General features: G+C 46.1%; 4 protein-coding genes across 7 annotated transcripts; 2 read left to right on the forward strand and 2 right to left on the reverse strand.

The window, feature by feature from the left end:
- Positions 1 to 9553: 9553 nt before the first annotated feature.
- On the reverse strand, positions 9554 to 26631 carry LOC135366646 (uncharacterized). Its single transcript, XM_064599444.1, has 5 exons — positions 26626 to 26631; positions 26200 to 26262; positions 13297 to 13494; positions 11741 to 11930; positions 9554 to 9910 (listed from the first exon to the last, which is right to left on the reverse strand). Exons 3-5 carry the CDS (start codon positions 13458 to 13460, stop codon positions 9659 to 9661), a joined length of 606 nt encoding a protein of 201 aa, XP_064455514.1. The 5' UTR covers positions 13461 to 13494; positions 26200 to 26262; positions 26626 to 26631; the 3' UTR covers positions 9554 to 9658.
- LOC135366645 (fibronectin type-III domain-containing protein 3A-like) lies at positions 14812 to 64365 on the forward strand. 4 transcript variants are annotated; one of them, XM_064599442.1, is made up of 27 exons: positions 27190 to 27416; positions 34088 to 34139; positions 35564 to 36052; positions 37017 to 37198; positions 44373 to 44499; positions 45683 to 45721; positions 45785 to 45994; positions 46339 to 46404; positions 48929 to 49166; positions 50581 to 50640; positions 50718 to 50761; positions 50851 to 50945; positions 51625 to 51678; positions 51746 to 51870; positions 52693 to 52852; positions 52946 to 53032; positions 53598 to 53736; positions 54878 to 54943; positions 55022 to 55134; positions 55928 to 56033; positions 56936 to 57117; positions 57298 to 57606; positions 58222 to 58487; positions 59095 to 59298; positions 59406 to 59572; positions 60310 to 60437; positions 60766 to 64365. In XM_064599442.1, the coding sequence occupies exons 2-27, from the start codon at positions 34118 to 34120 to the stop codon at positions 61156 to 61158; spliced, it is 4071 nt and encodes a 1356-aa protein (XP_064455512.1). In that variant the 5' UTR covers positions 27190 to 27416; positions 34088 to 34117; the 3' UTR covers positions 61159 to 64365. The 4 variants fall into 4 exon arrangements, with proteins under 4 accessions (XP_064455511.1, XP_064455512.1, XP_064455510.1 ...); XM_064599441.1 differs by lacking the exon at positions 27190 to 27416 and adding an exon at positions 14812 to 14830 and having other exon boundaries at positions 45683 to 45994; XM_064599440.1 differs by having other exon boundaries at positions 45683 to 45994.
- A 1890-nt stretch (positions 64366 to 66255) lies between these two features.
- Positions 66256 to 219271, forward strand: LOC135366648 (26S proteasome non-ATPase regulatory subunit 1-like). Its single transcript, XM_064599446.1, has 24 exons — positions 66256 to 66424; positions 66743 to 66860; positions 66930 to 66993; positions 67056 to 67161; positions 67714 to 67904; positions 69398 to 69541; positions 69869 to 69937; positions 70264 to 70379; positions 71636 to 71725; positions 72267 to 72330; positions 73090 to 73218; positions 74829 to 74917; positions 76560 to 76638; positions 77973 to 78146; positions 79575 to 79635; positions 80240 to 80367; positions 81180 to 81299; positions 83065 to 83225; positions 208025 to 208139; positions 213164 to 213474; positions 214469 to 214739; positions 215590 to 215826; positions 218912 to 218987; positions 219123 to 219271. The coding sequence occupies exons 1-24, from the start codon at positions 66391 to 66393 to the stop codon at positions 219197 to 219199; spliced, it is 3024 nt and encodes a 1007-aa protein (XP_064455516.1). The 5' UTR covers positions 66256 to 66390; the 3' UTR covers positions 219200 to 219271.
- LOC135366647 (5-hydroxytryptamine receptor 2A-like) lies at positions 125320 to 178722 on the reverse strand. Its single transcript, XM_064599445.1, has 4 exons — positions 176360 to 178722; positions 130731 to 130987; positions 129102 to 129362; positions 125320 to 127972 (listed from the first exon to the last, which is right to left on the reverse strand). The coding sequence occupies exons 1-4, from the start codon at positions 176616 to 176618 to the stop codon at positions 127613 to 127615; spliced, it is 1137 nt and encodes a 378-aa protein (XP_064455515.1). The 5' UTR covers positions 176619 to 178722; the 3' UTR covers positions 125320 to 127612.
- Positions 219272 to 238770: the final 19499 nt, after the last annotated feature.

Raw genomic sequence — 238770 nt, forward strand, 5'->3', positions numbered from 1 at the left:
ATTAAAAGAGTATTTATTACTAAAGGTTTCATTGCTGCTTCGAACACACAAGCACCGAAAGCCCTAATTCACTTGTTATTTTAGTGTGTGTGCTTGATTCACTTAATCCAGCCTGCTGCTATTCTGGCCGTGTCATTTGTATTGATGTGCTGAGTACGCGAGAATGAACACGACAGAACCAGCAGTTGTTCCTCTCTTGCGTAGGAGCATTGCATTGCGCTGCTCGTTCTGTGTTCCGTGCAGTTGTCTTTTCTCCGAGCTCAGGGACATGTTGCCAACGTTACTATTTCGTCTGTTCACCTGTAGCAAACGCTGCTGCTGTACATAGCTCACTAGTGAGGAAGAGCGGAGCTCTTAAATGACAAACGAAGTGCCATCTAGTATATGCACGTGGGTCAACTGTCTGCGCATCTCTCCTGTCTTCCTATCTCCCCTTTTGCCCATGGAGCGTCCTTATCGGTTCATCTCCCAAATAAGGAGGTAGCAGCTAACAACTATCTCACCTCGTCGAGACTGGGAGGTACCCGGGTTCGAATCCCGGTGCCGGCTGTGCCGTTTGGGGTTTTTCCTGGGTTTTCCTCAGACGCTTTCAGACATATGTCGGCACAGTTCCCCTAGAAGTCGGCCCAGGACGCACATTTCCCCAGGGCGTGAGTCGTGACGTTGCCCACATACGTGAGGCCGACAACGGCAAGCCCTATCACCACCACCACCACCACCACCACCACCATCTCACCTCTCTCCTCTATCACCTCATACAAAGCAAGCAGGCAGGCTCAATCACGCGGTTTCGCCTGTGGATTCGTGCGAAGAACCATACCAGTGTAAGGACAGCGTAACGTATAAATACAACAAGGCGCTCTCGGTCTCGATTTCAGCTTTTACAGAGGGAAAGGAACGAAGTGCCACTAAAACACAGACAACACAACGGGACAGGACAACCAAGCGCTCGTCGCGTGAGTGTGACCTCCTAGCACGTTTGGTTGTCCTGTGTTTTAGTGGCGCTTCGTTCCTTTCCAGTATGAACGAACTGTCACCAACAAGACTAGTTTGCTACTACAGAGGAAAAGCATTACCATTTATGTAGCAGCGCGCCACAACGTGGTGGAGTAGCGTGTTACGTGTTGGTGTGCTTGTGTGTTGCGCTGTGCTTAATGGTGGCTGCTCAAGGATCAGTGAACCGTTTATGTAATTTATTCAAGGCGACCGTTAACTAATAAACGTTGAGTTAACTTGAAAGCCTCAACTTCGGAACATATTGCCTCTCTGCAACATCAGTTGCCCCACTAATAGTGCAACTACACTCTTAGAAATGAACTTCACCACATAGCACGATCCTAGCCAACCATCATCCCGAATGACAACGTTCTCGCCCCTGATTTGTTGAAAACGGGAGGAGGAGCCTATTTTGTGGCCATTATGCACGGCACAAAATAGGCTCCTCCTCCCGTTTTCAACAAATCTAGGGCGAGAACGTTGTCATTCGGGGTGATGGTTGGCTAGGAGCGTGCTATGTGGTGAAGTTCATTTTTAAGAGTGTACGGCAAAGGCAGTATGGGCCGACTCTCCTATAGGCAGAGGCAGAACCAGACCCTCACTTTCTTTTAAGGGGGAGGGGGCTGTTTCTTTCCTGAAGCCCTGCCCCCCGAATCAGCCACTGCCTGTAACCTGCCCAGCCTTCATCAGGTCAACAGGGGATCTTGGGGGCGGACACAGCGACATTCATCACTGACTTCTATGTTACGTCGGCTGCACATACAGGACTCTCCTCATAAGAGAAGAGTAAAGCCATTTCCTAGTAACGAAAGTTCCACTCACTTAGTCTACTATAGAGCTACGCCACATCTTGCGCTATATCGCGTGTTCTCCATTCGCGACGGCTGTGGGCCCATAGCTAAGACGGGACCTTGTACGTAATTATAATTTTCAGCGATAGATGAATGGGGTCGCATTTATGAATCTGGTGTTTCATACTAGTCGTCTATACTGTGAAAAGTCTCTGTTTTCGTTTCTCCGACTCTCCGCCGCCCTCCGCACCGAGTTAGCAGACGACACCTACTCCAGTGGAAGCCCACTCGATCCACTGGTACTTCCGTTGAAAGGCTTGGAGTCGCGCGCACTGAGCAATGGGCGCGTTAAGTTGGTGCTCCGGGAACGTTCCCATGCACATTCCCGGGATCTCTTAACGGCACCAAAACAACATTCAGTGCGTGTTGCCGGGTGCACCTTGCGTGCCCCTTTTCTCATGCCAGGGTAAAGCGGTCCGACTTCCGGCCCGTGACGCATTTTCCTGTGTATGCGCCGTTTGGCCATAGAGAAGGCATTTGGCGGGATTGGTGGGCGGCTTGTTTTGCAGAAAGCAGACGACAGAAGGAAACTCGAGCAGTTGTGCGCGTGCGCGGCGCACGGATTCCGTAGAGCATCACAAACACCGTTAAATAGAGATACCAAGGGTACGTTCCCACCTACACTCTTAGAAATGAACTTCACCGCATAGCACGCTCCTAGCCAACCATCATCTCGAATGATATCGTTATCTGCCCTGATTTGTTGAAAACGGTGGGCGTACGCCTTTTTTGTGACAATTATGAACAGCATAAGTGTCACAAAAAAGGCGTACGCCTCCAGTTTTCAACAAATCGGGGCAGATAACGATATCATTCGAGATTATGGTTGGCTAGGAGCGTGCTATGCGGTGAAGTTCATTTTTAAGAGTGTACGTACAGAAGGCCTGCCTAGTGCCTCGTCTTCCTCCTCCTTCACGTGGACATAGAATTAGGATGTCGTCTGCTTTGGACAGCCGTCGCAGACGGCACAGGCCTTCTGCGGCTATATAATGGCTGCCCATGGGGCTCCTCTCCGTAACTATATACGGCCGCCAAGAGCACGGCCGATCGTGATTGGCGGACTCTTAATTGTTACGTCTCGTCGTTTAAGCGATCAAGCTCTGTGTCTAAGTGGTGCTTGCAGTGCACAATCCACATAGTATGGCCAGCTCCCGGTGCCTAGCGGTTACGGTGATGGCATTCCACGCTGGAGACTGGGAGGTGACCCGTGTTCGAATTCGGGCGCCGGCTGTGCTGCCTGGGTGTTTTCTCTGGGTTTCCCTCAGACGCTTCAAATATCGGTACAGTTCCCTTAATAGTCGGCCCAGGACGTACGGTCTCCCATGCGATAGCCGTGATGTTGGCAGCCTAAGCGTGACCGACTAAGGCAAGCAGCCCCTCCATCATCACGACCACCAGGTACACTCTTAAAAATGAACTTCACCGCATAGCACGCTCCTAGCCAACCATTATCTCGAATGATATCGTTATCTGCCCTGATTTGTTGAAAACGGGAGGCGTACGCCTTTTCTGTGACACTTCCCAAGCAGCAAAATGTACTGAAAGTCGAGTGCAATAGGGGTGGACGGTATGTGTCTTATCAATGTTCTTGAGTATCACGAGTCTGTTCAAGGTCTTTCACCTACCCGTCCACCCCTATTGCACTCGATTTTCAGTACATTGTGCTGCTGGGGTTATGCTGTTCATAATTGTCACAAAAAGGCGTACGCCTCCCGTTTTCAACAAATCAGGGCAGATAACGGTATCATTCGAGATGATGGTTGGCTAGGAGCGTGCTATGCGGTGAAGTTCATTTTTAAGAGTGTAGTGCAGAGGTCGGTGCACTCTTAGAGATGAACTTCACCGCATAGCACGCTCCTAGCCAACCATCGTCCCGAATGACAACGTTCTCGCCCTAGATTTGTTGAAAACGGGAGGCGGAGCCTATTTTGTGGCATTATATGCACGGCACAGAATAGGCTCCGCCTCCCGTTTTCAACAAATCAGGGGCGAGAACGTTGTCATTCGGGATGATGGTTGGCTAGGAGCGTGCCATGTGGTGAAGTTCATTTTTAAGAGCGTGGTATTCATCAAGGAGCACCAGGCAGGCCACAGCAACGAAGCGGTACGGTGACCTCTCATTTTCCTTCCTGGTAGTCTCTCATTGCTACCTGAAGGTCACTGGTTCAGTGTACAAACACTCGCCGTGGCAGATAGCCTTTCCACACTCTTAAAAATGAACTTCACCACATAGCACGCTCCTAGCCAACTATCATCCCGGGTGATATCGTTCCCTTCCTTGATTTGTTGAAAACGGGAGGCGTACGCCTTTTTGTGACACTTATGCAGAAATGTTAATTGTCACAAAAAGACGTACGCCTCCCGTTTTCCACAAATCGTGTGAGAGAACGATGTCACTCGGGATGATGGTTGGCTTGGGGCGTGCTATGTGGTGAAGTTCATTTTTAAGAGTGCAGTCCGCGACGGTCGCGACACCGTGTGCGATAGGGCAACGATACTGGGTGAGATGATGTTGCTGCCGTGATGGCATATTCAAGCTCGAAATGAACGAAGGCCCCGTATGACAGGGAGCACGAGAGTACTCGAAACGTGAAGAATATATAGACGTGTAGACAACACTTACCAGTTGATGCACGAAGAAGTAGAACAAAAGGAAGAAGTAGGCGGCAGATCATCCCGTCTTCCCTGTAGGAAGAACATCACTGAACATTGAGAACATTGAAATTGAACTTCAGTGAACATTATTGATTCATGGGCGCAGCCAGGATTTTATCTAAAAGGGGGGGGGGGGACAGGGCAGAATGTTTGACATTCCTGCAGGATTTTTCGCGTCCGCAACTACATTGCCTTTGGCTCAGGCACCCTACGTTAATAGAAGCCAGGGGGGCAACCCCTCCCCCCCCCCCGTGACCGCGCCCCTGCATTGATTGATTGAAGAACATCATCGATTTCGTTCTGTTGTTATAGAAACAACGGAAAATGCACAATTTCCCATGCGCCAAGCAGGAAATTTAATTTTCAATGGTTAAATATACCCTTTCCGGCACGAAATGAAATCGTTGCGGGTTAAAGGGGCACTAAGGCGCAATAATTTCTCCTCGCGGAACGAAAAGATGCCGTTACCTTGACATAAACACGGAAGGAACGGGATTTATCCATTGCGTTGTTCGCGATTTACGAGCGATAGAAATCGCAATTTACGCTTTCGCTCTCCTTCTCCAGATGGCCGACGATGTGCAGCGGGCTCCCATTGATCTTCTTAAACGATTTGCCCAATGAGCGTGGGAGATCATTTAAGGAGACTTTTTTTTTTCAGAGGGGTCAAGAAATTTTAGTGTTTCTTTAAGAATTTAACACGCCTCTATGGACGCCGAAAAAGAGTGGTAAGCCTAGCGATCTGGTGAAGGTGCACACCAAGAAAAAAAAAAGAGAGTGAAAATGGGAGGAGGCACCTACACTCTTAAAAATGAACTTCACCACATAGCACGCTCCTAGCCAAACATCATCCCGAGTGTACGTAGTTCTTTCCCCTGATTTGCTGAAAACAGGGGGCCTACACCATGTTTCTGGCATTATGCAGTTCATAATTGTCACGAAAATGGCGTACGCCCCCCGTTTTCATCAAAGCAAGAGAAAGAACGTCGTCATTCGGGATTATTATTGGCTAGGAGCGTGCTATGCAGTGGAGTACTGTTTTTCCGACAACGGCAAGCCCTATCACCACCCACCACCACCACCACTGTTTTTCCTGTGTTTTCCTCAGATGCTTTCAGACATATGTCGGCACAGTTCTCTTAGAAGTCGGCCCAGGATGCACATTCCCCCAGGGCGTCAGTCGTGACGTTGCCCACCTTTGTGAGGCCGACAACGGCGAACCCTTTCGCCACCACCGCTGTGTTTAGAGACTACACAAGTGTCATAAAAAGTTGTACGCCTCACAGTTTCAACAAATCACGGGAGAGAACGACCTCTTTCTGGATGACGGTTGGCTAGAAGCGTCTCATGCAGTGCAGTTCTGAACACTGTAGAGTTCAAACTGATCTTCACCGTCTCTTGATGACCATAGTTGTCTCGCGGCGCGCGAAGCCTCGAACTATCAATCACCGTCTCTTAAGGGAATGAAAACAATATTGCGTCCAAAACATCATCCCCCGCGTTGAATGACCCAACCTTTCTCCACACCCACTACACGAACGACGACAAAGAACAGCGCAAAGAAAGAAAGAAAAAAAAAGGAAGGGATAGCCTCGTTGCCCAACCTTTTCCTTCTAGGTCTCCAAACCCATCCGCAACATCTTCCATCAACGCGTCCCACGCAGCAACTTTCTGCGAACCCCCAACGCATTCGTGCACGCACAGAGAGAAGCCGTGATCTAAATACGGTAAGCGGAAACCGCTGAAAAAAAAAGGGAAAGAAAGAGAGAACAAACGAAACGCGGCAGACAATTCCGGCGAGACAAATGAATAGAAACGTACCTACCTTTGATGGCAAACAAACCGAACGGAGACAGTGCACACTGAACAGGTCCTCTGTGTGGTGCGACTGGTGCCAGCCCAAGGCCGGGCTGTGTTCACGTTCACGGGGTCACTGTTCTTGTAAATGTCGTTCCTGTCCCAAACGGCGACCTTGAGATACAGTGGTTGTATGCCCCTGGCACCGGACCGGTTACCGCATTTGCCCCGTGCCATCATTATTTCTGCCCGATAATGCGAGTTTTTTTTTTTTTAGTTTTTATGTTTGTTTTTCTACCCCGTTTCGTGGTCTGCGGCACGGTATAGTTTAAATGAGGCTGGTTTTATGCTGTCTCGTCGGGTCACCTCTCTCTTTTTTACCATATTTTGGGGGTTGTTTTTCGTTGCTGTCGGGAAATTCGTTCTATTATAGAACAACTTTTTATGTGACTTTTACGTGATTCTTCTCCACGTGCCCATATACGTGAGTCGTTGTGTTCGGGGTGAGTGACCACGACGTCCGAGAGCAACCTATATGTTTGAAATACCGAAGTTCCTAATTCGAGGCAGTTCTCGTTGCACGAAGGCGAAGAGAAGAAAAAGGAAAAGGAAGGGCTTTGCGACATCGATTATATTAATGATGATGATGATGATGATGATAATAATAATAATATCTTTATTAACGTGCCCAAGAACAGCTAAAGCCTTGGTATTGGCGCACGTAGACAATGCATTACACACAACATATAAAATATATAAGGATATACAGGGTGTTTCAGTTAAATCCCCGGGCTAAATAATTCGCGAACCGGTGCACCAATCGAATAACTTTCTTTTTTACAAGTATCTGTCCAATACCGCCTACAAGATGCGCACCGCGTGTATGAGCGGGAGGCGCTCATTATTTAAATAAAAATTTAACGTGAAAAAACCTAACTTCTAAAGCAGGGCGCCGTCGGCATTAAAATGAGTACTACCCCTTTTGGGACCTTCAGTGGACACCTTTTAGAGAAAAATCTGCCACCGAAGCGGGTCATTTGTTGCAGTAATTAATTGGTTTCGGTTTACATATTTTTGTCGCGGCTGGTCGCGGTGAAGCGCAAAAGGACGCTCTTTCATTCCCATGTCCACCAATGAATTACGTCCTTACACCAATGAATTACACCAATGAATGAGTTACATCCTTTTGCGATTCGCGGCGACCAGCCGCGACAAAAATACGTAAGCCGAAACCAATTAATTACTGCAACAAATGACCCGCTTGGCAGATTTTTCTCTAAAAGGTGTCCAGTGAAGGTCCCAAAAGGGGTAGTACCCATTTTAATGCCGACGGCGCCCTGCTTTAGAAGTTAGCTTTTTTCACGTTGAATTTTTATTTAAATAATGAGCGCCTCCCGCTCATTCACGCGGTGCGCATCTTGTAGGCGGTATTGGACAGATACTTGTAAAAAAGAAAGTTATTCGATTGGTGCACCGGTTCGCGAATTATTTAGCCCGGGGATTTAACTGAGACACCCATACATATACAGGTTAGAAAAAAAAAAAAACATAACATATTCAGGAACATGAACGTAACAGGAAGACATTCACGTTGATACATACATTACAGGCATACAGATATACAGTACATGGCCCTAAAAGGGACGGGAAAAAAAACTGTACAACTTCACATGTTATACTGAGTGAACGCCAGAGAAGAGTTGAATACGTGTGATCGGATTTGCAGGCATATGGTGGGATAGGTACGATATATTCGTGTGCCTGGTTACATTGACAGGTACGACGATATGAAGCTGATGTAATAAAGATGGTGTACCGAGAAATAATAATAATAATGATCCGCCTAAGCCTAAAGGCCTGTGCACTGGGACCGAAAGACAAATGACTATAACAACAGCATCAAAACAAAATTATGCATAAAACACTATAAGAGATGAATTCCATAACCGTAATTCTATAATTATGTTATTCATCCCACAAGAGACAAAACGAAATGTGTCTGTTTGCCTCGCACTTGCTGTAGAGCCATTGCTTCAGCTTCCTCCTCAGACCCCGTGTAACAATGGCTGTGACAATATAACAGCGACGAAACACCCGAATCATCGTCATCATAATTATCATCACCACCATCATTACCACAAGAAAGTAGTTATTGATTTTCTCACTGGAAGCCACGCGTTATGACAACGTGTCTGTGCGCGTGAGAAGAAGCGAACAAAAGTGAGGTTACGTGGCTAACCAAATAACTTGGGGCAACTCACCAAACACGTGGTCGTTGTTTGGGGATACGGCTTTGGCTTCTTCTGTGGCTCTCTTCTTCTCTCTTCTAAAGTCTTTATTTGTGGCTGATGTTGAGACCATGCTTCTTCATAACTGTGCGATGTCTGCAACTATTTGGTTTCTTGCTGATCATGCTGAAACGCACATGACCCATCTGGAACTTGCTCCCCTTAGTTGAACCGCAACCAATGAAGGCACGAAGGAAGTTAGACGGACGAGCTGTCCTGTGAACGCACAGGAGCGTGGACGGCACCTCGAACATGTAGTTTCTTTTTCTTTTTTTTTTACCGCATGTAATGAACATGCTACTTTCAGGAGCTCTCATGGAAAGTATTCCCTTTGCGAAGCGCGCATTTCCTCAGACAACTTAGTTTACAAAAGTGCGCGCACGGCGGCGAACTCTCCCAGCTCCTTCTGGCCTGTTGTGATGTCAAATCATCAGATCACTTTTATTGGCTGCCGAGAATCATCTGCCAGAGCGCGGAAGCAGGGCCCTTACAAGTCGGCCCAGGACGCACATTCCCCCGCCAGTCGTGACGTTGCCCGCCTCTCTGAGGCCGACAACGGCAAGCCTTTCAGCATCACCATCACCACCACCACCGGAAGCAAGGTGACTAGTTTACTGCTCTGCGTCAGACACGGGACGGGCGGCTCCAAACGCAAATAAAGAAAAAAGAAGGCGTGCGCCATTACTATTGGACGGACGACGTGACGTCACGGACTATACCCGCTGAGGGAAGGCAACACCAGGAAATGCGCTTTTCTGGCACACGAGATTGAAAATTGTCTTGCGCACCAGCATCGCACGCTGCCCGCGTACTTTTTGTGCGAACATGTGCCCCACATGGCTTGTATAGTCTTAATTTCTACTCCTCCTTATATATCTTTTTCGAGTCCTCCGATGCTTCTTTAAAGATCATATACATCACTTTACTATAGCTTCCACATCCGACGCATTAAGAAACTCATGACACTTTAATCGGCATCGAGCAAGTTTAATACATTGAACGCTTTGACAATACAAAAGCAAATGAACATCTCTCTCCGTCAGGGACGACTTTCCTTGCGACGTCCGACGTCTACCTGAAGTAGAACTTCATAACGTCGAGCCCCAGCATGCCCTCCGTCTTGAGCAGGTCGTCGTCCGACTCCTCAACGTAAGCTGCGTACAGGTTGTAGATATCGGCCAACGGCATGTCCTGTACACCTTTGCTTCGACAGATGGCGCGACGAAACGCCACCATGGTGCCCAAGACCTGCAGCCGTTCGCTCTTTCGCACCAGGTACAAGAGTTCGCGGGAGGCTGACATAGGTTCCAATCCTAACAGAAGCTGAAAAAGAGGAAAATGTTTCTGGTACGCATTACTCAACGTGTCCTGATTTTATGTTTCTTTATTTTTTCTCTCGACGCTTTTGATTTTTTTTTTCTGCACCTCTCTCTAAAAACAACTTCACCGCATAACGCGCTTGTGCTTTTCTGTGACACTAAGGTCCGGTTTCACAAAAGCTGGTTAACCTTGAACGGAGATTGAGGGTTGCTAAAACTTGACTCAATTGACTCAAATTGGCAAAATTGACAAAAATTGACTCAATTGACACAAATTGACAAAAATTGACTCAATTGACTCAAAATTGACTAAAAAACACTCAATTTTTTTTACAAATATACTTTGGTTTCAGTGACAATAACTCCCTTTAGAGAAGCAGGGTTAAGCCTTAAATTCCAAGTTAAGGGACCGTTGATCTCGGTTCAAATGTTAAAGTGCCACTCCGGACTAGGAAAACAGCGTTTATTTTATTTAGTCCATGAAAATAATGTGCCTCAAGGATTCTATACGCGAAATTTCAATCCTGTTTGCGAACGCTGTGCATTTCTGTAAATTTTGGAAGATCTGCTGAGCCTCCACAAGTTTCGATGACGCGGGAGGCGCGTGACGTAATCGTAAGCCCACAAATTGCAATGACGTCATGTTCTGGAGAGGGCACTCGGCTCCTAGCAACGACGCTGGCGTCTGGGAGGGGGTCACGTGGTGGAGAATTCACTTGACGCTGATCAAAAGAGGGGGCAATGGGAGAGATGTCTTCTCCCTCCTTGTGTTTTCTCGAAGGTCGGAGCGGTCGGAGGATATGTTACGCGGGTCTCCGCTAACGGAGTGCAAAACGTGAGCGCCCCGGAAGACGCGAAGGGCAACAACGTTGCCAGATGAGAGCCAGGCGCTCCGTCGGAGCCTAACATGACGTCACAGTTGTCAAAAATATTTTTTTTTCTAATTTACGCGTCATGTAGGACCAAAATATTTTGCAGGAATGTAAAGTGAGTCTAGAAAATTTCACTAACATAACTTTGGTAGGATTCTGAAGACACGAGATTTAGTCCGTAGTGGCACTTTAGTTGGCGTTGGTGAAACCGTGCCTTATACATTCTAAAAATGAGCTTCACTGCATTGCACGCTCCTAGCCAACCAATATCCGGAATGACAACAGTCTCTCCCTTGATTTGCTGAAAATGGGGCGTACGCCCCTTTTGTGACGATTATGAACTGCATAATGCCACAGAAATGGCGTACGCCCCCCGTTTTTAGCAAATCAGGGGTAATAATTGTCATTTGGGATTATGGTTGTTTAGGAGCGTGTTATGTGGTGAAGCTAATTTTTAAGAGTGTGCAGTTATGTTAAGTTATCACAAAAAGGCCTACGCCCCACGCTTTCCTCATATTAGGAAGTGTTGGTGGGAGGACGAGGGACGTACGCCATTTCTGCGTCACAGAAAGGGCATACGCCTCTTTTTTTGGGCAAATCATAGGACAGAACCGTGCCATTCGGGTTCATGGAGCGCATTGGAGCGCATTATCTGGTTACATCATGTTTTTAGAATGTCTAACCTTCAGCTACTTTTGTTCCTTCCAGGCGGTATATGTGGCAGTTGCCCTGTGCGCCCTGAAAACGGAACTTCGCAACATAGCACTCAGTACGCCAACCACTGCCACGAATGATATGGTTATTGACATAAAAGGGCGTACGCCCCCCCCCCCTTCTCGCTCTCTCTTCGAACCAGAAACGATAACTCTATCATTCGTGGTAATGGTTAACGCATAGCGTGCTACGCGGTGAAGTTCTGTTTTTATAGTGTGGGGGGTCTTCACGAAGAGTTCTATACTAACCACAGTCAGGTGCAACGCTTTCTCCCTGACCGGAGCAGCATGTGAGGTGAGGAGGTGGAAGGCGGACATGAGGACGTCGAACGAGTGGTCCCGTACTTGCATGTGGTAGTGTGACAGAAGAGCCCCGGAGGCGTCGAAGGCACACGTCGCAAGGCGGGTCTGTTCGTGGTACAGCAGCCCTACCACGTACCTGCGTGCGTCCCGTCCAAAATATTCCTGTAAATTTCAGTGCGCACGACACTGTATATTTTTCAACACTCTTAAAAATGAACTTCACCGCATAGCACGCTCCTAGTCAACCGTCATCTAGAATGATATCGTTATCTGTGATTTGTTGAAAACTGGAGGCGTACGCCTTTTTTGTGACACTTGTGCTGTACATGCACTCTAAAAACTGAACTTCACCGCATAACACGTTCCTAGCCAACCATCATCCCGAATAACATCGTTCTCCCCCCTGATTTGTTAAAAACGCGAAGCGTACGCCTTTTTGTGACACTTATGCAGAAATGTTATGCATAAATTTATGTCACAAAAAGGCGTACTTCCCCACGCTTTCCACAAATCGAGAGTGATACAGATATCACTCTGTACAATGGTTGGCCTTCAGCGTGCTATGTGGTGAAGCTTTGTTTTAAAAGTGTGTGAGAATAAAAGCGTGAAATACACTGGCCGCATTGTGACACACGCAAAGCACAGAACTTCACCGCATAATGCACTCCTGGCCGCTCAAGCAGAATAACACTGGGCGCGTTAAGTGCCGGCTCCGGAGCGCATGGAGCGCGCTCCATTTTACTAAACGGGGCATCTCGTTTTGCGGAGCGGTACGCTCCCGCGTTCCTGCCCGCAAATCGGTGAGCTTCGCACGCTCTCCATCCCCGGTCCATCCTCCATCCTCAGGACATTCAGTGACATCTAGAGGCCTACAGAGGCGTTTCGCACACGCAACGTGCACACATCACGTGCACACGCAACGCCCTCTTGACTTAAAAACCCGATGAGCAGAGGCTGAGCGGAGCGAGGGGGACAGCGTGGACGGAGCGGGCTCTGCAGAGCCGCTACTTAACGCGCCCATTTTTCTGTCTCGTCTTTTGATGAAAATGGGGGCGTGCACCGTTTTTTGTGGCACTTATACAGGCATGTTAACCGGCACGTAAAGGGGTAAGCTCTTAAAAATGAACTTCACCACATAGCACGCTCCTAGCAAACCGTCATACCAGTGACACTGTTCTTTTTCCTGATTTGCGGAAAACGTCCATTTTTGCCAAAAATTGCAATTTTTGTGGCATTACGCAGTTCATAATTGCTACAAAAATGGCGTACGCCCCCGTGTTTTCATCAATTCAAGGGAGAGAACGTTGTCATTCGCGATGATGGTTGGCTAAGAGCGTGCTATGCGCTGAAGCTCTGTTTTTAGGGTGTAGAGGGTGCCATGCGGTGAAGTTCTGTTTCAAGAAATTGTTGATGCAGCCTCTGTAAATTACATTTCACTTATTGTTTCTGATTTCGTTTTTCTATCTCTTCATTCCTTCTGTAAACCGCGTGGCATATTGTACCTGAGAGTGTCTTCTGGTGCCTTGCCGAACGCTGTTGGATGACAGCGAATGAACTCGAGTGCCCAGATCTGATTCTCTGGATCGTCGCTGTTGGTCACGCTGTCAAATAACTCCTTGCCACGCTTCTTTATCAGCTCCGAGTTGGCACGGCAGCAAAACAGCATGGCGGCGTTATCTTCAAAGGCGTATAGGAGGAACCTACAACGGAATGACGACATGAATACAGTTTCGCTTTCGTTAAGCTAAGAGACCGTACATTTTCGATACGTTACGATACGTAACGAACAGTATGATACAGTTTCTGCTTTGACAGTAACTTCGTGAGGCAGAGAAAAAGGAGTTGAAATGCCCACTATTGAATAAATCTCGCGTCTTCGTTTCTACCGAATTTGTCGGTGTTATGAAATCAATTCGTAGTTTCGAGATATGGTGATACCAAATCTTCCAACGCGCCTGGCAACATTGATCCTCGAAAGGCAATTTCCGTCTCCTCGCCGCGTCTGCTGCCGGCAGTCTTCCAACGTGGGGCGGAGAGCAGAGACGCGTGCGCTTGTGCTATACGAGACAGACGCCAGGGCTCCCGATGACGACACACTCAAAAAAAAAAAAAACATAGCTTCACCGCATAACACGCTGTACGCCGTGACGTGTCGTGACGTTGCCCACCACCTCTGTGAGGCCGACCAGAGCGAGCTCTTTCAGCAGCACCACCACCACCTTGTGGCAATTCGCAAAAATGATAACTGACACAAAAAGGCGTACGCCCCTCTCTCTTTGAATCAGAAGTGATAACCAGCTATCATTCGAACTTCCGGTGCCACGAAGACTTCTGGTCCTTCCGCGTCAAAGGACGCTCGGAACCAGCCGCCATGCAGAATTATATCTTTCGCTTTCCTGATTTGTTGATAACGGGAGGCTTACGCCTTTTTTGCCACAAACAGGCGTATACGACCCTGCCTCTCCTCAAATCAACCGATAACTGTATCAATCGGCACAGTGGTTGGCGCAGAGCGTGTTTGCTGTGAAACCGGATGTCGTTTTGGGACCAAACCGGAAGCCGTGAAAACGGCATGTATACTCTTGGAGAGTTCGAAAGTTTTGCGGGTTCATTCAAAAATTCGCGGAGCCGCCCAATGTACTCTGACGGCGTTTGTATATACTGGCTACTAAGTCTTTCATCGAGGTTGATTCATTATACGTAATTTTTACTCCATAGTCCCACTTTAATAAGGTTAAGACTATGTCAACTTGTCAAGACGTCGAACGTATAGAGAGTAATATACCGGCACTCAACTGCAAGTCTCCAGAGGCTTGCCTAACAGATGTAGCTTATACTGTCTGCTTTAAACTGCAATAATTCTACGGTTACGTCGCTTCGACCAATACCGTCGCCATCTGTTTCGAAGCATTCACTATCGCGAAAGCGGCACGAAAACCCCCTTTGTTGCTGCAGCGACAAGCCGCATCTGCTATGTTCTGCTCAGAATTCTGCCTTCTTCAGACGCTTCAGGGTTACGGATTCTCTTAACCTCAAGTACTGGTTCAAATTTAAGTTCGATCCCAGATTGCGACATGCAATAAGTGTTAAGGTTACCACATGGCTGGCGGGTTCCTCCTAACTCTTAAAAGACAACTTCGCCGCATGACAGGTCCAAGGCAAATCGGCAGAGAGAACGACAATGTCGTCTGGAAGTGTCGTTCCATTGCCCATGGAAGTTCACTTCCCATTGGCTGTTTTCACGTGACGTCAAACGAATGCGTTTGGCCGCCATGATGGTGGCAGTTACTTTTTCGGTGCAGCTGTTGAGATTATCTAGCGTTTGCTCGAAAACGAAGGCTTGAATGGTGTTCTGAAATCCGGTTGCGTCCGTACACTCTTACAAATGAACTTCACCACATAGCACGCTCCTAGCCAACCATCACCCCGAATGACAACGTTCTCGCCCTAGATTTGTTGAAAACGGGAGGAGGAGCCTATTTTGTGCCGTGCATAATGGCCACAAAATAGGCTCCTCCTCCCATTTTCAACAAATCAGGGGCGAGAACGTTGTCATTCGGGATGATGGTTGGCTAGGAGCGTGCCATGTGGTGAAGTTCATTTTTAAGAGTGTACCCTTCTTTTAACCGGAAGTCACTTCGTCATTGTCGTTCTCGCATTTTTTAAAATGAAAACTATGGTTGTTGCATCGAAAAATAGCGCAGACTGTCATCTTTCAATGCCGCTAGCACGAAAAGTGACCACCAGTGGGAGAAGCTTACGAGCATGCCACGTCACTGCCACGTCACAATGGGACGTAGACGAAAACTCCCTATAGGCACCGACTGACGTCACGATTCATTCGTATAGTTTTGTTTCCAAAGTACATATATAGGGCAGGATGGCGGTCTGTGAATTCCTCCCATTCTTTCTCTTCGAACTCTGTCACCTATAGTCAAAGGCAGGCGGTCACCAGCGTGTGATGGCTTCCGGTAAACCTTCATTGACCGGACTATATAATAGCCCGCCAGACATTTTGTGCTTTATCGTCACAGTTTGCCCGCTATTTAATGATTTCGGCTCAAGTTGGCGAGACATATTCTGACAAAGAGTACGTGCAACACTCTAAAAAAAAAGAGTATTTCTACTCCTTTTGGGGACTAAATGCATTGCCACAAAAAAAATAGTCCCTTTCGGGAGTAAATGCACGGGAGTAAATGAATGTCACAGAGTGGAGACTGCATTTCACGCTCTGTTCTAAGAGGCCCAGGTACATAATTGATGTGCATGCATGAAAATACTTTGAAGCAAACCGTCAACCGTGATATGTCGAGTGATATAAAATCTTGCGACATACATAGGGCACAATTTGCGAAGAAAGATGCGCCAACTGTTTCTTACTCTGTGTGGCTGGAAAATTGCTACGTTGGCTGTGTTATACAGACTTATGCCATCAAATTGATCAAGGGCACATATTTACGTAGACTGTTGCATTCAGGAGACCATCCGCGAAGCTGAGTGACAATTTGTAGCCCTGGGGAGTAAATGTCGGGACTAAATGTCGGGTTAGGGGACTAAAATGGGGAGTAATTGGGCAGTCTATAGGGGAGTAGAATCTGCAATTACTCCCCGTTTTACTCCTCTTTTTTTTTTCTTAGAGTGTGGCCCTGCGGTTTGGCGGCAAGTAATTTTACTGATAAGCTCGCAATCAGATTATTTTCGACAAGGGCTTTAACTTGAGAGTGACCCCAGGGTGCCGGAGGGAAGGAGCTTTGAGAAGTTTCTGGGGTTTCAAACCAGGGAATGGACTGTAAGTAGCAAAAATTTTCGGTACGTTCTGCTCTAATACCCAACGCCTTAACTCATGTACTACATGGACTCTAGCACCATATGTTTACCACAATACAATGCGGGGGACAGGAGTTTGACAAATCAGCGCACCATTGAGTTTTCAGCACCAGTGAAGGCGTTCCTTGCTGTATGGAAGGCGGCTCCTGATGAATAGAAGATGAAAGATGAAAAGAAGGACGCTAGGGGAATATCCCACAAAGATAGGAAGAATTATAAAAACTGTGTGCCAATGGAAACGATGTTTAAAGACAGAGAGGCTACAATATAGCAAAATGGAGATGGGCTGGGCATAGTGGTATGAGTGAGGATGGAAGATGGACAATGATGGAAGATGGACGAGGAAACTAAAGGGACACTTTCAAATGCAAAAATTTCTCCTCGCGAAATGGGAGATGGAGAACGAGAGGACAACAAAAGAGTTAAGAGATGACACACAAGGAACTTTGGGAGTGGAATGGATGAGACAAGATCACGACGTACTAGATTATAACGACTACGTCACAATCAGAAAACCCTATGAGGAGCCTGTCCGCACGATCCGCCAGGGGCGCTACTGGTCGGCACAACACGATTGGACGATGGAAATTTGAATTCTGAACGCGCAGAAGCGTGTGTACGACTACCGTAGCAGACGACAGCGATAGCCCGATAGCCCCTATGAAAACGCGTAGAATGATGATGATAATCAACCTCAGAATGAAACATCTGTGGAACGTCCACCGCTTGTACAGAAATACTAAGGTAAGCTGAAGTACAAAGTATTGTAGAAGTTGAGGAAGCAATAACTGGGACGATCAGAAGCGCCACCGCTACCTTCCAAAAATGCGGCGCATAGAAGGGGTGCGCCTGACATGGTCGTTATAATCTAGTAGGTCGTGGACAAGATTGAGACAGCTTGAAAGATCTGAGGGAGACCTTCGTCCAGCAGTGGACTGATATACAGCAGTGGACAAGTGAAGCTGCACCAGAATGCTGGCACCCTGTGAGACATGCCCTATATGTCTCTTCATGTCGATGTCGCAGACGTCGCAGTGGCACTATCGAAGGCAACGCTTGGGGTGCCTCGACAGGAACTGAGCGAAAGCGTGTCGTATTCGCAGAAATGAAAGGCGTATAGCGAGTGTCGCGACGCCACGGGAGAATGTCGATGTACCGCAACCAGTAGGCGAGCCAGTAGGCGAGCGTGTTCGAGAGCTCTTGTGTCACGGTCGACGGATGACGGGGCAGGATTGGGTCCTCCGGTCTGGTCGTATATGAGCAGCGACACTCAGGGGGCACGGATGTCACCAGTAATCAAAACGGTTCCTGCAATAACTGCACCCCATTTTGTCCCCACCCCTGACCTTGCTGTTCTGGATAAACTACTGATTACCTATCATAACCTCCTGAACATCTTATCACAGTTCACGTGCGTCCGCGCAGTCCAACCTAAATCCATGGGAAGGTATTCACGATGACAGTTCCGAAAACGTATAACTCAGCCGCCTTATTTCTTTGGAGCAGATGACGTCACGTCGCTGATTTTTTATTTGTACAGATTCCTTTAGCGCATAACTTTGGTAAATTGCATCCCATCTACTAAGACTTCATCGCCAGCAATGCGTGTGGTATTAAGCATCCATTGCTTTTGGCATATGCTTTCACGCAGAAGTCTCAGCGGGGCCTATAATGATCGTTACGGGTTCTGCCGCAATCACTGGCATGCCCTGCTACCTGGCAATGAATTCTTGGTAGCACGTACGCTTCCGCCATTGCTCGTTGCCAAGTACCAACTGGGGAGTCACCAAACGGGTACGTTTATGGGCGCGCACACATCCGATAGGATGGCTTGCTCAGACTTCATCTTCAATTGATGCACGTCGTGTTTCTAAGACTAATCGTAAGAGATGTTAGGACTCCTACGGCGCCACCTCGGTCTCACACCAACTGGTGTTAAAGGAGCATATGGAAGGTCTTGAACAACAATATAGAAGTTATAGGATTATAGAAACACTGGGATATGCATATGCGCACGAAAAGTAAAAAGCATTGTCCTATATCCTACAGTTGGCAATAAAAAGTACGAATGCAATCGGTGCGCAAGAGAGTTTTCAATCTCGCGTGTGTGTTTTTTACCAATCAATCATCGAGTTTTCAATCTCTGGGTCAGAAAAGCTCCTTCTGCTCATGGTTGCCAGTCTGCGACGTCACTTTATCCGCCCAATTGCGAGGCTCGTCTTCTTTTTACACACTTCTTTTTGTGGTTGTATATGGCGTCACCCGTCCCGCTTCTGACGCAGGGCAGTCGACCGGTCGCCTTGCTCCCTCGCTGTGGCAGACGGTTCTCGGCAGCCAATAAAAGTGATCGTATCTACACCTGATGTCACAAGACGCATGAAGCGCTGGCGCAGACTGCCGCTGCTGAGCGCACTCTTGTTCGAGGTGCTTCAGCGTTGTTTTTAGACACCTCCCATATCGCTTACCGGTCTGACCTTAATTAGAGTACGTTATTATCCGTGTATTCCCGCGCGCGACATGATCCGCACGGAATGTTCTACTGGAAGAATAAACGAAAACACTGCTCACGGAGCCGAAGTTCCTCCCCGTGTTATGTTGAGCATTAACACCTTGTCGGAATATCGGGAGTGGTCACTTAGTAGCAGACGACACTTAGCAGACGACACCGTCATCGTATTTTCCTATCGTCTGCTATGGAATATCTTGTGACTGTGTCGCAGGATATTCCCCACGGTTAACAGTGTACGTGAAGACGGAACATTGAGTGCTCGCGCCCAGCATGGTCCAGCCAACGCCACCTAGATACAGCGCGCACAGGATACTACAAGGCCTGCTTACTGCCTCCTCTGCGCGATTCGCCGTTCTGGGAAACTTGCAAATGATGGCAATAACTTCGTAAATTTGAACCTGTCGACTAAAAGCACAACACGCTTTCCAGAAAATCAGTCTTGAGAATAATATGGGATCATGTTGCGCTTTATTTTGTTTTCCCATTTAGTACGGAGGCGTTTACTACTCGCAGACGACAGTTGCTGCCCATGGAAGCTGACGGAGGCTCGCCCTTACGGTTCGCCCGCTGAAAGCACGTTCGTAATTGGTTACGGTCGTTGAAGACACGATCCTAATTGGCTGACTCTTAGTTGTTACGTCACGTCGACGAGTAAGCAGGCTTTCTGTATCTAAGTGGTATTGACTCAGCGCTCGTGCTCACGTGACAGCAGAAAGCTATAACGTTTTTCGCATCTTTTCCGCAGCAGAAGTGCTTATCAGACAAAGTAGAATCTGTGCAGAATAAAGCAGCACGCTTTGTCAAAAGTGGCTATATTCTTTGTTCAATCATAACTAAAGTAGACCTCTCCCTGTTTGTAAACAAATGACGTCAAAGTGTTCGACAGCGCCACCAATTTGGTAGAGTTGAACTACGCTCGAAGCTAGGGACGAACAACGTCGCGCCCGAAAGCCACGGTCTTGAGGGGATTACGATGGTTCCTGAAAGAGACGCGACCTTCGGTCCTACTTTCCTTTCAATAGGAGGCAGCGAACAAGTGCCCATTCGTGGAACCCTGTCCTCCCCTTCGGATTTGTTTCGGTTTCAGTCTGTCTACCAACGTCATGATGACGTTTCTCGGGTAGAGGTCTATTAAAAGCAGATATGGGGAAGTTACTTGACAAAGGGAACTCGTTACCAGTTAAGTTAAGGAGCAAGAAATTTAACTAAGTTATTACCCAAGTTGAAAATGAAGTTCAAATGAAGTTCCTAAGCTACTTTCGAAAAGTAACGACTTACTTTCAAGTTACTTGCAATATATACTTATCATTCTTGACCTTTCTATAGTTAATTCAGATCTTGATCTCACAATGGGTCATGCAAGAAGTTTCAAAATACGAGGGAGGATCAAAAAGTAATGCCTCAATGTCTGTACTTTCCTATGTACTGATGCAGTGTCTGGAAGGATTCGTGTACAGTGGCATAGGCGGGTTGCTCCTACCCTACAAGTTCCCGCTTTTGCTTTTGAAATTCATGATTGTACCCATGGATCCTACATCGAAACAAGGAGCCGCAATCGAATTTTTGGCAAAAGAGGGTTACGCCCCAGGAATAGACCTCTACTCGAGAAACGCCATCATGACGTTGGCAGAGAGACTGAAACCGAAACAATATCGGAAGGGAAGGGCTGGGTTCCACGAATTGGCGCTTATTCGCTGCCTCCTATTGAAAGAAAAGTAGGACCGAAGGTCACGCCCCTTTCAGGGATCATCGTAATCCCCTCAATACCATGGCTTTCGGGTGCGACCTTGTTAACCCCTTGCTTCGAGCGTATAGTTCAGCTCTACCAAATTGGCGGCGCTGTCGAAGACTATGACGCCATTTGTTTACAAACAATGAGATGTCTATCCCATAATCGGTTGAAGAGCGTTTATTAAGAGACCGAAGTGGACATTAGCAATGTGGGCGGCATTGAGTCAAGAGGTTCCAACAAGAAGTCCAATATATACATATAACCTGAGGAGTCACCGTCCATCAATATCAGTGACAGACGATAACCGACTGCCGTGCGGCAACCCGGAATACACGAGGCGTTATTCTCGTTGATTCTCTGAACGAACCATAGAAACACAATCAATACCGGAACCTACGTCATGCCATAAGGCCGTCAGGCCATAAGGAAGAAGAGAGCACATAAAAACATCCATTCCATACAGGTTCATCACGACCAAACACTTCGCTATTCACGACCCAAGTGACTGTCAAAATGGGATGGTCCGTCATGCCTGACCCACCAAACAACCCAGATCTTGCACCCTCAGACTTCTACGTATTTGGTCGCGATGGAGGACAACCTGCGTGGGTCGCTTTTTCAAGGTTTAGATCAATTAAGTTAAATTCAATGTAAAGTCATTGGTGAGGGATCAAACTCCAGAATTTTTCCAAAGTGGATTTCATATTTGGGTTTAACGGTGACTATGTTGAACAGTAGCTTCGTGTACCGGAGACTTCTGGCTATAATACATGTAAGTTTTGCTTGGATCTGTTCATTAATAGAGTTGCTGTGACTGAGGAGGCATTACTTTTGGATCCCCCCTCGTAGTTTTGATATGCAAAAACTATACCAATATCTGATACGAAGAAAGAAGCCTACATTCTACGTGCTTCCTTAGGGAGAGATTTGATTATTTTGACCTCGTAATAGGTTCTTGAACGGAGCACAGAGCAAGTTTGTGTTCTTTGAGTTGTCCTCTACGCACATGTCGTAGAACTGAGCCAAGTTTTAACCCTACTACACAATGCCCTCTGTCATCATAACTACACTGCTCGCCGCTAACATGAGCAGCACCTGAGCCTCCTAATGTACTGCCAAAACGTAATAAACCACTCCCTGTTTGTAAACAAATGGCGTCATAGTGTTCGACAGCGCCACCAGTTTGGTAGAGTTGAACTACGCTCGAAACTAGGAGTGAACATGGTCGCGCCCGAAAGCCATGGTCTTGAGGGGATTACGATGGTCTATGAAAGGGACGTGACCTTCGGTCCTACTTTTCTTTCAATGGGAGGTAGCGAACAAGTGACCATTCGTGGAACCCAGCCCTCCCCTTCCGATATTGTTTCGGTTTCAGTCTGTCTACCAACGTCATGATGACGTTTCTCAGGTAGAGGTATGTGACGTTCACCGCGTAACGACAAGGGAATCAGACGCGCCGTGCACGTATTACCGACGAGCACGTAGGAACCAGGGGGCGCCAGTATCCATCCATCCCAATCCATGTTGTCGTCTCAAGTCACTAGGGAAGGAGGACGCAGCCCGCGATGTTTGGAGACGGGAATCGAACAAAAGGAACGTGGAACTTTCTCCAAGTTACTTTGACAAATCTGCCTAAAAAAATGAACGAGTTTCTCAATCAGTTACTGGAGCTCAAAAGCAACGAGTTAAGTTAAAAGTTACGGAGAAAAGTAGCTTACCCCCAACACTGATTAAAAGGGAACTTGGCCTTTGATATTTTCGCACAAATTATATATAGTAGGATAACTACATCACGTATTCATGTTCATCCTGATGATCACAGTATCGTTTCACCATCTCGCCAGTCTTCACCAGATGTCATCACTCCTCCTCCAAAGCCACCCTTCTGTCCGACACAACAGCTTCCTAGACATTCACCCTATTAATTCATGATCACCCTGAGGAAAGCGTCTATCATGTGAAATTGTGTGCAAATAAGATACACGAGATTTTTTTTAATGAGTGTAACAGATACCATTTCGCACACACATGAAATTGTAACAGGGTTTTGAATTTTGCGTGTTTGTTTTCCCTTGTATTACACGATACATTACGTATTGCTTCTTATCCCTGTTACGATCCACTATGTAACTACCACCTTATGTAACGTGCGTCCCTATGGGAAGGCCCTCCGGGTCCTTCCTATAAATGAGATGAAGTCAGAGTGAACGTGAAGTGATGGAACTTACTTGAACTATACTTGAACACCGTCCCAGTGCAGCTAGCTTACGTTTGAAACCTCTTCTTCTTTTATAACACAAAATTTTCCACAGAGCGGCAATGTATTTGACGACCTTCAATTCGATTTATTAATTTCTGAACATTGCCCCAGCTTCCATTTCGTATTTAGTTGAGTCGTAAATTCGATTGCGATCTAGTGGATTCGTCAGTATAGACCTCTACCCGAGAGACGTCATCATGACGATGGTGGACAGACAGAAACCGAAACAAACCTGAAAGGGAGGGCTGGGTTCCACGAACGGGCACTTGTTTGCTGCCTCCTATAGACATCTCTCTGTTTATAAACAAATGACGTCATAGTGTTCGACAGCGCCACCAATTTGGTAGAGTCGAACTACACACGCAGCTATAGGGGCGAACAAGGTCGCGCCCGAAAGCCGCGGTCTTGAGGGGATTACGATGGTCTCTGAAAGGGACGCGACCTTCGGTCCTAGTTTTCTTTCAGTAGGAGGCAGCGAACAAGTACCAATAGGCGATTTCAGATATTGCCCTTGTGCTCCGCACGGGGGCCCTCCGTCGCGCAAGTCACGCGCATCGCGCAATGCGTTGTGGGAAATGGTTTGCATTCGTGCTCGTCTGCCTGTTGCTTGAAGGTGCGGGAGGTGAAGGAGAAAGAAAACCGAAAGCGTTTGTGCTCTTCTTCTTCTCTCTGACTCATGAACACTAAATCCCAAGGTGCAGCGGGGCTTTCGCAACACGGCGCTCTCTGGTGGGCCATCCATGCAATTTCTGAAATCGTCTATTCGTGGAACCCAGCCCTCCCCTACCAACTTGTTTCGGTTTCAGTCTGTGTACCAACGTCATCATGACGTTTCTCTGGTAGAGGTCTATTGAAATAAAAGTAGGACCGAAGGTCGCGTCGAAGGTCGCGTCCCTTTCAGGGACCGTCGTAATCCCCTCAAGCTTTCGGGCGCGACCTTGTTCGACCCTTCGAAGGGAATGAACATGCCGACAGCGCCGCAGAAGCAGCGCTCTCGTCTCAGAGACGGACGCGTACTGCGCTGCTGCGAGGAGATCGTCAGTCCGTACTTCGACGCCTCGTGGCTCCTCTGGCTATACCCGCCAATGGACCGCTGACATCCTTCCCCCAGCCATGCTGAGCAGAGTTGATCCAGCGCTCGCTTTCCGCATGCCTCGACATATCTCTCGTCAAGATGCCGCATTATAAGTTCATCGAATGCGCCTCGATGTGGCTTTCACAGCGCAGTGGCGTTACCACTCGAGGCAAGTTGACTCTCCCCACCGCAGTCACTGCGGAGCTGTAGAAGATGTACCCGGGAGGTACCCGGGTTCGAATCCCGGTGCCGGCTGTGCTGTCTGGGGTTTTTCCTGGGTTTTCCTCATACGCTTTCAGACATATGTCGGCACAGTTCCCTTAGAAGTCGGCCCAGGACGCACATTCCCCCAGGGCGTGAGTCGTGACGTTGCCCACATACGTTAGGCCGACAACGGCAAGCCCTATCACCATCGCCACCGCGTAGAAGATGTAGAACACATTCTTCTCCATTGCCCACGGTACCGACCTTCCCGAACCGTACTCTCCTGATCCCTAAACGAAGTAGACTCTCGCCCCCCCTCCCCTCTCTCACACGGGACGGGAAAGGGAAGTGACCTTCGGTCCTAGTTTTCTTTCAGTAGGAGGCAGCGAACAAATGCCCATTCGTGGAACCCAGCTCTTTACTTCCTATCTGTTTCGGTTACAGTCTGTCTACCAACGTCATGATGACGTTTCTTGGGTAGAGGTTTATTCTGTTATATATATTCCCCCTTTCATGGACTACCTTCTAAATGCTCGCTATATCACTCGCTTTGGGACAAAAAACCAGCTCCGGTGGCGCAGCGGTAACGCGTGCGCTTGGAGACTGGGAGGTCCGCGGTTCGAATCCGCGGGCCGGCTGTGCCGTCTGGGGTTTTTCCTGGGTTTCCCTCAGATGTGTAATAGGCGTATGCCGGCACAGTTCCCGTGAAGTCGGCCCATGGACGCAGCTATCCTCCCCCCGAGCGGGTTCCGCTCGGTCTTCCACTTCACCCTTTCCTCCTCTCCACCACCTTTCCCTTCCCGAGAAACATGCCGCCTAATCAGGCAGGCAGACCTCTCGGGTTCCTCCCAACGACACTCCTCCTCCTCCTCCTCCTTTGGGACAAAAACGTGGAATGATCTGAAATTACGTTTCCGCTCTACGCTTTAGTCAGATTCAATTGTTTGAAAGTGAACTACGCTAATCTTTTTCTTGGTGAGGGCACAACACCTGAGCAATCATAGTGTGACCACAAAGAGTTTATACTTCACAGTTTCATTTTCTTGAAACCTTTGCCTTTGTTTCCTTTGTGCCATTAAACACATAATAAATCAATCAATCATTTTCTTGACAAGTTGACAACCTGATATTTTACTTTCTTCCGCAGCTACACCACGGAAGAAGTATAATTCGTAATGTATATTTTATGCCGTGTCTGTGTTGCAGGATTACATATCGCTGCGCGCAGATTGTAAGCTTCTGCAAATATTTTTGCGTCACCACGAACCCTTCTTCTTCTATCTTTCACTCTCTTCTGTCCCGTGAAGTCCGAACACGAGCAGACGAGTTGCGGCACATTCATGGGAAGTGTTGACGACAGTGAGAGAAGTATGTAGCGGACTCTTTTTTGTCCTTCTTGCCCAGAACCGGCTTGCGGATAACGTGAGTCCGCATGCAGTTACGTTATGGTTGCAGATGATTCTACTTAAATTTCCTCTCTAAAGTTTCCCTCTATTGCTTCCCCTACCAGTTTGTTTAATTATTGTCACGCTTATCCTCTACGACATTCGAGCACTTCATAGATAAGAGGAAAGCAGGGACAGACGTGGCAAACATTATGCATACGCGCGCTGCGCGGTACTTGAAACGGAAGGGTTCTGGAAATATACGATGTTGTTGCGTCGCTGACTCGATATATGAAGACCAAAGCAGTAAAACGAAAGCGAATGTCAGTTTCATAGCCCTATAGCTCCCCATGTACACAATAAATGTTCAAACTCTACACGTGTGAAGTGAACGTGCCAGCACTCCTGCTTACAGCAGCCAGCACTCTTGTACTGTTGATGCTCGACGCTTTGTGTTGTCTTCTGCTTTCTGTCTTCTGCAAAGAAAAAGTACGCGATAGCAGAAGTCATGTAGATCACCACAACGTCCTTCCACTACCTTGACGGTCTCGTTCTCTGTTTCTTTACCCTTTTCTTTTTTTGTTTGTTTGTTTTGTTTGTTTTGTTGAGGTACCATTTACCGAGCCAGTATTTTTTCTCCTCCCAAATAAAACGATAGGGCTGAAAAACGTGCAAAACGGTAACGGGTTGGGGTGGGCTAAAATTATGATTTTTACGCTCTTTTTTCTTCTTTTTTGCTCCTATTAATTTTTTTTAGAACGAGAGGGCTGACTTAATTGGTGCGTTATGCCCATGCGCGTCACAAGAAGACAATAACCAGGCGGCAAGCAGAACCATACTTGACATTCGCCTAAAGAGAACCGACAGAGAAGAGCAGTTTCCGAATATGAAGGGTTGTCATCCTCCACGTGATGACGACCTGGGTATTTTCCGGCATCTATTGCATCGCAAACCTGTTGAAAAAACATTCGGTATAATATCGTCGGGTGGTGCATCGCAAAACAGTTGCCATATAGCATGGCTCTACTTTTCTTTTTGTTATCTGTTCAGTTGTCAGTTAGTTCCATTATGGTCGGCAATAACTGAATTGGCAGACGGGGATGACATATTTCGGATTCCGCCGCGGCGAGAAATAAAAAAACAAAACAAAACATCATACGCACCACGTCTGGTTCCGGTTTGGAGTACTATGACCTTTCGCTGAGCGTACTCAACTCAAAGCCTCACATGTCAATACAGCCGTGTAACTTGAGAGCTGTCGTGTATCTTGTGATAATTATCGTAACAAACATGTTTTATGCAATCTAAATTCGATATTAGGAACAGAAAGAGAAGGCAAAAATGCGAATCACAGGAAAGAGAAAGAAGAGAAGGGAAAAGAACGCTGACGTCATACGCCAGTTTCGTATCCAGCTAGCGTACACGTCAAGCATATCTGCGGCCCTTCGTGGGATACATTTGTGTAGCATATTTGTGCTCATTCGTCGGATTCACCGCATCTGTGGGATTTTAAACTCGGAAAAGTACTTCGTTATCTTGTGTAGGCAGTTTCTGTCACTCCTGTGCTCATGAAGTTACCGTCTCAGTACCAATATGCCTCGGAGTGATGAACGTTGGCCACGAGAATGAGGTATGTTTTCGTTTCAATTATATTGACCAGATATCGTCGTCCCCAAATGACAGACACACTTTGTACGTCTATTTCTGCCGTTTATTACCACGTAAGTAATAAATGGGCACGACAGTAGAGATGATAAGCGTATCAGCTGTTTTCAAACCACTGACAGATTTTGACATTTCAGCATTCTCAGGCGAGCCGTCCAACCTGTCATTGCCCGTAAACTTTTACGAACTTTAATTGGGCCGTCTCGCCCATTGCTACCACGTGTTCATTTTTAAGGCCCATAATCTTCGGCTTTCCTTTCCGCTGAAAACGAATGCCGGAATACAAACGAAATTAAGTGATCGCTAAACGAAGAAGAGCAAACGAAAAAAAAGAAAAGAAAAATGTTAGTCTCTCCCTCGCTGGTTTTTCTGGTTTGGTATCTCGGACAGCAAGCCCGACTCTGTTGTTCATAGCTCAAGAATTTCTTCGACGTGTCTCCACGAACGTCGGGGCCGAGACGACATGAAGCAGACACGCAAACATGTCTTGCCAAACGGTCGTCTGCAAACGTGAACGGCGGGCGGAGGAAATAATACGTGGACAGCAGCTTCATTCAGTGCTGCCTCGGGCTCAGTAGTGTTTATTCACTTAACAGTCGCGATCTTCACGCGGTTCGGAAACTGTTTTTGCCTACGAGAACGAACATTGCGTAACGTCTGCGGCAAATTAGACATTTCTTTTCGTCTGTCTATTTCTTCTTAGCGGTAAACATCGGGCGGCGCTGGGTGACCGTGCGCTAGAAGTTTCGGCCGGGAGATTCGTCCGTGGGCGTTGATGGTTTTGTCGGCTTGAACCGGACAAATAGGCGTGGAGCCGTCGCGTCGCCGAATGCTTCCAGATTGCAGACGAAATTTTGATGTTCCTTTATTACTCGACGAGCGAGAAGAATATATGGGCCTCCGAAAGGAGGGGCTTCCCCACTCTAGGCAATTTTTTGTGAAGGTCGTTCGCGTTGGCTTCTTCTTTCTCTCGGTTCTAACGAGATACAGGTCTTGGTAAAAGGTCGCTTTATAGCGCTGCACTCATTTCCTGTTGACATATTGTGTTTCGAAGATCCTGGAAGCTCAACTCGTCTATTTGTCTTGCTCCCAGACTACCCATGCCTGCAGCCAGCCAGGCAGTGTTATGCACACTGTTGCACCGTGCACTGGCAATGGGAAAGCACAGTTTCTCTTTCACGCTACAGTATGATGACAAAAGGGACCACTTATCTCAGCTGTTGTCGTGATAAAGAACCTTTTTAATCTCCCGACACTATTCATTCCTGGGCTTTCAGTTTTGCTGCATTGTTTTATCAAACCCAGTCCTTGAGGTGGGTTTGAGGATGTGATTACCGCTCAATGCAAACAAGTTGTAACTTGCTCGGTAAACAGGTATAGCTGCTGGCATCTACAATTCCCCCGAAGAAAAGCTTGTGGCAGGGGGAAGCGACAAGTTCCGCTCAGTACATCATTTTTTATTGCCAGAGTGCTGTGGAACGTGTGGGGGAGGATAGCGCTGTGACGTTCAACATATGTGTGGATGATGTAGCTATTTGTAGTGGGTGTTATTCTTGCCACCTGTTCTAAATGAATTGAATTGTTTCAGAAAGTGTTCTGTGCTAGATGTGCCTCTGTGACTATCCGTCAGTCTTGTATCGGTGGTCATTTATGCTAGTTCTCTGCGTTTGTTAGCCAGGACACTTGTCATCCAGGACACTTGGAATGGTTCTGCCATCTCCATGTCTTCGTGACTGTTTATAACCCTCGAATTTTAAGGTTACACGTTCTACAGCATTTCTTATTGGCATGTGCTATCATAGTCTTATCTATTTGCAAAAACTGTACTTTTTCATATTCCTCGTATCCCTGCAAATTCCTGTTTCAAGGATGTCCGCATAACACTGCAGGACTTAGGGGGCATCGAAAGCCTTTAGCTCGTATGCATCTTATGAAAACTAGGGAGCCAAGGGTACGCCTTGCTCTGTCGGCGACAGGTGGCACGAAAATTCAGTTTCGTGCCTTGAGGTTCAACTCTATATCGGTGAGTGTGACTGGCAGTGTTGAACAGTGATAATATTAGTCACAAGATCACTCCGAGGTTAAGCTTTGGCTTGGTTGTAATTACACAATCAGTATGGCCATAAAAATATTTATGGTATGGGCCAGTGCTGAGAACGTGATTTTATTTTAAGCCTATTTATAAGCAAAATCATTTATATTATATCATTATATTTATATGAAACTGTAAGCCATGCCACGTGTCTAACGACTTGTGTTTCAAGTAATGTCTCCGAATCGCTCAGATATATTCAGTCTGAATGGTGGATGTTCCGGATGGAATAATGGAGCACTTGAATGGAAATGGAGGAATTCCACAGTAGCTCCGTTCACTACTACCTCGGGAAGTGCTCAGTGGTGTTTGTTCATTTAACGTTTTCTACCTTTACACATTAGGCGTTTTCCCCCTTTGCTCTCTATCAGCTGTGGCTATTAGCTGTGAATTTTTGGTGTCAAATTGATATCAAGTTCGGTATCAAGCCACCATGTTGCACATGGTTGAAAAACAGATTTGAAATTTGGGCATGGTTATGGAAATTGATGTTCTGATGGGTTTAGCCACGGCTTGTGTTTGGAAGGGAAGCCACACGGCACATTTCGAGACCATTAAGTTGCGGTTCCGTTGCCTTGAAAACTATTCCCGTCGGTCTATTTTACAGTCGACAGGATACCTCGATTCCATTACAGCTGGCCGTCATCATATCTGAACAATAACGCGAACAATAACGCACGCGGCCATGGTATGAGCGCCATGTGTGTTTTGCGGTGGAAAAAGAGTGACCGAAAAGTAGGCTACGGGCCAACTCCGAAAGCCGACACCCCCGGCTCAAAAAATTATCACTCCTGAAGAGAGGAAAGCGTGAGTTAGGGTTACAGATCTCTCACCCTCTCCCACGCCTGCCTGCCTGCCTTCCCCCATGCATGCTCCGCTAGACATGTCAAAATGGGTAATCTGCACTTTATTCCATCTCAGATTAAACTCTGTGCGGATGCAACAGAGGGAATGGTGTGTTGGCATCGCTTGCGTGGAGCTTGTTTCCTGCGTGGCTGTTCCAAACGAAGGGAGGACTTTTGGCCTCATTTTTTTTTTCTTTCTCCTCCGCTGCGTTTATTCTTGAGAAAGGGTTAAGAATGCTGAGTGCACAAATTCGGAATGCTGAACAGCAGCAGCTTCGGTTTTCGCCGATGCCGAGGTTGTTGACTGTACGATGTGTCGGATTCTGCAAGCCACTCGTTATTTTTTTTTTAGCTTTCCCTCGCGGCAGTGGGTGAGGCCACATTCTGCGCTGTCTGCTCTAAGTGGAAAATAAAGATGTGGCACAGTTCTTCGTTGGGTTATATTTAAATCTCGAAGTCATAATTGTGCTCTCAAGTTGCATTGCATTTAATGCCGTTTATTAACTTAAAATATTTATTTGAGGCAGTAAGTTGGGCCAGTTGCATACAACTCTCCAACCCAGCTGGTCACATTGTCATGTGGCCTTTCTGACGCAGTTTACACCACGTGCCAACGATATCCTGTTTTGTGTTCATACATTTTCTTGTACGTGTCTCGCACAAAGTGCAAATACTGTGAATGTGTCATTCTCTAGACTGCAAACGCAAAAATCTTTGAGAATAATTTTGTTTCCGTTAATTTCGGTTCCCATCTAATTTGTAGCAGTTTAACTGTTCTCTTGTAACTTACCTAACTTACTTTACTTGACTTAACTTACTTGACTTGAAGCTACTCGCAGCCAGTGTTGGTTCCTGGATTTTTCGGGTGGGAAGTCCTGTATATGGCAGCATGTAACCATCACTGCCTGAAATCAATTGAGTCAGTAGCAGCATAAATTGCAGGGGACAGGACGTCTTGACCCCCTCCTGCCTATTTAGTGTGGCTTCTTGCGTATCAATGAAACGTGTTATGTCAATGATGTATTTTTTGCCTCTTAATGTGCATCTTGAGAACCACAGTTTCAGACCTCTGTCTATCTATAATACAGTGGCAGACCTAGCGAGTCTGCTCTTTCATGCGGTTTAAAAAGCCGCTGACACGGTTAATAAGGTCACATATACACAGTCACAGCTTTTCACAAAGAAAATGTGAAAACGCCTTATCTCTACTGGCACAAACCGTTCCACTCCGCTACAGTAGACACTTTGCTAGATGCTGTGCCACTATCGCACAACCGTTTACCTTTTCCTACATGTTTTTGGGTGAACCCAGTAATCGAGACGCGATCGCGGTTCTGCAGTGTGCCTTCTTTCCCGTGTTGTCGAAAATTGGGTTTGCATTGTCGCGAAACATGTGGAACAAGGTTACCCTTTGAACCTTTCATGCAAGATACATCGAGATAAGACACAGGAAAAGGCCCTTTTGTCATTGGCCGACTTGTGCCTTCCTGCCATTAATGAGTGGAGCTTGCGCTTGAAATCTGTGTCTGGTTTCAGTCGGCGTTTTGCAGGTTCTTAATTGAATAGTGTGGGGGGGTGCAAGGTCGTAAGCCGAGAAGGATTCCTTGCTGGCAACAACGTCTACTGTTGCCAAGTGAGAAGAGAGTTCGAAGGAGCTACCGGTGTGTGTGATATATCAGTAATTGACTTGTAAATTGCATCATTATGGACTATGACCAACTTTTGTTTTCGCAAGCAGTGACAAGATGGGTATCAGGATTTTAGACAATGTCTGGCTCCTTGTATATTTGAAGTTCCTGCACTCAGTATTGCTGCAAGCGCTAATTTTAACTTTAGTGTGTCTTTTGCAGATTGAAACGTCGGTCGATCCCATTCTAAGTTTTCTTTCGCACCTCTCAGATAATGTTCGTGGATTGTTGAAGATTTTTTTCACTTCTTACGATTCTTCTAACACAAATGCTTTGCGAACTGTCTTGCTCAGTATTTTTTTGCCACTCCTTTCTATGTCTTGACGGACGGAGATAATTGAGCTCTGTAGTTTGTGTATGGTGTGAGATCACCTCTTGTATATTTGCTCGAGAACTCATTACTGCTTTTAGTTACAGTGAAGCTTCATCGGCTAATTCTCACATGGTTGCTGTTGTACAGTCTCGGGTAGTAACTGAGTTAAAAGTAACTTCTAACTGTAACTAGTTACCACTTTTCGTTAAAGTAACTGCAAAATGTAATTTTAACTAAGTTACTCAGGCATGGCAAAATTTTCGACGTGTCAGTTCCCTGGTGTCGTTTTGTCGAGGCTTCAAGTGTGCTGCCGTTTTTCCCCCACCTGGAGTTCAACGGATTTTGTCGTCTCATATGCAGGCAGGATTACCTGGACTGACTCCCGTGAGAAATCCTCCGTTTATAACACTATATAACCATACTAGGACAGTACAAGTGGAAAAAAAAAATTTTTTCAAGTTATATATTCAACTTTCTTTTCTTTTTTCTTAGAAGGTTACTGAAGTAACTATAGTCGTGTTCAACTTAAGAAGGAAAAGAAATCTAGTCAGTCAGCTCTCAAGATATTACTGCGCCGCAGATAGGATGGCTGGACGCAGAGAGGTCACGCTCCCTACTGAGCCAGATAATGTAATCCATCATACTCACTCTGCTTTCGTATTGGCTGTTAAGACTGGCCGCATGACACTACACTGCAGCAGAAAGTGCGCTCTCCTACTGATGGTGCATGGTGGTGCTGCAGTATTCCTCCTAGCGCGCTATTGCGTCTCCTTATCTCTAACAGCGTACATAGTTGGTTCAACCTGGTAACTGCCCCTGCAACTAGTCGCATTTCAAAAAGAGTAACTGCAACTGTGACCCATGACTGCTGTGGTACGATGTGTAGGACGTTATTATATACTGAATTATTCTGTGCTGGACTCCGAAATACAAGTTTCAACTACCATAATTTGAGACAGCAAAACACTCGAGAAGTGAAGCAGAAGCCTACAAAAGAACTGCTAAAAAGCAAGCGAGCTGGTGATTAGAATTCATATTAGGCACTAGTACACCAAGACTAGGGACTACGACAACTGAGACTTTGTCCGTGTGTGTGTGCTTTCCTAGTGGTCGTGGGGTTTTTTAGTAATATGAATTGAGAATCCTACAAAATCCAGGGACATAGGTCGGCATTCTCCTAAGAATTAATTCAACATCACATCATCATAAACCATCACATCACAACCCCTCACTCAACTTCACTTTCAAAACCCATCACATTGAGTTCAACTTCAAACCCGTCACACCACATCATAGCCCTTCATGCAACCTCACATCATTCTCCATGATGTGACGGTGAGTGAGGTCTGTGAAGGCCATCATGAATGAATTTGCTGACCTATGCGCAGGGAACTCGATGCACTTGGCGTCTCAGTGCTACACACCGTTGTCCGAGGGATTGTTTGGTTTTAGACTTCCCGCTGGCTTCCCACACTCCCGCCGGCACCGCATTGTGCCCCATTGTTTAACAGCCTCGTATTCGAGTGAAAGAAGCACTCTTAGGCAGCGAGACCATAAGAACTTCTCTGCGTGTGTCATGACTGAAGTAAATGGTTGGAAATGACCACGCAGCTTCGCCACTAATACTGTGGTCGCAGTTTCTCTACAAATACCTTGCCACCATCACATTTCGATTTTTTATTTTTTTATTTTTTTCAGACTGAGGGCATTGTGACACACGCCGACTAGATGCCCTCCATCGCTAACACTGGTGAGTTCTCTTATCTTACTGTATTGCAAGTTCAAAATGTTAAGTTGCTTGTCTGGATGTGAACAGTCAGAGGGGTCGTGACATCTCAGTAGACGTAGTTCATTGCATCACGAACGTGTTGTACTGCATGCCAGTGTGTTGAGAAAAACAATAATTTTTATTTTTTCTATGTGCCATATTTAGCGGGATACAGAGCTTTAAAGTGCAAAAATTTCTCGTAGTGGAATGTGTGGTTCTGTCACCTTGACGCCATATGCGGAGAGTTATTGATCTGCCGGAGGGTGCTGGGGCACAGGCCCCCGTCCCAGTGCAAACGCTTCAGGCTGCGGCGTACTCCCCCTCTTTTCATGCACAGAGATCAGCAGGGCATCTGGAATTCCATGTTATGAACCAAATTTTTATGGGATTTGCATGAAGCGTGCTACTCTTAAGGACGTCCCTCGAGACGTTCGTCTTGAGTATCAGCTAGGTAGACTCCTCGGACCCCCTGGGAAAGTTCCATGGGAGTTCAGGCCCCCAAGCACTCGTGCAGTCGCTGCCTATGCTTGACACCAACATAAAAGGAACAGGACGCATCTGTTGCGTCGTTTGTGACTTACGGGTGAAAGGAACCGCAATTTAAACTTTCCCTTTTCTTCTCAAGAAGGCAGACAATGCGGAGCAGGCTCTCGTTGGTCTCCGCAAACGATTGTCCATTCATCGCGAGAGATCGTCTGAGGAGACCAATCCGAGGCCCTCTCCGCTTTGTCTTGCCTCTTGAGATGGAGAGGGAAAGCGTAAATTGCAGTTTCTTTTGCTCACAAATCACAGACGATGCAACGGGTGAATCCCGTTCCTTTTGTGTTGATGTCAAGGTATCATCTTTGCAATGCTTTGTACTTCAGCTTTCCTTAGTATTTTTATACAAGCGGTGCATGTCCCACGAGAGATGCTTCTTCCTAAAGTTCATTATCATCACCACTCTACGCGTTTTTATAGGAGCTGTTGCTGTCCTCTGCTGCGGTAGCCGTACGTCCGCTTCTGCACGTTCAAAATTCAAATTTTCGTTGTCCAATCATGACTTAGATCTCGCGGGTCGACGTGTAGCGCTCCTAGTGGATTGTGTGGATGGGCTCCCCATAGGGTTTGACGATTATGACACGGTCGTTACAATCTAGTACAGTAGAACCCCTTTGTAGTAAACTCTCTGGGACCATGATGAAATTTTACTAGATCAGGAGTTTTATTATATCAGGTGTGCCATTGAATGTATGGGATTCTATCGGGACCGCGGTTCTCGTTTACTATAAGCAGAGTTTTACTACAAGAGGAGTTACTATAAAGAGGTTCTACTGTATGTCGTGGTTTTACCATGAACGTAGAACAGAAAGCCTCGTCGATACTTCAGCATCCAATGCATTGCGCGCGTGTCTTCTGCACTTCAGGCTCAGTGACTCCAAGCGAGCTTCCCATGGCCAGTAGTGCTCCGACAGAAGAGCGTGCAGCCAACGGTCGAACTTCCGAATCCTCTCCTCCCGCCTCCAATTCAACCTCCTCGCCCCAGTCCCCGTCGATCGTAGTCTCCTCTTCGGTGCTGGACCCGACTGCGCCTCAGTGGGAAGCCACCTCCAACGTCACCAGCAATGGGCTGCTCCTAGAGAACGGTACGCACTACCACCACCACCACCACCACCATTCTCACGCGTCACACCGCGGAGGAGCCAAAGGGGGCGTCTCGCACCACCACAAGGCGCAGGCCGCTCCACAGGGCTTTCTGCACGTAGGATCGCCCGTCCCCCGCGGCGCTGCCTCCATCTACAACCCCACGGCGGGAGTGGGCACGTCCAATCCGCCGCCGCACGTCGTGTTGCTGCACATCAACCCGGGCGAGACCATTTTCTTTCAGATGGGGGACCAAATGCAGCTCATACAGGGTAAGCAGCAGCTGAGGGCACGCTCCTTCAGAGTTTCTTTTTACGTTTTTTTGCAAAAAAAAAAAAAAAGGAAGCTTTACTAGAACGAAATTAGGTGAGCAGGTGTCGATTACATAAAACGTGACGCTGATGCTGCATGAATCGGAGCAGTATGGGCTTCAATGGATTTTTCTATGTTGGCGCTCTCATTTGAACACGTCCTAACAGCGTGACAAGACTAAAAAATATATACCAGGAGGAGCAGAAATTGGTATTGCTAGTCCTGGAGTATACATATTTGCAAAAAAAGTACAAGTGTCGCGCGCACTCCTGGTGCTCAAGAGAGCTGCTACGGACATGGTGGAAACTCTGTGGAATACCTTGGGAAGACCTCCGGAAGACCTCGGCAAGCAGTTTTTCTGTAGAGTCCTTTCTCAGCGAGACCGAGAAGAGACTACAGAAAAACTGCTTCCTGAGGTCTTCGGCGTACTCTCTCTATGTGCATGCGAGCGACATTCCCCAGAATACTCCAACGGAAGATGTGCAAAACGTAGTGTCTCTCTGCTGCAACGAGAGTACTCAATGCCATGTCTTTTTGTGTTCCTTTAACCGTGGGGAATATCCTGTGGCTCAGCCGCAAGATATTCTGCAGCAGACAACAGAGCCAATGGTGTCGTCTGCTACCTGTGCGTTACGGCAATCCCGACATTCTGGCACCGTGCTAGTGCTGCTCAGCATAAGATGTTGTGATTTTCGTCCTCTAGAACGTTCCGTTGGAATACTGCTCGTGTAAATACACTGCAAGTGCCATGATTGACTTCGACATCGCTCCTTCGCTTACGGCTTCTCTGAAGGAGTTGCGGGGTTTCTAGAGGGCGTGCACATCAAAGACCTTTCTCTTTATCATTTGAAGTTGATATATCAAATAGAAGCGTAAAAATAAGGATATGTGTCTTCAGGGTATTTTGTATTTTTTTACCTGCAGGGCCAGCAACAGTGAGGATGGTGTCAAACAGTTCCACACCACCGATGGCGGTCCCAGTTCAGGTGCCTCCTGGCCATGTGGTGCAGCAGATCGTCGATGAGAACGGTACACTGAGGCACATCATCTTGTCCCCACACACTGCCCACGTTGCCATGGCTCCCCCTCATGTCAACAGTCCCTATGTGAGTGCAGACCTCTTTACGTGTCTCTTTTGCTGTCTCGGGGGAGGCCTTTGGCAAGGGTTTCAGGTTTCCTGTTACCCACCTGCTTGTGGGACGCCATTTTGTCCCACTTTTGGCCGCAATGAACCCTGAATGAAAAGAAAAGATGCGGGAAAAAAAAAAGTGGAAGAGCTTTCAGATTCCACATGGGCCTCTCCGAGCTGGCACCTTTCTGTGATCTAGACCAGGGCCTCAAACACAAATCGAGTCGCGGGCCGCATTGACCTTAGACAACATCATGGAGGGCTACACAGAAAAGAAATGGCAGTGGTTACCATAAAATTAAAAAAATTACACACAAAAGAGGAGCAGTGTAGTTATTGTGAAGCCGCTATGTGCAGAATTCACTGCTGAAAAACTCCACTTGACCCGCCAAAACAAATATCAGCAGCTACTGAAAATATGAAAAACGACTCGAGAACAATACGTAGTCGTGGAGCACTGCAGGGGCCTGAATGTACTGGCCCGGCCCATACCGAAAGTCTTATCCCAAGCCGAAGTCTTACCTGACCCTAGCCTGACCGGACTGCCGCAAAACTTGGTCCAGTCTGTACACAACACCTCGGAGGCTTACCCAACCCGACCCTACCCTACCCTACCCTAGCCTGGCTTGGCTTGGCTACAGAAACCTCCGCCCGGTCGAGGTCTGGCCCGCAGCTGTACCGGCAGATTTGCAATGCAATCTGCCCAGCAGGTGCAATCCATCCGGTAGAGCCTTATAATAGTACCGCGTAAACTACATTATAGGTAGCGCTGCCTCCAAGCTCCCCACAGAGCTGTTTATAGAGAGAGTTTGGCCATCGGGAGGAGACTAACTCGAAGCGCGTCATGCGACGTCACAGCTGAATGACCTCCCTCGCCGTCTTGTGTTGTTGCCCCGTCGTCTGCTGGCCGCCGATGCTTTGTGCTACAGTGCAAGGAGGGAAGACACGTGCGTACTTCGTCCTTCGAAAGCCCTTCGTCCCATAGAAATTTTACGGAGAGAGGCTAGAAGGAAAGGCGGGGAGGAGGATCAGATGAGAGCAAAGAACTTGAACAGGGCTCTTCCCTCTCTCAGTGTATGCGCTCGGAGGCAGCCATATTGAATTAGCCGAGGGAACGTCTTATGTTTTTAGCCCGTGAAAGCAGGCACTATTCGGAAAACTGTTGGCAACACTTGCTCTGCTGCTTCCGTTGGCTGCGGATTTTGTTACTGTCTGTCCCTATCCATGCTTGTAGCCAAGGCTGGTCGGCTGGTCGAGGCAGCAGTGCAGCGGCGGAGACTACGTGTCCATGTGGTGTCCGTGCTGTGTCTGTTGCTTTTTTTTTTCTCAAATCTTAGGGTTTCATGGATTTGGGCTGTGTGTTACTGCTCCAAAAACATTTTTTGACGTCATGTTTGGTGTATGCTTACCGGATTCCTTTTTTTTGCATCTGCCGCGGCAACAGTAGCCGATTCAATATGGTGCTCCCCTTGCCCATACGTCTGTTTCCTTCTAGCATACTCCTTGAAATTTCTATGCTTCGTCCTTGAACTCTTTCGGTTTGGCAACAAACCCCTTCTTATCACAGGCGTCTGTGTGTCGGTTATTCCCGTAAATTACGTTCAGCGAGACCACAAAGCTGTCCACCAGCTGGCGGACAGCATCAAAATGGCGTGCACCTGACGGCTGATAAGCGCATTCCGCTTGGATTCAGGCTATTTGGGCGACGCAACGAGGACTATTACGTCAGAGCAGGCTCCACCCATGAAGCAGCAAAAGATCAGGTAACGGCCATGCTCTCCCTATAAATGGCTCTGGCTCCCCAGGTTTCGCTTCGTCCGCAGGCAGCGCCACCTATGCGTGGCAATGTGAACGTGAGGCAGACAGAGGGAAACATGGTGGTTTTCGGGCAGTATAGGACATACGACATGTACGGGGAGAGAATTTGCTTGGTTCCTAACTTTTTTTTTTATACCAAGTGATGGTGCTTGAAAGATATATACAGGGTGTTCAAAATTAAGCTTTCACTAGCACTTTATAAATAGACGAACAAAATGGAACTGGTGCTACTTTTTCTGTTCCTTGAGTAAGAAACAGGTGCTACATAATTAGCAGCACCTGTTCCTTACACAAGTAGCGTAAAGTTATCATCCGGTTTCCTGTCATCGCTGTGTTTGCGTAGCGCTTGTGAAAGCTTAATTTTGAACACCCTGTAGGTAAAACTACAAGGTCTTGCCCTATAAAAGTCCCCCCGCACTGGCATGCCGTGCTCGCGAATTACTCAATGCAGGTGGCACATTGTGTTGTCTACATATAAAGCTCATTAGGACATTCAATCATGGTAAATATCGAAGTGATTGAGCACCGCAACCAGAAGTTATAACGCAAAAGGTGCAATTCCCGTAGTCAAAACAACCAAGATGGCGGTGTTGCGAAGCGCAGTTGACACACAGCTCCCCAGAGGGCGACGTGTCACTTTGGCTGGCAGAGACGTCTCCGCATTAGGTTATTTCACTGCCTTTCAGTATAAGCGGACGATATCCCTTTTGGTTGTCGTCTGCTAATTATCTCGGCAATTACCTTCGCCACATTGCTCGTTTCAGGAGCAGAATGTGGCAGTTACACGAAAGCTAATGAAAACCGCAATTCCATCCGGCTGGCGGGATATGTGACATGTCGCCGTCTGGGGAGCAGCATGTCAACTTCTCTTTGCAACAATGCCATCTTGATTGTTTTGACTGCAGGAATTGCACGTTTTGCGTTATAACTCTGTGCTGCGGAGCTCAATCATTTTGAAATCTACCATAATTGAATGTCCTTATGAGCTTTACACGTAGACGATGCCACCTGCATTGAGTAATTAGTGAGCACGGCATGCCGGCGTTGTTAGACTTTTATAGGGTAAGACCCAGTACACGCAAACTGCTATCTGCAAAGTTTGAAGCGCCAGAGACGTCATCTTCTATTTTCATGACTCAATCAAAATGTGTAACTTTTGCTAAATTCACCCTGTATTATATATTTAGAGCCTGAATATTTTTCTCCAAATTCGGGGGGTAAAAATCGGAGAAATATACATGTTCTCTAAATTCATGCAAATTCGGCTGGAAAAACTTCCAGTATGCTAAATTTGGGGAGAGATCAGGCTCTACTACTCAAACACTGGTTTGGTACAAACGGTGATGTAATTGTGTTTACTGGCCAAACAAACTAGTGTTCGTTCCTACAGATGTTTCAGTGAGGGCAATTGGCCAGGTAAAAATCGGGTTTCACCCTAAAGTGGCAACCTTAAATTCGGGGTGCAAATTTGGGGAACAGTCGGGTTAAACCCTAAAACTTCAGGATCTATATATATATTCACTATAAAAAAAAAAAAACATATTGAAGCGAGTCTTTATTGTGAGAAACGTCTGCGTAAACTTTGAAACGTTACCGTTTGCGTGAATGTTTGTGACAGGTCGGGATCATTGTGCCAGCGTGGACCAGTATTATCCGTAATTTGATGATGATGAGAAACGAAGCAATGACAAACAACATGGTAAAAAAAATGTGGAATTTCCAGTATTTTAGAGGGGAAATTCCAATGTGGCTGGCTATGAACTTGTTCAGGACTTATACCCCTGTCACACAGCAAACCGAATGACAGTCGCACCTAATGTCATTCGTTTGTCCTATATCGAGGTACACGAGGAAACAGAATGTCATTCGCAAATGATGTCAGTGTCGGTAATTTAGACACAAGGGCCAAACATATGAAGCATTCTACAGGTACAATAGTTACATTTTTATTTCTTTTGCTCGAAACTAGTGAGACATTAGATTATTTCACAAAATCGTTGCTTTTTCAAAGACACTTAATTGGCTAAGTACCACAAGCAAAGACAACTAAGAAGCCTATCTGCACCGCATTTGGCAACGTGGGGACTGGGAACGAGGGTAGTTCTCCAAAAAACAGCGTTTAGCCTTCCTTCCTTCGTGTTAAAAGTTATCAAATTCGTGATTAAATATATGCGCAGGGTACAACTTCAATATGAGTACATCAATATGAGTACATCAATATGAGTACATCAATATGAGTACATCAATATGAGTACATCAATATGAGTACATCAATATGAGTACATCAATATGAGTACATCAATATGAGTACAACTTCATCTTTCATTTCTTCAAACGGTTTATCGTTGTTGTTTTTTTGTTCTACTTCTGTACTGCGACGGTACTCCGCCGGTGCGAGAAGGAAAAGTGAGTGATTTCCCCGAACTTGTTCACAGGGGAAGTATCATTCGCATGTATTGCCATTTGATTTCACCGTGTGACATGAAATAAATGTCATTCAGGTGCGAATGTCATTTGTTGGGAATGACATTCAATTTGCCGTGTTACAGGGGTATTAGGTGCACACTTTTACAAGATGAATAGGATGCTTGAACTGGTGCAGCAAGCTGGCTACTCAGTGCTGCAAACCGGGATATATCAAAGAGACCTAGTGTTGTTGGTGTCGGTGTCTACGAGGTAACTTGCAACATTCACAGCATGGGTGTAGCTGAAGATTCCTCCATCCATCTTTTAGCTTCAGAAAGTGGAATTTGATAACGTTTACTGTCAACAACTCTTGAGTAACATTCAGTACATTGCATCACTCTTGGGAAGTTGGCAGTTTGAATCGGGGAAAACGGATAGCTGAGTGACCGCTACACATTAAAGCTTACCAGCATAGCTTTTTTTATTTCCACAAAAGAATGAAATACTGATTCATAAAATGTGTCAAGTCCAGTGTTACCAAAGAGCCAAATTGCATAATACGTAGACAGCACCATCCTAAATGCGGTACAAAGTAACCCACTGTTTCCTCGAGACAATAAACCATACACAGCATCTTATGCAAACTGAACAGATGAGCTTTTAGTGTGTGCGTGGGGCAGTCACGGACGATGATATTTGGCGACAGTTTGGCGCAAAATCTGGAGCATAGCCAAGGTCGTGCTTCACATTTTGCTCCCTCCCACTTTCCTGGTTTACCTGATTTTGTTGGAAATGTCAAATCAGTCAATCAATCAACATTAGGAGCTTGCTTTGCGAACATGATGGGTGATTGCAATCAGCGAAGAACTCGATAAATTGCTGCCATGACGAGCATCCAAATGTGACGGTGCCATTCATGTCATAGTTGTCAAACACTATGAGCATATGTCTGTGTTGTTCTTTACCTCCTGTCGCCTCGCTTCAAGACTATGAGTACATATTTGACATGAACAGTGAACAGCCTCACAATGAACTCTCCTCCACCAAGCTCTAAATCTGCTTTTCTCATGAAGGGGATTGCATTCTCCTTGCCTAGTCTAGTAGTGCCTTGTAGAAAGAAAACCAGCAATGTAACCCAGAGAAACATAGCATGGGTAGGACAATCAAATATGACTAAAATGAAAAATGCAGATTCGAGGTGGTAGTGAGCTATACAAAATACTATCTGATCTACCGTATTTGTTTAGTGATTCATCTTCTTTTTATAATTTTTTTTTCTTTTAAAGTTCGTTCTATTCGCCTGCGCATCCTCAACTAGTTCAGAGAGTGCAACCCTCTCGCGTTCTTTTTATCGTACACCTCGCATGTACTTGAGCACTGCTGCAGCATGACTGCAGCATGACTGCAGCATGACTGCAGCACTTTTCTTTCAAAAAGAATGCACCTTTGGAGAGTGAATATTATGTGTGATAAGCCTAAAGCTTGAATTTGTATTTATGAAAATGCAACTTCTGCTCAGTCTTCAACATCTTACTCCAATTTTTAACAAGAAAACGAATGTCCTTTAGAATACATTGGCATGTTCAAAAAAAAAAAAAAAAAGAAGAAAACTTGTCGCTGTTCACCTGTATATGTGTGTGCTTCATCAAGAGGGACAGAACAGTCATGACGTAATGAGGGATACCCTCAGTGCGACCCGTTGTTCTTGGGCCAGCTAAGACCACCCATTATATTCAATTCAAATTCTTACTACTACTGTTACCAAGGGCAGGTCCTGGTTAACTTTATGCAGATGGCGAAATGTGCATTCTTGCAATGCGATCCACCCTTGCGGCGCAGAAGTGGATGTTATTTGAACAGTTGTCATAAATTAATTTCCTGGAGCAAGGGAAACAAAGCACAACTGTGCCAAAGTGGCTGTCTGTTGCACGTAATTGTCGAGAGGAAAGGGAAACCGATGGATGCCTTCTCTCCTCCCCGCTGCTTCAGCTGGGAGAGAGTTGCTCCTTCCTCTCCCTCTCTAGCTTCTCTCTCCTTGCCACCTGTACACAGGTGTGTTTTGATACTTCAGACTCTCCGCGTGGCAGTTTGTGACACGGCATCGTAAAAGGCAGGAAAGTAGGTGCTCACCTTTTACTTGTGGTTGCAGGAACATTTTTGCTTTAAAATCATGTGCTAGACTCTAACATTGATTGTAAACGGGAAAAATTGATCCAGTTTAGCATGTTGGATTGTGTCGGCGGGGTTGAACGAGTGCTGGAAACTCTTATCTAACCGAATTGTGCAAAAATATGTTTTGTGAGACCTAGCAGTATGCTGGGTTGATAATTAATTCAGTGTTATATATGATTGTTTGCTACTGCCATTTCTTCTCTGGCTCACAGGAAATGAAAGAAATATGTTTGTGTTAGTGAAAATAGCCACCAACTCGAGATGTAAATTTCAACAGCGACATTTCTTTCCCGAAACATTTTTCGGTGCTCCGCACTACTGGCATGCGGTATGTACAGGATGGTTATCTTATCCTCCTTTTGTGTGTGAGGTCTCCCTGATAAAGCGGCATCATCCGTATAGGCAAATGTTAGCTACAGCGCAACTGTATGACAAGCAGCACGATGCAAAGATTTTCTAGTGCACGAACCATTCATTATCCTTCAAGTAGCTAGACAATAAAAATTAATAAAATTGTAAAATAGTAAATGACATATTCTACAACTGGCAGTGTTATGAAATGCTAAATGAACAATCATTTATCAATATCACTTCTCTATTTCCGTACATCATCATCAGGGCAGCTCGCTCCACAACAGTACTGTGTCTTTGGTCAGTGTTATATGTCACCTCATTGCTCCTTCAATTAACAATTTCAAAGCTGTCCATACAATGAAGGCAGTCCTCTTAACCCTGTGCCATTCCATTGTCTTCAGACTCCCGCAGCAACAGCAGCTCCAACAGGTGCCCCATTCTTCCCTTATGCTCCTGCTGCCCCTCCACCTTTTCAGGGACAATTCCATCCTGCCATGCAACCAACACTTGGTGCACATCCTTCTCAAGGTGGGTGAACAATGTTTTTTTCTTAACAAGTCAGCACGATTGTTCTCAATGTGAGTTCGCGATGATTCTTCTGGGCTCTGCAGTGTCTTTGCTCGTCGGTGAAGTAGTCCAGTTTTATTTTTTTTCTAAAAAGTACTAGTGTTCATTGATTGTCAGTTGTTGTGCTCATTTACATCGCCTCACACCGAGTGGTACGCCCATGGTTGACAGATGCCCCTTTGTGCAAGCTGTGTGCACACCCAACAGGGAACATGTGTCTGGTAGTAAAGAAGGAAGAGGAGGAACATGAGGACGGACGAATGTGGAGGAGGGGTCTGGAGGGGATTTCAACCATGCATGGTTAAAAAAAAAAAAGGTGCACTTTAATTAAGGGCGCCGTTTATGGACAAGCCAATAAGGCTATACTATTAATTAACAAAAACATCTTGTGTAAGAGTCTCTCAACAGGAAGGGCAGTTTTCAGCAAAAATTTTGTGGGGTGTTGGGGGTGTTCATACTCTGGAGGGCCGGTCTCATCCGGAAACCCATCTATGAAACCGATACCATCATGTGTGGCATCAGCATGGCCGACTAATATTTGGCTAATTTTTTTGTCCAGAAAGTCCTCAGATATATTAAATAAGAAACTGTCAGCGGCCGCAGGTGCTAAGACGATGTGCCGTCGCTCCCAAAGCAGAGTAGTGAGAGTGCTATGCTCAGAGGTGTAAAGGCGCCGTCCAGATGCCCCGTAATTCTATGAGGCGCCCGTGGCATTCCTTTTCTCAAGGTCGCACCCTCATTGGTGCTTAGGGAGCGACGTTTGCTCACTTTTCCAGAGAGGGCATTCCAGAATACACTCAATATCTGACGTCTGCACTTGTGATGTATTCCGTAGAATAACAGTCAAGCTACGCCTTTGTTTCGCGTGGGATTTTTGATACGGTGGTCAGAGGTCCTGAGGAATAAAATGACACTATATTTTTCGCAATGGACTGGAACAGATGCGACTGTACCTTAAGGTCTTTCCAGTGTACATGAGCCACAAGCAACATTACAAATCGTTATTGCAATCGTTAGTACAAATTGTTGCTGCCTTTTGTTGCTGCACTTCGTTGCTGCCATCATTAGTGTATTACATTACAACATTACAATCATTTGCGTCAGCCAACTCTGACCGTGTGGCACATATTTTATGCGATACTAGGTATGCAAGCACAGCAGCAGCAACCTCAGTCCCAGTTTGGTACGTGCTCAAACGGGTATCACCCTGCGAACTCCGAGCACGTGTTGGGAGCCACTCATGCAGGCGCAGGTCACATGCCTCCAGGCGGACAGCAGACGGTGACGACGACCGTGCTGCAGCCGCAGCAGCAGCAGGCAACTCAGTCGGCACACAAGGATGAGCGTGCTCAGAAGCAATTCTACAAGCTCAGGAAAAAGCTGGAATCAAGAGGTCCCCTCGCTGCACCTGCAGCGACGACGTCCGGTAGCTCTGGCTCAGTGTCACCGAAATCAAGTGAGTGTCGCAATATTATCCCAGTGTGCATGGGGCGATTTTTCTGTTGCATTGCCAGCGGAGCTCAGTCTCTGTTCCCCAGGCTAATTGCTGCAGCTTTCCTTGTTCCGCAGCTTCTTCCGCTGGCAGTTTGTTTGTTTGTTTGTTTGTTGTTTGTTTGTTTGTGTTTTTATGGCTTATTACGATTTTATAAAAGGTGCCCATGCAAAAGGGCAGGCAGGGGAGCTATCCCTAAGACACACGGTTCTAAGCAAATTCCCTTTCAACCGGCCCGAAGGGTGCTTGTTGTCACTTTGTCCATTCTAAGTTCTTACATTGCTTGTCTTGTTTTCTCCTACTTCTAGGCCATAGTTCACCAAGGCCTTCTAGCAGAGAACGAACAAACAGAAATAATTCTTCTGAAAGCTCTGGTCAGTACTTGAGTATTGTATCATTGATGATGTGTGTTGCAGGCGCTGTAACTGTCATTCAAGTGTCCCGCTACAACACATCTGCTACTAGCTATAGTATCGTCTCACTCAAGTCACATGTTTTAGAGCAGTGGTTCTCAAATGGGGGTCCACGAAAGGCATTTCCAGGGGTCCACGAGACCCTTGCTTATCATTAGAGCCTGAAGTTTTAGGGTTTTACCCGATTCTTCCCCGAATTTGCACCCCGAATTGAGGTTCCCCTATCTAGGGTTAAACCCGATTTCTACCTGCAAAACTGCACCTAGGCTAGGCACCTCAAGGCATCGACATACTAGTTTCTCACAAAATATGCGACTGCCCCTTACTTCTGGCACTCTGGATAAACGGTACAGTGAACGTTTATTCTACAATAATGCCTGATTTCTCCCCGAACTCAGTCTGATGGTAATTTTTCTGCCCGAATTTGCATGAATTTTCGACATCAATTTATTGACCCGATTTCTACCCCCCGAATTTGGAAAAATATAAAACCCGAAAACTTCAGGGTCTACTTATCATTCAAAACATTGCCACCTTATGCAACATTAAACCGCGCAAATGCGCAGAGTACGTGAAAATGAAACAGCCCAACCTTTGTTTGATGGTGTCTCTCTTGCATGCAATAAATGACCTCATTTCACACTAACAGTTTGTTATCGTAAACCACTGTATAAGTAGTAATTTTCGCGAAATTCGCGAGCGCTCTCTTCTTCGGGAAATTTAAAGTTCCGTGAAATATTGGAACCTATGACAGAAAGATACGCGAACGAAATAGGTAAGAAATTTTACCCAGCACACTGAGGCAACTTGTGTACATGGTTTATGAATAGGGCCTGACTTTTTAGGGTTAAACCCGTATCCGCCCGATATTTACCCCCCCGAACGAAATCTGTAAAATTCGAGTTTAACCCGAATCTACCCGAAAACATCTGGGTCGCGTGGCACACTCATAAGCGTGCATTCAAATAAAGTTTGATAACATTGCTAAACATTAGTTCCATGTTAAGACAAATTTTTGTTAAACAAAAAAAATCACCCGAATGCACCCGAATTCCTGACGACAGAATATGCCATAACGGGATTTAACCCGAATACACCCGAATTTTCAAATGAAAAATATCACCCGATATTTACCCCCCGAATTTGGCCAAAAATAAAACCCGAAAAAGTCAGGCCCTATTTATGAATCCCGCGCGGACGTCTGCGTCCCGTGATCCCAGTTCCTTGTAAGCCTGGATCATCCAGCAAGCGTGTATGGGTTTAAGCACGCTGTCACACAGATCATGCCTTCGTAAAACTTGCCGGCCGCATCGCTACCGAATGCCAATCGTACCTGCTCAATGCGGTGACAGGAATGACGGGAGACAGGGCAGTTCGGCAGTGACCCAGATACCGGCCGTGTAAGGACCCCTAATCGCAGCCCTCTCAGTCAGAAGGGCTCAGAAGGAGACAAATGCAACTGGTTATCACCCAGTTATGATACCTTTTGTTAACTTCTTCCTGGATTTTCAAGGTGGAGAGCCCCTAAGACGCATGGTGCAGGGTCAACACACCGCAGTACCGCGAATAATTGCCTGATGCTGGCTCCTCACAAATTCGCGAATTATTGAGCCCGTGAATTTAACCACTTATACATAGGAAGTGACTTTTTCGGGTCAAATGCCTTTCTCAGATTCGGGGGGGGGGGGGGGGGGTAAAATTTGGGCACTATTTTTAAGCCTGTAATTCTGTTCTGGGAGAAATCGGGCAATAATTGTGCCTTCGGGTGTTTTTCTTTCTCATCTTGTATGTTAAGTATTTTCCTAATCTTTTTTTTTCGGGGGCGCGCTAATCCCCGAAGGCATAGACACCATCTTGGCCCAATATTGGGCCAAGATGTTGTGTGAGGGTTGAGGGTTTCATAGTGACTGGAATTCGGGGAGAAATCGTATTGGTATCAATCGTAATCAATCGTAAACCGAATTGGTCGAAGGTCAGTTCGGGGGGGAATAACCGGGCAGAATTCAGGTTTAACCCGAAAAAGTCTCATAGATTCACTTACCCCCTTGCACACACAAGGGTTCTCTGATACACGCATAACCCAGAACCACTGTCCTAAAGGATAACAGTACTGACTGACATTTCGCTCCTAACTCTACTAGGGGACATAAGTTTTTTCCACACGACGTTGAATACAAATGGTAAATGCTGTACTTGAACTCTGCTGTGTAAGAATTGTGCAGACTTGAATGAATGTCTCTCGATAAGCTCACTAAAAGTGCAGCAGTGAGTATTCAGGCACTTCCTGTAAACGTGCATGTAGACCAAAGTCAGGTGTGAAGTAGCCTAGACATTCAGAGACCCCCCCCTCACCTGAGAATTGCCAAAGTATGAACTAAAACGGCCTTGAGTTGCTCCGTTTATATCTTGCACATCAAAGTATGCGCTGCTGAAATGTGCGTACATTACTAACTTTTCCTCTTATTTCGCCTTTCTTGAATTTCAGACACGTCAACATTACGGACACTCCTATCCTCATTGGCCGCCCCTGTGGTGTCTGAGGTGGCATCTCGAACGGCATTGGCCAGGTGGACGGCACCTACTCCAGCGCCGTCTAACGGAGAGTCGTCTTCTGAGGCAGAGGGAACAACGCAATCACCGCTGCTTAGCAACCTTGATATGATTATGTACGAGCTGTTACTGTTGGAGAAAGGAGTGGAGAAATCTCAAAAAGTTCTGAAATGGTAATTAGTGCTGTGGTAGCTTTTGTCCTATTTCAGTGCAATCCCGTTAATTTGAACTTCTGGATAATTAGAACTGATGCTCGTCTCCCCGCAAAGCCACGTGTATTTCAGCGGGGGAAAACGCCCGGTAATTCAAACATATGAACGTGCACAACAAGATTGCCTGGTTGCTCCCGGCTAAACATCGGCTACACATCGGCTACACATCGGCTACACATCGGCTACACGTCGGCTACACGTCGGCTACACGTCGGCTAAACGTCGGCTAAACGTCGGCTAAACGTCGGCTAAACATCGGCTAAACATCGGCCAGGAAGTGCCGGCCCTGTGCCCGCTGGGATACTCATGAAGGGGATACTTCTGCCAGACGAAAGAGAAGGAACGAATCAAGTTAATGTTGTGCGCAAGCGTGACCAGCACAGAACGATGTCACTTGCCTGTCGTCGGCAAAGCAAGCAAACCTCGCTATTTTGAAAGGATCAGAACCCTTCCTGCTGACTGCACAACCAGGAAAAAGGCACAAATTCAATATTTTCTGGAATTGTGTTGGCGATATTCGCGCTCGCAGGGTTCATGGTTGGGTTGCGCTTAACATATTGTAAACAGCGTTTATAGAGTCATGGCTGAAAAAAATGAATGCAGCCGTGTATAACAAGGCTCGAAGCCGTTATTTTTTGGGGTTCGGTTCAAGGTTATGGGTTCGGGTTCGGCGCAACCGGTTTGTCTTGCCGGCAAATGGTTTGAACCGATATTAATCGGTTCGAACCTGTTTACATGTGCTGTGCTAATCAGTGTACCACATGTGAGAATTAATATCAGGTTCTGGCGATGGCTTGCTCCTTCTTCCTTCTTCTTAGTCCCTCGCCTCTGCGCTTCATGTACGCTTCAGGTACAAAGAACCATGCAGTTCACAGCAGATAATCTTTTACTGCACCAAAACGTGCTGGGAAACTGCGTACAGCTAGCATACCATTGAACTCCATTGCAAAAGGCTATCGCCAATTCATAAAGGAAAAAAAAAAAAAACAACAGAAGAGAGAAGAGCCACGTGGTAGATAGGCGTAGGGGAGAGAAAGAAATGATTACAGTTCAGTTCAGGGTTCGACCCCTGGTGTATAAGATTATTTATTGTCTTGATCTGCTTTGATGCTCGCCTGTAAATAAATATTTTGGAAAGAATTTGCCTCTTACATTCCTGCCTCGTGACTAGAGATGTGCGGCAAGGCGGCAGCTTGTATGCGCTGCCAACATATCAAGCACTCATTCAACGTGTCTCCCTTTAGTTCGAACAAATTCTTGGTCCCCTTCAAGTTCGAATTAACGGAATTGCATTGTAGTTTATTAGTTCCGAGTAGTAGGTGTTACTGTTGGCCAACTCTAAATCAACGTTCCTGTTTCTTATTTTTCTTTTCAGTGGCAAAGTATTGGAAAGTAATCTGGAAGAGTTAAAGCCTGCAACAGAGTATTTTGTATGGTACGATATCTTAGGCTTAGCGTCTCATTCTGAAGACAATCTATATGTGCATATAATCATGTATATGTTGATTTCAGTGTTCAAGCCTGTTTAGATGAAGTCAAGGGGAGTCCCTCTCAAAGTAAGTTAGATTTTCCAGGGATGAACAGCAATATGGGAATTGCATTTTTTATTTTTTTTTAAATTTCATTCAATGTCTGTTTATATCAGGGTGTACATTTCAAACAAAGACGTGTGAACCAGATGTTCCGCAGCCGCCGAAGCTGGTCAGTCGGACCAAAAACAGCCTTTCCCTAAAGTGGAACGTAAGTCGGTCCTGTCATTACTGTGTGTATTTAAAACTAACTACGTCAAAAACGCCCAGCCAAGGGCTCTCTGTAACGTTCTCTTGTACTTGTATAATGCTCTCGTACTGCCAAAGCTTGAATTTGCTTCCGTCTCATGGGGAACACTTGCGATGCCACCAACGCTTTCTTACCCAAAAAGTGTTCACTGCCATTGTATACCTTTTCTATATGACTGATAAGTTGTTCCAAAATCTTCAGTTATGAATACGTCCTAGAAGAATGATATATATATGCATGCTTTATCCTAATTCAGTCTCAATGATAAGCTTTGCCCCCCCCCTTTTTTTTTGCATAAGCTATCCAACACTGATGTTGACTATCCCAGATGTTTGTTCTAAATTTTTTTTGTGTGTGTGCCTGTAGTAGATATTACTAGACAACTTCCAATATTTTACATCAGTAACAGTCACATTTTAAGTGCATTCATCATATTTTGAGGATTACCAATAACATCTGTACTGCTGCTGCTTGGTACTTTTTGCTCACCTGTGCTGTTGCTTATGTTACTTTACTTATTAGATGACACATTATACCTTAATATTCCGTTCGCAGGCACGAGAAAAATGAATAGCTCAAACACTCATCTCTGTGGCCAGCTGCTTATTACCTTACGATTCACCTCATTTTTTTCCTCTAGGCTCCTTGCGACAACGGGTCCAAGATAACCTCCTACGTACTCGAATGTGATCAGGTACGTCCTTGTGCATGTGCAGGCTAGCAGAGTTGACAATAAAACGACCCTCTCGTTTGTCTGATAGGGAAACAATGGAAAAGATTTTGAGGAAGTGTTCTCTGGACCTCAAAAGCAATTCAAGGTGGCCAAATTGTCCGCCTCTACGGCGTACTGCTTCCGTCTCGCTGCGGCAAACGCCGTAGGACGAAGGTGAGCATCCAGCAAGCTTGTTATGCGCCCCACAATGTGCCATCTACGCTAACTTGCATTTTGTGTTAGAAAAGACATGATGTAACTAGTGCGTGCCTGCCTAGCTATCCCCATGTACAAAGGAGGGATGAATGATGGATTTTGAGGGACCTCTTTTAGTGCAGTGATACTGCTCTCTTTTTTTTTTAGCATAGAATTTTTACGTGTTTCTTATCATTTATGTGTACTCTGGCGTTACGATCTTGGTGTAGGCATGGACTAAATTATTATAATTTTTTTGTATATAATTATTCATTTAAAAATATAGTTTTGTTATATTAATTGTTATGTTACTAAATTTTGTTATTATATATGTTATTATACGTTAAGCTTGGTGGAAGGTACCCTGTGGGAGGCTGTGAACACGGGCCATTGATTTATCCAGACCACCCCCAACGCCCTTCTAATTTTTTAAATTTACGACATAGCCCTAATGATGACCACTACCCCAATTTTTTTTTCCTATACCCCCCCACATTTGCAATTCTGGATAAACTACCGAACACATCCGCTAACCAGGCGCGGATCTAGGGGGGTGAGGGGGGTCCAGGGGTCCGGACCCCTCCTCAATTCCAGACTTAAGCATAGGGTTCAATGGACCAATCCCAGCATGCACCTGGCACTTGTATATAGCGGACCCCCCCCCCCCCTCGGAAAAATCTTAGATCCGCCCCTGCCGCTAACTACCTATGCTGGTATCCCACCCTTCCTGTTACCTGTGTCATCGTAATTTTCACATGCTGATTATTACTATTCTCTCTCTCTCTCTCTTCCTTTCTGCAGTGAATGGAGTGCTGTGGGCAAATTCTCCACATGCGGGACGGCTCCTTCGCAACCAGATCCTCCACGAGCAAAGGAAATCGGAGTCACAAGCATTGTACTGGAATGGACAGCGAGAGCCTCCGACGATTCCTTCACAGTAACCATGGAGCAGGAGAATTCGGTACATAGATTATAGTATGACCTTTGGTTTACATTGCAGAGCTCACTCAGTTCACTCACCTTTTTTTTCTCTCTTTCTCTCTACAAAATGTAGCAACATGGCTTTCTGCCTGTGTACAATGGCGCTGAAACCTGCTGCAGTTGCCTGAAGCTGACTCGGAATACAGAATACCGCTTTAGGGTAATGCGTTTTTTTACCTCTTGATTCCAACAATTTTGTAGTGTACGATATTTTTGCATGGTGTTATCATTTCATGAATTGAGGTACGTAGTTCCATTCTTTCGATGCAGCATCTAACCATTAAACTAAAATGCAAACTGTCACTTTATGCAAGAAACATAGAGCCTGAGGTTTTTGGGAAACATTTTTTTTTCTAAATTCGGTGGGTAAAAATCAGGTAAATAAACGTGCACTAAATTCATGCGAATTCGGGTGAAAAAAAATTCCAATTCATGCAAATTCGGGGAAGAATCGGGTAAACCCCTAAAACTTCAGGAGGAGGTCAATGGGTTATGAATACGCTGCGCTTTACTACTTTACTTTACTTTCCAATACTTTACAATACTTTACTTTCCAATGTTCTGTGTGCCCGCTTCTTTTTTTAAGTCTTCTCCTGCCTCCCCGACAACGTCTAGAGTAATCTTCGTTGATCGAGTAAGAGTAATCGTTGCTAGAGTCATCTTCTGCACACAGTTGTAATGACGTGCCGTATTTTACTTGTTTGACCTTGCGTGTTTCTCAACAGCTGACAGCTCACAATGACGATGGCACAAGTATTCCTAGTGTTGCCAGCAGCTTCAGGACCACACCGGACCATCCTGGAAGACCAGGTCGCGTCAGTGCTAAGGGTCGTCTGCATAGTCACAGTTTTACCGCATCCTGGGGTGAGCTTTTTCCTTATTGTGCAGCATTGATGTGTTCCTAAAGGTGCTTTGTCTTATAAGCTGAAGTGGTATTCAGTTATCTACAATTAGTGAAGCCACTGAGTGTTAGACAAGAATGAAGTCCCCCCCCCCCCCCCTTATAATTTTTGTTTTGTTTTTTGGCTACGGCAGCAAGTAACATGCGCAGGTGCATGGTGAAAATTATGCAAATTATCACACTATTTGAATATGGTGGTGTATCAGATGTCCTTGTTTCATGAAAAGTGCGTGGACATCTGTCAACTTTTGATATTCTAGGGAATTATTTGCATTTCAAAATTTTATTCTGTGAGTCTCGTAAATGGTGGAGGAACTCAGCATGTCACACTGCCAACTAGAACACTTTACTTTAATAGTATGGAGTAGCACTGGCTTGCATAACAAGTTCATAGAACACTTTAGGAAGCAAAGAAGTCATTTTTTTTTCAAGTGTGGGTTGTAGTTTTTTGGAAGTTTTGCACTTGAATAGAGTCCCAAGTTCTGTCTGTATCTTCGATCTAGGTCTGGTACGAGTGGAGTGTCTAAGAGTATGGGTACAATATTTGTTGCCTGTCTTGATTGTTGATTGTTTCTGATTATTTTGCGTTTTATTGTTTTTATCTCTCGTTATTGATTATGGGCTAAGATCTATATTTAGAGCCTGAAGTTTTAGGGTTTAACCCGATTCTTCCCCAAATTTGCTCCCCGATTGAGAGTTGCCTCTTTAGGGTGAGACCCGATATTTACCCGGCAAATTGCCCTCACTGGGATGTCAGTAGGAATGCACTAACTTACTTGTTTGGCAGCAAATGCAGTTACATCACCGTTTGGACGAAACCACTAACAGTTAGTTTGAGTAACTGAACCCGATTTCTTCCTGAATTTAGCATACTGGAAGTTTTTTCACCCGAATTTGCATGAATTTAGTGCACACGTTTATATACCCGATTGTTACCCTCCGAATTTAGAAAAAAAAAACTTTTTCCCGAAAACTTCGGGCTCTAAGTATGAGTGGAGTGTCTAAGAGTATGGGGGGGCAATATGTATATTTGTTGCCAGCCTTGATTGTTCCTGATTATTTGGTTTTTGTTTATTGGTTAAGATATATTGTTTTAATTTGCAGATGCACCGAAAGATGAAGGTGGGGCACCTGTTGACGGCTATTCCCTGGAGCTGGACTCTGGAAAAGGTCAGGAGTTGGCCCCTGAAACTTCCTGTGACGGCCTGCTTAGCGAACAAAGCCAAAGCAAATTCCTGTTACTTCCAGGATTCGTGCCGGTATACAGCGGGCCTGACCGAGAACACGTTTGTGCAGAGTTGGAACCGGGAACTACATACAGGTTGCGAGTGAATTGCCACAGCATTGGTGGACGCAGTGAGGTAAAGACATTTTATTTATTTTATTTATTTATTTACTGTAAAAGTAGAAATTTTCTTGGACTTAATTTTCGCGATCGAACTTTTTTTTGCGAAATTAAGGTTCCGCGAAATATCGGTAGCGGGGATGAAAAAGTATGGGCAATGGAATTCGCGCCGATATGAGCTCCACAAAGACAAACTGATTTACTTGATGACCTTTCTTCTCACAAATTTGTTCTTGTGAAACATTTCTGTAATTGAAATACCACTTCAGCATCAGTAGCTTATTCGCATAGTGTATCACTTGGCATTGCAGGTACTACCTGCTTTCACAAAACCAGCACGTATGCCATTGTTACGGGATTGGAGTTCACAGTAAGCCTCTATAAGCTAGCCTGGCAGTAGAAGCGGGGTAATTGTCGCTGTTTACTGTCGGCAGCGTGATGAACCCGCGATATCCACTTCCGTCTGGTTCCACACGAATGCGTGAAATTTAGGTCCCACAAAATATTCCAGAATATTATTAAGACCACGAAATTAACCACTTTTACAGTATTTAATATTTTATTTATTAGTTTATTTTGTACCTCATCAAAGGGTCCTCAAGCATCAGTGACTTTGCAGTGGTTGCACTTGAATATAGCACAGCTGCAGACAGGAATTTGTATATATCACACGTTTGCACAGCTTGCCACACTAAGCTATCCCACTTTCCATTTGCAGCTTTAGGATTAGGTTTTTTGAAGATTTTTTTTACAAAACAGTGTTGAGAGCTATTTTTGCATACGTGACTGTGTCTGTATTTTGTATCCAGTTTTCTGAAATATCGAGCATCACGACCCTCCCTGTCTGCCCTGGGCGATGTGATCCACCACGACTACAGGGGAAGCCCCGGGCCATATCTGTACACATCAAGTGGGGTTAGTGTGCCAAACTCTTTGTTGCCATTGTCAAAATAAAAATGCAACAAATGAATGCTTTCATGGGTAATTTGCCTCTTGTAGTTACAAGAATATTAACTATTGTTAGAGCCTGAAGTTTTCGGGAAATATTTTTTTCTATATTCGGGGGGGTAAAAATCGGGTAAATAAACATGTGCAATAAATTCATGCGAATTCGGGTGAAAAAACTTCCATTACGCTAAAATCGGGGAGAAATCGGGCTCAGTTACTCAAACTAACTGTAGCGGTTTGGTACAAACGGTGATGTAACTGCATTTTTCTGCCAAACAAGTAAGTGTGTGCATTCCTACAGACATCCGAGAGAGGGCAATTTGCCTGGTAAAAATCGGGTTTCCCCCTAAAAAGGCAACCTTCAATTCGGGGTGCAAATTCGGGGAAGAATCGGGTAAAACCTTAAAACTTCAGGCTCTAACTATTGTCATTTCCACTGGGATGTAGATATAACTTTTTTCTAACTAAAAAAGTGACCCCCCCCCCCCCCCCCCCCCCCCACCGTGTATTCTTATCTACCAGTGATTGGCAGAATACCTAGGACAAGCATAGACCACAGTGGCCACCAAAGATTGACAGTGTGTGACAGATACCACCGTATCCCTTTCTTGTCACTCGCGTTATGTTGTCTTTCTTTACTGTATTCCTCATAGAATTTATGTAATTTAAGCCCAGGCTTGACTTGTTTTTGAGTATACAACAACTTCGTTACTTTTTAAAATTTCTAGGTTGTGTTGCCTGCCTATGTTCCAGTCTGACCCATATTTTCTTTTTTTCTATACTCCGGTCTGACCCGTATTAACCTGCGATTAAACCAATATTTCACTTCATGTCTTATGTTCATTCGTGTGCCCTGTTTTTACCAACAGGTATGCCATCCTACAACGGGGGGTCTCAGGTGACTGAATATGAAGTGCAGGTGTGTGGCCTTGGATCCGACGGATCTACATCGAGGCTTGCATATCGAGGTCCAGACTGTGACTGTGTGGTTGCCGGACTCCTGCCGGGTAGGCAGTACCAGTTTCAAGTCCGTGCCTTTAACGTTGCTGGGGTAAGTTGTACCTCCCGTTCCCGTATTCCCGTTCCCGTATTCCCATTCCCGTATCCTCGTTCCCGTATCGTGTTCCCGTATTCCCGTTCCCTTATCGTGCTCTGTCATACTCGCACACGAAGCTGCGAGCATGACGATGTATTGCACATTGCCGTTCTAAATTTCTGCAATAAAATCTAGGCTGGCCCCTGGTCGGAACCGCTGGAAGTAATGAGCGGTGCCGGAGCACCGGACGCCCCTAGGGATGTGACAGCTGTACCTAAATCACCCACCACAGTGCTGGTTACGTGGGAAGAGCCTGCATGCAACGGAGCGGCTCTAGCGGAGTACGTGCTGGAATGCCAGAAGGCACATCCTGTGAGCACTTCAGCAGCGGAGGATGAGGAGGACACGGAACCAAATGCGTTTGTGCAAATATATAACGGGAGAGTTCCTCAGCACGAAGCCAAAGGGCTGAGTCCAGCGTCGTGCTACTGCTACAGGGTGCAGGTGAGTTTGTCTGGAGTGACAGATCCCTCCGTAGTATGTTTGAGAAATCATGGTTCCCACTGGCCGTTGAGGCGTTTGAATACGAAAATGCTAATTTGAACAGTTCTCGAAATCCCTTGGTTTTGCATCTGTTTCTTGTTCTCGTGGACCTGCAGTGCAAGCTCTGCTCAGTCATAGGTGTAGCTTCGAAATCACAGGAGTTAACGCTGACTGCAATAACAGTCGGTAGCGGGAACATTTTTTGCGCGTGTGGTTTCGTGGTCACTGTGCATTGATTGCATGATTGCATGGTCTGCTGCGTAGCTGAAGGCTCTGAATGATTTGTGATTATACCTACAAAGAGGTGTATTAGATGAGTCTAATTTCATGAATATTTAAAGGCATGAACTACCCCAGGTTGCTCTAAGTGTTCCATTCAAACGAGCATTTTGCTTAAGTAGAATAGTTATGCACGTGCCCTATTGGAAACTAGAGAAACATCCAAAAGTTATGTTCTGTTTGAAGTAAAAATAAAATAAATTTTGTCTACCATGACATGGCTGTGTTTAACATGTTCAACCCCTGTCAATGCTCCCGTTCATTTAAGCGAAGCAACCAAAATGTATTGCCTCGTAGGCGGTGAACAGCGCAGGCGCAAGCCTCTTCTCCGAACCCGTCAGCTGCGAAACCCCACCGGGTCCTCCTGGTCCCGTGGGGTCCATCCAGTGGGCAGCTACGCACACGAGCCTGGAGTTCAGTTGGAACCCGCCGGACTGTCATGGATCAAAGGTGCTTCGGTATCAAGTGGAAGTAACGGAGTCCAACTCTTCACTGCCGACTTTACACCAGACGGAGGCCAATCATATCGTCGTGTCTGCTCTTGAGCCAGAGACACTGTACAAGTTAGTAACCTTCCTCTTTACAGATACGTCCTTTCCTTTCGTCGTTGTCCTTTATCCTTGTTATCCTTTCCTTGTCGGATTTTCGGGCGTCTCGTCACTAGGCCCATGTCAGCAGGGCCTTGTGTTTTCAGTTTTTTTTCTTTTTTTATCGGGTAAGAATAGGTGTTATTCCAGTAAAACATGGCGAAACCGGGTGATGTTAAAAATCAAAAAGAATTTCAGATGAACATTGTAAAAAAAAAGAGAAAATAAAGAATTCAGTAAATACCTTTAATTTTGCTGCTTTAATTTTGTCTTGTCACTAGGTCCATGTCAGCAGGGCCTTGTGTTTTTGGGTTATGTTTTTTTTTTTTATCGTTTAAGAATGAGTGTTATCCCAGTAAAACATGGTGAAACTGGGTATGTTAAAAATCAAAAAGAATTTCAGATGAACATTGTAAAAAAATGAGAAAATAAAGAATTCAGTAAATACCTTTAATTTTGCAGTTTTAATTAACTAACTACGTGCAAATTTTTTTTAGTGTCTGCCACATAATTGATGGGAAACACAACTTCTACGTCAACTCATATGATACTAAGTGCACGCTTTGACCTTTTGCGGTTCCAGGGTCCGCGTGCAAGCGGTGAACGGTATCGGTGCTGGCCCGCTGAGCACTCCGGTAGTGCGGGCGTGTACACGGGCCTTGCCACCGAGTCCTCCAACCGTCGAGTGCATTGGTGCGACCCACTCCAGCCTCAAGCTGCGCTGGGGTGACCCGAAGAGCACGGATTTGATCCAGTACACCTTAGAGATGGAAACTAAGCCAGGAGTGTGAGTATCAAATTCTCTCATTGACAACTGGGTCAGTTTTTTTTTTTTTTGTCATCTTTATGGCTGAAAAATAAAAATACCCCCTTTTTTTTTTTTTCTTTTTCCAGCTTTGGAGTGGTGTATCAGGGTCTCAGCCATTCGTACAAGGTGTCGAGGCTGCAGGAAGCGACGGCGTATCGCTTCCGCATTCAGGCTACGAGTGATGCGGGGGAGGGGCAGTACTCTGAGCCCATCAGTTTCGTAACCAATCGTGCACTTCCTCCCGCCCCAAAGGGTAAGCTGTGACGCGCCTTTTCCGAGGGATGCACGTGCAGGGGGCAAGTGGCTGCGTAGAAATCAATTTACAGTCACCAACTGCTTGTTTTGACCATGGCCCGCTAGATTATGATTTAATAAATTATAAATAGAGCCTGAAGTTTTAGGGTTTAACCCATTTCTTCCCCGAATTTGCACCCCGAATTAAAGGTTGCCTCTTTAGGGTGAAACCCGATTTTTACCCAGCAAGTTGCCCTCACTGAATTGTCTGTAGCAATGCACACTAGCTTGTATAGCAGGAAACACAAATTACATCACTGTTTGTAACAAACCAGTGCAGTTCGTTAGAGTAATAGAGCTAAATCCCTAAATCTAACATATTAGAAGCTTTTCGACCCGAATTCACATGAATTTAGAGCACATTTTTGTTCCCCCCGATTTTTATATCCCGATCGGGAAAAATGGAAATGAAATCAGTGAAAAATGAAATCAAATGTCGGAGATTTTAGATAAATTTATGTACAGGCCACGCGAGTGGTGTATTCCCTCCTCGGTGCCCTACCGGCAGGCGGAAACATGCGCGTTTACTCGTTCAGACGGGTGAGCGAGTGCGTTGGTAGTGACACACCGCGGTAGTTTCGGTATCGCTTGAATGTGCTCGGAACGTGGTTTGAATTGGTGTCGCTGCCACAACTCCACCACAGCTCTTGCCTGTGGAGGTCTCAACTCGCATTGGGATTGATTTTGTTTCCCCAGCACCCAAAGCAACGCCTCAAGGAGAGACACTATGCCTTCTGGAATGGCAACCAACACGATCTCTCGGGGAAGACAGGATAAGCTACATCGTTCAACTGCAGCACAGCAACAGCTCGGAATTTTCTGTGGTAAGCTAGCGTCAGACGTCATTAAGCAGTTCTCTCGTAGCTTATCACACAGTTCAAAGGACATTGCTTTAATTAGAGACTGAAAAAAGGGAGTGGAACTCAGGACCACTCCAATGTGCTCCCCACTCGCGTTTTCCCACTGTGCTCTTTGTTGTGGAAATACTACCGGGAGAAGGGGGCCTCTGAAGGAGCACTGCGACTGGGATGCTCTCTCCAACAGACTTTTTGGATGCTGATTTTTTGGAAGTGATGATGGCATTTCAGGCTTAATGAGGATGGCATGTCATAACCAAGTCCTCTAATATGATGCCTTCGCGTATTACTGCAGGTGTATCGCGGCGCAGACACCAGTTGCACCCTGAGCAGCCTGACTCCCAATGCCTTTCACTGTGCTCGTGTGGCAGCCGTGCGCCATTGCAGGGACGGCTCGGGTGACGTCACGGGGGCGTTCAGTCCCCCGACTTCCTTCCAGCTGGCTCCACCCCCCGGCCTGACCTCGCCTGCTGGCACAGCCAGTTGCCCCGCCCCTTCTGTGCTGGCCACCCAATCTAGCCCTGCCTCTTTCATTCGGAACTGGTGCACCAAAGGCGAGGAAGGACTCAGCGACCAGCAGTGCGCGGTGATCGTTGTGGTCGGGTTCATGCTACTCGCCGTACTGGTGGCAGTGCTAATCAAGCGGCTGGAATCGTGGAGTCGGCAGCATTTGGACGTTCAGCACTGATGACATTTCACTTTTTTTTCTTTTTTTTTTAAAGCTCCAGGCCATGCCTTCCCTGCCCTTCTCCTGCCACATCCGCACTTGGGCATTCTCGTGTTGCGTATTTTTAAGCCTTCTCGTTTTTTGAGGGGATGCCAAGACGTTACTTCTGTGTCATCTTTGTTTCTTATTTGCCTGCATGTAGCCTAATCGTGGATGAATTCAGCAGCGAAAAAGAACAAATTTTTTAATAGAGTGGAACCAATATTGTGAAGACTTCTGCGGTGATGCCAGTTTGCCCCTGTCACCCCTGGCAGCCTTCAGTGGCCATTGAAACAGATTGAAATGATGCACGTAGCGCCGCCAAGCGTGCAGCGCGTCAACTTCTGAAAGAGCATTGGGCCCAATGCAGTCCAACAGGTTCACACTTCACACACATGGTGGCACTACATAAGTGTTCAATGGTCGTTGGTTTCAGTGGCCATTGAAGCCAATGGCTATTGACCACGTGCATAGTGCCACCATGTGTGTAACGTGTGAACCTGTTGGGGTGCATTGGGCCCAATGCACCCTGACGGGTTCACACTTTGTGGCGCCACACACATGTTCAATGGTCGTTGGCTTCAATGGTAGTTGAGGACAGCCCCTGCGTCACGGGTATTATGCTTCCCTTCCCTGTGAAAGGAGTCCAGTGGAAATTGGAAAAAAAAAAGCTAATTCTACACTTCCCTGTGAAACTTTTTTTTTCTTCTACGTAGTTAAGGGCATGAGATGGCATGGTGCTTTCTTGACGCATCTCTCAAGAACTGTTTTGCCATGCCTACAGGGTTGACTCAAGCATGTGAGCACGAACATTATACTACAGGAGCAGGGAGGTCACGTGACCCATGTCACGTGACACAACAGGGCAGGCGTGAGTGGGAAAGAGAAACCCAGAACAATTATTTTTGTACGTGTTAGTGTCTTATCTGCACGTTTATGAGGGAATGCTGCCAATCTGTTTCGACCGGCGGATGCGTTCATTGTTGTTGGTCGGCGTCGGTGTATGCCTGTGTGCGCGAGCATGTTTGTGTGCGTGTGTGTGTGTGTGATGTGTGCGTGCGTGCGAGTGAGTCGGAGCTGGTCCCTCTCTTCACCCCATGTCTGTGTACGAAGCAATGAATGCATTTTAGAACCTTTTTTTCTCATTTTACACACTTCAACTGCAAGGGTGCAATAGCACACTGTGAGGTGGGGAGCTTCAAAATGTGGTGTACCAATAGCACCGGGAGTATATACTGCAAAAAGTGTCGTCGACGGCCACACTTTCACCTTTTTTTTTTTTTTTTTCTTTTGCACTTTTCGAAATATCACTGGGATGCATTTTTTTTTTGTCACATACACATGATAGGAGATTAAAATGGTGGCAACTATTGCAGTTCCGGGTGAGATGTTCCTACGTCAGTGAAATGGTACGATAATGTTGTTTTTCTTTTTTCTTTTTTTTTCTCCCTTGCGCCTTCGGTGTCTCTGTCAAACTACCGTTGTGGACGATGCTCTCGGCACATTTCCGGTGGTAATATTTCTAGGTAGTGAGTGATGTGACTATTTTCTGATGAGACAGTTGTCGAGATGTGCTTTTGCACGTGAAAGTGTGCTCTTGTTTATTGAAGGGACATGTATGTGCTGCCAATACAAGCATTTGTTCTGTATTTTCTTGCACTCGTTGAGACTACGTAGCATTTTAAGAAATGCAGCTTGTATTGTTCTGTGTGTTGTAGAGCTTTTATGCGGAGGAATCAAAAGTGGATGTTTTTAAGTCCAGATTTTCTTTTTAGTGGTACACTGCAAAAGTCTAGTAAATGATGTTTCACAATCGACAATGAATTTCTTCTTTTTGAAAGGGCTATTTTGTTAAAAAATTTTGGAGACAACCTTGACATGATGGAAAATTTTGGAGTGACCTTTGCACCTTGTCTTGTAACTATGCCTCAACCGAAGTTATTTTAATAAACAAACGCATTATTATCAAATAAACAAATGATCTGGGTAGCATGAATTCTGCAGCATTAATAGTAGTGTTCATAGTAATAGTAATATTTAAATAAGTATACCCTTGCATTCTCGGGTCTCGCATTTCTCGAACATCGTGGGCGCAACAAATCTGGTTTTACTTCAGGAGTAGTAAAATGGGGTAAAATCTGACAATATTCGGGTGAAAAGATTATTTTCTTGTAGCAAAATTAAAGCATTTCAGAAGTACATGATGTGCACAGTGTGCATGTGTTCTCTGAAATGTCTGTACTGGTGGCTGAATTTATTTTAACAAGTTCCTCCTTGTTTTTTTGTGTGTTTTTTTTTCTTGTTTTACTGTAAGTGATCATGCAATTTGGGGGTAAACACTGGTTTTTGCCGCGTTTAGTCCTAAAACACGAGGCTATCTTCTGAAAGACAATTTTTTTGTTCTGTCAACTTTTCATAACGTGATCTTTTCGCATGTGCAAAACTTCTCGCACGCCGTATGTGTGCATATGATGTTGCATTCCACGGCCAACATTTCTAAATCGTTGTCCCGTCAGAGAGCGCTCCTCGAGCGGAAGCTTTCAAAATCTGCATTTCAAACTAATGTTGTCAACATTGTGCTTCCGAAGCGAACATTCTCAACAGCAGAACAAAAAAAAGAAGAGAACAAAAAGAAGTCCACTTCAAAAGTCTTGTTTTCAGACCTTGCAGTGTCGTTGAATTTGCTGATCGTGAAATGGTTGCGTGACACTTGTCGTATGAAATGTTTGTCGTGTACTACTTGTCGACTTCGTTGTGACGTGTCGTTTGTATGGATCTGACATATCTGAGTACTGACAGCAGAACACACACAAACACGAAAAAGGAATTTATTTTCGTATATATATTATAAATATGAAAGTGTACTTGTCTATATAATATATATATATATATATATATACTATATATATACAGGCAAAATGTACGTATTGAACATACTATACTGACATTTTGTCGATTTTTTTCCCCCCCCAATGTTGCAAGCTCGAGAACCCTGGAGGCATTTAGATATAGTCAGTGTTCTTCCAGAAGGTATTACAAAAAGAAAAAAAAAAAACTGTAAAGCTTTTTCGTTGTTGCAGCCTCATTTTATTCTCATTCCAGTGTGTAACTGGGGACTAATTACTGCATTATACAAATGTATAGTGCTCTCTCTATATAAATATATTGCCAATAAAGGAAAGAAAAGTTTCCGGAGTTTCTTGTGTGTCTAGTTCATCTACAGGGTGAATTTAGCAAAGGCTACACATTTTGATCGAGCCTTATTAAGAATACAAGATAACGTCTATGGTGCTTCAAACATTGCAGATGTCATTTGCCTGATGTTTTATCTGTATTATTTTCAAATGCTATCACACTGTAGTAAACAAGCCAGAAGCAAAGCGAATTCTCAGCCCATACATTTCCTATGGCCCATACCGCCCTCAAACCGCGTGGTGGTGTGAACCTGAAGCAGAACAAGGAGAAAATGGCGGTTTTCGACCGACATAGGCCATAGGGAATGCATGGAGTGGGAATTTGCATTGCTTCAAACTTTTTTTCTACAAAGTTATAGCATTTTAACAAAGTATCGATAAAACTTCAGGCAAATGACAAGCAGTCTGCAAAGTTAGAAGCGCCACAGACGTTATCTTGTATTTTTACGACTCGATCGAAATGTGTAACCTTCGCCAAATTCACCCTGTATATAGCCTCTAATTTTTGCAGTCGGCACGTGCACGTGAAGGTCGGGTTATGTGAAAGAGCTCACTTTCTCTCTGGACATTGCTTGGTCATAAAAGCACCGTTTCGACAACAATGCCGGATCAACATCAGGCATTTGGAATGCCACTTTATGTGCAGATCAGTGATTTATCCAGACCCCCCTACACCCCCCCCAAATGTTCATTGACACCCCCTAACTTTTTCACCTGTGTACCCCTCTACAGGTAGTGCCCTTGCGATTTCAGCTTTAGACACATGTCGGTAGTGATACGTTAAACTGTAATGAGGTACCCCCCAATTTTTTTTCCAATACTCCTCCATACTTGTGATTCTGGATAAACCACTGGTGCAGACTGCTGAAGAGGGCCTGGGAGAGGACGAATGGAGAACACAAATATTGGAATTTTAGTCAACACATTTAGTGTGTCATTTTGTGCAAAACAATACAAAAAGAAAAGGACGAAAGCAAACATTTACATCTGATCAGGGCCGGATCCAGACCCAGGGTTTGGAGGGGGGTGTACTGGGGAAGGGGAGAGAAGGAAATCTAATGTACAGGGTACGTGGTACAGGGTGGGCGAAGATAAAGTAGCCCCCCATTTTCGCACATAGCGCGTTCCCTTCCGGCGGCGCACGACAGTGCATTTATGCGATGAAAATCGCGTGGGTTAGCAACGCGAACTTCGCTCTGTGTATTTCCAATGGGACATATGGCAGTGTAGCACAGTTGCATCGCCCTACTACTGGGGATGTCACCCAGGCAGAAACAAAACACTAGCTAGACGCAACTTTCCCTTGACCGGCATACTGACGTTTGCATAGGAAAATCGGGATGCACGGTGAGCAACGTTTGCATGGATAACTTTTTTGTTACGTGGACTTTGGTTACTACGGTTACTACGATTTTTTTTTTTTTTTTCGTTTTCATCGGATAAATGCGTCGTCCCGCGCCACCAGAAGTTCATGCGGTAAGCGGGGAACGCCATACGTGCATAAATATCGGTCTCCTTTATTTGCACCCACCGTGTATACTAGACACAGACGTTTTTTTCTTGGGGGGGGGGGAGGGGGCGATCGCCCAATGCCTCACCTATGCCTCTTCACTCCTCTATTCAAGTCTCTCCTTGTTGATCCTTTTTGTCATTTAGTACGATGGAGCGTGGAGCCGCGCGGTGTCGTCTGCTGGCTTTGGATTGCGCCGATTGCGCAATCCGTAGGAGGCGTTGGATTACATATGTCACGTAAGGTTACTTCAAAAGCAACCAACCTCACTATTTGCTAGCATTTACATATTAAAAAAATGAACTGACCCGAATCCTTTCCTCTAGTTACATTATTAGTTTGAGAAATTTTGCTAGTTTTCTGGTCGACCACAAGGGGGCTTGAGTCTGCTCCCGATCAGCGTGTTCAATTTTCCTGAGTCAGTGGTGCCTTTTTGAAGGTTCACGGTGGCTTGCCGGCTTGTTGTGACGAGAGAATTTCCATATTATAAGTAGTCAATTCGTTGTGACCATGGTGCAGGCCGTGATGAACATCACGTCGGCTGGTGAGTTTCACTCTAAAAGCGTCGAAAAGCATGTGTTCTCTCGTTCGCTCTCTGACTGAATGACTTGCTACAATAACAACCGATTCCATCCCAACATCACACCATTTCAAAAGTGACATTTCTTCACATTTAATTTAAGTCCCGTGAATGTTCCAGTACTTCCTCTCCACTCTAATTCGAGCTGCAAAATTCGTAACCTTAGTCTTTAGTGTCGTACTTTGAGCACTCGTTCGAATGACACCACCCAGCCAGGGACAAGACAACAAGAGCGAGAGACACATACGCGTTTGACACGAGCATTGTCCAACTTACTTTCAGCGGGCATTATTTCGCTTCTCGATGAGAACCAGACCGAGCTTCGTGTTTTTGCCTTGAAGAAGCTGGACTCGATTGTGAACGAGTTTTGGCCGGAGATATCAGAAGCAATAGAAAAGATGTAAGTGATACGTGTTTTTGAAATACCAGGAGCGGTGTGAGCAACTGCTGTAGCATAACGTATTTCCAGTGAAGTCCTTTATGAAGATGAAGCATTCCCTCAGCGTCGCCTTGCAGCCTTGGTTGCCTCAAAGGTTAGGACCTCGGACTTTATCAATACGAGTATACGAGAAAAAACTGGTCTTCCTTTCTTTAGGTTTACTACCACCTGGGGTCCTTCGAAGACTCGCTGACGTATGCTCTTGGAGCAAGCGATCTCTTTGACGTCAACACCCCAACAGAATATGTAGAAACTACTATCTGTAAGTTTTCCATCCAATACTTAAGATACAGACACACACAATATGTGCCGCATTTCTAAAGTTCTCATAGGGACATGTCACACATTGAAACTTGCGTATGAAGCGTTCCAAGCAGTAGTTACATGGGAAAACGTTTTGCAGTTACTGTTTTGTTTTCGTATTTGCCTGGAGCATTGGCTATTGATTAATTCTGTGTTACACAGAGTTCGTCATGTACACGTGGCACACTTGTGGACAACAGAGCTGTCGCGAGGCGAGTTTGCACCCGGGGGAGGGCCCCCCTCATTGCCGTCAGTAGCCTTGTAAACAAAGGGAAGAAAACGCCCATTTACAAATTCAAATTCTCTTAATTCCTTCTCTATACTGTTCAACAAACCTGCCAGGGCTTGCCATTCGGCGCCCTTCCTGGCCGGGGCGTCCGCCCCTCTCGCACCCCCGTTGCTACAGCTCTAATGAACAGCGTACAGATGTACATGCAGTGACATAGAGCAAACTTATTTACGTATCCCTCCTGTCAAATGTGTACTGACGTTTTGCCATTGTTTTATTTAGCAAAGTCAATCGACCACTACACAAAGCTTCGCCTGGAGGATGAATCAGGGCTATCTGTCGATCCGAGGCTGGAGGCCATCGTCAACAGGATGTTTCTGCGGTGCTTCAACGACGGGCAATATCGTCAGGCTGTGGGCATTGCACTGGAGACAAGGCGTATGGATATGTTTGAGAAGGCCATCATGACATCGGTATGCCATTCTCGCATGTGACACTTTAGACCAAAAGACACAGCTGGTACTCCTTTTTAAATTAGCAGAATCATCATGAGATACCAAGTACAGTGGACTTGCACGAGATAAAATGTGGGCTCGGTGCCTTTGTTCTTGGCTCATAAGGAATTTAGAGAGAGATTTGAAAGCAACATTTAACGAAGGCCATTTACTAGAATTTTTATGAGCAGCGTCTGGCAACAACAGCGTACAGACAATCCCACATTTATTCACCATTTGCTGTCCATGGTAGCTACGATACCTGTAGGATGTGCTTTTAACAACGTGGCACTTTACGTGTAGCATGAGCGGTTGTCATCATCGTCTATTAATTCTTGTTCCTGATCTTCGATTTTTACCTCCTTCATTCAACTGGTCTGTCAGGTACATGCACTGTATTTCAACGCCACTGGTGTGACATTTACAAATCAGGCGAACCTCTTATTCCAGAAATAAGTAGCCCGTTATAGTCCTCTTCCAAAATTCTGGGTGGTAAAATCGTCCACCTTTTGGGTCATAAATAGGGCCTCACTTTTTGGAGTTATTACACCCGATACACTCGATTACACTCGATACTTACATCCCCTTCCCTCCCAACTAACACAAAACTTTGAAAACTGTGTTGTAGATGCGTAACTATGCTCATACAGTAGAACCTCTTTATAGTAACTCCTCTTGTAGTGAAACTCTGCTTATAGTAAACGAGAACTGTGGTCCCGATAGAATCCCATACATTCAATGGCACACCTGATATAATAAAACTTCTGATCTAGTAAAATTTCATCATGGTCCCAGAGAGTTTACTACAAAGGGGTTTACAAGCTGTTAAAACAGGGACCCTGCTGTCTCATGGGCTAAATATTGATACTTTGTGTCTACTGGTGTGTCGTGTATTATGCCTCGTAAGCTGAATATTTACACCTGATTCGATCCGATTCAACCAGAATTGGGTTTAATCGGGTTCAGTCCAACCTGATTCGACCGGGCTACACCAGAATTGTGGGAGGAAAATATAACCCGATATTTACCCCCTGTTGCTGAACAGTATAACCTGAAAAAGTCAGGCCCTGCTCATGAAGGGCAGAGTTATGTAGTGCAGTCAGTCAAATAGAAACCGAAAAAAGTGGTAAGAGGTAACAAAACTTGGTTGTGCACTAATAAAAAAAAAAAGTTAATACATTACAGGGCATGTTTATTATAGTGGTAATCATGGTGATGCCGATTAACTACTACAGTCAAACTCCTTTATAGTGAACACCTTTTTAACGAAAATACCACTACAGCAAATTTTTTTGCGGTCCCGCTGGAGCCCTATAGGTCCAGTAATGGACATTCTTTTTAACAAAAATACCTTTACTGCAAATTTTTTTTGCTGTCCCCTGAGTTTCGTTGTAAAGGAGCTTGACTGTACTATAATGTAATTTTAATGCGTGTAAATAAAAGAAATAAACTAGCTCCCATGCTCCTTGTAGGATGATGTTCCAGGGATGCTGGCTTACAGTTCCAAAGTTGCCATGACCCTGGTGCCGAACCGCACCTTCCGCGACGAGGTCCTGCGGGCCCTGGTGAAGCTGTACAAGAACCTCACGACACCAGACTATGTGAACATGTGCCAGGTTTGTGTATTTTCCTCTTTTTTTTAAGGTTGCAACCTCTGTAAAAAAAAATATTTGACCTCAGAGATTTACTTCATTAGGCAAAAAAACTTGAGTTTTCAAGTTGATTCCGTTCTCTGATCACGGTCACAGAAAGTAGAGCCAAGTGCTTTGGTTTTCATTTTCATATTTTTTTTTAAAATTTAAACTGGTAGTTCGAATTTCCCAGTTACCGTGAGTCGATGTACTGAGATTTTAATGCATACTTTAGATCACTTTAAATCGCCTGCACTGCGAGTATAGTTTTTTTGTTTGTAATTGTTTTTTTTTTCTTCTTCTTTTATTTAGTGCCTGATCTTCCTAGATGATGCTCAGTCTGTGGCAGATGTTCTTATTCGACTGGTTAAAGGAAGTGGGGTGAGTATAAACCAGTGAACATCTATGCGAACATCTATGCGATGTTGTATGTTTGAGTCAGTTTAAATATTATTTGATGAACAGAATTTTTTGTGTATACAATGTGTGTATAAATATATATATATATATATATATATAAATGTGTAAATATGCAATCAATCAATCACTAATGTAACATAATCAGTATTGGAATCTCCTGCTGATCTACCTTATCCTCCAGTAAGAAAAGGGACATAGTTTTCATGGTCTCAGAACGCAGCTGTTTCTACCCATCCTTTACAACTTACCGTGAAAGTCGTTAATTCGTTTTTCTCATTCCTGCGCAGCAAGAGTCAACACTCATGGCGTACCAAATTGCGTTTGACCTCTACGAGAGCGCAACACAGCAGTTCCTGACTCGTGTTCTTCAAGCTTTGAAAGCGCTTGCACCTGCGCCTAAAGCGTGAGTACTCCTGTCTTCCTATGTTGAATTCCAGTGGTCGACTTCGAGCAGATTTTCTACTCGACCACAGAGAAACAGGGAATGTGCATTTCATGAATCATTCCAGAGTGGATTCGTGTGCTCACATAACTAAAGCCTTCTTGTTTTGTTGTTAAATCTGGGGAGACCCGTTTTTGCACCGATTTGCATCGTAAGCACTTCAGGTGAAACCTAGAAAACTCAGAAAACCGAACTTGCCAAAATGCTGATGCAGCCACCCGCGTAGGCACTGGAGAATGCTTGTAAATACTTTGCACTCAGCGCTGCCATTCAGCATCTCATGCTTATCTTAAATGTGAGAAGAGCTTTGTTATTTATTTTCCACCCAAAAATCTGCTCTTTCGCAGGATACCACCCAATTTTACCCCGTTTTACAGCTCTTGGAATGAAACGTTATTTTTGCGTAGAACAGAGTAGCAGGGTGCAAGCTAGCTGGTGTAGAAAAGTTATTGAAGACATTGCCCTGAGTTTGGGGCGAAGAGTCTCTTCGGGAAGAATCTCTTCACGTCCAGTTTTGTTCTCTCAAGCTCAGGGTAATGACTTCAACAACTGATTTTTACCAACTTTGAAAAGCGTAAGACTCGAAAACATAAGGGCACAATCATAAGTAGGGCCTGACTTTTTCGGGTTTTATTTTTGGCCAAATTCGGGGGGTAAATATCGGGTGATATTTTTCATTTGAAAATTCGGGTGTATTCGGGTTAAATCCCGTTACGGCATATTCCGTCTTCAGGAATTAGGGTGTATTCGGGTGATTTTTTTTTGTTTAATAAAAATTTGTCTTAACATGGAAGTAATGTTTAGCAATGTTATCAAGCTTTATTTTAATGCACGCTTATGAGTGTGCCACGCGACCCGGATGTTTTCGGGTAGATTCGGGTTAAACCCGAATTTTACAGATTTCGTTCGGGGGGTAAATATCGGGCGGATACGGGTTTAACCCTAAAAAGTCAGGCCCTAATCATAAGTAACGTCACCAGGAGAAAGCATATAGTGAGAGGACTTTGAGAGAGCAGTGAGAGTGCTCTGCGGAGCTTACTGTTGTCGCCATTGGAGAAGCCGGTGCACACGATTCGAACCTGTACACTGCTCGGCGTGATCAGCAACTTTGCAATATTTTTCATTCTTTGAGTGAACTTTCCTTACTCTGTAGCATTCACGCCCCATGTAAAATGCAAGTCGTCATCAGTGTGCTTATCTAGCAATAAACTTTGTAGCGACAAAGAAGAAGCAAAGCCTGTGGCAGAGCCTGAAAAAGCTGATGCTTCAGCGGAGCCAACAAAACAAGAGGGAGAGGGTGCTGTGAAGTGAGTTCTGTATCCCTTTTTTTTTTTTTTTTTTCATTTTTGAGCTTGGGGTGTTTCATGTGGGAAAGAGTTTTTTGACGTGCCTCAGTGAATCATGTTGTGTTTGCGGTTATCCGTGGAGGACTTTCTTTCTTTCTGTAAAAAAAATAAAAAAGTGAGGTTCGCTTGGCGATTTTCGAAGTTCAATTGAAAAAAATAAATTTCCCGTAATTAAAAATTGTCCAAAGCCTTGTGCAATGGTGGCAAAAGTTTTCAGAAGGAAATTGCCGGAAGTTCCACAGTCCTCTGGAGAGTACGTCGCCAGTTAGAATTGTTTCCTTTATTTTTATGAATTTTATCACTTTAGGTGAAACACCCTGTATACATTTATGTCATTACCAATATCATTTATGAACTTAATGTCACATGGTCTGTTACGTCTATCGGAAGCTTCCGGTATGCAAAACCAGGTTTTTAAATATTTTGTGGGAAGCATTGTATTAGCACTTTAGAGTTATTTACAGGGAAAATTTTTATGTACGCTATACATCCTTATTTATAGGAAAGAACCTCAAGAGCAACCAGTTGAACTCAGTGGTGCACCACCTGCCCAATCATCCACAGTGGTAGGTCTTATTATGTATAACATAATTTGAACGATGAAATTCAGGAAGAATACCGTATTTGCTCGAATGCAAGACACCGACGCTTGCAAGACGACCCCCCTAAAAATGATCGCAAAAATAGGGGGAAAAAAGACAAATTGCCACCTAACATACTTTATTAATAACACTCAACTTTCATCTGCGTCGTAATCACCGCTGTTCTTGTCTGAGTCATCCCACAGCTTCGAGATGCTGCATTTCTTGAACGCGCGCACTACAATGTTCTCTGGGATTGCCCTCTATTCGTCCAAAACCCATGTGACTACTAGGCTTAGAGAGGCAGACATCCAGTAGGGGTTAGCTGCTCCTCGATGTTGCTTTGTCGTCCACTCTTCGGCCAACCGAAGGTGTTCCTCATGCTGGAAAAGTCGAAGATTTTTTTCTGTTGTCAAAAATGCCAAAAATGAACTTGCTAAAGTGCAAGTTCGGTTGCCAATACGGGAGAATGTTAAGCACGGCACACCCAGCATCACAGTCGTCTTTGTGGTGAAAAAGAAAGAAAACAAAAAGAGAGAGAGCAAAAACATCATTGTCATTCAGCACAGCCTCTGAGATAAAACTGTTTTTGCCTCACCCAGTTTTCAAAAAACATAAAACCTGACACAGCGCATGTGTCTAAGTACATTGAGTAGAGCCATTGAATTGCCGTAGCACTGTATGGTAATGCCATGGCAATGGTAGGAGAAAAGAAGTGCTGATTGTTGTGTTGTGTCGTGGTAGGGTGATGAACATGCCGCCCAGGTGGAGAAGCTGTCGACGATCCTTGGCGGGGAGATCACAATTGGCCTCCACCTTCAGTTCCTTATAAGGAGCAACCACACAGACCTGCTCATTCTCAAACAGACAAAGGTATTATGGCTGACATACAGATAAGGGATAACTAATAATAATAATAATGCTTGTTACTGTCTGCCTTTTTTTTTTGCCGCTTCATCAGCACCGGTTGAGTTTCTGTGTTACTGATAACGCAGACTATTTTTATGAAGCACGGCCTGGTCTTTTGGTCTCAATATTTGTTTCCCTTGCGATTAGTGCAAACATACTTGGTTTTGTAAGCTGAAGTGTGGGATTTCGTCTGCTTTTTAAAAAAATACCCCATAATGATCACAATTCAATTATAATTAATTAATTGGTCATTTACTAGTTATTAATATCGGCAAAAAAATAACTGCCAATGCCAAAATGTTGGTCAATTGCATAATGGAGTGTTTAAAAATTGTGCAAAAACTTTCATTTTCCATGTTTGTTTCAGTAAAGTATGAAAAATTAAACAGCTTTTCCTCATGCATTGTCAATGCCCTATTCCACCATTTTTTTGAGCTCGTGGCATAGGCAATGCCCTGAAATTAATTTTTGAAGGCATACTTACTTGGATTGTAACAACAGAAGTGAAAATCATGTCTCAAAATTGTAAAAATGCAGCACGATAAACGTGCTGACAAAGTTAATCCTGCTACGAAACCATGCAAAGCCGCATGCGTACGAGACTTAGCAAGAGATGTAGGACATTGGACATGTCAAGGGGACAACATCTTTTTAAGTTCCAAGATTGATCCACAAAAAACTGGACCAAATGACAATCTTTACATGTATTTTTACTTTTAGTGTATATTGCGTCCTCTGACGTATATTTCAGCTCCTAAACATCGTTTTAATTGCTCTTATCTTAATAACAAATGCTGTACTTTATCTTGTGCTACCATGTTCCTGCTCTTATGTCCAGGACTTGAGCAAAATCTGAGTACAGTCGCCGTCCGATTTTTCGGACTCGGCGGGGATCGCGCAAGAGTCCGAATAATCGAGCAGTCCGAAAAAACAAATTTCGCTTCAAAATAAACTTTACTAAGCCCTAGTAGGCGGGAAAAATTTGTCGATGCTTTCCTAACGCGCTTCCAGCTCTGCCTGATAACATCAGCTTCTATTTCCCGACATTTCGTCACTGTAAGTACACTGACAGAGGCACCGCCGTCATCAAGTCCGCAAGTCGGCTTCACCTAACGCATGCGTGCTTTAGGTGAAGCTCGCTTTACAGCGCTGTCGCGCGACTCGCGGGCGGACAGCACGTGCTGGGCCGTTGGCCAAAAACGAAGACTCAAAAGCGCTACACAGACCTCTTCTACTCAGAGGAATGGAAAATCAACAATCAGCACTGCCTAATTTTTTTCTTTAATATTCTAGTTGGTTGATTTCTTTTGATACGAATTTCAGATGATACCAATGCTTTCCGTCACCCCATGAGAAATTCGCGGGTTGGGCAAACAGAGTCCGAAATATCGAGCGACGGAGCTGCACGACGTCCGAAATTTTGGACGTTCTTATACATCATCTCTATGGGACCCGTGGCCGTTCCGCGAACGAGTCCGAATAATCGAGCATGTCCGAAAAATCGGGGTCCGAAAAATCGGTCGGCGACTGTATATTGTAGAGGTTCTCTTCATACTAATGTACTGGCATTTCAGGAAGCAGTACGGAATTCCGTGTGCCACACCGCCACTGTCATTGCAAATTCCCTCATGCATAGCGGTACCACTAGTGACCAGTTCCTCAGGTAAGCAGATGGGAATTATCAAAGTTCGCTGCCCTGCAGCCAGTGCTTGCACAAGGGTTGTGGGAAACAAGCCAATGGTCGTGATCCTTATATTTGCGTGCTCATAAATGTTGCTCATTGCCAATCAGGCCCCCCCCACAACATGCATTTGCTTGGGACCTGCCCATCATTAGCTTACATAGTCACCATACTTGTTGCAATCTTCAGGGCTGAGCATATTGTTATAAACAATTTTTTCTCATGATACATTTTTCGCAAATCTTCAACTCAGCCGTAGCTGTTTCTAAAGATAATTGCGAGGACCTGATTTTGCAGTTGGAAGGCTTCGTGGAAGGAATGCAAAAATATATTAGGGTTTTGGTCAGCAGATGACTCAGTTACATCTGTCAATTTCGCTACCTGACAAGGAAGCTTTTAGATGGTATGTCTGGGCCACTGGCTTGTAAGCCTCTGAAAATGGCGGCACATTTGCCATCTGCTACAGGAATACCAGCAGTTGTCATGGTGGTGGGATGAGTCAAACATAAGATGTCCATTTTTAGTGCATCTATATGTTGTGGTGGAAGAATTTAACAGGCAACAGGTTATCTTGGTTAGGATGACTGTCACTTTCTTTAACGTAAAATTTTTTGTTTTGCACTAACAAAGGTTTCAAAAGCTTATATGTAGGGAATATTAATATATTTACTGTATACAGTAGATGTTTAGACCATCAGTTTAGTAGGAGCACTGAGAATGGTGACCTTTGACCTACGCTCTGATTGGCTGAATCGGAGTGCGTTTATTATTTCTTAAGTGGGAATCTCTTCTTCGCGAGACAATAGAGAAAGCTTGTTCGCACAGCGCTCAGAAACGGCGTAAAATATCGTCAAAACAGAAGTACTGGCGTGTTCTCCTTGTATTACCCTCGTCAATGACACATTTTGTAGAATTCCAGGACTATCCGTTGATTTGTATTGAGCCCGAATTCGCAAATATTTTAGTGTGCGACACTCTATCGAGATGGCAGCACATGTTCGAGACGCACCAAACTTTAATTTATTAAAAATCAACGGCTCAACCTTGTCCTCTAAAAAATACGTCATTGAATAGGGAAAAGCTAAAAGAACACGCAGTACCAATGTTACAATGATCGTTTAGAGCAGGGGTTCTCAAACTCTGTGGACCCAGGGAACCCCCGTACATTTGCGGGCAAACTGGAGGAACCCCCGCACTCATGCACACATACATACACAATGAAGAAGAACACACAATAGAATTTTTGCATTGTTAAGCAAAAAACTTGAAAGTTTTGCAAACACAAAACTATTTTTGGGGAACCAACGCATGCAGTGTGCCTGTAAAGTTGGCTTCCCGCAATGCACCCACGCGTTAGGCGAAGTCTGCTCCATAGGCGGAGCAACCGCAAAAGTAATTCGAAAAATTCGAATAATTTTCGGATCTTTGTACAGGACTTGTGGTATCACCTTGCTGCCCGCGGAACCCCCGTGCTCCGCGGAACCCAGTTTGAGAACCCCTGGTTTAGAGCATTCACGTGTCTTGTGCGAGCGAAAATCGCCCATAGATTTCTGAAGAAGTGATTCCGCCTTAAAGCTCCCCATTTGAACTGTGGGGCTTACGGAGTGATGAATTATATTTGCAGAGACAATTTGGACTGGCTTGCACGAGCTACAAACTGGGCCAAATTTACGGCAACTGCCAGCTTGGGTGTTATTCACAAGGTAAGCTGCGTTTGCTCGAATATTTGTTTGTAGCCATCATGGAAAAAAGGACATGCAATTTGAGTTGCAAGTCAGCCCACTGTGAAACTCAGTGGAGCCGCATTTTAATGCATGCAGCGTAGCTCAACAATGTAATTTTTAGCTCTGCAGCCTACTTATTTATGATTATCAACATCCGTCCCAACTTGTCTTCGTGATTATTGCACTCTTGTGAGCTCAACGACTTGTGTCGATCCTTGCAATTTTCTCCCTCTACGGTTTTATATTTTTACTTGTGTATATGTGCTTTACACGGATGTAAATAAGTGCAACTGCAAAGCAATGCTAATCTTTTACTTTATTCCACATCTGATACTGAGGCAGAAATTAAAATAAATTATTGTTTGTATCTGAAAAGAAAGAAAAATAATCACTAAATAAATTTTCTCGCTCAAAGACATTACAGGACACACACCTGTTTAGGGTTTATTGAACGCAAGTGTTTGTTTCTGGAACTAAAACGTACATTTATTATTGATTTAACCTAACAGGAAAATTTGAGAATCTAGAGATATCTGACTTTAGATACCAACGGTTTTATGTACACATATATTAACATTTTAGCTCGGGAAACAAACACAGTCGCTGTCCGATTTTTCGGACTCTGTGGGGATCGTGCAAGAGTCCGAATAATCGAGCAGTCCGAAAAAACGAATTTCGCTTCAAAATAAACTTTACTATGCCCTAGTAGGCAGGAAAAAATTGTCGATGTTTTCCTAACGCGCTTCCAGCTCTGCCTGATAACATCAGCTTCTATATCCCGAAGCGACATTTCGTCACTGTAAGTACACTGACAGAGGCACCGCCGTCATCAAGTCCGCAAGTCGGCTTCACCTAACGCACGCGTGCTTTAGGTGAAGCTCGCTTTACAGCGCTGTCGCGCGACTCGCGGGCGGACAGCACGTGCTGGGCCGGTGGCCAAAAACGAAGATGCAAAAGCGCTACGGCTGACGTCTTCTACTCAGAGGAATGGAAAATCAACAATCATCACTGTCTGTTTTTTTCCTCAATATTTTGGTTGGTTGATTTCTTTTGATACAAATTTCAGATGATACCAATGTTTTCCATCACCCCCATGAGAGAAATTCGCGGGTTGGGCAAACAGAGTCCGAAATATCGAGCGACGGAGCTGCACGGCGTCCGAAATTTCGGACGTTCTTATACATCACCTCTATGGGACCCGCGGCCGTTCCGCGAATGAGTCCGAATAATCGAGCATGTCCGAAAAATCGGGGTCCGAAAAATCGGTCGGCGACTGCATATGTTTATGTACTCAAGTGCGTCATTCCTTACAGGGCCACGAGAAAGAAGCTCTGCACCTCATGTCATCGTACTTGCCGAAGGAAAGTGGTCCGGGCAGCGGCTACACGGAAGGTGGCGGCCTCTACGCCCTCGGTCTGATCCATGCCAATCATGGGGCGGCTATCATTGATTATCTCTTGGCACAACTGAAAGATGCCTCTAATGAGGTACGTGTCCCCTGTGGGTCCACTTGAATGGAGCTGCGTTTACATGAATACGGCACAAGCGTATCGTATCCGGCTGTAGAACCGAATCTACCCATGCAAACTGGTCAATTCGCTAGGAGAGCATATCGTATCGAATCCGCTAAACAGAGGTACAGTAGAATCTCGATGATACGATCACGGATGATAGGAATTCTTCTCCCGTCCCGGCCGGAATGCCTATTCTTCCCATGTATTAAAGTTGGGATGATACGAACGCGATATCTTGCCTTTACGGATGATACCAATGAGACGAGGATGCGACAGAGGTCGTTTCCCCGTGACGCGAGAGCGCGCGAGTCATGCTGCTGCGTCTTTCGAAAAGGGAGGGCGATCCTCACCACGAACTCCCTTACATCATGTAGCGCAATGCAAGCAATGACTTTCCTTTTGGTGGTGGTGGTGGAGATAAGATCAAAGGGATTGAACGGCCCGGAACCTTATCACCTTATCTCTGTTATGACCTTTTTTCCCCCCTCGCAACAATAAACCGCGAAGCTGTGTGACATCGCTCTGGCGGAAAACAGCGACGAGAACCCCAGAACACGTGGAGGGAACATATCAGGACAACTTGTGGCAACATTAGGCGTCACCATTCCGTAAGTCGGCTTCACCTAACGCCTGCGTGCTTTAGGAGAAGCTCGCTTTAGAACACTGCCACGCGACTTGCGGGTGAAAAGCACGTCCTACGTCTTCTGAATCATCTCGCGTATTTGGGCAGCATTGGCCCAAAACGGAGACATAAAAGCGTTACAACCGACCTCTTTCATTGACAGTAATGGAAAATGAACAGTCACTGTCTATTTTCTTGCCTCAATTTTTATTTTGTTTAATTCGTTTAATACGAATTTCGGATTATACGAATTTTTTCCGCGACCCCGTGAGATTCGTATAATCGAGATTCTACTGTATATCGAGAAGGTGGATACGCATTCAGGTTGTGCATGTAAACAAACAGTGCGCAGGGGAAAAGAGGATTATGGGAAGGGGCGTTTGGTTGCGGGCGAGAAGCGTCATCTGCTATTTGGGATGACAAAATAGGGATATTAGGGTGTTCTGGATATGTTTGGCTAGTGTACATTGACAGAAGCAGCAGGTCTTGCAGCCATAGAGCGGAGTATGTACGTTTGAAAATGGGGCGTAGACGCTACGTTTTCGGCATTTTTACGTTTGGGCAAAGGTAGCGGGACACCGGAGATGGCAGTGTATATGCGGAAGTGCGCCTCTAACTTTCCAATACGACATGGCGTTGCGCCATCCATTACGACTCGATGCACATCCATGTAAACGGTGACGTATCGTCTTCTCTCCGGTTTCGACTTGATTCGATACGCTCGTGTCGTATCCACGTAAACGCGTCTCGGGACTAATTTGTCTGTGCTGTACTTGCAGATCATCCGTCATGGTGGATGTCTGGGCGTTGGTTTGGCGGCCATGAGTACGCATCGGCAAGGTAGCATATTAAATATATTTTTCTTCATTTCTTAGAGCTCCAATACTCCAAGGACCTCTTGGAACTTTGGATAAATTTATTTTGAAATGCTTGCTTGTGGCAGTACCACTAAGTGCACAAGGAAATGGACCCCCGAAAACCTGGCAGATTGGAGGCGATTTGTATCGCTCCACCAGAAACTTGCTTTCTGGCTTATTTTTTAATGTTGGGATGATCCTGTTCTTGTTCTCATGGTGAAAGAATTGCAGTAAAAAAGACGAGGACACGTGTCTCCAGTGGTGCGACAAAAATGACCTTGAAGTCTGCCGTTTCTTCGGGGTCATTTCCTTGCACTGTATTAGCTCGATCTTTTTTCTGAAAACAGCATCAGCACACCAAAAGAAACGGATGTCATCGCTCCAAACTTTTATCTTCGTAATTAAAAACTTCATTAGCTAAAATTAATGAGGACAATGCTCCAGGGCGTCCGCAGTGCACCAATAAGGTGGCCCACTTGTGCATAATTTAAATTTCGTAGAATTCCATCAGTTAATTTAAACACCAAGAGACTGTGCTTAGAAAAGTCTGCTAAAACTGAACAAAATTTGCTACCGAACCTCTGTAGACGTGTACGAGCAACTCAAGTTCACGCTGTACCAAGATGACGCAGTCGCGGGAGAAGCAGCTGGAATCGCCATGGGTTTAGTGATGCTCGGATCCAAGTCATCCACCGCACTTGAAGATATGGTCGCTGTGAGTAGTTTCGCAATATTTATCGTCACAATCGACATACAGCAAGTCCTCGTTATAACAAAGTCCGAGGGACGGGGAAAAATTTTGACACAAGCGGGAGTGCAGTAAAAGTGGAAGTGTCACACAAAGTATTCAAACAAGCAAACAAACCATTGTAGTGAGAACCTTGGCAGCCTTTTAATTTACATGGGGAAGAAAAGAGAGAGAGAGAGAGAAAAAAAAAAAAAAAAGTCAGCTGTTGTTGCCACAAGGCTCGACCTTCACAGTAAGCGGAGCCGGGATAAGATATACTTAGACCCTGAAGTTTTATATTTTTTCAAAATTTGGGGGGTAGAAATCGGGTGAATAAATTGATGTAGAAAATTCATGCAAATTCGGGCAGAAAAATTACCATCGGACTAAGTTCGGGGAGAAATCGGGCATTATTGTAGAATAAACGTTCACTGTACCGTTTATGCAGAGTGCCAGAAGTAAGGGGCAGTCGCATATTTTGTGAGAAACTAGTATGTCGATGCCTTGAGGTGCCTAGCTTAGGTGCAGCTTTGCAGGTAGAAATCGGGCTTAACCCTAGATAGGTGAACCTCAATTCGAGGTGGAAATTCGGGGAAAAAGTCGGGTTTAACCCTAAAACATCAGGGTCTAGATATACTTCAAATGATCTGGTTGAAAAAGCACGCATTGCAGTCTGAACTGCGTGAGTTCATATAAAGCGATAGTTTTAAAGAAGTGATTTTATTATAATGAGGAATTACCGTTTCATTGCCTAATCAGCAGCTGTGTCAAAGAAATTATTATTATTTTTTATATGCCAGTACGCCCAAGAAACTCAGCATGAAAAGATCCTTCGTGGCTTAGCCGTTGGTATTGCAATGGTGATGTTTGGCCGCATGGAGGAAGCAGATGCACTAATCGAGAACCTCTGTCGGGACAAGGTACGTTTGTGTCCACGTCCACCCTCTTTGACAGAAAATTAACCAAGATAACTGAACTCAACCATTTCATTTTCTGGTGTAAGGAATGACAAGAGATTTTGTTAGCATGTACATTTCTAAAGAAGATTTTTCTGGTCCTACTTGAACAGATCGATATACGTACAGGGTTATCCGAGAAGAAAAAGTATTTCTTGTGTTCTGTAAAAAATACTGCGGGAATGGAAGAAGGCGCACCACGTCCATTTCTAAAAAAAAAAGACTTTCTGACTCTACTCGAGCAGATTGATATGCAGGGTTATCCGAGGAAAAACCCAGTATTTCTCGCGTTGCATAAAAAATACGTCGGGAACAGCAGAAGCCAACACTTTCGTCGACAATGTTTGGAGCGCTTAACAACAGTGTCAAAATTCATTCTGATTCCACGTTTGTTTCAGTAACTTACGAGAAATTAAAAACTGCTCTTTGTTGTACATTGTCAGTATCCTGTTCCACCATTTCGTCGGGCTCTTGTGGCGTGCGGTGATGATTTCAAATTAACGCTAGACAGCACATTTGCTGGAAGTGTAACAACAGAAGTACGTGTTATATCTTAAGATTACAGAAGCACGGCAAAATAAGTTTAGTATTCCACAGCCACGCAAACTTGCATACAGGCAGGCTTGATAGGCAGTTCAGGACATTCGAAATTTTTGCTGCAGAGGACAGCAGATTTTATCATTTTCACATTTTACAGTAGAATCTCGATGATACGATCACGGATGATACGAATTTTGGGATGATACAAATTATTTTCCGGTCCCGGCCGGAATGCCTATTCTTCCAACGTATTAGGTCGTTCCCTCGTGACGCGAGAGCGCGCGATTCAAGCTGCGGCTCCTTTCGAAAAAAGAGGGAGATCTTCAACACGCTGGTCCCTTGCATCATGTTGCGTAATGCAAGCAATGATTCTCCCTTTGGTGGTGGGTGGAGGAGATAAGGCCAAATGGATTACACGGCCCAGAACCTGATCACCTTATCTCTGTTTTGACCTTTTACCCCTCTCGCAACAAGAAACCGCGAAGCTCTGTGACATCGCACTGGTTTGGGAAAACAGCGACCAGAACACGTGGAGCGAACATATCAGCGCAACTTCTAGGTAGCAACATTATGCGTCACCATTCCGCAAGTCGGCTTCACCTAACGCCTGCGTGCTGTAGGAGAAGCTCGCTTTAGAACACTGTCGCGCGACTCGCGGGTGGAAAGCACGTGCTGCGCCTTTTAATCATTTCGCGAATTCGGGCAGCACTGGCCAAAAACGGAGACCCAAAATCGTTATGACCGACCTGATTCACTGACAGTAATGGAAACTGAACAGTCACTGTCTATTTTCTTGCCTTAACTTTTATTTTGGTTTAATTCTCTTGGTACGAATTTCGGGTGATACGAATTTTTTCCGCTACCCCATGACGTTCGCATCATCGAGATTCTACTGTATCGACAAAAAAATATGGACCACATGACAATTGACAATTCTTATGCGCGAGGCTGTGTTACATCCTCCAGTGTATGGTTTGGTTCCCAAATACCATTTTTATTCATTTTCTCTTCCTTACAAGCCCCCATACCTCAGTACAAACCCCATACAAAGCCAGTTCAAAGTATTACTGAGTAATTTTAAGGAATTACGAGAAAAGCCATCTTTGGATACTGATGACATTTTCGTGAGACCTCCTCGGCATAAGCAAGTAGGAAACATGTGCCAACACAATAGCGCATATTTTCTCAGGATCCACTTCTTCGCCGCTCTGCTATGCATACCATTGCCATGGCCTACTGTGGTTCGGGCAGCAACAAGGCCATTCGTCGCCTCCTTCACATCGCCGTCAGTGACGTCAACGACGACGTACGCCGCGCTGCAGTGGAGGCCCTCGGCTTCATACTCTTCAGGTGAGTCGTGCATGTTTCTAACCTTCATTCGGTTTGTGGCGCTGTCTAAGTGCTGTATTGGTGACCATGTGCAGTTGGGGAGAACTGGAAATGATATAATATTTTTGTTTCTGTCGCGAATGCATTGCACGGGACCATGAACATGTTTGAATGTGACATCTGTCGGGTGAAAGCGACGAAAAGACAACTTCGATATGAAGTGCTAACGTTTTGTTGTCATCTGACTAGTTGTGGCTGACTTTTTAGTTACTGTTTCACATCGCTGTAGGCCCACGGAATTGAAAGGCTTGTGTTGGAGCCTGAAAACAGAATCTGAAATTACTTGAGTAATGGAAATGGAAACAGCAACAAAAATATGTCTGTTACCCTTCCCTGGTTTTATCCAATTCAGGCAAAAATCGATATTGGGGATAGGTAGTATGTGGCGGAACCGTACAGCTGAACTGCTGGCCTGCATGTATGCCATCTTATCAGTCGTTTTTTATGATTTATAATGCCAGTGATAGGCTGTGTAGCTCGAGTCAGTGAAATGTGCAGCAGGGATTCAGCAAATTAGCGAATACAGTACCCGTGGAAACAAATACCTACAAATTGATGCTTGGAAGGAGAACTGTCCCTTTAAAGGTATACTACGGGTTCTGAGAAACTATTGTGCGGAGCATGTCACACGCATCAATCGCTCACGTTTAAGACTTGTTATTATATTCCCGCATATTACTATGCACCTGTCTTTTCAGTATTTATGCATTTCATTTGAGGATCTCGAAAACGTTTCGTTGTCATTGTGTCGTCTGCTTTTACATGTTAAGAAGCGAAAGCTTCTACACGAATGCAAAGAAACTGTGAGACACTGTGTGCCATCATGTTCAAAGAAACTGTGCCAGGATCATTCTTTTGCCTTACCTGAAAGCAACTTATTGTTTCACATGGTTACAAGTAGTATTTAGTGACTCTAGTTACAAGGCTCACAGCTTAACTGTAGATAAATTACGTCAACTGAAGGTTCCCTACGAGCGCGCGTCTGAGCAATGTCGCCAAGTGTCCTCGGCGGTGTTTGGACGATGGCCTACTAGATTATAACGACCATGTCATAGGCACCCTTTCCCAGCGCCGCATTTGGAAGCTGGCGGTGGCGCTGCTCATCGGACCAGTTATTGCTTCCTCAGTTTCTACAATACTTTGTGTTTCAGCTTACCTTAGTATTTTTGTACGAGCGGTGGATGCCCCACGGGAGATGCATCTTTCTAAAGTAGATTATCATGGTCATTCTACGCGTTTTCATAGGAGCTGTTGCTGTCGTCTGCTACGGTAGTCGTACTTCCGCATCTGCGCGTTCAATATTCAAATTTCCATTGTCCAATCGTGATGTAGATCTCGCGGGCCGATGAGTAGCGCCTCTAGCGGATCGTGCGGACCAGCTCCTCATAAGGATGGCCGATTATGACATGGTCGCTATATTCTAGTAGGTCGTGGTTCGAACATGCAACTTTCGGATCATGAAAGGCAACACGCACGCTTAACTGTAGTCACGGCGTTCGTATGTTAGAGGAGCATTGAGGTGACCTCCCCCCCCCTTTTTTTTTCTCTCTTTTAAGCTGTGTCGTGTTCTGCTATGTATAAAATGAACTCCTGCGAAAGAACGACGAGTGCAGGTGGCCTACAGAGCGCGCGCGAGGTCTCTGCTCCGCGCCGCTCGTGAAACGAGCGTATCGGAGAACGAGGGAGTGTCGAGACGTAACGTGGTCCCCGGGCACGTGACTCGTGACGTAGAGCGCCGCAGTTGAGGCAGGTACAAGCGGCGCGGGAGCTGAGAAGAACGAAACATAGAGGACAATAAAAAGGCACGGGGACTTCCCTACGTCACGCAAGGATCGTGTCTGCCGTCGGCGGCTGCTGCTTTCTCCGACTGTATTTGTAAATTTGATTGAGCGAAAACATTTTGCGTGGTGACTCCCGATGGACGGCTTGACAGACGCTGTTACCTTGGCGCCAACATAAAGGGAACGGGATTCGTTTTGTTGCGTCATTCATGATTTGTGCGCGAACGGCACTGCCTTTTGCACCTTTCCTCTTGTCTCCTTCGCAAGAAGTGCAACCATGCGGAGCGGCCTGTCATTGGTCTCCTCAAATGATCTCCCGCGGTGATTGGACGAATTGTTTGAGGAGACCAATGGTCGGCCTTCGCGGGAAGGATGGGGAACATTGCGGTGGCTTTCGCTTACTACCTCATTAAGACTACATAAAATGAGTGTTGCGAACGTTTTTTTCTTTAAATATATATGTATATATATTTATTTATTTATTTCCACTTCTGGAGAAATGGAGGAGCGCAAGCAAAAAGTGAAGACACCTTCACTTGGCAAGCACTCGGGCCCCTTGTGCAAGCATACAGGAGAAGTTTTATACTTCTTGTGTAACATGCATAAAACATGCATGTAAGATACATACAATCGGCATAAAGTAGAAGAAAAAAGAAAAGAAAACCATATCCCTTCAACATGATATATAGCAACTCACGTTAACAGCAATATAACGTATATATCAATTTATAGAAAAGCAGATTAAACTAATACATCACTGTCTCGCGAGAAAGAATTTTTTTAGTTCACTCTTTGTAATATTTCCTGTGTCTGGGCTATAACGGCGGAGTGTGTTCAGTAGGAAAGGAAAGGCACGTTTAAGCATTCGATGGCCGAAGGTGGTGCGCGAAAAAATAATTTTCCATTTATTATCTGTAGATCGTGAAACGTAGGCAGATGTGTACAAGTTTAAGGACACGAAAGGTGTTTGGAACATTTTCCCTGCTAGATTTATAACCTGCTTGTAACATATAGTAAGTAAATACGAGTAAAGACAGTGTACGGTTAAGAGTTGGAAGTGCTTAAAGAGCGGCCCTTTTTTGGGTTACTGCCATGTTGGAACGAGAAGGAGTTGTGAAGGCCCTTTTCCTTTCCGCGGATTTTTCGTGTTTTTTCCTTCTACATAACCTTTAGCGCTCGCAAGAGGCCTTTGATCTGCACGTTCTCTAGAAAACCCTCCCCTCCTTCAGGAGAGCCGGCACGTGAATGAGTAATACTGCTGACGTCACTCCGTGACGTAGAGAGTACGTCCCATGTAGCGCCGCACCGTGCCCGTTGCGCGCGAATCTTGCGAGGGAAATGACACCACGCGGCTGCTCGCTACGGTGAATCTACGTCACAAGGGCCTGATTGCGTCACGACGCCGTTCGTGATTTGTGGACGAAAGAAACCGCAATGTATGCTTTCCCTTTCCTTCTCAAGGAGCGCAACAATGCGGACAGGCCTGCGATTGGTCTCCTCAAACGATCTCCCGCGATGATGGGAAAAATGGTTTGAAGAGACCAATGAGAGCCAACTCCGAAAGGAGTCATTCGAAATTAAAGGGGCCCTGAAGCGCAAAAATTTCTGCTCGCAGATACAAAGATTCCATTACCTTGACGACAATACAAAAGGAACGGGATCATCCGTCTTCGTAATTTATGCGCGAACGACACCAAAACGCACGCTTTCCCTCTCCTTATTCACAAGAAGCGCAACAGTGCGGAGAAGCCTCCGATTGGTCTCCTCAAACGATCTCCCGCGATGATTGGGCAAGTCATTTGAGGAGACCAATGGGAGCCCGCTTCGCATTGTCACGCTTCTTGAGGAGGACAAGGGGAGGGAAAGCGTGCATTGCAGTTTCTTTCGCTCATAAATCACGAACCACGCAACGGATGAATCCCGTTCCTTTTGTGTTCTGTCAAGGTAACGGCATATTGGATTCCACGAGGAGTTTGTTTGTTTTTTGCATTTAAATGATTCTTTAACTCTGTTTCTCGTAACGCCGATACTTGTTCTTTTGCACGTTCTTTGAAAGTGAACACTGCCCGGAACTCCCTATGGCAAGGTTTGCACAGTTGGGAGGGATCCATTTGAATGAAGAACTCGGTCAATCAACCAGACCGCAGCAGCTCACGTGTCTGCACTCGATGTCCAATTGTACAAAGCTGCAAATACCGACGAGTGCACTTGGACTTTTGATACTTCTGACTTTGAAAACATCCTGATTGCAAAATCAATTTTGAATCCCCGATATCAATTTGCCGAGGCTAGCTTTTCGGGTTCCTTTGTCGGATGAAGGGAAAACGAAAGCACATTATGTCTTAGTGCGGGAGAGCGGAAAAAAGTTCTACCTGAATCCGGTTACGGCGTCTTTCAGGAGACTTGATGAGGAAGAAGTAAAAAAAAAATCGTCACAAATCTTTTGGGTCATGCCTATATGCATGTTGTAAAAGGGAGCTTCGTCTCGGGCATCGCTTTTGATGAAAACGCTGCGTCACTGGTTTATGGCAGCGTTCTCAGGGGCGACCTGTTCCGGCGTTGTTCTCCCCCAACTGGCGCTGCTGAGCAGTCTTGCTTCGATGTTTTGGGCGAAAACTATACACACTTTGCCACGTCTGGTGTACCACGAAAGAGGTACAGAAGATGCGTTGCGAACAAATATGAATCGTGCAAGAAAGCGCCCCATAAATGGAAGTTTGCACGGGTGCGGTTGTTCGATTCAGTTTTTATTGTTATGGTGCCCATGAACAACCGTAATCCGAATAATGGTGCACCTCGCTAGAACAAAACCATGAACAAGCATGACTATGATAATGTTATAATCCTAACCGCAGATGAGAAAACTTAGTATATACGCGGATATTCGCGTCATATTCGCAATGCGCATCAATAGTAAGTTTGAGTGAACCGTTTTCGCTCAGTCGGTTCGCGAACGTATCGCGAGTGACCATTGGGGAAAGAGAACTGGCTCAGAACCTAATCATCTGAATTGGGCAACGAAAAAGCGGATGTACTGAATATCCGCGCGGACACACCTATTTCAGATAGCGCGGATGCGATCTCTGATCTCACATGCGCTGATACAGTGCGGATGCTGTAAATCGTATCCCCTCTCACCTTCACTCATAGTTGTTGAAGGGGCCGTAATACCCCAAGTTACGCGAGAAAAATGAAAGAAAACAATTAGGAAAATGTAAAAGTGGTTTACTTGCATCGTCGTGAACCTGCATTCTGAGTTTCACAGCAAAGAGGGTAATGGACCTTTTTCGCACTCGCGTCTTATCCTAGCGGCTGTCCAGCGAAACACAATCGGTGCGCGCCAAAGCACAGCCTGCGCCATATTGGCGTCATCTATTGAAAATGTAGGGAGCCGCAGGGGTGGCATCCAGTGTATTGCTCCGTAGACGAAAGCGTGCTGTGCGAACGCAATGCATCCTAGACAGGTCCTGGTCGCACGTCACAGCAAACGTCAAGGCACACGTGACCTTAAAGATGGCGCCGCCCGTGATAGGGGGCCAAACCGTTTGTAAACAATGCGGCTGTTTCTGCGCAACGTTTTGGATGTCTTTCGATCACGGTAATTATTTTTATCCGAGAAACACGCAGTAAAACGCTGAGTTTTGCGCATAAGGCCACGTATTGTTGACTACTTCCAAAGATGTGATGACGACCGCGGCGTTCAGACTCACTGAGCCGATGCGATGTACTTAAACTAAGGAGAAATGGGCTACCATGTTTCGGAAGAAGCGCCACATAGTTTACACTGGCAAAATACGTTCATTTCTTGGCGTTATGACGACGGAAATATGTCGGTACGCGGCAAAACAACATGTAAACCAAGTCACATGACCTCAAAATGACGTTTTCTATGACGTGTGACCAGGACAGGATGACAGTTTTGCCAAAAGCACCCGCTTGAGGGTAGTTACAACAATGGCGGGTTTGTGTCACCCATGTGTAGGGAACCCTCTTCTGCGCCGTTGGGGTCACAAAGCATGCGCAGAAGCGTTGTGGAAAGGTTCATTGACGCGTACAAAATCGGCGCCGCAGGTACCAGAACTCGTGAAAGATTAAAGTCACTGAAAAGGTTAGCCAGCTGTAGGACTCGAACCCACATCTTCTGGATTGCCGGTCCAGGGCTCATCAGTTCTTTCATGTCCACCAGAACTCATCCGCCCGTGACATCACTGGGCGCGTCTCCGCCGCTGAGCCCTTCAGCGTGAGAGGTCACGTGCTTACGAGAACCAATCGGAATGGCCGAAGCTCTCGTGGCTCTGACGTCAGAGGTCGTGATGGCGGTTGTTGTTCAAGGCTATGTATCTCGTCAACTACGGCACGTACCAAAAAGTAATGGTGTCATTTTTATTCATTTTTACTTCAATAGTTAGCTCAATTTGTAATGCATCGTGTACTTCAATTTCAGTCAAATTTTTACTCGATTTTAATGTAATTTACGTTTAATTTAATTTATAATTCCATTTCTGGTTTTAATCTATTTTTGGTTCAATTGTTATTTTAATGGTGATCCTCGATACCATCGCTTTGTCTGTTTTCCCAACGTGATGGATATATCGGAGAGCTTAGTGTAAGACCAGAAAATGCCCACGTAGTCAAAAATCATTCAGCACGTTCAATGTTTGTGGCGTCCGCCTCACCAACCGCAATATTCTTATCTCTATCTAATCGGTAGCATGTGCGTTTTTTTTCTCATTTATCGTTATGATTTCGCTGACAACAGCTGGTCTAGTGGGTTTGTCGTGCGTTGTCTTTCAACAGCCCAGTGCTGGAAAGCCGCTGTAGGCCAGTCCCTATCCAATCCAATCCCAGGCCAATCCCTGCCTTCTTATTCCGTGTACATTTCAGAACATTGCATGCCCTACGACGTAATATTATACCCCGTATCAATTCGCCGTCAACCGATATATATATATTTCCACACGTTCTTCCTTTTTGCGCGCGTTTGCGCTTCTGCGCGCAAAAGATTGGATTACACCTTCGTCTGGCAACATTGTCATGCCCGAACGGGCACCGTCGTCTGCTACGAAGCGATTCCAACGCGCGCTTCAATCCCGTCGTCTTTGTGCCATGATTATTTGACGCCACAGCCCGTGAAAGCGGCTGCTTCCGCCGCTGAAAGCAGAAACAATTTGGTATAAATAACTGGCTCGCAATGTGCACGATAAGCGAACCGAGTCAAACGAAATGATTGCAACCCCCCGTTGTTCATTTGGGCTTCTTTTACTAGCAGACGGGTTTCTGCCTCCTGGTACCTGTGATGGTATATACAGCAAAGATCCGCTGACGGTACGGACGAAAATTAGCTTTGGGGTTTTTGCGTTAGTGGTTCGGTTTGATGTACGAATTTGGCGAAACCCTTTTTCGAACTTGTTCCTTTCTTGCACTGGCGGCAGGCTATGGAAGAAGTGCCGCATCGTGGACCCGCCATATTTTCGCTGAAGCTACCATTTGTGCTGTAATGCGTTAGTGTTATTGAACTTCGCGATTCTTGTGTGTGGAGGTTGAAGGAACGGGGTGTAAACAAAGGGGAAAAAATATTTTGCGAAATATCCTTGTGGAAGACTTTGTCACCCCGTCGTTGACTAATGATTTGACCTTGTGTAATACATGTATGAAGAGAGTGGTGGATGGATGGCTTGAGCGAGAGTTTGCAGGCAACCAGAACATTCTCTTATGGGTGCAAATGTTTGCGACGTTAAACAAACGCTACCATTACATCGAGCGAACTTACCTCCTTGCTTAGTCCTGAGGACGTCGACTTCATCCCCCCCCCCCTCTAGAATTATGTAAATACCTTCCCCTATTCAGTTCTGGGTCGCTGCAACTCTTCGCTTATTCCTCGATGAGGAAAAAGGCTCTGTGTGCAACTCAATCACCGTGCCCGCGAACAGGACGACAGCGGGAAGTCTGGTTTTCGTAGGAGGAGAATTAATAAAGAAGAACGCCTGTGGGGGCAGACGCAACGGGAGAAGGGAAAAAAAATCACTTAACGAAGGGCGGCGCCTCCGTACTTGTAATGCGATAGTATTCGAACAGGCCTGTCAGCCCCAGGGACGCGAGCAGGGACTTTGCATGTTGCAGGGGGTTTGCATGACTGTAATTATATTACAACCATGTGTAAGTTACTCCAGCACAGTAACCAAGTTACAGTTAGCTAGTCTGCAAAAATATTAGCGGAGTTAATGTTACGCTTTCAAATGTAACTACGTACAGCTAGTTACAGTTAAAGTAGCTTGGTTACTTTTTAGTTATCTTTTAAGGAAAAAAATGACCGAATAAATGTAACTAAAACGCTGTCTTTTTTGCACTTGTATTGAGCAAGCATAGTCTACCGTGTTATAAACAGGAATTGCCATGGACCCCAGGGCCGGACAGTTCCTGGTTGGAAGGAACAGGGTGTTTGAAGCTTCGAGAAAACGACGCTAGGGGACCGACGCGTGGAAGGCATTGCAATGCCTGAGTAACTTATGGCGAATGCGGGTGGTTATTTCGTGGCAGCTTACTTTTCATTATCCCATCCTTTTTCCTTTTTGTAAGCGGGAATAGCAAGTCGGCTGCTGGAGCCAGGCTAACCTTTCCCCTCTTTCGTGTTTTGTTTTGCAATAAACCTATATCCCCCCCCCCATCACGCGCGTTAAATGGATCACTTCGGCCCGTGATTCGCCACGAGATCTTGCGCGAGCCTATCAAAGCGGCTTTGGAGCGCGCGAATTTTAAATATAACGTTAATGATCGCTATGTGAAAGTTGAAGGTTGAAGGGCCATGTTCTCTTCGTCAAAGCGCAGCAATCTTGCATGTTCCCGTGGCGCTTTCCGGGCACCAGGAATGTGCCAGCTAGTCCTTTTCTTTCTTTTCTTTTTTGCCTCCCGGCCTCGATACAGCCGGGCAGCGGGTTGCCCAAGTATATCCGGTGTCGTCATATCCGCACCGCGAGGGAGGTGAGGGCCCGCATTGTCCCGCATGCACGGATATAAAATTACCGGAAAATTTGGACCTCGGAAAAAATACCGTTTCTTTCGTGTTTTTTCCGAAAATTTGGAGAAAAAATTAAAGAAAAACCGAAGGACTATGAATGTAATTAATGCGGCGGAAATGCGTTAGTATTCAGCTGACCCACCCACTACCACTATCCACCCCTAACTATCACTAACTCTTACTAACTACACAGCCACAACAGCGGCGCAAGCCTTCTTCCACGCCGAGGGCGTGTTTTGAAACGTTGCTTTCGCTCTTCCTCCGTCCCGTTCGCCCGCTTTCGGCGCCGAGCTGCCTGACGTTGCTTACGTTGTTCCTCGGTTTCGGCAGCTCGTCGCCTACGCACAGAATCCGTCTTCTTTTGGCGCCTACTTGGCCCGGCTCTCGTACTCGGTTCACACTCCATTGTGTACTTGAATTCAGCCTATACGCGCCTTGCACACCCGCAAGTTCAGACTCGCCCGCGTATCTGGCGCGCCGCCAAGACCGCTTCCGCTCGGTGACCTACTTTTCCTTCTCTCAACTCTCCACTGCCCTCCTCCTCCTCTCTCACGCGGCGTACTTCCCTCTCCACGTTTTGACCACGGACCGGCAACGCTGCTTTTAATGCTTACGCATTAATAATGAAGACACGGTTACTACAGCCTGTAACTTGTTTATTGACTGTTATATACAGAGTGTTACCCAATAGAAGTCCATCCCTGCCAGCGTGCCGTGCTCTTCCGATTACTCATGCAAGCGGGACATTGTGTTGTCTGCAAAATTCGGCCCTGAAGGACATTCCCTGCAGACTTCAGAGGGATTGAGCATCGCAGTGCAAAAGCTATGATGCAGAACGCACAAATCCCGTCTTCAAAACATTCAAGACGACGGTTGTGCGAAGTCTGCGAAGTGCAGTTGAGAGATTGCTCCCCAGACGGCGGCGGGTCGCTTCGGCAGGGACGTCTCTGTGTTTACCCCTTTTCCTGGGGTTGGCTATTCGCACAAGGAGAAATGCATCCCACGTTCAACAGCGAGAGCGATGAATGACGATGGCGAAGTGCTCATCGAAGTATTTTGTAGGCTGACTGTGAAACCAAAACTCGGGCACCTCACAATGTGCTGGCTAGGGTGCCTCGATTGTTGCTGCTTGCGCCCTGTTTGCAAAGAGGGCGCAACTATCGAGGCACCCTAGATCTGGCACACGAAAAACGCCATATGGAATTTTTAATTTTTTTCCACCTTTGAGCGGCTGAAAAAAAAAAAACTTTTGTTCGTTAATATTTCCGTTTTTTTTTTCCCCTGGCGTTACATCTCTACCCGCACGTCGAAGTTCACGTGGGTTAGCAGACGACGAAACTCGAAGACGAGCGACCGTGGTGCCCCTAGCGTAATCCAAGCGTCTTAAGACCGCTCGCTTCCGAGAATTCATGATCGGGTGACAACAGTCACGTGACCAGGTGCGGGCGCCAGGTTAGCAATAGACCTCTCCCTGTTTGTAAACAAATGACGTCATAGTGTTCGACAGCGCCACCAATTTTGGTAGACTTGAACTACGCTCAAAGCTCGGGGCGAACAAGGTCGCGCCCGAAAGCCACGGTCTTGAGGGGATTACGATGGTCCCTGAAAGGGACGCGACCTTCGGTCCTACTTTTCTTTCAAATAGGAGGCAGCGAACAAGTGCCCATTCGTGGAACCAAGCCCACCCCTTTCCGATGTGTTTCGGTTTCAGCCCGTCTACCAACGTCATGTTGACGTTTCTCGGGTAGAGGTCTATTTCCGTTCGCTAGACCGTGTTGCCACGAAATGACATCCCGAATTCGCCATTAGTCACAGTTACATGTTACAGTTACTTTCACAAAAAGTTATACCAGCAGCATGACCGAGCGGGTTAGGGCGGTCATGCTCAAGACTGGGAGGTGGTGGGTTCGAATCCTGCCACCGGCTGTGCTATCTGAGGTTTTCCCTGGGTTTTTCCGAAGACTTTCCAGACGAATGTCGGCGCAGTTCCCCCTGAAGCCGGCCCAGGATGAATACTAACCCCCCCTGTCCCCCACTCCTTCCTGCTGTCCTCTCTCCATCTGCCCACGTCTGTACGCCGCTCATAGCCGCAGTTGCTTCGCGGCGCTGACACGGAATTAAAAAAAAAAGAATTATCACGAGTATCGAAGGAACGTGCGCAGACCGTCAAGTTAGCGCGCGCCTTTAATCCCAAGCGGAGAAGTGTAGTCCAATAGGAATGCGAAGAAAGAACGCAGGAAAAGAGCGAAGCAGTGCAAACGTCAGTGCTTCGTAGCGAGGCTGAAGTATCTGGGATGGGAAATCTCTGTTCGCAGGTCGCATCCTGTCTTCGCGTTTCGAAAAGTCCGTAATCGATCACTTCTTCTTTTTCTTTATATATATATATTTTTTTTTCTTCGACAGTCTCGAGGCGCAGAGTTCAATGGGGGGAGTCGCAGCTGTGATTCTCTTATTTCCCTCGTATTCTTTTTCTTCCGTGTCTTTTATTTGTACGTGTGCTCTTTCTTTTCTCGTACAGGTTTGCAGTAACGCCCCCTCCCATTAATGTACCGGAAGGTATAAAAAAGAAAACGAGAGAAAGAAGCGTCAATCTAAGTGATAATCGCCTCGTCGAACTTTAAGGTCTGTCGCCGGTCGGATGAGCTTCTTTGCCGTGTCTAAAAAACACGAAGAAAAAGAACGAAGAGGTCGCCGGGATCCGAGCTCATGTATATTTAATCGGATTTCATCAGAGGCTCCACCGTGGGTTTTTTTTTTTCTTTAAAAAAAACTCTCCCTTTTCTCGGACGTGCTGTCCTTCCGTTCTTATTGTTCGCGCGACTTGTTTAGTGGGAACCAAAAAAACGTATTGTTCGCTTTCCGGTGCAGCTGTAACCGTTCACAACGCTTTTTTTTTATAAAGACGGTACCTTCATAGGGCCAACCGTCGTGTATGTCCGTCCGTACCTTTGTAGGATCACGTGACCCAGTAATAATACGTCACCGCGCATAGCCGCCGCGTTTTCGCGCGTTGTCGAAAGAACTTTCACGCGTGTCCGTCCGTTCGTGGCGGTCTCCTGTGAAGCGTGCTTTGACTGCATTGAACCTGTGTACGCAGGTGAAGCCACCTTGCGGTATGTCTCTTCCTGGGTCTCTTAAGTGAGCAGACGCAGTGCTGTTACGCCATTCTGATGCGCTGTCATTCGTCGAGGAGAAGTTTTTGCGCTTTAAATGCCCCTTTAACAGAAAAAAAAAGGAAAATGGAGGTGTGTCAAGCACGCGTTGTTAATGTACCAGAAACTATTCGCGTAGACTGAATTCGACACCACCTTCCTTCGTAGATCATATTTTAAAAGCTGAACAATTTTATATAGATATATATATATATTTGTTCGGTAAAGCGGCTGGAAAACTCGCGTTCGCTGATGGAAAACAGAGCTTCTGTTGGTCGTTATTTCAACCCCACTCTCTTTCGCTGTTTCCTTGAGGATGCCCACTTTCCAAGGGGCTGCGCATTTTGGTGTGAGCGGTAAGAGAGAAATATCTTTCTTTTTTTTCTTTTTTTGCGGCGCAGACTATTTTTCTCTCTCGGTTGACCGGGCCCGCGACCTTCTTTTCGGTGCCCTACCACGTGGGGGACCGCGGGTTGAGAGGGTATAAGGGGTTAGGGAGGGGGGGGGGAGGGCATCACTCGAGCAATTTCTCTTTTCCTTTTTTTTTCCTTTTATTATCGCCTTCTAAATGGCGTGCGAGAGAAATATAGAAGTTGGGAGGAGCAGTTTATCAGAAAGGCGCTAGCAGAAGACAGCGTTGAGCGGCGGCGTTTTTGCAACCTTGTTTTCGTGTGCTTCGTCGTCGTATGTTGGGCATGAATGGGTTTTCCCCCCGCTACGCGCGTAAAATGGTTGGGTCCATAAAATGGGAAGGCCCCCTTTTCGATTTTGGTGCGCCACTGTTACCTCTCAGGAGTATACACTTAGTGTCTCCTCCAGGAATGCGGAGTTGCTGCTCCGGAGTTGGAATGATTCCGGAATCATTCCACATTTAGCGGAACCCGGAATGGGAGTGGAATGGAATGGGTGAAACTGTCCTAGGCATGGGAATGGAATGGAATGGTCTGAGGGCCCCGGTGGCACTTTTGCCAGTACGGTTGCCGGTCCTTTTCTTTTCTTGAGGGAATTAACGGGATGGAATTGGGTTGCCAAGCTATTTCAGGAGTGGGAATTGATCATACCTTTTCATTCCGAGGAATTGAAAGAAATGGAATTACCACAAATCTCCATTCCTCGGGATGGAATTGGAACGGAATGTGAAATTCCATTCCGCAACCCTCGTCTTCTCAGCATAACGAGATTGCATAGTCCATGGCAAAATCCAGCTTAGCAAATCAATCAATCAATCAATCACTTTATTTTTCATCATGTGATGAAAGGAGGAGTGGCCCATCGCAATGTAACTTCGGTCGTTCACATAAAAAAAAAAAAGAACGGTAGAAAAATAAAGTGTTGCGATGTGGAATGTTCTTGTCCTTGTCTGAACAGCTGTTATCACGATATTATCTGGATATAGCTCTGTGAAAGGTATCTCAGTTGGAGTGACTTTTTCGAGTTAAATGGCCTTTTTCAGATTTTGGGTGGGAGTGAAATCGTGCGCTATTTTTAAATCTGTAATTCGGGAGAAATCGCCCGGTAATTATGCCTTCGTGTGTTATCGGGTGTTTTTGTTTCTCCTCTTTCTATTAAGTCCTTTCCTAGTTTTTATTTATATATTTCTTTTATTTCTTTATTTATCTTTTATGGGTGACTTACCAGCGCTAGTCCCCGAAGACGTAGACAGTGCAGACACACATGGGTGTATATTTCTGGGAACGCAAGTGACCAAATTCTTACGTGCGTTACACGTGGCGACATTTGTTTTGCAACCTTGAGGATTTCATAGTGAATGGAATTTGGGGAGAAATCGGGTTTAACCCGAATTGGTCGGAGGTGTGAGTTCGGGGGGGGGGGGGGGGGGATAACCGGGCGGAATCGGGTTTAACCGGAAAAAGTCGCTTCCTATACATATATATGTGGTGAACGACATCCAGGGTATTTTGTTTAACTCACAGTTGGGAGTGAGAGGCATTTCTATTTCCTTCTCGTTCCTTTAACCCTCTTTGACGAAACACACACCCACCCACCCACCCACCCACCCGCCCACCCGCCTTCTCTCCTACTGACCTATCCTTGGCTCTTCTCTCTCTCTTTGGGTACCATTAATATTTCACCGTCGTCCCTGATCTGCATTGACGCGAAGGGTGCGGGCGAGCAATATATGTGGTTCACGATATTTCCACGGCACGTGCTGAATATCTCACGACGTAGCTTATTTTTATGTCAAGAAATTATCTTTTATATTACGGTATTGCGGTTACTATTTCGCTCGCACATCACCGGGAGGGCCTCCTAAAAAAAATAAAAAAAAATTGAAAGGTGGCGCCGCGGAAAGTTTATTTGCACTGACGGCGGAAATGGGAGCATCTTTGCGTATTGTGGGCTTGTTGTTTTTCTTTTTTTATTTGACACGTTGTTCCGTTTTCTTTTGTCGCTTTTTTTTGCGTTTTCTGTATCGTTCTTTCCGTCTTCCTAGATTAGAACGTCGATTTTTTTTTCTTTTTCTGTCGTACGGAAGTTGCATTCTGTTTTTTTTTTTTTTTTTTTTTGATCGGCTGGAAAGTTTGGGTCTCTGCAAAGTTGTCGAGTCGAGTCACGTCTCCAGTCCATTGCTAAACTGGATTTGCCGAGCTCTATACCGTTGCTGTCGGGTCTTATGGCCGATATGATGGCATATCCTTTTTACTTTTATTTAGTGCTCTCTTCTTTGTTTCTTCTTTTTTTTTTTTTTTCAAACGGGCGAGGGATGCACGTGCACTTTTCTGTTAGGAAAGTTTCGGATAAAAAGGGAATGAATTGATGGGTCATTGGGGGAAAAAAAAAAAGAAAAACTGCAAGGAGATAAAATTGGGAATATTGCTCTTTGTGTACGCTGGGGGGGGGGGCGGTGAAAGGGGAGCTCGAGAGGTTGAGTGAGCTAATGTGGTTTTCTGTTCCTTTTTGCCGTGGAGTATATACAGTTCGTTTAAATTGAATTTTATTCTACGTCCAGCACACATTATACGTGTGTGGGCTTGGAGGACCCGGAAGCGTAATGGAGTAGGGGGCGTCCCGGTAAATAAGTAACGTGACATCTATATCTGTCGCTATGTAGCATATACATTAACAGAATAAGTATAGACCATGGCAAATTAGGGGCACAATAAGTACAAGGTTGCCCAGTACACAGAACTGGGTCTGTGATGTCTGGGTCTGAACTGTAGCCCACGGGTGTATCCCGTTTGAAACCATTAAAAATAATATTTCAAAAATAAACGCGTAACTACCCACTGTTAAAAATATATCTCCCAGAATATACGCTTAAAAATAAACGCACAAAAATAATCGGCGAAATATCCCCGTTTAAATATAAACGCTAAGGAATCCACGGTTAAGAATATATCGTTAAAAATAAATCGTTTCAGAATCCCCCCAAATCCACCCCACAGTTGCTGGAGTCATGTGGTATGGCCCAAATCAAGGTGAACTGCAAGCAAGGGGCTTAACCTAACCTCACAGGACCAAACTAGCCTAAACTATCCCAAACTAACCGAAACCAAACTAAACTAACCTAACATAACATGATATAACCCGGCGTAAATTGCAATCAGACCTCCTCCGTGCTAGATGGTGAGGGGATTTTGAAACAGTTTATTTTTATTGGTGCGTTATTAAACGGTGATCTCTAAGCGGTGATAGTAAGCGGTTTATTTTAGGAGATATATTTTTAACCGTGTATTTTTTAAGCGGATTATTCTTGAATGTTTTATTCTTAAACGTTTATTCTTAATGGTGGATTTCGGGGACCCCCCCTAGTCCGCAACGGTAACCCCAGATGTTCTAGTGACAGGGATTATCTTTCTCGTCGTCCTGCGTCACAACGTCACCAGCGTGCTCCGTAAGTTGCGCTAATGTTTTTCATCGGAACTGCTCCATGGCGTGGCAGGCGCGTTCACGCGCGGCATGGACTAAAGGCAAGGAGGAGTCCGGTATAATTCTGATTGCAGCTTCGTAACGGAATCAAAGTTTTGAACTACGACAACAACCACGAAATTAACGTAGTAACGTAACGTAATTTGAAGTGAAGTTGTGGTGGCGTTCTTGTGCCACCTTAATAACTGCAACTGACCTTTTTTTTTTTTCTCGCGCTCTTCCTTCAGGCCCACTACGGGCCGGGAGAGGAGGAAGCGAGATGCGCATTCCCCTGACCTACTTGCATATAGCGCTTTGTGCCCGTAAGCGTCCCGCTATCAGGAGCACCTTGCTCACGCGAGGCGCGTCTAATAGGCCATATAAATGTAGGCTGGACGCTAAGGGTCTCCGTAGGTCTCCCCCAAAAGTGGGTGTCCCTATGGTTGACAGCTTTTTTGCTCGAAGCACTGCAGTGCTTTCGTGTAGTTCTGTCGGAAGATAAATTTTGCCTCCCTCCCCGGTGCTGTCCGTTCCCTATTTTCGAGGGTTTCGTATTGACTGGCTTGATTTGAGAGTTTCGAGACCCATTCGTTAAATCGATCGAACGCACTTTACCAGAACCAGTGCGTGCTCAAGTGCTATTCCGGTGACCGTCGGGGCAGGGACATGTCCGTCAAAAGCTCTATGCTCTCTTCTCCGATAAAAAAAAAAAATAATAGGTTAAGCAAGTGCCCCATAGAAGGCACGTTGCGACATGTACTGTTTGGGACACGGTTGTCTAAAATCTCCAGCCCGTGGCCGAGCACTCCCCTAGCGACGATGTCTTGCACAAAGGAGCTATACCAATACAGTCTCCGAGGGGAGGCCACGCAACGCCACCTGTCGAGAAAGAGAACCACCGCATGCTCGGCGTCGTCTGCTACGGAGAGCGGTTGAGCGCGGCCTCCCCTCGGGGAAGGTATGGGCACCGTGCACTAGCTGGAGGACGCTGCGGTCGCTTGATCGACAGCGCCACCCGTGGCGATTTCGCGCGTAACGGTCTGGTACTGACGCCGCATCGGCGCCTTCGCGTATGTAGGTTTTTGTGCTTACGGGCGGTTTCCCGAATTTTATATGTCGGCTTTGGGACTTTGGCTTCATTAACCTGTGAGACAACTTGTGTGGAAGTGGTTTGTAGAGAGTGCATCTGCTCCACAACACGAAACACGTAAAATGTATGCGAGGGGGAAGCTTTTTGCAGGTGGAACATTACGTGTCTATATGCACAATGTGTGACGCAGCGGGTAGCGCAGACAAGCGTGTAGTATTTGTGGCCTGTATCTACGTGAAGTGCATATTTTTATCCGGAAGGGACTGCCAGTTACTACTACACATCGGATACTAGCTACGTCAAGTGCCTGCGCTATGAGGACGGAAATCGCTGAAAAATTCGTATGAATAATACATTCAACAACAAATTGGAATGTACATTACGAAGATAGCGAAAAAAAAGTTTTCGTTTCTTTCTGATGCATAATCCGTTAACGTGACGATGCACTGTGAGGATAAGTTTCAACTTGTTACCCAATCTTTCATCGCTCAAGGCAGGGGATGCCGTTTTAGCCCTTTGCGCCTGCATTGGACGCGCGGTCATGGTAATAAAAATCAATCAGTCAATCAAGATTGTTTCGGCTTATAAATAAGGCGTGTTTTACTTTTTTTGTCGTTGTTTGAAACCGGATATGTAATGATAATAATAACGTATTATTAGTGCAAAAGAACGGCCACAGCGGCCTTAGTATAGGTGTACATCAGACACATTGTCGCAAATTGCAACCCAGAAGGAGCGAAACAGAACATTGAACAGCGAAGAAACACGCAGTTGCTGTTCGACAAACGCGTGCGTGCGTGCGTGCGTGCGTGCGTGCGTGCGTGCGTGCGTGCGTGCGTGCGTGCGTGCGTGCTTGCGTGCGTGTGTGTGTGTGTGTGTGTGTGTGTGTGTGTGTGTGTGTGAGAGACTTGGCAACGATAATAAGATCATTGGGACAGAATGCACCTACATAAAATGACGGGTTGCGAAACGCAGCTCAGGGAGGACAAATAATTACCATATTCCCCTGTATTTGCAGACATTAAGTTTAGCCAAGCTCCACTATGTTAGTTGGTCATTTATTTGTGTATTTCGGAACTTTTTCACGCCACCTGCCGTTCTAGAAGTCCTCACTATAGTCTTTCTATAAGTCATCCTTGGGGCTCCCCAATCTGTGAAACCCAGACTGACCTAACCTCGCTAAAGTGAGGTGAGCGGCTTCTGGAAACTACCGCAAGAAACAAAAAAAACAAAAACCAATCCCATGGGGAAGAACCACCGTCGTCTGTGAGTTGTGATTGAACGTAGCCGCGTACTAAAGGAGAAAAACTCACGCGAACCGCGGTCTCAATCTTTTGTCAAAACTGATTTTCTGGAAAGTGCTTTTTGTCTCAATATTTAGGTCTTCAGGTTCCAGGTGAGCTTGCAATCATTTGCGGGTTCTTGAATTCGCAGAACGATGAATCGCTGTAGCGGACGAATATATATATATGTACACGTAGCGAAGAAGGGAGAGGAGGCAGGCTTTCTCTGTCTAGGAGGTGTTGGCCCATGTCACACAGTGAGGGGCGAAAAAAAAACGAGCAAATTAGGGAGTATTGCAGCGTTTCTATAGTTCCCTAGGTTGCAGTTATAGGCACCATCGTAGTCCTCTGACCAGGAATTCACCGCAAAAGATGCAGAACCATCACATTAACTTCCATGTAGTCTCGAAATAGTTCAATTAGTTAACTAGTCCTCAAAAGAACTTCGCCGATCACCTCTCTCTCTCTCTCTCTCTCTCTCTCTCTATATATATATATATATATATATATATATATATATTATTTTTTGAAAAGTTCTGATGTGTATAGAAAAGCTGTCTCTCTAGGAGACTTTCTTTGGAGTCAACACATGTACCGACCAGGTTTGCGGAATGGGGTCTCCCATCCCGTTCTAGTTCCATTCCGAGGAATAGAGATTTGGCAATAACTCCATTCCTTTCAATTCCTCGGATGAAAAGGTATGGTCAGTTCCCACTCCTGAAATTCCATTTCGTTAATTCCCTCAATAAAAGAAAAGGATCGGTAGCCAAACTGGCAAGTCCAGCAGTGCCAGAGGAGGTTAACGTTACCGAGCACGGAAAAAGCACAAAGACGAGGTTATTTCACTCTTGACCGTGTGCAGGTGCGGTGCAAAGGGTGCGAGGGAAGAAACCAGCACGTTGAAACCAAAACAAGAGAGAAACTGATGTTCTGAGGCTGGAACAACATAGAAGGGACAGATACAAACAAAGCCTCAATTGCCTAAGAAATCAACGATGAAAGATGAAAGTCACTGAAAAGGTTAGCCAGCTGTAGGGATCGAACCCACATCTTCCGTCGTATAAATGTGTGTATGAGTGAGCAAAAATGTAAGAGTGAAAGGAGGGTGAGTGAGAGTGAGTGGCTGGTTTGTCGTCCCTTCAGATGACGCACCCCGAAAGTCACTGGAGAGGCGTGTTAGCTTAGCTCAATTGGTAGAGCCCTGGACCGGCAATCCAGAAGATGTGGGTTCGATCCCTACAGCTGGCTAACCTTTTCAGTGACTTTCATCTTTCATCGTTGAAACCAAAACTTCCGCCGGGGGACCATTCCATTCCATTCCCATTCCTATAAGACAGTTTCCGCCATTTCTTTCCATTCCAATTCAATTCCGGTCTCTGCTAAATCCGGAATGATTTCTGAATCATTCCAACTCCGGTGTGGCAACACTCCGGTACCGACTACCCCAATTTAATATATACGAGCGGCGACTCAATCTTCCGCGCGCTCTCGCGAGATCTTTGAAGACACGGGCGGGCCTATTCCATAGGGACTATGCAGATCAAAGACGTCTACCAAGAACGCACGTCGTATACAGCCTGTCGCAACCGCGCGCGCGCGCGCGCGCGAGCGAGAGAGAAAAAGACTTACTGAGCGATGTTTACACAGTTCCTTTAAGGATGACTGCGCGCACATTCCCTGTTTGTGAGTCTGTACCGCTTGCACGTTTCTTTCAAGCGAGCTGCGTTCACTTCTCCTGGAATCTTTGTATTGCACGCTTCATGCGGTTAGGCTTAATGGCGTTATAGCTTTAATGCTGTAACTCATATTCGCCCGCATTCAAATGACGACTGCCTGCATCCCAGTGCTTGCGTGGAGTATAACAATATGAGTTTGAGTTGAATCACTTTCTGCTGAACAACACGAGATGGTTTTGTAAATTTTAACCGACGCAAGTATACGTATTTTGGGAAGAAAGGTTGGAGTTCGGGATTTTCGCCGTTAAACTATACACTACACGCTAAAGAAGAAAAAAAGGAGTAATTTTACTCCTTTTGGGGACTAAATGCATTGTCACAAAAAGTAGTCCTTTTCGGGAGTAAAAGCACTGGAGTAAGTGAATGTCACAGAATCGAGGCCGCATTTCATGCTCTGTTCTAAGAGTCCCAGGTACATAATTCCTGTGCATGCACGAAAATACTTTGAACCAAACCGTCAATCGTGATATATCGAGTGATATAAAATCTTGCGATGAAAGATGAAAGTCACTGAAAAGGTTAGCCAGCTGTAGGGATCGAACCCACATCTTCTGGATTACCGGTCCAGGGCTCTACCAATTGAGCTAAGCTAACACGCCTCTCCAGCGACTTTCGGGGTGCGTCATCTGAAGGGACGACAAACCAGACACTCACTCTCACTCACCCTCCTTTCACTCTTACATTTTTTGCTCACTCATACACACATTCATACGACGGAAATCGACGCAAGCGGCACCTGTTGAACAAGAGAGAAACTGATGTTCTGAGGCTGGGACAAACATGGAAGGGACAGATACAAACAAAGCCTCAAATTGCCTAAGAAATCAACGATGAAAGATGATCCCTACAGCTGGCTAACCTTTTCAGTGACTTTCATCTTTCATCGTTGATTTCTTAGGCAGTTTGAGGCTTTGTTTGTATCTGTCCCTTCCATGTTTGTTCCAGCCTCAGAACATCAGTTTCTCTAAAATCTTGCGACATACAAGGGGCACAATTTGCGAAGAAAGAAACGCTAACTATTTCTAAACGCTGTTTCTTACTATGTGTGGGTGGAAAATCGCTAAGTTATACAGCCTTATATACCATCAAATTGACCAAGAGCACATATTTACGTAGACTGTTGCATTTGAAAGACCATTTGCGAAGTTGAGTGACAATCTGCAGTCCTGGGGAGTAAACGTCCGGGTTAGAGGACTAAAATTGGGAGTATTTGCAGTCTGAGGGACTAGAAGCTGCAATTACTCCCCATTTTACTCCTTTTTTTTTTACAGTGTATAAGTAGGGCCTGACCTTTTCGGGTTTTATTTTTGGCCAAATTCGGGGGGTAAATATCGGGTGATATTTTTCGTTTGAAAATTCGGGTGTATTCGGGTTAAATCCCGTTACAGCATATTCTGTAGTCAGGAATTCGGGTGATTTTTTTTTTGTTTAATGAAAATTTGTCTTAACATGGAACTAATGTTTAGCAATGTTATCAAACTTTATTTTAATGCGCGCTTATGAGTGTGCCACGCGACCCGGATGTTTTCGGGTAGATTCGGGTTAAACCCGAATTTTTACAGATTTTGTTCGGGGGGTAAATATCGGGCGGATACGGGTTTAACCCTAAAAAGTCAGGCCCTATGTATAAGACGCACCTTGACGACAGGAACTCATAATAATACTTAAGACAGGGGCAGACGCAGTTATTTTGTGAGTTAGAAACACTGTGCAGAAAACGCCTGGTACTAAAAAAAACGCGTCTAAATCCACATAATATTATTACATTCCAAGCTATTCCGTGCATTTTCAAACTTTAAACTACGTTTTGTTCTTTGAAAGCTGTAGACAGTGGACCGTATCTTCTTTATGGCGAGAGCTCCGTAAATAATGTTTCACGAGATCCGAATGACAGTAGATGGTAAACTGATTGTGCGCGGCATCGCTATGGGGCACGTCTTTAAAAAAAGAGAATGACATATTATGTAGATCTTTTTACCCGGAAGGCAGTCTGGTAGAAAGGTTACCCATTGTACATTTTCATTTTGTTATTATTATTATTATTTTTTTTTTCGTTCGAAGGTGTAGGAATGGAAGAATCCCGAAATTGTTCAGCAACCACGTACACGGTACATTGGGCAGCAAATCTCCGGAAAGTATTCCGTGTCGGCATTTTCTGGAGGCCTCCTTAAAGTTCAATATCTGACGCGAAATCTGTCGCGCGCGCTTTTTGGAATATCCTATGTATGTATGTTACAAAACAGCGCGAAAGGGTACTTTAAAAAAAAAAAAAGAGACGTTGTAAAAGCGAAAAAATTGAGCGATTCGGCGAAGATTGAATCAGGGAGGCTCATGTAACGAGCTGCCGATTTTTCTTTTTTCTTGAGCGGACACAAGCCTGTGAAATAATAATCATTGAACATGGAAAATCTAGAAAGAAAAAAATAGTTTCATTCGAAATAACTCTTGGCTTCATGTTTCCTTTGCAATATCAATAGTGCACAGTAGTGAAATGTCAGCAGACGTCTTTTTGTGAAATCCCCCTGAGGAAGTGCAACGAAAATTGGCGTTTCGGTTCTGGCTCGCTTTTTTACAGCTTTTATTAAACCATTACACGAACTAGTTATTACGTTACTTTAATTACAGTTACAATACTTAACTTACTTAATTACACTTACTTAACGTTTGCAGCTGCCTTCCATCGAACATTCTTTTCGCTAATTACTTGATCTTGTCCTCCAATTCACTACCCAATTTAGCTAATTAACATCTCATTAACGGGAAACAGAGTAAATATTGTTTTTCCCCCGCAAAACGAGCTTGATATGAACGTTTCACAAGTCGGGGCTCTCATCCTCATGCTTTTTTTTTTTTTTTTTCAGTCAATTAATATGTGTGTCCACTTTCATTTTGCCACACTGGTTTTATCAATATAGACGTCGTTCTATATAGGGTGGCGTGTCGCCTAGCAAGAAGCTTGCATTGCTGCAGAATGGCGATACCTTATAATTATTCCTCGGGAATATGTGTTTTCTTTTCTTTTTTCTCTCTCTCTTTCTCTCTCTCTCTCTCTCTCTCTCTCTCACACACACAGATACCTTCGATTTACGCAGATGTGTGCGAATACTTAATTACGGGGTGAGGACAGCGCTAATTACAGCCCTGAAGGAGTCGACTGGCTATGGTCGTATATAGAGTGCTAGAGAGCTCTGGGCTCGTTTATTCTATTGGACCGAATGAAGTTGAAGACGACAGCACATGGAAAGGCAGGCTGTCTTTTATTAAGGCTCACTGGGACCCTGTCATCTTGTTAACTAATATCTAATAATAACTGACGTCTAACTAAATCTGATATTTTTGGAATAGGCTCCGACGAATTAAGTTTCTTGCGACATCGAGTTTGCGAAATGAAGATCTCCACGAAAGAAAAATGCCGTTACAATGACATGATTTCATTATATCATTGAGCGACACGACATTTTGACCCTGTTGACCCTGTATTGGCTGGACAGTTGGCATCACTGGCCCAATATTTGTCCTGTATCTAGCCAATCTAGTGCCAACATTGAGCCAAGACATTGTGCTGCTTGGTACAAGCCAGGTTCTTTAGTGCTCACGTTTCCTACCGTTACACCGAACACGCGGGGCTCTGTAGGGCGATTTCACGTCGGATCAGGCAGGGCGGTCCGGTCGACCTCTCCATTTTTTTTTCTTCTTTCAAACATATATTAAAGCTTTGTCCCAAGGAGGCATATTTGCGCTGAAAGTAGTTCTACATCATTGTGTTCGTCTCGAAATGCCCTTTCTTCTCATAACGAGTGCATCGTATTGTGAATCAGGGTAACGCCACAAACAGTCTTTTTGTGAGGGGTGTCTACGGAAAATGCGTGCATTCGACAGCGCGCATCGCATATATTCCCACTCGTGACATCGTTCACTTTACTGACAAACGTTCTTCATGACGACTCAAAACAGCACGTCAAAAAAAAATTAAAAATGCTTCAGAGATAATCGAAGTTACGTTCGTAATTCAACGTCATTCGCAACGTAACTTCAACCATCTCTGAAGCAGAATTTTTTTGAAGGAGTGACCGTAGGCATCTTTGAAAAAGCTGTGGCGTAGACACTTACGCTGAAACCTTGAGTTAACATAGCTGTTAGTTAGAAGGTTGTTAACGCGTTAGTTAGCACATCGTTAACTTTTACGTGTGAAAGTGACATTGTGACATAAGGGACAGCACTCATGCGTTGCGCCGTTCGTGATCTGTGAGCGAAAGAAACTGCGATTTACGCTTTCCCTCTCCCTCCCATTCTCAAGAATGACGACAATGCGGAGCGTGCTTCCATAGGCCTCCTCAAACGATTTGTCCAATCCTCGAGGGAAAGATCCTATGAGGAGACCAATCCCAGGCTCCTCCGCTTTGTCTCTCCGCCTCTTGAGAAGGAGAGGGCGAAGGAAACCGTGGTGTTGCGGTTTCTTTTGCTCATACGTCACGAACGACGCAATGCGCGAATCTCGTTCCTTTTGTGTTGGTGTCAAGGTAACGGAATTCACACATTGGGTCGTTCGTGGCGTATGAGCAAAGGAGACCGCAATGCCACGTTTTCCCTCGCCCTCCTTCTCAAGAGGCGGAGAGACAATGCGAAGAAGCCGACGATTGGTCTCCTCATACCATCTTCCGCGATGATTGGACACATCGTTTGCGGAGACCAATGAGAGCCCGCTCCGCAGTGTCGCGTTTCTTTCGGAAGGGGAGGGAAAAGAAAAGCGTGCATTTGCGGTTTCTTTCACGCATAAATCACGAAAGACCCAAGGCGTTTTCTTCCTTTTTTTTAAAGTGCGGTAGCATTAGAAGCGTCAAAATGAATATATATATATATATATATATATGTATGTGCGTTTATGAGATGGTGAAGCGTCAACGAGGCAGAGGTGTAAGTGGAGATGTAAAGAGAGCAAATGATATGAAATTGAAGTAGCTGAAGGTAACTAAGTGTAAGAGGTAAGAGTAACTCAAGGTGATTAAAGCAAGCAAGTTGATTTTAAAGGTAATGAATGTAAGATTATGCAAAAGAGAGAGATTAAGTGAAATGAAAGCTTACCAAAGGTAACCTCAGGTTCCCTGAGGTAATTAAAGGTAATTAACGTCAGTCAAAGGGAAATTGCGGGTAATTAAAGCAAGTAAATGTAATGAAAGGGTATTAAATTAGATTAAATTCAAGATTACCTCGGCTAACCTACGGCTACGTTCGGTAATTAAAGGGTAATTAAAAGTAATTGAAGCTAATTAAAGGTTAACTAAATGGACTTGCATGTACTAGTTGAAAGTGTCGAACTGGACGTCAAGTATAGACGCGAGGTGGACAACCGGAATTCCGAGTTGGACCGGAAGTAGATACCCGGAAATCAAGTATACACCAGAAAAGGTGCTTAATGATAACGCATTTTTCTCGCATTTACCGCTAAATCGCCACTGAATTTTGAAGTTGTACTTCGCCTCTCGAACTGATTTTGTTGTTCATTATGTAGTTCTTCAGTCTTGTACATCATCGTCGTCGTCGTCATCATCTTCATCATCAACATCAACAACAACAACTTTACTTTGGTGGTAATGAGCGGGGTCAGTGTCGTGTGAACATGGTACGAACACAAAGAGACAAACGAAAAGTAATATCAGAGTATTGAATGTAAGATACTGTAAAAGTATCTGAGATGTACAACAAGAGCAGCATCATTATTACGTAAATATAGGTTATAAATGTCATTTCGTAAAAGTATTCTCCATTCATCATCTCAAAATAAAGTTGCCGTTGTTTGTTACTGAGTGAGGTAAAAGTATTAACGAAGGTATTCAGATTGCAGTATGTTGAGTGCAGTGTTTCGAACGAATAACGGCCGCAAACGCGGGGAACCCTATACTATTTTAATCGCGTGCCATCCGAAAGATAACTCAAAGTGTCACAAAGTATAAGGAAGCATCGGCACTGATTGCTTTTCCGTTTCTTTTATTTTTTCCATATACAAGATCTCATTTAGTGCAAACTATAGAAGATAAGAAGAAAAAAAAAGGCTTCTCCGTGATGCTCTCTTTTCCCGTAAAGCAAAGGCTAATCCACCTATTTCTGGTGAAGAATAGCTAATGGATGACTCTTGCTCTTGAATCAGACGGCGTCCAACGTCATTTTCCCCGCTTTAATGATCTGAGGCACGGAGATCTTTGCGTATGGCGGTGTCGACGTACACGAGGCAGTATACTGGGGGAGAAAATGGGCCTGTATTAGGAGAGAGGTGGAGCTATCGGCTCGGATATAGCCCTCCCCTTCCAGCCACGAAGTGTGCGATCTAACGAGCCTTCTTTGGAAGTGTCCTTGAAACGACGCGTGTCTGCTTGATAAATTGCGTACGAGCCATATATCGTACAGCCGTTTGGTAATAGCCTCCGAATGGCTTTCCCTCTTTAAATATTCGAGGGCGTATGTTTCTAAACGGTTTCTTCTGGCTGTTTCGGAGACAAACTGTTTCGGAATTGAAATTGGACGGCGTTCGGGATAAAATGCTTTTTTGCCCTTATTGTGTTTGTTATAACTATACACGCAGGGGAAATGTGTATGGAGCACGAAAGTGAACAAACGTTAGGATAGGATCCCCAACAGCACCGAATATCCTCTGGATGTGCAAATAATGTCCTGACGGATTAATACGTCCGATGGATATCTGAGGGATATCCGTCGGATGTACGAATACCTTAGGACATTATTCGCACATCCAGAGGACATTTGGTGGTGTTGGGAATCCTAGCCTAACGTTTGGTCAGTTTCGTTCTAAACGCACATTCCCACGTGTATAGAACGGATTGATATACGTCCGATGGATATCTGAGGGATATCCGACGGATGTACGAATACCTTAGGACATTATTCGCACATCCAGAGGACATTTGGTGGTGTTGGGAATCCTAGCCTAACGTTTGGTCAGTTTCGTTGTAAACACACATTCCCACGTGTATAGAACGGATTGATACGTCCGATGGATATCTGAGGGATATCCGACGGATGTACGAATACCTTAGGACATTATTCGCACATCCAGAGGACATTTGGTGTTGTTGGGAATCCTAGCCTAACGTTTGGTCAGTTTCGTTGTAAACACACATTCCCACGTGTATAGAACGGATTGATACGTCCGATGGATATCTGAGGGATATCCGTCGGATGTACGAACACCTTGGGACATTATTCGCACATCCAGAGGACATTTGGTGTTGTTGGGAATCCTAGCCTAACGTTTGGTCAGTTTCCTTCTAAACGCACATTCCCACGTGTATAGAACGGATTGATATACGTCCGATGGATATCTGAGAGATATCCGACGGATGTACGAATACCTTAGGACATTATTCGCACATCCAGAGGACATTTGGTGTTGTTGGGAATCCTAGCCTAACGTTTGGTCAGTTTCGTTCTAAACACACATTCCCACGTGTATAGAACGGATTGATACGTCCGATGGATATCTGAGGGATATCCGTCGGATGTACGAATACCTTAGGACATTATTCGCACATCCAGAGGACATTTGGTGTTGTTGGGAATCCTAGCCTAACGTTTGGTCAGTTTCGTTGTAAACACACATTCCCACGTGTATAGAACGGATTGATACGTCCGATGGATATCTGAGGGATATCCGTCGGATGTACGAATACCTTGGGACATTATTCGCACATCCAGATGATATTCGGTGTTGTTGGGAATCCTAGCCTAACGTTTGGTCAGTTTCGTTCTAAACACACATTCCCACGTGTATAGAATGAATTGATACGTCCGATGGATATCTGAGGGATATCCGTCGGATGTACGAATACCTTAGGACATTCGCACATCCAGAGGATATTCGGTGTTGTTGGGGATATATGTCCATATTTCCCCAGAGGCAGAGGACCGCGCTACCAAGAATTTGCTTACTCCCAGCTTGTTTGCATTCTGTTTCCACGTTCCATACACACTCGAAATTCGTGTGAAATAATGGGGAACACATGAAGACACGTGCGCGGCACAATGTTGCACACTTGTTCACACATAACTCACGTACAACAAAAAAAGTCACATAAACACTTCCAAATTATTTTTATTTTATTTATTTAGTTGGCTCGTTTTTTCCTTATTTTTCTTTATTATAAAATTAATTTTTGTTTATTTATAATTAACGAATTTGATTCCGCGTTAGCGCCGTGAAGCAACTGCGGCTATATGAGCGGCTTTACAGATGTGGACAGATGGAGAGAGGAGAGCCAGGAAGGAGTGCGGGATACGGGGTTAGTGTGCGTCCTGGGCCGACTTCATGGGGAACTGTGTCGAAAGTCTTCGGAAAACCCACGGGAAATGTCAGACAGCACAGGGCGTCGGAGTCTCGTTGTAAAAGACGGACCATCCTATGCACTGCGCCACGTGAGCTGGTCCCTTAACTGAAAGTGACCCAAGCAGCACAACATCTTGGCCCAATATTGGACCAATATTGGCAATGTCGGGCCAATATTGGACCAAGATTGTGCCAGTATTGCCAATATTGGTCCAATATTGGGCCAAGATGTTGTGCTGCTTGGGGAGGAAGCGGGAACACGGTTCTGGCTCCACTGACGTGAGAGCTAAAATTGATTGATTAAATGACCTCGTACGACACGTAGGAACTCCTGCCTTTTGTCAGTGATCAGTACGGAATGAGGTACTACTATATGAAGACGGCGTGATTAATGATCGGCTGGCGAAATCATTATGATGAAAAATTTTGCGTAATAAACAGAGCCGAATTATTTCGCGAAGAACTGAAAGATCAAGCCGATCGAAGCCGCGTTGTTCATGGCATTAGTCGTCTCGCGGCGCGAAATGATCAATTTTTGAATAACCGGATGAAGGCCGCCTTATACCGTTGGTGAGTGACAGCGATGCTCCTAGCGTCATCCAGGCGACTAAAACAGGTAGATTCCTGGCACTCAAGTTCGCGTGGCAACTGTCACGTGACCCAGCGTTGACAAAAGGATAACAATTTCCGAGCGCTCGGCCATTTTGCCGAATTCGCCGTAACAGAACAGACGTCCGTGCAGCGGGATGTCTGTTAACGAGGAAAGACTGGGTCACGTGCTCTTATTTTAATGACCATCTGCGTGTGACATCAATACAGAGGGCGCTACAAAGCCTCTGACCCGCGTCGGAAATGGTAACCACTTACGGGTCATGACCCAGGGATCCTAGCTTTCCGCGTATTCCGATCCGAATTTCCCGTTCTAAAATATTGGAAATTCGCGTGCAGCACAATCCTCGTCCTCAAGGAGAAACAAAATTCGCGCTTTTAAGCACAGACACACACAAAAAAAAATAATGCATAAATAAAGTAAAAATAAAGCGCGTTATTTTTCCGTTTCGAATCTCCAAATCCGTCTTGTTCCGTGAGCAAACTGAAAATGCTTTCCGCTATAAGCGGAATCCTATTTAGGATCCATGAGCTTCTGTCTAAAGACGGCTATTCTGGAAGACAGATTGCTCAAAGGATCAGCTGTATCCTGTCTACTCCGGATACTTCGAAAATATCAGAGAACCGGATGTACCGATTGCCAACCCATATTTTGGAGGACAAGAAAGCTTTCACTCTACGTCAAGATTGCATCTTGCGGCTCATTAGCATCGATAACCTTCACTTGTCCTCAAATTTGCCCCCCCCCCACCTCCACCACCCCTTAAATGGCCGGCTAGAGCACATTTTTGGGTGTTCCAAGGGTTGAAGGAGACCGGTGTCAAAGGGCGGGATGCACTGCTTACGAAGCATCAAAATATGCCCCGGATGATCGAAGGAACATCAATCTTGAAGCTTTGAATAGTGGCTCAGTGTTATTTCTAACTTTTACGGCAATACCAGGCAAACGAACATGTGCGACGATTTCCGCATAAGGATTCCGTGCTGAGGTGCCAAAGAGAGACTGTGAAGCAACGGATAACTGTGTATGCATACGAACGACTGCCGCACGGAACATTCTGTAGTGGAAGAAAAAGCAGGGGGAAAAATGAAAAAGGTGGAAGTTTATGCGCGTATATATGTGAGCACTGCGAACATATATACGCGCATAAACTTCCACCTTTTGCAGACGACACTGTTGCAGACGACCTGCAGCAGACGACACTGTTGGCCCTGTCGTCTGCTACGAAATATCTTGTGGCTGAGTCGCAGGATATTCCCCGTGGTTAGGAGAGCACGAAAAGACCTGACGTAGCAGAAAACTGTGACGTTTTGCCGTATCTTCCGCTCGAGTATTCTGGGGAATGTCGCTTGTGTGAATACACGGTAAAAGGCATGGTCTGGGATTGCATGCGTCTTCAAATGGACTGCTTGCAAAACTCGTAGAGCCATCTGTTGTGCATATTACGGGAGCTAGCAGGAACCATAGGAAATACATGGTTGCGCACGTGATGTACCGTACAGAGCCACATCTGTGTTTTACTTTTTAATTGGTATGTAACGTCACATTATCACTAATATTTACAGTGTAGTACCCTACGAAGGTATGCCCACGCTGGCATGTCGTGCTGATTGTTTCGAATACGGATTGGTACGTTTCGCATTACAATGTCGCGCTACGATGCTGGGTCGCTTTTAAATTTCCTAGGATTGAATCTCCTTCGGGGTTTCATGTAAGTAAATGCGATTTTAATTCTTCGGAAAATTTACTGAAGCAAGTATAGAAGGTGAAATATTTTGGCAACATTTTTCAGCACTCCTTGCCTCATTGACCGAAGCTTCGACGTCTGCCGTTCAGTACTTTTTAGCGAGCGGAAGAAAAAAAAAAAAAAAAACGTGTACGTTATTTTCGGGTAACCCTATACTTTTTACTTGGGTGCTATGTGTTCGCAGCAAATACTCTGAACTGCCTTTTGTATGCTACAACGTTTGGGATAGAAATCTATTCTCTCCTATTGTTACGACTCGAGAATCTCAACAAAAAAAGGGAGGATAAAAAAATAAGTACAAGAGAGGTGCATTACTTTTTCTTTATTTTTGTGTCGTGTCGTCTGCTACAGACGCTTCCGCAATTTGCCGCCGGCGCTCCAGTTCCTCTCCCGGATAAGCGCCTTTCATTCGGAGGGAAGAAGAAAAGCAATATATATATATATATAGTTATATCGAAAACAGTAGATTGATAACATCGCACTTTCGTGTCAGAACTTCGAGAAAAGGTGCACTCTGTTGTAGAGAGGTCGTCTCCTATGGATTGACAAGAGGGAATCAGAGCTTCGGATTTTTTTTGGGAGCTGCTGACAATGCGTGATTCTTGTTCACCGCGCGAGGTGAATTTTCGCAGTTGCCAACCACCGCCGTTGGGGTTCGCGCGTGTAGTCGATGTCGGTTGCAGTCTTCGATATTAAAACCTGGATGTACCGCGCTCTTTTTTTTGTGTGGGGAAAGCCAAAGCGGGGTTTGCAAAAGCGTGAGGGCTTTCGCTGCTCTTTTCTTCGTCCTTATTTGTATGGGCAAATAATAACGGCACAGTTTGCGCGCTGCCGCTGCAAAAAAATAAAAAAATAAAAGAGAGAGAGAGTGGGACGAAGGTGTCTTGAAGTACATGTGTAGTGTCCTCTGATCGTTGAAAACGGGAGCCGTACGCCCCTTCGTTCTAAGTAAATCAGGATACAGAACTGTATATCTTTCTGAGTGCTGTTGGACCTTGAGAGTGTTATGCGGTGAAGTTCTGTTTCTAGAGCGCCCTTGTATATCGAACCCCCTTCTGCTTTGGGGCCTATAGGTGTGAGAGAAGGCGCGTGTTAGGACTGTTGTAATCGGATCCTTCCTCGCTATGCGGCAACTATACATGCAAAATTCGATTTACGGAAACCGGTAACGGAAAGAGTTTTGTTAGGAACTCTGAACTTTTTTTTTCGTTAATGCTCACCTGTATATGAACTCTGGTTGTATCTTATATATACTTTGTGGGATTCGATATACGGAAACCGGAGCCTGTTCGACTTTCGGTCGGAGCACAGACTGGCTGTAAGCGTTCACCTTGATAATGGGTGTAATCCACTAACTTTGCCAAATTCGATATATGGAAGCTGGTAACGATAAGGTTTTTGGTCGGATGACTGAACGGCATTTGGCGTAGTATTTACGTTGCGTGCAAATTCCGCAAAACTGTGCGTATTCCAAATGCTTTTTGAATTTCGATATACGCATGCCGGTAACGGCCAAATTTTCCGTCAGAACATTGAATGTTCGACTATAATATTCATCTTAATATTGATCTCCTTGTGGTCTTGACTTCCCCAAAAGCGAGCTTTGTGAAATGTGAAAAGTTCTATGAAATTCGATATACGGAAACCGATAACTAAGATTTTTGATCGGAAGATCGAAAGGCGTTTAGTGTTAATATTAACCCCTGATGATAAACTAGGAAAAATTGGGCGTATGCTAAACGCTTTGTGAACTTCACGGCCTGTATCTCCACGTGCAGATAGGAAGGATAACTGCGGACAATGAATAGTAAAAGAAGACTAAACGCAGTCTGCGTGCAGATTTTGCCCCTGCAAAAAGCAATGCTATAATATGTTTGCCGTGCCTCACATAGCTTATTTGTGCACAAGTCTCGCGTTTGTTATATATGCAGAAGCATCGGGAGCTCGCGCATCGTCTGTATTGTTTGTCGTTGCGATATTAGTTATTAAAGTGATTGTTTCCGAGAGGTACACACAGCAAGCGTCGACTATCGCGGTGTCGTTCACGTGTAAAACACACTCTGTCCGATTAACAAGCGTCCAGCGAACCAAAGATGACCCCTCATAACGTTATCGGGTTTCTGCATGGATGACAGGAGAGGCCGCGTTACTTAATATGGCCGTGCAGCCCAAAAATTGATATCCTCCCTGCTGCTCCGGTTGAATGCACACGCGCGGGCGTTCTTGCAGTTTTGCGTTTCGGACGTTCCGGCGTATAATTTACGTTCACGGTATGAGCAGCACACTGTTCTTGCAGACCGTTGCCCAAGCAGCACAACATCTTGGCCCAATATTGGCAATACCGGTCCATTATTGGTTCAAGATTGGACCAATACCGGGCCGGTATTGCCAATATTGGGCTAAGATAGGACCAATATTGGCCGGTATTGCCAATATTGAGCTAATATATGACCAATATTGGCCGGCATAGTCAATATTGGACCAATGTTGGGCCGGTATTTCCCATATTGGGCTAAGATTGGACCAATATTGGGCCGGCATTGCCAATTTTGGGCAAAGATGTTGTGCTGCTTGGGTGCTAACGTAAATGTAAGGGTACCGTACATACCGCAGCGTTGTGCGACTTTGGATTCGTTAATTTCTGGGCGTTGGAGGCTTACATGTTTGTGTCCAGTGGCGAATCCCCGTGATGTTTCTGAGAGGGAAGTCCAGCCTTGGCCAGCATGGTACAGTGAACCCTCGTTAATATGACCCCCGATAATCTGACATACGCCCTTTACGACCATGCTCCTGGGGAACAATGCAGTGAAACCTCTGCAAATCCCCCCCCCCCGTTAATATGACAATTCCGCATTATGACCAAAATTTTCGGGAACGACCATGGTCATAATAACGAGGGTTCACTGTAGATACACGATCTAGGTCAATTAAACACTATGTGAAGACAGAAAATAAGGAGGGGGTTAAGGGGCATCCCCCCCTCTCCTCTAGATCCGCCTCGGCTTGTGTCGTCTATATTTGTGGCCCGCCTCGGCTAAATTCTCGTTTCCGTCTTTTGCACAAATCGCCTTGCCTCGTGTCTGAATGAGTGAGTGAGTAAGATGTAAGAGATTGGTCGTCCGTGGTCGTCCCTTGTACTTGGCACACAGAGGGGAAAGCCGTGCTGTCGTTGTGAAGCGGTAGCGTATATCTGACCGGAAATCGGAAGACCCAGGTTCGATTCCCTGCGTCGGCGCCTTTTTGCCTGCGTTGCTTGAATTCAGAATCTTCGAAGAATCCGTTAATTGGATGCGGTACGACTGCAGTCCCACGAAGACCATCGTATCAACGGTTTGCTGATGGCAAATTCGCGTGCATGGTCATTTCCTGGCAGTTCTTTTGCCCCAGAGTCCGAGCAGTTTTGTTCTCTTGACCAAAACGTATCAATAATCTCACGCGTTCGCGTGGCGTTTTCCTGCGTCAGGAATAGACCTCTCCCTGTCTGTAAACAAATGACGTCATAGTGTTAGACAGCGCCACCAGTTTGGTAGAGTTGAACTACGCTCGGATCTAGGGGCGAACAAGGTGGCGCCCGAAAGCCACGGTCTTGAGGGATTACGAATGGTCCCTGGAAAGAGACGCGACCTTCGGCCCTACTTCTCTTTCAGTAGGAGGCAGCGAACAAGGGCCCATTCATGGAACCCTCTCCTTCCCATTAGTTTCGGTTTCAGTCTGGCTACCAATGTCATGCTGACGTTTCTCGCGTAGAGGTCCTGATCTCATCGCGTTGCACAAATGTATTCTTTTTCTTATTGCGTGTTAGCGCCGCGAGGCAACTGTGGCTATGAGCAGCGTACATATGTGAACTCATGAAGAGAGGACTGCAGGTACGATCGAGGGGGGGGGGGGTTAGTATGTGTCCTGGGCCGACTTCACGTATAGCAATATAGCCGACTGACGGTATAGCAATGTGGAGGAGGTAAACAATGGGCGCGTTAAGTGGCGACTCTTGCGCTTCAAAAGGAGCGACTGTGTTTAACCCCCACAAGGAACCTCTGCTTAACGCTGCAAATCCTCGCCTGCTTGGCGAGGATCCACGCTTTCGCTCATACTTATTTCCGCTTCGGTGTTTTGACAGACGCTGCAGGCAGTTTTGAAAAGCGTAGCATTGAATAAATTGATTTTTAGAAAGGCTGAATCGTTGCGTTCTCACAACCAGCGCAAACGCAAGTGATCAGCGATGGTTCGTTTCCCGACGTGGATCGATCACTCATACTTGTAGCGCAGCCCAAAAGAAACGGACGAAGACGAGGATACAAGACAACCGCGTACTCCTTAAAGACGCTTTTATCCTCCAGTTCCAGTGGATCGATCAATTGATTCTTGATTGATTCTTTTGAGTATCGTTCGCAGTCGTGCAGGTCAAACGAGGTATTGCCGTGCAGCGCAGGGCAGGCATCCAAACAAACGAAACACGTCTGCTAGCTGGCGGAATTACGTCACTTCCGCCCCCGTCTCTTTGACCCCGTGACTCCGCTTTTGAGAAGGCGTCAGATATTTTGACTGGAGTTACGAGCACCGGAAGTGCGCTTGGTCGTTTAGCTTATGGAGTCACGACTCTTTTGACCCTGGGGTCGCTACTTAACGCGCCCATATGAGAACCCCAGGTGGTCGAAATTACCTGCAGTCCTACCCTGCGGCATGTGCAGCATGTCGCTACACCATAGATTGCACCATAGATTGGTACGCCATAGATTGGTGTACGCACCATTGCACCATAGATTGGTACGCTTCGCGTGTAAATCTATTTCCAATCCGCTCTGCAAGTAGGTCACGCTTCCGCGCAGCTCCTCAGTTCCTCCCTTTCTCTCAGCCTCTGACGTAACCTAACGCGGCACATGATTGGTCGCCCCTCAGCACAACAAACTGGATGCGGAGAGAGTCCACGTGGGTCGGTTTACATGCGAAGGAAGCAACGAAGTAACCATGGAGGAAGGAAACACAGGAGCGGCCGTTTCGAGCTGATTTCCGTGGGACCCCTCTGGCGGTCGCTCTTGTCAAAACCGCCATTACTTCCTGTCCACCTCGTGATCCTCTCTAAAGTTTCGGGTTGGCAACTCTTTGTTGCTCTCGCTGCTTTTCGTGCTTTTACGCTTTTCCAAAGTCTTTTACTCTTAAAATGTGAGCTCCACTGCGGAAACAACGTTTCGTTAACGTGTTCGAACCGCGGTTGCGGCTGTCGTTCAACAAAAAGCAGCTCTGTCACGGGAATAACCTAACACGGGTTTCCTGACCGGCTCTTTCGGCGTACAGGCGTACCCCTGTCTGTGAGAGAGTCATCTTGAACCCCTCCCTTGCAAGCTGGCGCTGTGCTACAGCTGGAGATTCAATTGATTTCATCCATCGTTGTACAAATTTGATTACTGGCATGCTTTAACACTTCAGCAGCACACAACACGCGGCCACGTCGTCACACAAACATCGCTACCGCGAATGATGTTCCTAGTCCTGCATGGTTGTCCTGCAGAACCTGACCGGTCTTGTAGTAAAAGGGTAAACCTCCGAACGCACACAAATAAAGATGGACGCGCGGCGTTCATCACAATGCGGATATCTGAACCATCTGAACAGCAAGAAAACCACGACTCCCGTCGTCTGCTTTGGCAGCTGGCCTGCGCATGCTCTTGGGGTCAAGTGAGCGGTCACATGGTAGACAGGAGCATCCCAGCATGCAGTGCGAAGCTGGCACGCCCGTCCCAATGGCAAAAAATTGGAAGGGCCGCTCCTGTGTTTCCTTCCTCCATGAAAGTAACCACAACGTCGAGCATGTTGGTTACCCCGCGCCGACCGGTGAGTGGAGAAACGCTGCCCACGTGATTTCTCCGCCCATTTTCCCCTCTCCTGCGCAGAAGTTCAACTTGCACAGAGTATTACCTTTTACGTTGTGAACGGGTCCCGTAGCGCTCATCGTCACGTGATACCCCTATGACCATGCGACGTGGTCACGTGATATTGCCACGTGACTGTCGCTGCGGCAGTTAATCGCGTTGCCCAAAGACGCAGCCTTTTTTTTATTCTGTGTGTTACCTTTATATTCGGTAATGCAAATAAACCAGCGACACCTTACGGCAGCACAACCAAGCAATAATCACAGTTGTCTCGCAACGTAGAGGCACGAAATATGTGAAATATGGAACCAAGCAGTCGCAGAGTTTGGGATTGTCGAAGGTCGCTCGCACCTTGGCAGTTGTGTTTATTCCCGGCCGTTCGATACTTCTTTCTTTTATCGGTTTATTTGTTTGTTTGTTTACAAATCTGAAACATATAAATCTTCCTTCGTGCTACGTCGCCCGCTTTGCCCTCGGTTATCTCCGAAACGTGATGCTTAGCTAAATCTCTTTCTGTGCTTGTATATTCCGTTCGTGCATCGAGGCCAAAATACTTGGCAATTCCGAATTCGTTTTCGCAGAGGCGCTGTTCGAGAATCGAGGGATCATAAAACGAGGGGCGGAAATGTTTACAAGGAAGAAGAATCGACCCACGAGATGCCGTTTCTAAAACGAGAGACTTCGTAGATAAATGTTTCGCAAACCGAAGGCTATGTTACCTGTGAGTTCTCTCCCACTGCAGAAGCACGATCTTACTAGTACCGGTAATGACCAATGTTGCAATGAAAATGTGCTTGTCATTCTGCTAATTTTGTCACGTGGCCATTTTCCACGGCTCTCGGGGCGACTTGCTGATCCCGACCTCTCATCGCAGTTCCTGAGCATCAAGATTTCGCTTGTCTCGAAAAGAAAAAGTTGCATATATGCCTAAAATCCTGTACTCGCGATAGGAAGGGAGTTGCCTCAGGACAGAAGCCGCCGATATTTCGAACAGAGACTGTTCTTCTTCTGGGCACCGTCCTCATCATTGGCATGGTATTTAAAGGGTTAGGTGTGACGTGTTTAAAGGTTCATGCGAATTGTGGGTCAACAGCCCGGAGGGAAGAAAGGTTCCGTACGGGCTTTTACGGCCGGAGTGAATGGCTGCTTTGTTAGAGTGTGGAGGGGATTATGTGAACGTAGTGATCTAGGCTACAGCCGGCTGTAACCTAACCGGTCTGTAGCCTAGATCACTACGTTCACATAATCCCCTCCACACTCTAACAAAGCAGCCATTCACTCCGGCCGTAAAAACCCGTACGGAACCTTTCTTCCCTCCGGGCTGTTGACCCACAATTCGCATGAACCTTTAAACACGTCACACCTAACCCTTTAAATACCATGCCAATGATGAGGACTGTGCCCAGAAGAAGAACAGTCTCTGTTCGAAATATCGGCGGCTTCTGTCGTGAGGCAACTCCCTTCCTACATTCTACCGGTTCGCTGGATTTCTACCCATCTATGTACTCGCGATAGTCCGTTGAGAAATCACATTCCTGTATTTTATCTTGTTTCGAACTAAACCTCGCACCCAGAAGCGATTCCAATGGCAGATACGTGCAGTCTGTGAATCCCCGCATTTTTCGTTTCCCCAAGTATATTATTTTTTGTATAATCGTCTGATTTTTAACTAGTCACTATTTTACGATGGTTTTTGGCGCACTATAGCCTGAGTTGCTTATGCGCCATTAAAGGAGTACAGAGGGCCATCCAAAAAGAATCCAGGTTAAGACGTCTGATGAAAGTGTATGCGTCATTCTACCGAATAGCGCGAAAGGTTTTGATGTGAGCAATTTGTTTCCCAGAAAAAAAAAAAAAAAAAGCTCACATAAACACGGCTTCGCGCGTCCACCCTTAACTCGCCACTCCGGGTATAAGGAGAAGGAGAAGGTATGATGCAACGTCACCGATGACGTTACAGGGAGAACTCGTTCTGGTTCGCCGGTCAGTGGGTGTCAGCTCACTTCGCCGCCGTAAACCAGTTTTGCCAGTTCTCCCGGAGAACTGAGGATAGAAGGGGAACGGCCGAATCAGTACCGAGCCAGGAGCAATGCTTTTTCAGAACCCCAAACAGCCGAGTAGCAGACGACAACGGAGTAGCAGACATTTCTCTGAACCAATCGGCGAGCGTGATCCTTGTAGCGTCAGCGCGACGTCCCAGGCAGATAACAGGCTGGTTCTGCTCTCCACCGGCGTTGCGCACGGTCGCTTTTTTTTTTTTTTTTTTTTGCGGCATACTTTAAACTCAATATCTGCGATAATTATGACTCTGTGGTGTGAATTACTTCGCATGGTGCATCTTACTGGATAACGTAATCAAATTTTTGACCACGTGTGGGTTTCTTGGTCGGATGTAGATGATAAGCATTGCTCCGCTTTTATCCAATATCACCGAACTCCTCATGTAAATATCTCATTGTCACACTTGTAGATAGCTTTTAACTGCCATGCTCGCTTGTTATCGTCATCCCCCTCTCTCTCTTATCCTGGTCAATCTCATCGCTCATACCTCATACCTGTAGATAGGTTTTAACTACCACACACTCTCTCTCATATCATCTTTCCCATAATCATCTCCGACACACTCACCATGGTTTTGGCGCTCTATGGCCTTTGTTGCCTTTGTGCCATTAAACACATAATCAATCAATCAATCAATCAATCAATCAATCTTACTGGCCTACTTAACAAGAAAACAGGGTGTTAAAAATGACTTCTGTGCTACTTTAAAATTGAATCATCATCATCATCATCACCACCGCTGCGACGAAATTCCCCATTCATCATCTCACAATAAAGTTGCTGTTGTTCGCATTTTTCGTGGCAACAGTTCGAGGAATACCAGCTGCTATCGCCTCAGCAAACGTGCGGACAAAGGTGTCCCCGTTTCGATGTCCTTCTAGATATCCCGTTACCGCACGTGGAGCTTCAATCGATATCCACTTCATATAGCTCCTTCGGTAGAATGCTGTTTCGATGTGTATGAATATTAGTCTTAATGGACCGTGCGCTAACGTTCGGTGTACGCTACGATGACACGCTACGCGTGTGACAACTTTGTTAGCATGTATATACCGTGCTCCCGCAAGCAGGTTTTTTTGTTTGTTTGTTCGCGAACGCTTTGGAGTCACCAGCCAGTCGAGCGCACGGTACAGTGATAGCCGCTGTAAACGAGATGTATCAGTCTATCTTTGTAGTATTTGATGTAATTTTGTGTTTTGTGCCCTTGTCCGTCGCCTGCGTTGAACCGCTTTCGTGTTCCCACGTCGCCACCACGTAAAATCTCGAACAAAGCGAAATCCTGCGAGGTGTACTCCCCGCGAGAACTAGTAGCGCTCCCACGCTGACTGTATACGACAGGTCGTCTCTGCGCAGGAGAGAGGGCAAAGTTTGGAGAAATCACGTGACTAAATGTTTGTCTAATCACAAAGCATCAATAGGGAGTTATCCGCGGACCGCCATGAGTCCACAGAAGAAACGGCGTGCGCCTCAACCTCGGAAAGTTACCCCCCTATTTTGGGAGAGGGGCGAACGAGGTCGCTCCACGGGCAATAGGGGAGAGAGGAAAACTGAGGAGAGCTGGCCTACTTCACAGGGGTGGCATCCAATGTATTGCTCCTTAGACGAAAGCGTGCTGGGCGAACGCAATGCATCCTGGACAGGTCCTGGTCGTACGTCACAGCAAACGTCAAGGCACACGTGACCTTAAAGATGGCGGCGCCCGCGATCGGCGGCCAAACCGTTTGTAAACAATGCGGTTGTTGTTTCTGGACGACGTTTTGGATGTCTTTCGATCACGGTAATTATTCTTATCCGATAATCTCGCAATAAAACGCGCAGTTTTACGCATAAAGCCTCGTATTGTTGTTAACTTCCAAAGATGTGATGACGACCGCGCGTTAAGACTTACCGAGCCGATGCGATGTACTTAAACTAAGGTGAAACGGGCTACCACGTTGCGGAAGAAGCACCACATAGTTTACGCTGGCAAAATACGGTCATCTCTTGGTGTTATGCCGGCGAAAATATGTCGGTAAGCGGCAAAACGACATGTAAACAAAGTCACATGACCTCAAAATGACGTTTTCTATGACGTGCGACCAGGACAAGATGGCAGGTTTGCCAAAAGCACCCGCTTGAGGGTAGTTACAACAATGGCGGGTTTGTGTCACCCCTGTGGCCTACTTGCATAGCGTATAGCTCCCGCTGCACATGAGCAATAGCGGCGTCGCTGTCTTATCTGCGCAGAGCGATAGCGTACGACCCGCTAAAAAGCTATTTTTTTTTATGTTAACTGCGTAATTATAACCTTACCTGCTGGTTTTCTTCTGTCTTGTTCTTCGTTGAGCCGTATTTGCTTACCGTGAAGTGCGGCACGTGAATAATGAAGTCACTGTAGCGACTACAGATCCATAATTCACCCAATAGAACATTTACGCGTGTACCAGCCACCGACTATCGGTGAACTGAAATGCACAACAAATGTCAAGCCATCTGTCCGGTTCACATGGATTACAATGGCCAGGCTGCCACGTCGCCTCCCTTCCTCTTACAAACAATGACTGTTGATGTCTGCTAGGCGTCGGAGTTGCAGTGTATCGTAAGGCGCTCTATGAAAACGGTAGGATTGAGGAAGCTGTGAAATCGAAGTTCAGCAACGTGATATCACCCACTTGAAAGGAATAATACCGCTATCACGTGGGTAGTCTTTAATGATAATTGAAACCAAGTGCCATTGAACATCCGTGTAGCGCGCCAATTTGTCAGGGAGCATTGCATTCAATGCTGTTTGAGAAGTTGACATCCTTCATGCTTGGTGGCGGTGCACGCATGTCCAACGGGCGATGGCATCAATTATAATTGAGGCCAAGGGCCATTGAACATGCGCGTAGCGCCACCATGCGCGTAACGCGTCAACTTATTTTTATCCAGTGCTCTTTGAGAAGTTGACATGCTTGGTGGCTCCGCACGCATATCTATGGTCATTGATTTCAATTATTATTGAAGGCAAGGGCCATTTAACATGCGCGTAATGCCACCAAGCGTGTAACGTATCAACTTCTCCGAGTCCATTGGATCCACTGCTCTTTGAGAAGTGTACATGCTTCATTCCAGATGGCGCTACACGCATGTCTAGTGGCCATTGGTTTCAACGATCATTGAATACCGCCCACGTGACAGTGGCATCATGCAATTGGCATATCATGTCTTCGGAACCGGTGTCGTGAACATCACCGGCTTTACTATAATTCGCAGATATTCCACGTCCATAGGCCAGCAAGTAATGCACCGACGTGTCGTGTGTTCTTGATCCATAACCTTCTGCACCGACAACGAGAATCCGTAAGGACAACGCCCGTGTCTTCTGCGCATGCGTAGGTGTTGCGCCGGCTGCAGTACGAGTTTTGCGCCGAGCCGACCGAGAGAAATTCTTTATTTAACGAGGGTCGATCAATGCGCCGTTTCCTCTGTCACTGGAAAGCATAGTTCAACACTATCTTTAATTGTACAATAGGTAGTATAAACGAGATCAGAACCGCTCCAAGCAGCGCGCGCGCGCACACACACACACACACACAGACACCACTCTTGTATGTACGGGTACCATGCACCGGGTTTTGACGTAACATAGGAGAGGAGAAAAACTGTTCTATGTTGTGGTTATTCAGGGTGTCGCACGCGGTGACTTGCCGAAGATTCAACTGAGGAGCCATGCGTGCTGGCGTCGGGTGATGTAGAACTACTAAAGCCAGTGTGGAACTAATAATGAGCTTTAGAGAATTCGTAAATTCACCCCAGACTCCCTTTGTGACTCGCGAGTGGGATATACGGAGCTAGAGTCACTAAACAAGCTTTTGCCAAAATACAGGGTTCGTCAAGATAAACTTCAGGGTTTGTAACGGAGATGAGACAAATAGAAACAGTTTTGGGAAGCTAAAGTAGATGCTAGAGGACGTATTATATCCCAAAATTTTATGTCGATGCGGCCACTCGGTCCGTTTCTCAGTGGATAAATCGTGAGAAAAAAAAAAAAACCCGCTGCCTAACATTTCCAATCGGCTATACCTGTGTTTCACCTCCTTCCGTCAGATGGCGAAGCGGTCGAGCATGACGTTGCAGACGACCTCGCATAATAGTCCTCTGCATTCAGTTCCACTTTCACTTGGTTTCGATATCGTCCATAGGGAGTCGGACGGAGTAAGGAATACAGTCAAACTCCTTTACAACGTAACTCAGTGGACAGCAAAAAAAATTCGCAGTAAAGGTATTTTCGTTAAAAAGGATGTCCATTATTGGACCTATAGGGCTCCAGCGGGACCGCAAAAAAATTTGCTGTAGTGGTATTTTCGTTAAAAAGGTGTTCGCTATAAAGGAGTTTGACCGTAATAGGTCGGAATAGGGAGTCTGAGTGCATGTACGATTCTCTAAAAACTCTTTATTTCTGTCGATCTCTATTCGGTAAGAGGCAAGGCAAGACACAGCTGAGGATTCATGTTACTAAGACGTGTTTCTCCACTACGATTGGTTGGCAAAGTAGGTGCGACAACCCGTATAACCCGCGAGGGAGGTGGTCATAACACTGGGGGCGACGTTTTTTTTTTCTGTGTGTACCGTGTTTATCCTTCTACAGTATAGTATTTTGAACTCCGTTCGGTGCTCGGTGCGAATAGCGTTGACGCGTGTGCCTAGTCCGCATTTAGCGATGACGTCGTTATATCAGGTATCGCTGAAAGAGGGGCGTGATTGGAGCGAATGCCGCGCCGCCGTTGCAGCTTCTCCGGAAAATGCCGGCTTGCGTGTCGTCCGCTGTGGAAAACATGATTTCATAACCGCAGAGTTTTGGGAGAGGATGTGAAAGGGTAATTTTCTTTTCTGCAATAGGCACAGTGACACACAACCCCGTGTGTCTAATGATCTCAGGGCTGGTGGTCCCTCAGGGTGTGATACTCCGAACGAACTTGAAGGAAACGCGCTACCTTCCAGCACATCGACAAATTGGTGTCCGGAATGTGTTGAATGAGCCCTGGTACGTGTTACGCATTGCGAAGTCTCTCGTCCGAAAGGAATATCCATATAACGCTTCTTTAGAGTCCTTTGGCATTCTGTAGGAGACGATAACAATCGATCTCCCCAAAAGCAAACGCGATTTTACGCTGTTATGTGGTCCACGTACTTAAATGCGGAACGCTCCTATGTGCGTACCTTTGAAAAGCGTTTCACGTTGTTACGTCGAGCAAGGTATTGGCTCTATATCTGCTGCAGGGCACACCACTACCACTATACATACCGCACAGTATGGTTATCCACGAATCCAGTGGAACCTTTTTTTGAATTTTCGCTGCATTGATGTTTCCAGCCCCGATGGAGTAACGCGGTGCACCATGTCGAGTCGTGACGTCATAAGAGCTCTATCGCACCACTTGAAGCACGGCTGCATTCAGACTGTAGAGAGCTTTGGATCGATGGCACACGACACAACGGGATGTAGCTGATGTACCGCATTTGGTCGCACAGCAGGTCTGGGGGGGGGGGGGGGCATTACGCTATCAGGAGAAGCGTATGCTTACAACGCGCAAGAACTCCACTGCACATTGCTTGATCCGTTATTGTCACTGTGCAAGAAGCTCCAAGTGCTGGGGATTCGTAGAGGACCCTTAGGACCCCACGCAGAAGTGTAAATTGCTGTGGCCATCGGGGAACATTACGAACTATTGGCTGACCCAGCGGGAAAGGGAATGTTTCTCACACTGCCCAGCTTTAGCGCAGCGTCTGCCAGCGTACAGCCGCTCGGGAGACGCGCCTGCGACACTAGTCATTGGTTGTCAGCATGGACTCTGAACGCTGCGCAGCGTGGAGTTGTTGGCTAAGCTCGACTTGAAGGACCAGGACACCATGTCCCGGTGCGTGGACTGTGAGCCACCGTGGCTGAGGTGGCGCTTGCGACGCTTCGGAGGTCGAGGACCGCAGTGGCACGTGAGCAGCTGCCAGAAGGCTGAACGGAAGGCCCGGTTGAAGGCTGTGTACACCAGGGGGTTGACGGTGGAAGAGACGTAGCCCAACCACAGGAATGTGGTGGCCAGCGAGCTCGGGAAGAGGCGGGGGCCCACGAACGCTTGGGCGACGTTCAGGATGAAGAAGGGTGCCCAGCACACCACAAACAGAAGGAAGACCACTCCGAGGACCTGCACGGTTGAAAGCGGGTGAACAAAGTTGGTCGAAAGATGGCTGCAAATAGAGTCACTAAATAAGCTACGCTTCAGAGTAGCGACACTGAGCCGCCATGTTGTTTCGGATTACCTCCAGCGCCATCCATTTAGCGCTGTTCGAAGTGTTGTCTTCTTCCACTGCGGAACTTCACCTTCATCTATTTCTACTGCCAAAATAGAGGTGGGTCTGGAGGTCATCCGAAACAACATAGCGGCTCAGTGTCGCTACTCTGAAGCGTAGCTTATTTAGTGACTCTAGCTGCAAAGAGGCGTGCAGAGAAATTTGTACTGTGCACGGTTTTAGGAGACGTGCACCATGGGGCCATATTGCGCTCGCGTTGTTGTGCGTTATGTTTGATGTGTGAGACAGTCGCCGTGCCAAGTGCAGAGTTTACTATAGAGTAATTAACAGCGTCATTTTGGTCGCATACATATTGCATTATTAGTTTCGTATTTAGCAGAATACCCGCAGCGCGTCAAAGGCATTACATTGTTACATCATGCAGGGTGTCTACCAACCTGGAAAACCTGGAAAACAGGGAATAGTCAGGGAATTTTGATGTCACTGGAAAAGTCAGGGAATTGTCAGGGAATTTGGCTAAAAAGCAGCTGAAGTCAGGGAAAAATCGCAGACAAGTGCCGTGATGATGCGCGGCGAATCGCGAGTGCGGACCGGTGGTTGAGAGGCGATGCCGCAGCAACGTTACTGCGAGTAGCAGTTCACCAGTATGACAAGCTCTGACGCAGAAAAGTAGGGTAGCCTCACTAATACTTAATAAATGGTCTGTTTTATGTTGGATCTGGTATCAAAACGTATGAGCAGGCACCAAGTTCCCTTTTGTTTTTGTCAGGGAATTCGCTTGAAATAGTCAGTGAAAACCTGGAAAATTCAGGGAATTTGAAGGTTGCAGTTTGGTAGACATCCTCTACATGGCACTAGAGGGGGGGGAGGGGGAAATGTTACAAGCACTCACACGAATACGTGTAATTACCAACAGGGGTACATCAAGTGCAAGTGTTTTTTTAACGTTCGGTTTGGAGAACACATTATTAGACAGACTGTTCTATTGTTATATACAGGGTGTCTTTTTTTTTTTTTCCTTACCTTGGTGGCCTTCCGTTCGTTCATGGCCCTAGCAGCACGCAAAGCCACTGCGGCTGGACAGGCGCAGTGCGTCTGTCCTGTACGGCCTCCCGATGAAGTCTGTTCGCTTCCTGACGAAATGTTCGGCGACAGGGTGCAGGGAACCTGCTTAAGCTCTCGGACGGTGAGCACGTACGTCGTCACCATCACCAGCATGGGTAGATAGAATGCCAGTAGCGAGCCCAGCGTCATGAAGAAACGGTTGGTGATGCCGCATGCACCCTGCAGTGGATCGGAACTTGAAGATGATTGACCCGTTCGCTAGAACGGCGCTGTGGCCTTAGTTACGTGCGTGGCGCCATAGTATTCCCATCACCATCGTCATCAACAACCAGCGGGCGCATTGGTACCATATGGATTCACTAACTGACGCGCGTTTCGTCAAGTTACTGGTTATCATAGCTCGTATTGTGAACACTGCAGGCGGCAAAGTGAAAGCTACGTACCGATTTCTTATCGTGAGTTTTTTGTGTACAAATTGAACATAAGAACTGGAGAAAGATTAAACGTAAGAGATTTTAAGAGATTAAGGGGGTTAAGGGATTAAGGTAAGAGATTAAGGGGCCCCGCTCGTTGGTGGTTGCCCAGGTTCGTGCTGGAGACTGGCAGGTGGTGGGTTCGAGTCCTACCACCGGCTGTGCTGTCCGAGGTTTTTCCCTGGGTTTTCCGAAGACATTCCAGACGAATGTCGGCACAGTTCCCCCTGAAGTCGGCCCAGAATGCACACTAACTCCCACATGTCCCCCACTCCTTCCTGCTGTCCTCTCCCCATCTATCCACATCTGTACGCCGCTCATAGCTCGCAGTTGCTTCGCGGCGCTAACGCGGAATCGAAAAAAAAAATCTAAATATAAAAAAAAATTCGCCAGGACATGCTGCAACACTTCGTGTGCCACTGCCTGTTTCTGAGCCTCGGACTAGCCGCCGTCTCACTTCTTCCCCGGGAATTTCAGAAACCCTCTCTTATTGCTTCAGTTGCGCAACTATCTCACTTATATAATCTGACTGTCCTCTCTTAACCTAGCGATGTGTGCAACAAATAGAAGCACAATGCCGCGCAGTGCGTCTTCTCTGGTTGAGGCTCACTCGGGGGCACTCAGGGGCCGCTGGGAGGCGGTCCTGCGCGCCCTTGAGTGGAGGGAACGGCAATAGAAAAGGCGATGCGATAGAGTCTGCTTTGATAATCAAAGAGAGGCCCCCTCGAAGCGCACTAGGCTCTAGTGATCCCCGTAGGCATTGAGAGAATACCTAGGAAGAAGGGAGATCCCCCTGGAAGCATACTAAGCTGTGTGGATCCCCGAGGGCCGAGCAGAAAGGCAAGGTCTCCTCGGTGGCGTACAAGGCTCTACAGTTCCTTTTGAGCTGAGCGAGATTGCGGAAGAAAGGGAAGATCCCTTTGAAGGCGCACTATATAGGCTCTTGGGATCCCCCTTTTGCGGAGTGAGAACACGACAGAAAGGGAAGACCTCTTTGAAGGCGCACTAGGCTCCAGGTGTCCCTGAGAGCGGTGGAGAGCAGATCTGCTTAGAGAGCATGCGCGGTTGTCGTCTTCGTGTGCGCGTTAAAGCGACAGTCTAAGGTGGGGCTTACCTTGGACGGCAAGACATTGCCAACGTCGGCGAAGGCCAGCACGGGTACTGGACACGAGATGAGCGCCGCCAGGAGCCAGACGGCCGCCACACGGGCCAGAACGGCGGAGCGGCAGCTCTGGCGCGCCTGTAACGGGTTTCGGATGCCCGCGTACCGACCGACGGAGATGCAGCACAGGTGCAGGATGGACGCGGAACATCCTAGGACGTCGCAGGTCGTCCACACTGTGCACACCACCCAGCCGAAAGGCCAGTAGCCTGCGCACAAAAAAAAAAAAAGGATGCGGGGTATAGTTCGAGACAGGGTGCCACGTGTTTAGCTATAGGCAAGTAGATTATACTTATATTTTCATACACTTTGACGACGGAGGACATCGAAACAAAAAGTGTTTTTACGACTCTCGTAATCAAGATGGCGAAGAGGGACGTCCCAACAACTGAGCCGCCAGTCACGAACTTATAAGTCCCACATGCCGTTCTTAGATGTCGTAGAAGGTTTACACGGTACGATGCCATCTCCCTTGCTGAATAGTAAGACGCAAGCACACCCGATGGTAGCATACATTTCACACATGGAACCAAGAGGAAAAACACGATTTGGCTTGGATTGGATTCCAGGAATGCCGAGACGGAGTGGCATGGAAGTGCCTTGGCCGTACCTATCATGGTGGGTCCTGGACTTGGGCGTTGAGAGAAGGCGTCGCCTCTTTACAAATCATTTGCTGTCCCCCATTTCTCTCTCTCTCTCTCTCTCCTTATGATTTCTATAGAGTTTATTCACAGGCGTCACTCCTCCAGAGGGCACTATATAGCTTCGCAAAGGCGAAATCGCCGCCATGATGTAGGTCGTTCGAAGTTTGGTTCCGGTTTTCGTTCACTGCCATGTGCTTGCTTGCTGCATTCAACAATATGTCGAGATACCAACTACCCCAACTTCGTACACTTGTGCACAATTGCTACTTAGTTGACTATTAACGTTGGCAACATGGGAATTACTTGGATTGTGGTACTAATAATATTCACACAATACAGTAACCTTGAAACACCAAATGTACGGTGAATGCAATGGAGGTGAATGCCTGTACAGTCGACCTACGTTAAGGCGGCAAGTCTGCTAGCTACAGTGGCGCTCTCCTGCGCGTGACGTCACGCGAATAAACCCTATTCGCTCGGACATCGAATGGTGTCGGCGCGCTGCGGAGAAACGAACTACCGTAGTGTGGATCAGCTTTCTCGCGTCGTCTACTTTTACACGTTTATTCTGCGTTCCGTGCAGTGGGTGGAGCATCGGGGAACCGAACAGTACCGTACCATCGCGTTACAAGTGATCTTCCGGTGAATATGCACATGAATTCCGGAAAAGAATCATCAACTCCGAACATCGGCCGGCGTGTTATTCGCACTAGAAAGGTGACGGTGTCGCCCCCTATGGGTCGATCTCGCAGCGAATAGCCGCGGTTACATGAACCCGAGAGAAACGGGTCGGGTTGACTTATCGCACTTCCTCGCATCAGTCCTCCCCGGAAGGTAGACCTCTCTCTGTTTGTAAACAAATGACGTCATAGTGTTCGACAGCGCCACCAATTTGGTAGAATCGAACTACGCTCGAAGCTATAGGGGCGAACAAGGTCGCGCCCCAAAAGTCACGATCTTGAGGGGATTACGATGGTCCCTGAAAGAGACGCGACCTTCGGTCCTACTTTTTCTTTCAGTAGGAGGCAGCGAACAAGTGCCCATTCGTGGAACCCAGCCTGCCTCTTGCGATTCGTTTCGGTTTCAGTTTCAGTTTGTCTACCAACGTCATGATGACGTTTCTCGGGTAGATGTCTATTGGTTGACACGCGGCCTGATGGGAGAGAATTTTGCTGCGACGCACCAACTCGACCCGCTTTTGTCGAGTTCATGTAAATGCGGCTTATGCTGGCGACCTGAGGAGTTCGGGAACTCAGCACTCAAGCAGCGCTAACAATACAAAGGAAGAAACAAAATACATATCATGCCTGCTACATGAAAATCACACGCGATCAAGTAGATAGGAAGTAGTTCTAGTAGATCGGAAAGGCGTCCACGATAACGTTCAATGATACGCCGATCGCCTTATTTTTGTCCAAATGACTGACGTCACGTTGCTGATATTTGATTTGACAGCTGCCGTATCGTTTTCGTAGAGTTCTTCCGATCTACTGAAGCTCCCTAATATGCAATATACTAATCTACATAATATGAACGGTCGACGAAATAATATGTTAATACACTCGCGGCCCGCCAATAAAAAGACGAAAAGAAAGTTTGTGAAGCAAGTGTAATAATATGGCGCAGCCCTCGAATTGGCGCGCTCGATACTGAGATATGATAGCGAATACCTAATGCACCGGATATAAGTAACTATAACAACGCTAATAAAAATCGCCATTTCTCTCAGATCCGCTATAAATCGTAAAATCGAAAACCGTTATATATAAGGCCCCGCGTTTTACGTTTTTCTTCCAAATCGGAGAAGGGTATGAAAATCGAGTTTAATGTTGAAAGTTGTAAAATAGGATAAAATCCGGCGATATTGCGTGAAACATCAAGTTGTGTGTGTGTGTGTGGAAAATAAAAATTAATGAAAAGGAGGGAGAACGTTGAGAACAAAGAAATCGGAGGAGAGTAAAGGCCTGTTCCGACATATAGCTGCGCGCTAATATAGCGCTACAAAACAGCACACAAAAACAGCGCTCACTGTTATCGGATGGTTCACACTTGCAAAGCGGCGCAAGCGCTATAATTTAGTGGAGTTATCGTTTCCGGTCTCTCCCAGCATGACGCCTCCAGAGTTCGACAGCGACGGAAAAATTCGATCAACTGACTGAACACCTTATCAAGAAGGACAATCAGAAAAATTATCAGACATTTGGGATGACACACTCGCCGGTTCCAATGCGGTCGCCATGCCGTGAAATGCGGAAGCAAAACAGCTCCACGACTTTCGCGACGTCACCACTGAAGGGCCTCCTCATTGGCCAACACGAATGTAGTGCTAATATTAGCGCTGAAAAAGTTGACTGAAGCTCAACTCCGGCAAGCACTAATTTTTAGCGTTATCGAGCACTACGAGGAGGAGAATATCGCCCTATTTTGTAGCGCTATATATCAAATCGCTATATGTCGGAACAGGCCTTAAGCGATGTCATTTGAGACGATGGTTGGCTGGGAGCATGTTTCACCATTTTTTGGGACACATTTCGGGTTGCTCAACATTTCCAACTACCAAACACAGATCCCACACTCATTCGAACCTCATTCGAACCTCATTTCATCATATATAGGACGATTGCTCTCAATCCCTCCAATATAAGCTCGAACGTAGACGTGAGGTTTATCCAGGTAGTGTAATACGGCTCAACTGGGGGAGAGTTACGAAATCGGGGCTAGACAACGGGAATTAGGCGTAGGCAATTACCTGCCAAATCCTCAGACGTCCAGCGCGCTCCGACACAGATTAGCTGCATGATATACGAACCTATGGAACATTGTGCATGCGTGCTTCCGGTTCGATTTTTGCAAACTATTATGCAAACTATGGGTGGGGTGGGGGGTGCGAACTATTGAGACCGTGATATATAGGCTGTTCATACAGTATGTCGGTGTTGTTTGTGGAGTGCTCTCTAAAAACGGCACTTCACGGCGTAACATTCAGAATGGCATTCTTTTACCTGATTTGTTGGAAAATTGGGGGCGTACGCCCTTCTGTGACAATTTCGATATATGCATGTCAGTTAACACGAGGAAGCTTACGGACGTAAAATATGAAGAGGCATCGCAGAATTTTAGTAATGCAATCTGTCACATCATATCTGTTTCTCATTTTCAGTCCCGTCACAGCCCTTAATGACCGACAGCATTAATTAATGAATAAATATACAAAATCAGAATCGAAAACTTCACGTCATTCGGCGTAATGGTTGGAGCAGAACCAAACAGCACAACGTCTTGGCCCAATATTGGCTGGACACCTTCTGGCCTTATGTTGGACAATATTGGCAATACTGGCAGTATTGGCCAGCCAATATTGGCCCAAGATGTCGTACCGCATTTTCCGGTGAAGTTCCGTTTTCTGAGTGCCAACCGTGAAACTGAAAACTGAACTGAAAAAACTGAAAAAAAAAAAAAACGGGGGGGGGGGAGGGAACTTTCTTTTTGTTCTTGAAGACGTCCGCGAGGTTCTGAGCGTAAAATATGCTTTAGTGACTTTTAACGCAACTAATTAGATAAACATAACCAATTAACTGATGCGCTAATTAAATATGATTCATTTCTCTTCGCCTAACTAAATGAGAAAGACGGAAATCCCACGTTAAAAAAAAAAACACACGAAGAAAATGGATGAAAGAAAGAAAGAAAGCACAAGAGTTATAAATGACGTTTCGTTAAAGATGCAACATCTAACTTTACGAACAAGGCTTTCTTGTAGTGACTACACTTCATCAGGTAAAAGAGAGAGAGAGAAACACACTCCCTCTCTTTTGCGTATCCCCTGGACTTCTCGCTCTATACAAAATGCGATTTCAACCGAACCTGTGATACTACTTCTCCCCAGCGCGAAACGCCGAAACCTTGTCCGTTTTCTCTCGCCCCTCGCTATATTTGTTTTCTGTTTTCCCGTTGAAAAGCCAGTGTCAGATATAAATGCGCATACTGAGTGGCCCTGTGTTTCCTACACTAACCCTCGCCGGAAGGAGTGAAGTGCGGTCTCAAAATTCGACCGTTTCCGCGTAGGATATACCGCCCAGCCGTTGAATAATGTCCTTTCGAATTCACGACAACGGGCGTACTGTTTCAGCCGGTGTGTGCGCGAGGAGGTTTTTGGATGAAGGATGATCTCTCCACTCCGGCGAGGGATAATGCGGTGAAGCTCGTTCCTTTTCTATTCCGTTTTTTTTTAGCGCCACGAAGCATCTGTTGCTGTGAGCGGCGTACGGCCGTGGATAGGTGGAGAGGACACAGTAGGAAGGAGGGGGGGACAGAGAGGTTTGATACATCCTGGGCCGACTTCGGGGGGAACGGTGGCGACATCTGCGAGAAAACCCCCTGGGAAAACTTCAGACAGCATATAGCCGGTGGTAGGGTTCGAACCACGACCTACTAGGTTATAACGATCATGTCATTAATCGGTAACCCCTATGAGGAGCCCGTCCGCACGATCCGCTAGGGGCGCTTCTCACCGGCACGCGAGATCTACATCATGATTGGACAATGGAAATTTGAATTTTGGACGCGCAGAAGCGGACGCACGACTACCGCAGCAGACGACAGCAACAGCTCCTTTGGAAACGCGTAGAATGGTGATGATAATCAACTTTAGAATGAAACATCTTCCGTGGTACATCCACCGCTTGTACAAAAATACTAAGGTAAGCTGAACTGCAAAATATTATAGAAGTTGAGGAAGCAATAACCGGGCCGATGAGTAGCGCCACCGCTGGCTTCCAAATGCGGCGCTGGGAAGGGGTGCCTATGACACGGTCGTTATAGTCTAGAAGGACGTGGTTGGAACCCACCACTTCACAGAGGAAGCTCGGATTTCTCGCTGCGCCTCTCGCGGCTGTAGCTGCCCTCTCACTTCTCTCTCTCTCCCTCTTTTCGAGTGTGCTTATAGGACGTTGCTGCTCTTGTTGTCCTTCGTTTCTTTCTTTTATAGCTATTTGTACGAAACAGCGGAGGAAAGAAACTGAAAGAAAAACGTTCCTGTTAGGTTTCATTTTTATCGCAACGAAAAATGGCGTGAGTTGTTTTGCATTGCCATGAACGCGCGTGTGTCTGTATTTCAGCACGGCGTTTGCAGTCCAAATGCATTGCCCTTGTGCTGGGAGTCGGCATAGTGTTAGTCGCGTGCATGAAGTGCTTTAGTATGTAATGCGCCGCAGCGAAGGACAACTACGCAAAAAAAAAAAAAAAAAAACTGCTTGCTTTGTGTCAGATCGCCTGTCACTCTCTCCCCCGTCCTCCTTCCTCTCTTTCTTCCAGCTGTTGTTTATTATGCTATTTTGCAGCTATCCCGCAATGGTTATTGTTCAACCGAGCGCTTCTGTATCTACTGGCTGAACAAAAAAAAAAAAGGGGGGAGGGTGTAATTTTACTCCTTTTTGGGGAACAGATGCATTGCTTCAACCACCAGTCGGGAGTTTCGTGACTGAATGCAGAGAAGCTTCTGAGATGTTCTTGGGCACTAAAGTAATGGGAAGTAAAGTCTAAAATGGGGAATAATTACGATCCAAGGGGATTAGAAGCTATAATTACTTCCAAGCTTACTACTTATTCTTTTTCCTCGGGATGTACGCTGAAACTAATCAAACTGAGGCTAGCGCTGTCGTATAGACAAACACAACACAAAGGCTCCAATGCCCGAGATGATGGGGCCTAGCCAACACCACCTAGATACAGAAAGCCTGCACGCTCGTCGACGTGACGTAACCAACTGAGTCAGCCAATCAGGGCCCGTGTTTTCAACTCTTCTTCCTTTCTGCTCTTCTCGCCTCACAAGCCTACGAAATAATATAGTACCCCTGTCAGACTGGCATACTTGCGGCCTTAACGGTTAATGCCATAAGTGCATACTGTCACTAACTTCATGCCAGACGGTCTGCAATACGGCCTTTGCGACAAAACTGAGACGGAAGGACAACGGCGTTCCTGCAAGACAGTTTTCGGCATTCCATCAAAACTGCCCAAGTCACCAAGTGCCATAAGCAGGGTTACGCACATTTAATTCAATTCGAAATAAAATGTTTTTACGCGACGTAATATTCAGTCATCTTTTCTTTTTCGTGTTTTTCTGATGCATTTTTGCACTTTGCTTCGTTTTTTTATCTCGTCTGTTCACGCGTTCAGTTCGTAGTGACACCCTCGAACCACTGCACGCGGCATCGCGCTGTGTCGTCTGCATTCAAAAAACTGATACTCAGCCGCTTAAAAAAATATCCAAAGCACTTCAAAGCAAATGTAGTCTGCTGCTGTATGTTCAAAATTTTCAAAATACAAACCAAACATTGTTTTCGTGTAGTCTGTGAGGAAAAAACGTGACTTCACTACATTAAACCCCTCTCACACGGACACTTTCGATCGGCATTGAGCCAATGCTCCTCGAGCTCAATGCGGATCCGGCGCTGCTACAGGGACACGTTCGAGCAGGATCGAACTCCGATCCTGCTTAATCCGATCCACTTCGTTAAACGGGATTGAGGTTCTCAAGACAGCTGAAGACTGCCATTGGCATCCTCGAACTGAGCGAATTTGTAGTATTAAACAAAACCATTACATTAATTTTCTAATGTTCCTATACAAGCCACTGGAATTTGTCGATTACGGTTTTAGTCTCTGTATGACGGGCGACTGCGTTTGCTAATTTGTTTAACCTCGACCACTATGGACACCACCGCACCCCTCGTAAAGGCTTAGTAAACAGCACTATGTGGAAGCGGGTGCGGTTATTGTCGACTTTTTTGGAACATATATTTTGTCAATCCCATTGCGACAGGCGGCTGTTAGCGCCGCCTGTCGGCAAGCCAACCTTTCAATACACATTGAGTTGGACCGTGTGGCAGCATCGCGCACCGAACGCTCTTGAGAAACTCGATGCGGATCGGATTCAATCCGCATTGAAAGTGCGATGTGTTTACCGTTGTGGACATCATCGGCAAAATGCCTTCACAGACACCGTCTGGCAGCTTCCCAGAGCTTAAGGCCGTATCTAAGTTACGTCCATTTCTTAGCGCCGTAACCTTAAAGGCCGTATATGTGCCCGTCTGACAGAGGTATAAGTCCATCGTGGTTTCCCTCTCCTCATCGAGAGTGCCGACAATGTGGAGCCGTCTCTCATTGGTCTCCGCCAACAATACGTCCAATCATATCGAGGATCGTTTGAGAAAACCAATGGGAGGTCCTTCCGCATTGTCACGCTTCTTTGGAAGGAGAAACGAGTGATCCCCTAAGATATCGGGGTACAGCATGCAGAGTACCACCCGTGACGATGACACACCCCATTCATCGTCATTAAAATCAAGCGTCGCTGCTGTTGTAGTACATCCGTGAAAAAGAAGACGCCATCGTTAGTTTTTTAAAATCTTTTTTGTTTCATTTTGCTTCAGTAAAAGAAAGGAGGGAAACAGAAAGAAAGAAAAAAAATGGGCAGCATAAAGCTACGCTATGTCCGTAACGATATTGTATTCCAATTACTGCATGTACGACGTTCTCGATGTCATTGTGTGTTAGTCCGCTCTACGGCTGATTTGAAATATGCGCTGTCAGAGTCTTTCTTAGGCGGATCTTTTTTTTTTCTCTCTCTCTCTCTCTTTCTCTGTCCTCGTACGTAGGACAGCTGTGCTAGAAAGGAAAGTCACCCGTAGGCAAACGAATGTCCCTGTTTGGGCAGCGGTGAACAAATTGTCGTGTGCAGCGTAACTGCTTGGCGTTCTCGTGTTTCTCCGATAGAAGGTTTCACGGTCTGCGTTCTTTTCTTTTTTCTTCTTCTTCTTCTATTTTATGTATCAGTCTATGCTGCGAAAGTATGCGTACGACAGGCAAAGTACAGGACCGTTTGAAATGCTACGAATGGGCATCGGGGTACGAAAAACAGAACCGTGCACTTCGTCTTATTTTTCACTTTTTTCGTGCCTTTTTTCTTTTTCTTTTTTTGCTTTTTATGTATAACTGATCGATGTCAAAGCGGAGCCGAAGTCCTCGCGCGCGGCGCGCAAAGAATACTTCCCTGCAATTACGGTGTGCATGTGGAGAAGCCATCTGCACGGGACATGCTGCTTCTTGTAGAAGTGCAGTGTTCCTGCGACTGCGAGACAAGTCATCTCGTGCAGGTCAATCCCGGCCACGAATCTAAAGGCGACACTGATTAAAATAATAATGGTGCCGTGTTACACGTAAGATTTGTCTGCCTATATAACGACTCTGATTGGCTGAGGTTGGTCCATTCCGCGAGGAGAAACTTTCGCGCTTTAGTGCCCCTTGAACGCTGCCTCCTGTCCTAAAAACAAAACCCACATTGGACCCACAGCGCAAAACAGGAAGGCTGCGATGACCTTGATTTTGCACTGTTGACCTTGATTGTATGCACTGTGGCTATGGCTAACCTCTCGTCTTTTGTCCTTTTCGTACCTTTTCCACCTTGACTGTATGCACTGTGGCTATGGCTATGGCTATCTTCTTGTCTGTCGTCCGTTTTCTTTTTTCCAAACAAGCCACAAATGGGATAGTAGATTTTCGATCGGCCAAGGCCTAAACGAGTACAAATGGAGCGTGCCAGGAGGAGTCTTCTCGTCTAATTCCCGTAATGGGTGCCCGGAGCCTAACCATTAGGAGAAATTGTCTTCGCACAGATGGAGCTTTGTAGCTTTCTTGTCCCCGCGTTCACCTCAATGTGGCCAGATTTCACTTTGATTCTTTCGCGGTGGATAGAAGAGATCCTTCGACGAGAAGTCTGCGGATACTATTTATTGGCTCGCCACCCCAGGAGTAGGGGAGCGGCTTCTGCGCAATTATTTTTCGTCCACGTTTCGTCTTGTTTTCTGCCGGTGACCGATAGGTGGGGTTGAGGGATGAGTTTGGCGTCGCTGGCACGTCGCTTCTTATGTGGACAGTAGCCTCCACAAATATGCCGTATATGAAACGAGCATGACAATATTTGACGGATGCGCAAAAAAAGAAAAAAGAGGAAAACCTAGTCATCATCTTCATCATTATCATCGTCATCATCAACAATGTCTGACGTCGTTCGACAGTCCATTCGGCCAATTTTCTCTCCAGAAAAGTGCTTGAATATTAAATAAGCGAGTTTTATGAAGTATAGCATTGCCTCTGTGGCTGAGTAAGCTCCAGCGGCGGGATCATCATGGTGACATACATTTAAAGGGCGAATCAGCGGCAGCGCGCGAGCGAGTGTCGTTCGTCTGCTTCTAGTTCGTCTGCTTCTAGTTCGTCTGCTTCTAGTTCGTCTGCTTCTAGTTCGTCTGCTTCTAGTTCGTCTGCTTCTAGTTCGTCTGCTTCTAGTTCGTCTGCTTCTAGTTCGTCTGCTTCTAGTTCGTCTGCTTCGAGTTCGTCTGCTTCGAGTTCGTCTGCTTCGAGTTCGTCTGCTTCGAGTTCGTCTGCTTCGAGTTCGTATGCTTCGAGTTCGTATGCTTCGAGTTCGTATGCTTCGAGTTCGTATGCTTCGAGTTCGTATGCTTCGAGTTCGTATGCTTCGAGTTCGTATGCTTCGAGTTCGTCTGCTTCGAGTTCGTCTGCTTCGAGTTCGTCTGCTTCGAGTTCGTCTGCTTCGAGTTCGTCTGCTTCGAGTTCAGCCGAAAGGAAACAAAGATTCAGCACTGTGTTGTGCATTTAATCATTGTTCCTTTCAGCTTAATATTGTTAAAGTAACGACCACTGGTCTTCCGCAAGAGCGCACGTTATGAGTTGCGCAACACGCGGCAGCTAAAAAAACGAAAAAAAAAAAAAAAAGACATGGGGGTGGACTTCACTGCTCGCTTAAGACGTCCCATACTGAGTACTTCCAAACCTAATCTCCTTTTATCCCGCGTATTTTATACAACAATTCAATCTTTCCATTTTAGTTTTCAGCCGCGCTGACTTCTGCGACTGTCCTCACCTTTTTTCCCCTTTCTTCCGGCTCATACTAAACACATAAATTTGATGTCGCAACGACGACGTATACCGCCTTTTTCCTTTCCGGCAACGCGAACCTGTGTAAAGACACTGGTGTACCTTTCATTTTTCTGTGTCTCTTTTCTACGTTTGTGTACATCAAAGAGGGTCTGTTCGTGGCAGTCTACTGGGTCACTTTTTCTTTCTTTCTTTTACCCTCCGCGTATTGTGTCCCTTCTTCTTGAGACTTCTTCCGTGAGAAAGGGGGGTCTCCATCGTTACATTGAAAGAGGGCAGGCATCCTCGTCGCAAAGCCCTCTCCAAAAGTGGCCCTTATACGTTTTTGTTCCTCGCCTGTCGTGCATGGCTGGCTGGTTCTTCCTTTTTGCTCTCCCGTATTTGCCCCAATGCGAACGGTTTTCGAAGCACGACATCGCAGTGGAAGTTGGCTCGACTTTTTGACATAACTACCGGGTGTACCATGCGGTTATAATGACGGGGGTTGCTCCGGACTGTCATTAAACGACGATTTCTTTTTATTTTTATTTATTTTTTATTTTTTACATGTCAGGGTTATCTGTGCTTGACAGCTATACGTGTCCTTAGTGCCCGTTCAGTGCTCCCAATCGGTGCAGCGACTCGAAATGCAAGCGGGTACCGAAGCGGTACCGCGCTTAATACTTTATATGTCACATTCATGCGTTTTCTCGAGAATTCCGGGGAAACTTTTCCGTGTTCAGAGAACTGCGAGGGAAAAGTCTGTGGGGGGGTACGTTGCACGCACACGTGTTTCATGAAAAATTACCAGTCCGGGAACCGTTATCGTCGATTACACTCTTTTGGGTCTGCCGCGCCTTTTTTGATTAATAGCTGTTATCTGTAAAATATTGTCACATTAATGTTCCCTTGTTCATTCGCAGCTGCGTGTGCAGAAAGGGTTTGGCGCTGTTTGCCTCTGAGTGCGATTTGCTGGTCCGAGCATAGATAATTTAGTCCCCGTGGGAGAAGGAGAGAGAGAGAGAGAGAGAGAGATAGTGTGCTGAAGGTGATATCTGTGAATGTGAAAAAGTAAGAGCAGTCGGCGCACGCGGTGACGAAGAAGGGGGAGGGGGGGGGGGAAGGAAAGTGCTGTCCTGGTCACGTACTCTTTCGTGGAATTGTGTCCGTGTGAACTATTTCTACGTGCTTGCCAGCGGGGATTTGGAAACACACCCACCCACACACACACACACGCAGATTAAAGGAAAAAGATGGAGCGGGCGCATGCCCTGCGTTCACACGAGCGAAATGCACGCGGAATATTCTAAAAACGACAAACTGCTCACAGGCCGGAAATTCTGCCGCCTGTTGTGATAGCAGACGACGCAACAAGCCCTGCGTCGTCTGCTACGGCATATTGGAAGTAGCGTGCTGCAAACAACACCTAGAGACTAAGCCTGATCGCTTAAGCGACGTGGCTTCACAGTTAGGAATCCGCCAACGTTTTGGCGTATTATAGCCTCCGTCGCTGCTGCGCATCTACCACTTGTACAAAAATACTGAGGAAAGCTGAAGTACAAAGTACTGCAAAAATTGAGGAAGCAATAACCGGGCCGATGTATAGCGCCACCGATAGCTTCCAAATGCGGTGCTGAGAAGGGGTGCCTATGACATGGTCGCTATAATCTAGTTGGTCGTGGGGTAGGACATACGCTGTGACGAATCACATCCTTACAACTGGGGCGCGAAGTCAGGAACAGCGTGCGGCCGCCCATCTGTGACGGTCTCCTGTGAAGCGTGCTTTCCCTGCACTGCAGTAGTGCACGCAGGGGAAGCCATCGAACAGTGTCCGAGCAACCTGATCCTGTGTGCGGTGTACATCACCCCAGCTATTTGCATCACCAAATAGAAACAATCACCGACGCGGAAGTCGCGGTACACCAAACGGATACGAATGCATTCCTATGACCGTAACTCCTACCAGATGTAAGAACACTTCGCCATTCGACCAGCGCAGAGAAATATTTTATGCACACAAGCGTGAAAAAAAAAAAACAAAAAAAAACAGAGGGTTATACAAAATAAAGTAGCGTATTACTTGCGCTATGTAAAAAAAAAATAACACTGGTACGGCAAACACCGAGGCTTTTGTGAATAGTGTATGGAGTGCTAAACAAATCTTTAAAAAATTTTTCAGCTTCCAGATTATGAAAAAAAAAAATCGCTCATTCCTATATTGATTGTCAGTGCCCCTATTATATCATTTTCTTGAGCTGTCTGGGAATAGTTGGGGACTTTGCAATGAGCGCTATAGAGAAGACATGTTTTCTAAAAGTGATACAACAATAATGCGTATGCTGTCCTTGAAAATTGTTACAAAGTAAATATTGTAACAAAAGATAAAGAGATAAACTGATGTTCTGAGGCTGGAACAACATAGAAAGTTTAAGCTGCTATCGAAAACTGCCGAAACTAGCAGGCGGTACAGGCCATTGGGAATGTTAAGAGAGGATCAGTTCTTCTCTTTCTTTTTTTTTAAAAACAATTTATCGACAAAGAATTGGATCAACTGAAGATTTGTTATGTAAACGTTTAACCTATATACGTCCTGCAAGGCTCAGCTCCCAAAGAGTCTTTTTCTTCATTTTATGCACATTCTAATCCTTCGTACTGGATCCTGGATGTCCCTCTGCGTAGAACATTTTAATTTCAGGCACAACGGCTTTCTTTTTTTCTGATCAAAGCCTCGATCGTATACAGTGCGGTAAGATGCGTTCTTCATACACAGATTTTGGCCGGGGTCACCAGCGTTCAGACCTGACGCGTTCACAACGACCTGTCATTTACACTACCATCAGTTCCCGTTTTTCGCTTCTTCTTTTTTTTTTTTTTTTTTTTTTAGGCTGGTTTACGTTGTACAGGCGTCGCCACCCTTAACCGTAGCGCGGGAGCGCGTGGCCTGCTTGCATGCCAGCGCCGCCTTGTGTCGATGATGGGACGTGCTGGGGTGGAGACTCTGGGGCCCTGGTGCACGAGCGCCCCCTCTCGACAGGGGCACGGCAAGCGCGCACGGATCACCTACTCCGTTAGCTATCTGCAGACACTTCAGCGATAAGAAAATCAGTATACGAGCAAAAATATCAGTGTTTCTTTGGCGTATTTGCACCCACACAAACACGTTACCAAATCTTTCCTCAGCTCCATGAAACGAAAACAAAAAATTCCGTGGGAACACATATCATAGTGAACAGAACGCTCAGAGCAAACATGGGTGAGCCTACAGTGTTTGCATATGTCTCAAACTTATTTCAGAATATTGTACCCCTCAAGCTCGCCCTTCCGCAAACCGGCATTTAGATAAACCGGGGTAGATAACGCACACGCGCGGTTATTGTGCCTGTTTTGCGAGGGCGTAAGGTGATACTATACAGCAGGTGATCCACTCGTACCATGCGGATTACCCTGAGCTCAACCGATCGAGAGGAGGCGCTCGTGTACCATGGTCTTAGAGCCTCCACCCCAGCATCGACGCAAGGCGGCGCTGGCATGCAAGCAGGCCACGCGCTCCCGCGCTACGGTTAAGGGTGGCGACGCCTGTACGATGTTGCTGTTGAGCCCTCCGGCTCTTGCAGTGGTAAACAAACATACCTAGAAGGCAGTCTGCGAAGAGTTTGAGAAATCATGCAGGCGTGTGTAGCGCAAGCAATCGATTTTAACCCCCTGCCTGTAAACCTTCATACATATCCCGTCGTTCTTCTTTTCTTTTCTTTCTTCTCTTTTTTTTTCTTTTTTTACTAGCGTCTAAATCTAGCGGTGATTGATCGTGCTTTATGCTTAGCATGGAGGACACGTTTTCTACATCTCCCTCTCCCTTTCCTTTTTTTTCGCATGTCGTGATTTCGCCCTGTATGCTTCACTTTATTAAACGAGGGCTGTATTTTCGTGCCACTACGCCTAGCTGACCTACCCTGCTCGCGAGAAGGACGTTCTCGAGATTTCCTTCTTTTTTATTTTTTATTTTTTTTTCTCATCGCACAAAAAGCACATTATTCCGAACAGAATTGCATATGATTTCACGGCAACGCAGCTCAACGTTCCCGCCCAGAGATACCGTTGCAGTTTCTCGAGCTTTTGAGAGAGGTGTAGGTTTAGATATTATAAGGTTAGGAGCCGATACTGTGAACAAAGACCCGTCTTATCGATGTTACCGATATAAACCGATATTGTATCCGTATATACCGACACTATGCTTATCTGCAGAAATTTGAAGCAGGCCAGGAGCCTGCGGGAAAACGCGAGGGGTTTATTAACAGCAACTAGGGAGGGGGGTGGGAGTCGACGCTTCGGCAAACGACGCTGCCCTCGGTAGACTGTTGAAGGAACCGAGACTGGGAAAGGACGCGAGTTCGAATACCCGCACTGCCTGTGCTGTCTGAGGTTCCCCCCTGGGTTTTCCGGTAGATTTTCTGGACGAATGTCGGCACAGTTCCCCCTGAAGTCTGCCCAGGACGCATACTAACCCCACTCCTTCCTGCTGTGCTCGCACTACGTATCCACGTCTGTACACCGCTCATAACCAGAGTTGCCTCACGGCGCTAACACGAAATAAAAATAGAACACAAAGGACTGTTGAAGGCTGTGCGCTTTGCCGAAACGGCCTTACACACCCTCTCTGTTAGCGTTACTAAGCCCCTTGTGATTTCCCGCAATTAGGCCTCCGTCTGCGTCAAATTTCTACAGCTCGATTTCACTCTCGTGGACGCTCACACCGTTTTATTTACACACCTACCTAGTTATTTATCGACGTGTATTGATACCTGAATGAAGCAAGCATCGATATATTTAAAGCGTTCATATAACACATTTGGGGAAAATATCGGTAATCGATACGAATATGGATATCCTTCCGTCACTGTATAAGAGCGAAGAAGATTGCTTCTATAAACGTGCATCACTCAATCATATGCGACTGCGTTATTTCCAGGAAAATTTGATCCAAGACATGACCATAACCGTGTATCCAAACGATGTGACATTTCCCAGATTACTACAGCGGAAGATTCGAGAAATGCCATAGCTTTCTGTTGCGCACGTGCATTGTTAACCGTGAGGAATATCCTGCGACATAACCACAAGATATTCCGTAGCAGACGACAGGAAAAAAAAAAACGCTGACGGTGCCGTCTGCTATGTGTGCAGTACGCCACTGCCGATATTCCATACCGTATGAATGCTCAAAATTACACGGGAGTGAACTTTGGCTCTGTGAGCAGTGTTTTCGCTTTTTCTTCCACTGGAATCTTCCGTGTGGATGTCGCTCGTGTGAATACAACGACCTACTGGATTATAACGACTATGTCATAGGCACCCTTTCCCAGCGCCGCATTTGGAAGCTAGCGGTGGCGCTACTCATCGGCCCGGTTATTGCTTCTTCTGCAATACTTTGTACTTCAGCTTTCATTAATGTTTTTGTACAAGCGGTGGATGTCCCACGAGAGATGCTTCTTTCTAAAGTTGGTTATATTCATCATTCTGCACGTTTTCATAGGAGCTTTTTGCTGTCGTCTGCTACGTTAGTCGTACGTCCGCTTCTGCGCATTCAAAATTCAAATTTCCATTGTCCAATCATGACGTGGATCTTGCTGGCCGACGAGTAGCGCCCCTAGCGGATCGTACGGACAGGCTCCTCATAGGGGGTTGCCGATTACGACATGGTCGTTATAATCTAGTAGGTCATGGTGAATACACTGTAAATGTCAGCTAGTTGTTACGAAAGCGACCCTTCCTCGAACGCTACCCAATAAAGCTTAAACGCGTGTGGTTGGGCGTCGCCTCGCCGTCCCACTATTGAAATTAACTTCGACGGAGGAATTCCGCTCTCTCAGAAGGAAGCGTCGCTTTGTGCGGACGTTTTTTTTTTTATATATATATATATTTACGGTACACAAAAGCGGAACGTAGAAGGTAGTATGGGGCTTAAAATTGGAGACTGGAATTGATTCGCTCAACGCAGGATATGCGCGGGTAATGAGGTGCTAGACGTCTTTTCTCTTCTAGAAACAACGTCTGTTATGGAGGAATGTGCAATGGGGAGAACGGATACGTGTTGAGAGTTGCGCCATCGTTTTCAGGATTATTACGTAGGAAGTGAAAACGAATGCTTCGCTATGCGCGCATTTGGTGTTTAGTGTTCCTGTTTTTCTTTTTCTTTTTTTCTCTCTTTTATTTTCATTTTTTTTTTTCTTTTTGAGGTGTCTATGAGGGAAGCCTCAAGGGCACGCTTCGCTATCATCGCACTATAGAGTCGGAGATATACCGGAACTTCCAAATATCGATAACTATCAGTATCTGGACCAGGATATCAATAAGCTTCGATCATGATGCGCTACGCTGCCTATCGATATATACGCCAGAAAATTATCGGTATGTTATCGATATAGTTTACGTATGCATCCGCGAGAAAAATATCGCTACTTTGTCTATATTTCGCTATATCGGACACTTTTACCGCGTCGATCACATCGGTTGTGAAATACGACGATAATATCGGTACAGATAGCGATATCGTTCTATCCCTGCATTACGTTCCATTACAAAAACTCCGAAGCGTTGTGTCTGCTCGCTGTGAGAGACGGAAAGAAACGAACTGTTTGGATGCTTCTCCTGTATACACAGGTCCAGTGCCGCGAAAGCACGCTTTACAGGAGAGAGCCATGGTCGGACGGAACCAGGCCTCCCTTCCTATTTTTGGAATGCATTCTCCACTAAAAACATATGGAGTGTTTTCTTGGTGCACTACTTTTTCCGCATGGTGACACCGTCGCGTATATGCGCACCAGTTTACATGGAATGTTTTTCGGTCACTTTTACACCACAAGTCGAGCTGGGTGTCCGGGTATTCATCATTCATCTTTCATGGGTGTCCTTGTTTTGGATGCTTGGAAAGATAGTTTTCCCGTACTTTCTTTCTGATGATTCTCTTCCCGCATTCGTTGAACCCGAAATTTACTACACACCTTCTTTTCCCCAGGTGTCCTGATATCGTACCTTTTTACATGAACGGTAATCAAAATCTACAATTTACAAACAAAATCTGGAAGTTTACAAAAAAAAAAAATTACAAACAAAATTCACAATTTTGCAGGTTCACGTGCAGTGTATTCGCGGTAACAGTCTTTCCTCTTATGAAATTGTCATTCAGTTTCCTGCTTCTTCCTCTTCTCTGTTTTCGAATTCATACCTAACCGCAGATCTTCTTTTCAGGTAAGCGTGCAGTTTCTTGGAGTATGCCTCGAGTCCGGCCTTAATGGTAAGCCTACGAATCGTGGTTTCTTCGACACTGTCTCTCAGTAGTCTCTTCTACAACTGGCTGCCTGACCTAGTTCTCCGGCCAGTTTCTTAGGCGTGTCATCCGGGCTGGTGACAACGCGCGTCGCCGCTGTCTCTTCTGTTTTTCGCGCTGTCAGGCATATACTATGTGTTTACGTAGTATTCATGGTAACGTCTCTCGGAGGCTTATGGGTCGCATCTCGAATATGTCGCGGGAACAATCTTAGCTGCTTGCGAAAAAAAGAAAGAAAAACAATCAAAGCTTTAATGTTTGACTAAAGACTCTCCCCTTTAAAGAATTGTTAAGAATGCAAGCAAAAGCTGGCGGTAAAGATCTGTATCGAAATACACAAGATTGTGTAGAGACAACAAGGGAAAAAATGCACAAGGAACAGGGTATCCAACAGCGCTTTGGTCTTTCACACCTTGTTTTGTGTACGATTCTCTTGTGACGAGGTTGTGTGTGTTGAGGTTTTTTGTTAACGAAGCTTAACTATACTCTCGGTATTTTTTTTGTGTGTGTGTGTACTTCTAGCGTACATGTATGTACTCATACAGATGACATTCGCAAGAATACTACAACGGAAGACGCGCTAAACGTCATGCCTTTTCGTGCTCATTTTACTGCGCGAAATATCGGCAGCAGACGACAGAGCCGACGGTGTCGTCTGCTATCATAAGACGAGCCGGAATTTTTCGTTCTTTTTCTTTCACAAGAATATTCCGCGGGGATATCCCTCGTGTGAATACATTGTGCGCACCGCATTTCTCAAGGTATCGCACGCTACACCAAGTATCTATGAAGTCTCACAGAGAAAGAGAGAGAGAGCGTTGTAGGTTAATTTATATAGTTATCGAAGAGAGTGGACGTGAGAGTATGTTGACATGATCTCCACCGCGCATGGATGCGAGTACTCGACGGAGATTGTGGAGAACGTTGTGCGTAATGAACGTCGTAATTAGCATTAATACGCTACCCCATAATGAAGCATTTGCTGCGAGGCTAATTGGACGTTAATTAACTCGGAAACGGGCTTTGAGGGTCGTACCCGAGAGAGAGAGGAAGCAGTTCCCTTCGAAGCATTTTCCCTTCCCACCTCTGGTCGGATTCTCCGGCTTTTTCCCTGATCGAGCTAGAGGCGGATCTCGGGGATAAACTCCGTTCATTGTGAAAGCCACGAAGTGCGGTCGTGGGCCCACTTCCCCCCGGTTTGCGGTTTTCCCGGTAGCGAGAGGATTTTTCCACCACCCCAAACCTATTACAACACGCAACCCCTGAAGCGTGTGTTCGCACGAGCTACATTCCTCAGAATACTCCAGTGGAAGATGCGAGAAGTGTCATGGCTTCCTGCTTTCGCGTGAGCGCGAGCCCTCAACGTCGTATCTTCACGTATATTGGAAACCGTGGTGAATAATCCTGTGACACAGCTACAAGATATTCCGTAGCAGACGACAGGAAAAGACGCTGACGGTGTCGTCTGCTAAGGTACGCCCCTCGCGATATTCCGGCACAGTGTGAATGCTCAACTTAACACGGGACGGAACTTCGTCCCTGTGAGCAGTGTTTGCGCCTTTTCCTCCACTAGAATATTCCGTGAGGATGTTAGGACGTGTGAATACATGAAAAAAGAAAAAGGACTACCAAAAAGGCAGCAAAAAAGCCCGAGAAGCAGGCCATCATGTATACGCACCCTTTAAGCACAACTTCACCATATAACACACAGCGATACCCTTATCATTCCTGTGTGGAAAGCGCAGCTCATTTGCATAGCAAAATTGAGCGATTTATTTCGCAAAGTACGTGCTCCTTTCAGGGTATTCAAAAACGTGTGCGAATTTAAATAACCATGTCATGCTCCAATTCTGCTGTCTCGCGTTCCCCGAAAACATGTACGTGTACTTACATACGCTTTTGAAAAAGGATGCCCGCCCTGCCGCAAAACTCACCTCCGAAAACAGTATCTAGGTAACTCTCATAGTTTTATTGTAAACATTCCGATCAAACACACGTCAGCTTCATCAATTCGGAAATGCTTTGAGTGCAACTGCAAGGCGTTCAAGGTTCGGCAAAGTAAAACATTCAAATGTAGAGGCACTCCAAGGCTTATGCAAAGAAAGGCAGGTGTAAGTACAGAGTTGCCGGACTTGCATCTGAGTAAAGCGAGAGTACGTCGAAAAGAAGCGCTGGTGTTTATTTTCTGTTTCGGTTGCACCACAGTCAGGCCGGAAACTTCTGGAACCTAGATCATACGTTCCATACCTGACGCCATTTTTCAAAGCAGGGGAAATTGTCGTCTGCTCATTGAGTCTCCAATCAGCGACGTTTTGGAGCGACATCTTCCACCATTAGCTCTGCCATTATCGTTCCCCATTCGTCGTTTTTCCAAAAGCGGGGGGCCGTCGTCTGCGATATTTTTCTCCCACAGCGTTTGCAGACGACCTCCAGTGGGTGGGTGCGCGCTGTCCGATTCACTTCTTTCTTTTTCCGCCGATGAAATTGGGCGCCGCGATCGTTGGGCTTACATCCAGCGCGCAGAGCAAAGGCGCCACAGTCGTTCGCCCCATTTGGTCCAGACCCCGTTCTGTTTGCCAGTGTTTGACGCCGACAGTGATGGCGTTCATTAATGAGGCATTTCGAATGTGATCGCCAGAGGGCACTGGGTGGGAGGAACCGTGACCGTCGGACTGAAAGCGTCGGATCATCTGCTCGCTTCTCACTTCTTCACTGGTGTTGCGCTATTGGGTGTTTATAGTAAAATGATGCGAACTGCGCACCACGATAAAAAGAAAGTAGCGACCGCTTTATGTGACCAGCAAAAGCTAGATCGGCATGGTCCATGTATATGTACACCCGCGCCTTTATTTTCATCTGTTTTGGGATAAACAACTTGGAATAAATTTTTTTAAAAGAACTTTTCCTTGCTCTCTGTTGCTTCGATTTCTCGCCATACACAGCATTTATTTAAAAAAAAACTGTTATTCTCTTGGGGAATTTCTTTTTATTGTTGTTTTGTCAGAATAAAGAAAAGAATAGTATGAGGTTGTAAATCGCTTCTAGAGCTGCGGACATAGTACTCAAGCCATGCTGTCTCAGAGAATGTTATTTCGTTTTATTATTATTACTTTTTGCAGTACACTGTTGACACTTGAGAAGCTGTTTCATTTCATTCACTGCTTCTTTCTGTCCTTTTTTTTTTTCGGGGGGGGGGGGGGGTCGAATAGTCTCATGGCTCCACGTGGTTCAAGAAAAAGAGTATGGGGGGAAATACAAATAAAGTAAGAAATAAGGAAAGGAAAAACTTGAGGAGGGGGATATGGGCAGGATGCCCTTGATAGCGATGCCATCCAGTAAACACTCACTGAAAGAAGAGCCATAAGAGTAGTCTTCCTCGTAGGGAACATAAATCACGTACCTTCTTATCTGGACATTCCTACGAATCGAAATTTGAAATTGCACATTCGATTCGGAGCTCGAGTCGAATGTATGCCGTATGTTATTCGCTACGGTATTCGAAGTATCGTAAAAGTAGTCGATTTCATGGTCTCGATAATTTCGCGAATTCATTAGGTGTGACGTTTAGGAAATTCGATACCAATATTTCGCGGGACTTCAAAAATCGCTACCATTGCTACTAGCAACGGTGTCCGAATGTTGCCACAGTCCTTTTTGGCAATCAGGTGGACATAGCTGTGCCACGTAATCTGTGTTCATCACCGTACTTTCTCTCTTCCTCGTATACAGTGGATCCGTTATACGGCTCGCACTGCTGTTTTCGCGTTGAGGTTTGGTGCAGGGTTAAATGACCCAAGCAGCACAACATCTTGCCCAATATTGCCAATATCGGCCCAATATTGGACTAATATTGGCAATATCAGCCCAGTATTGGATCAATATCGGCCCAATATTGGGCCAATATTGCCAATATTGGTTCATTATTGGACCAAGCTGCTTGCGGAATTTCATTTTAATTAATTAGTGAAACAATTTGAGTTACATTAAAAGTCATCAGTAAATTTCACGTCCCAAACCCCGCGGACGTCTCCTAACAAAAGCGAGCCCCTGAATTTTTTTATTTACTTATTTTTATTTTTACGTGTGGGGGTCATTTTGGGGTTGTTATTATGTAAACTCTTCCTTTCGTATTTTCTTCGCTGAGAGCGAATATGCTTCCTTCTTCTTCCTTCCGCTTCTTGAAGCTTCTTTCACGCGGATATGCTGGCCTCTTATTTGACCCGTGCTCTCTTGTGCAATGTTTTCTCTTTGCATTCTCAAAGAACGTGACTCCAAGTAAATAATGAGAAAACATGAAAACCAAAAGTAGCAAGGCGAAGCGCGCACAGACGCAAAACAGTGCCATCATCTTCGCGTTCGCTGACAATAAAGGAGAAAAAACGCGCGTGGAAAAGGCCCCTTTACAATTATCTCCTCTTGAAACCGCGCCTGCAATAGCCCGGGGCCCTTTTTTTTTCTTCTCTCTCTCTCTTTTTCTTTTTTTTTTTTTTTTTGCTGTGGCGTCATCAGCTAAGTATTGTTAAATATTCCCCCGTGGGTGTGCACGCTAGCGCCGCTTCGCCACTGGGACTTGTGCTCAGTTTTGTTTTTGATTCCCATGTTGCCAGACGAAGCGTGTGTCCGTGGCGTCCAAATTAGGTAGCCACGATGAAATTGAGCCGATGTGGTGTCTCGTTCGCCGCGTATAGCGCCCCCTGTGTTAACACGATACTTTCTGAGCTTGCAAGATTTTAATTAGGCTTCGACTGGTGCGCCTCCAGGGAATATCTACGATGATTACCCTCATTTTTATTTCACTTCCTTCCATTCGCCTTTTTTTAATCTGTGTTGCGAAAAAAGGGAGGAACATGAATTGAGCATCAGAGCTGGGGTGGAAGTGGTTCAGAAAAGTGTTTATTTTTATTTTTTTTGTATATTGTTTGTTTGTTACTTCGTGTTTCTCATTTTCTTCCGTCTTTTCACTGCCTCCCACATAGCATGCTCTGTGTTCTGAGTTCTAGATAGACAAAGCCTGCCTACTCGTCGACGTGACGTAACAACTAAGAGTCAGCCAATCAGGATCGTGCTTTCAACGGCCGTAGCCAATCACGAACGCGCTTTCAGGGGTCGTAGCCATGGAGACGAGCCACAGCCAGCCGCGCGGACAGCTGTATACTGTCGTCTGCGAGCGGTAAACGTCACCGCGTGCTAAATGGGATTACAAAATAAAGCGCAAAACGGTCTCATATTTTCCTCGAGACTGATTTTCTGGAAATCGTGTTGCACTTTTAGTCTACAGGTTCAAATTTGCGAAGTCGGCTGTCATCATTAACTTAACGTTAACTGCAACGTTATCTTATCTTAACGTTAACTGCAATCATTTGCGAATTCTTCAGTTCGCAGAACGGCGGATCGCTGTAACAGATGAATTCTGACTTCATGTGACCACTTAGCAAAGGAGGGAGAAAAGGCGTTAAGCAGGCCTTCTGTATCTAGCTGGCGTCGGCATAGCCCGCTCAATAAGTGTCACAAAGGCGTACTGCTCCCGTTTTTAACGAATCAGGGGAGAGAACAATGCCATTCGGGATGTGGAGTGTCTTCACGTGCGCCGCTAATCTTGGAGAATATCCTAGCTGTAGCACAGCCACACGGTATTCCGTAGCAGACGACAGGAAAAGACACTGATGATGTCGTCTGCGAAGTGTCGTCTGCTAAGTACGCTGTACGCCGCTCCCCATATTCCGGCGCCGTGTGAATGCTCAAGATAACACGAGGCGGAACTTCGACTTCGTGAGCAGTTTTTGCTTTTTCTTCCTCTAAAATCTTCCGGTGGGGATGCCTCTCGTGTGAATACGCTGATAACGGTATCATTCCGTGCACTGGGTTTGCCTTCACTGTGTTATGTGGTGAAGTTCAGTTTTAAGATTCAGTTCTTCATCTTTATAGTTCAGAACCTTCACTTGACAGCGTCGTGAACTAAGTTAGCGTGTAAATTAGAGGTGCAGATCTGATCCTACGTGCGCGATAATTGTGACGTCATTTGACGTCTGGGTTTGGGTTTATGATGGGTTCCCATGATGTCACTCGCCAGGGAGCGCCACCGTCGCTAGCGCATTTGCCGCCGTGATGCAGGCCCTTGAAGCCTTGACCCTCCAGACATACTCGCTCGTCGTATTCACCATGCATTTGGTGTTTCCAACTCATTGTACTGTATGAATAATATTTGTGCCATGTCCCAGTAATCCCCATGTTTTCAACATTGTCTTCCAAAATGGCTTATGGCAGCGAAAGACAGAACGATACCTTAATTAACTTCGCCGGACCTAAATAAGGGCAGTGGTCTCACTTTTTTGACGCTAGCGCCTTTAAGGGAGGTGACGGCAGTGAATAAACTCAAGGCAGATGACGATGACGTCATTTGCCACGCACCTGCGCCTGTGCAGTGTGCGAAAAGGTTTTCTCTCTCTCTCTCTCTAGAAAATTGTAATCATCTTCAAGTCTGTCGCGTTTCTTCCGTTCTTCTTCTTTTTTTTTTTTTTTCAGCTCATTTGAGTAGTCAGGAGCGTGACTCGAATGCACTCGAATTGTGGTAATGAGAGCAATTTTATTTTACTGTAAAAATAGCTGCAGTTCTGCCTCACTGAAGCCAAGAAACTTCCAACTTCCCCTGGTGACAAATTTGTTTCGTAATTTAATAACCATAATGAGCCTCCGTAGCGCGTATTGATGCCTCGTGCAAACTGTCCGCACACACGGCGTGACGATATTTGCGTGTCGATCCTGGCTTCGATTTCCCGAGAGAAACCTGTGAAACAGCCTGTGAATTTTGAGGTTTGGCGCCGCTAAAAAGTGTGCAAGATGAAACATGCCCTATAGGGGGACGAAAAAAAAATCACGATAAGTGCTTAATGTGCTAAGGTTTGATGCCATTCGTGCGGTGCCACACGGACAGTTTTAATGACTTTTGCATTAAAGCCATTTTCTGTTAAATGTGTGCGTCACAAACTCTTTCGTCCATGCAACACATACATGCTCTAGCTCCCATGGTTTGCGTAGAGTAACAATTTTTATTTGCTTAAAATTACTTTGTATTGTATAACGCATGATGATGATGATTTCTTATATTTTATTCTGTACAATATGTTTTCACGAAAGATTGGTTTGAGTTGTTAGCAAGTTTCACGGACAGAACCAAAAAGACGCACAGTCAGTGGAAAAACAAACGCACTTATTTTATGTCTTTGAAAGCGTTTGATATTAAATCATATTAGCTGCAGTTAATTAGTCTTAACTGATTAGTTAATAAGACACGATGAGAACAATACTGGCGACTATACGAATACTCGGCAGCTAACAACATTCAGTCCCCAAGCAGCACAATATGTTGGCCAATATTGGACCAATGCCGGCAATACCGGCGCAATATTGGACCGATATTGCCAATATTGCGCCGGTATTGCCCGTATTGGTCCAATATTGGGCGAACTTATTGTGATGCAACATATTGGACAGATATTGCAAATATTGGAGCAATATTAGACCAATACCGGAGCAATATAGGACCAATATTGGACAGATATTGCCAATATTGGTGCAACATTGGGCCAAGATGCTGTGCTGCTTGCGTCGGCTTCATTCTGGGTCGCCAATATTGGTGCGTGTACGTTGCGACACTCTGCAATAGAATCATATTTCATATACTGTGTATCTCCCGTGTTTCATCTGCGAGTACCTCTCATCCCACCAGTTTCTTCGAGAACTTATTGGATAAGGCCACATCACCAGCTCACTCGATAAACTGGTCGTTCTCTCTGAGAACCTTCCTGACGCACGTTTATAATCCGCATTCTTAAGATGTCACCACATGCTCCCAAGAACACACCGGAGCTCACAGATTCGCTCGAGTGGTTTCCGAATCGCGTTTCTTTCGAGCTCGGAGGACGACATTGTACTCGACCGCCCAACCTATTCACACCCTTCGCTGCACATGTCAGTGTTTGGGGCCGGTACGTGTAGACGACGTGTGCCCATCTGGGTGTGACTTCGGCTGTCCGAAAGCATCTCGGTATGTCATCCGTGGTGCGGCGTGCGGACGACTTCGTTAATGCACGCTTCTTCGCAACAGGCAGGCGCATTTTGTCTGTCAAGTGCATTTTTGATCCCTCCTATATAGAGTGAGTTTCGCGGTGGAAAGTTTCACACGTGATAATTTATTTTACTTCAATTAAATTCATCAGAATTGAATCAAAATCAAATCAAAAAATTAAATTTCATTAAATATAAACGGCGCCAGTGGACAAAGGCGTTTCCGCCAATTTACGAAAGAGACCGCATAACTTAATGGATTCTCCAAGAATAAATAAGGTATAATTGTGAGCTCTCGCGTCTACCTCCTTAGCGGCGGCAGCGCGCGTCTCCGCTCTCCGTCTCACGTTGGAAGACTGCCGGCGAGCTGCGGTGAGGATACGGAAATTCACCTAGGAGGAGCAATGTTGCCAGACGTGTGGAAGAATGCGCGTGCGGTGACGTCATACTTTTGAAAGCTACAAATTAATTTTAGGATACTTCGATGTCAAGTAGAACGATAATATTTTTGGAGAATACAACATACATTTGGAGAATGTGAAACACGTGGTAGACAGTTGCAAATACGTTATAGGGTTCTGACGATTTGAGACTTAGTTGCTGGTGCTGGCACTTTAAAGGGACTTTGAACACTTTGATAGATGTTGTTCATTACACGCATTATACAGTACAGTGCGTCAACTGTACAACAGAAACATACGTACAGAACGCACACACGCACAAAAACAATATTCACCATACTGAAGCGCGTTGCGCTGCTTGAGAGCGAACAACTTTATTCATCAGCCGAAGGAAGGGTGAGAAATGCAGAGAGCGAGCTTTCCTTCACCCTTCTGACTAAGTGCAGTTCCTGGAATTCATTTCAACTTCTCCTTCGCGATGAAAGCAGAAAAAAAAGAAAAAAAAAACAGTGCTGCCCGTACCACAGCGTCCATCTTGTTAATTTTCTCGGCGACAGCGCCTGCTTATTTGTGTTTGTCAGCGGGTTTCACACGCAAGAACTTCTTCTTTATCGGGCCTGAAACACAGTCGGGTGCAGATAGAAACACCATTAAAATTATTTCCTCGATGTCATTAAGGCGGCAGTCCGAACCCAAAAAAGCTAAGGTAAACTGATGACGCCATACGATCACTTGTGATGCGCGAAGTGACCGTGTAAAATACTCGAGTTGTAATCGCAGGTAATTATTTTTGATCGAATCTTATAGTCTTATATCTTATCGCTTTCGCTATCTTGCTGCTGCTGTCAGTAACATCTGGTTTCCGTCCTGCCGGGGAATCTGGCCACCCTTTCGAGATTCGCTGACGATGTTTTACGATATCTCAAAACAGTCATCAATCAGGCTTATTTCGGTCGCTTATCCTAGAGACGTCTGCAAAAGGTCCAATGCAAAGTGTCCCAAAAAGGCGTAGCCCTCAGCAAATCAGGAGAAGGACCGGTATCAACTGGATTGGTCGTAGGCTTGAAGGGTGTAATAATAATAACAATTGAGGTTTACGTCGCGAGACAACTGAGATCATGAGCGACGCCGCAGCGGTCGGTCTGTGGATTGCTTTTGCCCACCTGAGGGTTCTTTAACGTGCGATGAAATCTCATCACACGGCACCCCGTATTTAACGTCCCTCGCGGAAGACGGCGTGTCTAAGCAACTTGTACCCTGCCACCAAGTTGCTGGCGTCCTCGGCCGGGTTCGAACCCGCGATCTCGGGATCAGAAGGCGAACACGCTACCGACTGAGCCACCGAGGCCGCTTGAAGGGTGTGTGTGGTCGAAAAAAGAAAAACGAACATTGCAGTAAATTAAGCAAAAAAAAATCATTTTGAATGACAGTTGTGTCCAAAAGTGATTACACTTTAGCGTGTTGTGACGCGCTTAGAAAAACAGCGCTCATAATTGCAGCCCAGAACTTGCGTGTTTCTGTCGACTAACGTTTATTATTTATTTTTACCTCCCACGGTTTGCCCTGTGCACATCCCGCAAGCGTTAGCCCCGACGTCGCCTCCACGCCAGCGGCGATTTGTCAATATTTTTCCGATAGCGTGCCTCTGTGGTGAGAAGGAACGAAAGAACACAGCGTGTTTTCGTAGCAGACGACAGCTCTGACTGGTAATGCCACTTTAATCCGACGGAGGGCGCAGGTGCGGCCACCGAGGTGTCAACGTCAGCGTGACAGATAGTGCCACAGGACGGCGACGTTCACTGAACTGGTGTTGACGCAATTAAACATTTTAGCTATCGAGCGATGAAGGGTGGGGACGTTCAGTGTGTGTGTGTGTGTTGTGTGTGTGTTGACCGAAGCAGGAGGCTGCGATTGTGAACCGCCGATCGAACAAAGACCGCCGAACAAAGACCATTCTTGACCGGGTGATTGGATTTTGCACTTCTCGACATTCAGTGTGTGTCTTCTGTTGGGTATCTTTGTATGTGGAAACCAATTAGAGCATCTTTTAATCATGGGATTGTTGTAGGAAATACAGAATAAAACGTTGCCCCATTACATATCGCGCTTACTCTATCCTGCAAACATACCGAGGTTGGAATCTAAAATGGATCATTCGAAATTCACTTGAAAGCAATGTTTTACCCCCGATTTGCGTTGTTCTCTCTTAGTGTAAAACTCGGCAAAAGAAGAATGCGCTTGCCAAAACCTCAGCCTTCACCATGAGCACTGGAGGACGCTAACACTGGACGTGTTGCGTTCCTCTGATATCCCAGAAGTCCCTTTTATTTCATTTTCCACCTGAAAATCTTTTTCTTTTTTTTTGTCATCCCGATTTACCTTCTTTTATAGCTCCTGAAATAAAACGTGATACCCCCCACCCGGCTTTTCGATAAACATGAAACCCGATTGTAGCATAATCATATTCTGTACCTGTATCTTCGCGCATGATTTCGACGACAAATACTATTTGATAATGACGACGTCTTTTGCCACTTCATCTTCTATCCAGCATATTCACATTTCTCAGAACCACGCGCATTCGGTAGACCAGTCACGTATCTCCTATTATCTCCCCTCACCAATCTCGTCCATTTCTTCGTCCATTTCTTCGTCCATTCAGGCTGTCTTTGCACTTTGCTGATTGCGCCCCAGCAAAGTAATAAGGCAGCCGCGCTCCCAAGAAACTTCGTTTCTGCTCGCGCGTCATATCTCACATCCCCCCTCCCCCTCCTCCTCCTCCTCCCAACAAATTTACGTAATTTCCTGCGCAGCCCTCTCCCATTTGCGTCCTCACGCCAAGGACCCCTTTATCTTTTTTTTTTTGCTTGACAACACGTGTAGGCCAGTCTCGTATTTTCCCCGACGGGTTGCGATACAGACAGCACATAAACGACCCAGACACCCAGTCGATACCTAGTTACTGTGATGCGGGAAAGCGTTCTCTGAGATGACAGTTTCATGTAGTGTTTTTTGCTCTGTTATAGCAGTGCGATGGGTGGAGAGGGGAGGGGAGGGGAGAGGGGGAATCGTGTCGCACTCTGCGGGAAGTGCATCGGCTGAAAGGGATATAAAAGATATGAGAGCCATCGGAAGCCAGTCGATTTTTTTCTGTTCTGTTTTAGGATAAAGGGGTTAAGTCACAACCATTTCGCAGTGTGATGGAGAACGTGCGGCCCTTACGGAGGCAGAAGACGTTCCAAAAAAAAAAAGAAAAAGGATCGGAGTGAAGTCTCGATAAAGCGTCCGTCTTACCGAGCGGGTTAAGACGTCCACCTCCTTGGTGGTAACCAAGGTCGTGCTGAAGACTGGAAGGTGGTGGGTTCGAACCCTACCACCGGCTGTGCTGTCTGAGGTTTTCCCTGCGTTTTCTTCAGAAGGCATTCCAAACGAATGTCGGCACAGTTCCCCTCGAAGTCGGCCCAGGACGCACACTCAACCCCTCCTGTCCCCCACTCCTTCCTGCTGTCCTCTCTCCACCTATCCACATCTGTACGCCGCTATAGCCACTGTTGCTTCGTGGCGCTAAAACGAAATTTATAAAAAAAAAAGCGTTCGCCTGTCAGTCTGTGGCGCTCTCCTGTAAAGCGTGCTTTCACTGCACAGCCCAAGTGTGTGTAGGAGAAGTAGTCAGGTAGTATATTTCTCCGGGTTTCTTAGCGAGCAGACGTAATAGATGACGAGACGACTCCATTTCGAGTCTCAGCCTCTTCTCATTGACCCTCCGCGATATACCGTTCGCGGTACCATTTGATCAAAGCTTCACCACGTAGCGCTGAATGCTACCCGTTGTACAAAGCGATTTCTCTATCACTCTTGATTTGTGGTAAGCGCGGGGCGTACGCCTTTTTGCGACAATTAACATTTCTGCGTAAGCGTCACATAAAGGCGTACGCCTCCCGTTTTCCAAGAAATCAGGAGAGAGAGAGAACGATGTCACTGAGGATGATGGATAGTTAGGACTTGGGAGCGTGCTACGCGGCGAAGTTAATTTTTAAGGGCGCAATTTAGAATTTAAATCGTAGTGAGGGGGGGAACGCCCCATATGTCGCTATCGCGTAAACAAAAATGCACCGCTAGAAATAGCCTCCAGTAGAAAAAAAAAGAAAAAGAAAGATGGCGATACATGGCAGCAAGTGCGCTGCGCGTCCCTCCCCCACCCCCCCCTCCCCCGTCGTGCGCGAAAGGCATGTTCTCATCAGCTCTGTTGATTGAAGCGTGCTTTCTCGCTCTCGCGTGATATGAGCGGCCGAATACGTGCTCCACGAAGCTCCGACTCTCCAGTGGTTTGAAGCGTTGCAACTGCGAGGCGAAGATGTACGAGGAGAAAGAACTGGTTTTACGCTTTGGTGTGGGAGTTCCAACGCTTCGTGTCTAATATCCCCCGTCACCCAGAGCTAATTTAGTGTTTTTTCTTTTTTTTTATGTGTGTGTGAATGTGTGTGAAGTGCACTCTTCTCAAGCGAATGGCACTTTCGCCACATTCTCGCTACGCGTCAAGATGCCGCATTAGTTCGTCGAATGCGCCTCGATGTGGCTTTCACGGCGCAGTGGCGTTACCGCATGAGGCAAGTTGTCTGCTCCCCACTGCGGTCACTGCGGTGTACCTGCTATCAACTTTCTTTCTTTCTCATGTGACGAATTATCCCACGCAGCACAATGTACTGAAAGTCGAGTGCAATGTGGGTGGATGGGTAGGTGGAATGCCTTGAACAGACCCGTGAAACTAAGGAACATTGACCGTCCACCCCCATTGCACTCGACTGTCAGTTCATTGTGCTACTTGGGATGCCTCAAATAAGCGAGCAATCAAACCGAAATAGGAACGTGGAGGAGGAGTCTCAGACACTTTCCCCTCCGAAGGCCAGCGCGTGACGTCACCCTGCATGGAGCGACAAGTAGTATATACCACGCCCGTCGTAGCCGCTATGTTACATCCCCGAAACGAAACAATTGACGAAGCTTCGGGATCAGATTACTCGGACACAGATGGTGTAAGAGTTGTACTTTTTAGAAACCTCGCGAATATTGTGCATTCCTAACTCAGTGTAATAGCCACCCGAAAGAGACTCGGGGAAGGCACGTTGGACGGGGGACACTTGACGCCTCAGGGGGTCTTCGCGACCAGATGCTCGCTGGCAATAAATCAGTAGAGTGGGCCAAGGAAGATGCACTGTCCAAAGTTGCATGGTGCACGGATTGACAGCTTGGTCCGTTACCCATAAATACCGAGTAGTGGGCGGACAATTAAGAGGTGCCTGGTTCGTTCCAAATTCAAACTAGGCCAACCATGAGTTGGAGACGTTTGAACCAGGCTTCTGGGATTGGTGTTTGCTGGCGGGGGTTGTGTCTCAAATGTTACACTTTTAAACGGAGGACACACGAAAATCCCTTGTGTGGAAGCCGCAACGACTTGATGAAGACGAGGCGAAAGCCCCGTGACTTCAGTCGCTACTGTATTGTCTTGTATATAGTTATGTAAATAACTATGTAAATAAAGCCCAGTTATTGTTGTTCTTGGGAACATGTCCCAGTTGTCTCTTGGGAATATCTCCGATCTGTGAGCTACATCAACGGACCATCTTCCAGCAACAATGGAAGAAACTTTACTGATGGAAAGAAAACAACGGTCACCTGCTTTCTTGAGGATCAGGAAACAGCCCAGGAATGATATGACTAATGCACGGTGGCGTTGGCCGACCAGAGAAAGAAAGAAAGAGATGCAGCTCCCGGCAAATGTTTACGGAACACTGGAGTGGTGTATACAGTCATCTGAGCGACACGGTTGCTGCAAACAGGAGCGGATAGACATACAAACAGGTGGCCGGGTACTCCGCGCGCGCCTCAGTAAGTGTGTCCACTCCCGTTCGCCGCTAGGGTGTCGCTGAGATCAAGAAATACGTCGCTCTGGTGTGTTCCGTAAACTTTTCTCGGGATCTGTACTTCCATCGACACTCGGTGGGAGCCAGACTTTTACAAACTTCAAAAGCCGTTTTTATATGATTCCACCTTTGTTTTCAGGCAGACTTGTACATAAAATAAGATGCTAAATACTCTACGGAAAAAGTAGTTAAAATAGAGTACAAAATACTCAAAACTGAAAGTAATTTGAGTAGAGTACTAAATACTCTAAGAAGTATTTAAGATAATATTTAAAGTACTTTAGTATTAGCAGTAAGTGAAACGCGTATTCTGAACGTGGCTTTACAAATGAAAGGAATAAACTTCATCAGCCATGCATATCTTTCATTTGCAACGTCTTGGTGTCAAGTAATGTTTGGTGAACTTTGGTGAACCCAAGTAAACTTTGTTGATATGTTCTGACCCAAAACTTCGTAATCCCTCCTGTATGTCGGTTCGGGTCTTTCAACCTCTGGCACGTGTTTATTGCTTTGATGACCAAGGAAATAAATGCCGGGATTATCTTGTACCTAATCCCCTGGTGATTCACCTGGCAATATGATTAGGAACGGTTTTCGGACGAAGTTGGCTATTCACAACCAAGGCCAGGCTTGGGACCAGCCTATTGTACAAGAGGATAAATGACAGATTCGCGAATTCCCGAAAAAAAGAAAAGAAGAAAAAGGGGGTTAAATTCCAGTGAGCTGAAAATCTCGGCACGGCGGGAAGCGTGCTGGATATGGCTTGACGAGGAAGGAAAGTATTTTGAGTACTGAGTAGCAAATACCGAAAAAAGTATTTTAAATACATTAAAAATACTTGTCGCAAAAAGTATTGAGTAGAGTACCAAAATACCGGAAAAAGTATTTAAAATGCTGTATTTTGAGTACGTATTCAAGATACGTACAAGTCTGCGCTCTGGTGTGTTCCGTAAACTTTTCTCGGGATCTGTACTTCCATCGACACTCGGTGGGAGCCAGACTTTTACAAACTTCAAAAGTCGTTTTTATATGATTCCACCTTTGTTTTCAGGCGAGATATGTCACAACTGTGTTCAGTTCGTGTAAATCATTGTGGGGATACCGCGAGCTTGAAATCCATTTGGTTGCGTAGTCTCCCTAACTGAGTGTCACTAAGCTATGATGCCAATGACGATAGATGGGGATGAAGGGCGGCAAAATTTTGTGGCGTGCGCCTCAATCCCGTCGTAAGAATGTTTTTCTCTTTTTGGTTTAGAAATTGGATTCCGCGCCCTTTAGATTCCGACGTGGCAGAAATGCAGTACTGCGTATCAACGTTGCTCCGTTTCTGATATCTGTGTATGACAACAACAAATATGGCTGCGGAGTGGTCTCCGGACTGCGTAGCTTCTCACACTCTGTTAACGAGAGTAATTACATGTTTGTTCGGCAGAATGTTACCCTGTGCTTAAAGAAAAATAAACGCGCCGTTGAAAGTACTTGTTTAAAAATATTGCGGTTGGCAGGGCCTTTTGCTTTTCTTTAATATCTACGTGAACGCCTGCTGTCGAGGCTACGCGCTCGGCCCGCCGCAGAGAAGTGAAATGAGTTTGGGGTATACTCACTAAACCGTCAGTGCACTTTCCGCTGAGCGTCGCTAAAAGAACCCGTGTGACACCACACGAATGACACCAAGTGAGAGAGTCACTCGCCGAAAGTGAGACTAAATTATAGTCCCGTGTGACGAGGGTATAAGAGTGCCAGAATTTCGGTGTTTCAGAGGAATTAAGTGAAATAAAAAAGTATGCGCAGTTTTTCACGTCGAGTTTGGCACAGTATAGCCACTGTCGCTGTTGCGCAAAAAAAAGAAAAAAGAAAAATGAATTTAGTCAATCATTTTCCAAAATTTACGTTGGGGCATGTATTATAACAGTTTATAGGAACGCACAATAGTGGACGTTTTCCCGTGTTTGTCAGCCTAGCTCGGCGTGTCGATGTGAAGGCAGCTCCCATATAGCGACATCCTCGCGGAATATTCTAGTGGAACAAAAAGAAGGAGGAGAAAAAACCGTTCAAACGGGCGGAGGTCCCGCCAAGTCTTATGCATTCTCACGGTGCACGAATATCGAGAGTGCTGTACTACGAGCATAGCAGACGACACCGTCGGCCCTGTCGTCTGCTACTGTCGTCTGCTATGGAATACCTGAGCGGCAGGATATTCCCCGTGGTTAGAAAAGCACGAAAAACACGACGTTGAGCGAGCGCGCTCACAGAAAGCTATGACGTTTTCCGCATCTTCCGCTAGAGCATTCTGTGGAATGTTGCCCGTTCGTCCTATATTTCATTGCTTCCAGCCGCTACTACGATTCGAAGTACTTTCGGCATTCTATCTGTTCCGGTAGGTCATTTTCTTTACAAACACTGAGTGGCCGCTCTCGATAAGCGGAGCGGAGGGATCACATGTCAAGTAGACGAAATTCGACGTGCGCCTGGGGAAATAAAAAAAGATAATGAAGTTGGGAAACGTTTTTTTTTTTTTTCCTGGAAAGGGGAGTGTCTTCTTTCATCGTCCTTCCTTGAGGGTTCGGTTTACTGCGAAGTAACTGCAGCGACGTTAAGTAATTTAATATTGACACACAAAGTGAAACGAGAGACCGATAGAAGTGGAGTGGAGTATTTCGAAGAAATGCGTTCAGTTCAGCGTAACGAAAATTAAGTATCCGTCTAGAGCAGCATATTGTAATCGCAGCTGAAAAATGGGCCATGAGCAAGGCGCATTTGCGGTTGCTGTGGGTCGGGCAAAATATTTCGCGCGAACTTGAATTTTCGTCATAATTAACGACAGTTTTGTTGAATAATAGTTGATTGTTGTTAATTAACAATTATGTGACAATTAACGTGACCACATATGTGTTACAAAAATGCGTACGCCTATACCGTGTTCAACAAATCGGACGAGAGAACGATGTCATATTCGGTGTTTTGGTTGGCTACGAGTGTGTTATGCAGTGAGGTTACGTTTGCGCTAGACGCAAGATGTGCAACGGAATACACCGCGTTTACTTGCATAATATTATGCGCACCTTTTTTAATTCAAAAACCCGTACCCGCAGTAGCGAGTGGGTGCGCTAAATACGCGCGGATAGCCGACGCTCACTCTATACTCAAGTGTAGCCGTATTTAGTGCCAGTGTTGCTAGACCTGTGCGATATAGGCGTGAAACATTTTGGCGCCCAAATTGGGGCTATGAGCGGCGTACAGATGTGGACAGATGGAGAGAGGACAGCAGGGAGGAGTGGGAGACAGGGGAGGGGAGGGGGTTAGTATGCGTCCTGGGCAGACTTCAGGGGGAACTGTGCCGACATTCGCCTGGAAAGTCTTCGGAAAACCCAGGGAAAACTAATTCTATCAATTAGATTAACAATTATCTAGTAATTAAAATAAGTTAATTACCATTAATTTATTCCTACACCATACCGCGTAAGGCCCAAAAAAACCGTTGCGTGAAATTTCCTAAGCGTCTCGCTACATAAACGATCGAAGAGACGCAAATTTTATGTAAAAAAAAAAAAAGGTCTCGACTTTTATCTATGCGTGTCGTTATCTAGAGGGTCTTCGGCAATGAATTAAGTGGCTGTCAGGCGTAATTGATTGAGGACGAACGCTGTCAGGGCTTCGAAACTTCTTTGGAAGCGGCACGTGCAACGTGCAACTTAACAGAGAGAGAGAAGGCCGCTTTAAACTCACTTATGAACTCTCGTTTTTCATCGCATCGCATTAGTGCCACATTGTTTGGCGATCAAGCACTTGCGTGAGCCTCGACTGTGCCTTCCCGCTTATCTTCTTGGGGGGGGGGGGGGAGGCAATCTCTTTTTAATCAGGGCCATGTTCCTCATAAGCTAAGATCCTTTCAAGAGGACCGCTGGATGCGTGGTACTGCGCGCACACGGCCTTCGCGAAGAACTTGGTCCTTAGGGAAATTCGAGAACAATTTAATTTTGCTCGGAATATCGCATCTTACTTTTCTCCTGTCCCTGGCGCACATGTGCCCATTGCAGCGCTGAATGGTATGTTTCTTGTTCGCCCGCAAGTAATCAGCCCGAAAAAAATGTCAGCGAACGAAGAAAAAGAAGGGAACAGTTGGTTACATATTTAACTACGTACTTTGCTTTAACTTTACTTTATTTTTTACTTTACTTTTAAACTTTAAAAAGAAAGGGATAGTTGGTTAGATATTTAACTAAAACACTATTTTCGTCGCACGGAGAGTCAAGAACTTTATCGCAATGCAGGTCTCGGTGCGAGTCAACCCCAGTGATTTCCCCAGAAATTCACTGCTGGGGGGGGGGGGGGTGCCGAGCTTTAAAGGGGGGGGGGTAAGCTTGGTGAAGGTTCCACTTAAGGAATTTTTCTTAGACACGGAAAGGATCGTGACACAATGGTGACACCCCTGCACAGCTTTCCAGTTTTATTTGTATATGTCATTACGTTAGAACGCAGTACATTAGAGTACAGATTCATTATGATCGGCATTTCCACATTAAGATGCATAATCACACAACCGACAAAGAAAAAAAGACTAGCACCTTGTCTCACGAAGATCAATGAATACCTAGCACACAGATTGGACAAATGCATGGTACGATCATCTGCATGACTGTGGTCCTACAGCCCAAGTTTGACAGTACAGGATGTAATTCGCTGCGGCGGACCCTCTACCAGAACGTGTTGGTGGCCGAGTTGGGTGGGGTCACCTGAGAAATTTCAGGGGGGGGTTGCAAAAATGCAGGGGGGGTGTACACCCCCCTGGGGGCGTGTAGGGAAATCCCTGGACTCAACCCCTCCACGGAATGGTACCAATTGCGCTCCTAAGTCGACAGTAGAGACAAGCGCACGCCTTCTTGTGACAGTTGTCATCAAATGTCACAAGACGGCGCAGAGATATATATATAAAAATCATTCTGAATGATTAACCGGTTACGAATATGTTACGCGGCGATTTTCAGTTTTTAAAGTGCGGTGCATTTGCGTCGTCGAAGAACTTTTTTGCGACCGCATTCCCACAGAGAGTGTCACGAAAAAGCTTACGCTTCCCCATCTTCAACAAATTAGGGGATATAGCAACATCACTCTCAGCGATGGCTGCTCAGAACCGCGTTATGCGGCGAAGCACCATTTTTATATATATATATATATATATATATATGAAGCGTACCAATTTTATTACTCCACGGCACATACCCTGACATGCCTGACACGCTGTAATCCGCGTTGCCTATTCTTCGGGAAAACACAACACGTACTGCCGGCTTGCTTCCGAAAATTGCACTCTCCACTCTTTCCGTTCTCTTCTTTCTTCGGGACAAGTTCCGCGCCGGCATCGTAATAGACCCCCTTTTTCTTTCAGCCTTCCGTAATTTCGATGATTGCGGGCTCTCTCTCTCTGTGTATGCGCGCGCGCGCTTCGAGCTAGCGTGTGGGCTTTATCGTCGTTGAGAGAGGTTTATTGATAGCTGAATTATTCGACGCGCTTACCCTTGTTTTACGATGACGTGCTTATTAGATTTTTTTTTTTTTTTTTTTTTTTGCCGCGTTGGGCGGATCTGAGATGGTGAACGTTTCATACATAGACGGCGCTCAAAGCGAAGCGCGCGCACGAAACGTCCACTACGAAGGAGTGGCTGTTCGTTATAAAAATTGGCACGCGCGGGGAGGTGTCCACTGTAATTGGGAAAATGTCACGAGCAGGTGCCTCCTCGTTAGGCGCCCATCAAGGCAATTATTTAATAAGAGCGTGTAGATGTGCTATGACGTTGAAAGTACGTATGACATGTCCTCCCCTCTTTTATTTATCTATTTTTTTTATTATTTTGCTGCTGCATGTGTTTCCTACTTCGTTAGCTTTGTTCTTCCTCTTCGTCCTCGACAGCTTTGTCTTCATTTTTTTTTTGTCGCATCCGTTTTGACGGCGTCAGCTGTTGTTATAGGCAGCCCCCCCCCCCCCCCGAGATCTCGTGGTCGGCGTCCGCAGAAAACGCGCATCACGTGACCCCGTCAGAGTGTAGTACAATCAGCAATACAAAGCAGTTTAAGTCATACTCGTAAGATAAAACGTGTGAGGAAAGAATAGGATCATCCATCAGACCCCGTGTGCGAAAGGCAAGAGTCGAAAGAGCTGAGGATGCGGGGTGTTGAAGGGGGTGACACTTTGAAGGCACGACCGGTTTGGCCTGTAGATATCGTTTGATGATGAAACGTTTCAACCATTTGTATTATAAGAGCCATTAAACATTGATTCACACGTACACACCTGAAGCTGAAAATCGAGTTACAATTGCGTGACCATTCCTTCAATGGGAGCGAGAGAGATAAAATAAACCTAATATGGAAAGAAATTGGCTCCAATCTGCGTGGATCTCGGCTGTTCCACATCGCTTGAAAAGGCCCTAAGAGCGACGGCGCGGAACGGGCTCCCATTGGTCTCTGCGAACGGTATACGTCCAATCATCGTGGGTGATCGTTTGAGGAGACCAACCGGAAGCCTCTCCGCATTGTGTCACATTCAGTTTATTTGCACCGAAGCATGATGCTATGGGGAGGGACTGGACAAAAAGCAACAGAAGTGTGCTTGACAAGGCCCAGCCATGAAAGATGAAAGTCACTGAAAAGGTTAGCCAGCTGTAGGGATCGAACCCACATCTTCTGGATTACCGGTCCAGGGCTCTACCAATTGAGCTAAGCTAACACGCCTCTCCAGCGACTTTCGGGGTGCGTCATCTGAAGGGACGACAAACCTGCCACTCACTCTCACTCACCCTCCTTTCACTCTTACATTTTTTGCTCACTCATACACACATTCATACGACGGAAATCGACGCAAGCGGCACCTGTTGAACAAGAGGGAAACTGATGTTCTGAGGCTGGAACAACATAGAAGGGACAGATACAAACAAAGCCTCAAATTGCCTAAGAAATCAACGATGAAAGATGAAAGTCACTGAAAAGGTTAGCCAGGCTGTAGGGATCGAACCCACTTGTTGCGTTTCTTCAGGAGGAGAGGGAAAGCTTAAATTGCGGTTCCTTTGGCTCATAAACCACGGACGACTCAACGGGTGAATTATCCGTGTCAACCGCCTCTGCGAAGATTAGCGACTGCGGAGGAAAATCATAGAAAGCCCGCTTCTGTCACGACCACTCTTTCCTGCTTAACAAGGCCACTAACGACATTACGCAAGCTCTGGTTGAGAACTCCGCAAGTTGCTTTCACACACGCGCTGTCTTTCCCGAGGGGCATTAAGTACGGTGTGTTGTTTGCTGAGTCGGTTGGGCGAAATTAATCCACGGACTGTGACGCTGTGGCGTCGGACATGGTCGGTCGTGGTTGTCTCGCGGCATATAGAGCCACCAATTATCATCGTGATCATAATATCTGTGCAATGGATGTCGCTTTGTGTTGTACTTCATTTCTTTAAAGTGGGACAACGCAACAACATCACCACAGAGGTTGTGGTATATCCGTAACCTTTGCGATGTCAGGAACGTGTGTACGAAATATCTCGTTCCAAGACTGCGCAGATTTTATTCGAGTAAATTTATTACGAAGCGAGCGCTTGGCCTCTGTGAAGCGAGAGGGCACTGAAAGCAACACACGGCTGACATCATACTGCATACGGCAAGGGAGAATGCAGGTTTCGAAGCAGACGACAATGCTGGGTGACGTCATGGTATTCTCCTCCTGCCGAACCGCCGTGGTACGGAGCTCTGTTTTCTGCTTTTCGCATTTCGGTTTCGGTTTCGGTTTGCTATCGTCATCGTTTACGAACCAATTACTCGCGCAAAATGAATGCGAATGTTGTATTCGGTATCAACGGGGTGGTTCGTGTTCAGTATGATGCTCATCTATTTATTTTTTTTTATTTTTTTCGAATCCTTGGGAAGTCCCCATTTAAAGGTAGAGATTTGTTAGGGGAAACAGAAAAAGGGAGTAGCTACCACTTCCGCGATAGTCATGGAATCATATGAGATTACACGTGAGCTATAGGTGTGTGGCTCGACCTGGGTGAAAAATGTCTCAGGCATGAGTTCATGCAAATCATGTTTTTTGTTGTTGTTTTTTCGAAGCAACTGTGGCTATGAGAGGCGTATAGACGCGAACAGGTAGTGAGGGAACAGGGGGTCAGTATGCGTCCCGGGCCGACTTCAGAGGGAACTCTGCCGGAAAATCCTGGAAAAACCTCGGACAGCACAGCCGATGGTAAGATCCTATCCGTAACCCAGTAAATCCCGTTGTCATGGAGACCGTCGTAAATGTGATTACACCGTTTATTCCGCAAGCGTCTGTCCGCCTCCCGTCTGGAATCTTGGTAGGCGAGCGGATGCGCCTTCAAAGCGCGATGTATGCCTGCTTCACTAATGAAAACGCCCCCCCCCCCCACATACACACACCATTGTCCGTCAGCTTCAATGTGATGTAGTTTCAGAAACAATACGTCACGAGCCTAGTCGAAATTTACACGTACGGCTCAGAAAACATCTTGTAAGGCGACAAAAATGATGTGCAAAGGCGCACTCTAGTATTGATGACTCGCGTGCACAGTGGTCGCATTTCGGTCCCGCGTGTCTTCGCTGGGCCTTCGTCGGACGCTCCAGTGGAAACGCCGGAAGAGGTCTCCATCAAGTCATTTCAGGACGAATGGTCACCGCACGCCATAAAGCAAACAAATGACGGGTGGACCGGGCGTGGACCTCGCGGCGCCTTAGCTCTTCGAGAGGGTCCGATCGTTACAAAGTACTTCAGCGCTCTTCCGGTTGCCTGTGTCCTCGGGCTGACGTCTTCAGAATGCGGTCGTCGGACCCTTTTTTTCCGCCACTTCATTTTTGTCTTTTCTCCTCCATAGGGATCGCTTATCGTATTTAGGGAGCATCTGCCGATATAGGTGATGACGACGCGCGTTATCCTGTATCCCATTATTCGTGATTTGTTAGGTGCTTTATCTGTTCCTCTCAGGTGGGCGGACTCCGTGTCGGTGTGGGTGGGGGGGATTGTGTGAGAGGGACGAGATGACACCTGCTTGTGGGGAGGGCGACGGGATGAAAGCAGATCGTCTGCTATTATTTATATCACGACGGAGCCGCGGGAAGAAGGTCACGGCCGTTGTGCTCCGCTCCATTAGTGTGTTTGGGTCTGGTCTTGTAAGCTTTTTCGGGAGTATAGTTCAGTCCACATCGCTGTTCCTCGTGCACCTCCGCCTGGAACGCTATTTGAATGGACTAACGCTGAAACTACAAGTTGATATGACTACCGTGCGTTCCGTACACGCTTGCGCTGTGTTCGATAACATGCCTGGGAAAAAGCGGTGGAAAGGGAACGTTTGGGAAAAGGGAAAGCCGACTTTTAGTGAGCTACACTCGGGGTTCCATGTTTTCGGCGCTTACCCAAAAGCTGCCGATTAAGCAAAAAGCAGCAGCAACTTTCTTGTGGGATGATGACTCTGGAGTTTCATCGCCAGGGGGCGATACTCTACCCCATTGCTGGTGGTGATGCGGGGAATGAAATAATGAGCCCCTTCACAATAAGGATCGGAGTCCTATGGCATCCAGAAAGATGAAGAGAGCTTTGAGGGCATAGCGTTGGTGGGCTGAATGTGGCCAGGGACCAAGTAAGTTTGTGTGAGAGAGAAGGAGCAACCGCCGAATATCGTTAATCAAACTTTGCCATCCGAACTTGTGTCTCGGCCATTCGGGTGTACTCCGTTGGCGATTTCGGGTGATGTATTTGGGACACTTTTTTTTTTCTGCTTTTAGAGCGAGCGGTAAATTCGGATGGTGTTCGTATCGTGCAACACGGAGCAGTTGGCGCCACTCTACGGCGCTTCTTTTATTTATTTTTTCATTTTTTATTTTTTGCTCCTGCTAGGAGAGACCGAGCCATAGGTGCTCCTAGCGCTCAGCGCCTCTGGTGGTAAGAGTGAACTCAGGCGCTGACTGTGCCGCAGGGGCTCTCACCTGTACACCGAAATACATCACTCGCGAATAGACGAGTTCAGAAAATCCCAGTACGCCTCGCGTACGCGTTGCACCCCGGGAGAATAGTGGAATGGACACGCCTTTCACGTTTCGTTTTCGCTGACCTTGACTGCTCGTGGACAATCGACCGAGAGAGAAGGAACCGAAACAGCTTGGAGACCTTCCCGTCCTTTGTTGTCAGCAAGTTCCCAGAGTTCAAAGCGGCGCTAAGCTCTCTGGGATTCTCTGAAGTCGTGTATTCGCCGTAAATATGCAGTGTTACCCATTTGTATTGAAGATAAAATGAATAAAAAAAAGAGCATTTTGGTATCTGTTCTATATGTAGGAGGACGTATTAGGTGCTAAAACGTCACGCAAAAATTGCATTTTTGTCCAGTTATTTGTGCATAAACCGTCAAAACTAAATAAAGACCCGCGTTTCGAATGACCTATATGTACCGCCTGCTAAGCCTGGTATTTGTGCATGTTTGCGTAGTTTCGTTGCAATATTTTTTGTTACGATATTTATTTTGTGACGTTTTTACAATTTGGAAGCATATATAACATGCACTTCCGTCGTTACACTTTGGTAAATATGCCTTTTTAGATTCATTGCGGAGAGTAAGCGGCAGGGAACAAACGCGGGCCAACAGGCACAAACAGGTGTTTCGATTGCCTTTTTGGAGTTAGTTTCACGGCACCAGCGAGGCCCCCGACACCTCGGAGCTCAGAACAGAGTATTCACAGTACATCGGAAAGTATTTTCAATTCTTATAATTTACTGGAACAAATCTGGAAGCTGAAAATTGCTGACGTGTCTTTTAGTCACCCTCCACACGTGGTTGACGAAAGATTTGGCGTCTGTCTTTCCTTCGCTTTTATCTTTTTTTTTTTTTTTGAAACGGAGCGGAAGAAATAACGCAGTTTGTCTCGCGGAATCCCGTATAATATGTCACGCTTCTTGCTGGTGACAGATGGCGCTGTCTTCGTCACCGTGCTGATGCGTCGAACAATATCGAAAATTATATGTCCTGTTTTCCTTTCGGGTAACGCTCACAGCGCAACTCGGCGTTAAAACCGTCAAGCTTTTCTCAGTGACAGGATATCCCTGTATACGCTGTCTGTGACGGGAACTCTCGCCGTTTGTCTGGGAGAGATAAACGAGAGGAAACGATTGCCCGAAAAAAAGTGCGTGAGTCTGAGTACAAGCAGTAAGCATCCTTTTTGAAATGGCACAGCCGTCCATATGCTCCTGTGAGGCATTGGATCTCAGTTGTCAGACAGACAAAGCTGCGCGCCGAAAAGGCGTTCCAGATATATTGAGCGGTACGTCTCGAGTACGAGGTGACGGTGAATGTGATCACGTGACCGTGTACTCACACGAGCGACGTTCCCCAGAAGGCTACAGGGGAAGATGCGAAACACGTCATAGCTTTCTGTTGTCACGTGATAGCGAGCGCTCAACGACGTGGCTTCACGTATATACACTGCTGACCGTGGGGAATATCCTGCGACACAGCCACAAATATTCCGTTGCAGACGACAGGAAAAGACGCTGGTGGTGTCGTCTGCTAAGTGTAATCTACTAAGTGTCGTCTGCTAAGCGTAATCTACTAAGTGTCGTCTGCTAAGTGTAATCTACTAAGTGTAATCTACTAAGTGTCGTCTACTAAGTGTCGTCTACTAAGTGTCGTCTACGAAGTGTCGTCTACGAAGTGTCGTCTACGAAGTGTCGTCTACTAAGTGTCGTCTACTAAGTGTCGTCTACTAAGTGTCGTCTGCTAAGTGTCGTCTGCTAAGCGTAATCTACTAAGTGTCGTCTACTAAGTGTCGTCTACTAAGTGTCGTCTACTAAGTGTCGTCTGCTAAGTGTCGTCTGCTAAGTGCGCAGCACGTCACTCCCCATATTTCGGCACAGTGTGAATGCTCAAACATAACACGGGACGGAACTTCGACTCCGTGAGCAGTGTTTTTCGCTTTTTCTTCCACCAGAATATTCCTTAAGAATGTCGCTCGTGTGAACACACGGTATATCTCCACTACACTTTGTGTGTTACGTTGTGAAATGCTCCACTCGTTTTATTGAACCACGTGTGTACATAAAAGCAAGATTTTCGAGAATGCAAATCGCGGCGTCCAGCCCGCATTCTAGTTCAACGGAAGCGAAAATTTAATATCTCATGCAAAGTAGAGCCAGAAGTTCTTCTGGTGGAACAAAACTCCTCTTTCTTTGCTGTTCTGCTCCATATGAAAAAAACACTGCTGCGCCACACTGGGGGTACTTTATTTACATTAGAGGTTCATCATAATGTGAGCATTATGATATACTGTAAACGTACTTTTATCCGCGATGTGTTAATTTTCGCGAATTTCGCGGCCGCTGAAAAATCGCGAAAAATTGTACTCGCGAACACGGCTTGACGTTTATCCAACGAAAGGAAACAGGCCCTGGAATCGCGAAATGAAATACTCGCGAATAACTTCTCAAATGACTGAATGCGCGATTCGCGACAATTAATACATGGCGAATAAAAACACGTTTACAGTATTGTGAAACGAAGCCCTGTTTTACATTTGTTAGTGATATTACATAATGTTTAAGCTAGTCTGCGACTGTTTCCTCAACGGCAATGTTTTACAACACAAACTATACTTTTCATGTAAGGGTGCCCTAGGGCACACCTTATAGTGCGTGTCCGCATTCTCAATCAGTGTTTCTCAGGAGATCATTCACCTTGCAAGATCCCTGAGAAGTTCACGCACGCCGGCCATGCAAGAACCTACTAGATTATAGCGACCATGTCATAAACGGCAACCCCTATGAGGAGCCTGTCCGCACGATCCGCTAGAGGCGCTACTCATCGGCCCGCGAGGTCTACATCCTGATTGGACCATGGAAATTTGAATTTTGAACGCCCAGATGCGGACGTACGACTACCGTAGCAGACGACAGCAACAGCTCCTATGAAAACGCGTAGAATGATGATAATAATCAACTTTAGAAAGAAGCATCTCTCGCGGGACATCCACCGCTTGTACAAAAATACTCAGGTAAGCTGAGGTACAAAGTATTGTAGAAGTTGAGGAAGCAATAACCGGCAACCCCTATGAGGAGCCTGTCCTCACGATCCGCTAGAGGCGCTACTCATCCGCCCGCGAGATCTACATCATGATTGGACCATGGAAATTTGATGGGCCGATGAGTAGCGCCACCGCTAGCTTCCAAATGCGGCGCTGGGAAGGGGTGTCTATGACATGGTTGTGTTAATCTAAGTAGGTCGTGGCAAGAACACACCAACACAATGCTCACCGTAGAACTGGTCGATGATTCCAAACGGCATGACCGCCAAGCAGACCATGAGGTCTGCAACAGCCAACGAGACGAGGAAGAAGTTCGTGACATTTTGTAGCCGCCGCTGTTGCCAGACGGCAAGGACGACTAGGCTGTTGCCCAGAACGCCGGCCACTGGAACGGTACTCAGCGCCAGGGCGCTCCAGTTGAAGACGGGAGCGTCTGGGTCGGGGTTCGAGTCCTCGTCGCTGACTCGCAGGGCGTGCGACTCCTCCATGAGTAGGGGGCGGGGAGTAGACACTCCCCTCACTTACGGGGCACTCCCGCAAGCCCACAGCGGAGGGACACGACGACTTCTGCTGTCCCTTTGACTACGTGACATTAGAGTGTCGCAATGGTTTGTTTGCTCTGGGCAACGAGGAAGGTTTTTTTTTTTGCGGTTGAGCGAAGTTGTTCTCAAGGCAGCACTTTTGTGAACACAGCGTTGTTTTGCGTGTCTACAGGTAACGTTTCTTTGCGCAAAAATATGTTCGATGGTCAAGGCTTCGAGATATTCTGATGCAAGATCATTGTGTGTTAGTTTGCGACAGCGGTTAGTATAACTTTCTTGTTGAGAAGAACGATTTCATTGAATACGGATACGTATTCAATACGTATCCCGTTTAGACGTCTGGTAAAAAGTCAGGCCTGTAGACGACGCGTCGCTCCAGCTCACTATCCCTACACATGTTCGCATCTATCTCTCCGCAAGACCCCCCTTAGCACTTCGACCCAGTCAGTCTCTGAGAGTTCTCGTAAATTAGATTAAGCGTAGATGAAAAAAAAAAAAAGAAAGTAGAAAAATAAGGTCTTGAGGGAAGGTCTCGTGCTAATGTGCCTCGCAGGCAACTTTTGTTGGTCCCCCTTAATTGCACGTTCCTAGTCAGCCGTCTCCAACGATCAACGCCCCGACTCGTTAGAGAAATCCCAGTCGGCTCTCCTGTGTGACTAACGTTATTATCGAACGCGGCGAAAGGTTAGTGCGATAATTATTGCACATTCTAGAGGACGAGGCGCTATACACGGTGTCAAGTAACGCTGAACGTGATTTCGAAGCTAGCCTCCTTTCGATAAGGAGTGTTTTGAGCGGCTCTTTGTTACGGATTGGTTCGCTCAACTCGCTGGAAAGGCGTAGTGGCCTGTTTGACTAGCTCGAAATGTTGATAGTTTTGCGAGGACTACTTTAGTTTCCCGTGGACGGTCACAACCTCTCGATATTGGGAGTCCATGTTCGCGAATTGTATACAAAGGAACCGGTACTGAAATATTGTTAGAAGAGAGAGCGGTTTTACGATTAAACTGACGGAACTGCCTTCTGAACCCCCTCACTTAACGTCAGCAGGTCTCTTCTTTCACACACTAGCTATTCCCTCGAGAGAACTTAAGGCCATTCGCCGTAATGGCGGGCTTTCGAAAGTCCCGGTTCTTAATTTTTCTTTCGGGGGAAATTCCTCCCGCCGGTGTTGATAAACCCGGCGCTATATACTCGCACTCATGCAAATTGTCCCGAATTTACATAAGTACTCGACTGTAGAACAAATCGACCATAAGCTCATGTATATGTAAATACGGCTGGCTTTTATTTCTCGGCGCTATTGCTATTGAATTCTCGTCCGCGCGATTTAGTTTAAACAAAGGCAGATGAGCGCGTTCGTGAGGAGGTCACCTCGTATAAATACGCGATGATTTGCTAAATTGGGGATTGCTTATCTTTCAGTGACGTATGCGTACGTAACGGAGATGGAATCATGCGATGGCTCTTGGCGGTACACAACGACGTCACACTGAGGGCTGTAATCCGATTGGTCGGTTGTCGTTTCACTGTACATGATTGGATCTCACACTTGTTTTCGGCTTGCTTGTTCGCCTGTTTCTTCTTTCCATATCCGAGACAGCGTTGGCAGAAGACAGGGTATCCGTACAGGAATATCCATCGAAAATATCATTCATTCAGCATCCGATGAGAAAGGTAATAGCGGGTAGCAAACTTTTTGTACCCGCTACCCTTCGCACCCAATTATAACCTAGGAGCAACTTGTCGCTGGACGCACTGCGTTGTCACCGTAGAGAGTTTCCTTTATAAACAAACACGGCATCGCTCGAATGTTTAACGATAGAATGGCTTCGCAAAAATTCCACACCTGACGGTTTACTCTTGTGCGAGAACTTGTTCAACGGGGTCTCACCGGCCCGAAATCCAATGCACTGCACACGCGCCGGATCCTCATGTCCTGGGGGGGCAACGTCGAACACTTGTAGAGCCTCAAAGGAGACTTCGCGGGCAACCTGAGAGAGGCGCGCGCGACTTTCCCGTCGGACAGGCCGTTCCGAAGCGCGGTGCAGGAGCGAGCGGCCTGCAACCGGCGGAACACCCCCGACTCGACGGAAGCGCCACGGCGGCGGCGGGCGAGAACTCCGGAGTTTAGCGGATGAGAATTCATGTTTGGTGTCAGTGTGGCGCGGAGCGTCGTCGGTGGCGCGTCGGCGGCGGCGGCGTACTGCAGAAACCAGTGTCAGTGTTTCTTTTTATTTCCTTATTATTATGTATTATATTTTTATATTATATATTTTTATTATATTACATTACATTATTTTTATTATATTATTTCTTATTTCCTTTCCGTGGAGCCCTTTTTGTTGTTGTTGTTGTCTTTTGTGTCGAAGAAGGCGTTTGCGCAAAGTATTTACGCTATTGACGACCGCCAATACCTGATTGCATTTAAAACCCGCGCTATCGAGATGAAGAATGCCTGATTAAAGGAGAAATGAAGTGACGTTTCATACCCTTGCCACACGGAAAGTTCTTTAATGATCGTTGAGATCAATTGCCATCGAACTATACAGTGTCTGAATAGTAGCTCCCTCTGTGTAGGGTGGAGTCGCCCTTGCAGAAGCGAAAGCCGCAACGTCGCCATGTTGGCTCCCACCCTTACTATGCATGAACGCCGTGTTCTGGTTTCGCCCACTTTTTCCAAACCTCCTCTGCTATGTAATTACTCAACTCCGAAATGTATTGTGTAGCTAAGCGTATAGCTACACTTTAGTGAGCATTGAAGCTATGGCTGCCATTGGCCGCATTGGAAGCCACCGGTAGCCACGCAAAGTCTCTGTTTGAAATCCTCTGCGGCGATTGGTTGACATCCAGACTTTATATGTCTACGCGTGAATTGGAGAGAGTATAAGGCACTAATAAGCAGGCCTTCTGTGTCTTCGTGGCGTTGCCTCAGTGATCCTTTAATGCCTCCTCTCCCTCCTCTTTGCCACGTGGGCATATATGAAGTCGAGATGTCGTCTGCTTCAACCAATCGCCGCAGATGATTTCAAACACAGGCTTTTTGTGGCTGGCCATGTGGCTGATGACGGCTCGTTTTTCTTTTTTCTTTCTATTTACTGGCACATTGCTTGTACACTGATGAAATGTGGGACCACGAGGCCGCTGCCTGTTATGTAGTCCCGTGTGGACAAACCATATGGAAACTGCGTTACATGTCTCGTGGGTCAGCCTATCAGCACAAAGTGTAACCACAGGTTTGCTGTAACAGATGTACAACAAATTCACAGCATCAGCAATAGTTATCTCAACTACAACGCTAACATCTAAAGTAAAATGACTAGCCCTAGTAATATTAAATGACATGCATGACTAGCGACAACAATATCATGCAGTAAGACAGTGACAAAGATAGCGGTGTATCAATGCCCAGTTAAATGTGCTCGTAGTGGCTGTCTAAATAAGAAAAAGTTGTTTAATTGCCGAAGCTCTTTTGGTAATTTATTCCATGCTTTTGTGCACAATAACTAAATCTATATATACCAAAATTAGTTCTTGGGAAGGGCATTCTAAGGTGCATGTATGTTCTGCGCGGCGAATGAGTTGTGTTGTAATATGTAAGAGAAACAGAACTAAGTACACAAGTGGAGTACACCAATCGGTGTACTAGTAAAATTAATTTATATTTGATAAGTGTAAAGACATCCATAATCGAAAATAGGGAGAAGGCGTGTGTGATCGAGTCCCTGGGTCCCTTGGCCAGTATGATTCTCAGTGCACGCTTCTGAACTACGTATTAGCAAAGGTTGAAGTACACTGCTATAGACTAGTCCATATACCACGAGAGCATAGTTTAAAGTGACAGTCCGGTCGAAAACATAGGTCTGGGAAACATCGCCTTATGATTTCTAATACTCCTCACAACAACTGTGCAAAATATTTCAGAAGAAATCGTATCGCACGATTTATAATCGACTTTTTTCTATGCCGCAGTTGGTCCTGAGTAAAGGCCGCAGCGAGCTCTCGCGTGACGTGCATAAAAGCAATGCCGCACGTGATTTGCGCATGCGTGTTTGCGCGATAGGTGATTCTTGCGTGCTAGCATTTATCGATTATGTTGTTTTTGAGTAGCAGTCACGCGTTATGTAGACTAAAATGCAGAGTAGCGTCAACGTGAACACAGGTATCACGATGCAGCCTTCTGTTCAGTACACTCATAGACAAAAACACCTGTCTGCATTCCCAGCAACGGCGCAGTCCTCCGCTCCACTTTGTCCATTGGGGACGTCATGCTCACGTGACGGCTGACGTACATAGAGGCTCCTTGGGGCAAGGAGTATGCGAGGGAGAAAAACGAAACCGGATCTCTTCAGAGGAGTATTTTTTATTCGATATCTCGAAAACCACGCCATTTTGTGAGCTGAAAATTTCCACACAGCATGTAAGCCTCCGTGGCAGTTGGAAAAAAATCAACTTCCGGTTTTTCCGGACTGTCCCTTTAAGTGTGAGTGGATCAAAGCATTGTAGATATTGACCAGTATGCGTGCGGGAAAAAAGGTTCTGACATTCGACTGTGCCTGTAGGCCGCAACACATTTTCCCTCTAATGTAACTAACATGTTCTTGCCAATTAAGGTGACCATTAAGTGTGACACCCAAAAAACTTTACCGACTCTGCCCGAGAGAGCCTGTGACAACTAAAATACACACTTGAATTCTCAAGATCAAGTGATCTCTGTACTGGTCGAAACACTACGTAGCTAGTTTTTGAAAAATTCGGAACTAACTTTTTTAAAGACAGCCAGATTGACAGTCTCTTAAGAGCTTGGTTAGCTTCCGTGTCAGTTCGTCTCCATGGCCTCAGCCGCCGAAAGCACGGTCGTGATTGGCGGACTCTTAATTGTTACGTCACGCTTTTTAAGCGCCCACACTGTCTTGCTGTAGACCTGTAGTTTCTGTGTCCGAGCGCGCGACTTGTCCCGACGTAGCGTGATGCAGTTATCTATCGCAGCCAATAGGAGCAAGCGCAGGGCGTGGCTTATAACGGCCCAGGTTCAGTGCCGCTATACTTGGGAGAACAAGGTCGCGCGATGTGCTATATTTGAATCTATTGTATACCAGAAACATGAAAGCTTCGTGCGGCAGAGCGCGTTTTTATTGTATAGCTCCTCACAGGCTATACCCATTGGAACCGACTGTAATATGGAACTAGCATGCGGTTGGTTAATGTATGCCATCTCGTATTGCGATTTTGTAGATTGTTGCCGCTCGTAGACGGGGTGCTATTGATGCGAGTCGTTCAAGAGCTTCTAAAGAGTTCATTCATGCGCGAAACGCAGTGAGATGTGATGGTGGCAAATGCGGCCATTTAGTCCATCAAGTGCGGTCTGGATGTTGCTCTTCGCACATTTTTATCGCGTTGTTATTGCATTGCCGTCGCGTTATTTTAAATTTTTTTTATTATACTCCTTTTTCATCGGTCCTGCGCGTCTGCACACTGCTAAAACGCAACATAACGCTCTCCTAGCCAGACACCGTGATGAATTACATCGTTTCTCTTCCCCCGATATGTCCATAACGAGTTTGGGAACGGCCCATTTCTTACTCTCATGTATATGGGTCAACTGTCACAGAAAGGCTTACGCCTTGCGGTCTTCGCAAACCTGGATTGATGTTGGCATCATTCTGTACGATGATTGGCCGCTCACGTGTCACGTGTTTAGAGGAGAAATGAGGTGACGTCTAACGTGGCTCGAAACCTTGTCTCATTCGTCAGTCTCAATCAATTAATTCATCGGTCAAATTCAACAGTCACCGCGCAACGTTCGCTCTGTGGTGAACTGCGCAATCAAATTTACAAAAACAGTCTGAGAAAGCAGCCGCAGACGGCCGACACGAACCTCGCGTGACGTAGGGAAGTCCCCATGCCTTTCCTCTCTCTCTCTCTCTCAGCTTACGCGCCGCTTATACCTGAAACGCGCGTGCTGCGTGTGGGTGGACGGTCCTGTCGGGGAAAATCAACTGATTTCTGCGCAGTTGATTTTCCCCTCTTTTGCCGCACTACGTCACGAGTCACGTGCCCGGGGACCAGGCTACGTCACGGCGCTCCCTCGTTCCCCCGTACGCTCTTTTCACGAGCTGTAAAAAAAAAAAAAGTATGGCGGGTCACCTCAGTGCTCAGTTCTGTTTTTTTTTATTATTATTATTATTATTATTATTATTCGTAAACCTAAAGGACGAGAATGGTCATTACATGGGTGTATTCGTCGATAATACACAAATGTACAAGTTGACATTGAATGAACAAAAATTATACGAGGCAGGTAAGAGAAACAAAAATCCAGGATTTTTCGGATCCAAGGAAGGTTCTGCGAATCCACGAATCTTACGAATCTTTCGAACCCTTTCTTCGAAAAGAGTTTAAAAAGTTGGGGAAAAATCTCTTCTACTGAAAAGTGTTTTGAAGCAGAATTCGATATATTTGTTGAATAAAAAAAAACAAATTTCGGGAGAAGAACAACAACAACAACTTTATTTCAGGATGATGGGTGGGGAGTTTCATCGCCGACGGCGATACCCATCCATCATATACTTCTTCCTAAGTGTAACTTATTTGACATGTTGTTCATCGACTACAGGAAATGCATAAATTCGGGAGTCCCACCATAAAACTAAGAAACAATCAAGGCAAAACCGAGTTACCTTTAAACTTCTAGATATCAAGAGCTTTATGTCGTGGTTTTGTCGCGCACCGGGGGCCGCCGGCCAAAGCAGGCTTGGAGGTGCCGATTTTAAAAAAGAAAGAAACAAACGTGGTTGGTGGATTCGAAATATTCGATTCGCTGTTTTGAGCAATGGGATTCGCGGATCTCGAATCCCTGCCTACGATTCGCGGATTCGTGGATTCGGTTGGCGCATCCCCGAACAAAACAAAACCGTGCTTCATACAAAATACCATTCAAAGTTAAAGATTTTTGGCTACAGACTGCGTAAGTAAAATATGAATATGGTTACGGAAAGTGACAGAATCGGCGATATCTACAACAGACTGCCGAAGGGCGGTTCCACTCGACTTGAGCTAATGGAAAGAATGACTTTCGGAATGATTCTGAGCGACAGATGTTAGGCGGTACCTTTTTCGGGGCATGGGTCTATATATGCGTGGAAATATGAAACGAACAATGTGAAGATGTACAGTTTCTGTAAGGAAGTGGTGCAGAAAATTTTGTGAGATAGGCACAATCGAAGGACTTTCCTTCTGTCACACAACTTTGAGTACTTAATGGAGCACAGAGGGCCATCCAAAAAATTCTCAGATTAACACGTCTGGTGAAAGTGTGTGTGTCATTTTACGGAATAACACTAAAGGTTTTGATGTGTGCAATATGCCCCCCCCCCCCAAAAAAAAAAAAGAAAAGTCACATAAACTTAGCTCCGCTCGGGTATAACGAGGAGGAGGAGTATGATGCCACGTCACCGATGACGTTGCAGGATCCACGCGTTCTGGTTGACTGGTCGATGGAGGTCAGCGCCCTGTCCCTTTGCCGCCGTAAACAAGTTTTGCAGGTTCCGACGGATAATTGGGGAGAGAAGGAGCGGCCGAATCATGACCGAGCCAATAAGAGCAAGGCTTTTTCAGAGCCCCGAACAGACGAGTAGCAGACGACGTTTCTCTGAACCAATCAGCGAGCGCGGACCCTGTAGCGTCATCGCGAGGTCGCAGGCGGATCACAGGCTGGTACTGGTCTCCACCACCGTTGCGCACGGTCGCGCTTTACGGCGTGCCTAATACCCCTGTCAGACGTACTAATTTAGTGTCACTTTCAGCGAGTACACTTGCAATAAGTGTCATTCTTTACGAGTCACACGGCATCTTTTAGTGACACTAGATGCAAAGTACACTTACGATGAAGTGAGTTCGCCAAACTCACTTCACTTTGCCTGCAACAATCAAGTACGTAGCCTCCACGGCAGGAATTGCGTAACAAATGCTTATTTTTGGAAAAGGATAGAAACAACCCAACCGGAAATTATATTTGGACAAGTTTGTTAAGACAGCGCTGATTTATATAAGAAAGACTTAAGAATTTTTTGGCGTGATTTACCGGTACTCTCGTTCACAGACTGCCCAGTAGAGTTCGTAATCCACTTCGCGGCAGCCATATTTGTTGACATTGCACGGTGGTTAAGTGTTTCCGGCGAAATCGCGAAATACCCGCAGTGAAGCACTGAATAACGGAAGACAAAAAAGACAGGGCGTCATGGTTTGAGATAGAAACCCATGCTATAAGAACATGGGAGGACCAAGCGAAACGCGAAAGTGTATGCTGACATCGCGGGCCAGTTGCACGCGCAAGACATAGTAAAGACCACCAAAGAGGTGAAGAAGAAGATTGAAAATTTGTCAAATAAATGTACTTGTGTTGGTTCCCAACAATTATATTTATGACGTTAAATCGACTTCAACTGCGAAGAAAATCTTTATGAAATGTTTCTAGACGTAACAAAAACGATTTTACCGAGAAAGTATGGTGCACTCCCCGATGTTTGGTGGGAGTTCAAGCTCGCCCATCGTCATCACCATGACTGCTAGTGACACTTGCTTATACCGTGTAGCAGGAGCGTAGTGAAAGTGACATTACGGGACGGAGTGCACTTCAACTAAGTGACACTAAATTAGTACGTCTGACAGGGGTATTACATTCAATTTCTGCGGTAATTATGACTCTGTGGTGTGAATTACTTCTCACGGCGCATCTTATCAGACTTCTAATTAGTTTTATAGGAAGAAAAATGACATCTGTGCCACTTTAATAATATACCTTTAATATATTTCCTCCTTTGTGGCTGTACCGTTAAGCTTCTCACGTTCCTTGCGAGCGCGTCTCCTATTGTTCGTTAGCGCCCGCTATCCCAGTTGACGGATACTCATTCAAAGCCGCTTACTGGCCGCGAGACCACCCCGCGTATGTCGCGGCCCCGTGAAGTTATTCCCGAGACTGGGCATGTATATTCCAATCCATTCGCGTCATCTGTTCTCAACTAAACTCCCTCATTACTTATCGCCTAGCCCTTCTAAGCTTCTTTTAATCGCCTATCAATTTTTTCTCTCGAGCGTGGCCGCATATCGCTTTCGATATAATCATTGGGAAATGAATGTTGCGAGCGCAGGTAATTTATACGCACACTCTGGCGCGACGCAAGATTGTATCGTTCTTCATCAATATTCGAGAGAGCCTGATTGATTGGTAAGGCTTTCCGTTTGAAGTCGCCAGAATATTGGAAGGTGGACTGTGCCATGCAATACGGAATGAATTATAGTATACTTGTAACGCGGGCAGCCTTGACAGCGGTTAACCTAAACTGAGGTTCTGCGCAGCTGCAGTTAGGTAGAGTCACTAAATAGGGGTGCAGACTATCGCATTCCTTCTTGAGCGCCGCAGCCGCCGTTCGGTGTCCGCGATTGGGCCGATCGTGTCACGTGGTTTCTCCCCCCCAAGAGCGCGCCGTCCATGTTGAGTCTCCTCCACCCAAAACCGGTTTCCTCAGTTGCGAGATGGCTCGACTGCGCGCTGTTCTCCGACGGAGAAGGGGAAGATGGGCGTCCCGTTGCTAGGCGACGCAGCCGCTCCGGACACAAGATGGCGGCCTCGCCCACCCGTGTGCCTCAGTGTCGCTACTCTGCTTCCTATTTAGTGACTCTATATAGTTAGGGTTCGACTTTTTGCGAATTCGTTTGTTTGTGGAGAGTCGGGGATGGATCGGGAGCTGGATCCGAAGTTCGATATGAAATCGAATACTATTGATGCATTCGGGTATTATCAGGATTTTTTTTTTTTCTTGTCCAGCAAGAGCACAAGTAAAGGTGGACTGGTCAAACATACATTTCTGGCGAATTATAGTCACACGCGCCACGTTTTAACATCAAATGAGCTTAGCATAGTTTATCGTTGCATTCAAGTGATATATGCATCAGACATGCGCGCAGATCGCTACAATCAACTGTGTGCGTGATATACAACGTAATAAGAGCCTGAAGTTTTAGGATTTAACCCGATTCTTTTCCGAATTTGCACCCCGAATTAAAGGTTGCCTCTGTAGGGTGAATCCCGATTTTTACCCGGCAAATCGCCCTTAACTGAGACGTCTGTAGGAATGCGCACTAACTTGTTTTGCGGCAAATGCAGTTACATCACCGTTTGTACCAAACCAGTACAGTTAGTTCGAGTAACTGAGCCCGATTTCTCCCCGAACTTAGCGTAGCTACTGGAAGTTTTTTTCACCCGAATTCGCATGAATTTAGAGCACATGTTGATTTACCCGATTTTTACCCCCGAATTAAAATAAATAAATATATATATATATATATATATATAGATAGATAAAAGGAAAAAAATAGCCAGAGCAGTGGCATGGCGACGTTTGAGTTACAAACATATAAATATATATATATAGGGTGAGGTAAAAGGATTATCAAACGGCCACGAAGTTTTACAGAAGTTCAAAAAATCTGACCCGAATCTGACTCATTGAAAATCCCGAATCTGACTCATTGACAAACGCCTGTGGCATGCCTGTACCGATTATGACGTCATGTACCAAACCTATTTAAGTAATGTGTAACCAGCTACGCATCTTTTGTCCTGACGAAGACAGTGCCACTGTCAAAACGTCGACCCCTTGGCCATTTTACTTTTTAACGTCTCCCTATGTAATAAACTAGTGTTTGTAACTTCCCTAAAATCTGTTTCCGCGTCTTTTTTGAACTTCTATATATATATATACGTAAACGCTCCATATATACGCTCCAAACCTAATATGTGACTGGAATTTGGGGAGAAATCAGGTTTAATCCGAGTCGAGTCAAAGCTGATTCTGGGGAAGGGGGAGAGGAGAACCTCTTATATACAAGCTACAAGGACATCGCAAATACGAAATGCAGACCACCGCTTGTACCTAATAAAGGAAGGCTTCAGTGTTTTTATTTCTCCGTTGAATCCTGCACCGCTGGCTTCGCTGTCTGAGGTTTTCTTCCCCCTGAAGTCGGCCCAGGACGCATACTATCCCCCCCTGTCCCCCCTCCCACTCCTTCCCGCTGTCGTCTCTCCATCTGTCCACATCTGTACGCCCCTCATAGCCACAGTTGTTTCGCGGTGCTAACATGGAATAAATAAAAAAACGCGTTGCCTCGTTTTTATTTTTTTTTAACGCGGATTAAATTAGGTGCAGGTTTTCCCTCCCTTCGCGCAGTGTCAGCTGAACCCGTGTGTGGTCGAAGGAAGAAAAACTTTTCCCCCAACCAGTCTTTATATCGGAGAACCGTATGCATTATGAATCAGTCTTCTTTCACGCTCCGTTCCCAAAGGTCTCCCGCTAAAGCCTTCGTGTTGACATTAGCAGCATTCCTCCAATCAGGGCGCAGCTGTTTGCCTTCAGGGCGGATAATGAAGGATTTCGCACACATTTGGCACTGAGGAATTCGCGAAGAAGCCCGATGGTGGCGCCACCGCTACTTTTTACTTCTTCTTCTTCTTCTGCTATGCACATTGCTTTGTATGTGCATGGCAAGCAACACGGCGAAGGAGGTCACGGATCAGGTGTTTCGTACGTGCAAGGGACGCAGAACTGGTGTGAAATGCTTATGACAGCTGGATAGCATAAACAAACCGTCTATACAGTCCCGGTAGCGACGTGGGGGAGGTAAACACTGCTTCCAGCAATGCTTCCAGCTTTTACTTCTTCTTCGAATATGTTCCCTCGAAGGTTCCGATATACGTAAAACGGAGGTTTCGTAAGCGTGCGAAGTGAATTTTAAAAGTTCGGACGTTTATTTAATTACCGAGCGTATGGAAATGAGCCGCTCATTACTCAATTCATATCCGACGTCTCAAGGATATCTTTATATATATATAAAAAAAAGAAAAAGTTCTTCGATGGCGCCACCTGTTTACGAATTATTCAGCCGGGGGCGTGCGCTTCGTGAAACACCCGGATATAAATACGTCAGCTTTAGTTAGAGCTATACATGCAGTAAGCTGCGGTCGAAATACATTCGCCCGCGGTGAAGCCGTGCCCGAGCGACGTATCCTATTAAAACTCAAACCCCCTAACCAACCCTCGCTTCCAGATAGTGCTCTGATCGAACTCTGGCCCAAATTTGGAACGCTGATATTGGCTTCTCTGCTCGCATTCTTTCGCGTTGGATGTCTATTAAGCCCCGCCAAAAAGAAAAAAAATAGTAATAAAAAGAACAGGAAACATTGTGGCAGAAAAAATGAGCGATTGCAGTGCGGTGGAATTAAAAAGAAATATGTTTTGGAGTACCTAGCTCTCTGCTGAAGCGCTGCGCGAAATGGTCTGGATACTTTCTCAATTGTGAGTGCAGTGCGGTCACTTTTATGGCTTGGAAACGGGAGAAATTGAGAAAAGGTACTACAGTGTCTCCTTTGGGCAGCGGCTTCCCAACCGGCGCTGAGGTTCCGCGAGTGAAACTTGAGTGCGTGCTCGAGGCTTGCGTCTTCGACCAGAAATATAGTCCCGTATTTTCCGGTGTATAACGTGCACCCCTAGCCGGGCCGAATTTGAAAAAAAGTTTCATGTACAGGGTGTGCGGTGCAGAAAAACGTAACACGCATTTAAGCACTTAGCTTGTTGTCTATACCTAACTAGGGAACTTCCGGTGGCGTACGACGGCGCATTTGTGCGTGCGAAATCTACAGAAAAATCGTGGAAGCCATACTCAGCTTAAAAAATAAACGGAGCAACGAAAAACGTCGGCCTCAGTACATCAGAATAGGGCAACATGGCGGACGCAGGAGAGTTGTGTTCAGGTACCGCTAGGGGAGCTATCGGTTGCAGAAATCCAGAGCCGTTTATAGGGAGAGTTTGGCCATTAGGAGGAGCCTAACTTGAAGCACGTCATGCGACGTCACGGCTAAGCCCCCTCCCTCGACGTGCTCTATTGTTGTCCCGTTGTCAGCCGGTCGCCGACGCCATATTGATGCTGATCGTTGTTTACGATGCAAGGAGGGAAGACACGTGCGTACATTGTCCTTCCAAAGCCTTTCGTCCTTGAACTCTTTCAGTTTGGCAACAAAGTCCCCCTTATCACAGGCGGTTGTGGGTCATAAGCCGGTTATTCCTGTAGACTGCATTCATTGCGACAACAAAGGTGACGAACAGCATCAATATGGCGCGCATCAGATGGCTGGTAAGCGGATTCTGCTTGGATTCAGGCTTTTTGGGCGGCGCAACGACGACTCTGACGTCAAAATAGGCTCCACCCACGAGGCGGCAAAAGATCAGAGAATGGCCAAACTCTCCCTATAAATGGCTCTGCAGAAATCGAAACGATGTCCCACATGGATGCTTATCGGTAGTGCCCCTAGCGGTGCCTGCACATAACTCTCCTGAGACCGCCATGCACTACCATTCGCGGTCATGACCGCACTATTCTTATGCATGGAAGCCGATGTTTTCGCGCTCTGTTTATTTTTTTACTCTGAGTATGGCTTCCAGGATTTTTTTTTAGCTTTCGCACGCGTAAATACGCCATCGTACGCCACCGGAAGTTCCTCGAGTTACATGTAAAAATGCGCGTAACGTTTTTCTGCACACACCCTGTATAACGCGCACCGCAATGTCGCTACCAGTGATGGCCAGTAGTTAACTACATGTAGTTAAACTACTAGTTAAACTACCTGATTGTAGTTAAAAAGTAGTTATCAACTACTTGCAGAAATGTAGTGGCAACTACTAGTTAAACTACTATTTTAAGTAGTTAACTACAGTAGTTAAGCTACCTAAGGCGCCAACTACTTCCGATTTTGCCGCAAGCTTTACGGCACGATTGTGCTTCTGACTTTTACCTTGAGCTACTTGTTTGATGAGAACGGAGCTGCAGAGCAATTGTGTCGTGCATGTGTACAAAATCTTCCCTTTTAATGCTTGTCTAGTGAAGCCTCATTTGCTGCGAAATAATTCTGCAACTTCGTTTATCGCGTGGGCACAGAAAGAATCCCGCCGCAAGCTTTGTATTTGACGATCGTAGCAATGGCTCGAGCCAAAGTTTATTATTGCTCGCGATTCATATTTAAGTATCCAGCAACACCAGGAGGGATTGGTGTTGGTGGACAACGTTAAGTAGTTATAGATGTAGTTAAACTACATTGCAGTAGTTAAAAAAATTAGTTGTAACTACTCCCCTGAAAAGTAGTTGAACTACTAGTTAAACTACTCAATCACAAAGTAGTTAGTAGTTATAGTTAAACTACTGTAGAAGTAGTTAGTGGCCATCACTGGTCGCTACAAGCTTCTGTACTTCCGCGGCGGTGTATAAAATATGTATATGTTCTATTTGGAACCTATTTAGTTTCGCGTCCCTTCTCAATCATGCTATAGCCTTCTGTAATGAATTCAGGATTATTGACTGCTCAGTAGCATCCTTAAGCAGCATCATTAATTTTAATGAAGTCCAGCGTCATTTCGCCGGCTTTGTCAACTGACCCTAAGATATTTGGCAGAAACTCACAACACACCCTGGAAGAGGCTAGAATTTGTGCCTCACCGACCAGACGAGGAACTCTGTAAGAAAATATTTCCGTGTATAACGCGCAGGACCTCTTCAGAACACTTTTATACTGTAAAACGCTCGCGCGTTATACACCGGAAAATACGGTATTTGACCCTGTCCTGCGGGCCGTTGTTGTCATTGGGAACTGGTAGCGAAATCGCGAGACGTCGGGTTTTTGACTCTCGTCGTATAGGCTGTAGATCAGGGTTGCAGAATGGGATCACCCATTCCATTCCAATTCAATTCCCAGGAACGAAGATTTGTTATATTTCCTTTCAATTCCTCGGAATGAAAAAGTATGGTCAATTCCCACTCCTGGAATGGCTTTGCAACCCCATTCCATTCCTTTAATTCCACCAATAAAATAATTAGGACCAGTAACAGTACTAGCTAGCCAGGCAGTGCTATAAAGGAGATTGACATTACCCAGCACGGAAAAATTCACAAAGACAAGGTTATTTCACCCTCCTCCTCTTCCTCCTCCATCATCATTACAGGAGTTTTCCACTAAAGGAACTGGTGCAAGTGATGTGAGGTTGCGGGCCTCACACTAGTGAAGTCAAAAATCTCCATTTTAGTTTTTCTTAAAACCAGCCCAAACCATCGCCCTTGACCGTGTGGCACCCAGACCATTACATTCCAATTCCGTTCCGCCTGCGAAAAAAATGCGTAATTCCATTCCCATTCCACTCCCAGGACAGTTTCCGCCATTCCATTCCAATTCCATTCCGCCTGCGAAAAAATGCGTAATTCCATTCCCATTCCACTCCCAGGACAGTTACCGCCATTCCATTCCCATTCCACTCCCAGGACAGCTTCCGCCATTCCATTCCCATTCCATTCCGCCTGCGAAAAAATGCGTAATTCCATTCCCATTCAACTCCCAGGACAGTTTCCGCCGTTCCATTCCAATTCCATTCCGCCTGCGAAAAAATGCGTAATTCCATTCCAATTCCACTCCCAGGACAGTTTCCGCCATTCCATTCCCATTCCACTCCCAGGACAGTTTCCGCCATTCCATTCCAATTCCATTCCGCCTGCGAAACAATGCTTAATTCCATTCCCATTCCACTCCCAGAACATTTTCCGCCATTCCATTCCAATGCCATTCCGGGCTCTGATAAATCTGGAATGATTCCGGAATCATTCCAGCCCCGGAGTGGCAACTCCGCAACCCTGCTGTAGATATCCAGGCAGTGATGGGCAAAGTACCTCAAGATTGTACTTGAAGTAAAGTATCAAGTACCCGTACCTAGCACCCGTTGTATACTTTAAGTACAGTACAACGTACCATACTGCTAATGTACTTGAAGTAAAGTACAAAGAGGTATTCTAAAGTGCTCATCAAGTATATACATTACAAATTTAGATCGTATCGCTCGATGTTCCAGTACTTAGTTGTGATAAAACGTAACGTAACTATGTTTCGACTGTTATCTTCAGAAAGCTTTTAGCTAACATTTTTGCAAAGTGCCAGCTTGAAAGCGTGGATTGTTTAAACCTGACTCATTAATATAAATCAAAAGAAATTATTTTGAGACCAAACTTTGCGTTCGTATTGCCAATTGGGGGACTTGAGTACTTCAAAGGAAAGTACCTACGAAAAGTACAGTACAAAGTACGTAAAGTGAAATGTACTCTGAGTAAAGTACGAGTACTGAGAAATGTACTTAAAGCAGTACTTGGTGCTTTACATGGTACTTCAAGTACTTCCCATCCAGGACCTATCTTCGTCGCAGGTTTGCCCTACCAGCGATCCTTCCTCAAAATGAATAATTAAATAATATACTACGTTAATTAATCAATAATCCGACATTGAGCTCGCCTGACCCACTCAAGTACGCCCACCACTTGTGGGTCTTCGATGTCAGAGTGGCGCAGACACTGGTTGGCTCGAATGATATGAGTTGAGAACCACTGCCTTAGAGCGACAGGAGGGCATTAAAGGGCAAAAATTTCTCCTTGCTGGATGAAGGAAGCCGTTACCTCCACAGCAATTTAAGGGAACGGGGTTTGCGAAGCCCAATCATCGCGGGAGACCGTTCCAGGGGACCAATGCCAGACCGCTCCGCGTAGCCGCCCTTACTATAACCAGTATAATTAATAATGTCAATACATTGTTATTGTTATTATCCCCAAGTTGCACAACTTCTTGGCCTCAATATTGCTCCAGGACTGCCGATATCCAGCAGATACTGGACAAAGATGTTCTGCTGCTTGGGTTATTATTATTATTACTATTACTATTATTATTATTTTTTTATTAGCATTTTACTTGCTTTCTAGGACGCACATCATATTATTTGACTACAATGTATGCTCTTTGCTGTGTCTTTATACTCGCCAATGTGAAGGGAAATTTCTTCTCCGCACTACCACTTCCGTTTGGTGATTATCGTTTGCGGCGCGATGATTGATTATTCATTGCACCAAGGCTTCCCACCGTGGCAGAGCTTGATGAGCAACACGCCCGAGAGCGGGCTTTACTTTCGACTAACGCTGAATTCCATTGGCGAATTGGGAACGCTTCCGGAGCAAGTCTGGCTGCTCTCTCTGGAGTAATTGTCTTCTGTTGGCAGACTGGGAGCAGACTCCGAGTCCTCTAATGGCAGTTCGGTCTTCGGGCCAAGGCCGCTCCGCGGAGCAATGCCGACTGTTTCAACTAAAATAGACCTCTCCCTGTTTATAAACAAATGACGTCATAGTGCTCGACAGCGCCACCAATTTGGTAGAGTTGAACTACGCTGGAAGCTAGGGGGCGAACAAGGTCGCCCCCGAAAACCACGGTCTTGAGGGGATTACGATGGTCCATGAAAGGGACGCGACCTTCGGTCCTACTTTTCTTTCAGTAGGAGGCAGCCAACAAGTGTCCATTCGTTGAACCCAACCCTCCCCTTCCGATTTGTTTCAGTTTCAGTCTGTCTACCAACGTCATGATGACGTTTCTCCGGTAGAGACCTATTGGCAGAGTCTACCGGAAATATCGCGTCACGTGACCTGTGGTTTGTTCTTCCGGTTCCTGTAGCTTCCATCCCTTCGCTTTCGCTAACATGACGGAAGCTCCCGGTGCAGGTGTTGCACCCGTGACTGCTAGTATTTCGCCCCTCGTGCTAGTGCTTTGGTGATGATGATGATGATGGCGAGGCTGCGTGGCAGGGTGGCTGCTTTACTTTCTTATCCAGTCAAAGCTATGCCTATTCGTGCGCGAGGGAATTAACCTGAAGTTTTGCCTTACGCATGGGAATTGCTAATGATCTACCCACTATAGGTAGATCGAGGAAAGATGTGAGTCGGGACAGAGCCACGCGCAATTTAGCGCTTCCGCTATTCAGACCCACCATTTTACTATCCGGGGTTTGTTGCGGTCGTCCCAAAAACTGAGACCGAAAAAGGGTTAACTCGTCCCGCTCAAATCGGAACGTTGGGTCGCGTTACGTTAGGGCCGCGAGTCGCTGCAGTGTGAGTGTGTTTTCGCGGGTTTTATTGTATTTTTTAAAGCGGGAGGATAAATTTCGGATTTTGTCTTAGAAGCTGTAAGACGAGGCAAAATGTGGGTAATAGCTTTGTGACACTTATGTAGTTTCTATTGCAAAGTGTAGGGTGGGTCAAGCGCAATATGTTGTACAGTTACATCAATTGTCACAAAAAAAAAAAAAAAAAAAAGGGCGCACGCCTCACGTCTTCAACAAAACAGGGAAAGAGAATATACTCTTCGGAATTACAGTTCGCTGGGGACCGTTTTATGCGGCGAAGTTCTGTTTCGAGAATTTTATTTTTTTATTTTTATTTATTTAGAGTAATGTTGGCCCAAGAGGTCGTTACAGGAGTGAAGACAATATAAATAATACGCAGCGTGTGCTTAAATACAGAGCAAACTGAAATGCACAATACTCAGATAAATGTATGAATTGAAAGCTAGAATTTTAGCAAAGAGGAGATATCGTCAAGAAATGCATCTAAATTAGTTGAACATACAACATTGTTAGGGAGGGAATTCCATTGACGTGGCATATATGGGAAAAATAAATGCATGTACTTACCAGTTCGACATTTCTCAAGTTTAATAGTTTTACAATGTCTAATACGCGATTCTGTTAAGCCAGAGAATGTAACATATTCACTTGGATCAGTCACTAAGTGGCCGTTGATTATTAGCCAGAAAATTTAAAACTTCTGTAGCAAAACTCTCCCGTGAAACTGGAGTAGGTCAGCTTTTTGAAAGAGATATACACTCTAAGAAAAAAAAAGGAGTAATTTTACTGGAGATAAACTGATGTTCTGAGGCTGGAACAACATAGAAGGGACAGATACAAACAAAGCCTCAAATTGCCTAAGAAATCAACGATGAAAGATGAAAGTCACTGAAAAGGTTAGCTAGCTGTAGGGATCGAACCCACATCTTCTGGATTACCGGTCCAAGGTTTTCATCGTTAATTTTACTCCTTTTCGGGGCTAAATGCATTGCCACAAAAAATGGTCCCTTTTAGGACTAAATGCACGGGAGTAAATGAATGTCACAGATTGGAAACTGCATTTCACGATCTGTTCTAAGGGTCTCAGGTACATAATTCGCGCGCATGCATGACAATACTTTGAATCAAACCTTCAACCGTGATATATCGAGTGATATAAAATCTTGCGACATATATAGGGCATAATTTGCGAAGAAAGAAGCGCTAACTGTTTCTTACTCTGTGTGGCTGGAAAATTTGCTAAGTTGGCTGAGTTATACAGCATTATGCCATCAAATTGTCCAAAGCACCATATTACGTAGACTCTTGCATTCGGAAGGCCATTTTCGAAGTGCAGTTGCAATTTGCAGTCCTGGGGAGTAAATCTCGCGGTTAGGGGAGTAATTGGGGGGGGGGGCAATCTAGATGGGACTAGAAGCTGCACTTGCTCCGTATTTTACTCTTCTTTTTTTTTCTTAAGCGTGAACCGCATGGCCCGAAAAGCGTCCGAATTCTTTCCGAACCGAATTCGGGACCGAACCTTTTCGGAGAACAGAATTCCGTGCCGAATTCGGCCCGATCTGGCCAAGCCAGATTTCTCCTCCGAAATGGGAAGTGACGCCAACCGAAAAAGTAGAAGCAACCAATGGCTATCCAGCCGGAAGGAGAACCATAACAACGATGACGTAGCAATGGGGTTGACTGTTGCCGTGTGTGTGCGACTTCTACTCCTATGAATACAGGGATTATCTCATTGACCCGGATGGTTGAAAGGCGATGTTCCCCAAGGCCAGAAGTCTTCGGCCGAAATTCGGAGTGCATTTCGGTAGCATGCGGTGATGCACAGAGAAAAGTTCCGTCCCGATTTCGGTTCGGCCAGTTTTTCGTGCCATGCGGTTCACCCTTTAGAGTGTACAGGCGAGGATGTGCTGTTCCCTCCGCCTGTTAAGACACTGTTGCCGTTCCATTATTTCATAGGCGGAGCTTCATCTATTATTTCTCCCCCCGTGCACCGCTCGCTTTTCCTTTCACTGACTACAGTTCCTTCCTTCGCTTACTTTCGCTTTGCTGTGGCGGTCACTCTTCTGAATATTTTAATATTTCTGCCCGTATTGCGAGCCGCATATTGTCAAATCACGCAACGTTGCCATTATAATATCGTCAGCCCTGGCTGCACTTTCGGAAAGGCCACGCCGGAGGCACGTAGTATAGTTTCCTTGCAGTCCGCCCGTGTTTCTTATCTTTCTATGTTGTGGAGAGAGAGGCAGGGAGAGGGGAGCTGGGATCGTGCAACCATCGACGTTTCCTTTTTTTTTTTTCATTAAGCTCCGATGCGTTTTCTCTGTTCGTTTCTGGGATTGACATCGATCGTGTTGTTCTCGGACAGCGCTGTCTCTTCAGTTGCGTTTTATTGACATTGAATCCGTTTTACGAGCCACCGAGCTATTGTGGGATGACATGCAACCAGTCGAGCACATGTACTATGAATGCATCCGGGCTGCGTGGGGGGTCGGTGTGCCTCCCTCGTCGTAGACTGTATGCGTACCTCTGTTGCACGACGGAGGTACTCGAGAGAGTAGAGAGCTTGAGTAGGTCGTACGCAAAGGCGATAGCGGTCGTAACAGATAGCGTTGGTGGTTCTGCGCACTGCGCGAAGCTCTCTTTCTGTTATGGGCGTGCGCAGAAACATCAACGCTATCCCTTACGTCCGCAAAGGTGATAGCGTACTATCTACTAAAACTCTCTGGTTACTTGAACGGGACTCGACCGCATAACGCGCTGCGAGCCAGCCACCATCACCAGGTAGCACCGTCCGCTTTTCCCCTGATTTGTTGGAAAATGGGCGGCGCACGCCTTTTTGTGACGCTTAATGCAGCTATGTTATTTTTCATATAAGGGCGTGCGCCCCGTGCTTTTGCCAATCATGCGTGATTACGGTATCGCTCTGTGCTGTGGTTGAACTCCGGCGTGTTAGGTGGTGAAGTTTCATTTTAAGGGGACGGTCCCATCCCGAAACCGATCTATGAAACCGATGCCACTATATGTTCGGCATCGGCCGGCATTCTGCTTGGCTTGACTTGGATTTTTTTAGTAGGAAATATGCTTAGATAATGAATAAACGAATTTTAAAGATCAGCGACGCCTTTCCGCAGCTTCAGAGGCTCCGGCAGCATGACACCAGCGTCATGGCCGAGTGGGATTAGGCGTCCGCTCGTTGGTGATAACCAAGGTCGTGCTGTAGACTGGGAGGTGGTGGGTTCGAATCCTACAGCCGGCTGTGCTGTCTGAGGTCTCCCCTGGGTTTTCCGAATACATCCCAGACGAATGTCGGCAGAGTTCCCCCTGAAGTCGGCCCAGGACGCATACTAATCCCCCTGTCCCCACACTCCTTCCTGCTGTCCTCTCTCCGTCTGTCCACATCTGTACGCCGCTCATAGCCGCAGTTGCTTCGCGACGCTAACACGCAGTCAAAAAAAAAAAACATCCGGCAGCGTGACGTCACTGGCAAAGTGGAGGATTGAGAGCGCGGTGCTGAGAGGAGGAAAGGTGCCGTCCAGACGCCCCGTGACTCTGTGAGACAGCCGCGGCATCCCTCTTCGCAAAAGGCGTGCCATCATTGGCCGGTTACAGACGGACGTTTTCTCGTTTTTCCAGACAGGGAATTCCGGCATATTCTCGACATCCGGCGTCTGCTCGTGTCGTGTACTCCATCGAATAACAGTCAAACTACGCCACTCTTTTGACGTGGGATCTTCGATACCGGGGTCAGTGGTCCACGAGGGATAAAATGACACTCTATACTTTCAAAATCCACTTTAACCACAGGGGTGACACAAACCCGCCATTGTTGTAACTACCCTCAAGCGGGTGCTTTTGGCAAAACTGCCATCTTGTCCTGGTCGCACGTCATAGAAACGTCATTTTCAGGTCATGTGACTTTGTTTATATGTCGTTTTGCCCCTTACCGACATATTTTCGCCGTCATAACACCAAGAGATTACCATATTTTGCTAGCATAAACTATGCGGTGCTTCTTCCGCAACATGGTAGCCAATTTCTCCTTAGTTTAAGTACACGGCATCGGCTCGGTAAATCTTAACGCGCAGTCGTCACCACATCTTTGGAAGTCAACAATACGAGGCTTTCTGTGCAAAACTGCGCGTTTTACTGCAAGATTATCGGATAAAAATAATTACCGTGATCGAAAAACATCCAAAACGTCGTCCAGAAACAACAACCGCATTGTTTACAAACAGCTTGGCCGCCGATCACGGGCGCCGCCATCTTTAAGGTCACGTGCGCCTTGACGTTTGCTGTGACGTGCGACCAGGACCTGTCCAGGATGCATTGCGTTCGCCCAGCACGCTTTCGTCTACGGAGGAATACATTGGATGCCACCCCTGTGACTTTAACGGACGCGACCGTCCCTTTAAAAGTTTACATTTGCGTGGTTCGTCTCGGTACCGCTCTGCGGCGCTCCCACCGCCCGTGCAGTGATGTTTGCTTCGCTAAAAAAAGACTGCAGTTTCTCGAAAAGACGGTGGATGCCAGAGGTGGCACTGGTTACCACATCTCCCAGATTGTTGATCACGTGTGTGCTATTATGTGCTATTATTACACTACGCTGACATCGCGCTTTCGTAAACATACAGTGGCGAGGCTTAAATTTGACTTCAATGTTTATTCAGCCCCGGCAGTTTACGTTAGTGTTTGCTTGGGTCTACCTCAATCTTGGGTTAATTGGAATCGATAACTGTATGAGCAGTTAATTTCACGGTCTGAATAATAATGACGTCCGCGAATTGGCGTGGGAGCGCGTTTGGGAAGCATTTTGCGGTGAATGCTCTCCGCGATTGTGTACCGTGGACGCCGTCTGGATCGGGGTGACTGATGTCTGAAGCTTTGCCAAGATTGCCGGGAAATATCTGTGTTTCTCAATCGACTTCCAGTGGATGAAAGTGCGACGAACGCGTGCTAAGCATATGCTGAAATAGCGCGAGTGGCTATGCAGTAAATTGCATTCTCTTGAATCACTTCGACTTGGGGATAGTTACTCGCTGCAGTTTGTAGTGCATGTACTTTTCTGCCCTACTTTGAAATATATTTCGATATCAACCTCGAACGAAAGTCAAATTGTTATGATTAAAAAAAAACGAGTCTTCCGTATAGTTGCTGGTCTGTCGTACACAGATCATGCAGAGTTCCTTTTTCATAAGTATGAGATTTTAAAATTAAATTCTTTGTACTTAAATATCGCGTATTACAGTTTTACAAAACGATGACCCCCACAAGGACAAACAATCAACACTTGAGCATTATCTCGATGAATCAATATAGATAAACGTAGCCTCTAAGGACTGCCCCAAAATGTCGCCTGCCGTTTAGTAGAACGAATTATGGCAAACAATCAATCACTTATCAGCGTCCTATCTTGTTGTATATGTTGGCTTCTATTGATATTCATATCTTTGCTTTATCAGATTATAATATTAAAAAGCTCTCTGTTGGATAGATTTTTTTTTTCCTGTTTGCACATTGTTTTTTGTTGTCAAAATTCTTGTCCAGATTTTTCTGATTGCATCTGTAATTTGATGTAAACATTTAGCAGATTCTTTGTTTGAAAGATCGAATGTAATGTAAGGGAGTCAGGCCCTAGTCAGTGATTTGCCCTGATTTCCGACACCTTGCGTGTGAAATAAATTTCTCTATCTCTATCTTATCTTATCTATCTAACCTCGCGCAAACATGACGAGCTCCCGGAAATTTCCGCTTTTGTAGTAGGTAGACGAGTTCGCCAAAGCGCGAGCGAAAAATGGCGGCATTACTGTCAACATTTCTAGGGCAAGCGGGTCACATGTACTACTACTATTGACGTAGCACTATTTCATTTCTAGCACTTGCGAAGTGTCTTGGCTTTGCAGGATTTTGTTTTTAAATAAAAACTTGTATGAGAGCCGAAGATTGGTAGTGACCTCTACATCCGTGAGAGTCGATAAACGTCCATAAACAGCCCATAATGGTCCTCATAAAGTCCCCATAAATGTTCGGTAGAGATTTTTCGGAACAAAATAACGACAACGACAAGAACAAAAAAAAAAGCCATACAGAAACGCCGTCGATGTTTCGAAATATGGGCAGCTTTCTGAGGCTCCTGCTTCAATTTATACCTTCACCGGGACGATGGATTTTCCAATTTTTCGACGGATATAAGGAGGCTTCATAGGTGTGGCGCAACGTTGAGAAAGGTAGCTTGGAACGTTCGTTCATTCTTTTCTTCGTTATGTGTACGCCGTCTGTCTTTTTGTTGTCTCACGTGCGTGTTCATTCGTTGTCTTCATAAACTTGTCGAATTTATGCCATCGCATACCACGTGTCCTTCACTGTATCCTACCAGACTTTCCGGACGAACGTCGGCACAGCTCCCCGTGAAGTTGGCCCAGGACGCATACTAACTCCCCTGTACGTCGTTCATAGCCCCAGTTGCTTCGCGGCGCTAATACGGAATAAAAGAGAAAAAAAAAGTATCCTACCAAAAATATTGTTCCTGTAGGTAAAACGGAAGTACCATAAAATTAATTCCTAGTTTTGATAAGTGTGACGTCATAAGGTGCGCAGTGTGCATCGCGTCTGGCAACATTACTCCTCGAAGGTCCATTTCCGTCTCTTCGCCAAAGCTGCTGGCGGCCTTCCAACGTGGCGCGGGGAGCGGAGACGATGAACGTTCTCACGCTGGGAAAACGCCTCGGAGCTCGAAGTGCGTCGCGTCCGTCGCGTCGTTTGTGATTTACGGGTGAAAGAAACAGCAATTTACGCTTTTCCCTCTTCCTCTCGTCCTCAAGAAGCGCGACAATGCGGAGCGGGCTCCCATTGATCTCCTCTAAACGATTTTCTCCAATCATCGCGGCCGATCGCTTGAGAGGAGACCAATCCGGGGCCTCTCCGCCTCGTCGCGCTTCTTGAGAAGTAGAAGGAAAGCGTAAATTGCGGTCGTGCTTCAGGTGCACTGCTAACCGTGGGGAATATCCTCCCGACCCAGCCACAAGGTATTCCGTAGCAGACGAGAGGAAGTGACGCTGGCGGTGTCGTCTGCTAAGTGCGCAGTGCGGAACTTCGGCTCCGTTAGAAGTTTTTGCGTTTTCATTTACTAGAATCTTCCCCGAGGATGTCGCTCGTGTGAACACACGGGTAACCGCAGCTTCCATTCCACGAGAAGATGTTTTTTTTTTTTTTTTTTTTTGCATTTTAGTTTTTCTACAAGAACGCCAACACTTTTCGAAACTGTACAATACTGACAGGTTCTTAACGACGCTACAGAGAGTCGCCGTCACGTTACTTGGCCCCAAGCTCTCTCTCTCTCTCTCTTTCTCTCTCCGAGTGACAGTCTCCAGGTGCATTGTGCGTCCGTGATAGATGAGGAGGTGTGAGAGCAAGCGAAATATAAAAGGCTGGAATACTCAATTCCCCGACGACTAGGTGAGCGAATTACCGGTTGTGCTAGCAGGCCCCCGAGGGGGAAAGTGCCGTTTTCGGGCATTGGGAAAAGCTGAGAAAGCACGCTCTATTGTGGGGTTTAGAAGTGGCACGAAAAATCGATCCCCCCTCCATCCACCTCCTCCCAAGACGTGAAAGCATTTCTTATTCAAAAAGCAGCGCCCCCAATTGTGTTGGAGGAGCAATGAAAGATGACAGACAGGCCCGTCTGCAGCGCAGTGCCGAGGTTATTTCTGCCGTGCTTGACTTTCTGATTGAGTGATTGGGTTTTGATGGACGTTTCATTTCGAGTAAGTGCGGGCACACACTCTAAAAACAGCACTTCACCGCATTACATTCTCATTCCGAATGTTGTTGAAAACCGGAGGCGTCCGCCTGTTCGTGACACTTATGCGGTTAAGTTAATTTTGTCACAAAATGGAGTACTCCCCCGCGCCGCCTTTCACAAGTCGGAAGTGATAAGCGGTCGGTTTTATGAGCGCGGTAGTCGTAATGGCGGTATAGTGCCGTTGACGATTCTCTGGGACTATTTGTCTCACGAGTGCCGCCTGGTGAAATTCACCTATTGCATCACAGCGACGCTAATTGAATTATTATTCTAATTTTGATTTCAATTTCGCAATTGAATGCCGTCTGCCGCGTTTGATAAAGCTTGGGCTTGAACGACAGCGCGCGCATTTTCCTGCAGCGTTCACTGCAAGGCTGCTTCACCTCATAATGTGGGATCATGCGGCAAAGCACGCTTTACAGGCGGTCCGAGACACTTTTTTTTTTTTTTTTCGTCATGGAGCGTTTGGAAAGCTGGCAAAATTCGTTGCGTCTGAGCGCACTAATAATACGTACAGCTTGCGACATAATTGTCTGGAATCATCAGCTTCCGTTTCGCCTACCGTATTTTTCGTTGTGTAACGCGCACTCGTGTATAACGCACACCCCTAAAAACGCGCACCGTATTGTTGCTGCCACCAGTAAACACACAACAAACAATAAACCAAGGCGGTGTATATATGCACATGCTTTATTTAAAATACATTTAGTCAAAGCCGTTAAACCCCCGATGCAACAGAGTCGGTGTGTAACACTATACTTCGGTCTCCTCTCTGCTTTCGGTTTCGCGTCCTTTCTCAATCACGCCAGCCTTCCGAAATGAATTCAGGATTATTGACCTTAAGCAGCATCAACACCGTTTTATGAAGCCAAGCGCCTTTTCGCCAGTTTTGTCAACTGGCCCTAAGAGATTTGGGAGAAAGCCACAGCACACCCTGGAAGAGGCTGGAATTTGTACGTCACCGACCTGAGAAAGAACTCTGCAGGGCAATATTTCCGTGTATAACGCGCAGGACCACTTCTGAGCACGTTTTTACTGCATAACGCGCGCGTTATACACAGGAAAATACGGTAATAAACGCGTACTGGGTAGCATGCCGTACACTCTTAAAACAAATCTTCGCCACATAGCACGATGAGAGCCAATCATTGAAGAGAGTGATACCTCCGTCACTCTTGATTTGTGGAAGGCGTGGGGCGTACACCTTTTCGTGACACCTAAAATAATTGTACAAATGTCCCAAAAGGCCTACGCCCCTTCTACGCCTCAGGGTAGAGACGGACGTCGTTCGGAACGATATTTGACTATAGGTGCGTGCTATACGGCAAAGTACTGTTTTGAGAATATACACGACTGTGGTTGGCCATTGTAACGCTTTAAAAACAACATTTAAGGTCTTTTAAAACTCCTTAATGAAAAAGTGAATGGAACGGTGAAGTGATTTTCTTCTCAATTGCGCCAATTCTGTCGATTAATTTAGCACATGCTCTGCTCTCCCTCCACAGAAATTTTCGCCGCACGATTTTCCCTTTTATTTCTCCCGTATCACCTCGTATATTGTAGAGAGAGAACTCTTTTTCTGGTATCGATCCCGTCCGCGATCGATGCTTCTGACGAGTGCCGCCACACTGTGAGGTAGTGTTTTTATGATCCTCTATATCGTGGAACACCATAAATAATCAGCTCGGGTGTCAGATAAGCGTTAGAGAGGCTCGAGTGTCCTCCGCTTCGCTTCGCTGTTGTCATACACGATCTTTGTCGATTTCCTTAAAATGAAATTGCCATTCGGAAAACTAAAAAGCGCTACTTGCATGAGAAATTAATAGCTTTATGGTGTTATGGACTTCTTTTTATTCTTTTCTGTAAATTCGCTCTCACTGTCCACTTACTATATAAACCGGAATATAGGTCATTCTTTCTTTCTTCTTCCGAAGAAGTGCAGCCTTCTGCACGAAAGTCTCGTCTCATTAAAGTTTAGATACTCTCAACCGTCTTCCTTTTGTTGTGAATTTCGTTTTTTTTCTTCTTTTTCTTCTTTTTTCAAGAAAAGTATAACCACCATCTGGTCGTGCTAGTCGGCAGGAAAACTACGAGAGCCTCCCACGAATGTGTCCCTACCTACGTAGCTTACCAACGTCTGTATAACGATGTGATCTGCCGCAGAAAATGCCCGGCGCGAAATGCCACGTTGACCACTTCCGATTTTTGTGTGAATAAATTGCCTTGCTGAAGTTTGGTGCGATCTCTTAGCTTACACGACAAGCATATTAAACTAAAGCTAGCTTGAAAAATGGTACATATAGAAAGCACTCCGCGCGGATGTTGTCAGGTGGCTCCAGGAGTGGGACCGGTCGTCGCACAGGCTGGGGAATACGCAATTCTTTTTGTAATGTTTTATCGTGAACATGTATCGAACGCAACGCCTATTGACGGCGCATATCAAAAACAGATTAAAATAGAAGGAAAGAACATATCTTAAGGATTACGCGTTGCACTATGTACAGAACAGTCCTAGCTGTACAGTTTTTATTCATGCATCCCGCGCTATGAACCGATATGAAATGATAATGAAATGAAATGATAGTCCTGCTGGTTCGCTCCCGCTGTAAGGCATACAACATTAAATGCAAGACTAGTTCTTTGATGTGCTTGCGGAACACGTCTGTGGTTTAGTATAGCCCTGCATAAAGACATGAACCCTCCGTGCTTGTTGTTGACGTCTCCAAAGGCATTGAAAGCTCTCCATTCCGGGGAGATCCTAAATTAACATTACCTGTCCAGGATATCATTTTGCCCAGTTGTGTCTAAACAGAAGAGTAAAAACCGGGACTAGTGAACCCAAAAGGGGAAAAAAGTGGGAGAACGGTACTTCATCAGAGCGTCCTTCATCAGACGCTTCATCAGACCCTTTACCATCCGTCATCAGACGCTCTTCATCATTTTATCGTTTTCATCGTGTCTAAACAGAACTCACTTTCTTCCCCTTTTTTCTCAAAGTCCAGTAAGCACTATATGTTCTGTTGAGTCCAGTTTGTAAGAGCAATAAGGAGGGAATAGGAACATGACTACTTCGTTACATAGTGACAGGCCTTTTGCGGCGCGTGAAGCCGTTCATGGCTGTAGCCCCGCACGCTGCACATGTTTAAGAAAGGAGAACTACATAGCCAAGTTTCACCAGCGTTAACATGAACCGAGATTAAATTCTCCAAACTTGGTGTTTATCGCCAACCCTGTCTTACCTACGGCTCAATGTGGCCCTCTTCGACAGGAAATCCCGCTACGTTCGTGAAACAGCGTTGACGATTAACACGAAGTTTAGGAAAACCTAATCTGTGTTCAAGTGTTTAACTCGTGTCCGTGAAATCAGTGTCCGTGCATTAGTCGTTTACTTCGTCGATCACAAAGCGTGAAATTACTTACGTTTTGTGATCAGTAATCGCAGCCGTGCTTTACGTGTCGAAAATTTGTTCAGTTAGCGGGTGAGACCAACAAAACGGCTGGAAACCGACCCGTAGCACGTCCGCGTCGTCCTCATTTAGAAGAAAGTGTGACAACTTACCCGAAAGCCAATACGCCTCGTCCTCCCCTAGCTACATCCAGGACTAACAACGCCCTCCCTGATCCTTATTGCCTATAATCCCTGTACTCCAGACAGTGCGCTAATAATGATCTGACAGTACCACTCAGGATGTACTGCAGAGCAGGGGCTCAGAAATGTCACCATGTCATATGGAGATCTGCTTCACTATACAAGAGCAATCCTATAGACCTCTCCCTGTTTCTAAACAAATGACGTCATAGTGTTCGATAGCGCCACCAATTTGGTAGAGTTGAACTACGCTCGAAGCTAGGAGCGAACAAGGTCGCGTCCGAAAGCCACGGTCTTGACGGGATTACAATGGTCCCTGGATGGTGCGCGACCTTCGGTCCTACTTTTCTTTCAGTAGGAGGAAGCGAACAAGTGCCCATTCGTGGAACCCAGGCCTCCTCTTCCGATTTGTTTCGGTTTCAGTTTGTCTACCAACGTCATGATGACGTTGGTAGACAAACTGTGTTGTCGTTTTTTGTCCCCCAGTTTCGGGTTTTTAAGTTGAGGAAAAAAAAGTTGTTGTTGCTTCAATTGAATGATGGCAGTTGAAGAAAAGACATCGAACCTGCACCCTGTAATTGCCGCTCAAAGATGCCCACCCAGCTTAGCTGTGACTAAGGCTTGTGTTGTGTTTGTCCTTCTATGGTTAATTGCCTCGTCCGCTACAACGTTGTTGTTGTTGCTGTTCTTGTGTCGCCGTTGTTGTTGACTAAAGTGAGAAATGTATTGCCGCTCGCGCTTTTCTGTTCGCTGCGTTGTTCTTTTGCAGTCCCTGGCAAGGGTTAGAATTGAGCGCGGATGAGGTTGACAGCACCTCACGGTATCCGCGCATGTCAGATCCGCATCCGCGGCCACGCTAGTTGTATCCGCGGTCATTCTACTCGTAGAAAAAAATCCGTATGACGAAACCGTTACGTTACAAACGTTTGGACTTTTCAGCGTGCAAACATTCTGAAGAACGTTATGCCATCCACGGTTGTCCTATAATAGCAATAAAAGGCACAGCGATGGTACACTCCGACGCCGTTTTGGATTCACTACGCATTCCCAATTATGGCTCCACCTAGTGGACGTCGGCAGATACACTAGTACTTAACATATTTACTCGCATAATTTGCGCTCTTTTTCTCCTAAAAATAGTCGGAAAAGTTGGGAGTGCGCAAATTGCGCGGGAACGTTGGTTAATATATTCAAACGACGCAAAAATTTCAAAATTTTAGTATGCCGGTCAGATAGGCTCTCGGTAGAGCCGATATTGACGTTATCACTGCATTGCGCAAGTGCGAAAGAAGTACCCAAATACCGTACAAACGCTTACGATCGGGAGGCAAATTGCCGGCCCACTACCGGTCGTATGCCGGTGAAATACGTCGAGACGATGCTGGAAAACGCCGCTAGTTGTACTTGACAACCGAAAGCACGCTACGCTCGCCAGCTTTGTCACGTCGTGCTGTAAGGTTTGTCATAACCTATTTGTCCAGCGTTCTTTCCGCGCTTTGTAGTTTGAGTGACAGTATCGTCCATCGCGTCAGTGAACCATCACCCGAAAGTGCGGGCAAATCGAACAAAAGCACCGCAATAACTTCGGTAGCACAGACGGTGTTGCGAAAAGCAATCGCCACGGTCGCTGACACGCGCGTGCCAGATATCCACACGCGGCTGCGCACATTACGGGATTTTTTTGTTTTAGTGCCATTTTTAGTGCTAAACTATGGGTGCGCAAAATATGCGAGTAAATACGGGTATTTGCGAATAAAACGGGTATATTCGAGCGCAGCACTGCAGAGGCGCGCGGATCTCAAAACGTTATGTTTCTATCCGCAGACAAGGATGCGGTGCGGTGATAACCGTGCCCACGCGCACCTCTAGTCATTGTGAACACTGATCATCCTTCTGCCACAAAACACGGTGGTCTTACACGTGCGTTCCTTTCTTTGTGCAGGACACCCGAGCAATGCCCCAGTGTGGTATCCCTCCTGTCGGAAAGCTACAATCCCAACGTTCGCTACGGTTCTGCGATGGCGCTCGGAATCTCATGCGCCGGAACCGGAAACAAGGTAAGGTTTACGTTGCTTTGGAGATGGCTTGACACACGTTGGTGGTGCGTCCTGGGATGTGCGCAGTGTACCGCACCGAATGGGGGGCCGGCGCAATGTTAGCGTACCCAACAAACGGTGCGTACAAGCAAACAAAGGCAGCAAGAGAGAGTTTAAGAGTATAGGCTGCGTCAGCCATCAGCTCAAAACGCAAGCAGCTTCCGCTTGCAGCCCCATCTATCGGGGGTGTACGAAACTAATTTAATTTGAAGTATACAAGTTTTGTGCCTAAATGTTGTTGTTGAATTTATGACGTCACGACGTCCTCTCGTTCTACGATGCGCTCCTTTTTTTCGAGAGGGAGAATTTTTCGAAGGTGGTGCAGAACCTTTCGCGGGACCTTATTTTATTCGTTGAAGAACACTCCGCACCGAAAAATAGAAATAAAAATTGGGGGGGGGGGGTCACCTCAGCGCTTCTTTAAGGTTCGCGGGACCGCGTAGCGACGGATCCCGTCGTAACTTGACCGCTGAGATGTTGACACGCCGAGACCGTTGGAATGATTCATGTCGACAACGGAGTGCGACAACTCTTTGCGACATGTCGAGCTGCACTTGCAGCAACGGGGGAAAGAGAATCGTCCTTTCCCGCTCCTTTTGATGACGCGCTTGCGGCGCCTCTGTGGGTGGAAACACTGGTGGAAATGATAGTCTTGCCGGATCTCAAGAAATACTGCTCCCCAGCACCCCCCAAAAAAAGGAATGCGCGGAAAGTCGCTCCTACGAGATGAACGCGTAAACAAACCCGGTCTTGACAGGGAGCAAAATGAGGTTTGTCTCGCGACGGTCGGAGCGTTTCTTATTTGTTAGCCACTGTGGCGGATTGCACAACTTTCTCTTTTTCCGGACAAACTAAAAACGTGAGTTTTACCGCATGGCACGCTCAAAGTCAACCACTGCAGACGATGGGTGCGTTTTCTTATTCAACTCTGGCAACTCCGAGTTACTTTGAGCCGGCGAAAAAATAGCCAGAGTAGCGGAAATTATATCATAACTCTGCGGCGAAAATTGGCCATAGTAGCCAGGGAGTAAGAACTCTGCTCCGAAGGAAGGTAGCCATCGTTATGAAGTCACACACAAGCTAGCACACGGCTACCAACCGCACTATTGATAGACAATTTGGGTGGTGTCCGATTTGGAAATGTAGGACTGGTTAAAAACTGTGGAACATTTTCAAAATCTGCTCGAGCGGACGCATCTGCGGTAAGTTGCTAAACAGACAGTATGTCACCACTTCCAAGTCGTCTCGCCTGTCAGGCCAGTCCTCCATTTTGAGCGCAGAGTAACTCTAGCCGTTCGAAAATTACCGTCAAAGGTGGCTACTCTGGAGTCACGTGATGATAAAGGCTCTGACGTCGTTACCCAACTCCCTGACTACTCGAGTTGAATAAGAAAACGCACCCGTAACGATGACAGCCGTTTATCGTTCCTCGTTCTACACACTCTACGCCGCTTTACACTCCCCAAGGATCTCCCGCGACGATTGGACTTCTTGACCTAACTCGCCTACAAGGAACGGTCACCCCCCCCCCCATCTCGTTCCTCCTATATTTCCTCTCTCCCAGACCGCCTTCGCTCTTTGCAAAGTTTCCTCACACAGGGCCGCTTTTAATATTTGCCGCGTATCGTTGAAAAGAGAGAGAGGGGGGGAAAAGGGGAACCGCAGCCGTCACGCTTCATCCCCTTTCCCTCTCATCCTTCTTTTCTTTTCCTCGTTCTCTCTCTCTCTCTCTTCCGTTTCCTTTCTAATCTGTCTTGGCCCACCGGCAGGAACCAATCAAAGGACCATATCATCGGGGAGAAAAAGTAACACGGAGGGGGAAGAGCCGTCTCCCCATTTCCTCCTAACCTATATTATAAGGGAAAGACGGAGGGAAGACAAAGGAATATCGAAAGGGGGAAAAAAAGGCGGCCCTGTTGCATGTGTGCAGACTCTTATAGAATGGAAGTGCGAAGTGTTGTCGTCTTTTTCGAAAACTTGTTTCCTTCTATACTTTAATGTAGCTCCACGTGGTGATTCCTTTGGCGAAGGCCCGTGGGGACAAAGGGGAATAGGGAAGAAAGGGGGAAGAGGTCTGTGGGAAAAAGTCTTGAGCAATAGTCGGTTGTTCCCGACGTTCTTCGTAAACAATGCGGCGGCGTTGCCCACGATGCTTTAACTGGGTCACAATGAAGTGGCATTAAATGTAGCGTTAAAGGTAACGGGCTGGATGCTCGGAAACTTCGGTTATGAGACCGCTTTTGTATTCGGGAGCGTTCCTTCCGCGTACTCGTACATTTTATGCTGAGTGTTCACCTAGCTGTGCCAGTGTGGTGTATGGGTTGTTCCGGCACGAAAAGTTTTATGGCGGTTTGCAAAAAGTGATCGTTCAGGTTGCGAGTTATAACGCATTTATTTCGAACGCCAGGAATACGAAGGGGGGAGGAAACTGCTTTTCTGTACGCCCTTCGAGTTGTCCACCTTTTTCGTGCTCTGTTTTTAGAAAGGTAATGAACCTAAAAGTAGGATGCTAGCGAGCAGGTGATGACCTGGAGAGGATTACATTCCTTGAGATTGTGGGAAGACAACGATGAACAAGAAGCAGTAGGACTGCCTCACTCTCAAGGAATGTCATCTCTAGAAAGATATGCTTCGATTCAGCACTGTGCTTTCCGAAAGCTCGTTTGCCGCGGACCGAGATAAGAGTAACAATATACGTGATTGCTACAGACAGTTTGATTTCTTTACTTTTATTCATTCTTTCTATATCTTTATTTTATTTACTTTTATTTTAATGTCTATTTCTTATGCGAGCACCTCTTGATGCGGAGCAAACTGCTTTGCTGCAAGGCAGTATTAGACAGCGTCTTTCTACAAAAAATTTCGCAATCAATAGAGAGTTCTAGTACTGCCTACGCAATCGTGTTGCGTGCGTGCGCAGGCGTTTCGTGTACGCAAGAAAGTAGAGGGTGCACGGAATTTGAGTTTACCGCGCGCGCAGTGTGCAGATGCTATTCCCCTGCGTACGCAAGGCGGTTGCGTACGCTACAACTAGAACCGTCTAATAAGGATGTTCCTGTAAGATAGCATTACCCAGGGTACGACCGGTTATCACGAGTGGGTTTACGAAACGAAATATGTCATCGGAGGGGGCGAGGATGTAAGCACGCGCCAAGGGAATATCGCGGGAAGAATGAAGTTGGAAGAAACGGTGGAAGCTTTGTTTGTAAACAGCGTGAAGAAGGACGCGCAAGGCGATACTGATATCAGACGGGTAACGGAAGAAGGAATATTCTCTGGCGATGGAATGCAGTCTTCCTAACTTGCTAACCTTTCCTTATAATCCCCTAATTAACGACCGAACAAAGTCGGTCATATACATATACAGGATGCTTTTTTTTTTATTCGTTACAGAATTTGTATTTAAAAAACTAGCAGATCGAAACACAAGAACTACGCACTTTTCGAGGGCAGAAATGAAGCGAACTTCGCCTTATCTGGGTCGGAGAACGGTCTATCTGGCCGACAGATTAGCTCTTACACCAATCAGCTCCATCGCTCCAAAGCACGTGGCCCTCTCACTTTGATTGCCTGTCGCTCTTTCTGCGCTCGAAAACTGCGTAGTTCTCTCTTCGGATCATTTGCTCAGCGTGATTGAGCGATGATTTCAACACACAATATTTCAATGAGGAATGTCTCCCGTTATGTTATCTCCTTTTTGCACGAAAACCCCTAATTAAAAGAGTTAAATAATGAATTTTAGGTAATTAGTGATCTTGTAGATACATACTTTCTTCGAGAAAATGTTTTTGTAAAAATTCTGTAACGAATAAAAAAAACGCACCCTGTGTATGTATCCGCGACTTTGTTCGGTCATTCATTAGGGGATTATAAGGAAAGGTTAGCAGAGCCAAGCTGGCTTGGTACTTCGGGCGAGACGAGAGTGCGAGAATGGCAACGTCGGAGTTAGTTGAATGCACGTGACCGCCTGAGCGTCACGTCACGTCTTCACACGGGCATAAGGCGTGGGGCACGAAGAGCCGGGTTTAAAGAGCAGATGCTACCTTCAGCATCTTTACACCGGCTTGCATTACTTGAGGCCCAACCGCGCATGAGGCGTTATTCGAGCGGCAGAACGCCGAGATTCTCTCAGCGGCAAGCGACGCTGTCGAGAAACGCCCGAAGCTAACCGCACGCGGCGTTTCCGCAGCGGCGGGTGGACAGCGTTCTATGCGAGCGCTTTTGGGCGATAACATACGTTGCACGCATGTTATCGCTCACACGCGTCCTGGGGCTTTCTGTAAGATGCGCTGTCGATCTAATCTAAATTGCACGCTTTACGTCTTAATTGGATGCACAACACATGTGACGTCAGCTTCAGGTTAAGACAATTAACGAATCCTCTTTCTCTTCAGCAGCAACGTTGATTAGATCCTACTGGGGAAAAAAAATCGAGTGTACTTAAGCGAGCATCCGAGCGCGACGTTTTCCCAACACAATCATTGATTAAATTTCGCTTAGCACTTCCATTGAAGAACGCTTAAAAATTTCCTAGTGGCTGCGGCTAATGAGTGCGTCATTAGAGCAAGTTCAACCCGGCGGTGGTCAGAGGACTGGGAAGACTTGAAACAGTTTCTCATTGATTAGCCAGCACTCTTTGGAGAACCTTGGACAGTTGCGAAATCGTTTTAACATTGCGTGCTCCTTGTTTTCGCGTTCTCGCAACGCCACCTGGATAAAGAAAGCTTGCTGAAAATGGAAGAAAAAACAAACAAAAAAAAACAATCGATTAAGGTCTGAAGTTCCACTGGATATTATGTTAAGCTTTCGCGCGGCGCCGGAATATCGGGAACGGTGTACTGATCATAGCAGACGACGCCATCAGCACTGTCGTCTGCTACACGTCGTCTGCTGCATCAGGAGACCATGGATGTGGGAGCTCAGATTTCTTAAACTACTGTCCAGTCTGAACGATAAACTCTAACTGGGGTAACTGTTGAATGCAGGAAGCGCTGGCTCTTCTGGAACCCATGACGAACGACCCCGTGAACTACGTTCGCCAAGGAGCACTCGTTGCTTCTGCCTTAATTTTGATCCAACAGACAGAAGCCACCTGCCCCAAAGTGAAAGACTTCCGACAACTCTACCACAAGGTGGTCTCCGACAAGCACGACGATGTGATGGCAAAGTTTGGAGCCATCATCGCCCAGGGCATTCTGGACGCCGGAGGACGCAATGTCTCCATCGGACTCCTTTCTCGTACAGGCCACACGAATCTTGCGGCTGTTGTGGGCATGCTGGTCTTCACACAGTTCTGGTAGGCCTATTTTTCTGGTATATGGTCTCAGCTTTATACTCGTGCAACTTGGGCGCAGTGACAGTGACAGTGATGGTCGGAGTTGCCAGAGCCAAAACATATACTGCTTCAATTAATTTAGTCTATTATAATTGTTTTGCCAGCGGTTTTGCAGCGATGACGTCACTGTCAGTGACCTCCGGTTTCTCTTCCGCCAAGCATTCGAGCTACTAGTTCGTGACAGTTGATACCAATGGTAGCATGCAAGACTCGGGTTCTTATGCGTTCATTGGGTGCGGTATGATGCGGTATTTCGGAAGCCACGTTGTCAGTAGTCTAGTGACACTCTGTAGTACTTGTTGATTGCGTTTTACCATATCTGAAAACCACGACCTACTATATTATAGCGACAATGTCATAGGCACCCCTTCCCTGCGCCGCATTTGGAGGCTAGCGGTGGCGCTACTCATCGGCCTGGTCATTGCTTCCTCAACTTCTACAATACTTTATACTTCAGCTTACCTTACTACCTTTGTACAAGCGGTGGATATCCCACGGAAGGTGTTTCGTTCTAAACTTGATTATCATCATCATTCTACGCGTTTTCATAGGTGTCGTTGCTGTCGTCCGCTACGCTGGTCGTACGTCCGCTTCTGCGCGTTCAAAATTCAAATTTCCATTGTCCAGTCATGATGCAGATCTCACGGGCCGATGTGTAGCGCTCCTAGCGGATCGTGCGGACGGGCTCCTCATAGGGGTTGCCGATTATGATATGGTCGGTATAATCTAGTAGGTCGCGCTAAAAACCAACCTTATAACGGGCGCGGCCACTTGCCCACCAGGTTTCTATACTTCATGGTGACGCCCTGTTTTAGTCAACTTACTCGTCAGTAGTCACTTAAACGTAAAAATTAATTGTCAGCCACGAGAACTATCGGAGAACAGAAGAGAGGCATGCAGTAAAACACGTTCCAGAAGCCGTCGAGTAACAGCTTACTCGATTACTTGGTGACAGGTACTGGTTCCCTCTGGCGCACTTTCTATCCCTTGCGCTCACTCCCACGTGCCTGGTGGGACTGAACGGTGAGTTGAAGATGCCCCGCTTCAGTGTGCGATCGGCGGCCAAGCCATCTACCTTCGCCTATCCGCCGCCCCTGGAAGAGAAGAAGGAACGCGAGAGAGAAAAGGTGACCACGGCCGTGCTCTCGATCACGGCCAAGGCGAAGCGGAAAGAGGCGGACAAGAAAGAGCAGAAGGAGCAAGCTACACCGGAAAGCATGGAAGTGGTACGCCTCCTTTAGCTCTGTCTCGTTTGGGTAAAGATAGGGCGTATCTGCTAGTGTGGGATATAAAAGTTTCAAATAACGTAGCATATAACCTCTATAAAGGGAGGAGGAACAATATCTACGGTGAGAATAGTAACAACGATGAGAATTCGAAAAAACAGGAAATTCGTAATAGCGGTGAAGATTCGATATAACGGGAAATTCGTAATAGCGGTGAAAGTTCGATATAACGAAGATTTTGTAATATTAACGTGATTTTGGTGGATCGGGAGCGCTATACGAAGAGGATGCTGGAAAGGGAGCTGTCACATGAAATTTCAGCAGCGTGATATCAGCCGCTTGACATGGATCAAGTGATTGGCTAATCAGTTTTTTTTTATCCGTTATCGTGACAGCCTTTGGATGTACTGAAACTCACTAACCGACAATGGTGAAGCTCCATATAGCGGAAGAGTACGCAATAGCCTTGTAAACCGGATAAGATGTAAGTAGTGTTTTTAACGTAGAGGATGCGTATTCCGGAAACGATCGAATTAAGCATAAAGTATTTTACGGCGTAATAGCGTGAGCTACGATAAGAACAACAGTTGGGATGCAGTTGTGATTTGCATGAGTTTTACAAATATCGCGTTGGACGTGTGAACCTTTGGTTGAAGCACTGTTCGTTATGTGCAGTACGAACTCAAAATGAGAAGCCTTGGACACAGAACAGCATTCTGTGAATTGCCTTTAAAAAAATGGGGCCAGTAGCAGAAATTATTAGCAAGCGTGTGTGCATTCTTCGATAGGTAATGTGAAATATGAAACCCCGACTTAGACTTTAGCCTTCGGGATATGTCTTTTTCTTGAGGATGAGGACAATAAAACGAAAGAAGAAGCGAAACCAACTGAGGAAGCTGCACCACCTGCTGCAACTCTAGCAGAGTCGGCTGAGGCTGAGACTAAGAAAGAAGGCGAAGATGCAGCTGCGAAAGAGAAGAAGCCAGAACCAAGCTTCGAAATGCTCAGTAACCCGGCTCGTGCAGTGAAACCACAACTGAAAGTTATACAGATGCCCGAGGGATGCCGCTACAGGCCCATCAAAGATGTGAGTATGATCTCTGCTTTTCATTTTGGTATCATTCGAAGTTGATGGAAAGCCGCTAGATGCAGCAAACGTTTGAAAGTGTCGTTCACACTGCTGCTTCTGTGTGTTATGGGTATGATGCAGATCAAGAGGCGGCACTTTATTTTGTTAGTTTGGTGGTCGCACATTGTCAGCGTACTGCATAAAGAGTCTGGCGATCACGTGACCCCACAAAGCTGCTATGGAACGGACCTACATGGTTGTCGACATTGGGGAGTCCTGATGGGGAAAGCTATCCTCTTCAAAAATTACTTTTCAAATGAACTGGAACTGAACCGAAACGATATTGCAGCCGCCATCTTGGACCTGAACCGAAACTGAACAAAAGAAAGCCCCCACACTGTTCAATCAGTTTCCAAAAGCAAGACAGCAAAGTACCTTACCTCCTGTACCTTATTTCTCCCGCTACTTCCCGCCTTCTTTTCTGCTCCATTCTCTTTTTTTTTTCTTTGCCACCTTCGGGAACCACTCACTCGAAATGTAGCACGTCTTAATTGCTCTCGTCTGTGTACATTCCGCTTTGATTCTATTCCCGGCTAATACCGAACTCACTTATTTCTTTGCTTTTGGTTTCGGTTTCGGCAGCCACATTAGCCACTTCGCGGCACGGATTCTGCTTGCAGGAGCACGTATATAGCGTCCTCTGCTGGCGACTTTTATTTCGCCATCGTCTGCTTGTCGTGTTCCTTTTGCACTCTGCTTGTTCCTTCCTTCTTTCTTCTCAGTGTTTGTGTTCGCTAAAGCACGTCCGTTCATGTCTCTCCGTGTTTTTCTTTTTCGTTCGTTCCGTTAGCGGTGGAGAAAGAAAGTGGGTACGCTTGTTTTACCGTCGCCTCCAAGCGGGTGGCAGGAAAGAAAGAAAGGTTGCCGGAAGTTGCTGCTGAGTGCCAGTTAATGAGGAAATGTTGTTACTTTTTCGTCAACCCCGTTTATTTTACACTTGGTGCTCCTTTCACACGGCGACATTCCCCAGAATACTTCAGCGGAAGATGATGCGCCAAAACGTCATAGCTTCCCGCTACCACGTGAGCGCGATCACTCAACATCGTGTCTTTTCGTGCTCTTCTGACCATGGGGAACACTCTGCGACTCAGCTACACGATACTCCGTAGCAGACGACAAGGCCGATGGCGTCGCATGCTACGCAATACCCTGCGGCTCAACTACAAGATATTCCGTAGCAGACGACAAGGCTGATGGCGTCGTCTGCTAGGGAATACCCCGCGGTTCAGCTACAAGATATTCCGTAGCAGACGACAAGGCTGATGGCGTCGTCTGCTAGGGAATACCCTGCGGTTCAGCTACAAGATATTCCGTAGCAGACGACAAGGCTGATGGCGTGGTCTGGTAGGGAATACCCTGCTGTTCAGCTACAAGATATTCCGTAGCAGACGACAAGGCTGATGGCGTCGCATGCTACGGGATACCCTGCGGCTCAACAACATGATATTCCGTAGCAGACGACATGGCTGATGGCGTCGTCTGCTAGGGAATACCCTGCGGTTCAGCTACAAGATATTCCGTAGCAGACGACAAGGCTGATGGCGTGGTCTGCTAGGGAATACGCTGCGGTTCAGCTACAAGATATTCCGTAGCAGATGACAAGGCCGATGATGTTGTCTGCTATATATACGCGGTGCGCCGCTCCTGATATTCCTTGCGAATGCTCAACGTCTGATGCGGCGTAGCTTCCACCTCGTGAGCAGTTTTTCGTGCGTGTATTCTTTTGTTTTTATTAGAGTATTCCCTGGGACTGTTGCTCCTGTGAGAGCTGTTCTGGAACCTACTTTCTCTGACGCGATGTGTAACAAACTGAACCAGGGATCTGGTATTGCGACAATTATTCCTGGGCCTGTGCAAATATTCGATTCTTTTCTTTTTCGTTTTCGAATACCGAAGCGAATTTAATTCGATATTCGATTCGATTCCCTAAAACAGAATTCTGTATTCGAATTCCCAATCGAATCACTGTTTCTTCCAAACCGAATATATTCGAACGATTTCGAAGCTGCACACTTGAAGGCGAGAACGGTACGTTAGAGGGCATAAAACAAAGTGAATCATATCATATCACTTCATATTTGGATCCGTACGAATATAGCATGTGTATACATGCTACACGCATGTCTGTATTCGTACATGTGCATCTGGTCTGGTTATACAACTATTTGCTTCTTATTCGCTTCAGTCCTAAAAGAATTATTGTTCGCGCATGCCCAATTATTCCACGCCAAAATACATTCGTGCGCAAACCCTGCAACACACTTCGAAATAAGCTTACCTTGGAAAAGCATACCGGGATGTGTTCATACCGCCTGCAAGTGATGACGCAGGGCCTGAAACAGTCCCTCTGTTACGACTAGACAGCATCTGGCAAAGGCAGTCTGCTATACGGGGACATTGATCTTCCTTTCTTCGCGCAATTTCTCTTCATGAACTGCTGATTAGGACAGATTCGAAGGATGAAATGTCGGCGCGAGACGGCGCGATGTTGTTGCTATGTCGAACTGTTGAATCCTGTAAGGATTGGGGATAACTAGCTATTCCCTTTTGGTTGGCTGATTGTACGTTATTGCCGAGCGTTCTGCCTGTCGGAGTGGCGGCATGTTACTGTGGGGGTGGGGGGGATCGTTTGTCCCGGGTCTTCGTTCCTCTATATCCGGCACTTCCTGTCTATGACAGTTCCATCATTGTGGCAGAAAATGAATACCACCCAAGCAGCACAATGTACTGAAAGTCGAGTGCAATAGGGGTGGACGGGTAGATGGAAGACCTTGAACAGACTCGTGAAACTCGAGAACATTGATAAGACACATACCGTCCACCCCTATTGCACTCGACTTTCAGTACATTGTGCTGCTTGGGCATGAATTACAGATAAGTGATAACGTGTCTGCCAGCCACCCTCACGTACTTTCAGTACGTTGTTCTGTCTGGATGTCTTCATCGCTCTTTGCCGGCTTACGATATGGTACTCTGATAAGCCTACTTTGACGGCATGGATGAATTAAGCTTTTTTTTTCTCTCTCTCTCTTTCTTTTCTTAGATAACCATCGGCGGTATCATAATGATGATAGATACCAAGTCTGAAGACGTTGAGGAACTTGTGGAACCCGTTTCTGGTAAGCATGTTTTGTCTCATTGAATGGCGTTACTGGTTGACGTGTTGTGCTGACGTTGCCATAAGCACGACTGTAACGATATGCTACAAAAAAGGGGAGGGGACTGCCTGATATGTATGACTGCTTCTCTTACAGCTGGTGGACCCACGGCTGAGAGCGACGAAGGTGAAGAACCTGAGCCTCCGGAGCCGTTCGAGTACGTCGACGAGTAATGGTCATTTCCTGCTTCGCACCAGCCACGTCGTAGGAGATCTTGTGTTAATAAATGTCATTTTCACATCCCACGTACGTCTGCCTTGTTCGAAGGAATACGGCGCTTCATTTGCGAAACTATCTCTTTCAAGTGCTTCTAAGTTCGCCCTCGCCTTTAAGGCGGACTCACTTAGAAAGTCTATGGAGAATTTTCGTTCGCAGGGTCCTCGTAAACCTCGCTAAATTTCTACACGAAACAGGTACACGTGTGTCCCCCTCGCGAATTAATCTAGGGAATGGCATATTTTCGAAGACCTGACTCGATGCACTCATTTTTAGCGAATTACAGTTTGTCAGATTTCCGATACATGGGAGTCTATGGGAGATGCAACAAAATCGCTTCTCTCGGCACGCCCGCCCTCGATATTTTGGTCCAAAATGATGTCATTCCCTACAGTAACAGTCGGGGAATTGATTGCAATCAACAAATTCGACAAGCTTACTGCAGTTTTTCATATCCCTGCGAATGAAAATCATGGCTTTCTCGTTTTCTAGCATGTCCTGCACGCTGGCGCCGATTACAAAGCGAAGAAAGCAATTTTGTGACTCTTCAGCCAACTCTCTCCAGAAGCGAACATTGAAAGCATTGAAGCATTGAAACTCAATAGTGCGAACCAGGCTTTAGAATGTAAAGTTGCGTGAAGATGCCGTGTGCACAATTTCATCCACACATCCGGTTCCGGTTTTCCGGTGACGTATGCATAAGCTGTTCCACCTTTTCCGGTGTGATGCGGGCACAAGATCTACGGCACGTTCGAATAGTATGCGGTCAGCCTTCGCAATCCGGAAGTGTCACCTCCTTTCGTAAGTCCGAATAGTCTGGAAGACGTTAACGAAGCCGCGCATTACGAAGTATGTTGTGACGCAGATTTCGGGATGCGCGCTACGCACTTTCTGTTGCCGGCATCTGGTATCGCGGCCATCAACAGAGTTTACAAAGCAGACGACACACTCTTCCGCATGTCGTCTGCAAACTTGAAAAAGAGGCGATCGCCAAAGAATTCTACGTCGGGCAGCCTGCCCGGGTGGCGTCAGTGTAATTGCTCAGACAGAGCCGTTCGTGAATAAGAATATACATATATCCCAACACGGCTCTGTGCTCGGAGAGTTCGCATTCGAATACTCGTGGCTGAAGGCGCACAGAAATACGGGAACGTAGCCCTAGATACTTAATCGTTTTGAGACATTGTAGAACGTGCTAGGAAAGTTTTGTCTGGAATCTGTGGGGTCTATGTTCTGTAGAGCAAGAACCGTACAAGCGACGAGCACGACTGCCAAACCAAATGATTGGCATCGAATGTAATTGAAATATTTTGAACGGTGACGTATCGACCATTATGAGAAGGCATGTAACGCCGTCTTTTAGCTTTCGTTTTCAGTCCAGACTGTCGTAGCACTTTGGAGCTATACTTCGAGCGTCCTGATTGTTCACGTAGCCGCTGAGTGGTGTGATTTTTGATACGTACGAGATGCGATATGATAATGAGCACGTTTTGTCTCGAATCGGCGGATTGATTGCTTGGCAGAGCAAAAACTAGAAGCTGCCGACAGCGACGTTTCAAGTATCCATTACCGAATTAATGGTAGCATATGTCACGGTAGCCATAGCGCTGGCTATAACAGTCAACCCCCTACCACTGGCTGTGCTGTCTGAGGTTTTCCCTGGGTTTTCCTAAGACTTTCCAGACGAATGTCGGCACAGTTCCCCTTGAAGTCTGCCAAGGACGCATACTAACCCGCCCTGTCCCCCACTCCTTCCTGCTGTCCTCTCTTCCTCTGTCCATATCTGTACGCCGCTCATAGCTACAGTTGCTTCGCAGCGGTAACGCGGAATAAAAAAAAAACAATCATCCTACGATTTCTGAACGGTTAACGTTCCTGGCAAAATCGCTCATAAATGATGGGATTAATAAGTCGACGTTTCGGAGGGAGGAAGTGTCTTGCCTTAGTCCCGGAGGTCTTGTCTTGTCTAGCGCCGTTCATAGACCGTCGGTTGTTCTTTCTATTTAAAGTGCAGCTCCGCTGTTGTTCCGAAAGTATGAAGACGTTGTGATATTCAGAACCGTGGTCCCAACTTCATTCATAAACGCACATTGCTTTCCAAATTTCCACACTCCTTCGTGAGAAATTTGAGAAAAACTACCGGGCGGCGGTTCCACTTGTGACGTCATACTTGGAACTGCGCGGATTGGATAGCCACACCTAGCCAGCTCTGCCTGGCAACCAGTTTGTGTTTACACTCCGTTATGGCCGCTGTATCGTGCTGAAATAGCTGTCACGAGCTATCGGGGACCACCGCACCGTTTTATCATGTTTCTTATAAGGAATACTTCGTCTTCGAGCACGTTCTCGTTCTCAATAGCTTTGGTGGTGCTTTCTGCACGCGCAGCAAGTCCGCGCATAGTGCGCTGCCAAAGCTATTGAGAATGCGTAAGTGTATGTCACACGTTAGGTGTTAGGTCTTGTTGGTAGCATGAAGCACAGTGCGGGCACAGAATGTCCGCTCACGACGACCGTCGTTGCACAACGAGGCCATCCTGTAAGGCTTGTTAAAGAAGACCGGCAAAACTATCTTTGAGGCTATTAACGACAGCAATTATCACGGAACACACCCAAAACATTCACCTTCGCCCCATAGATCTCCGCCATCGCATCGACGATTTGGCGCTAGCCAAGCCACGAGCGCGGCTAAGCCAGGACGAAGCCGGGATTGGTCAGGGTTTGCCGACCACAGGACCGCCGTGCCAGGGAAATTTAAAAAATTGTTTTCTTAAAAACGACAAACAAATGGGTGAAAATTTTTCACATGTATGCTCCCTGTGCGGAAACTAACGCACAGCCCAAGCATGGCTCCATTCTGTCGCAGTCGAAAATCGGCGGAGCTGAGCTTTAAAGACTGCTAACAATATAGTACGAGAGCTGAATTGTCGCGTGACGTGCATTGCATTCATAACGACTGCCGTGGCAGTATTATAGTAGTAGATTACGACGTCTGTATATTTAAAGGGAAAAAAAACGCTCTTCGGACTGTCGTATCACTCACCGTGAACTATTGCGCGCGTGTGTGTGTGTGTGTGTGTGTTATATAGAACCGATGTTAAATTTAGTGCTTGCTTTGCTAATGGCGCTTCCGCATGTATTGCGTAAGTCGACGAAGGAAGCAGAATAAGCCGAGATGCGGCGCATTAATCATCGCACGTCTGCACCTGCACACCACCTTGGGCGCGTTGGGTCTAGGTACTGTTATAAATGTTTGCTGTCGTCATCGCATTATTAGAATAAAGGGGGCGCTACACGTTTAATCCTTTATGGGGTTTCCCACGCGTTTTTAAAATGATATTGCGCCGCGAGGAATTGTTCGATTTGAGGAAGTTTGTCTCGGCTGGTAGTTTCCAGCGTCTGCTAGTGTTTATACTTGGGCGAGATATTCGGTGCGGGCATTTAAACTTCCTATGCCGAAAAATCGCATTACTCCGCTTCGTTCACTTTTGTATTCACTCTCAAAATAAATAAAGACTACCCAAGCAGCGCAACATCTTGCCCCAATATTGCGCTGCTATTGCCAACATTGGGCCAAAGACGTTGTGCTGCTTCTGTAGCGATGCAAAACTATCGATAAATTCACTATCGATGTTTTGTTTTTATTCAAAACTATCAATAGTGTCGAAAAGTAGAATAAAAACACGTCTAATTGTATTAATGTCAAGAAAATTATATCTAAAATCGATGCATCCTACGGTACTTACTCTACGTTGGGTTATCTACTTCCTGCACGATTTTTTGTCTGCTGTGATTAGCCGACAAGACTCGCTGAGATTTCAAGTCAGGTGGTCGGCGCAACATAGTCACAACACGGGCATATAATAGGGTGTAACGTAATACCCTTGTCGAGCGTGGTGGGAGAAACAAGGATAGAGGGACCAGGTCTTTTCGATATTTGCAGAGAGCAATAGCGCTCTGCAAAGCAACAGACAGACAGGTTGGCGGCGTAGTTTCACACCTAACCCCAGCACAAGTTGTACATGGGACAGGGAACGCTGAAATTTTTTAATTTGCTGCAAAACGGCTCAGGGCGACGTCTGGTGAGAAATCCCCCATTCGTCAAGCAACAGTGATCTATGTTCCCGACTGGCTTGTTGCTAACGGAGACTACGTACCCGGCTTCTTTTGCCTTAAACCCAGTGTTATGCGCACGCAATGCAGTTTTGCCGCCGCGCCTGACGAGCAATGCGCAGTTGGTGGCTACTTCGACACAGTGTTACCCATATATATCTTTTTTTGTGTAAAGCAATGAGCGCAATTAGAACGAAAATTGTGACGAAAGCGTATTGAGTGTTCAGACACCACATCCAGTGAGTCGCCTCACCGCTCTCTGCTGCGCTACGCTTCGCATGATTCCGCAGTGACCACACTCATTCGTCGGAGTTTCGGCTGAATCCGAGCTTTCCAGGCAGGGCGCTCCGTCACGGAGCGAGTTGGTCCAGCGAAATATGCGAATCCAATCCGCATCGCTCAGTGAACCGCGGAGCAAAAAGATCCGCTCTAGATAGACCAGTCGAATTCGCCATCACACTCCGTCGTACTGACTCGACAAGTCTGAAAAATTCTCTTATCTCAGCTGATAAATAATTCTGGCCATCTTTGCCGTGGTTTACGATGTATGTAGTATGTTGCAATCGCATGGTGTCGCTGATAACGAGTAAGTGCACGCTCTCAGTGCAACTGTGCCGCCCTGTGCTTGCGACGGCCTGCGGGAACGCCCGGGATCAGTGAAGGCAAATTGTCATGGTGTGTGTGCACGATTGTGGTTCATTGTTTGGTTATGAAGGAGGAGGTGAAACGCCGCAGCGGCAAAGACGTGATCAATACTTCACGTTGGTGAGTACAGGAGTTTGCGCAAAAATCTCGACTTGCTATGTGTGATGAAGCACCAATACACTACGAGACGAGGGTACGCTACGACGAGCGGTACAGTAGCGGTGAATTGTTGTATTACTTGCATTCTTGTGTAACGGTACTGGTTTGTTGTATCAGATTTGTATCGACGCTAATGTTGGGCTACTTTTCTGTTGTGTAGCGGAATTTCGTTATACTTACTCCACTGGTGGATACCGGTAGATCTAGAGCCACTCTTTTTTTCCCCTCTCTCTTATCACCTGCGCGGAATCCTTGTTTCACTGATCCAGGGGAGCTATTCTCGTCAAAAGTAATCGACCTCGATTACTTTGTGTCTCGCCTGTCATTGGTCGTTACTCGTAGAAGGCGTGAAGAACAGAGGTGTATGCCACGCGTCCTCAACCAATAGTCGAGCCCTTGATCCTGCAATCTTCGCGCTTTATCGGAGTGCCCATATCACAGCGAGACCGCCCTTCCACGTGTTCTCGCTGGAAGCGGAAGGTTTTATCGTGGAAGAGAAATTTGTGCCGACGTGCGATATGTGCGCGTAGAGTTCATGGCCTACAGCATGGCGCCACTTCACTCCCAACGTGGCGTGACCGCCAACAACGTGGCGAAATGCGCTAAGTTTTGCAATCCATGCACATGAGAAAGGTTATTCCACAGTGAACGGAATATCACCACATCACATTAATTGTAATACACGTTTACACCTATGCGTCACGCTTTTCCCTCCCCCCCCCTCTCCTTTATTTCAGTATAGCACGTAGCGCCCCCATGTAGTACGAAAGCGCGACCTTCCAACTGTTCATGCGCTAGAGACACCGGTAGGCGACGGTACACTCCAACGACGGCTAGTGATAGCGGCTAGGGATAAATAAGAGGAGCCTATGGGCGGAGCGTGTTCGGGTAGCTCTGCCCAACAGTTCGTGACGTAAAGTATTAGAGCTCGATTACTTTTGACGAGAATAGCTCCCCAGATAAGCTCGGCTCCACCACAGAGCTCTCTTTTTTGCACAGCCGGATAGAGAGATTACTTTTCGCTGGTGAATTCAGATTTATTGCATTCGCGCCGAATGCTCTCGTTCTGCAACGGATTCGAGTGCCCACTTCAGATTGACCAGGGGAATTCGCAGTCGGTTTCGGTAGCGGGCAGAACACTGCGGTCATTCCGTGGCAAACTGTCCACTTCGCATGCTTATCTAAACATCTGTTCCTATACCACACTACATAAAATGCAAGCGCATGGAAGCACACAGACCAGGAAAGACGGAAGTTCTTTGTTGTTGTTGTTGTTTTTAATAACGACTGCGATAACTGCCGATGTCTAAACCTTTGCGATGGCCTGGTGTCTCTGCCTCAAATCAGAGCTATCCCCGCGAGAGTGAATGGAATCCTCTTCGACGGAAGGCATCTTGCTGACACGTGGCGCTCCTTCCTTCAGCGAGTGGCGCGGTGTCGGTGGTGTCCTCGGTTCGGTCGGCTCTTGTACCCGCTCTTGTACCGGAGAAGTTGGCCGAGTCGGCAGCACCGACACCGCCGGCGTCATGGGGGCCAGGAGGCACTGGTAGAAGGCGTGCTGGGCGAGCGTCGTCACGCGGATCATGTATTCCTGAAGGTTGAGGTTCCGTTTCAGGTGCTCCAGGGTTTCGATGACCTGCTCCCAGTCGACCGTGTCATCCATGACGCGGAAACGGATGTAGTCCTTGAAGGGAATGTGAAAGACGGTGACTGAGAGTGATGTATACAGTGCGGGACAAAAGTTGACGGAACGCGCGAGCGGTGGATTTTCTCCTCGGCGCGACATACCCTATCTTCCAGCCACTGTACCATAGCGGTGGTTGGAAGCGGGCCAGTTCACTCGTCGAGAGGGGTGGGCGAGTGCGCATGTTGCGACACACTGCGGTAGTTTCGGTATCGCTTGAATGTGCTCACGAACTGATACTCTGTGTAAGTTGAATTTCGGCGCGGGAGAGGGGGAAATGGGCGGAGAAATCACGTGGGCAGCGTTCCTCCGCTCACCGGTCGGCGCGGAGTGACCAACGTGCTCGACGTTGTGGTTGCGGTTCCTTCCCACGTGAACCGACCCACGTAGGTTCTCCGCGTCCAGTTTGTTGTGGTGGTGGGGCGTCATCAATCATGTGCGGAGTTAGGTTACGTCAGAGGGTGAGGTTAATTGGGAGCTGAGGAGCTGCGTGACCTACTTGGAGCGTATTTGGATTGGTGTCGGTGCAAGCCCACACCTCTTAAAGCCCCTATACCTCGTAATACTTCGGGACTAATAATACAATATACTTCGGGACTAAATTTCACGAGGACATTTGGCGAAGACATATCCAGAACGCGCAAACAAAGCAAACAGTAATGTTCTGCTTGCCTGAACATGGCTGTAACACGGCTGTCTTCTGTACGGTGCAGCCATCCAGGCGGCGCCACTGTCGAGGCGAAGGCAGAGCCGTTTATTAGGAGAGTTTGGCCATTGGGAGGAGCCTGTCTCAAAACGCGCCATTTGAAGTCGCACGATGGGCGGCGCGAAGGCAAGTTGCACCATTTTTCGATTAGAGCTATCGCCTTGAAATCTCCCATTCCGCCATTTTGGAGCAGAGGTAATCTCCCCGTGCTGCCGCGGCTCGCCTTTCGTCCCGGCCAAGTGGGCGGAGCGATAACGGCTCTGACGTCACGACGGCTCTCCTCACCAACGGCTCTCGGCGAAGGGTGAGAAGCGAGTGCGTGGGGGGAGGGAAGGAGGAGGTGTCGCTACTTTTAGTATTCAGGGCTTCAACACCTCTCCCTCCTCTGAACGAGTGAACACGACCGCTTCCGGCCGCCGCTGTGGTGTCGCGCCGAGGAGAAAACACACCGCTCGCGCGTTCCGTGAGCTTTTGTCCACCACTCTACACTCTAATAACAGAACTTGTTAATTTGAGCTTGGGACCTCGTCAGGCCTTCTGGCCTTTCGTCCTACAGTGAATGAGCGTAAGCTGGAACTAAAATAATTCAATTCAGGTTCACCGCATAACAAGCTGCTAGTCAACCATCCTCCCGAATGGCACCGTGCTTTGCCCTGCACCGTTAAAAATAAGCTTCACCGCATAGCACGCTCCAAGGCAACCACCATTCCGAGTTGACATCGTTCTTTCCCCCGATTTGCTGAAAGCTGTTACGTCTTTTTGATGGCATTGTAGAGTTGATAATTGCCATAAAAATGGCGAACGCCCCCACCCCCTCCTGTTTTCAGGAAATCAATGGAGACAACGTTGTCATTCGGGATGATGGTTGCCTAGGGGCGTGCTATGCGGTGAAGCTCTGTTTTTTAGTGTGTGATTACATTACATGCACTCCTCGTTCTTCAGCAAACCAGGAAAACCAGAGGCATAACTGTCGTAAAAGGGCGTACACTCTTAAAAATGAACTTCACCACATCGCACGCTCCTAGCCAACCATCACCCCGAATAACAACGTTCTCGCCCTAGATTTGTTGAAAACGGGAGGAGGAGCCTATTTGCATAATGGCACAAAATAGGCTCCTCCTCCCGTTTTCAACAAATCAGGGGCGAGGACGTTGTCATTCGGGATGATAATTGGCTAGGAGCGTGCTATGTGGTGAAGTTCGTTTTTAAGAGTGTACGCCTACATTTATCAACGAATCCGGAGAAAGAACGCTGTCACTCGTGATGGTGGCGTACTCTATACGTGACAATTTGAGGCTTTCCACAGCCGCCATGAAGGGAGTGTGCGATCTGCAGTTATGGCGGCAGCGTCTAAGAATACTATCATATCAACGTCTCTACCATAATAGAGATTGCGTTTTGCGTACCCGCAAGGCTCGCGCACTCCTTCGATTGGTGGACCGCTAGGAATGTTCGGCACGTTGTGCCACGAAGTTTGGTTTTTGGACTTTGAAAGGCAGGATCCGGTAATGATAATGGAAACAGAAACTGTTGCCCAAATTGGAGCTGGTGAGGAAACACATACCGCGTTCCTCCACTATACCGGAAACAGAAATAGAAACGAAATGACTGGTTGTTGTACTATTATTACTGCGGTGGCGTAATCGATTTTTTTACTTCTTAGTTGTTTTTCGTTTCGTTTTTTTAGGACATGAAGAAATGTAGACTGCCGCGTGAAAGCTTATGCAGGATAAACGTAGAAAGCTATATTGTGACCGTACTGTAATGCGTTCCCAGAATACCGAGCACGGGAAACTCAATACGCATGGGACATTCCTGGGATGTATCCGTCGCTATAGCTGGGTCCAGTCCGCATAATACATGATGGCGAAACGTGTAAAGAGATATCAATGGAACAGACGCAACAGAATCCACGACGTAATTGCAACGTCGCAACCGCAGATAGTGTCCGCGTGTGGACATCCGACGTTGGAAGGAGGTCTGGTTGCGCCTATCTAGAGACGCTGGACTAACAAATCAGGAGGACACTCTACGGGGTTAACTCATGTTTCTGAAGCATTTTTTATTAGGGATGTGCCAACCGAATCTTCGAATCCTAGTCAGGGATTCGAGATTGGCGAATCGAATCTTTCGAATCCACCAACCACGTTTGTTTGTTTCTTTTTCAAATTGGCGCTTCCGTAATCCGCCGAAAGCCTTATTGGCCTACGGGTGTTTTCTTGTTTGTTTGTTTGCATTGTGATCGACTGAAAGAGTTCAGGCAGGGACTGTTATACGTTACAAGTTTAAAACTAACCTGGTTTTGCTTTGTGATTGTTGCTTACTTTTATGAAAATAATTCAGAGTCGAGAATTTATGCCTTTCTTGTAGTCGATGAACAACGTGTTAAATAAATTACGTTCAAGAGCTATATGGATATATTTTCCCCTGAAACTGAAGCATTATTTAATGTTTTTCATTAAACAAAGGCATCATATTCTGCTTCAAAACACTGTTCACTAGGGGTGTTTTTTTTTTTTTTTTTTTTTGTCCTGGCTTTTTAAGATCGTTTTAAAGAAAGGATTCGAAAGATTCGTGGATTCATAGGACCTTCCTTGGATTCGGATTCGGACTCGGATTTTAAAAATTTTGGATTTTGTAATTTTTACGAATACCTGAAGACACACGGATCCCACTGAAGCAAAATTGCTTTTGTGGTTTGCAGCTCCGTAACAGTCAGGGCGTCGAACCGAAACGTTTTTCGTTCCGGTTTTCGTTCCGGTTCTGTCATGAACGGTTCGGTACCGGTTCTGCTCCAGAGCAGAAAAATAACGGTTCATACAGGTTTTAACCGGTTCCACCCCTAGTGGGCATATGCATTCCCAGAAAAAAAAAATCAATGTTGCAAAATATAAACCCGGTTATTCCGCATACATTGTATTTGATATTAATAGGCAGCTGAGAAGTAGCTCCTGGCTCCAGTTAAGAACTTTCAAAGAGAAACAATCCTGGAACAAAGAAATACTGTCTGTTCAAATAGGCTTTCTCGACGTGGAACGCCCATTGGAAGGATGACGTGGAAGGACGACGTCCATTCGTATATCGACATACATTCCACCGTAACCGTATCCCTCGTAAAGTATCCGTGATATGACTTCAGAACACGCGACGTCAGTCTCATTCGCCTATTCGTAGACCAAACAAGGCGAAGTTTTTTTCTTGGACCGAAAACCATTAAATTATTTTTCCGGTTTCAGTCCAGAGCGAAAAAAAACGTATGCGGTTTCGATTCTGTTCCGGTTTCCACCAAAATAGCGGTATTTTCCGGTTTTCGGTTTTAGTTTTCGGTTCGCTCCGACACCCTGGTTCCATTACTGAAAACAGTAAATGAAACGCGGGAAGCGAAAAAAAATGAAAGGGGAGCGAAATTGAAAGGCTAGTATCAGAAACGAAAATACTGCGGCAACCAAGACGGAAACGGTAACGAAAATACTCCTCCATAACCGTCGTGATTCTTGAGCACTATTTTATACTGCTGTAATATGTCTCACTATACATAGTTGTAGCCTGCGGGCTAATGCGCATCTGCTCCACGGGCTTATATCTGGATTATATTCCTCTCTGGCATGAGAGAGCGTTCGTTATATACGGTACACCTGCGGCATGGCCGAGTGGGCTAAGGCGTCCGCTCGTTGGCGGTAACCAAGGTAACCAAAGTCGTGCTGAAGACTGGGAGGTGGTGGGTTCGAATCCTATATATATACCGCCATCTGAGGTTTTTCCTGGATTTTCCGAAGACATCTTCTAGACGAATGTCGGCACAGTTCCCCCTGAAGTCGGCCCAGGACGCATACTAATCCCCCTGTCTCCCACTCCTTCCTGCTGTCCTCTCTCCATCTGTCCACATCTGTACGCCGCTCATAGCCACAGTTGCTTAGCGGCGCTAATACGCAATAAAAACAAAAAAAGTTATATACAGTACAGGAAACTCGCCATGAAACGCAGTCACGCAGAAGACAAACGTGATGCAACCAAAGGCGACGGGGCAAAGGTAAAGTATGCGAAGGTTTTAAGTCGCGGTTTTAAGCCTCGATGTCGTTTCTTTTTTTTTTTTTTTTCGCTATAGCAGAGCAATATAGAACACCTTCGTGAAATTTGTAGCGCACTGTGTTCGGAGCACCTGCGCTTTTATGTCACGCGTAATAATCGTGAAGAAACTATGAATCGAGCTCCTCTAAAAGCAAAATGTGATCAGTAGGAAGAAGCCCGTTAAGAGAAAGTTGAAGTGACGCAAACTACTGCAAGCCGACCCATTCTGTTAAGTACGGCGAAGATTTGCCTTATATTAAGTGGCCCTGTGCACGGCAGCGCGTGGATGAAGACGTGGGCTTAGATGAAGCTGACATTGACTTCGAATCGAACATGAAATGTTGCTCTACCAGGACTGATTACTACTGAAACTTAATGAAGAAATTAATAAATGGTGGGGCATAAACAGCTTCTAGTCCCCTAGATTTCAATTACTCCTAGTTTTAGTCTCCTGACTCCGCAATATATTCCCGAGCACGGCCCCCTAGATTTCAATTACTCCCAGTTTTAGCCCCCGACTCCGAAATTCACTCCCGAGCACGGCCCCCTAGACTTCAATTACTCTCATTTTTAGTCCCCCGACTCCAAAATATACTCCCGAGCGTGGCCTCCTAAATTTCAATTACTCCCAGTTTTAGCCCCCGAGTCCGAAATTTACTCCCGAGCACTGCCCCCGAGACTTCAATTATTCCCAATTTTAGTCCCACGACTCCAAAATTTACTATACCGAGCACGGCCCCCTAGGATATCAATTACTCCCAGATTTAGTCCAACGACGTAACGAACGCACACAAGACAAAGCGCACTAGCAACGGTGGAGAATTTTACTCCCAAGCACGACATGTGGTCCCCAAATTTCGCATAGCCTTCCGTGCGTCTAGTCCCAAAAGGGGCCACAAGTTGTGACAATACATCTAGTAATCCTCGAAAGTACTAAAATTACTATTACTAGTTTGCGCACCGCATGTATGCGTCATATTATTTATTAGACGTAAGCCTAGGGTGCGAGCCTGTTGTGAAGGACAGAACCGTCATATTCACATCACATTGCTTAAAATACTAGGATTTACCCACTTTTTTTCCCCTATACTTATATGGAAGACTATAGAGATGGAACGTCATTAGTCATTACCGCCCGAAGATAAGGTACTGTAGCTTTACTCCCTTCCTCCTCAAGGTTAACTCGCAGCACACCGAAAGCCATTACGCTGTAGCGCACTCAAAGGGCCTTCAAAATTTGTTTTCCCAGCTGCTGGGTTAATAATGAATGCAACGCGCATACATTCGCCAGCGAAAAGAGCGTTATGAAAACAGCTTTCAAGCACATCTCAAGAGATTTTGATGCGGTGAAAGCCGCCCTTTCGCAGCACACCGGAACTCTTTCGCATTTGAAGATCCAGAGCCGCGAATGAACTCGTGGAGAGGAGAAATGAAGCCGACGTCTCAATGTATATATCCGAGAGAAATGCTTAGCATTCGGATGAAAGTGCAGAGTGTTGCTAGCTTTTTAGCTTCGTCAACATCTGTAGAGGGAATTGTTCACAGGTGAATCGGAGGAACAGTCCCGGCTACTCGGATAAAGGTTCCTAATAAAAACAATTAGAATGAAACCGAAATTTAATATATTTAATACCCAAGTTTTCGTAAGTAACTTTTCGTAGGTAGTTTTTGTAATGTGATGCGAAGCCACCGCCATCTTATGATGTGAACGAAACTATATATATATAAAAAATAGAGTAGAGCTCAGCCAACAGCGCCAGTTGAACAATCGCGATTTTAGTAGATCGTACGCTACTGTTCATACCTTACCCGGTATTAAGAGAGCTCCATTTGGACCACGCCGAAAGAGGTCGTCAGGACATCATCTGCAGGCGCTGGCCTGACCCCCCCTTGGTGGTGTTGCTACAGCTACTGCAATGGGTGTCACGGTTACACCCCACGAATGGAGTAGCATGTTACTACCTTTTTGGGTGTAACTTTTACTCCAAAAAGGGAGAGTTCCTTGAGACAAGCCATTTACTCCCTCAAGGGCGTCGTGACGCCAGCTTCTTTTTTTCACAGTGTGCATAGCTTTGCTGCCATTGGTGTGTTCAGAAATCAGGTTTCCTTGTACATGGGTATACGAAGCGGCATGTAACGTCGTACGCGAAAACCGTTGAGTGGGCGGGAAGCATAGAAGATCTCTCCGTAAGATTTCTATGGCGGGAAGTACTTCACCGACCTCATGAAAGAAATGCCAAGACATTGAACTTCAGAAGTGCTGAGTAGTGCTGAGTGTTCTTCTTGCTGTTAACTTTCTTATACAAGGAGGGGGGGGAGGTATTTTCAACTCACCTGTCCAGTGCTTTCAGACGAATTGTCGCAAAGTTCTCGCAAATACTGCCATTCTTTCATGCGTTCGCGAAAGAAAGCGACTCACGCAATCAGAACCGAACTTTCAGCGGGTGCAGATCTTGGGTCCCGAGGTTTCAAAGAGACCATAGGGGGCCATCGCTTTTTTCTCCTTTATTGCGCATTCGGATAATTGCGCGACCTCACACGTTCCCGATGCATGTTTGTGTGAAATGGCCCTTTTAAGGGCCATGAATAGCGCTCTCGCTCGTGATCAATACCGCCATGGGGGAAAACAACGGGGGGACCTCATTCTGTTCATGCGTTCCTGGGAAGGTGTAAACACTGCTTAAAATAGGACGCGTATCATGTGTTTCAGCGCTTGCTCCATTGTGTTGTGTGATGAGCTACGGTTAGTTATTTGGTTTGCGCAGAACGCTGGCCTTGGACGTGTTGTAATTTAATTTGGGCGAGGCGCTCTACGTCCACGGCTGCGAAGCAAACCGAGGCACACGGTGAACGTGTGTGTTCTCAAAATGAGTTTCTCGCAATGGGGTAGTGTTTATATGCATTCGCTACTTTGCTTTGCCTTCCTCCTTTTATTTTTATTTCGTTTTTCTTTTTCTTTTTTTTCTTTCTTTTTTGTCGCAAACATCCAATACTGGACTATGTTTAGCGGAACAAGGTACCGTACAACTGCAGACCGGCAGTTCATCTTGACGTATTAGAGTGGAGACGGGATTACCTGAATGCATTACCTGCAGGCATCATCACAGACTTTTAAGATGCCTTCATTCAGTTAATTCCCTTCTAAATTCTGACTTCTCTGTTTGGTAAAACCCGAGTCAAGCGTAGATTTTCCAAACAGAAAGAGAGGGAAATCGCGGAAGCTTATCTTTTTAATAAGTTCCCAAGCAGCACAACCCAAGCAGCACAATGTACTGAAAGTCGAGTGCAATAGGGGTGGACGGGTAGGTGGAAGGCCTTGAACAGACTTGTGAAACTAAAGACATTGATAAAACACATACCGGCCACCCCTATTGCACTCGACTTTCAGTACATTGTGCTGCTTGGGAATGTACTGAAAGTCGAGTGCAATAGGGGTGGACGGTATGCGTCTTATCAATGTTCTGTTGATTCACGAGTCTGTTCAAGGCCGTTCACCTACCCGTCCACCCCTATTGCACTCGACTTTCAGTACATTGTGCTGCTTGGGTGACAACTCTGACAACGCCCTCTGTGATTTTATCTAGAAAAGGAATGGAGTGGCTTTAATTTGTGTAAAACCGTTCTCGAGTAAAGCATTGTTGAAAGTGCACTACGTCTGTCTGCCTTCTGTCGGTCCCTCTCTTCGTATTTTAGCGCGTTTATCGTGAGTTCGAACTAACAGGCCCAAATAACTGCGCCGCACTCTGACATAGCGGCCTACGGACGCCGTCCGTTCAGTTTAGAGTCGCTAAATAGGGAGCAGAGTAGCGACACTGAGTCACGCCGGCGAGGGAGCCCGCCATATTGGGTCAAGCGCGGCTGCGTTGCCTAGCAACGGGACGCCAATCTTCCATTTCTCCGCCGGAGAACAGCACGCAGTCGATCCCGCTCGCAACCGAGGGCACCGGTTTGGATGGAGGGGACCTCAACATGGACGATGCCTTCTTGGAAAGAGAAAACCACGTGACACGAAACGGCCCAATAGCGGGCACCGACGCGGAGACGGAATGCAATACTATGTGCCCTTATTTAGTGACTCTGGTTCAGTCCTGTCGTAAGAGTCTGAACAAAACTTTTCCTACCCTCAGGGCTGTTGACTCACAATACCAACGCACCCTTAACACTTCATACCTAAACCTTTAAATACTACGTCAATTATGAGCACGGTGCCCATAACAGGGAACAGTCTCTGTTCCGGAAATATCTGCGGCTTTCGTCCTGAGGCACTGCACTTCACTTTTCGTTACCGGTTCGCTGGATTTTTTACCCTTCTTCGTTTGCCACGTGACTGGACGTCATGATACCGCTGCCACTTTTGTCTTGAGAAGTGAGAGTGACACTTTTGTCAGGATTCCCCGAAATCAGGGTACCAGTAAGGCGTACGCAATTAGGAGTGAGGTTGATATCATACGGAATGATGGTTGGCTAGGACCGTGGCACGTAATGAAGTTCTCGTTTCATAATGATCGAAACATTGTTTAGAGATGTTGTCTCTGCTATGCTTCCGCTCTGTATGTGCTGCACCTGGAAGGAGGGGATATGCATGTTTCCGAATGAACAGAGTTCGAGGTAGGCAACTCGTTACTGTAACTAAGTTCCTTTTTTTTTGTAAATTCTGACCTAAGTCTGTATACTTTTGCGCCGTGGTAACTTTCAGAGGAACACGTTTCTTTTTCAGGTAACTTTGCCACAGTAACTTAAGCTACGTTTCAAGTTACTTTTAATTCGTTTCGTTCACTTATTTTCTTGCCTCCTCTCCGAATCTTTCATGGCATTTTAGGCCATAAAACGTTATATTCAATCAATGACAGTATTCTATTCAGGAAGTAAGAACCGCTGCCATTGAAATGAAGCTAAACCATTATGCGCCCACAGGGACTAAGATGCAAAGCCTTCGAATTGTTGGATATAAACGAAAACGATCTAGGCACTCCTCCGCAGGCAACTCAAGGTCGAACTCAACTGCTCACGCGCCCAGCACCGGTGTCATTGCTATTTTGTGTACGAAGTAACTTGGAAGTAACTCCGTAACTGCGAGCTACATTTCAGACTGAAGAACTTCGTTATTAACTTAGTTGCATTTTTCACACCCTAACTTAACTCGCAAGGAGTTCTTTTTGGCCGGTAACTTTCCGATCTACGCGAATCAGTATTGGTTCCACCGGAGCGAAAGACATTCCACCTTTCCTGGTGGAATATTTGTTCCTTGCCTCGCACCATAGTTGAGCGCGGCGACCAGGCGACAGTTGCCATACATATAAGGCATTGGGTGACGTTTCGCGGCCACAGGGACGCAGACGGACGGGAGGCTCGGCAACGTCACGCAAGGAACGCCTGCTAACGGGCCCACTTTTCTATTCTGGTCCACGTAAAGGAAGAATCAGAACACATGCTGCACGGCGACAAATAAGGTGGAGCCGTTCCTTCATTCAGAGAAGATTGCTTCCTTTGAAGTGGTCTTCCGGAAGAGCATGTTTGCCCTTCTAGGTCTCTCTCTCCGTTTAAGCTATTCTCTGTGCACGGGGGCAGCTTCAGCGAAATCGGATTTCCGTCATGCGGTTCACTGAATTTGTCTGTCTCGGGTATCTCTGTTCACGTTATTTCGTTACCCCAGTAGCAGGTAAAAAAAAAGCGCTCCGGTATTGTCCCGTATACTCTCGTACCTCCACTGCCAGCACGATTTTTTTTTTTTTTTCATCAGGGACGTACTTTCGGAGAAACCATAAAATTCAGCAGGAATTTTTCTCCATCGGGGTCCCAAGGGGGTTCGCCTTCGGGGCCACTAAATTCCAAAAATATCTCTCCTCACGGAGTTAACGGTGTCGTTACCTTGACACTGACATAAGAGGAAAGCGATTCATCCATTGCGTCGTTCGTGACTTAGGGGAGAAAGAAACCGCAGCTTAAGCTTTCCCTCTCCTCCTCAAGACGCGTGACAATGCAGAGACCCCTCGGATTGGTCTCCTCAAACGATCTCTCACGGTGACTGGACAAATAGTTTTGCGGAGACCAATGAGAGCACGCTCTGCAGTTGTTGAAACCGGGAGGCGGAGCGTATCTTGTACCATTATGCACGTGCAGAATGGATAGAAAATTGGCTCCACCTCCCGCTTTCAACAAATCAGGGACGAGAACGTTGTTGGTCAGGATGATGGTTGGCTAGGAGCGTGCTATGTGGTAAAACACATTTTTGAGTGTGCATGATTTCAAGGCAGTAGCTCCGCTCCGAAATGGCTGCTCTGGTCTTGGCGCCGCACGTCCTGTGACGTCAAATGACGCGCTTTGAAACAGGCTCCTCCCCGATGGCCAAAAAATCTCCCATTAAGCGTCTCAGTAGTACGATGGGCATTGGTTTCAGGATGTAGAACGTAGATTTAACTTTCGTATATGCACAATAACGCCGCAAAGCAACCGTAAAAAAGCCTCAGTTGTAAAGGCCACGAAGCCCGTGATCTCAAGCTTGTGAGGACTATATATACCTTGAGGTGGCGGGCTACGTAAAAAAGTAGAGAAGAAAACATCTTACGTTCAGCCTGGTGACGAGGATATCCCTTCCTCTGAACAACATCTGGATGTCGTCTTCGACCTCTTGTTCCACGGCGCCCAACATTTCCTTGACGCCAGCTAAAGAGACAGTGATTTCGTAGCCCCTCTCGCTCTCTTGGGATTCAGAGCCCTCCCGCGGTTCAGCGGCCTCCCGGTCAGACATGTCTGTCGCATGACCCATGTGCACGATGTGTAGCCGGGTTCCCATTGCTTCGGCTTCGTCGATACTGAAAGACGAAAATGAACGAGAAGCGCACGGCAGATTGGTAACAAGGAAGCAAACAAAAAAAAATATATAAGAAAAAACGCGGGGCTTGGGGATGATATGCTGCATACGCTATGCTATCGGGTTTCTCCCGAATGATCCGAAAAACAATATACGCCGGAATATTTCAAAGCAATTGAGATTTAGCAGGGTAGCATTAGATTGAAAATCGACTCCTCTTTCTTATTTTTATTTATGTATTTATTATTTATTTATTTTTTTTGTTCCGGCAACTCTCCCTTGCATGGAAAGGAGGCCCTTTGAACGGAAGTGCGCAGTAGCCAAAGCAAACCCTGTAATGCGTGCGGACTCCATCCTTGCCTAAATTGTTGGCACTGAATAAGGTACCGCCATCATCATCATCATCCTTACCGCTGATCTCAGGGTAACACTGGGGAGAGCGTCTTTTTGTGACCATTAAAATGCAAAGCCCCACAAAAAGGCGTACGTCTCTTCCCTGTTTCAACAAATTGGGCAGAGCGCCATGCTGTCCACGGAATAATAGCTCCCTGCACTCTTAAAAATGAACTTCACCACATAGCACGCTCCTAGACACAGATACGCCATCCCGAGTGACATCGTTCTTTACCCTGCTTTGCTGGAAACGAGGGGGCGTACGCCATTTTTATGGCATTGTTCCCCGCATCACCACCAGCCGTCATCCCGTAATAAAGTTGTTGTCTATGACATTGTGCAGTTCATAATTGCCACAAAAATCCTGTACGCTCCCTGTTCTCATCACATCAAGAAAGAGAGCGTTCTCGCTCGGGTTCTGTTGGCTGGCTAGGAGCGTGCTATGCGGTGAAGCTCTATTTATAGAGTGCAGGGAACGTGCTACATGGTGAAGTTCTGTCTTTACAGCAAAACCCGCATTTCCTCCTCACCGCTTTCTACAACTAATTCTGGGGCTTAAAGGAGTGCTGAGGAGGTTCCCATACTTTTGGCTGCGGAGTGTCCTGCAAAAAAATAAAATGAGCTCCTGCAAAAGAATAACCAGGGAAGGAAGAGGACACGTTGTGACGTCAGCGATCCCTCTAGCAGGGCCGATCATGTGACTCGCAACGCATATAGATCGGCGCAGCTCGAGCCGGTATAATGAAACAATGAGAAAATGCACGAGGACTTGCTGAAGTCACGACAGGATTGTTAATTTTGTTGCGCAGTGACAATAGGACGAACTAAGCGAAAATATTACGCGTGATCATTCCTAGTGTAACGGCCTAGCGAATGAAATAGGGTTTCCAGCCTTGTTAAACGTCACCTCCCGCGTAGCACAATGGCCGGATGTCGGCAATATTGGACCAAT

This window comes from Ornithodoros turicata, chromosome 8 (genome assembly GCF_037126465.1).
Source record: "Ornithodoros turicata isolate Travis chromosome 8, ASM3712646v1, whole genome shotgun sequence".
NCBI classification, from domain to species: Eukaryota; Metazoa; Arthropoda; class Arachnida; order Ixodida; family Argasidae; genus Ornithodoros; species Ornithodoros turicata.

What these genes read in the sequence shown, in the direction of transcription:
- LOC135366646 (XM_064599444.1), bottom strand. Translation starts at nt 13,460, where the DNA reads ATGCTGTTTTGCTGCCGTGCCAACTCGGAGCTGATAAAGAAGCGTGGC. An exon ending in GCACCAGAAGACACTCTCAG is followed by an intron (nt 11,931 to 13,296) that starts GTACAATATGCC and finishes GGACGCACGCAG; the next exon opens with GTACGTGGTAGGGCTGCTGT. An exon ending in AAGCGTTGCACCTGACTGTG is followed by an intron (nt 9,911 to 11,740) that starts GTTAGTATAGAA and finishes CCTCTTTTTCAG; the next exon opens with CTTCTGTTAGGATTGGAACC.
- LOC135366645 (XM_064599441.1), top strand. Translation starts at nt 34,118, where the DNA reads ATGCCCTCCATCGCTAACACTG. An exon ending in GTGCCTTTAACGTTGCTGGG is followed by an intron (nt 57,118 to 57,297) that starts GTAAGTTGTACC and finishes AATAAAATCTAG; the next exon opens with GCTGGCCCCTGGTCGGAACC. An exon ending in GAGCCAGAGACACTGTACAA is followed by an intron (nt 58,488 to 59,094) that starts GTTAGTAACCTT and finishes TTGCGGTTCCAG; the next exon opens with GGTCCGCGTGCAAGCGGTGA.
- LOC135366648 (XM_064599446.1), top strand. Translation starts at nt 66,391, where the DNA reads ATGGTGCAGGCCGTGATGAACATCACGTCGGCTG. An exon ending in TCAGAAGCAATAGAAAAGAT is followed by an intron (nt 66,861 to 66,929) that starts GTAAGTGATACG and finishes ACGTATTTCCAG; the next exon opens with TGAAGTCCTTTATGAAGATG. An exon ending in GCTTGGGTGTTATTCACAAG is followed by an intron (nt 76,639 to 77,972) that starts GTAAGCTGCGTT and finishes CATTCCTTACAG; the next exon opens with GGCCACGAGAAAGAAGCTCT.
- LOC135366647 (XM_064599445.1), bottom strand. Translation starts at nt 176,618, where the DNA reads ATGGAGGAGTCGCACGCCCTGCGAGTCAGCGACGAGGACTCGAACCCC. An exon ending in GCAATGTCTTGCCGTCCAAG is followed by an intron (nt 129,363 to 130,730) that starts GTAAGCCCCACC and finishes GATCCACTGCAG; the next exon opens with GGTGCATGCGGCATCACCAA. An exon ending in ACGAACGGAAGGCCACCAAG is followed by an intron (nt 127,973 to 129,101) that starts GTAAGGAAAAAA and finishes TCAACCGTGCAG; the next exon opens with GTCCTCGGAGTGGTCTTCCT.